Source organism: Podarcis vaucheri (assembly GCF_965113315.1).
Source record: "Podarcis vaucheri genome assembly, chromosome: 11".
Taxonomy (NCBI): Eukaryota; Metazoa; Chordata; class Lepidosauria; order Squamata; family Lacertidae; genus Podarcis; species Podarcis vaucheri.
In genome coordinates, this window is record NC_138749.1 from 56,868,642 (window position 1) to 57,156,999 (window position 288,358).

Genomic DNA, 288,358 nt, shown 5'->3' on the forward strand with positions numbered 1-288,358 from the left:
CTGCTGACTCAGCATAAGTGGGAGCAGCGTCTGACTCAGGCAGATAATACAACCGTAACTTTAACAAATGAGAGCTAGGAGCACTCTGAATGCACAACCCCTCCCGACACTGGTAATGTTTCCTATTATTATTATTATTATTATTCAGTTTATATACCACCTTTAACAGAAGATCACAGGGTGATGTACAAAATTAAAAACACATTACAGAGCATCAACGATAATAAACGTAATAAAAAGCATGCTGACAGACAGCCTAAGGCCCACGGGCCGGATAAGGCCTGAGGGACTCATTTATCTGGCCCGCGGCGACCGCTGCTGCTACCTGCTTTTACCGGCGCGGCGCTGCTGCCCACTTCCGGGTTGGAGAAGCACCGGAAAGAGCTTGTGTGCATGTGCAAGCGTTATTTGCACATGCACAAGCGTTATTTCTGGTGCACATCCGGGTGGGAGGAGGCATGCGCACATACACACAAGCTATTTCCGGTGCTCCTCCGACCTGGAAATGCGCCGGAAATAGTGTGTGCACACGAGTATGGGCACGCGCTCCCCCGCCTTCCGGCCCGCCTTGCGATCGGCGCTGGAGACACCGGCCTGAGGCACGGAAAGTTTGCTGACCCCTGGCCTGATAATAAAGTAGTCATCATAATAACAGACCTCTCGCCCATGCTTTCACAAGCTATAGATTACAGTGGTACCTTGGGTTAAGTACTTAATTCGTTCCAGAGGTCTGTTCTTAACCTGAAACTGTTCTTAACCTGAAGCACCACTTTAGCTAATGGGGCCTCCAGCTGCCGCTGTGCCCCCAGAGCACGATTTCTGTTCTCATCCTGAAGCAAAGTTCTTAACCCGAGGTACTATTTCTGGGTTAGCGGAGTATGTAACCTGAAGCGTATGTAACCTGAAGTGTATGTAACCCGAGGTACCACTGTACTTAATAGCCATAGGCCTGGGTAAAAAGGAATGCTTTTGCCCGGCACCTAAAGATATGTAGCAATGGCGCCAGGTGAGCCTCTCTGGGGAGAGCATTTTGCAATCAGGAAGCCACCACAGAAAAGGCCCGTTCTCTTATTATTAACATTTATTAATATAGCACCATCAGTGTACATGGTTCTGTACAAAACTATAATAATAAATTTGCAGCCTTTTAAAATATGTATATTTTATTGAAATAATTTCAGTTATAAAAAAATAAATAGATACAGAAAAAAGAAGGAAAAGTGAGGGGGAGTAAAAACAAAGATGTGTGTAAGAAACACACACACACACACACACACACACAATCTAAGATACTCCCATACATTCATATATAAATTGACATTGTGTTATTATCCTAATACTTATGTATATGTTAACAGCCTACCGCATTCTGTATTAACTCATTCCAAACGTTATCATATATATCCAAACAAAGTGTGCCTGTAAGCAGTCTGTTCATAAGTTGTGAGTACTGTCATATTGTCAATCCATTGATTAAAGGGTATCATATCTTTAGTCTTTCAATCCATCATACCTGTGATCAGTGATACTGGGATTCTGAAACTGCTATCAGAATGGCCTCTATATGCAGGACTTTTGTCTTTGAGACAATAATCATTCCAAAGCAGCTATTATGTGTGATAACTAGCAAGTGTGATAGATGTGTTTCTTCAATTATAAAATCATAGTTTCCAGATTAACAAAGCAGGAGGTCATTACATTATGAGTCAAAATGGCATCAGTAGGATGCGGACATCACAGAGCAAAATCAGAGGTTAAGAAGCATTGCTCCTTTTCCAAACAGGATTTTTGGGAAGGTTTCCTGAAGATGGCATGAAGCCACTTCGATCTGGCTATGTGCTAATATCACAAAATCAAATCAGAGTGAAGGAAATGTTTCCTGTCTGTATTCTAAATCCCACTTTGAAAAATTGTCAATTGTACATTCCACAGCGTATGATTTTTTTTTTTAATCCAATAATAATCATGACTACTGAGCTATAAACAGGAATCAAATCACAGAATGGACCAGAAAACACCAGATTGGTTGTACGCCAGACTCAACTGGCAAAAATGTACTTGATGTCCAGGTTTGTCCAAGCAGTGTAATGTTTCAAATGACAACTCTGTATCCTTCCACAGATTATCAGTGGAAAGAACTTGTGTGTCATGGCACAGCACTGTTAACACAGTTTAATCAATGAAAGTGCTCAGAAAAGGCTGGTGGTTAATTAATTCATTTGCTACTCCTGCGCTCTGACTCAAAAGCAAAGGATCGGAGAATTATAGTCCATATTGATCATAGATCAATGTCAGCAAATGTTAATGACTATAAAGCCCTTATTCAGCCCACAAAGGTGGCTCTCAGTAATTTTTATTGATGAGTAAAAGCAGGAATCATTGATTAAATACATGAAGGAGCAGAGGGTTCTTAAACAAGGAACAACATTTCATTAGAGACCCTTATAAGTCATTTTCTTATAATGACTTTTGTTAAGAAACTCCACCTATTCCTTCTCATTTGCTGCTGGAATAAATACAAGAATAATCATTCACTGCTCGGCTAACTCATTCTGGTTTGAATGTTGCTCTGATACCTGGTTCTAAACTGATCTGTATTCTGTTCTCGGCTACAGCTTTCTTGTACATGCACAGGCAGTGAAACAGACACATTGGGCATGCAAATATGTGATCTTCTGCACGGGATAGGGAACTGTGATAAGCCAGTGGGCCACATTTGCCCAAAGGCAACTTGCCAAGGGCCACATGCTAGCAATGTGTGGAATTGAGCTCAAGCAATGGATGTGAGTCTTGGTTTTGCAGACCTTCCAAGTGTCCCTATCTTCCAGGGATGCCTCTGATTTAAAGAAACTGTCCTGGTTTCTGATTTGATCCCAGAATATTCTGCTTTTCTTTAGGATGTTCCTATTTTCATTGGAGAAATGTTGGAGGGCATGGAGTTATTTGACCCCCAAGCTGCCTGAAGGCAATCCTGTATTGTTGTTCTTGTTTAGTCGTGTCCGACTCTTTGTGACCCCATGGACCAGAGCACACCAGGCACTCCTGTCTTCCACTGCCTCCCGCAGTTTGGTCAAACTCCTGCTGGTAGCTTCGAGAACACTGTCCAACCATCTCGTCCTCTGTCGTCCCCTTCTCCTTGTGCCCTCAATCTTTCCCAACATCAGGGTCTTTTCCAGGGTGTCTTCTCTTCTTATGAGGTGGCCAAAGTATTGGAGCCTCAGCTTCAGGATCTGTCCTTCCAGTGAGCACTCAGGGCTGATTTCCTTCAGAATGGATAGGTTTGATCTTCTTGCAGTCCATGGGACTCTCAAGAGTCTCCTCCAGCACCATATTTCAAAAGCATCAATTATTTGGTGATCAGCCTTCGGTCCAGCTCTCACGTCCATACAACACTACTGGGAAAACCATAACTTTAACTATATGGACCTTTGTCGGTAAGGTGATGTCTCTGCTTTTTAAGATGCTGTCTAGGTTTGTCATCGCTTTTCTCCCAAGAAGCAGGCATCTTTTAATTTCGTGGCTGCTGTCACCATCTGCAGTGATCATGGAAGCCAAGAAAGTAAAATCTCTCACTGCCTCCATTTCTTCCCCTTCTATTTGCCAGGAGGTGATTTTGTTTTTATATATGTTGGAAGCTGCCCAGAGTGGCTGGGGTAACCCAGTAAGATGTGTGGGGTATAAATAGTAATACTATCATGATGGAATGGGACGTCCCTATTTTCCTTGGAGAAATGTTGGAGGGTATGCTTTTGTGCAGTAGGCTACCTTTCAGCCATGCAAAAGTCGGAGGCTCACATGAGCCTCTCCCTTCAGGCAAGGAAGAGGAAATGTCACATTCTGAACAGGTTTGGTGATGACACATTCCTGCTGGCCACAGCACCCAAGGAGAGGACCCTCTGGTGAGGGGAGTGGCCAGGGAGAGTTCTTAGGGTCAGGTGGAGAGGGCTGGGGTCTACATTCATCTCCCAGGCCTGAGGTTCCCTACCCCTCGTTTGCTTTTGGGTTTTAAGTCCACTCATTTTACTTAACTTCTGCTTAGCTATGTTTTGACCTAGTTTACTATTTAGAAGCTCTGTCACCTGTCAAAGCCTCCTCCTGCCTGCAGCCTCATTATTGAGTTTCTTTTGTACAAACATAGGTGGGTATCAAGAGCGGGGATAATTAAAGATGGTGTGCATGGAATGATGTGAGTGGACTCTTCTGGAGCCCCAAGGCTATCCTTCCTGCCTGGTTCATAAACAAAAAGCTTGGACTGTCCATGTGAAAGCTGGTTAAGCACCCTGCTTCCCTTGCATCTTAACACCCACCCCAGCTTGGTTCTGCAAGCCATAAATAAATACGCAGGCATTTGGGTCATGACAATGAACCATTCATACAATCTGTACATGCACCACTTCAATGTTTTCTGTGCACTATGGAATCACACTGCATGACCAGGCTGGGAGAGTAGAATTGGCAAGTGTCCCCCAGATTGTCTCGGATTGCTTTTCCATCCACTGGAAAGTTCTTCTGTGCATTAAAGTGAACGGGAGCTGTATGAGAGAACTTCCCAGTGGATTGCGGTTTGGTTATTATTTCCTCTGCATTGCCCTTTTCTCATTCATGATGCCGAATCCATTTGGTCTGAGTGTAATTCTCAAATGCAGCTTTAACCATCAATCCATTCAGTGCGGAATAGAATTCTAAGAACATTTTTTTTTAAAAAACCCCAACCCATTTAATTGACACTCTTGACAAACAACGTAACAGGCTAATTGGGAATAAATGGTGTGAAATAAATTTAGTGCAGGAGATTTCACGATTCTCAGCCACGGGTTGTCAGCTAATTTATTCGGTAAAATAGCAAATGGCATGAATTAATTGGCACTTGCCTTCAATACTTACACCCTGGCTGCTTCTTTTCTGCTGCCGTATTCACTGGAAAATTGGAGCTGTGCACATCCATATTGTTACTGCATTCACCAAATAATCACCTGTAACTGCTCTGCTCCTGACTGGTATCTTAGCTTCAGTCCTATTCAACATTATCTATTAAAGTGCTATTGTACTCAGTGCCATATTTACATATAAGCTGAACAAGCTATCGCTTAGGGCCCCACTCCCCCCCCCCAAAAATTCACTATTAATATACTTCTTCTTAATTGTATTTCAGTTCAACAATTACTTTGATAAAATACACATTTTGTTATGTGCAAATGACTTTAGATACCTATTAGGTCCATAAATTACCACATACCATATATTCAACACCAAAAAAAGCAACAATTTGTAGTTGACAAAGGACAGCTGAGCATATAAAGAGCCCCATTATCTTCAGTAGCTTAGGGTCTCATCAAACTTAAATCTGGCCCTGATTGTACTTGAACTTAAAAAGGTAAAGGTAACCCCTGACCATTAGGACCAGTCGTGGCTGACTCTGGGGTTGCAGCGCTCATCTCGCATTATTGGCCGAGGGAGCCAGTGTACAGCTTCCGGGTCACGTGGCCAGCATGACTAAGCCGCTTCTGGTGAACCAGAGCAGCACACAGAAACGACGTTTACCTTCCCGCCGGAGTGGTACATATTTATCTACTTGCACTTTGACGTGCTTTCGAACTGCTAGGTGGGCAGGAGCAGGGACCGAGCAACGGGAGCTCACCCCGTCGAGGGGATTCTAACTGCCGACCTTCTGATCAGCAAGCCCTAGGCTCTGTGGTTTAACCACAGAGCTTACTTGAACTTACTTCCAAGTAAATATGCATAGGATAGGGATGGCCCCTCCCCCTTTGGTCAACATAGAATAACCTTGAGTCCCACAAAATCTATTTTGTTAGGATAGGTCTGGCCTGCCCTGGCCAGGCTGATAGCCTCATAAGCTGAAACTTTTTAATATTGAGAGTGCTTTTCTTTCTCTGGTGACAACATCATTGGATCTGACAAGGGTGATGTACAAAAGTAGCAGTAAGAAATTTAGTCCACTGGTCGATTAAGATGTTCTTTCTCCTAAAGACTAGGCTCTTGTGACCATAGAAACTGTCCCTGTGACATCAGCATGGGTGAAAGGGGCCAGGAACATCTTAGCATTGCAAAGGTACATCCTTTGTTTCCTCTTGCACTCTTAATTTTGATTAGCAAGGCAGGACCAGATAATGACAAAATAGTGAGACATTTTATTTTGCACATGTATCAGGATTAAAAAAGCATGAAGAGCAATTTATAAAATCCAGAAGCTCACACTATATTTTTACAACTCGGCCAGTACTGTATGTAATTATACTAGAAAGGAAGGGAGAGCCACGCGAGACACAAATCTCTTAAAAATTGATTCAGAACAAAATAACCCACCCACTTCTTTTAATACTATTATTTTGATGCTTCTTATGTACTTTTGCCTCTCTGGCAGAATTAAGTAGGATAATGGGCTATCTGCTAGATTTTCTGGCAGAAAAGCTCAGGGTTTAAGTAAAAAAGGGGAGATTTGGCTATGGCATTCCAACAAAGACTATCCTTCAATATTCATAAAAGCTATTTCATTTCTAGTTCAGCTACTGTGTAGAAGAAGGGTGATATTTTCTTCATTTAAAAGCAACAAAGTACCTTTCTAATAAGTATTAATGCTCATCCTAGGCTTTATGACTGCTTAATTTAGAATGAAAAGCAAATACAAGATTAGTTGGCCAAGTCTCAGATCTGCCAGGATTCTGTGCTTTTACTTTCTGGATGGCCTGAACAGCAACAGCAAAATGTCTAAATCCTAGATGTTAAAATTAAATAGAACGGAGACAGTTGCCTTAAGTGTGGGGTGTGTTTCTGATATGTGGATGGTGATCTTAGATACCGTATTGGCCTGAATATAAGCCTCACTCGCCCCCCCAAATTCCGACCGTGAAAAGTTAAAGTGTGGCTTAAATTTGCGACCTTACAAAAATTGGATTTTACGATATTGCTGCTGAAACAGACATACAGTAAAACGAAATGGGTGTGAGTGCTCGCACAATTTTAAGGGAGTGGCTTATATCTGGGTATTGTCTCTCCTCCCCCCCCCCCGAATGTTATAGGTGTTGCTTAAATTCAGGTGCGGCTTATATTTGGGCCAATACGGTATGTCCAATAACTTGGATGTACCAAGTGGGATTTTTGACTTTTTTTTTAGCAGTATCCAATGTCCTTTCAGGAGCTGCTTTTTTGAAGGCCTTCTCAGCTTCAACAGCAGTTTCACAGGCAACATGATAAGAAATACTTGAAATACAAATTGAAAGCCGCCTTGAATGCATGAAACTAGCAGTGTGGTTCTTGCTTCCCGGTATTCCAAGACCCAAGCCAAGGGTGATTAAATGAATTAACCTCAACTAATGAATTATCCAAAGGGTGGACTTAACAAAATATATCCTCCTCACTGAATGTGCATCTCCTGCTGTTCCCAAGTGAAATACAGATAAAAGCCTTTCTCTGCCATTCAATATGTGCTCAGGATTCCAGCGCATGGGGGACAACTTACACACTTCTGCTGCTCTTCTCCAAACACGGCTGCTCTTCTCCAAACAAGCTGTCAAATGCATGGATAGCATGGGGAAGAGGCAAGCAAAGATAATGGAAATGGCTGCAAGGACAAAGTTGTGAAGCCCCTGCTTTCCTAACTCATGTCAAGCGTTTGGGGGATCTAAAATGCTTCTGAGGTCCAGCTCTGAGGGCCTTCTGGTGGTTCCCTTACTGTGAGAAGTGAGGTTATAGGGAACCAGGCAGAGGAACACCCTCCCATCAGATGTCAGGAAGTAAACAACTATCTGACTTTTAGAAGACATCTGAAGGCAGCCCTGTTTAGGGAAGTTTTTAATGTTTGATTGTGTTTTTAATATTCTGTTGGGAGCCGCCCAGAGTGACTGGGGAAACCCAGCCAGATGAGCGGGATATAAATAATAAAATTATTATTATTATTATTATCATCATCAGGGTGGCATGCAACAATATCTTTGATTGGTGGCCAAGGTAACAGTTTTGACAGGCTGGATATAGTCCACTTTTCTTCAGTTGGTGGGTGTTTTGAGAGCCAGACTTAGGGCAGACTTTAAGCACACCAGCAAGAGCCATGGACAGTGCCAGAGGGAGGAAATTGCCCCCCCCCCCGGAAACAGCCCTCCCCACTTGCCTCCTCAATTGCTGGACTCCTGTCCTTAATGTATACTATTATTTTTCGTTGCAGGGTCATAACATGTGGGACACAACTCATTCACCTGTAAATAAAATTTGCCTTTCTGTGCCCCTCATTTTTCTAGTATGGCCACTGGCAGCAGCACCCATCAGTTTCTAGTATTACTATCAATTTTATCATTTTAAAGAAGAGGAAGAAGGTGGATGAGAGAGAGCAGGATAAAAAGAATCAAGGAGAGGAAGTAGGAAAAAAGAAATGGGGGGCAGTGTAAAAATACTAAAAGCGATATCAACATTGGAGGATGAGACTGAACATAGGTGGGGGTGGTTGGTTGGAGGAGAGGTGGAAAGAAGAGCTAATTTCTCCATGGCTAGGGGTGCAATCTGGACGGTTCTGTCAGGGGCACAAGATCACCTCACTACGGCTCTGCTGACATGAGAGGCAAGTGGTCCAAGCACCCAGCAAAGGTAAAGGAAAAGGACCCCTGGGTGGTTAAGTCCAGTCAAAGGTATTCATCTAGTTTTCAGGCCAAGGGAGCCGGCGTTTGTCCACAAACAGCTTTCCAGGTCATGTAACCAGCAGGACTAAACCGCTTCTGGCACAACGGGACACCGTGACAGAAACCAGAATGCATGGAAACACTGTTTACCTTCCCGCCACAGCGGTACCTATTTATCTACTTGCACTGGAGTGCTTTCGAAATGCTAGGTTGGCAGGAGCTGGGGCAGAGCAACAGGAGCTCATTCCGTTGTGGGGATTCAAACTGCCAATCTTCTGATTGGGAAGCCCAAGAGGCTCAGTGGTTTAGACCACAGCGCCACCCGCTTCCTGAATAAACAATCACACAATCACTGATAGGTCTACCTGCCATTGTGAGGCTCAAAGCAATGAAGATGATGCCTCCTCAGGTGTTGCCATTGGCTGTGGGTTTCTTGTGATGTCACAAAAGCCCTTGGCAACTGAGTGGATATAAAGGCAGGCCAAGGGGAAAGCCCTTTTCTGTTTCCAGCAGGACACACCTGGCAATGGATGTGACATTCAGGACTGCCCAGGTTTCTCCCACTTGGAGGAGGCAAAGTGGTGAATGGAAGGAGGCAATCCTCTGGCAGTGGGATGCTAGGGAGCGATGATAAGTTAAGTTTGCTCGCTTGAAGGCTGCTGGTATCCATGGTTGGAAGCTGGCGGACGTCTCATGATGGACCTGAGAGAAGCTGGCGGATGTTGGTGAAAACATTGTCTGCAGAGCTCATCTCAGGCTGCAGCAAGCAGATGAAGGGTAAAGGTGAAGGTGAAGGACCCCTGGACTGTTAAGTCCAGTCAAAGCTGACTATGGGGTTGTGGTGCTCATCTTGCTTTCAGGCCGAGGGAGCCAACGTTTGTCCACAGACAGCTTTCCGGGTCATGTGGCCAGCAGGACTAAACCGCTTCTAGCACAAAGGGACACTGTGATGGAAGCCAGAGTACATGAAACGCCGTTTACCTTCCTGCCGCAGCAGTACCTATTTATCTACTTGCACTGGTATGATTTTGAACTGCTAGGTTGGCAGAAACTGGGGCAGAGCAGCGGGAGCTCACCTCATCACACTGATTCGAATCTCCAACCTTCTGATTGGCAAGCGTCACCTGCGTCTCTCAAGCACCCAGCATCCTTATGTTAGCTCTTCGCTTTCAATTGCCGGAAACCAGGCTGTTAGTTTTATTTATTTTAAAGCCACCGTACTGTACATATATATTTATTTAATAAAGTGTATAAAGAGGCAGCCAGTCTATGACATACCTACTGGGCATGTGACAGGATTTAAAGTGTTACACAATATCTGAGTCTATTCCTGCTGTGCTGTGTTGGACAGAATGAACCTGCCTTGTTATCGCAAAGGCTTATCAGAAGCTTCCTCTGTTCTGTTAGCTAATTAGCAACCTGGCCAGCAGCACATAACTTATTGGGATGAACTGTAATGAATTCATTGTGGAGAATGCTCCTTACAAGCTGCTGTACTGAGATGTGTCACTTCACCTCTTTTAAGGAAATACCACTACAGTGGTACCTCGGGTTAAGAACTTAATTCGTTCCAGAGGTCCGTTCTTAACCTGAAACTGTTCTTAACCTGAGGTACCACTTTAGCTAATGGGGCCTCCCGCTGCTGCCATCCCGCTGGCACACGATTTCTTTTCTCATCCTGAGGTAAAGTTCTTAACCCTAGGTATTACTTCCAGGTTAACAGAGTCTGTAACCCAAAGTGTCTGTAACCCGAGGTGTTTGTAACTCGAGGTACCACTGTAGTCTAGTTGAAACTGGGAATTTCACCACAGCAGGAACCCCCAAAATGTGTCATAATGTTTCGCTGGGGGCTAAGTTGGGTGGCAGTTTAAGGAGGCAACAAATGCTTGGGATATTATCGCTTGCCTTATCAAAACTCTCCCCCCTCCTTAGGGTGCATGATTCATGCTCTTGGATTTGCACCACCACCAAGCAGTGATAAAGTGAAGGTCTGGGGTACCGTAATTTCCTGCAGGGAAATGGTGGACAGGCAGGGGTCTTTTTCCACCCACACTGCCAACCACTTTTCTTTGCCCAAGCAGGTGCATGATGTGACCCATGGGGGCAGCAAAAGAATAATGATGATGATGATGATGATGATAATAATAATAATAATAATAATAATAATAATAATAATAATAATACAATGGTACCTTGGTTTACAAACTTAATCCATTCTGGAAGTCCTTTCGTAAACCAAAGTGTTCTTAAACCAAGGCATGATTCCCCACAGCAGTGGGGGACTCAATTTACAAATGGAACACACTCAACAGGAAGCAAAACATGTTCTTATTCCAAGGCAGATTTCACAAACCAAAACACCTACTTCTGGGTTTGCTGCGTTCTTCATCCAAGTTGTTCATAAACTATGTTCTTAAACCAAGGTACCGCTATAATAATAATAATAATAATAATAATAATAATAATAATAATAATAATAATACTGCTGTAATAATTTTATTTATACCCCACTCATTTGGCTGGGTTTCCTCAGCCACTCTGGGCGGCTTAGAAGACATAAAAAAATGGCAAAACATTAGACATAAAAAATTTCCCAATACAGGGTTGCCTTCAGATGTCTTCTAAAAGTCAGATAGTTGTTTATTTTCTTGAAAACTGATGGGAGGGTGTTCCACAGGGCAGAACAGAACAGTCACATCTGAGCAGCTATCAAGCTATTATCAACTCTTGAGTGCTAGATCAGAGCTTGTGTTTTGGTAGCAGTAAAGGGGAACACACACCTCAGATAAACAATGGTTTGCATGCTCAGAGGGGTTATCTGCCTATATTCCTGTGTTTAAAAGGTGCTTCTCATTCCCTTACTCTGACAATGCTTAAACTCTCACTATAACTTCTTCAGAGCAAGGTATTGACTGCATTCACATAAACTGTGGTTTACTGGGCACGAGTCAAATCTTGCCCGCTTCACTCTTTCCCACCCCCCTCAGCTCGCCCTTGGAGGAAAGAAATAATGACATTTGATTTATGACTTACTGTGGTGTACAAACATGACCATTTTCTTCTTTTTATTTATTTAATATATCTTCTGATAAGTCTTCCTTTAGTATGGGAACACTTCCAAAGTGGGAAGTACTTTTGGATCAACAAAACTGTCTTTGCTCTGTATAATCAAAAGATAAAGCGGTGTTGTTGTTTTTTAAAAAAAACTTTATTGAAAAAGAAAGAAGTATAAAATTATAAGTGCACATGGTAAAATAAGACATGAATAATAATAAAAATAATGTAATAAATCATAAGATGCCCAATTTAGGGTGTAGTCAAGCCAGGCCTCCCATTTTTGAATTGATGGTTTAGGAAAAATACTTAAATTTTGTCTAGGACCAGGCACTTTGAGTCCTCTTTCAACCGACTGTGGAAATATTTTCATATGGGATCTTCATTCAGATTGTTAAAGGTTTGGGGTCATTTGCAGATTGAGGATGTAATTCTGACCCCTCTTGCCTGGAAGAGAGCCCCATTGAACTCAGTGGGACTTACTTCTGAGAAGAAAAGATTACAATTGCACTACAAATGGCTATAGCTGCCTGGTTTGTGACTTAGCCCATATCTGTGTGCTTTGAGGAAGAACCTCTTGAAAGTTGAAATGGAACTTAATTTTAGGAAATCTGTAAAAAGTAGAAAAGGAATGTAAAACCTCCCCGTCATTAACCAAATGTGAATAGGCTGCTCAGTTGTTTAGAGCATGGTGCTGATAGCACCAATGTTGCAGGTTCGATCCCCGTTGCGGACTGCTGCATATTTTTGCATTGCAGAGGGCTGGGCTAGATGATCCTCAGGGTCCCTTCCAACTCTACAATCCTAGGATTCTGTTCTCCTTCCCACTATCTTTCCATTCACCACTTTGCCTCCTCCAAGCGGAAGAAACCTGGGCAGTGCTGAATGTCACATCCATTGCCAGGTGTGTCCTGCAGGAAACAGAAAAGGGCTTTCCCCTTGGCCTGCCTTTATATCCGCTCAGTTGCCAAGTGCTTTTGTGACATCACAAGAAACCCACAGCCAATGGCAACAGCTGGGGAGGCATCATCTTCATTGCTTTGAGCCTCACAATGGCAGGTGGAACTATCAGTGATTGTGTGCTTCTTTATTCAGGACACGGGTGGAGCTGTGGGTTAAACCACTGAGCCTCTTGGGCTTGCCAATTGGAAAGTCGACGGTTCAAATTCCCGCGATGGAGTGAGCTCCTGTTGCTCTGTCCCAGCTCCTGCCAACCTAGCAATTCAAAGCACACCAGTGCAAGTAGATAAAGATAAAGTGCAAGCGTTTCCTTGTGCTCTGTTTTCCGTCACGGTGTTCTGTTGCACCAGTAGTGGTTTAGTCATGCTGGCCACAAGACCTGGAAGCTGTCTGTGGTCAAAGGCCGGCTCCCTTGGCCTGAAAGCGAGATGAGCGCTGCACCCCATAGTCAGCTTTGACTGGACTTAACCAGTCCAGGGGTCCTTTACCTTTACCTTATGTTTGCAGTGATGAAATTCAGGCCGCAGTCCCTGGGAGTACGCTCCATTGAATTAAGCACCATTTTCTGATTACAGTGGTGCCCTGCAAGACGAAGGCCTCGCAAGATGGAAAACCCGCTAGACGAAAGGGTTTTCTGTTTTGGAGGTGCTTCGCAAAACGAATTTCCTATGGGCTTGCTTCGCAAGACGAAAATGTCTTGTGAGTTCCTGTGGGTCCCCCCCCTTTTTCCCAAGCCTCTAAGCCGCTTAACAGCTGATCCTAAGCCGCTAAGCCACTTAACAGCTGATCCGCTAAGCCACTTATCAGCTGATCCGCTAAGCCCGCTAAACTGCTAATAGCGCTAATCTGCTAATCCTTCAATGGGCTTGCTTTGCAAGATGAAAAAACCGCAAGACGAAGAGACTTGCGGAACGGATTCTTTTTGTCTTGCGAGGCACCACTGTAAACATATGTAGACTCGGGCTGTCTGTGAACTGGACTTTTGATTTCCACCATGACAGCAGACAGGACCCAAGTGAATGTACGCAGGCATAAGCAACTGGGAAAGAATTGTGGAAATATTTCACAAAGGCGCTGAGGTAACAGTTACACAGGACCTTCCACCAAAATGAAATACATGTTGCTCCAAATAATTGTGCTACATGCAGTGCCAGATTTACTGAACAAGCTATAGCTTAGGGTCCCACTCTCTTGGGGCCCCCCAAAAAAATTAAAGGAAAAAACACACCTGGATGTACTTTGATAAAATACATATTTTGTTATGTGTAAATGGCTTTAGATACCTGTTAGGTCCATATATTATCATATAGCGTGTATTCAACACAAAAAAGAGTGACAATTTGTTGTTGACAAAGGACAGCTGGAAATATAAAGGGCCCCGTTACCTTCAGTATCTTAGGGCCTCATCAAACCTAAATCCGGCCCTGGCTATATGTGAGGGCTGTGGGGGATAGCCAGATGCAACAGAAGAAAGGGCTCCCTGCATCCTTTATCATTGTGTAAAGGTAAAGGGACCCCTGACCATTAGGTCCAGTCATGGCCGACTCTGGCGTTGCAGCGCTCATCTTGCTTTATTGGCTGAGGGAGTCGGCGTACAGCTTGTTGGTCATGGGGCCAGCGTGACTAAGCCGCTTCTGGTGAACCAGAGCAGCACACGGAAACGCCGTTTACCTTCCCGCCTTCTACTTGCACTTGATGTGCTTTTGAACTGCTAGGTGAGCAGGAGCTGGGACCGAGCAATGGGAGCTCACCCCATCGCGGGGATTTGAACCGCTGACCTTCTGATTGGCAAGTCCTAGGCTCTGTGGTTTAACCCACAGCGCCACCCACATCTATCATTGTGTAGAGGAGGAATTTTCAGCCGATGTCGCTTGTCCTGCAAACTATGCCTGCTGAAATTTCCTGATCTCTTTTGAATCTGGTCACTCAGTGCATGTGTCCTAATGTCTTTCTAACCTCCAAGAAACTCTCCTGGCCTAGCCAGTTCAGAGAAATGTCTGAAAATAAATTCTCTGTATTGCATCTAACAGAATGCACTCGGAGTTCTGTGAAACTCAATGTGCGAAGAAGGCAAATGTGAAATGACTGAAGATGAGATGCAATTAAAACTAGATAAGACACACCGCCTAATTAGTGCTTGTTTCCAGGTACTCAATTTGTTGGAAGTGAATGCAAAACATCAGCCTGGCTGGTACAGGAGGTCTTTTTTAGGGCTTCTCAAGTTCTGTAATTGCTGTAGTCCTTGTCTAATGCTAGCAGGGCAATATTTTGTTCTCCTGGAAAAGGATGTGAGGGGGTGGTTATATAAAAAAAAGCAGGAGAGATTTGTGCTTCAGCCCCAAAGATGTAGCAGGCTTAGCCTACAAGAACTGAATATGAAAGCAATATGAAGGGACTCAAGATGTTTAGGGATAAATGCAGCAAGGGAACAGATAAGCTTGCTGGTGTTTAGAGGGTTACATGAGAATTTGTGCCACTGTGTGGTCAGTTTTTGGAGAAGTAAAGCGACAGCAGTAATAACAATTAATAATGCAGTTTAAAAAGCCAGTGGCAAAATATGTCAAGTTTTCTACAATAGAAGTACTACCTGAAGAGAAGATATTGGGACAATCAGTGCCGGATTTCCGTATAAGCTAAGCAAGCTATAGCTTAGGACCCCAATCTCTTGGGGGCTCTGAAAAAATTTAAAGGAAAAAAACAACCTGGATGTACATTTCCAAAATATAAGATAAAAAACAAATAAAATAAAACCTACATGCAGCAACAGTGTTTTGTGTTGTGTAGGCTCCTATGATGTAAGTAATGGGCCCCGCCTGCTAGCCTGCTCCCTAAAATATCACTGGTTTGCTCATTTCTATATATAGGGTGTCTACATTCTGCATGTGCAAATGGCTTTAGATACCTATTAGGTCCATAAATTACTATATAGCATATATTCAATACAAAAAACTGACAATTTGTTGTTGACAAAGGACAGCTGGACATATAAAGGGCCCTGTTACCTTCAGTAGCTTAGGGCCTCTTCAAACCTAAATCTGGCCCTGGGGACAATGCTTGGGAAACAATTGAACTAAAGCTGAAATCCTTGTCAGTACCCTCTGGATGCCTTAAACTACAACTCCCATCAGCCCCAGCAAGCACATCCACACTGCCTGGTGCTGATAGGAGTGGTAGTCCAATACCTCTGGAGGGGCCCCCCTGGTTGGCAAAGGATTACAAGGGAGTAAGATCCATTGAACATAATAGGACTTAGGTACTTCTGAACAAACCTGCATAGGGCTGAGCTGTAGCAAAAAAAAAGTGGAACATGTTTTCTTAACAGGATCCTCCCTACAGAACAGGGTAAAGTAAAATGATATGAATTGGACATGACATATCTTATCATTTATCTTTTAAAATAATGGCTTGTTTAAGATAGTTACACCTCACCCTCCTGCCTTAATAAGGTGTCGACGGTGGCTCAGAAGCCATAAACTAATAAAAAATACAAAAACACATTCAACTAAATCCGATCCAACCTAAAACCAACAAAATAAATGCATTCAGCAAGATTAAAACACAACAGAACGTTATGTTCCCTAAAGTTAAATTAGCTACCTTGAATATCAGTCTTCCCGACAAACATGCCGAACATTCAAACATACATATTAACTACAGAGATATGTTTGACAGGAAGGGCAAATGTTCAACAGGTAGAATAGCAATGGCTAAATATTTGTGATCTTGTAGAGCTTTGTTTATCTGAGTGGCTTACTGGCTAGGTTCAGTGAAGTTCAGCCCAGGGTGTGCCATCTAGTAGCTGTTGTAGCATCCATCACCCCAAGGTAAAAGTAAAGGTAAGGGACCCCTGTCAAAGGCGACTATGGGGTTGCGGTGCTCATCTCGCTTTCAGGCCGAGGGAGCCGGCATTTGTCCACAAACAGCATTCCGGGTCATGTGACCAGCAGGACTAAGCAACTTCTGGCTCAACAGAACACTGTGACGGAAACCAGAGTGCATGGAAACACCATTTACCTTCCCACCACAGTGGTACCTATTTATCTACTTGCACTGGCGTGCTTTCGAAATGCTAGGTTGGCAGGAGCTGGGACAGAGCAACAGGAGCTCACCCCATCACAGCGGCGTAGCGTGAGTTGTCAGCACCCGGGGCAATGCAAGTAATTTGCGCCCCCTAACCCGGGGCAAGGCAAGTAATTTGCGCCCCCCGCTGCCGCCCAAATGACGCCGCTTGCCCGGAGGAGGAGGGGGGCAGAGAGGTGAGGAAAATGCAACGGCCCAGCAGCTGCAGCAGCACCGGCGGAGGCGGGGCTGTGAGGAGGGGCTGCCTGGCGTCCTCCGCGGTGAGCGCTGAGAGCCGCTGCCTGCCGGGCGCCTTCAGCCCGGACGTGCGCACAGCTCGTTGGTTCTGCGAGACATGCGGCTCCGCTACAGCCTGCGCCCGAGGCTCTTCGGCGACTCCGGAGGCAGCGAGCGCGCCCTCCCAGATGTTGCGCCCGGTGCGGCCGGCACCCCTGGCACCCCCCACGCTACGCCACTGCCCCATCACAGGGATTCAAACTGCCAATCTTCTGATTGGGAAGCCCAAGAGGCTTGGTGGTTTAGACCACAGCACCACCCGTGTTCTGAATAAACAAACACACAATCACTGATAGGTGCACCTGCCATTGTGAGGCTCAAAACAATGAAGATGATGCCTCCCCAGCTGTTGCCATTGGCTGTGGGTTTCTTGTGATGTCACAAAAGCACTTGGCAACTGAGTGGATATAAAGGCAGGCCAAGGGGAAAGCCCTTTTCTGTTTCCAACAGGACACAGCTGGAAATGGATGTGACATTCAGCACTGCCCAGGCTCTGGCGCAATGGGACACTGTGACGGAAACCAGAGTGCATGGAAACACCGTTTACCTTCCCGCCACAATGGTACCTATTTATCTACTTGCACTGGTGCGCTTTCAAACTGCTAGGTTGGCTGGGACAGAGCAACGGGAGCTCACTCCGTCGTGGGGATTCAAACCACCCACCTTCTGATTGGCAAGCCCAAGAGGCTCAGTGGTTTAGACCACAACGCCACCCATGTCCCCTGACAGCTGGCCAAGCAGCCTTGGCCTGATGGGATTTCGGTGTCCAGAGCATCTGGAGGCAGTGGAGAAGAAAGCCATGGGAACCCATCCTGGATAAATGTTGCAAAATGGAATCTGAAGAAGAAGATGCAGGAGATATGCCAGTCCTGGAAGACCTTCTCCCTGATTTACAGGCCTTTTCCCACTTGGCCTGGAAGGGTGGGGCTCTGACTGACTCTAGCTACAAAACTGAGGCTGCTGAACAGACTCTGGGGTTGAGGTATTGCTTACGGGGTTATGTTGGGGACAGGGTTGTTGTTTTTGATGTTACTTTTTGTATCTTTCTCTTATATACAAAATAGCAGATGAGGGGGAAAGCTGGGAAATAATGGGAGAGGAGGAGGAAGAAGCACCAGGCAAGACACTGTTAGCTCCCAAGGAGAGGAAGAGTTGGAAGTCGGCCAAAGCGTTGCCAGGCAACCAGCAGATAAGCCAGACTCAGAGGATGTGTCTTCTGGGGGAAGAGACAGGCCAGCTGTGTAGTCCCAGGACGAGGAGGTTAGAGAAGCTCAGAGAGCAACGGAAGGGAAGTCGAAGAAAGGTGGGATTTTGGCATCCTTCCTGTTGGGGGAGGGGCGATGAGTCAGACTGAGCAACTAAGCTTAATGAGGCTCTGGATTGGTTTTTCTTGTAAATAAATTTACATAATATTGACGGAGAGTCCTTGCTGCTTATTAGGCAGCTTGCCTGCCAGAGATCATTATAGGTCAGTTTGGGGCGGTCAACTCCACCATTCCTCCTCTGCCCAGGCCCTGACAGCATCATTGATCATATAAGTGAAAAATAATTGTCCTGGCTCATGGTCTGTATCTATTATCACAATCACAGCTGAAGTCTAGGAAAGGCAGTGTGTCCCTTATCCCACCAATGAAAGCAATCAAACGTTTTCCTCAAGCCCTACACCTTAGTCACATTTTACACTGTGTAATATTCCACTAACCTTTACCTAATTACCTCCTGATGAGGCAATGGCTTGAGAGAGCTTCGGTCATGTTGAATAAATACCTGGCAGCTTCCCTTAGTCTGGTCAGCTGATTGTCACAGAGCTGTTAGTTCAACCTCCTTCTCTTCTTGCAGCTGATTCCATTTCATTCATTTAGCCCATTAAACTGGGAAAACACCTCCTTCTGAATCCTCAGCCTTTACCTTATGTCCGGTAAGGGCATCGCTAATATAATTTCCAAGTATCAAAATAGGTTTGGACAAATCATTGTGGGTGGATGTGACAGAAAAAGAGAGTCATTTTTATGCACAAGCTGTCTACTTCTACTGGACTGGTTTACAAATCCTACAGCTCTGTCTCTCAAGTAGGGATGCTTCTGAGCTAGCTCAATTTTTTTTAAAGCAAAGAATACCCATGGATGAATATGTTATGATTTTGTTATAATTATTAGAATGCAGAATTGATGTCTATAAGGTCCATGACAAGAAGTTGAAAGGAGAGTATTCTGCTGCCAGGGCATGTTTCTGCAGAATATGCATTTGTCATTTGAACCCTATGTTATGTGTGCATGCAAGAAGAAGAAGAAGAAGAGTTTGGATTTGATATCCCGCTTTATCACTACCTGAAGGAGTTTCAAAGCAACTAACATTCTCCTTTCCCTTCCTCCCCCACAACAAACACTCTGTGAGGTGAGTGGGGCTGAGAGACTTCAGAGAAGTGTGACTGGCCCAAGGTCACCCAGCAGCTGCATGTGGAGGAGCGGAGACGCGAACCCGGTTCACCAGATTATGAATCTACCGCTCTGAACCACTACACCACACTGGCAAGCATGTTAATCTATGCATATTATTCTGTGAAGAAACAATATTTTATGAGAATGGCCTTTAAATATTAACGAAGTTTACCAGGACCTGAAATTTAAGCCATTCTGGTTACCGTATTTTTCGCTCTATAACACGCACCCGACCATAACACGCACGTAGTTTTTAGAGGAGGAAAATCCGTAGGCATGCCACCCGTAGGCATTCCCTCCATAACACGCACAGACATTTCCCCTTACTTTTTAGGAGGAAAAAAGTGAGTGTTATGGTGCAAAAAATACGGTAATTTTTGCTTACCAGCCAGGTATTTTCTTTTGTTAAGACGGAATTAAATTTCTTCAAGCCAACACTATTTCCCGCCCCCCTCCTCTGGGGAAAAAGTTAACTTTAAACCAGCAATGTTCCACAAATTTTATGCAGTGCTTGTCACTTTATAGACTATACATATTTTTTACTATATATATTGTGGTTTTTCTGTTGATTTTTTCTGTCAACTGCCCTGAGACCTCGGGGTATAGGGCAGTATATAAATTCAAATAATTAATAATAATAATAATAATAATAATAATAATAATAATAATAATAATAAATCTCTTTCCACATGGGCTGCAGATTATGACAACTCTTGGACTTGTAAGTTTTGTGATGAGGGTGGCCACCGCCACTGGCGGGGGGTGGGAGGGAGACGAGAGGACAGATGAGGTGTTCATCCTGACCCAAACCACTTCAGTCAAACTGTTCTGCTAGCAGCTTCGCAGGTTTCAGTGAACACAGGAAGTTTTCCCATCGTGGCTGTTGCTCACTCAGCCTTTGTGCTATCCAGCTGTCGAAACAGCAGCCTCAGCCCCTGTCAGCGCTGACACCAGGCCTGGCAGCAGCAGCAGCAGCAGTTTATCTCCGAGTCATTTGTCTCATGTCAAACATGTGTTTGTGTCTGCTAAGCTGAAGCCAGGCGCTGCTGGCGGGCAGCGAGAGGCTTAATTGCGAGAGATCTTGTTCGGCAGCCTTCGCCGTTACAGAAGGACTTGTGCCCTTTTGCCAGCCCCCGCATGATAGGAAGGGTGTTTGTGTGTAGTGTGTGTGTGGGGGGGCAGGAAGACTCCCTCTAACAACAGGACCGCTGGCTGCTTTCTGCACACTTTGCTGTGCCTCAACACAACCTTCCCTCCAGCTGCTGTGCACTTTACAGAGAGACACATGGCCTTCCGCAAGGGATGAGGTTGGTATGGCAACAAAATTCTGCATCACTGCCTGATGCCAGTTCAAACAGGATGAAAACTTTTGCTAACCCATTCATTTTTTCTTGTTGTTGCTTAAATCTTCAGCTCCATTCTTTTCTATTGCCCTCTCCTCTTTTACACATATGCAGGGCAGGATAGCGGCTGTTGATAGGGATATATGTGTGTACCATATTTTTCTGCGGATAAAACATGTATAAGACAACCCCTATTTTTTTTAGCCCAAAATTAAGAAATAAATCATTGCAACATTCCATGCATAAGACGGCCCCCAATTCTAAACTTTAATTTTTTTTGGGGGGGGGGGGCAAATATAGTCAGAAATATGGAAAAAATACAGAAATATACAGTAAATACGAAATACGGAAAAAATACAGAAATATACAGTAAATACGAAATACGGAAAAAATACAGAAATATACAGTAAATACGAAATACGGAAAAAATACAGAAATATACAGTAAATACGAAATACGGAAAAAATACGGAAATATACAGTATTTTTTTTCCAAAAGATGCCACGATAACTAGTCGATTTCTACCTTGGTCTGATAGAGATATTTAAGACAGTTAAGTCCAGTCGCAAACGACTCTGGGGTTGCGTCGCTCATCTCACTTTACTGGCCGATGGAGCCGACATTTGTCCACAGACAGTTTTTCTGGGTCATGTGGCCAGCATGACTAAGCCACTTCTGGTGAAACTAGAGCAGCGTATGGAAACGCCGTTTACCTTCCCGCCGGAGTGGTACCTATTTATCTACTTGCACTTTTTGGCTTGCTTTCAAGCTGCTAGGTTGGCAGGAGCTGGGACTGAGCAATGGGAGCTCACCCCGTTGCGGGGATTTGAACCGCTGACCTTCTGATCGGCAAGCCCAAGGCTCAGTGGTTTACACCACAGCGCCACCCGCATCCCTTACATACTATGCATCCCTGCATATTTTACATGAACTAAACCATTCAGTATTCCATTGTTACATCCATCAACACTTATTTATACTGTTGAATTTATCTTAATGCTACCAGCATTTTTAAATGTGCACAATTTTCACCCATATTTTCAGTAAACATTTTCCAGTCTTCTTTAAACATATGTTCTTCTTGTTCCCTTATTGCGTATGTTAAATCAGCGAGCTGCGCGTATTCCATCAGTTTAAGTTCCCATTTTTCTATGGTTGGGGCCCTGCTCATTTTCCATTTTTGGGCTTGCAAAACACGGTCCGCAGTAATGGCGTACATAATTTTACAAATTTTAAATTATTATTAATTTTACAATTAATTATTCTTTTAATTGTACTGTTGTCAACCGGAACAGGAGCTCCTGTCTTTGTTTCGGCAAAGCCAGTAATTAAGCAGTGCGTGACACTGTTTTTGCTCAGATTGGCTTTTGGTGGCATAAGCCAGAAAGTGAAACGGTTTATTTAGAAAAGCACTGCTCCACAAAAAGTTGGAGGCGGTAAGCAGGGAAGCAGTCAATAGGATTTAGAACCAGAGAACAAAGCCAGAGAAGTGAAACCTATCAAAAGGACAGCCTGAGGGAGATTCACCTGCTCTGTCAGATGGGACTTGCCAAACATAAAATGCCCCCCTTTGAAGAAAGCAAGCTGGGAGGAGGGAGCCTGGAACCAACAGGCAATGTGACACCTGCAACATGCACAGGTATAGGCCTCAACAGCTGGCTTCTCAGCCCCATTTTGGCTTCCCATCTGGCCAAAAAACTTGACATGAAAGGTAGGCGGGGCACACACACACAGCAAGTTTTATTTCTGATTCATAACCCCAGAGGACTGAAAAACAATCTAAGCAGAACAGGACATAGATTAATCGTCACGGAATGACTTCAGAGTTGGTGCGCATGATCCCTGAAAACAATTAATGAGTGAGAGAGACAAATAGCAGGTCACACTGGCGTGATTTAAGGGGCATAGGAGCCAACTTCTAAGGGCCATGATCCCTTTGGCTTCCCAAATAAAATATTTGAGGGGACAGGGCCTCAAATATTGTCGAATATTGCAATCACGTCATGTGATCGATTTTTGCAGAGCAGAGCTTAACTGTCCCCACCCATACAGTGGTACCTCGGATTACATATGCTTCAGGTTACATACGCTTCAGGTTACAGACTCCAATAACCCAGAAATAGTACCTCGAGTTAAGAACTTTGCTTCAGGATGAGAACAGAAATCGTGATGCAGTGGCATGGCGGCAGCAGGAGGCCCCATTAGCTAAAGTGGTGCTTTAGGTTAAGAACAGTTTCAGGTTAAGAACGGACCTCCGGAACGAATTAAGTACTTAACCCGAGGTACCACTGTATTGTATTCAAGTTGGCACACCTGCTAAGGAGCAAAGGCTGTCACAAAGTTGCCAAGTGTCTCATGCTCTAAGGCAGCGATGTCCAACCAGTCGATCGCGATCCACAGGTAGATCGCCTGTGTGACCCTGGTCAGCTGTGGGGACATTACTGCTGGCGCTAGGTCCGTCCTTTGGCTCTGCAGTGATCATTGTGTAATGTGGAAAGCGGAAGCTGCGTGCGATCATTATTGCTGCATTTAATGGTGAGCGGTTTTTCTCATCCCCCCACTCCAAAAAAAAGCTCAGCAACTCTTGCCAACCCCCCCCCTAAAATCCCAATGACAATGGGTAGATTACTGCCAGATATTTTATACTGGGAGTAGATCCCTGTCTCTTCGGAGCTGGACATCCCTGCTCTAAGGCAATGCTTGTGGCAGGATAAGGAAAAGTGTCTACTGACATAACAACCTAATAATGCATGTACTTATCGACATAAATCCTAAACGTCCGCAAACTCTTCTCTCTCTTTCTAATTTCGCTTCTCTCTGAGGTTAAGAGAACACCCAGATGCTCTGTCTCGTGATGATACTGATACAATTCTGGTTACATCATAAATGACATCATACAACTATCTAGATTCCTGGGAGCACCTGACACCTAGTTAAAGCAACAATAGAGACAGACAAAGTAATCACAAAGAGCAGATGAATGTCATTCTCAGCTGTAACTTCAGTGAACGGCAGTCATAAGAGTTCATGGAGACTATTGTTTGACTTTACCAGCAATGTAAATGTTTGCTTTAAGAAGATATGTGGCTATCAATATATTTTATACTCTTATTTGAAGACCACCCCCGCTTTTGTTTCTTTTTAATCGAGGTTGTGCATATTTAGATTTCACTTGTGCTCATCACATGAGTAAGGCAAATAAATTTGGGTCACCTGAGAATGTATGGAGAAACATTGAGACTTGTATCTCAGAGAAAGGTCTAATAAAATGCTATCTTAAAATAGTTATCACTGTACAGTGGTACCTCAGGTTAAGTACTTAATTCGTTCCGGAGGTCCGTTCTTAACCTGAAACTGTTCTTAACCTGAAGCACCACTTTAGCTAATGGGGCCTCCTGCTGCTGACATGCCACTGGAGCACGATTTCTGTTCTCATCCTGAAGCAAAGTTCTTAATCTGAGGTAATATTTCTGGGTTAGCGGAGTCTGTAACCTGAAGCATATGTAACCTGAAGCGTATGTAACCTGAGGTACCACTGTACAGCAATGAATGAAGTACAGCATTTAGACACTACTGGTTACTGTGTATAGCTCTTATGACATGTGACATTGTACAACTACAGGTGTTACTGTTCAACCAAAACAGTCTTTTATTGAATTTCTTTTTTGCTGACTCACATTTGCTTGCAGTTTGACTAAAGCAGCCCACTTGTAGTCTAGCCTTCCCCGGTTCCAGTATCTGAAGCTTATTAGCTGCACGGTGGACTGGAAGTACTAATTCCTCTGCGGATCGTGTAATTAAATCCACAGCTGCTTGAAAGAAAAATAATTAGCACTAGAGAGATCATCTGCGAATCTATCAACCCATGACCTTCTCCAAGAACTTGGCTGAACTCAACTGAACATCCAACTGATGTTGCAAGTTGGGAGAGCAACCATCACTGAGCACTGGGCTCTACCTGCTCTGCGCAGGGCAAAGGTCAAGAGAAATGTGGTTATTCAGTAATAAAAGCCTTTGGAGATCCAAGGGTATGTGATTCTGAGCCTCTTCTTCCAGGGCTGTACCTTTGAAAAATACGGATTTCTCCTGTGGAAGGTCCATCTTTGACTTGGAAATGCATGGGGTTTTCCTCGTGAACCCTGAAACTAGTGACCCCCCCTTCCCAAATAATTAGACATGAAAACAGCTTCGTATTGAGGCCGATACTACAGTACTAATTGCTGAATATAAATATTTTTGGGGAGGGAGGGTTAATATTATCCCCCGCCCTGCCAAATGACCCCTCCGTGCAGCATTTAGCTTTGAAAACAGTCTTCCATTGGTTCCAATAGGGGGAGGCAACATGGGCTGCAACCGCCTTACAGCCTGGTGTTTTCCCATCATTGTGTTAGCGATTGGAGTTACTCTGCAACAAGGCATGACAGATTTCACTTGTTGCCTCTGGTACCTGTTGCTGTAGTAATGTATCCTGTCTTTGTTCATCTAGTATCACCTGCTTCTCTCCATTGTTCCTGTTGCCTTTTCAGGGATCGGATTGTTTATCCTGTCCTCTCGAAACCAAAATGTCAAATGCAATGAAGAGAGAGGAACAAGGGTGAACGTCCAACTGAAATTTTGATTGTAGAATTGTCAAAGCCTACTCTAGCAGGATGTGGGCGGCGCCGTGGGTTAAACCACAGAACCTAGGGCTTGCCGATCAGAAGGTCGGCGGTTCGAATCCCCACAACGGGGTGAGCTCCCGTTGCTCGGTCCCTGCTCCTGCCAACCTAGCAGTTCGAAAGCACGTCATATGCAAGTAGATAAATAGGTACCGCTCCAGCGGGTGGGTAAACGGCATTTCCGTGCGCTGCTCTGGTTCGCCAGAAGCGGCTTAGTCATGCTGGCCACATGATCTGGAAGCTGTCTGCGGACAAACGCCAGCAAGTAGTGCAAGTAGATAAATAGGTACTGCTCCTGCGGGAAGGTAAATGGCGTTTCCGTGCATTGCTCTAGTTTGCCAGAAGCAGCTTAGTTATGCTGGCCACATGACCCGGAAGCAGTACACCGGCTCCCTTGGCCAGTAAAGCGAGATGAGCGCTGCAACCCCAGAGTCATCCACAACTGTGCCCTGTGCATTGATGCCAACCAACCTCAAATTCAGGGCTGAACTACAGTACTGCTGCATACTAGGATGGAGGAGGCAGTACTGAGGCCAGTGTGGTGATAGAAATATAAAATTCATTAGAGAAACTAAAATGCAAACTAATTGGCACCAGTATAAATATTTTTGCATTGTAAAAGCTGGAGATTGGAGACATATATTAGGGTTGCCATACGTCCAGGAATTCCCAGACATGTCCCCTCCTCCCCCTTACTGAATATTGTATGTAATACTAATGTCTCCAAACAAATGAAACTATATTGTAGAAATCACAATTTGAAAAAAGAGACAACGCAAGTGTCTCTTTTAACGATAAGAAATCGTTAATGAAAAAATTTAAAACAACAACAACAACAGCAACAACTGTATTATTTATATGCCATCAGCTTGACTGGTTTGCCCCCAGCACCTCTGGGCAGCTTCCAGCAAAATATAAAAACACAATAAAACACCAAACATTAAAAACTTCCCTATACAGGGCTATATAATGCAGCTGTCAGGTGTTCAGAAGCTTTTGCTTCTAATTTAGATTAACCACAGCGCCCCATGTAGTCTAAATCTGGACATACTGTTGTTGTAACAAGTCAGATTCAAACCATATGAAGGTGACTTGTTTAAACAACTATAACTATAGTTAAGATTAGCCACAGTTCATGGTTTGGACAATATGCTAAACTGTCGGTAATTGAAAACAGAACTGGAAGCTTCTAATTTCCTTGTGGCCACATTGTGGAAAGAGACAGGGGAGGTGGGGAGCTGTGCATGTCTGAGACTTTCACATGCTCGTTCTGGTGACCCTCAATAACAGTCAGGGGTGTCTTACCCATAGAGACTAGTGGCACAGGGTGCCAGGATGCCAAGTTCTGGAGAGCGCCAGGGAAGAGGCAGAGGCTGGACGCAGTGCCTACCGGCATCAGTGCGCCACCCTTGCCTGCCTCCACCATGCCACACCGAAGCAGAGCTGTGCCCGAAGCCTCTGCCTGCTGTGGCCACCACAGCACAAAGCTGTCAGGAGTGCGTGCAGGAGCCAGGCCCTGTGACCAATAGGACTCTGCAGGACTGGGGCCTTCTTAAGTTTTTTCTGAAGAGGCAAGGTGCGGCTGCAGAGGTGAGGCTGCTGGGTAACTCACAGCACCTGGTGGCAAGAGCCGGGAAAGGGTATAAGGTCAGCATTTTCCCTTCGGCTCTTTGCCACAGCAACACATTCCCTGCCTTGCTGCTTTTGACTCCTTGACTCCTTGCTTCTTGATCCTCGGACCCCTGACTTCGTGACTCCTTGTTTCTTGATCCTCGGACCCTTGACTTCATGATTCCTTGCTTTCTGACCCTCAGACTCTTGGCTTTCTGACTCCTGGCTTCTGGACTCCCGTTCCTGCTCCCACTCCACCATCTTGACCCTGGTCCTGATGTCCCCAGCCGGGACTTCGATCGCCCGTGAACTGGACTGTGACAAAAGCAGCCAGCTGAGCCGGGAGCCGCCGCGTCCAGCGTCCACCTCTTCCCCGCCAGAGGAGTTGCCCTCCAGCCGCTGCCCGCCTCCTCCAGCCCCGCAAAGGTGGGCACAGCGCCGGCAGTGCCACCCTCCCTAAAAAAGATCGGCAACTCTGGGAAATGGGTGTGTGTGTGTGTGTGTGCCAGAGGGATCTTTGCACCACGGCGCCGGATATGCTTAAGACGGCCCTGATAACAGTCCTGCAGTCACAGATCCCATCGTCTTGTGTACCTGCATGATAGTTTAGTCTTTAGCATTGCACGCAAAAGCAGCCACTGCAAAGTATGTTTTCGACTGGAAGCCCAACTGGATTTGGCTTGCTTGAGACGCTGCTGAACAGACATCAAACGGAGCTATAAGCAGCTTCTTCAACAGCCTTCAAAAAGAAAGTCACACCAGGATCTCATGCCTTACAGCAAATTATGAAATAAAAGTGGTAACTCAAATTATGAATTACAAATGCTGTGGTGAGACTTCAAGGGGGAAAACAGGAGGGCAATTTCACTATGTTTAAAAGGTGGTTTGCCTTTGGCAAAAGAACAGAAAAATGTTGGTTTTCTGCAGTGTTTGAAAGGGTTTTCTTGAAACTACTTAAAGCTCATTGATGGTTTATCACCTCTTGCTTACAGCCATCCTAAAACTAACAATCTTCAGCAATGGGGAATGTACTTTCCACAAGGAGCAGGAAGCTTGAGAATAGGATCGCAACCTATTTCCTGCGAGGTAGAGAGGAAACTGCTGGATTCCACTGGGTTGACAGGTATTAGAAAATTGTTAGCAATGGAGCCTCTTTGTGGCCCCACTGAAATTTTCTTGGTCAGGACTGAGAGTTACAGATGACCCAAAACTGGGGAGGGTAGCTAATGCCTTGGAAGACGGCCTCAGGATTCAAGATGAATTGAACAGACTGGAGAACTGGACCAAAACTAATAAAATGAATCTCAATAGGGACAAATCTAAGGTTCTGCACTAGGGCAGTAATAATCAGATGCACAAATATAGGTTGAAGAACACCTGGTGTTATGTGCTGAGTTGAATAGGATCCAAAATGCAGCAGTCTGATTGGTCCTAGAACAATAGGATTCAGAATGCAGCAGTCTGATTGGTCCTAGAACAATGCAGCAGTATGATTGGTCTGCAGGAGCCACCCAATCCGGCTCCAGATGGAAGTGAATCCACAACCTGATTGGCCTACAGGAGAATTCCGGAATTAGCCAATCATGTGCAGCCCATTGTGTAAATAATGTATGTAAAGCAGATACTTTGGGGGGACATTCATTCCTCCTCACCACTATGAGCTGAATAAAGAGTATGAAATCCACTCTCGGCTCTGAGTACAGTGGTGCCTCGCAAGACGAAAAGAATCCGTTCTGTGGTTCTCTTCGTCTAGCGGTTTTTTCGTCTTGCAAAGCAAGCCCATTGACGGATTAGCGGATTAGCGCTATTAGTGGCTTTTAGCGGCTTATCTGCTGATCGGATCAGCTGATAAGCGGCTTAGCGGCTTAGAAAAGGGGGGGGGAGGAAAAAAACCCAGCAGGAACTCGCAAGACATTGTCGTCTTGCGAAGCAAGCCCATAGGAAATTCGTTTTGCGAAGCACCTCCAAAACGGAAAACTCTTTCGTCTAGCGAGTTTTCCGTCTTGCGAGGCATTCGTCTTGCGGGGCACCACTGTATATTTCACCTGGCTTGACAGCAGTTCTGGCCACCACATTTTAAGAAGAATATTGACAAAATTGGAATGTATGCAGCTACCAATATGATAGTGTCTTAGAATTTGGAAAAAAAAATTGTGGCTTATATTCGGCCCAATACGGTACGTTGGAAGATGGGTGGACTCTCCTTCCTTGGAGATTTTCAAACAGAGGTTGAGTGGCAATCTGTCAGGAATTATTTAGCTGTGATTTCTGCATTGTAAGGAGTTGGCCCATTGGGTTTGCCTCCAACTCTACCATGCTGTGATTGTATGATTCATACACAGGTTTGGACTTTGGAACACATCTTTACTCAAGAAAAGGTTACAAGGATCATTCTCCCTGCTTGCCAGAGTCACAGGAACATTGAAACAGGTGGAGTAACATGATAACCCAGCCCAGGAGATTTGGCATTCCAGAGTGTGTGAGTCCTTTGGCTGTTTGCTCAAAGGCTTTATATCCTGCCCACCCCCCTCCCCCAAAAAACTGATTCATTTTAAAACAAAAGACATGATTAATTACACTAATATCATCCTCTGGGAGGAGGGCTGTTTCACTATGACTTGAAGGAGAAGCATTGAAAATGGTTCATATTTCAACTATGATCTTTGGTGCCAAGAGTCTCTGTGCTCCGAATGATATCAAACGACGAGGATTTTCCTTGGAGTGTGTCTTGGAAACCTGATCTGTTCTCTAAGGCATTGATATCCCACTTGCCCCGACATCCTTTATAGTGTTTTATGACATCTTTTGAATCTGTACCTTCGTATAGTCGTTAGCTTTGGGTTTTAAGGCCTTTGAAAGAGATTAAACTATTTTCCAACCAGCTGCTGTCAACTGATGTCTGACATATGGACCACGGATAGAGTTGCCAGTTTGCAAGTGACTCGGAAAGCCCTCAAATGCCCTCCAGCCATGACAATACAAGGAGAGAGATTGAGGGGGTGGGGGAAGATGAATTTAGCTCAAATTTCTTCTGTTTTGGAATTACCCAGTGCTTTAGCTGAATTCCCCCCCCCCAAAAAAAAAGCCCTTTGGAAAATATCAGGTTAATTCTTACATTGCTACCATTAAGTTACATATGTAAAGTAGAATCCTCCATATACGGTTAATTCAGATTATGAAGCATTTACCTTGATGGGAAATAATATTAGATTACATATTGATCTGCTTATTGGCATTTGCCTTGTCTACTAATTTTAGAAGGGCCCAAGCTGTTTCATTATAGCTGTTAAGCTACCAAGGTTCTCCAATAAGTGACATAAAGGGATAACTGCTTCCAGAGTAATATGTTGCATTGTGAGATTTTGTATAAAAATATGCATATTGTAGGCTGAATAAGTGACGTTTGCTTTGTGCAAAATAGAGAGAGTGAGGGTGCTGCAATTACAACGTGCTTTTTTAAAAATTTAAATATACTCTGTCAAGTGGGTTCCAGAATTGTTTTAAAAAGTACTTCATGTTTTTCCTATGCTTTCAAAGCTAAAATAACCCAAGCTGTTCAGAGCTCTCTTTTTTATGGTGGGCGTGTAGAATCTTTCTATTAATATGATGTATAATTTTTCTTCAAAAATGTCATAACAGGATTGTTTCGGGCCCTTTCCAGCTCCAAATCAGAACAAGTGCCGGCCCTAAATAAAGATGTGATGTCAAACAAAAGTTTAATAACTATTTTAAGTGCCTTTAGAAATGTAATTTGTTTTAAAATGCCTGCTGATCTCACCTTGTAGATTGGTTTGCTTTCATAGTAGCACATCTGACCCGATTCTGTCTTTACGTTTCCTTTTAGCAGGATTTATCTTCAGGTAAAAAGACTTCAGACACTCCACTTTACATTTACGAGCACATTCTCCCGGGTTCAACATCACTTGAATTAGCCCTGAAATAGATGTCAGAAACAGTGTGAAAATATGGAGATAGAATTTCAGCATTGCTTTGAAACGACCAGCTGAGTCTCTGACTTTTAGTTTCTAGTTTCTTTTGATGGGAAAGAGAGGCGCGTGCTTCAGTTTCTTGTATTTAATCATTCTGCCTTAAATATGCTTAACTCGATGTGTTAATTGATTTACTGTGATTAATTCATTAATGTGCCCTGTTGTGCTATCCAGCTGCCACTAGCAACAAACTCTTTCTCTGTTTGATCCAGAAAGTAGATCAGCAAACTGAGCTCAACAACTTTAGGTAAAGGTAAAGGGACCCTTGACTGTTAGGTCCAGTTGTGGCCGACTCTGGGGTTGCGGCACTCATCTCACTGTATAGGCCAAGGGAGCCGGCGTTTGTTCGCAGACAGCCTCCAGGTCATGTGGCCAGCATGACTAAGCTGCTTCTGGTGAACCAGAGCAGCGCACGGAAACACCGTTTACCTTCCCGCTGGAGCGGTACCTATTTATCTAGTTGCACTTTGACGTGCTTTTGAACTACTAGGTTGGCAGGAACTGGGACCGAGCAATGGGAGCTCAGCCTGTCATGGGGATTCGAACCGCCGACCTTCTGATCAGCAAGTCCTAGGCTCTGTGGTTTAGACCACAGTGCCACCCGTGTCCCTTCAACAACTTTAGGCACAACTAAAAAAAGCTGGATTTTCAGTTTTTGAAATATGGCAGCCCCATCGTATGTGTGTGTGTTGATAACATACATATGCGGGCAACTCCCAATTTATGTGGTGCTGTGGTCTAAACCACTGAGCCTTGGGCTTGCTGATTGGAAGGTCAGTGGTTCAAATCCCCGCGACAGGGTGAGCTCCCGTTGCTCAGTCCCAGCTCCTGCCAACCTAGCAGTTCGAAAGCACGTCAAAGTGCAAGTAGATAAATAGGTACGGCTCCAGTGGGAAGGTAAATGGCGTTTCCGTGCGCTGCTCTGGTTTCATCAGAAGCAGCTTAGTCATGCTGGTCACATGACCTGGAAAACCTGTCTGTGGACAAACGTCTGCTCCCTCGGCCAGTAAAGCGAGATGAGCGCCACAACCCCAGAGTCGTCCGTGACTGGACTTACGGTAACTGTCAGGGGTCCTTTACCTTTAAACAAGTTACCACATGTTTAAGTGAAATCGCATATATTTGAAACACCATTAAAAAGGCTGTAAAGACCAATGTTTTTGGGTCACTTCTGGGTTCAGTGTGATGCGCATATGCACAGTTGCACACATATTGAATGTGCGTAAATGAGGAGTTGCCTCTCTCTCTCTCTCTCTCTCTCTCTCTCTCTCTCTCTCTCTCTCTGTGTGTGTGTGTGTGTGTGTGTATACACACAGGCTGACATCTCTTCAGTGGCAGAGGTGGTGTGTGTTGTCTGTTATGAAATTCCAGTTCACAGACAGAGTAGCAGGATGACCTTGCATTACTGACCCAGCAAAGAATGTGACTCTGGTGAAAACTATTCCCTTCAGCTTTAAAGCTAAGCATAATTGCAGGATAGAGATGTTGGAGAGGTTTTTAAAAGGAACATATTGAAAAAGAAACATGGAAATGGAGCCGAGTCAGAGGATTCACTCTTTGATGGGCTGGAGTAACCATTTTAGCCTGAAAATGGATAGGCGATGCCGTTCGTCATGCATCAGCACAAATGTGAAAAGGCTTTGAAGACTGGATATCTGGTGCAGGGTAAACTCATCAGGAATGAAGTCAGTAAGTTGTGAAAAAGTCTGGAAGCAGAAGAAGTTCAAGTCTGAGGATACACAATGTTTAATATGATCCAGATGAGCTTCTTTCGCGGAATTTGGCTTTACACTTTCTGAGATTTCTCACCCAGGATGGCTGCTGTTGGAGTTTTCTGGCCGCTTTACAATTCTCAGCTTTGAAGCTGTGCAAGACTCTGTGACTTTCTTCCAAATTCAGGAGCATGACTATAAAAGACTCAGTAGGTCCCAAGCTCGTTATATAAACACCGGAAGCAAAAATGAGGTAGAAATATGATTCAAACATGGATGAGTGAAGTTGTATTGCCTTGAGATTTAGCATATTTTGGTGTCAGGGACTGGACATCAGAGGAGGAATGGTGGAGACACCCCCCACCTTCTCCTAAACTTTGCCGAGAAGAGGAGGGTAGTATAGATGTACAACAGTGGTTTGCAGAAGGTCATGACACTGGGACAGAAGAGGGAAAAAGCTGGGAGATAATGGAAGGGAAGGGGAGAGCAGCAGAGCTGGAGCACCTGGCAGAAACATTATCATTGGAAAGCATTCCTGACCACCCTCTTCTCCTAGGACCCGTCTGGAGGATGTGGACCATTTGGATCCCTTCCAATCGGGATTCAGGCCTCATCATGGGACTGAAACTGCCTTGGTTGTACTGGTCGATGATCTCCTGCAGGCTAGGAACAAGGGTGAAAGTTGTTTCCTAGTTCTGCTGGATCTCTCAGCAGCTTTTGATACCATCAACCATAACATCCTTCTAGAGGAGCTGGGGGCACAGTTATACAGTGGTTCTGCTCCTTTCTCCTGGGCCGTGTCCAGAAAGTGGTGTGAGGGATGAGTGTTTGGACCCCTGGGCTCTCACTTGTGGGGTGTCTCAGGGTTCCATCCTCTCCCCCATGCTTTATAATATCTATATGAAGCTGCTGGAAGAGATCATCAGGGGGTTTGGGGTGGGTGTTCATCAGTATGCAGATGATACCCAGCTCTACCTCTCTTTTAAATCAGAACCAGTCAAGGTGGTGAAGGTCCTGTGTGAGTGTCTGGAGGTGGTTGGAGGATGGATGGCAGCTAACAGATTGAGATTGAATCCTGACAAGACAGAAGTACTGTTTTGGGGGAACAGGGGACAAGTGGGTGTGGGGGACTCCTTGGTCCCAAATGGGGCAACTGTGCCCCTGAAGGAGCAGATGCACAGCCTGGGAGTCATTTTGGACTCATAGCTGTCCATGGAGGTGCAGGTCAATTCTGTGTCCAGGGCAGCTGTCTTCCAGCTCCATCTGGTACGCAGGCTGAGACCCTACTTGCCTGCAGACTGTCTCGCCAGAATGTTGCATACTCTAGTTATCTCCCGCTTGGACTACTGCACTGCGCTCTACATGAGGCTACCTTTGAGGGTGACTCAGAAACTACAACTAATCCAGAATGCAGCAGCTAGACTGGTGACTGGGAGTGGCCACCGAAACCGTATAACACCAGTCTTGAAAGATCTACATTGGCTCCCAGTACTATTCTGAGCATAATTCAAAGTGTTGATGCTGACCTTTAAAGCCCTAAATGGCCTTGCTCCTGTATACCTGAAGGAGCGTCTCCATCCCCATCGTTCAGCTCAGACACTGAGGTCCAGCGCCGAGGGCCTTTTGGCGGTTCCCTCACTGTGAGAAGTGAGGTTACAGGAAACCAGGCAGAGGGATTTCTCGGTAGTGGTGCCCGCCCTGTGGAACACCCTTCCATCAGATGTCAAGGAAATAAACAGCTATTCGACTTTTAGAAGACACCTGAAAGCAGCCCTGTTTAGGGAAGTTTTTAATGTTTGAAGTTTTATTCTGTTTTTAATGTTCTGTTGAAAGCCACCCAGAGTGGCTGGGGAAATCCAGCCAGATGGGTGGGGTAGAAATAATTTATTATTATTATTATTATTATTATTAGTAGTAGTAGTAGTAGTAGTAGTAGAACAGAAAGCTAAGAGGCAGAAAGCAGAGATCAGCCTGTGCAGGGATGACGGGGGTGGGACTTTACTCGGAGCTATGCCATTACTGGAATGGAGAGGCACTTTTCAAGTCTCTTGCTGTGAATATTGAATAAAGGGCTTGGAAGTAACTTGAATTATTACCAGTTGAATTGCAGTGGTACCTTGGTAGTCAAACGCCTTTGTTGTCGAACAAATCGGCTCCCGAACACCGCAAACCTGAAAGTGAGTGTCCCGGTTTGCAAATGTTTTTTGGAAGCTGAACGTCCGATGTGGCTGATGCAGCTTCCGATTGACTACAAGAAGCTCCTGCAGCCAATCGGAAGTGGCGCCTTGGTTTTTGAACCGTTTCGGGAGCTGAATGGACTCCCGGAACGCATTAAGTTCGACAACCAAGGTACCACTGTATCTGCTTATTGGTTGCCCACCAAGGGGGGAGGGATTGGTTTCCCTGAACCCTGACATTTGGTGAAGAAAACCATAAGCTTTCATTTTAGGACTTGGACTTGGGTTGCTGGGAACTGAAATTGAAGCTACATTATTGCTGCTTAAGGCAACACAGGACCACGACAACACAGGACATCTCTGTTGGTCCCAAGCACTCTACTGACAGTAATTTGAAAAGAATGGGCTAAGCATGAAAAATACTCCTTTCTCTTTTCCAGATAAGTTAAAAGCAAACAAACATTGCCAAAGCTACAGTTGGGTCCATTATCTGTGTTTCTTACGCTCGACTATCTCTAGGCTTCGGTGGTTCTGGGGAAGGAGCAATGTTTGACCTTCAGATGAAGGTTTAATGCCGGATACGTTAGTTTTGTAACTGTTCACGTGAGACACAAGTGTAATTTCTGCTCTCATTCTTCATCCAATCTCTGACATATTTTATAACTGATTGGAGCATGACTAGATTACGGCTTTGTAAATACGTCCACCTCTTTTAACTATTCTGTATTTATTTTAAGTTATACATTAATTTTTTAAAAAAATGCAAACACATAATGCAAAGAGAGGGGAGTTAATAGAGGGGAGAAAGAGTTGATTATTCCACTGAATGCTTTTTTAAAATATGTAATTTAAGAGTAAAGAGAATTTTGAAATTTCTGTGAGTGAGAAGCCAGACTTCATCGAGTTTAGAGATCTTGGATTTTATTATTCTTCTCCAACATCCTGGATGTTCCAACTGCTAGTGGTCATTCAGCTGATCTTACTCTTTAACTATTGTTATAGCTTTTGAGATAACTCCCTTAAACCCTAGAAATTAATAAATGGTAGTTTTGATTAATTGGAATAGCTGCAGAGCTTTGCCATGCAAAGAATCCCTGGGCTGGCTTATGCAAACCAGCCTGGCTGGCCTAGGGAAGAGCAAATCTGTTAACATGACAAAATGGGTTGGTGGGCCATCTGAGAGCAATCCTTTGGCCTGGGGAGACAGATGTTCCCAAGGGTGTTTTTTTTGGGGGGGGGGTTGAGGTCACAGGAAAAGAGAGTTTTTCAATAGGATGTTCTGGGAAGAAGAAGAAAGACTGGGATCCATCTTGGGCAGGCTGACTGCAAGAGATGTCTTGGGTTCCGAGGCTGCACTGCTGTGCTCTTGAAATGCTGTTAGATCTGGAGTCCCTCCATGCAGTCTGAAGGTGTAAATAAACCATGTTTCTTAAAGCTACGACAATCTCCACTGTGTTTCAGTTCTCCAAAGGAACACAGACCTTGGATGAGTGCCTGGAGCCCCGTGGGATCTTGCAGAAAGCGTGGGTGGCACCCAAGTTTTGTAACACTATCATATAGTTAACGATTCCATGAAAGTGTCTTCTCAGAATACATGTGATAGACACTAGAATCATAGAATCATAGAATCATAGAGTTGGAAGAGACCACAAGGGCCATCGAGTCCAACCCCCTGCCAAGCAGGAAACACCATCAGAGCACTTCTGACATATGGTTGTCAAGCCTCTGCTTAAAGACCTCCAAAGAAGGAGACTCCACCACACTCCTTGGCAGCAAATTCCATTGACAGCAAATTCCATTACAAAATACACTAATGCCATTACTTTTCAGCACATAACATTTTTTGCTTAGCCTGTAGAACCCATCATATTTTTGCAAGTACTTCAATCTCCAAGTGGCAAGAGACTCCAGGGGTTCCTACACTTTTCCAGAGTTCAGTTTCCTTGGATTGAAGGTCAGTGGAGTCTGTGGTGTCTTTAATATATATGGTTTTATTTACATATACATACAACCAGGGGACGCGGGTGGCGCTGTGGGTAAAAGCCTCAGCGCCTAGGGCTTGCCGATCGAAAGGTCGGCAGTTCAAATCCCCGCGGCGGGGTGCGCTCCCGCTGCTCGGTCCCAGCGCCTGCCAACCTAGCAGTTCGAAAGCACCCCCGGGTGCAAGTAGATAAATAGGTACCGCTTACCAGCGGGAAGGTAAACGGCGTTCCGTGTGCTGCGCTGGCTCGCCAGATGAAGCTTTGTCACGCTAGCCACGTGACCCGGAAGTGTCTGCGGACAGCGCTGGCCCCCGGCCTATAGATGTGAGATGGGCGCACAAACCCCAGAGTCTGTCAAGACTGGCCCGTTCGGGCAGGGGTACCTTTACCTTTACCTTACAACCTGAGCATAGAATGGAAGAGCTCAACACTCCAACAAATCTTGCTTCCCCATTAGGTTTCCATAGAAATCCCATGTCCCAGCTTTGGGTGTAGCACAGAGCAGTCATGTCCAGCATCAGCCAAAACTTGCAGACACCCAGCCCCTGCCTCTGCCTATTTCCCCCCATCCTTAGATGATGTGGCATCCAGCCAGGTGAGATCAGAAGAGGCACACCCATTTGTCTCAATGACAACCACTTAGGACATGTAAATGGAGGTACTTAACTGGCCAGCCAAGGCCATTACCTTAACAAAGGAAACTGGGTTGGCTGGTTCAGCAAGTTTCCTATTATCCATTCCTGCCCTCAAAGATTCAGGACCATAGGTGTGAAAGGGATCTATAAACATAATCCAGGACTGATCTCCCCAACCCATAACAATCCCTGAAGGGAATCTAGTTCACATGGAACTCCCAGCACAGTGACAGCAATAACATGAATAACTCCTTTGTCTAGTTGGTATTCCTTCTGTGAAGATGTTTTCCTCACCAGTTTGGAAAATTCTGCTCAAGCACATCAAGCTATTGCAAGCATTGCTATGCTAGGGTGAGGGATGAGTACTCAAGGATGCAAAATCCCAGTTATTAAAGGCAGTTTGGCAAAAACCATGCTGAAAACATCTGTGCCAGCCGGCAGGCAGTGCCTACTACAAGGTTCACTTAACAGTCCTGTTTTGTAGCAGGAATAATTTAAAAGTATTAATTAAAATATTAATTTAATTAAATAAAATTATGAGCCTTTATGTTTGAGGAGCATCCCACTTCTGTCCTTCTGCAATGCAACAACATTCTTTCTTCCCAGATGGCTGAATGTCAGCAAGCTGGCAATCATAACTGTAGGCTAATGTTGTGTTGTTAAGTCAAAAGGAAATGAATGAAAAGGCAGTTAAGTACACTTCTTTATTCCTGTTTCCTTCAGATTGAACAGCTTCACATCAATAAAATTCCTTCCAAAGAGCATTCTCTGTTTTGGCAATTGCTTTATTTTTTACTCAAAATTCATGTTATATCAGTTTGTGGAGGAAATTATTCACATATTTATTTATTTTTTAAATGCCTTCAAGTGACCCCTGCAAAAATTAATTTACAGCTATTGTTTTGGTAGGTTACAACTTCTAAATTCTCTCCCTCTTTGAAACATTGTACTGGATTGAAATTGCAATCAAAGGAGCAGAAAATGACCTATAATGACAATAAGATGGTTCACTCTCTCTACTCTCTATATTTCTATGTGTCTCCTCTTCTTCTCCCTTTCTAGCTACTCAATTCCATTCTCTCTTCTTTCTTATTGTCCTTTCCCTCTCTCTCATTCAATCTTCTATGCTGTTCTGCATAGAAGAAGATTTCAATAATCTTCTTATGAGGCTGTTCTGGGCGTTCCTCCTCTCAGGGTTTCCACCTAAATATTTCCCCCCACTCCTGCAATTCTCAGGAGTCTTCTAATTGTGTTACACACCCTTTTGAGAATCAGTGCTATTGTATTGCAGGTGGGACCTTTCCTCTGAAATATGGAAGCTAAGCATAAGATAACAGTTTTATAAGACAGGCAGTCTAAGACGTCTGAGAACCATGGGTAAAAATTTAGATTCTGGTCTTGGCAAATTGTTTCTCAGATCTTTTTTGAGATTGTGAATGTACCGTATTTTTTGCTCTATAAGACTCACTTTTTCCCTCCTAAAAAGTAAGGGGAAATGTGTGTGCGTCTTATGGAGCGAACGCAGGCTGCGCAGCTATCCCAGAAGCCAGAACAGCAAGAGGGATTGCTGCTTCCACTGCGCAGCGATCCCTCTTGCTGTTCTGGCTTCTGAGATTCAGAATATTTTTTTTCTTGTTTTCCTCCTCCAAAAACTAGGTGCGTCTTGTGGTCTGGTGCGTCTTATAGAGCGAGAAATACGGTATATTTCTTTTCTCCACTCTTTATACAACTAGCTCTACAGCATTTACAGAGTGTCTCAAAGCACACACCAACTCACTAATCCTTACAGCAATCACCTAAGGTAGGTTAGCGTTGCTACTAGCAGAAAAAGCTCACTGCGGTTCAGTGGGGATCTGCTTTGCCAGCTTCCTGACAGGTGTGTCACTGTTACTTACCTGGAGTGAGTGGGGTGAAGTAGCAGAGAGGTTAGCACCATGGAGATGCATTGGCAAAGCCTACATTGTGGTCCTTCTGGCGTGTTTGCACCACAACAGCCTCCATACCATCTCCCTCCTTCTGATAGGCAAAAGTGACCCACCTGTTGGGCAATTAGTGTAGCAGCTTGGCTCAATATAGCAAGCCATTTCTGGTTATGTATCCAGAGTAAACCTATTACGCCTCTAAGTTACTCATGTTCATTAATTTCAATGGATCTACCCCAGGTATGACTAACACTGGATACAAGCTATGATATCTTGATTTATTCTTAGGTTATGGTGGGGCAGGGGGAGACCCTGTAAGGTCCCCTGGTTTGAGGAGGGAATGGAAAAGTCACAATTTGAAACCATCTGTGTAAGAGGTGTTAAGAGTCATTAGCTTTCCACTTCCTTGTCTGTAAATGCACAGCGACCGCAAATAAATGCTGGAGAAATATGCAGAAGAGGCAGATAAATTATAGAAGCTGCTTGGTTACCCATGATTCAAGGCGAAGCTATTTCTCTTTTAATGAACCAAAGAACATATCTACTCGTAAACTGAATCAGAAGGCTGCAGTTCTTTTTTTGCATAATTAAACACATTTCTGTGCGTTGGTACTTGACTTTTGAAAAACACACTGCTAGCTACTTTATCTCCTCTCCTGCTTTATAAGAATCAAGGTCCCACTGCTAAAAACAGTCCTGTTCTGAGAAGAAACCTATCGTACCCTCAGGTGGTTGGGAAAATGGGTCAAGGTCTCTGAGGAGGATCTGAATGTACCCAGAAGCTTATATGGAGGGATCTAGCATGGTTTGTACATTGGAAAAGAGAACAAAACACACTGTTTCTAATTAGAGCCTGAAAACAACTAGAGGCCAATGTAGGAAAACAGCTGTAAAACTGCCATTTTCTTCTCTTGCAACTTTCAAAATGCGAGTTAGTTTTAATGCATCCAGTCACTTCAGCATTAATGTCTGCAATAGCACCTATGTGGGACATCCTTGTGGCTTTTATCTAAATCTAGCACCTATCAAAATGGGTGTTGTCAATCTCTTTTGGAGAAATCAGGAGAAGCTGCAGGACAGTAATACTGGGTGTAACCCGTGTTGGGTTGGAGGCTTAAAACAGCAATCACCCTACATGGTTTTGGACGATACAGTAAGGTTTCAAATGACTGTCATTGGTAATTAAAAGGATTCCTGGACAGTTAAGTCCAGTCAAAGGTGACTATGCGGTTGCGATGTTCATCTCTCTTTCAGGCTGAGGGAGCTGGTGTTTGTCCACAGACAGCTTTCTGGGTCATGTGGCCAGCAAGACTAAACCACTTCTGGCACAAAGGGACACCGTGATGGAAGCCAGAGTGCATGGAAATGTTGTTTACCTTCCTGCCACAGCGGTACCTATTTATCTACTTGCACTGGTATGCTTTCATAACTGCTAGGTTTGCAGGAGCTGGGACAGAGCAACGGGAGCTCACCCCATCACATGGATTCGAACCACCAACCATCTGATCAGCAAGCTCAAGAGGCTCAGTGGTTTAGACCACAGCGCCATCCGCATCCCATATGTCTGTCATATGATCACAGGAAACTGCTTCATCTGGAGTTAGACCTTTGCTCCCTCTAGCATTATACCATGAGCTGTGGCCCTTCCCCTTAAGTTGGACATTTCAACAAAGTGTCCAACGGCACTGAAGAACAAAATTAACGTTTGAGTCTACACATTGCCACACACAGAGGACTCTTTGGGGGTGGTGCGTCAATGCTGCTTTTGTAATTTGTGTCTGATCTAGTAAAAGTGATATTACAAATGCTATTTGGATGGGCGGGGAAAACACCATTAGAAACTAAATCAAGTACCTAGGTTCTTAAGAATTCTTAAGAATGCATGGTGCATGAACCCTTCTGAGATGTTAAAAATAGGAAACTGTTTAAGGAAACTGTGACCACAAAATGACTCAGATATAAGCTAAGCTACAACCTCAATAAAATAAAAACCTGGAGAGAAATTGGGTTGCTCACACAAACTGCAAAACAAGTAGGATTTTAAAATGTTTTAAAGCTTCTGTTGCAGCACAGTGGTTCTGGGAAGCCTCAGATAAACCTATGCAAAGGTGACTTAGATGGCCTGTAGGCCATCAAAATAATAGGTTGTTACTGCCACACCAGTCTCTTAAGGCTTGAGTTATTACAACCCTTGTAATTTCCAGTAATTGGGTTTAATGTAGTAAGAGGGATTATATACATTTTATTTGGTCTGAAAAAGGACAGCCGCTGACTTTATGTGCTAATGACATCTTGGGGCACAAGAAAGTGGTTATATGCCTGCAAGATGTGTGATAAGAGTATTAATTTAAGCACTTTTGCACTGAATTCTGACTAAGTTAATTGAACATAGGTCCCGTTGAAATAAATGGCACAAGCTTGTCATGGCTTTCCCCATTAATTTCAATGGGATCTAAGACCGGAGTCCTATACACACATTTAACTGGAAATAAGTTCCACCGAACTCAATGGGCCCAACTTCTGAGCAGGCATGCATACGAGAACCCTGTAAGCTCAGCTAATTTACAGTGCCAGCCTAGCCCTGTCTGCTCAAAAGTAAGACTCATTTAATTCAATGGGGGTTCCTTCAAGCTAAGCAGAGTCAGGTGAAGGGGCTTGCTGGGTGGAGCAGAACTGCTATGCCAGCTTCCCAGCAGATGGGTTGCTGTTGTCTACCGGGAGCGGAAGCGGCAAGGCAGTGGGAAGGTTAGTTTGGTGCAAACACACCGGCAGAGCCACTCTGACGTATGGTTACCAGATTTTTTCAATGAATCCGGGGACACTTTTTTCCCTTTGAAGCTGAGTAGCAACAGGGAGTCAGTAGTGGGGATGGTGAGGCAAAAGACCCTGAGCCCAAGCACACATGCATATTGTCTAAGGGTGCAAAGCCCTTCTTTCACACCCTGTGAAACATAAATGCACAGAGGTTTTTTTTAAAAAAACTGGGCAACGGCGCGCTGTGTGCCTGTGACTCCTGAGCCTTCCCCGATCTCCTTCCCCCTTTGTTTTGACAGATCAGGGGAGGCTCGGAAGTCATGGGCGGGTGGCCGTTGCCCGGGGGGGCCAGCCTGGTAGTGCAGTTGGCTCTGGCTGGCTTGAGGAGATGCTCGTTGTTCGCTGCTGTGGTGCAGGAAAAATGGCGGGTGCCATGGTAGTGGGCAGCAAGCAGCTCCTGAAGCCAGCCAGAGCCAACTGCGCTACCAGGCTGGCTCCGGGTTGCTGACACTGCCTCTGCCACGTTTCCCGGGGACAGATTTGCAAATCTGGGGATATTCCGGGTACCGGGGACGTCTGGCAACCCTACTCTGACGCTCTTTCCAATGCATTTAGAAATCATAGTATTGTAGAGTTGGAGGGGACCATGAGGGTCATCAAGTCCAGTGACCTGCAATGTAGGAATCTTTTACCCAACGTGGGGCTCAAACCCTCAACCTTCAGATTAAGGGACTCATGGTCTACCAACCGAGTTATCCCAGGAACCACTCCATGTAACTCCCTCCCTGCTGCTTTGTCCTTCCCCTTCTCCCTCCTGTTAAGCAACAGCAACCCACCAGACTAGGATTTCAATTCAGAATAATAATAATAATAATAATAATAATAATAATAATAATAATAATAATAATATATTTATACCCCACCCATCTGGCTGGGCTTCCTCAGCCACTCTGGGCGGCTTCCAAAAAAATATGAAAATACTGTAATACATCAAACATTAAAAGCTTCCCTAAACAGGGCTGCCTTCAGATGTCTTCTAAAAGTCTGGTAGTTGTTGTTCTCTTTGACATCTGGTGGGAGGGCATTCCACAGGGAGGGCGCCACTACCGAGAAGGCCCTCTGCCTGGTTCCCTGTAACTTGGCTTCTTGCAATGAGGGAACCACCAGAAGGCCCTCGGTGCTGGACCTCAGTGTCCGGGTAGAACGATGGGGGTGGAGACGCTCCTTCAGATATACTGGACCGAGCCCATTTACGGCTTTAAAGCTCAGCACCAACACTTTGAATTGTGCTCAGAAACGAACTGGGAGCAAATGTAGGTCTTTCAAGACCTGTGTTATATGGTCTCGGTGGCCACTCCCAGTCACCAGTCTAGCTGCCGCATGCTGGATTAGTTGTAGTTTCCGGGTCACCTTCAAAGGTAGCCCCACGTAGAGCGCGTTGCAGTAGTCCAAGCGGGAGATAACCAGAGCATGTACCACTCTGGAGAGGCAGTCCGCAGGCAGATAGGGTCTCAGCCTGCGTACCAGATGGAGCTGGTAAACAGCTGCCCTGGACACAGATTTGACCTGTGTCTCCATGGACAGCTGTGAGTCCAAAATGACTCCCAGGCTGCACACCTGGTCCTTCAGGGGCACAGTTACCCCATTCAGGTAGACCCAGGACTTTCCCCCCCAGCCGGAACTTACCAGAACTCAGTTCTGGCACCTCTCAACTGGGTGCCATTGCCATTCTAGGAGAACAAGGGAGGTGTTCATGGTGAGTTCCGGTGCCTCTTTTTTCTAGAAAAATAGAAGAATGGGTAGACCCATTAACATTTATGCCCCTAAGTTACTCATGTTCATTAATTTCAATGGGTCTGTTCTGATATATGCTAGATATAAACCACAATTTCTTGATTTAAATCTTAGACAAGGATGTGGAGGAGGGAGATAGTAGCTCTTGCAAATCCCCCTGGTTTGATGAGGGCAAGGAAGAGGCAAGATTTGAATCAGATGGTGTAAGGGGTGTTCAGCTTACTGTTAGAGATGATATTTTGGTTCATTGAAAGAGAAATAGTTTCATCTTGAATCAGAGAAGCTTCCACAATTTCTTTTCACCTTTTGCCTATTTCTCTAATACTTCTTGAGTTTCTGGTCACTGCAGATTTACTGACAGGTAAGTAAAAAACCCAAAAAGCTCTTAATGGGTGGTAGAGTCATTTGATTTCAGTTTCCTTTTCAGTGAATCTATAGTAATTACGATTACAAGATATATAAGGGAAATAGGCAGAAGGTGCAAAGAAATTATAGAAGCTTATTTTCTGTCTATGATTCAAGATGAAACGATTTCTCTTTCAATATATCATATCTCATGTGAATTGAGTCAGAAGATTGTAGTCCTTGTTGCATAATTAAATACAGTTTCGTGCATTGTTTCTTGACTGTTGAAAACCACATTCCTTATATCCTCTTCTGCTTCGTAAGATTCAGAGTTCCATGGCTGAAAGAGTCCTGAGAAACGACCCACCATACCTCAATTAGTTGGGGTGTGATGGATTAGGGGCTTTGAGGATGCTCTGAATGTATGTGGGAGTTTATTCAGAAGAAGCTAATTTAGAACTTTAAAAGTAAAACAAACCTCGGCCCAGTATACCTGAAGGAGCGTCTCCACCCCCATTGTTCAGCCCGGACACTGAGGTCCAGCGCCAAGGGCCTTCTGGTGGTTCCCTCACTGCAAGAAGCAAAGCTACAGGGAACCAGGCAGAGGGCCTTCTCGGTAGTGGCGCCCACCCTGTGGAACTCCCTCCCATCAGATGTCAAAGAGATAAACAACTACCTGACATTTTGAAGACATCTGAAGGCTTTTCAGGGAAGTTTTTAATGTGTGACATTTTAATGTATTTTTAATCTTTGTTGGAAGCTGCCCAGAGTGAGATACAAATTTGGCGGGAGTGAGATGGGTGGGATACAAATAAATTATTATTATTATTATTATTATTATTATTATTATTATTATTATTATTTATTTTTAACAAACCGAACCACACTCTTCTCAATGGAGGCTAGAAACCAATGTAGAAAAACAGTTGTAAAAATGACATGTTATTCTCCTTGCAGTTTGCTCTGTTAATAATCTGGGGACCACATTCTGCCCTCTCCCACTCAGTAAGCAACAACAACTCACCTGCCCAGGAGGTGGTTTGGTGGTTCTGTCCCTGTCAGGGACTGGGCAGAGGAGGAATGGTGGAAACTGCCTCCCCATCCTGACCCTTCCTGGGAGGAGGAAGAGGAAGACAGTACAGATTTACAACACTGGCTTGCGGGAGGTCACAACTCAGAGGCAGATGAGGGGAAAAGTTGGGAAATAATGGGAGAAGAGGAGGCAGAATCCGAGTGGCAGCTGGTTGACACAGTGTCTTTAGAAAGCATTCCAGAACCTGGCGAGCGTTAAAAGTAGGAGAGCAAAGAGCTCGAAGACAGAGGGCATGCAGGAGCACCTGTAGAATTGATGAGTAAGGAAGAGGGAGAGATGGGGGGTGGAGATTCACTCGGGACAAGGCCATTATCCAAGAGGCTGGGTTCTATAGCCTCTCTCTGTAATACTGAAATAAAAAAGGACTGTAAGAAACTTTTTGTGATGGCCTGGGATTTGGATTTGGATGCTGAACCTGAGGAATCCCAGCCTGCACAGGAGTCCCTGCCTCCAGAACCAGCTGAGCCGGGGCTGGGGCATGAGCCTGAAGGGTCCTCACCTGTGCTGGATCCTCAGGTGCAGGAACCAGCTGAGTCTGCTCTGGCACCTGAGGTGATGGAGGACCCATTGCCTGCAGGTGCGCCTCTCCCAGCCCTGTCAGGGGAAGGTGAGTCTCCCCCTGGGTCCAGTAACCCTCCAGCCTCTCCTGAGCTGCAGAGGCTCAGGGCAGAGAGGCGGAGAGAACTAAGTTCCCCCAGGAGGAGTGCTCACTTCCAGGCCAGGAGAGGCGAGTCACCTGAGGATCGGGGGCCACCCTGTGCCTCAGGGCAGATAAAAGCTAGCCAGCCCCAGTCCCAAGTTGTGGGAGCAATTTTGTTGGTTGACAGTTCCTGCCTGAACCCTGTCCTGCTATCCTGCTGGAGCTCCTGACCTCACCCGACTCCCTGCCCTGCATCCAGCTTCAACTTTTATGGACTGCCTCCATACTGCACCTTCGACCTTGGACTGGACTTGGACCTCGCCTCTTGGTTAGCCCATGGGACCAGCACACTTTTCCTGGTCTTTATACTTTTCTGGGCAACCAGCTGGGAGCCGCTGACAGCATCCTGACAGTCCCACCCATTGAACCACATCTAGGGGTGGCAACCTGGACCCCAAACATTGATTTCATTGGTCTTAACTGAGCTCAGCTGTATATAGCAATGACCTAGGGGTTGAATGTGGACCTCCAGGCTTGTCTATCCAACTCTCAGGACTCTCTGCAGTATCTGCATCTTCCCAGTCCTTCTCTGTGTAGTCCTTGAGTGCTTTTGCTTAGCTAGAGTTCAAATCCTCCATCATGTTGAGTCCAAAAACCGGGACGCATGTCTTTCTGGACATGCTCCTCATGTGACCTGCGCGAGAGCACAGAGCCCCAAAATGCATGATCCTGTGCATTTTTTAGCTCCATGATCTTGTGCAAGAGCATGGCACCCCAAACCAGGATTTTCCAGTTTAATTGCGGCAGTTGTGGGGTATGGGAGTGTGTCGTTGAATTCTTATGATGCCTCTTGCGTGTCTAGATGGAGACGTGTTTGTGCACAGAGATACAGTCATACCTCCAGTTACAGATGCTTCAGGTTGCGTTTTTTCAGGTTACGGACCGCCAAAACCTGGAGGTACTGGAACGGGCTACTTCCGGGTTTTGGTGGTCGTGCATGCACAGAAGCGCTAAATTGTGCTTTGCGCATGTGCAGAAGTGCTGAATCCGTGCGTGCGCAGATGTGCAGCTGCAGGTTGCGAACACTGCGGGTTGCAAATGTGCATCCCACACGGATCATGTTCGCAACCCGAGTGTCCACTGTATCTGACTTTTGTGTGGCTGGAACATAGCCTACTGTGCAAACCTAAGAGTCACATGCATCATTCCACCCACTTTTGCCGCGAGAATTTTAATAGCATCAAATTGGAAAGGAGAAAAAGCACCATCAAAATTGGAGTGGCAACAAAAATTAATGGACTACGCAGAACTAGCTAAGCTATCAGGAAGAATAAGAGACGATGCAGATCAAGTATTTTTCAATAAATGGGGTTTATTTAAAAGCTACATAAAAGATTGCAACAATATAAAATCGGTGGCAGCCTTTGAGTAGCTTCTGTTATACACTGAACAGGTTTAAGTACAATAACTTGGCTAAACAATGATTGAAAACAGACACAAAGTGCACTAGATAAATATACATTTAAAGCTAGATGGAGCTGGCGGGAAGTCAATGGAACTAGAAGAAGCCTGTGATAAAGTGTAATAGATATTAACAATTCTTTAATGTTTATTTGTTAAAGATAATTTTGATTTTGTGGGGTTTTTTTTAAGTTCAATAAATCAATTTTAAAAAATAGAGAAGGAGGGTGTGTTAACATTCTTTTTTCTTGCAGAATCGCCTAATTTCTTTTTCTGAGAATCGTAGTGGTTACTCAGAATTACTTTACTTCACCTGTAACATTTACATAGCTGTCAACTTACAGATTTGAAAATAAGGGACCAGCAGCCTCGAAAATAAGGGATCAGCAGCCAAAATAAGGGATTAACAATTACTTTGATAAAATACATATTTTGTTGCATGCAAATGGCTTTAGATACCTATTAGGTCCATAAATTACCATATAGGATATATTCAACACCAAAAAAGTAACAATTTGTTGTTGACAAAGGACAGCTGGACATAGAAAGGGCCCCATTATCCTCAGTAGCTTATTTAAGGGACATCATCAATAAGGGACAGAAGCGGGACATGGCGCTGGGATAAGGGACTGTCCCGCCAAATAAGGGACGCTTGACAGCTATGCACATTTATAGTCTTCCAGGTAGCCAGTTTTCAGGCAACATTTGGGCCCTTCCATTGTTCACCTGGTGGCAAAATGACAGGCACTTTCTTTTGTTTGTTCGGCCTCCCTTTGCTTTGGGACTAGTTACCAAGCAACCATAAACAAGTGGAAGTGCTTGTCTTTTCTTTGTTGTGGACTGTGCTGACTGCAAGTGCGTAAGAAGGGGAGCACGGCCCTGACATATGACAATCCTGTGATTTCAAAGGACCTGTGGATACGTTTCTCGGGAGAAGCTTTGCAAAAACGCATGTTTATTTACAGCGAAGCCTATTTGTTTAAAAAACGGGAATTGTACAGGGTTACCTAACAAAGGCCATTTGCCTCAAATAAGACTTTTCACGGGGATGTCTGAACACTATAAAATTTATGCCGGAAATAATTCACCGCTTTAACTACTACAAATGCTTGCTTGGTTTTCAACATGTGAGCAGTCCTGGTGATCTAAATTAATATGGTACCATAAAGATGTTTGCAAACTTGGTACGTGCTTCCATGTCATGTAACCAAACACCACACTGATATATTTTAGCACCAAAATATCCCTGAAACTCTTCCCAGCCTGTGTATGCATTCTCTTGCCATTCATATTTAACGACGGCTGAAGGATGTGACTGTGGTTTTCTACATCACTTATGAAACGGCACAGAAAATGAAACACAGAGCGGAAGGCCGTGTTAAAACCACAGCACTTAGTGCAGTTGAAACCAACCTTTCCCGTCAATTGTAGCAGGTTCTGTTACAGGGCTTCTGCTTCGTGAACCAAATCTTTGCTTTCATCTCCTGAAGTTTTGCCACCTTTCAATAGCTGAGAATGCACTGAATCAAATTTCACATTTGTATAGCATTATCAGTCACTATGCTCTGAAGATCTGTTAGTCATGCAGGCTGATATTATGGAGGACTTTCCCTGTGGGTTCTTGAAACATCCATTATTGTCATCCTCACCAGAAAATAAAACAACACACATTTCGCTATTGCATGGGGCAGGTATTTCCCTGACTTGAATTCTTTCCTTATCAGCAGAATTGATACTATCATGGCAGTGAAACTAATTAGCTATATATATCTCTAGTTCTGTGTGGCTCTGGAATCCTGGAATGCAAAAGGACTTACCGTATTTTTTGCTCTGTAAGACTCACTTTTTCCCTCCTGAAAAGTAAGGGGAAATGTGTGTGCATCTTATGGAGCGAATGCAGGCTGCGCAGCTATCCCAGAAGCCAGAACAGCAAGAGGGACTGCTGCTTTCACTGCACAGTGATCCCTCTTGCTGTTCTGGCTTCTGAGATTCAGAATATTTTTTTTCTTGTTTTCCTCCTCCAAAAACTATCGTCTGGTGCGTCTTATAGAGCGAAAAATATGGTATTTGAAACATAGTTACATTCTGAATTGACAGATCTGCATTTCTTTCTTTGCTTTGTTTTCCTTGAACCTCTAGATCAGTAGTTCCCAAACTTGGGTCTCCAGCTCTTTTTGAACTACAATTCCCATCATTCCTGACCACTGGTCCTGCTCGCTATGGACGATGTAGTCCAGAACAGCTGGAGATTCAACACAGTTAGGACCTGATACAAAAGACACATGTGCAATTAAATAATTCCGAGCCTGGGAATTTGTTGAAGTACTAAAACTGAACTCAGTTCTCCTGGTTATTCCACCCCCCTTAAAAAAAATCATTTCGGCAATATTATGTAAGAGGCGCACATTTTATCGCTGCCGTTGTTAAGAACTAGGATTCAGAAGTCTTTGCCAGTCTACAGTATTTGAAGCATACAGAGACGTGTCAGTACATCTTGATCTGCCTTCTCCTTATATACACAGTTTTGTATGGAATTCCCCCTAATATACCAAATTTTGCAAGGCAGCCTTCCCAAATATAATACATTTTTGTATTTTGTTTTCACTGATTTATGCATTGCTATGAAAACTTTAGTAACTTCATTTTTGTACATGTTACTTAGCTGAAGAATTGCACTGCAGAATTTGGAGAGGGGCAAATTTTGAGGAATGGTTGTGTTTTGTTTTGGTTTGTTTTGTGTGTTGCTTCGGAAAATGTGAATGAAATAAGTTCACCTGTACATTGAAACAGAATCAAATTCCTCCAGTATCCCTAGTTTGGATCCAGACCGGGTTTATTAAATTTACTTCCCATTGAAGTGAATGGAACTTCTCTTTCTCACAACTAATGTTTCACACTGATCGCAATGGAATATAAGCAGAACTAATTTAGTCTGGCTTCAACCCATAACTAACTGGTTATTTACTGTATTTTTGTTTTATTGACAAATGAATTACAGTTGTGCTTTTTTGCCACTGTAACTGAGGTGAACTTATTTTTGTGTATGTCTGCAATATATGTTTATATACGAAATAAAATATATTTTAAAATCAAATCAAACCAAAATATGACAAAATAAAAAGAAAATACGGCCCTCAAGCTATCCTAACCAATGGTTTATTTTAGCAAAACAAAGCACTCAAAAATGCCTGCTAGAATAAAAAGATTTCAGCATCTGTCTGCTGTCATATCCCCCCCAGACAAGAGTTCCTTACTTGTGGGGCCACCACCTAGAAGACCTTCTGCCTTGCACCCCATCAATTCAATATCCTGTAAAAAGGGCAGACCTTCCAATCAGTCTAAAGGCTCAGACATGTTCATATGGGTAAAAGTGGTAATGAACACAGCATAACATTTAGATTAATACTAGCCCTGAAGTATGCAGTGCCTCGTAGTTGCCAGATGCCTATACTAAGGATGTAAGGCACCATGGGGAAAATATAATTATTTACCAGGGTCCCTGGTGCCTTGTTTTACAGCATTCATCCCAGACACCCGGAAGAGTGTTTGTGTATGAGGCTGCATATGCATTTAAAGCACACACACCTAAATTCTGGGTAATTTGCTAAGGGTGCTGGGAACTGTAGTTCTGTGAGTTGTAAACTACAGTTCCCAAGATTCTTGCAGGGGATGTAGATGTGCTTTAAATTTGTCAGATATCTGGCATATTCACAGCTCTCTCTCTCTCTCTCTCTCTCTCTCTCTCTCTCTCTCTCTCTCTCTCTCTCTGTGTGTGTGTGTGTGTGAGAGAGAGAGAGAGAGAGAGAGAGAGAAAGTTCCTTGCAGCAATGAGTAAGTGGCTGAAGTGGAAATTATGTGCAAATTTAGAATTTTCAGAGAAAAACCATTAGCCAGGGTTGATCATAAATGCCATCCTCATTCTAAATCAATCACGCGGCATTTCCCCATGAAATTTCACTAAAATATGCTAACTAGGGCAACTTCCTTCCTTCCTTTCATTTATTATTTTTTTAAGCTGCTTTTCACTCACACGAGTCCCCAGGTAGCTCACAAACAATAAATAACAGAACAGAATATCACAAGGGCAATATAAACCATATAGAAGAGAAGAAGAAGAAGAGTTTGGATTTGATATCCCGCTTTATCACTACCCTAAGGAGTCTCAAAGCGGCTAACATTCTCCTTTCCCTTCCTCCCCCACAACAAACACTCTGTGAGGTGAGTGAGGCCGAGAGACTTCAGAGAAGTGTGACTAGCCCAAGATCACCCAGCAGCTGCATGTGGAGGAGCCGAGACGCGAACCTGGTTTCCCAGATTACGTGACTACCGCTCTTAACCACTACACCACACTGGCTCATATAGAATAATTAACATATCTTCAGTAAAACAATTACAAATTCTAAATAAAATAGCTACCTTCTATAAAACACTATTAGCAAAACAACTAAAAAAATTAAACTAAACAGTGAGAGTTCCATGAAAAATAAAATATAGTTCAAGGAAGAAGCAGCTGCCTAGAATAGGACTGATAATAATAGTCTCTGACTTTTTTCTGGTGGGAACTAATAGCAATCAGGGAAAGGATCAATATGCTTTACTAGTGGCTTGCAGTTTCACAGTGACTAAGGGTTCTTTTTTAATCTTCATGCATGTCGTCTGGTTGTCACTAAAAGCAAAAATCATGTGGGAAGCTTATGTGGAGGAGTTCACCACGTAGTAGGGGCAAAATTAATCCATTTAGCAAAATCTCCCACAAAGATCTCCATCTGGATAAATGCCCGAAATCGCCCCCTGTACTGATTCTGGAGGGACGCGGGTGGCACTATCGGTTAAACCACAGAGCCTAGGACTTGCTGATCAGAAGGTTGGTGGTTCAAATCCCCACGACGGGGTGAGCTCCCGTTGCTCGGTCCCTGCTCCTGCCAACCTAGCAGTTCAAAAGCACATCAAAGTGCAAGTAAATAAATAGGTACTGCTCCGGTGGGAAGGTAAACGGCGTTTCCGTGCACTGCTCTGGTTCGCCAGAAGCAGCTTAGTCATGCTGGCCACAGGACCCGGAAGCTGTATGCCGGCTCCCTTGGCCAATAAAGCGAGATGAGCGCCGCAAACCCAGACTGGACCTAACTGATTCTGGGGCTACCAGTAACTACCTATAAATCAGGGGTGTGTGGAAACTGAAGCCAGTGGTGTCGCAACGGGGGGGGGGGGCAGGGGCGGTTCACCCCGGGTGCCATGTCTGGGGGGGGGGTGACAAGAAGGCACCTCAAGGGGGCTCACCCCGCGGCGGCGGCGCATGCAGCCATCGCGCCGCTGCATGTGGAGGCTCCTCTGTTCATGATTGCAGCCGTGAGCAGAGGATCCCGATGCTGGCGGCAAACCACTATGTACAGTGCATGTGCAGCATTACATGCATGTGCTGTACGTAACAATGCCGCATATGCGCTGTACATAGCGGTTTGCCACCGGCGCTGCTCGAGTGCCATACGGACGGTGGTGGGATCCTCTGTTTGCAGCTGCAGCGGCTGGAGCAGCACCGCTGGCAAACCACTATGTGCAGCGAATGTGTGGCATGGGTACGAATATTGCCCTCAAGGAAAAGAAAAAATTCCCCTTTCCTACCATAAACCAGATTTCCAGAAGGAGAGGGACTGTTAGACCAGAGGGCCATGGAGAGATGACCCGTGAGTGGTAGTGGTATTATTATTATTGCTATTATTATTATTATTATTATTATTATTATTATTATTATTATTATTATTATTAATTGAATGAATGTATATACTGCCCTATATCTAGAGGTTTCAGGGCGGTTCACAGAACAAAAACAAAATATAAAACCACAATATATATAATCAAAATAAAAGCAACAACCCAATAACACCCCCCCCAAAAGAACCACATTTTAAAAGGATGTCAATCAAATCAACCAAAGGCCTGATTAAAAGGGATCGTTTTTGCCTGGCGCCTAAAGGTGTATAATGAAGGTGCCATGAATGGTAGAACAGCCTCTTTTTTTCTTCTCTTTTTTACCATGCTATATTGGAAGCAAAAAAAACTTGTTTTGATGAATTGGAAGAGCCACAGAAAGATTCCATTGAGCACATGGATTGATAATATGGACAGATTAGCGACATACTGACGAATTGCATGTTGACGCAAAATAAGAATGGATAAATATGAAGAAATCTGGAATGAATATTTAAACGATAAGGCAGATAGTGGTGGGAAGTAGGGGGAGGAGAGAGAGGTGGGAGAATATTGTTGTTGTTTTTTTAAATGATATTTATTAAAGTTTCAAAGAAAGGATTACATAAATAAAAAGAGAAAAGGAAAAAAGAAACAGTAACAAAAGGGAAAAAATACAAAATACAAAAAAGATAAAAAACACTTAAAAAACACATCAGTCTCTCCATGCCTTACATTTCATTTCCTTACTTCCCTGACCTCCTCACACCTCCCTTTTTTGTATTCCAGTTCTGTTAGTTAATTCAGCAATTCCTTTCCCTCTTTGTTTTTCTCTTAATCCTTTAACTTAATATATTATAACTTTGGATTTTCACCTGTTAACAATCCATTTTTACATACACCTTTATAACATTACTGCTAAAACCACTTAACTTCATTCTGACATCATTCTAACATTCATTAATTTTGCAGTATTTCTGTAAATAGTCTTTAAATTTCTTCCAATCTTCTTCCACCGACTCTTCTCCCTGGTCTCGGATTCTGCCAGTCATTTCCGCCAGTTCCATATAGTCCATCACCTTCATCCGCCATTCTTTCAGAGTGGGTAAATCTTGTGTCTTCCAATACTTTGCAATAAGTGTTCTTGCTGCTGTTGTGGCATACATAAAGAAAGTTCTGTCCTTCTTTGGCACCAATTGGCCGACCATGCCCAGGAGAAAGGCCTCTGGTTTCTTCAGGAAGGTATATTTATATACCTTTTTCATTTCATTATAGATCATCTCCCAGAAAGCCTTAATCCTTGGGCATGTCCACCAAAGGTGAAAGAATGTACCTTCAGTTTCTTTACATTTCCAACATTTATTATCGGGCAAGTGATAGATTTTTGCAAGCTTGACTGGTGTCATGTACCACCTGTATATCATTTTCATAATATTCTCTCTTAAGGCATTACATGCCGTAAACTTCATACCTGTGGTCCATAACTGTTCCCAGTCAGCCATCATTATGTTATGTCCAACGTCTTGTGCCCATTTAATCATAGCAGATTTCACTGTTTCATCCTGAGTATTCCATTTCAACAGCAAGTTATACATCTTTGACAAAATCTTAGTTTTGGGTTCTAACAGTTCTGTTTCTAATTTTGATTTTTCCACCTGGAGGCCATTTTTTTTTGTCCAAATTGTATGCCTCCATTATCTGATAATAATGAAGCCAATCTCGCACTTTGTTTTTTAGTTTCTCAAAACTCTGCAGTTTCAATCTATCTCCCTCTTGTTCCAGAATTTCCCAATATTTCGGCCATTTGGCCTCCATATTGAGCTTTTTCTGAGCTTTCGCTTCCATCGGTGACAGCCACCTTGGAGTTTTGTTTTCCAATAGGTCCTTATATCTTATCCAGACATTAAACAATGCTTTCCTGACAATATGGTTTTTAAATGCTTTATGTGCTTTGACCTTATCATACCACAAATATGCATGCCATCCAAATACAATATGCATGCCATCCGAATACAGAGAGGTGGGAAAATATTGTTAAAAAGGTGTAGTCATAGGTATATCAGTGTATCCAAATCTGAATTGTCAAATTGTGTTATTATTGTTATTATGGTTTTTGCTGTATGTGTCTTTTGCGGTTGATGTTTGTATTGAAAAAACGATTAAACAAACAAACAAAAAGAACAGCCTTATTTATTTATTTTTCTAAAAAATCTACTATATTTGCATGCACCATTCTGCGTCTACCACAGGCGCTCCAAGGATTGTGAGATTGTGGGAAGTAGACTCATTCTGCGACAAAAACCCTTCTGCCTGGTGGCTCTATGCTGTTGCAATTATGGTAGGAGCCAAAGTGCTCCACTTAGGGCCGGCCCAAACATGAGGCAAGGTTAGGTGAGTTCCTCAGGCGGCAGGATTCACAGGGGCAGAATCTTTATCCACCTGTGAATGCATATAGGGCAGCAGTTCTTCTGGGGAGCACCCGAGAAACATTGAAACCTAGGGCACGATCTGTACAGCATAATGCAGACTTTGTTTGCTCGACACTTCAGATCCTAGTGGCGTCATCTCCCAAACTTCGTAGCCGCAGCAAACATTGCATCGTGGCTGAAGAGAATCTAAAAATAAAACAGGGAAGCAATAAATAAACAATGGGCCAGCTAAAGCCTCCAGGAAGCTGGGTGTCTGAGGGAAATAATGTGGGGAACTGGGTGAAGTGGAAACAAGGACTTGTACCGCTTTGCTAATGGAGTCGGCTACAAAGATGAGAGAGGAATTAAGTGTTCCTGTCAGAATGGGCTCCGTTTTTAAACTGGTGTTGTGGCACACTTTGCATGAGACTGCCTTTGTCTGAAGACAATTTGGAAACCGAAGTTAGTTGAGAGCAATGGGTCCAGGTTAGGTTGCTAACGGAAACTGGGTGAGGAAATCCTACCTTGCACGTACTGAAACGATCCCACACAGTTCCATCTAAGTTTCCAAGCTCCATTCACAGTGTTGGTCTTAACCTTTAAAACCCTACGTGCCTCAGGCCATGGTTGGAATAGACATACTTAGAATGGTGCTATTGTCTGTTAGCTACTCTGGAAACAACCAAACTATGTGCAAGGTGTGCGATATAGATGATGTAATGAAAGGATTATATAATGAAAAAATTGGGGAAAGGGATGCCAAACAGCATAAATAAGAGCCATCTGCAAACTGAGGTATGAAGGACCCTTGAAGTTATTTATCAGCCAGGCATGTTTGCTCAAATTGCAAATTCAACGCGGTCAGGTCCCAGAGGCCAGTCCTTCAGAAATTAAAGGCAAGGAAAAACAGTTGCCATCTGTTCTCCCAAAATGCAGCATGGGGACCTGCAAAACTGTCTTAAAACACACACACACACAATCATATTTGGCTCAGACGGATGATGTAGCTGTCTATATTCCACTGTTTGACAGTGGAATGGACTCCCTCAGGAGATTGTGGACTCATCTTGCTTGGAGGTTTTTAAGCAGAGGTTGAATGGCCATCGTCTTGGGTGCTTTAGTTGAGAATCCCGCATTGCAGGGCGATTGCACTACATGACTCTTGGGATCTCTTCCAACTCCACAATTCTATGATTCTATAGTAGGAACACAAAGTTTGAGTAGAGCATGGCTAGAATACTAAGAGCCAAATACTGGAAAAGTAATACCGACAAAAGACGAGTGGCAATTGAAGTTGTACCTCGAACTAGTCAAAATGGCAGAAATGTTAGGCGACAAGGTAAAAGAAAAGGAATGGGTTTGCTTCCAAAACGACCTGACTAAATATGGTTCCAAAAATAATACTTGGTTGTACTTAGATTAATTTCACAGATATAATGGGGGGAAATTGATTTGAATGAAGGAATACAGATTGTTGGTAACCAATGAGAAGTGTCGAAGTTGCAGAGAGATAGAGGGAAGTCAACTAACATAACAGGGATTCAAGCAAGTTTACTGGAACAGAAAGCAAGGGTTTGTAAGGGAAGAAAGAAAAGAAGAGATATAAATGTAATTTCTTTCTGGGAGCCTTTTGTATAAAATATTCAAATTATGGTTCGTATCCTTTGAACAATTTTGTGTATCTCATTAATTCTCCCCCCCTTTATTATTGTATTTTTTCTTTTATTTTCTTTTTTCTTTTTCTTTTCTTTTTGTGTATTCAGGTGTAATTTTTAATTAATTTTTATTTATTCTTTGTAATTTTCAAAAACGCAATAAATAAATAAAAAAAATAAAAAACAAAAAACAAAGATTTAGAGAGCACTAGAAGTCTTGAGTCCCTGATTCAAGTGCACCTTTATTCCTGTCTTTCATTTATTATGACATTAGCATCTTGGGCAGCACAAATGGAACTGCTGTGATATTAAGTGTCACTAGGGTTTTCAAGATGTGGGTGGAGGCTGAGATTCCCGAAGCTTATATTAATCAGTAGAATGAAAAGAATTCCAACTGCAAACAGAGAGTGAGGCCTGATCTATACACTGGGTGCTATTCAACTAACACATCCCATCAGCACAAGGAATTCCACTTGAATCCTGGGACTTTCTCTCCTTCATCCCATGTGACCCCCCCCACGTCCTCCCCAAATCTTTCCCAGAGGGTTGGGGAAACCCCTAGAACAGATCTAGGAGGGGAGGGGGAGGAGAAGAAGAAGAGGGCAGGACGTTCTGTTGAGAAAGCAGAAATCCTTGCAATGATGGAACGTTCATGTAGTGCTACTTTGAATACAAGCCAATGTATATGTAATATAAGCTTTCTGTATGTGCCCTGTTGGATTTAAACATACTTATCTTGTATGCTGACCCATTCGCGCATAGCATTTTGGTGATATCCTAAAGTTATATCTAAATAAGCCAATGAATAGTACTCATGTAAGGTAAAGGTAAAGGACCCCTGGACAGTTTAGTCTAATCAAAGGCGACTATGGGGTTGTGGCACTCATCTCGCTTTCAGGCTGAGGGAGCTGGCGTTTGTCCACAGACAGCTTTCCAGGTCATGTGGCCAGCATGACTAAACCACTTCTGGTGCATGGAAGACTGTGACAGAAACCAGAGCGCATGGAAATGCTGGTGACTTTTCCACCGCAGTGTTACCTATTTATCTACTTTCACTGGCGTGCTTCCGAATTGCTAGGTTGGCAGGAGGCTGGGACAGAGCAATGGGAGCTCACTCCATCATGGGGATTCGAACCACCAACCTTCTTATTGGGAAGCCCAAAAGGCTTGGTGGTTTAGACCACAGCTCCACCCATGTCCCGAATAAACAAGCACACAATCACGGATAGGTCCACCCGCCATTGTGCGGCTCAAAGCAATGAAGACGATGCCTCCCCAGCTGTTGCCATTGGCTGTGGTTTCCTTGTGATGTCACAAAAGCCCTTGGCAACTAAATGGATATACAGGCAGGCCAGGGGGAAAGCCCTTTTCTATTTTCAGCAGGACACACCTGGCAATGGATGTGACATTCAGCACTGCCCAGGTTTCTTCCACTTGGAGGCGGCAAACTGGTGAATGGAAGGAGGCAATCCTCTGGCAGTGGGATGCTAGGGAGCGATAATAAGGCAGGTTTGCTTGCTTGAAGGCTGCTGGTACCTGTGGTTGGAAGCTGGTGGACATCTCATGATGGACCTAAGAGAAGCTGGCAGATGTTGGTGGATGGAAGCCAGTGGCTTTTGGATTCGGAAGTCGGTGGAGGCTACAAGGCTAAAGCAGACTGATGTTTGTGGATGTCGGCTGATGGAAGTTCACCTTTGGAAGACAGTTAACAAAAGCCAGTGGATATTTGTGGACTGAAGCCAGGGCAGGAATATGAATGGATGTCATGTTTTTGGATGTCGGCTGGTATATGTTTACATATATATGAGTATATGAGTACATGGGAAGTTTCAAATGGGGTTGAGGCAGAATAGTGTTTCCATGTGCACGAATGTGATGTGTGGAAGGTAGATATTCATGTATTGATTGAATCCATGGGAGGGGGGATATTGATTTCATGGAATCAGAGAATCAGGGAATCGAGTTTGGGAGGGACCATGAGGATCATCTAGCCCATCCCCTTTCAATGCAGGAATCTTTTGCCAAATGTGGGGCTCAAATCCTCTGGCATGCTTTTGAACTGCTAGGTTGGCAGGAGCTGGGACAATGCAACAGGAGCTCACCCCGTCACGGGGATTCAAACTGCGAACCTTCCGATTGGCAAGCCCAAGAGGCTCAGTGGTTTAGACCACAGTGCCACCTGCATTCCTTGTGTAATGCTTCAAAGGTTAAGAAAAGGCTTTACTTTCTGGCCTGCATTCTGTATAAACCTTAATACTTTAAAAACAACCAGGTGATGTAGGAATAGTTTTTTTGTATGTACATGTCTGGCAGAAACCAAATACAGTCATACCTCGGGTTGAATGCGCTTCAGATTGAGCGTGTTCAAGTTGCGCTCCGCGGCAACTGGAAGTAACGGAACGTGTTACTTCTGGGTTTCGCCACTTGCGCATGAGCAGATGCTCAAAATGACGTCACGCGCATGCGCAGACGCGGCGAAAAGTGATGTGCAGATGTGCCATCGCTAGTTATGTTTGCTTCTAGATATGAATGGGGCTCCGGAACAGATCCCGTTCGTATCCAGAGGTACCACTGTAAGAACAAATTATTCAAATGTTCCAAAAGTAGATGCACGAAAGGAAGTAATTCTGGGGGGAAGGCAGCAGAAACCTGAAGCAAGGGTGACTTTAGGAAAAATTAGACAGGGAGAGCCAAGTGGCTATTATTGCGGGAGCAATGATACTTTATCAAATTCAGGAGAATGCTGTTAGTAAGGTAGATGATCAGTACCTGGTTGGGAGACCACCTAGGAAGCTCAGGTATGCCTCTTTGAGTTCTAGGCTGGAAAACAGGTGAGATATAAATGTAGTAAATAAACCAAAAATATATATTACCTTCTCAATAAAGCTGGATATGGCTGCTGTTTGGAGACCTAACAAATCTGCCTAAAATTCTCTTTGGATCAAGAAACTTTGACAACTCCTCTACCCCCATCCAATAGCCATGACAGCTGAGCCCCTTTATGTCATCTTTAACCTGACAAGAGCAAGAAAATGTTCTTTGGCATGCAGCACACCATATAGGAAAACTCACACATATCTTTTTATTTTCAAGCAGCTGCACCACATTGACAGCCTTGGATTTCTGTTCTTTATGGTGTTTAATTGCTTTTGTTCCCGTCAGTCTCCGTTCTGTCTATATCACGCCTGTAGTGTTCTGCAAGTGGTTTCAATTTTAAAAAGTAAAGGAAGTTCTCACACTTTGCTTATGCTAATTGACACCAACTAGAACAGTATTATTTCCCAGAAGATCTTCCTTAAAAATCTCCAGTTAGTCTGCAAAGCACTGGCAAAAAAGGGAGCATGTTTTCTGAAGTCTATTTTATCTAAGAGACACTGTTCTTCCCTTGATACTCCTTCAGTCAAAATGTACTTCTTGAGCTTTAAATGAATTTTGGGGCATACATGGAGATCTCTTCATTGCCATTTATAGGCAAAGGCTAGAACCACACGAAAAGCAAACGGTTTCTAAGCCCTCCCACAAATCACTATGATTGGAGGGCTGATCCGCATGATACATTTAAGACACACCCACTTCACATTGGAAGCACATCCCAAACAATCCCAGAAACTGATATTTCCCTTCGCAGAGCACTAGTTCCAAACACCTTCAACAAGCAAGTTTTCAGGATTCTTTGGGCGAAGTCATGTGATCTGTGATGTGGTCAAGATGATACTTCAAAGCAACTGATGGTTTCAGTTTATGACCCAAATTGTATTTGGTCACTAGTGTCTGTATTCCCCTATAGCCAATGTTTAATCTGCGTGTCATCATTTTTCTCGCAAAAGTTATTGTATCGATCTTTGACTTGGCAGAGTTGACAGCTTGCACTTAACGCATGTTTCTCTGTGCTGAACGGCTAGTTTTTGAAAACAAGCCTTTACTGGCTTTGTGTTATTATTGAGGTCTTGTGAGAGTGTGCAGGCTGCCAACAGAATTGAGCAATTCTATAGTTTCATAAAGAATATCACTGCATAGTGCAATCCGCCAGCAATCCATCTGCTTACAAATGAACTTTGTACTGCATTTGTGCAGAAACAGAATGTGTGCATGACCCGAGGAGGCAAAATGCCATGCTTTTATTGCTCTTGTTGGGAGCTGGGAATGTTTGTGTTTGCTTTAGAGCTTGTTGAGTTTAATTCTTTGAAGGCTGACAGATGTGTCTCCAGTTTCAGGATAGAACCATAATGTTGGAAGCTCAAGGCGGGCCTGCGAGGACGTGAGACCACGAGGGCATGCCATGAGCGCATGCAGTGAAAGAGTCACGCTGATGCCGCTAAGTTTGCTTCTGATAAGCGGTGGGATAGGAGACTCTCTGAGAACCAGACATATGCTGCCTAAAGTTTCACTGTGTAAGAAAGGAGAGATATAAGTATCTTCCTAGACTCACAGAATTGTAGAGTTGGAAGGGACCCCAAGTATCACCTAGTCCAAGCCCTTGCAATGCAGAAATTTTCATTATTACTGATTCCTCTGCTTCCTGACATACTATTGTTAATGCTGTACAGTGGGACCTTGGTTCTCAAATGCCTTAGTACTCAAACAACTTGGAACCCAAACATTGCAAACCCAGAAGTAAGTGTTCCGGTTTGCAGACCTTTTTCAGAAACCAAATGTGCTCTGTTTTGAGTGTTACACTTCCGATTTGAGTGTTACGCTGAGGTCTGTTTTTGCTATTTATTTTGCGCTTTTGCGGTTCTTTTTGTTTTGTTTCTGTGACTCTGTGGAACCCAGTTCAGCTACTGATTGGTTGATTGGTGGTGTGACTGCAGTACATTGTTTATTGTACATGGTTTATGGATCAACAGTCTCGTTAGATAGTAAAATTCATGTCAAATTGCTGTTTTCGGTTTTTTTTAAAAAAGTCTGGAACAGATTAATTTATTTTGCATTGCTTTCTATGGGAAAGCGCATCTTGGTTTTGGAACGCTTTGGTTTTGGAATGGACTTCCAGAACGGATTAAGTTTGAGAACCAAGATACCACTGTATGTTTGTTTCTTCATAGAATCATAGAACTGTAGAGTCGGAAAGGATTCCTGCAATGCAGGAATCTCAATTTTATTACATTTCTCTCCAAGGATCACAGAGCGGTTTACAATAGAAAACTACAAAAATGTACAACATAGTAACAAACAAAAGCAATACATCCCACCCCACAGTATTATTTATGTTGACATAATTTGGATTTGGGAAGTCAGAAAATTCCATTGGGGGGGGGGAATCCCACAATTGGCATATTTGTCTAAGGTCAGCAATGGAAATCCATGCAAGCAGAGATAAGCAGCGTTTGCTACAATTGTTTTTGTTGTTTTTAAAATTATTTTTTAGTCAACAAATGTTGGATTTAAAATTGCAGAATTTTTCTGCAGTCTTTTTTTAAAAAAACCCATTTCCCTTCCCCTGAAACACATTGAAATATTTATGTGGTTAATCACGTAAGTTTCGGCCATGGCGGGATCACAAGGTGAATCACTTATTTTTTAGCAGAAGCTGAACTGCAGGGGAATGGAAACACTGATGATTGGGATGAACCTAGAGTGGGAAAGAAGTTAATGCCAGCTTACATTCCTTAGGCTACTTGATATGGAGTCTTCTAGACCAAGACTGTCTCCACTGACTAGGAGAGGTTCTTCAAGGGCTCAGCAGCCCTTGTACTTGAGACCCTTTGAAAATGGAGGCACTGGGGACTGAACCCTGGAACTTCTGAATGCAAACAATGTACTCTGCTGTTTAGTTATGGTCCCTCCTCTGTACAAAAAAGCTTCTATTGTCCTGGGAGTGTCCTTTGATAGGAGGAGAAGCCACAGTGACAATATCTCCACCTTTGTTTGCAGACGGATGAAAGGAACAAGTAGAATCTCTCGATTTCAATTATAGTTATCATAGTTCGGAGATGGGCAGATATGCCAATTTTGGGTTCTCTCCCTTTTTCATTTCCCTCCAATCTTAAGTTCAGGTTGCCACATTTCTGCATCAGTTTAAAGCACTTTTGTGCCTATTTCTCTCCAGCTATCCATTTTTGTATGCAATCCTACCTGCTATAACATTACACACCTTTAGGCGCCAGGCAAAAGCATTCCTTTTTAACCAGGCCTTTGATTGATACGATTTACATCCTATGCCCTTTTAAAATGTGTTTTTCAGGAGGGGGGGGGGGCTATTGAGTTGCTTTTCTTTTTACTATGTATTTTGTGGTTTTATACAGTGGTACCTCGGGTTAAGTACTTAATTCGTTCCGGAGGTCTGTACTTAACCTGAAACTGTTCTTAACCTGAAGCACCACTTTAGCTAATGGGGCCTCCTGCTGCTGTGCTGCCGGAGCACAATTTCTGTTCTCATCCTGAAGCAAAGTTCTTAACCTGAAGCACTATTTCTGGGTTAGCGGAGTCTGTAACCTGAAGCGTATGTAACCTGAAGCGTCTGTAACCCGAGGTACCACTGTATTTTGATTTTATTCTGTGAGCCGTCCTGAGACCCCCGGGTATAGGGCAGTATATAAATTCTAACAACAACAACAACAACATTTTTGTGAGCAATTTCTCTGAATATAATTCACTCATATATGCATTTCTACAAGACATGTCTCTTAATGTCCATCATTTTGTGCATCATTTAGATTAAATGGTCTTCGAGGTCCCTACCCATCCCTATGATTGCTTTTCGGAAGCATTGGACTTGTTCCTCCATGTGGAAAGGAAATATAAAAATAGCAGCAACGAGGTTGTCCAAAATGTGAATAATCATTTCAAGGGCCGTTTCTGAAAAGGAAAACAAAAACAACATTCCAAAGGCTTGTACATTTCAATCCACGTGGAAGGGGGAATTCCTGTGTCCTGTTTCCCCTCACACACTCTTGAGAATTTCTGAAAGGCAGTATTGAGTTGCATCAGAGCTGTTGCCTTATGCAACATAATGTAAAGCAAAGCAATTCGTTCAGACTGACGTAACCAGAATGACTACACAAGCAGGCAATACAGCTCACGGAGGCTGATGTAATAAGGAGGAGTGCTCCAGAAATGTGGATGAAAGGAAGGGCACGCCTGTCACAAAACAAAGGAATCCTCTCCCTTGTCCCTCCCCTTCTGAGATCTGCCGCTAGAAAAAGTAAAATATGCAAATACGGCAATAGCTGAGTTCTAGCTCAGCCAGCTGAAACTGGTGCAGAGAAAGTGAGCAACTGAAGGGCTCTCAGAAGGACGTCTCACTGACAGTGCTGCAAAGTTGCTGCTGGGCTATCAGTCGAATCAAGGGACTGGTGAACTTTAAGAAACCCTACAGAGTTATGTGAACTTTGGCCACAGACAACCAGCACTAGCTGTTTTGATACTGGATGTCACCAGTATGACTTGTATGTACTGAACAGTGTTCACCTTTCTATATTATTGGGCATGTTGGATACAAAAATATTTCAAGGTGCCAATCAAGCCCAGTGCAGACCACCATTTCTGCCATGTCTGTCGGTAGGCTATTTCAGACTCTCCAAGTGTCCCTATGTTCTAGGGATATTCCCGGATTAACAGAAGCTATCCCGGTTTCTGATTTGATCCTAGAATGTCCTGCTTTTTCTTAGGACGTCCCTATTTTCATTGGAGAAATGTTGGAGTTATGTGACCCCTGAGCCAAGGAGCTAAGTAACTATACAACCTTTAGAAAATGAAGAGTTTTTTTAAAAAATGTTTATGATTTGATACATGTTGAAGGCCGCCCAGAGTGGCTGGGGCAACCCAGTCAAATGGGAAGGATATAAATATATTCATCATCATCATCATCATCATCATCATCAAATAAAGCCTCAGCGCCTAGGGCTTGCCGATCAAAAGGTTGGCAGTTCGAATCCCCGCGGCGGGGTGTGCTCCCGCTGCTCGGTCCCAGCGCCTGCCAACCTAGCAGTTCGAAAGCACCCCCGGGTGCAAGTAGATAAATAGGTACCGCTTACCAGCGGGAAGGTAAACGGCGTTCCGTGTGCTGCGCTGGCTTGCCAGATGCAGCTTTGTCATGCTGGCCACGTGACCCGGAAGTGTCTCCGGACAGCGCTGGCCCCCGGCCTCTTGAGTGAGATGGGCGCACAAACCCCAGAGTCTGTCAAGACTGGCCCGTTCGGGCAGGGGTACCTTTACCTTTACTTTATTTTCATCAGAGATATGTTGGAGGGTTTGCTATTTAGCAACATGCACCATTTATTCTAGGGGCGCGGGTGGTGCTGTGGGTTAAACCACAGAGCCTAGGACTTGCTGATCAGAAGGTCGGCGGTTCGAATCCCCGCGACGGGGTGAGCTCCCGTTGCTCGGTCCCTGCTCCTGCCAACCTAGCAGTTCGAAAGCACGTCATGTGCAAGTAGATAAATAGGTACCGCTCCGGCGGGAAGGTAAATGGCGTTTCCGTGTGCTGCTCTGCTTCGCCAGAAGTGGGTTAGTCATGCTGGCCACATGACCCGGAAGCTGTCTGTGGACAAACGACGGCTCCCTCGGCCTATAGAGCGAGATGAGCGCGCAACCTCAGAGTCGGTCACGACTGGACCTAATGGTCAGGGTTCCTACCATTTATTCTGTGGTTTGGGCAAGGCTTTGATGATAATAATACAGTGAATTATTCCAGCATTCAGTTGCTTGTTTCTATAAGGAGTATGCAGCGTCAAAGTAGGGAGGAAGCATGCTTGGCTAAAGGAGGCAGTGGGAGGTAGAAGATGAAGACCCCTCTCCTCACTCATGTTATATGGTTTGGCTTTGACTTTGTGCCAAATATTCTCTCTCTGCCTCTCTTAACTTACAACCCTAATACTGTGCCTATGGAGATCTTAAAATATTATTGTGGGTACTATTGCCAGTCGTGAATCACACAGGCTTTTCTCAAGGCTAGCCAAAGTTCAAACTATATATTTAGCCTCCTTTCTATGGGAATCACCACCATTTCCAGGACTGCATAAAATATAAAATAAGCAGATTTACCGTTCCTGCATAATGCATTAAGAACTCTACTGACTGAGTATGGCTGCCAAAAGATACCTGCTGACTCAGCTATTCTGTCATGTTCTACAGCATGCAAGTATATGTATATATATATATATATGGCAGAATTGCACCCCAGATAAAATAGAAATATAACTGTTGAACTGTATGGTGGGTTTGCCCTTCTTATCTTGTCAGTAAAAGCCTCTCCTCCTTACAGAGGGGTTGTGAGCAGGAACCATTTCCTGCGTTGGCAGGGGGCGTTCCAGCCCCTGCCCAGCTGCTCTGGCTGCCGCGCCACGCCCCCAGGTATCCAACCAATCAGGTGGAGGCTTGGGGGCGGGGTTTAGCTGCTTAAATGCAGCCACGGCAGCACTTCCCTTTCATTCTGCTGCTGGTTTCTCTTTTGGTTTGGGTGGTGGTTAGGCATTGGAATATGTTTGTGCATTGGAGGGCAGGGTGTGGCCATCGGAAAGCCCTCCACTTTATGGGTATTCCGGTAATCATGGATCCTGTCTGATGCCGTTGCTGGTGGCTAGGGCCATGGCACGACCCCCGGTGACATCAGGGGGAGCTTTCAGTTGTACAGTGGTACCTCAGGTTAAGTACTTAATTGGTTCCGGAGGTCCGTACTTAACCTGAAACTGTTCTTAACCTGAAGCACCACTTTAGCTAATGGGCTAAAATGGGGAGGCACCATTAGCTAAAGTGGTACCTCAGGTTAAGAACAGTTTCAGGTTGAGAACGGACCTCCACAATGACAATAATCCACCAACAGCATACAAATCAATATGGCTAACCTGATCCAAAACACCCACCCACCTCACTCACACACGAAAACAAAGATCACCACAGCCAATCGCAAGCAAACAATCACACCCTAGGCCAACCCCAACCTCTCTCACCACCAAAGGAACACAAGTGAACAACACAAGCAACACTGACACCAAACTCTACATACATTAAACATAATAGAAACACCGCCACCCGACCCCACCCCCATTCATCTTCCCTATCTCCACCCCCCTTTCTTTTTTCTTTCTTTTTTCTTCTCCCCCTAATGCCTCAACAAATGAAACGGATTTGTAAAAATGTTACATAAAAAAAAAAAATACGAGGCACTACACTTCTGTAAAACAAGAAAATCCTTAATAATATATACTAAAAGAAAAGAAAAGAAAAAAAAAAGAACGGACCTCCAGAACGAATTAAGTTCGTAACCGGAGGTACCACTGTATTTCTCTTCCCTAGGATGTTGAGAATTTTCACAATTGCCATGAGAACGTCTTCATGAAAATAAAGCTCATTTTGCTAGCACTGAAGATGGAAGTTGCCCAACACCATTTTGCTCACCAGAATTGTCCCCCAGGCTGCTGTTTGCCCCACAGGTATTTGACTTCCCTGCAGCCCCCAGCTGAACAAATAGTAGCCTGCCATTTTGATCGTGAAAAATGACATGGGAGAAAGCATTTAAAAAAGATCCTCTCCTGCAAGCTGCTCTGACTATTTCATTAAATTTAATCTATTCGACCATCGATATCCCATGCAACCTGCAGTTCAGCCCTCCCACCCACTGAATATACACAACTACAGTCAATATACAGTACAGTGGTACTTCGGGTTAAGAACTTAATTCGTTCTGGAGGTCTGTTCTTAACCTGAAACTGTTCTTAACCTGAAGCTAATGGGGCCTTCCGCTGTGTCGCAGCTGCACAATTTCTGTTCTCATCCTGAAGTAAAGTTCTTAACCTGAGGTAATATTTCTGTAACCTGATGTCTGTAACCTGAAGTGTATGTAACCCAAGGTACCACTGTATAAATATATTGAAAGCTGCAGCCTGGAGAACTTTGGTTAGGGGGTGGGGCAGAGATAAATAAATTTCTTTTGTTCCAGTTTTTAGGATACAGTTCTGGCGCCTACTGAGAAATCCATCCAAATGGAAAAACATCATGTTTGATCCCATTCCTAGTTCCCCTGAGTTAAATGCTGGAAAGTTTAATACAGGCATGTCCAAAGTCCGTCTTGGGGGCCTAACCTGGCCCGCTCAACAACTTCAATCCCAAAATAAGCTCAACAACTTTGGTTAGTAGTTTGGTTGCCCCCCATGCCCTTTCACTTTATCAAAACTGGCCCTCTTTGAAAAAAGTTTGGACACCACAGATATACACTATATTACGGCAAGGGAATCATAGCATGTTACCTTGCCCAGAATGAATTCTTTCCATTTGATTTGTATGGAGTTGAATTTTGTATGGAGTAGCTACTTTAGCATGATTTGTATGGAGTCCAGTTTTAAAATGAAGGGAAAAAAGTAATCACCTGGGCATAATTTCCTCCTACAGGATATCAGTTGCAAACCTTGGGACAGATGACTTCATGGTCGGTCATGTGCCTTGTGTCAAGAGGCACAGCGATGCACTTGTTCCTGCTTGCTCCTGTCCAAAGATCACATCCCTTTTCCAAGGCAGCATGAAAGAGTAAAGTGCAACACACGATTTCAAACTGAGTAATGAGAATCTCTTCTGTTTGCCACCCGATGACAAGGAAGGTCTAATCTCTTTGACATGTGGGGCAGACGCTAGCTTGGAATGACACCTGGCTGCTAACACCTGTGCTTCCACCCTTCGAGACCTTTCTGCTACTTCAGGTTAACCTGACATAGGGAAAGGCATCTGCTCATAATAACGATATTATTACTTCGATCACAGACCAATTCCAGCCCACATACAATATCAAGGAAGTAATAAAACACGATAGGGATAAGTTTGAATTTGCAATTAGGTATAACAGGGACAATACAGATATAGCAACAGTTAATATGTATATATATAAATTAAAACCTAGTCACTAACATAGAACCTAAAATTATCATTTAAGGCCTTAATCATTATGATAGCACAGCTTGTTCCCTATGTTTTATGGCAATCACACAGAATTTGGTTACCCTTAATGTGATCTCAGGATCCTTGTCCTCTACCAGGGATTTTAGACACTGAAGTTTGGATTCATTTGGAGATTTTTTGCATAGCAGGGGTAATAAATACCGAGTGTGTATCCCTGTAGAAACGGCAGCATAACAAGGCATGAGAGACAAGCTGCAAGGGCAGACTCGTTCTGCATATGGTTTACCCTCGAATCTGCCTTGTAATAAGGCAGATGGCATCACATTGAATCTTGTGAGGGTAAATGACTGTCGCCTATGGGACCTTTCACCCTCTCTCTTGCTGCGCCAGTTCTTGGACTTTTGGATTATGGTGGATCATGACCAATGGTTGTGGCTCCCTCATTTCTTCACGTTCCTCGCTTGTTTCTTTGTCCTGCTGCACATCTTCTACCATCACTGCTGATCAGAACATTGTTCAGAACAGTGTTGTTCAGAACTATGTTGTCGAGGAACTGCAAATTGGGCAGGTTTGTGCTAAGATGCAAACCAAGCCAAATTTCTCCTTCGACACTATTTACCTATGGCATTTAATGGCATCACAAATGCACCACGAAGCTCCAACAGTTGTCTGAGTTCTCTGCACATTTAGGTGCTGCTTGGCTATTGTGAGGGTGAAAGACCTTCTTTCTCTCCCCCTCTCTCCCCTCAACCTCACAATGTCTGTGACAGCAACCTCTCATGCTGTATGTAACTGACTTGTAGAAGGGACTCCATGAATTGAAAACATTGTGTTGTATGTACCCTTGTTAACTATGAAAATCCTTTAATAAACACAATTTTAAAAGCCCACTGGACTCAACAGGTTTTGGGCCTGATCCAGGAGGGCTTTTATTAGGGTTGCCATTATTTTAAAAAGTGAAAATTTGGACAGGAAAGCTTTGCCCAAAAGTTGTTGAGCGTTTTTTGACAAAATCACAAAGAAATTGGAAGTTTTTTTACCTATTTCTGAGGAAAATAGGCAAAAACAACTCTAATGAAATGGGCGCCTGCATTTTCCCGGATATTTCGGCAATTTCCGCCCAGACACTGCTTGCGGCTGCAATCTTCCGGACGTATGGCAACCGTACTTTTATGCTTGTGCCATTTCAGAAGTGACAAAGTTGCAAAAAGGCTCCTTTCAAAATGACTGCAATTTGTAGCCAGTGCTAGCCCAGCTCAGAATAGACTCGGTGAAATTAATGAATATGACTAACTTAGTTGCATTATTTTCATTAGGTCTACTCTGAGTAAAAACTTAGTGGGAGAAAACTGCTAGGCCACCCTGCAGTGGCGGCATAATAATGTGAGAAATGATGTTGTGCTTCACTGGGGGAAAAAAATAATTGATACAAATCTCACTTGAAAACACCACACAAAAATTAAGAAAATTCCAACAGGTGTGCAAGGAACTTAGATACTGTTTCTGAGTTGACAAAGCCAAATCTGACTCATCTATCACTTCATTGGGACAACTCCAATATTGCTATATTGGCTAAAGCCACAGAACATGATGTCTATTTTTTTTGGAGAGTTTTGAGACGAAATCATATACCTTGATGACTGGTCCAAAATTGAGCTCCAAACATTCAGAAGCAAGTGGGAGGGTGAAAAGAGAGAAGCGACACCCTCGGCAGTATATTTAGCAGGGATGTGGGGTTGTAGCTTCAAGCTGTTGCCACAACAAAGTCCTCTTGATAAACAGCAGATCTCCACTTGAATCAGAGCCAAGGGAGCACTCTGGTGCTTGCCTGAATTTGGAAGGCCTTCATTAGACAGATATGATTCTTAAACGGAGTGCAAAGTAAAATATTTTCAAAGCACGTAACGAGGACTGCCTAAGAGGGTTCTCATTGATTTCCAGCAGTTATTCATCGCAGCTGGCTGATGGGTGTCCTCACGCAACCCTCCGACATTGTCAGGGTAATTCATCTACAGTATGATTTCTTTCAGATGTCATGCCAGAGGTTCATGTACAGCTCCATCTTGCACATTGCAAGAAGCTTCAAACGTTTGAGGCAGATTGGAAATGCATGTGCATCCATTCGCCACCAATGGAGGGAACAGATGTCTTTTGGTCGCAGGGAGACTGCGACACACACCATGTGTGGCTCAATGGTACCAACGTTGAGCTGGTTGCATTCCGTGTGTGTCAGAGGGACTGCATACAATGGCTTCCAAACACATGTCTTTGGGCAAAATAGAGAACCCTGCCGTTTGAACACATGGTGTACGTGGACACGGGTGGCGCTGTGGTCTAAACAACTGAGCCTCTTGGGCTTGCCGATCAAAAGGTCAGCGGTTTGAATCCCCACAATGGGGTGTTGATCTGCCTCAGCTCCTACCAACCTAACAGTTCAAAGCATGCCAGTGCAAGTAGATAAATAGGTACCGCAGCGGCAGGAAGGTAAATGGCATTTCCATGCGCTCTGGTTTCCGTCACGGTGTTCTGTTGTGCCAGAAACGGTTTAGTCATGCCGGCCACATGACCCGGAAAGCTGTCTGTGGACATACACCAGCTCCCTTGGCCTGAAAGCAAGATGAGCGCCGCAACCCCATAGTCGCCTTTGACTGAACTTAACCACCAGGGGTCCTTTAACTTTACCTTTTTGTACGCAAGTGTACATGGAACATATAGGGAGAATCAATACCAGGCCAAGGTTTGGGGAGATCATTGGGCAAAATGGCCACAATGTTCCCTGAATGGACCCCCCTTCTTTTTACCACTCAGCCCTGTCCATTACTTGTCCCCTCTCTCTGGACACAAATGACTCCATGCTGCGTACTGCAGGCATAACCAACATGGTACCCTCCAGATTGTGTTGGACTGCAACTCCCATCAGCCCTGATGTTAGGGACTGGCTGGATGAGGAGAGTGGTGGGAACTGCCTGCCCAAGAGCACCCCCCCCCGGGAGGGCACAGATGACCACTTACAGTGAATGTTGGATCCTGGTGGTGGGACACTGAAAAGCAGTCTGCAGAAGGGACAAGCTGGGAGGAGCTAGAAGCAGGGGGACTGAGCGATCAGGAGGCGTCAGGAAAAGGAGGGTATTCCAGGACAGGGTTAGAGGCTGAGAGTCACAGTGTGGCAGCAGGGATTGGTCCTGCCACACAGCAGCAGGAAAGTCCCAGTCCCGTTGGATCGTCTCCCCCTCTGTCATTTTAGTTGAGGAAAGTTCTGCACGCTCCTGAGCAATGGTCCAGACAGACCCAGAGGAGGCGCTTGCATCCTTGACACAGCCTTTGTCTGCTTGGGAGGGATCCAGAATGAAAGGCTAGAGGGGTGGGGGAAGGGTAGAGCTAGTGGTCAGTTTCAGCAACGTCTTAGCTGGATGAATACGACCCAGAGGACTCTGTTGTGTTGTTATTTTATGTTAATAAAGAGCTAATTGCATTCTGCGGCTCCCGTGTGTGTGCCTGCTGCCCCGTGGTTGACCTGTCTCCTTGACAGCTTCTTGGCCAATGGATGTTGTAGCCCAACAACATCCAGAGAGCATCACATGTGCAACTGACCATTGCCCTGGCACAGAGGAGGAAGGCAGGGTAAGCAGAGGCTGCTGCTGCTGCTGCTCCTTGGCTTTGCTTCTGCTGCTTTTCACTTGCTCAGAGATTGCAGGTAAACAGGCAGCAGCGCAAAGAGAAAAAGCCATAGAGCTAGAGAGGTCCAGGGGTTGACCCTCAGCCATCAGCTTGAGTATGGGCCCTTGCAAGGGCTTGAAGATGATGAACCTTGGTGCCAGCCCTGTTGGAGCCAATAAATGAACTGACCTAATTTGCACCTCTCTAACCAAGGGTTCAACCCCGTTTACGACCATATTGTGTCAGTGACATAGCGTGGGTTGCCAGTGCCTGGGGCTGCACAGAGGTGGGTGGGTAGGAGGGAGGGAAATGGAAGGATTATGCATGTGTATTCAACTGCCTAATGGCATCCATGTCACCCAGGAGATTGCAGCTGCAGAGAGAAGAAAAGAAGAGTTGTTCCATTGTCTGGAGAGGTCACTTCCTGGTTCACATGGAGAAGCCATTTTCAATGGAGCCCAGCGACAGAAGTGCCAAGCTGTTTTGAGGCAGCACCAGGTGTTGAAACTTTGCTCCTCTAAGAATTCTGTGCCCAGGGCAACCACTCCTGTGGCCCACCTCCATGCTCTGCTACTGCCAATACAGTTGTTTCAGGGGTTGGAGAAGGAGGTTTCTTCTCTCTGTGTTCCTCCCAGCAGTCATTGCTCCTCTGGCCACTGCTATGGATGCACAACCTTACTGCCTGTCTCCAGGCGCTGTGGTCATCAGCAAAGGAAGCCAGTAGAAGACTTTGCTCATCTTGGAAGCTTTATTATTCCTTGCATATTTCCTGTCAGGTTAGGAAGTAGAAACAAGTTTTAAACCAGAAAGGGAAGGCTCATCAATTTTGGGATAAGTCTGGCATTTTGGATTTGCTTGTCTCTTTTGAACCCAGTTCTCAGCTCTTTTTGACGTGGTCTCCAGTCATCCACAAAGTGTTTCTGACAGGCGGGACCTCAATGTGTCCTGTAGATTTTGTTTTGTCTTTTTTTAAAAAAAGTAATTCTAATGAATTGAACAAGGCTGGTGGTTCCCTTTCTTATGCTTGCCTAGAAACAAAATGATGCCAGAAGTCAACATGTCCAAATGTCTTTGCTTGGACCTCCATGTTGCATTTACGCATCTTTTTGAAGGGGTAGATTATTGGTTCAGTTAAGCTCAAGCTCACTGTCCCCTGAAAAGTGTCTGTGATGCTTTCAATTAATGACATGTTTTTTGGTTTGTTAGTTTTTTAATATAATGAGTTTCAGTAACAGAATCTCAGTGTGGGTGTTCTGACCACAGTTTGTGTTGCAAATGGCGTGCATTTGGGGTTCAGCCTCTTAAGGCTGTTGCCAACACAGCTGCTAGCTGCTTCTTTCTCTCTGAAACTCTCCAGCAGATGTGGAATCTCTGTCCTACAGACATTTTGGAATACAATCCCCATCTTCCCTGACCATTGGTCATGCCAGATGGGAGTTGGAGTCCAACAAGACATGCAAGGCCATAAGTTCCCAAGTCTTGCTCTCCAACCTAGTGCTCAAATTCAATAAACCCCTTGAATTCCCTGCTGTTCCCATGCCTAACAATTTAAATAAATTAGCAGCAGATTTTTTCAATGATTTTTTTTTAAATTGCAATTTCTGGTAGCAAAGAGAAGGTGGCGTTTGTAACTCCACAGTTGCCTCCTTGCAAATTTAGGAATAATTACCATGTAAGACAAGTCAGTGGTAAACATGACTGTGTCAATGCACAGGCACTCAATTCACTTGGCTATTATTCATATCCACAGGTAATTTACACACGGCTCCTGCTCGCAGCTTAAATTCTCAGCAGGACGCTGCTTTCCTTAAGTGCTCCTGGTCTGAACAACATATGAAATGAAGAGCCACAAGCTTTCCCATGTGCTGAGATCTGCCTTCCTCATGGTGTAACAGGTGCTCTGAATTTCCAGGTCAAATGAGATAAGATTAGCAGGGAAGCCGCACAGCAAACACACAGCTTGCAACATGCTTCCCTCTTCCTTCCTCATTACGACAAATTGCCTCTCTGGAGGTGCAGTGAGCTTCCCATTGAATCTGCTGACAAGGTTGTCATTGATTGTCATGGAACTGATTCAAACCATTCAGCACCTTTTTTTTTGAAACAGCAAAGGCAGCAAAGCTTCTTGTGAATGAGCTTGATGAGGCTTAGAGGTGTGATCATTTAAGAGGCCAAAGAAACACTGGGGGCAGCAAGTGGGGACAAAACTGATTTTTGAAAAACACATATACTGACGGAGGTGCATGTTGTTTGAAACGGCACATTTTCTGGACACTGGCGATGTGTGCGGCTCATCTCTTCATTGCTAGCTGAGTCAACTGGGTGAAGATTGTGAATTTTGAGGATATTACAGTGGTACCTCGGGTTAAGTATTTAATTTGTTCCAGAGGTCCGTACTTAACCTGAAACTGTTCTTAACCTGAAGCACCACTTTAGCTAATAGGGCCTCCTGCTGCCGCCGTGCCACCAGAGCACGATTTCTGTTCTCATCCTGAAGCAAAGCTCTTAACCTGAAGCACTATTTCTGGATTCTGTAACCTGGAGCATATGTAACCTGAAGCATATGTAACCCGAGGTACCACTGTATTATTATTATTATTATTATTATTATTATTATTAATAATAATAATAATAATAATAATAATAGGATTTACACACCACCCTATACCCAGAGGTCTCAGGGCGGTTCACAAACAAAATCATAATATATAAAAGCAATTTAGCTTTTTAAATTTTTATTGGAATTTTTTTTTACAACATAACATAAACCCCCACACCCCCCATACACAAATCCACCCTCATTAAACGTGAACATAACATACAGTGAGCATAACATACAACAATACAAACAACCAAATAAAAGACTTCCTTTATCCTGTATCTGGCCTCCTTATTTACTTCTTATAATCTGTTTCCTTTATGAAGAATTATTAAGATTTTTCCAATTATAACTTAAATATCCACAAAGTCTCCTGCAGACATTAATCGAAACAAGTCCAGGTATGTTTTTTAGGGCACTGTTTTGTGAAGTATTCTCTGCATTTCCCCCCGTGCTTTTTGAAACTCTTATCTTGTGTGATCCCTAGTTGCCTCTGTTAATCTAGCCAGTTCAATATACTCTAACAGTTTGTCTTGCCATTCCTTTTTTGTTGGCACCATTTCTTTTTTCCAGTTTTTAGCAATTAGGATCCTTGCTGCTCCTGTGGCATAGAGGAATATTTATATAAAAGCAATTTAAAGACAATAACACAATTAACCCCCCCAAAAGAGCCACATTCTAAAAGGACATTGGATATACATTCATTCTGATTTGTACCTCCCCTATGTTTAATTTTGTTCTAGTAAAGACCAGCTACACAATTCTGCCTAGCATATACCTCCTTGGGGAGTTTTAACTGCATTGTATTTGGTTTTATTTTGATTTGGTCCAGCTCAATTCCTCCCACAGCCCCAATTCTTGCCAACGACAAAGGGGCGCAGCTCAAAATTTCCATTTTAAAATTGGGCCCTGCATGGTGTACTTTGCTTCTTACACCACCACCAGTAGCGTAGCGTGGGAGGGGCCAAAGGGGCAGTTGCTCTAGGTGCAAAATTAGTAGGGGAGCAAAATTTCAACACCCGATGCTGTGCACTTTTTTTGAAAAAGGCTTCTCCATGCGAACCAGGAAGTGACCACTCACCCCAAAATTGCAGAGCAGAAACTTGTTCGGCGTGAATGGCTTTTTAAAAGTAAATTTCAGCTGGGGGGGGGGGGGTCTAATGGATTCCCACAAAATATTTCTTTTTTATTTTTCCCATTGGGTGTGCTCCAGAGTGAGGAGGTGCTAGAAAAGGCATTGGAAACTTCCCACAGAGATCCTAATTTGGCCCATGAGGTCATTTCTCTCAAGCCTGCAAGACAGAGCTGTTCCGCCTGGCCTTTGGTTTGGACTCAGTCTGACCCTTATGTTTCCCTCCCCTTATGGTTTTGATCTATGGGCTACTTTTAAAATGAGGCTTCATTTTAAATTGCATTTTAACCTGTATTTTAAATTGGGGTTTTTTCCCCTATTATGTTTTTACTGTACAGTGGTACCTCGGGTTACAGACACTTCAGGTTACATACTCCGCTAACCCAGAAATAATGCTTCAGGTTAAGAACTTTGCTTCAGGATGAGAACAGAAATCGTGCTCCGGCAGCATGGCAGCAGCAGGAGGCCCCATCAGCTAAAGTGGTGCTTCAGGTTAAGAACAGTTTCAGGTTAAGTACGGACCTCCGGAATGAATTAGAATCATAGAATCATAGAATCATAGAATCATAGAGTTGGAAGAGACCACAAGGGCCATCGAGTCCAACCCCCTGCCAAGCAGGAAACACCATCAGAGCACTCCTGACATATGGTTGTCAAGCCTCTGCTTAAAGACCTCCAAAGTAGGAGACTCCACCACACTCCTTGGCAGCAAATTCCACTGTCGAACAGCTCTTACTGTCAGGAAGTTCTTCCTAATGTTTAGGTGGAATCTTCTTTCTTGTAGTTTGGATCCATTGCTCCGTGTCCGCTTCTCTGGAGCAGCAGAAAACAACCTTTCTCCCTCCTCTATGTGACATCCTTTTATATATTTGAACATGGCTATCATATCACCCCTTAACCTCCTCTTCTCCAGGCTAAACATGCCCAGCTCCCTTAGCCGTTCCAGGCCTTTGACCATTTTGGTTGCCCTCCTCTGGACACGTTCCAGTTTGTCAGTGCCCTTCTTGAACTGTGGTGCCCAGAACTGGACACAGTACTCCAGGTGAGGTCTGACCAGAGCAGAATACAGTGGCACTATTACTTCCCTTGATCTAGACGCTATACTCCTATTGATGCAGCCCAGAATTGCATTGGCTTTTTTAGCTGCCGCGTCACACTGTTGGCTCATGTCAAGTTTGTGGTCAACCAAGACTCCTAGATCCTTTTCACATGTACTGCTCTCAAGCCAGGTGTCACCCATCTTGTACTTAACCCGAGGTACCACTGTAATTTTAGCTGCCCTGAGCCCAGCTCTGCCAGGGAGGGCAGGGCATAAATAAATATTACTGTTGTTGTTGTTGTTTTTGTTATCATGACACACCCACCTGCCCCACACCTAATGTCATATACAGTCATACCTCATGTTACGTCCACTTCATGTTACATTCTTTCAGGTTACGTCCCGCGGCAACCTGGAAGTACCGGAAAGGATTACTTCCGGGTTTCGCTGCTCGCGCATGCGCAGATGCGCAAGATGACATCACACGCATGTGCAGAAGCAGCGAGTCGCAACCCGTGCATGCACAGATGCGCCGCTGCAGGTTGCGTTCTTTCCATGTTGCGAATGGGCCTCTGGAATGGATCCCGTTCGCAACCAGAGGTACCACTGTAATACAAAGAGTCAGGCAGGTAAAGATTCAGTTGCAAAGGGACAATTGAGAGTCTTCAATTGTTTCTTGGCAAGCTGGGCTTGCATCCAGCATCTTTTAAAATTGGTGCCAAGTACAAGCCCCGCCGGGATCTTACCCCAAAGCAGGGCTTGCTGTCAATTCTGATCAGCTGATTGGCACCGGCTGCAAACCCTGCTGGGATTGGCTCTGGAGTGAGCTGATTCCTGCTGCAAGTGGGGCTTGCAATCACCTTGGTGCAGATCAGTGCACTAGAATCAGCGACTCTCAGAAGTTCCTCATTGGGCACTCATGCTGACCATGGGGCTTTCAGAAGAGACCTGCCTTTATGGCCTGGCATGAGTTGAAGCTGGACTGCAAAGGGGAAACGTCTCTTTCAGGGGATGTTTGAAGCCATGCCTGCAAAGGAAGAAAGGGAAGGATTGGGTGTGCACTTAGAGTGTGTTTCCAATTTTTCCTTGAACTTGGGTCACCTGATGTCATGGCCACATTGGATAATCGGCAGGTGGGCAGCCACACCACCTGTCAAAGGGGCCCATGTGGGGTGGCGGAGGTCAGAATCCAGGCTGCCCACCTGTTAATCACCTGGGTTTTGTTTTTGTTTTTTGCCTGCACAGAGAGTCAGCTGATCTTTGGGGCTTGCAAAGCACTGCACATGGAGCTATGCAAGCCCAGCTCTTTGTTTTCACTTTCAAAAACCCCTTTCGCTCAGCCGTGTATAATGTCAGATGGAGGGCAAGTGGGGTTTGGCTTTGGCTTTGGCAAAATCACTTTGTGGGTCAAATGGGGAAGCTGGTGGACTAATTAGGTCTGTGGCCCAAATGTTGTCCACTTCTGGTAGAAAGTAAAAAGAAAGCATGTTGCAGTCACTACAGTGGTACCTCAGGTTACAGACGCTTCAGGTTACAGACTCCGCTAAACCAGAAATAGTACCTCAGGTTAAGAACTTTGCTTCAGGATGAGAACAGAAATCATGTGGTGGTGGCGCGGTGGCAGCGGGAGGCCCCATTAGCTAAAGTGGTACCTCAGATTAAGAACAGTTTCAGGTTAAGAACGGACCTCCAGAACGAATTAAGTTCTTAACCTGAGGTACCACTGTACTGCTGATATGACATGGTCATTGGATGTGATAGTCTTCCTTTGGTTGCAAGACCTTGGATTTGTACCCCATAGTCCATTGATAGTGGAACCACTGGGCTAGCAAAATGAGCTTTGTTTTCATGAAGAAGTTCTCATGGCAATTGTGAAAATTCACAGCATCCTAGGGAAGAGAAATACAGTGGTACCTCCGGTTATGAACTTAATTCGTTCTGGAGGTCCGTTCTGAACCTGAAACTGTTCTGAACCTGAGGTACCACTTTAGCTAATGGGGCCTCCTGCTGCTGCCGTGCTGCTGCCATGAGATTTCTGTTCTCATCCTGAGGTAAAGTTCTTAACCCGAGGTACTACTTCTGGGTTAGCGGAGTCTGTAACCTGAAGTGTTTGTAACCTGAGGTACCACTGTATGACTTAATTAGTAATTGAACATAGTAATGAACTAAACATGATGTCTGGAAAATCTAGCATTATCATGCACCATGCAGACAGGATTTTCTTTCACAGTTGCGAACTTATGTTTTCATCTGAAAAAGAAAACACCCCTCTAAAGACCAGTTTCCTATGTGTTGCAAAAGGGCTGCTGTAATGTGCAGCCACATTACAGAACAAAAATGTAAAGTATTTTGCTTGCAAGATTGCCAGAGACAAGGGACACTGCAGAACTGTAGTGTCTGGTACATGGCGAGCGTTAGAATAGGAATGTTCTGAAATGAAAACACGCCCATTACAACTTATAGATCTGCCAAGTGAGGGCTGTGCATTATGTTCTCTTGGCTTGCCAATTTCAGGCCAACTTATTAAAATAATGACCCTAAATTACCTGGTGACTGAATTGCTACAATACATAAGAACATTCAACAGGGAGAATATATTGTGATAGGCCATGTATTAAAGACCACTGGACATCTTAAAATCTAATGTCTTAAAGTTTAGGACAGCAGAGTGATTTTTAATATATCGGAATACATACGGGGCACAGCAAACATATGGCTTGGTGGACTTTGACATGGTTGATAATAAAGCTCAAATGAAATTTCATCCATTTGAGCAATGAATAAAAACTGAAGCTCTGTAAATGTTGATGTTTGGATTTTGGAACCATCAATCCAAAATTGGATCAGTTTTTGTGCCAAGCATTTGGTTTGCACATTGCAATTTGATGCCTGCAACCCATGTCATAAAAGGTTTGTCCAATAATAATAATAATAATAATAATAATTTATTATTTATTTATTATTTATACCCCGCTCATCTGGCTGGGCTTCCCCAGCCACTCTGGGCGGCTTCCAAAAAAATATATTAAAATACTGTAATCCATCAAACATTAAAAGCTTCCCTGATATAACCAAGGCTCGACATTTCCTCCTCAGTTTTTAAATGCCTGCCAAAATCCAGATCCTTGTATTTCAGAACTGAAGATCCAAGATGAGCCACCCAGAACTATCAACATTCCAGGTGAATGGTTCAGTGTAATCATGAGTCACATTGGCCGTCAAGAGCACATGAGCAGGAAATATGACATAACCAGAATCCCACATTCTTGGACTTCACAATGTTCTCTCGTATGCAGGAACAGCCCAGAGCACTCTGATTTACTAAGGCATGGAACAAATTCTTCACTGAGTGGAGTCAGTGGAACAATCATGGGATAAATGAGGACATAATCTGGTTGTGCTTGTTCATATGGTTCCATGAAAGAAAGTGCTTTGGAGAGTCATTTAGAGTGACAGCAAGGTGATGAATTTTGATGGGCTACTCCTCTTCTTTCTAAGGCAGCGGTTCTCAACCTGTGGTCCCCAGATGTTGTTGGACTACAACTCCCATCATCCCTGAGCTCTGGGCCTTGCTAGCTAGTGGTGATGGGAGTTGTAGTTCAACAACATCTGGGGACCCACCGGTTGAGAAAGGCTGCTCTAAGGCATGCCAGGGAGTGTTCCTTGAACATTTATGCACTGACCTCTGTTCATTGCAGAGTCTTGTCAAATCAAAAGACAGGAGCGAAAACATTTTGGCTACAGCCCCCCAAAAACAGGTGATCTGCAAGTTAAGGTGACTGAAGGAAGCTTCTGCTGCAGTACCATATTCCACTGCTGAAGAGGCAAGCTGCAGGAGCTCCCACTCTGAAAAGTTCCTGCAGCTTGCCTATTTAGCAGTAGAATACAGTGGTGCACATGCAATGCTCTTATTCATGCATAACATAATTGTTTCGGATATGGCCTTTAAAACAGCCATCCTAGTTCAGCAAGGGCAATCTTCGGGCAGAAGAAGGCTTTGCATGGAATAGACCTTTCATAAAATAAAGGGAATGATCTGAGTGGCATGTGCAGATCACCCATTCAGTGTGCGCATGTGATCAGATACTGGTTGTATGTTAGTGTCTAAACCAGGCATAGGCAAACTCGGCTCTCCAGATGTTTTGGGACTACAACTCCCATCATCCCCGACCACTGGTCCTGTTAGCTAGGGATGATGGGAGTTGTAGTCCCAAAACATATGGAGGGCCGAGTTTGCCTATGCCTGGTCTAAACAATGAATAAATAAATACAAAGGGTTCACACACACACACAGAGCCATGCACACTAAAAGTATGTGTCATGGGCTCACACTCTCTAGCCTTGTCCCGAAGATGATGTATGCACTGTGTCAGAATGCCGTCAGTAGCCCCCGGCTGGCTGCCCAGGAAAGTATAAAGACAAGGAAAAGTTTCTTACCGTCCTTTTTTATTTCAATATTTACAGAGAGAGGCTATAGAACCCAGCCTCTTGGATAATGGCCTTGTCCCGAGTGAATCTCCACCCTCCATCTCTCCCACTTCCTCATTCATCACTTCTACGGGTGCTGCTACGTGCCCTCTGTCTTTGAGCTCTTTGCTCTCCTACTTTCAAGGCTCGCCGGGTTCCGGGAGGGTCAGGGATATTTTCTAAATACACTGTGTCAGCCAGCTGCTGCTCTGGTTATGTCTCCTCTTCTCCCATTATTTCCCAACTTTTCTCCTCATCTGCCTCTGAGCTGTGACCTCCCGCAAACCACTGTTGCAAATCTATACTGTCTTCCTCCTCGTCCTCCCTGGAGGGGTCAGGATGGGGAGGCTGCCTCCACCACTCCTCCTCTGCCCGGTCCCTGACATACTGGCCATACCTCACACCAGCCACATACTGACCTATGTGTTTAGGACCAATCAAGATCTCCCTTTGCACAGGGGAGTCCTGGTGTACATGTAAGGACCCTTCACCTGGGAGAAAAAAATGTTACCTGGCAAGTCTGGTGTGATTCTGCAACACCTGCCGCACATACTCTCAATGCATGAGGTGGGTCATGCTGCCCTCCCCCCACGGGGGTCTCAAGTCTTATGCTACAAAGGGAAAAGAGCAGTTTGAGTGTAATAAAGGTATTCGGCCGAGTCGAATGTCATTGCTATGTGTGTTAATTAAGGTTTGATGCAGTACAAGACGTGCTGTATTTAACCACCACTCAAGCAGATGCACCTTAACGATGTGACTAAACAGGAAAAAAAGTATCGGCCAAGTCACAGCTATGACGTTAATTTGAGGTGATGTTGATGACATCATATACCTAACAGTTCAGCTTGTAGAACATAGTAACAGCCAGGACATTCATCTTAAGCATGCAATGAGGGAAATACCGGCTGAATATGTTTGTCTTTTGGGCCCCACGCTCAAGAACACAGGAGCCGAAATGTGACATCCTGGATTGGGATCAGAAGCTGGGATGGCTTGTGGAAATCTGGGGCCTTCAGTTTTTCAGTATGCAGGAACTGAGACAATGGTCTCATTCCATCTTGTGACTAGGATGGGCCTTGCACATCCCATCCTCTGGTATCCATATCCATGACAACTGCTTCTAACTGGTACCTCTGGTTACATACTTAGTTCATTCCGGAGGTCCGTTCTTAACCTGAAACTGTTCTTAACCTGAAGCACCAATTTAGCTAATGGGGCCTCCTTCTGCCACCACACGATTTCTGTTCTCATCCTGAAGCAAAGTTCTTAACCCGAGGTACTATTTCTGGGTTAGCGGAGTCTGTAACCTGAAGCACATGTAACCTGAGATACTACTGTAATCACATCCATGGATTTATTATTATTATTATTATTATTATTATTATTATTATTATTATTATTATACCACCCTATACCGGGGGTGCTGGTCTTGGGGTGGTGGTCTCAGGTTGGTTCACAGAATAAAATCAGGATATAAAACCACAAAATACATAATAAAAATAAGAACAACAACCCAATAGCCCCCACAAACACATTTTAAAAGGGCACAGGACGTCAATCAGGTCAACAAAAGCCTGGTTAAAAAGGAAAGTTTTTGCCTGGTGCCTAAACGTGTATCATGAAGGTGCCAAATGGACTTCCCTGGGGAGAACATTCCACAGATGGGGAGCTACTGCAGAGAAGGCCTCTTCTTGTGTTGCCACCCTTTTGTGGAGGAAGCACACGAAGAAGGGTCTCAGAAGATGATCATAGAATCATAGAGTTGGAATAGACCACAAGGGCTATCGAGTCCAACCCCCTGCCAAGCAGGGGGGTCCGGGTAGGTTCATGATCCAAGGGTCCGGGTAGGTTCATATGGAAAGAGGCGGTCCTTGAGGTATTGTGAGTGCCATGACCCGAGGGAGTCCCATTGCCCACTGCCTTCCATTTCCCACCTGATGCGTCGGCAGCCACAAGGCATCCTAGAAAGCTTCTTCTGCCTTGCTTGAGGGATCTGCATATCCTCAGCTGCCCTTGTTATAGCACAAGTTTAGATTTTGTTGATACTGTATGCACTTACTGCAGAATTTTGGCCAAGGTTCTGGCTTCACAATTTGCTAATTGCAACACCTTGCTTGCAGCATCCAGCAGAACCAATTTGCTTCTGCTGATGGTTACCTAGGGTTACCTTGTTCTATACACCCTGCTTTGTATCTATGTTAGATAAAGTGATTAGATAACCCACTGGCACATTACAGCTAACTCATGTGATTTGTACATACTCCAAAATAAATGCTACATTTTTTAATGGGTGCAAGTTGCAAAATACCCAATACCCAGTTTTCAACAAGTTTGGATACGTAGGACCAGGTCTGAATATCCCTGAAGGCGCAAACTCAGCTCTGTGCTCAATCTCACTTTGTGTGTTGAAGGTCTCAGGTCCAACACCTACCCTCTGCTTGCTTGCTTGTTTGTTTTGAAAAGAATCAGGTGTCCAGTGATTAAAAAAAATATCTTCTGCTGGAAATCCAGGAGAGCCTCTGCCAGCAGAATAAGCAATCTAGGGCCAAACAGACAAATAGCAGATGAGGCAACTTTCTAAATTCCTCCATATCCACCCACGATACTCATTGGATGTCCTTAGGCAAGCCTTACCTGTCAGTCGCAGCAGGGTTGTTACAAGGATAAAATGTGAAATATGTGACAACTGAGACTCTGAAGCCGTGGGATAAAGCAGGAAAGAAATCTAAATGCATAATAATAAATAACTGGGAAAACGTTCTGTACAGCTTCTGAGGGCAACTTGGCTGTACCTGTTAATTCATTGTTCTGATGATTTAAAGCAATTCCTCACTGCAATGTTCCATGCTGGTTTCCAAACTGTGGGCTTCATGTTTGCCACGACCCTCTGACCATGACTTGGGCGTGAGAGGGAAATTCTTCTGAATCACAACAAAGTCTCCCAGTGTCCTGACCTTCTATGGCAGAGATGGGGAAGCTGATGATGTTGGACACACTATGGAAGCTCTCCAGATGTTGTTGGAATCACCATGTGTGGTCACTCACTGACCACAGGCTGTTCTGGCAGGGGATGATGGGAGATGGAGTCCAAGAACACATGGAGGGACACAAGTTCTCTACCTCTGTTCAGCAGGAAGTGTTTCCTCAAGACACCTTGCTTGGGACGGTTTCTCCAAGTGAACAGAATGTCTGGATGGACGAGTTCCCCTGACAGAACCTGGCAATAATTTAGCAGTTTTACATTTTAAATGGCCATAATGATACTGTAGACTTCAAAGCTCATACCTGCCCAAAGCAAATGGAACAAGTTCACACACCGCATTCCCGCCCCTCTCTGACGTTAGTAAGATCTATACAAAATCACAACTATTGACGTAAAATTACCAGGCTTTTAAAATCTTGCTATAACTAATTTGCCTATTTCACATGAATAAAGCACGAGCCTGAGCATACTGACTCAGAAGTAAGTTCCACTGTGTTCAACAGGACCTACTCGTGGGTAAATATAAAGAGGATTGCATAATTTGCATATAGCTGGTTATTGGGCAAAAAGATTGGAATCCTGTAACTATTTACATGCAAGTAGCATCCACTGAGGACGCGGGTGGCGCTGTGGGCTAAAGCCTCAGCGCCTAGGGCTTGCCGATCGAAAGGTCGGCAGTTCGAATCCCCGCGGCGGGGTGCGCTCCCGCTGCTCGGTCCCAGCGCCTGCCAACCTAGCAGTTCGAAAGCACCCCCGGGGGCAAGTAGATAAATAGGTACCGCTTACCAGCGGGAAGGTAAACGGCGTTCCGTGTGCTGCGCTGGCTCGCCAGATGCAGCTTTGTCACGCTGGCCACGTGACCCGGAAGTGTCTCCGGACAGCGCTGGCCCCCGGCCTCTTGAGTGAGATGGGCGCACAAACCCCAGAGTCTGTCAAGACTGGCCCATTCGGGCAAGGGTACCTTTACCTTTACCTTTAGCATCCACTGAATTCAATGGATATGACTTCCGGGTATATATATATATATATATATGCATTGTGAATCATATTTTTAAACTGTCCATTTGTAATTTTTACAAATCTTTCAAGATCATCCCCCCATAAGCTTAACATTGCATACACATGGATAGTAACAGAAAGGAAATAAATTAATGCAGAAAATCTGCATATAGAAAAGCAAACCAGAGTCAAATATTCACTGAGTATTCAGAGATCTTGACAGTACCACCCCAAAAATATAAAGCTAGTTGTGCTTCTTAAAGCCTTAAATTTTGGCCTCTGATTTAGTAGTTATTTCCAGTGTCAAAAGCATTCACCAGGTAAGGTGGCAGAATGATTCTCTGGCACCTTTTATATTTTGCAAAATCTTCTTAAAGGTGCTTACATTTTTAAGAGTGCAGGATCCTTTGGGCAGGAAGCAGCTGCGGTGGCGAAAAGGTCTAGGAGAGCAGATGGGACTTCCTAGACTGCCTGAGTCATCCTGGAAGAAGATGTGGGTCGGGTAGACACCTTTGGACACAGAGTGCAGACTGCTCCTTCTGTGGTGGGAATGGTGGTCCATGCATTGGCCCTATCAAGGGACTTGGGTAAAAGGTAAAGGTAAACGACCCCTGGATGGTTAAGTCCAGTCAAAGTGACTCTGGGGTTGTGGTGATCATCTCGCTTTCAGGCTGAGGGAGCCGGCGTTTGTCCACAGACAGCTTTCCAGGTCATGTGGCCAGCAGGACTAAACCGCTTCTGGCACAACGGGACACCATGACGGAAACCAGAGCGCACAGAAACGCTGTTTAACTTCCTGCCACAGCGGTACTTATTTATCTACAGTGGTACCTCGGGTTACAGATGCTTCAGGTTACAGACGCTTCAGGTTACAGACTCCACTAACCCAGAAATAGTACCTCAGGTTAAGAACTTTGCTTCAGGATGAGAACAGAAATTGTGCAGTGGTGGCGCAACGGCAGTGGGAGGCCCCATTAGCTAAAGTATTACCTCAGGCTGAGAACAGCTTCAGGTTAAGAACGGACCTCCAGAACGAATTACGTTCTTAACCCAAGGTACCACTGTACTTGCACTGGTGTGCTTTCGAACTACTAGGTTGGCAGGAACTGGGACAGAGCAACAGGAGCGCACCCTGTCACGGGGATTCGAACCACTGACCTTCCAATCGGCAAGCCCAAGAGGCTCCGTGGTTTAGACCACAGCTCAGGTCAGCAGTGGAGGCTGCACACAGCCCTCATAGACTAGCAATTGCAAATAATAGCAGCTTAGATTCTTGTGTGGGTTTTCAAAGGTTATTAGAAACCTCCACGGCAATTCCCTTTTCAGAAGCCTGTATCTCACTCAGGGTTGCTAACTCTCCAAGGGAAACCTGCAGCTGTGCTTTTAATGGTAGCTTGACATGCAGACATCAGCAGGTGGCAATATTTATTTGAGAGGCAGTGTGGTGCAGCGGTTAGAGTGTCAGACTGGGATCTGGGAGACCTAGAGTCAAATCCCTACTTAGGCATGACACTCACTGGGTCTTCATGGTCCAGTAAGTATCTCTTCAGAAGGATGTTGCGAGGGTAAAACTGGCGAAGAACCAGGTGCACCACTTTGAGCTCTTTGGTAGGAAAGGCAGGATATACATTAAAAAAATGTCTCCTGCTGGCAAAAGTTGCATCAAATGATTTCTGCACCTTTAGCTGTTGTGCAAGGCACAGCAGGGCCCCCCCCCCCCAGTTAGCAGCCTTGATCTCAGTTCACCCCGTTGTATAAAATTAGCTCCGACCCCGCTTGGGACAGCCTTTTCTAAACTGCGAGTTTCTTCCCTGAAAGGTGTGGCTGGTGAGAACTTTGGGCACCAAAATTTCCCACTCGCTGTGTCTCTAGGTGATGTGTCTTTAGTTCCAAACATACTGTCTGGAGCTGCTGCATATAGCTTTGAAACTGCTTCAAAGGAGTACTTCACAGGAGAGAGAGAGGGGGAGCGTGTTACTTTTCAGCAAAGTTCGGGTGGGTGGAGTAGCCAAGGCCCCACCTTAGTCTTGGCTTGCATCCACCCTAGTGTTTTTATTATGACACACTGTACAGGATTTGTTCGTTCCCCGGGGCACATGTTGTACATGTCGCAGGGCTGAAACTGAAAAATTAACTTTCTGTCTGCTCTTGAGTAATTGCACCTCCTTGGCTTCCACGCACTTTTTTCACCTGCAAGGTGTAATAAGAAACACTTTGAAGTCACTCCTGCATGCTTTTCTTTACCCTTTACCTGCCACTTAGACGCATGCTCACCATTCAGAAATTACCAACATGTTGGTAATCTGCTTATTTCATCCGTGGCTGTGCGTGACTGATCTTTCCTGATCTGTACCTCTCAGAACAATGAAACCTTGCCTGGGGAATGTTCCTCAAACAAGTGTACATGTTATGAACGTTCCACTGAAGCCACTTCAAATTGGGCCATCCTAGACAGCTTTCTGGTCTCCTACCTGATCTGCTCTGTCAGGTGACAAGGAAAACCTTCTCAAACACAATGAAGCTTCCTTCCACCCCCCAAAACAGGCACAGAAATACATACGTTGGGGAAAGTTTGCACATGTTAGTGAAAGTCACGGTCACAGGTGCATTGCATGAGGGGGACATTGCCTGCAAAAATATGCACATTAGATAAAATTGCATACAAAAATGTGTTGTGCGTCAGAAGAAGGGAGTAGTAAAATACTGAGAAATTTTCATGAGGCCTTTTAAAAAATATATATATGGAAACTTATGGGGAAATGTGGCAAACTGGACTTAAGCTGGTGAAAATGAGAAACTGAGAGAAACAGAACAGGCCAACTGGCCAGGCTCCAGCAGGTGAAACAATCAGAACAGGAGTAGGAACAATAAAAAACAGCAGAACAAGCTACACGCATCATCACAGACCCATGCGTGTACCAAACAACTTAACAGGGTTCTGCTGCCTGCAAAATATTGGTAGCTATTTCAGAAGGGATGCTGGATACCTGAAAGCATTATTCACAAATGCCATCTTTTAAAAAGACAAGTGATGGGGGTGCTTAAGTGGAGTATTGGTCAGGGGCCGAATGATGCGAGTAACAGAAATTTGCTGTTTCTTATTAAGATTCTGAGTTGTTTTGAATAGTGCTTGTTTATTCTGGGTTCCCAGAGCACAATAGGGACGGATTTCAGCATGTATCTCCATCTCATTCTGCGTGGTACAGTCCAGGCTACCACAAGATATTTTGTGGCCCGTGGCTGACAAGATGGCCCCCCCATCCAGAAGCTGACTGGGTGACCAACTGAGTTTTCCTTCAATACTGGCCATGGGATCGTGCCCTCCGCTGTACTAGAGGGTAGCCAGTTAATTCTTCAAAGAACGCAGCACACAAGTTGCATATCTTCCAGCAAAAGGGGGTGTCTGGAGGGCTCAGAAGGATGCTCCCCAAGGCTTTGCCATTTGAGGTGGTTTCACCATTCTGCCTAATTGCAGTTTTGTGGATTGAAGGAAGCTATGCATCTCGTTGGCCGACTGTAACGCACATAGGAAGCCCCCACAAGGAACTTCCTGTGGGTGAGATTTTAGGACCCTTAAATCTTAACACGTTGCCCTGCACCACAGGACAGGATGAAATGAGGGCCTTAGCTCTGATTCACTTTCAGCGAGTGGCAGAGGATGGCGACAGAAAGATGAGAACATCTGCATCAGTCTTCAGCATGACTCTCTTAGTGAAGTCATCACACCTGTGAATTGCCTTGTTATCTAATGTCTCTGTACAGTGGAGAGCATGGTTAGAGCATCACTCATCACTTCTACAGTATGTGGCACCCACGTCAGCTTTCCTGGAGGACAAGCATGATGTTAGTGACACAGAAATGTACACTCCAGAGGTCGACATGACTGCACCACACACTCCACAGCTGCCTTTCACAGGACTGTGCTGCCCAACGAAGCCGTAACTGGCAAGCTTCATTACATAACCATAAGAGTCATATGCCACCTTGAGCTCTGTGGAATATAAATGTAGTAAATAAAAGTAAATAAATAGGAAACACCCATGCATTGTATTGAGGTGTGAGCGCTGGTGGAGGAAGGGGGGGTGCGGTAGGTGTGGTCTGCCCTGCATCATCTCTGAGGGGGGGTTACATCGCCCCCGCCCCCCTGGGATGCTCGCTGCTCTCCGTGGGCGGCTAGCCCTGCCCTGTAGGTGGCTAGCCCCACCCCCGGGTGCACAGCACAAGCGCCGCTCCAGGTGCTGGAGCAGCTAGCTGTGCCTCTGGGTGTGAGGGGGTCATGCTGACTAATTCTGCCTTGACATTTTGCGCTCTGGCTTGGCCCCAATGCCTGCAACCAACTGAACAACTGCACAAAGGAAAACTTCATGCAGACACATGTACACCTTAAGACCTCCATGCAACTGAAATCGCAATTGCACAGGGTTCCAGATTGCACAGAAGTCTTCCCTGGAAAAGCTGAATGGAGGAAGTGAGATTTCCGTGGCATGACTAGCCAATGTAGTTGTGCGTAGATACAGTGCACCTGAGTAGCACACTAACACTGTTGTGACTGTTAGACAGCACTTTCCTTATCAAATGAGACGTCACATTTTAACCATTTAAAATGTAATGCCCGGGCATAGTTTTTGTGGGCGCTCTGCTGGCAACTTGTGAGTCATTTTACAATTACTTTAATGATTCCTCCCTGAGAATTTCCAGGGCAACTTGGATTGCTGGCATTGGCGTGATCCAACATGTTCTAACTGATTGCTCCATGATTCGGCCCCATTTCCAGAGCCAAATCACATGACGAACTCTGGCCTAGTGAGTGCAATGTACATGCACCGGTAGCATGACGATCAAATGTACTCATGGGACTGCTGATGGCATAGGCAGAATGATATGTGGGTCAAGTCATGTGCATGTGCCCATGCCACTATTTCTGGGGTCCATAGCGCTAGATCCTGTGCATAGCAGTTGCCATAGATCATAGGACTGCAGAGCTGGAAGGGATCAACTAGTCCAACCCCACCACAATGCAGGGATCCAGCTGCAGAACTGGCCTGATGGTGAATTCAGCCCTGCAGGAGGCAGAGGAGCACCACCAGAAAGGGCCAAGTGGGACTGTTTGCTTGTCACCTCTGTTCCCCACAGTGCCACACAGACCCATGGCCTTGTCAGTTTGCATTTCTTGGTGCAGAAAGTATTGATCGGATGTGTAGAGATCTTTCCTATTCTAATTAATTCAAGAGGGCTCTGAAAGCTTCTCTGTGTTAAAGAAACAAGCAGAAGGTTCATGATGTTTGGGTTATTCCTTCAGAGACGCTGAGTACAGCTGGTTTGAACTGGTTCTCTTATCTCTTCTGTCAAGGCCATGCTGACTATAAGAGGCCAGAAGGAGCTTGGTTTAACTTTCTCTTTCTATCTCTTTTCCTTCTGGTGTGGTGTTGTGTACACAGTATGCTTAGTGTTAAGGTTTAGACTTATTACAAATTATTGCAAGCTTAAGTTAAGTCTGAGGACGCGGGTGACGCTGGGGGTTAAACCACAGAGAGCCTAGGACTTGCCAATCAGAAGGTCAGCAGTTCGAATCTCCGCGATGGGGTGAGCTCCCGTTGCTCGGTCCCTGCTCCTGCCAACCTAGCAGTTCGAAAACACGTCAAAGTGCAAGTAGATAAATAGGTACCACTCTGGTGGGAAGGTAAACGGCATTTCCGTGCACTGCTCTGGTTCCCCAGAAGCGGCTTAGTCATGCTGGCCACATGACCCGGAAGCTGTACGCCGGCTCCCTCGGCCAATAAAACGAGATGAGCGCCGCAACCCCAGAGTTGGTCACGACTGGACCTAATGGTCAGGGGTCCCTTTACCTTTAAGTTAAGTCTGCTGCAACTGCATTTCTTATGGACAGTGCCCATCCTGAATGTTTTGGATTTGTGACCATTATGTTCATTTGCCTTCAGTAGCAGTAAAGCTCTGCTGGATGAAATACAATTGCCTCTGGCCTGGTTTTTTTGAATCTTGCAATGTGTTTCAGTTTTTACTCTGCTAACTATACACTGGAATCTGCTATGGGTCAATATTGAGTAGAATTCCACACCAGGCCCCTCTGCCACCCACAGAGGCTTGCCCAGACCCACCGGGGCAGAGGGGCTCTCAGCTCAGCAAGCCAGGAGGGCATCCCTGGAAGGGCGGCATGCCCAAAGCAAAAGGAGGGGGTGGCGCATTGGCAGTGCAGTGATGGCCAGAGGTGCTGCCTGAATGGAGCCACTTCTGGGCACCTAAGTCCCAGCACCCAGGGCAGGAAGAAACCCCACTGGTCTTGCTGAAGAGGGTCCAGACTAGGTGTGCACAGCATTCTTCTAGGCAACCCAAGGAGGTGGCCTGATCCACTCTCCCCAGGGCCCCTCCAGCAGCCTCTTCCTCCTCATTAGCAGTGCAAACAAACAAACAAACAAACAAACAAACAAACCTCCACCAATGAAACACAGCCTCTTGTTTTTGGCTGAGCCAAAATCTTCCAGTTTCCAAAGGTTTATCTTGAAATTCAAGGTCATTTGTAATTTGCGCCAATCGCTCTTCATTTCCATTGCTCCTTGTTCTAAAGGCACGAGCTCCATTCATGTAGGGCCATTGTGTGTTTCTATGATTCTGCGATTAAAATGCAATATATGAAATTGCTCTAAGTCCAGAATGAGCTTTGCAAGTGAGCTCAGCTTTGCAGTATCCTATAATAAGGGCTCCCTTGCAAATGCGGGCCATTTTAATTGCATGTGCATAGCAGAAGCAATCATCGGTAGACTTCAGAGTTATAACCTGATTACGAGCTCATTTACATGGCAATGAGAAACAGTTCAGGTGCTACTTATTTGAACCAGGAGCACGGATAGTAGCTATTGTTTCCTGATTCGCTCTTCTGCCTACTGTGAAGATTCCCTGTCATCTGCAATTATTACAGCTTTCATTATGAGTGTCCTTACACGCACCTGTTTGGGCAAATGCCCTGCATCATAGCCGTTCTTCTTTGATTCATACAGTAGGTCCTTTAAAGGCAAAGAAAACAAAGGATGAAAATAAATGATGGCCCTCGAATGAATGAATCAGAACCCACTGCAACTGTCTTCCCATTGACTTCTATCCCTCCTCCCAATATTTGTGCATCTCTACCCACTTTGTGCGAGGACCAGGCACTCATCCTTGTATGCCCCTGTTGTAAGATGTGTGCGTCTCCTAAGGCGATCTGAAGGCAGAAAACTCTCCAATAAGCAGGCCCCCTTAAAGACAACAAAGGCATATAAACCTCCTCAAAGTAACCGAGTGTCTCTTGTTCCTGGCTTCTAAGAGGCTTTGTTGTTTCATGTCCATATTGCCTTTTTATCCTTTTGTTTTATGGTGCTAAGAAGCGAGGGGGTGTTTTGTCTCTCCTCGCCTGTCTGGGAGATCAGGGAGGGTTCCTGTGGGTTAATCACATTGTGAGATCCCCCCCCCCCCGCTTTTTAATTCCTGCCTCAAACCAAAGCTGGGATTGGCAGAATGTTCCACTTTCAAGACAGTGACCCAGTAATTTTGAAAACGCTCGAGGGCTGTTGTAAGGCAGCAAAGGCTGAGGCAGCTTTTCTCTTGCTCAGTTACTGAGTAATTTATCCAGTAAAAGGCAGAGGATGTGAGTTGCTAAGGGTTTGATTTGTTTTTCCTTTTCAAGTGAGTCATTAATAAGAGAGAGAGATCAGAACCCATATTGCTAGAGTAGATGGTCTTTGTGACTTAATAATATAAAGGAGACGTTTCAAGGTCACTAGTCCATATTTTGCCCTCATTTTCTTCTCTATCTGCTTAAAAAGTATTTTCACCGAAGCTTCCATTGAAAAATGTTTTTCTCCAACAAAAGTCACCATTATAAAATATTTTTTAAATCAAAAAAGAAATCAATAAAATATAGCTGTGTGGATACATAATGAAAGTGCTCTCTCTCAAAAACAAACAAACAGACAAAAAATCCCGAACCCCTCACACCATCCAGCCACTTGAAAAAAATCCGAAACAATACTTGAACTGGTTATTGACCATTGATGCTTTCACATTGAATTTATGTAGTGTTAGAGTGCTGGACTCAGGGTTCAAATCCCCACTCATCCATGAAGCTCACTGAGTGATTGTGGGCCGGTCACTGTCTCACAGCCAGGGGCGTAGTGTGTGGGGTGTCAAGGGGGCCGTGGCCACAGCTGCACAACGCTTGAGGGGCCATGAACCAGGCGGCGCAGTGTGGCCCAGTCGGGTGTTCCTCTCTCCCCACCAAGGGCTGTGTCGGCCGGCTGGGCTCCCCCCTGCGTGGGCAGGCAGCGGGCTCAGCGTGGTCCCGCTTTGCTTAGGTGGATTTGCTTCAGAGGTATTGGTGGCAAAGGCTGGGCTGGTGCCCGCCCCCTGCCCAGTGTACATGGCCCCTCCCCTAGTGTGTGTGTGCCCAGTCTGGGCACCAGTAACCAATGCTACGCCACTGTTCCCAGCTTGACCTATCCCACAGGGTTGTGCGAAGATAGGAAAAGGGGGTATTTACGGGATCGCCTCTCCTGGTATGCCCTGCAGAGGACCTTAAGGTCCATGAATAACCTTTTTTTAGAGGTCCCAGGCCCTTAGGAAGTCAGACTATCCTCCACCAGGGCCAGGGCCTTTTCCGACCTGGTGGAATGCTCTGTCCCATGAGACTAGGGCCCAACAGGATTTAACCTCCTTTTGCTGGGCCTGTAAGACAGAGCTATTCCACCTGGCCTTTAATTTGAATTCAGCCTGATCTTTTATTTCCCTTCCCTTCCCTTCCCTTCCCTTCTCTTCTCTCCCCCCCTCCCTTTTATGAAGGGACCCCACAGCTAATTCTCCCCTGGCCTCCTCGCTGGCCCAAGTAGGACTAATTCAGCCAGTGAGCCCTGGTGACTATCTAATGTTTATTGGATGGATTTCCCCAAAATTGTTTTTTGAACTTTGTATTTTATTGTTATTCATGCTTTTATACTGTATTTTATGCTGCTTCTATGTTGTATTACAATTAAGTGTTTAAAATTTGTTGTTAGCTGCCCTGAGCCCAATTTTCTGAACAGGGAAGGTGGGGTATAAATAAAAATTTATTATTATTATTATTATTAGAAGAAAAAGTACCTTGGAGAAAAAAGGAGATGAAAATGCAAGTAATAGCCAGTATGCCAGAGCTCTGTGCATCGTTATATTTTCTACCCAGTGGGGAATCTGCAATCTGGTGTAAAATGTGAGTTCCCTGTGAACCGGAAAATATGCAGAGAATGTCTGCAAATATTTTATAAACTTATATCCCACCTTTCATCAGGAGACACCAGGGTGAGCTACAACCAATTCAAATATATACATAAAATACAATAAAATACAATAATAAAGGATCACATCGTAGTAGCAGACTGTCGGTATTTCACTACACAGGCCTTTAACAGCCTGTACAAAAAGCCATGTCTCAGCTGCAAAATAGTGGAAGTGAACAGCTGGCTTCGCAAATGGTGTAAACAGGAACGGTTTGGATTCTTAGATCACGGACTGCTGTTTCTTGAAGATGGACTTCTGGCAAGTGATGGGCTGCACCTCACAACGGTTGGGAGAAATGTTTTTGCCAAAAATCTCAGAAACCTCATCAGGAGGGCTTTAAACTGACTAATGTGGGGGAGGGAGACAGTGCTCCTGAAGGTAGGAGTCTATCAATTAATGAAGATGATCATCCAAATGTCACAGACCAAGTGGAGCAAACAGCACGCGGACCTAGTGGAGGGAGGAAAAAATCCTTAAATAAGAGACACGGGGGAATGATTAATGGACTTCAATGTCTGTACACTAATGCGCAAAGCATGGGAAATAAACAAGATGAGCTTGAGCTCTTGGTACAGCAAACTAAATATGACATAATAGGCATCACTGAAACCTGGTGGGATAAGTCCCACGATTGGAATGTAATAATGGGGGGATACAATCTATTTCAGAGAAACAGACCAGACAAGAAAGGAGGAGGAGTGGCGTTATATGTCAGGGGTGTGTATACCTGTGAAGAGATCCAAGATTTAGAACCTCAAAGCCAAAGTGAGAGCATTTGGGTCAAAATTAAGGGAGAGAAGAATAACAAAGACCTCATTGTGGGAGTTTACTATAGATCCCCAAGCCAAACGGAGGACATAGATGATGCCTTCCTGGAACAGATGGCCAAGCATGCAAAAGGAAGGGAGATAGTAGTAATGGGGGACTTCAATTACCCGGATATTTGTTGGACGTCAAACTCAGCCAAGAGCATAAGGTCAAACAGATTCCTCACTGGCCTTGCAGACAACTTCATTGTCCAGAAAGTGGGAGAAGCAACAAGAGGAACAGCCATTTTAGACCTGGTCCTAACCAATGTTGATGACCTGGTTAGTGGGGTAGATGTGGAAGGATCATTAGGCGCGAGTGATCATGCTCTTCTGAAGTTTACTATACAGCGGAAAGTAGCAGCCAAGCATACTAGGACTCAATTTCTTGACTTTAAGAAAGCCGACTTCATAAAACTTAGGGAAGTGCTGGGTGAGATCCCATGGACAGCAATACTAAAAGGAAAGGGAGTTCATGATGGCTGGGAGTTTGTTAAGAGGGAGATACTAAAAGCACAACGTCAGGCAATACCAATGAGACGGAAACATGGAAGGTGCCTAAAGAAGCCAGGGTGGCTATCTAAAGAACTTTTAACTGAATTAAGATTAAAAAAGGATGTGTACAAAAAATGGAAAAGGGGGGAAACCACCAAAGAGGAATTCAAACAAATAGCCAGCACGTGTAGACACAAAGTCAGAAAAGCTAAAGCACAGAATGAACTCAGGCTTGCTAGAGAGGTTAAAAGCAACAAAAAAGGCTTTTATGGGTATGTTCGTAGCAAAAGGAAGAACAAAGAAACAGTGGGGTCACTCAGAGGAGAAGATGGTGAAATGCAAACAGGGGACACAGAAAGGGCTGAACTCCTCAATGCCTTCTTTGCCTCAGTCTTCTCCGATAAAGAAAACAATGCCCGACCTGAAGAATTTGGAGCAAATGATTCAGCAAAGGAAACACAGCCCAGAATAACTAAGGAGATAGTACAAGAATATTTGGCTAGTTTAGATGTATTCAAGTCTCCAGGGCCAGATGAACTGCATCCAAGAGTATTAAAAGAACTGGCAGATGTGATCTCAGAACCACTGGCAGTCATCTTTGAGAATTCCTGGAGAACAGGCGAAGTCCCGGCAGACTGGAGGAGGGCAAATGTTGTCCCTATTTTCAAAAAGGGGAAAAGAGAGGACCCAAATAATTACCGCCCAGTCAGTCTGACATCAATACCAGGGAAGATTCTGGAGCAGATCATTAAGCAAACAGTCTGTGAGCACCTAGAAAGGAATGCTGTGATCACCAATAGTCAGCATGGATTTCTGAAAAATAAGTCATGTCAGACTAACCTGATCTCGTTTTTTGACAGAATTACAAGCCTGGTAGATGAAGGGAACGCAGTGGATGTAGCCTACCTTGATTTCAGCAAGGCATTTGACAAGGTGCCCCATGATATTCTTGTAAAGAAGCTGGTAAAATGTGGTCTTGACTATGCTACCACTCAGTGGATTTGTAACTGGCTGACTGACCGAACCCAAAGGGTGCTCATCAATGGTTCCTCTTCATCCTGGAGAAGAGTGACTAGTGGGGTGCCACAGGGTTCTGTCTTGGGCCCGGTCTTATTCAACATCTTTATCAACGACTTGGATGATGGACTCAAGGGCATCCTGATCAAATTTGCAGATGACACCAAACTGGGAGGGGTGGCTAACACCCCAGAGGACAGGATCACACTTCAAAACGACCTTGACAGATTAGAGAACTGGGCAAAAACAAACAAGATGAATTTTAACAGGGAGAAATGTAAAGTATTGCACTTGGGCAAAAAAAATGAGAGGCACAAATACAAGATGGGGGACACCTGGCTTGAGAGCAGTACATGTGAAAAGGATCTAGGAGTCTTGGTTGACCACAAACTTGACATGAGCCAACAGTGTGACGCGGCAGCTAAAAAAGCCAATGCAATTCTGGGCTGCATCAATAGGAGTATAGCATCTAGATCAAGGGAAGTAATAGTGCCACTGTATTCTGCTCTGGTCAGACCACACCTGGAGTACTGTGTCCAGTTCTGGGCACCACAATTCAAGAAGGACACTGACAAACTGGAACGTGTCCAGAAGAGGGCAACCAAAATGGTCAAAGGCCTGGAAACGATGCCTTATGAGGAACGGCTAAGGGAGCTGGGCATGTTTAGCCTGGAGAAGAGGAGGTTAAGGGGTGATATGATAGCCATGTTCAAATATATAAAAGGATGTCACATAGAGGAGGGAGAAAGGTTGTTTTCTGCTGCTCCAGAGAAGCGGACACGGAGCAATGGATCCAAACTACAAGAAAGAAGATTCCACCTAAACATTAGGAAGAACTTCCTGACAGTAAGAGCTGTTCGACAGTGGAATTTGCTGCCAAGGAGTGTGGTGGAGTCTCCTACTTTGGAGGTCTTTAAGCAGAGGCTTGACAACCATATGTCAGGAGTGCTCTGATGGTGTTTCCTGCTTGGCAGGGGGTTGGACTCGATGGCCCTTGTGGTCTCTTCCAACTCTATGATTCTATGATTCTATGATTCTATGATTCTATCTAACCTGATGTTTCGCAACTGCTATTGCAAAGAAGGTTCTCCGAGATCGACTGATCTCCAGATTTCACTTAAGACTGGAACTACCAGCTGGGCTTCTCCAGCAGATCCCAGGTCATGAGTTGGACGATATGGAGGTTCCTGCAGGTTACAAGGTCCAAAACCATTTTAGGGCATGGTAGGAGCCAGCAGGAAGGGATGCAGGTGGCGCTTGCCAATCAGAAGGTCGGCGGTTCGAATCCCTGCGATGGGGTGAGTTCCCGTTGCTCGGTCCCTGCTCCTGCCAACCTAGCAGTTCGACAGCATGTCAAAGTGCAAGTAGATAAATAGGTACCACTCCGGCGGGAAGGTAAACGGTGTTTCTGTGGCTGCTCTGGTTCGCCAGAAGTGGCTTAAGTCATGCTGGCCACATGACCCGGAAGCTGTACGCCGGCTCCCTCGGCCAATAAAGTGAGATGAGCGCTGCAACCCCAGAGTTGGTCACGACTGGACCTAATGGTCAGGGGTCCCCTTTACCCTTAGGAGCCAGCATGAATATAAGCTACTGTGACCAGGTCATCCCTATCCAGGAACTGCCCCAACTGGCAAATCAGCTGCATTTATAAACAGGTGCTCTGCACTTCTGGAATCACTTGGGCTTTTGGTGACAAGTTTTCCACCTCCAGACTACGGATGTGATCCTTCAAGGGGATGCAGAAGAGGCTGCCTGTCCAATTCCCAGATGCAAGAACTGTCAATGCACTCATCTCGTCAGGATTCAGTACGACTGTAAAAGGTAAAAGTAAAGGACCCCTGGATGGTTAAGTCCAGTCAAAGGGAACTATTGTGTGTGGCGCTCATCTCGCTTTCAGGCTGAGGGAGCCAGCATTTGTCCAGAGACAGTTTTCCGGGTCATGTGGCCAGCAGGACTAAACCACTTCTGGCACAATGGAACACCGTGAGGGAAAACAGAATGCACGGAAATGCCATTTACCTTCCCGCCACAGGGGTACCTATTTACTTGCACTGGGGTGCTTTCAAACTGCTAGGTTGGCAGGAGCTGGGACAGAGCAATGGGAGCTCACTTTGTCATGGGGATTTGAATTGCTGACCTTCTGATCAGCAAGCCCAAGAGGCTCAGTGGCTTAGACCACAGCGCCACCCATGTACCTGCACAGCTTTACCTGGCTTAGATGAGGTGAAATAGAACTGGGTGACATCAATGTAATAGGGATGCTTCAATCCAAATCTCCTGATGACTTCTCTCAGAGGCTTGATCCTACAGAGAAGGACTATGGAATAAATGTCATTGGTTTGGATCCACGCCCGAAGTTGAGGTTTTTAGATCTGTCTGGAAAAGTTAATCTTGAGAACTTAAGTCTTGTTGATTTCAGTCTGTGCCACTAACTTGATCTGGACCCAATGTGCTAAATTTAATTGGACTTACTTCCAAGTAAATGTTTATGTAAGAGTGTGCAGTTATGGATTGATCCGCCATGACTTTGATTGGCATTTCCGTAAACATTTCCCTTTCCCTTTTTTTGGCCTTAGGTAGGGGTGGAGGCTAAATTATATAAGCATTAGTGAGAGGGGTTAGTAGCCAGCTGAAATTGTAAGAAAGCATGTCATAAAATGACAGAAAGACATGCTTAGAATAATATGAAAGGAAAGAGACATTTTGAAAATGGCAGCCTCTTAGAAATAAACCTCCCCTACAGGGTTTTGTCCTATTTTGCAGTTGTGCTTTCTTCCACGCACAAAGGCAACAATGCCAAAGAGGAAGTGGAAAGCAAATGGGAGAATATCGTCTCTGCGTCTCTTTCTTCTGTAAATGTTTTATTGTGGCAAATATTTAGCCGCTCCAAACTGGCCCGATGACACCAGAAATGCAAATCACAGGTTTAGGATTTTGCAAAATAAAGCAAACTAAATGCATTGCCCCAAGTAGAAGAACCAGTATGGTTTCACAACGCCAACAAAACACAGCCTCTTGTTTTTGGCTGAGCCAAAATCTTCCGATTTCCAAACGTTTATCTTGAAATTCAAGGTCATTTGTTATTTGTGCCAATCGCTCTGGGCTGAGTGCTTCATTTCCATTGCTCCTTGTTCTAAAGGCAGGAGCCCCATTCAGGTTGGGCCCACGCCTGAGGTTATGCATTAGGCATGGACACTTTCTGACACTAAGAGCTGTTTAGCAGTGGAACAGACTCCCATGAGAGGTTGTAGACTCCTTCCTTGGAGGTTTTTAAGGTTGGGTGGCCACTTGTCATGGATACTTTAGCTGAGATTCTTGCATTGCAGGTGGTTGGACTAGATGACCCTTGGGTCCATAGCATGTTTCCCCTTTTAAAGGGAAATTCCCTTATTCCGAATAGGATTCCTCACAAGAAAAGGGAAAGGTTGACAGCTGTGCTTGGGTCCCTTCCAACTCTAAGATTCTATGATTCTATGACTTTCCCCAATCATAGCCTAATCTAGCTCATCAGATGCTGTCCATTAGAACAAGTTGTGTTATCTTATTGGTGTGCTGGCTTGTCTGTTCCTTTGATGGATTTGAATAGTTTGATTGTTGATTGGGGTGAGGTTTCTATTGGGTTTCGTGGATTTATATTTGAGAAGCCATTTTGCCTAAAAAGCCTTCTAAAAGTGTTTGAAGGAAACTAAATAAGAAGAGGAGTTTGGTTTTGATATCCCACTTTATCACTACCCGAAGGAGTCTCAAAGCGGCTAACATTCTCCTTTCTCTTCCTCCCCCACAACAAACACTCTGTGAGGTGAGTGGGGCTGAGAGACTTCAGAGAAGTGTGACTAGCCCAAGGTCACCCAGCAGCTGCATGTGGAGGAGCGGAGACGCAAACCCGGTTCACCAGATTACAAGTCCACCGCTCTTAACCACTACACCACACTGGCTCTCAAATAAATGGCTTGCTGGTGGGCTTTCCACAGGCATAAGCTCATAGGCTTCCCATAGACCAGCCATCAGGGGAAACAAGATATTGAAGTAGATAGAGCCTTGATCTGATCTAGCAGGGTTCTTTTGGTATTCTTACCTTCATAATACCACCACAGTCTAATTAACTGCAAGACCAATAGACAGAATAGTCGTCACACACAGGAGGAATAAGGATATAGTTTGAATGCTTCACCTCTAGGTTCATAAATCATTTAATGTGCCAAGGCGAATGGATGTCGTTAATATTGCAGTTCTTGTATAAGGCATTGCTATTTTGAATGGAATGTAATTGAGATGAATAAGATTTTGGAACGCGGAAGCAAAGCAAATCATCAAACCATCAATTCTAGCACACGGGAGGCCACCTAAATTATACAATTTGGTGTCTGAATGATTGGGATTTGTAATTGTATTATAATTTGGCATTGTTATAATGAGGCTGCCACTGGATTATTGTAACTGAAAATGAATAAAAATTATTGTCAACCCCCCCCCCCAAAAGTGCAAGACCAATTCAGGGAACAGAAATGGGGGTTTGCCTTCTCTTCCCCCTGCCCAACCCACACAGCGAGGCACTGCTTGCAATTTACAGCTTGACTTCACCCTGAGCCCAAACTCATACCAGCAACAATTAATAAGCTATAATTCAGAGCAGGTGGAAAAGCAACTAGTGACGTAGCCCACATGTGTATGTCATATGAGTTCTAGGGGAGAAAGCAGCCAAGAATCAGACCATCTTTGAGCATGGAGTTTCCTAGTGTGCTGCCTGCCAATTCCTGGGGTTCCCACTGAACAGAACATGAGTTTTCAGTAGAATGGACTTATAAGGAATATGTGAATATTGTGACGAAGAGAAGCCTTTGTGCAGAACTAGCGCTGAGTCATACTGCTTTTTTTATTAAAAAAACCAACACATATTGTACATTCTTGGAATTGCAGGGTTTTTTTGTTTTTAAACATTCAAGCACGAAAAAGAATGGCGAGACAGTTATTTCAACAAATGTGTTGACATTTCAATTACTGCGGGAGGATGTTGCCAAATGTTGAACTATGAAGAACTGCAAATGTTTAGGCAGTAAGACTTCTATGTGTGGTCTGGGGAAGGGCGATTGTGATCGACGTTGTGCAGAATTTGGACCCTGCCATCCATTATTGGAATCTGTAACTTAAGGAAATATTGCTGGAATGACAGGCGTTTGCCATTTTTCAAGCAAACCAGGGGTAGGATTCAAATCTCCCCACTTTGCGGGCTGGGCAGGACCACTAACCTGTCAGTCACCAAAGTCACATGACAACAGATGATTAAACTTCCAAGCGTGCTCCGAAATCTTCCTTTACTGCCTGACTTGAATTCAAGCCATGGGGGTAATGGAACAATATTCCTTTCTGTTGCAGGAAAAGGAGCCAAATTAAAATAGCACCAAATTTTACCAACAGCTGGAATGGAAGAACTGGGACCACATTTAGAATATGCTGCTGAATCTTCCTATTGATTTTGGCCCTATGGGTTTACCTGACCCCATCTGACATCAAATAACATCAGGTGATGGGCAGGTGGGCGTGGCTTGGGCCTAACCATATCATAGGCCAAATGGGAAGGCCAGCAAGGCCAGAGGTTCCTCACTTCTGTCTTAAACAAGACCCTTTTGTAAAAGGCGAAAGATTTATATGATCTGAAGAGAAACCAGAGTATTGAAAAGCTATTGTAAAAAAAAATGCATACATTTTTACTAAATTTTCTGTTTCACATTTTAGAATATTCATTTAAACAACCTTAGCGTATCCATGACTTCCCTTCTTCTATTTCCATGTTTCATTTTACAACACATAAATCCCTGCATATTTTATATAAACTAAACCATTCAGTAGTCCATTATCACATCCATCAAAACTTATTGACACGGTTGAATTTATTTTAATGCTGCCCACGTTTTCAAATAAACACAATTTCCCTCCATATATTCAGTAAATATTTTCCAGTCTTCTTTAAACGTATGTTCTTTTTGTTGTCTTATTCTATATGTTAGGTCCGCAAGCTGCACATATTTCATCAGTTTAAGTTGCCATTCTTCTTTGGTTTGGACGTCACTCAGTTTCCATTTTTGGGCTAACAAAACACCGGCCACAGTAGTGGCATACATAAACAACCTTTTTTTGACACCTTGAAATATCCACCTGCGCTTTCCCCATCAAAACGGACTCTGGCTTTTTTTGGAAGAAAAACTCCCCCCCCCAATTCATTATGGATTATTTCCCAATACTCTTTTACTCTTTTATAGGTCCACCACACATGGTAGAACGTACCCTCAGTCTCATTGCATCTCTGACATTTATCTGATTCAGTCTTATACATCTTAGCAAGTCAACTCGGAGTTAGATACCATCTGTAAATCATTTTCAGGTAGTTCTCCTTCAAGAAATAATGAAACCACGGTGACTTCTTAGCAGTGGCGTAGCGTGGGGGTGCGGGGGGGGGGGCAGCCGCACCGGGCGCAACATCGGGGGGGGGGGGGAGAGCTCGCACTCGCAGCTCTCTGCCCCTACCTGGCTCACCCACTCTCTCTCACTGCAGTGTTGGCTGTGCGAATCCGATCCGAGCCGCCGGGTCGCCACCCACTGTGGAGGGGGGGGGGTGTGCCAGGCGTGCGAAGAGACTCAAGTGCTAAAATCCACGTGTTAGGGGGTGCAAATTACTTGCCTTGCCCCGGGTGCTGACAACCCACGCTACGCCACTGCTTCTTAGTACCACGCTCATTGCTCAGAACAAAGAAAAAGCAGGCACATAATTCCAGGGTGAAATATACTCAGAGTCGAGTGTGGATTTCATGCTCTTTATTCAGCTCATAGCAGTGAGGAATGAAAGTTTCCCCAAAATATCTGCTTTATATACAATATTTACACAATGGGCCACACGTGATTGGCTAATTCTGGGATTCTCCTGTAGGCCAATCAGGTTGCGGATTCACTTCCACCTGGAGCTGGATTGGGTGGCTCCTGCGGACTAATCATACTGCTGCATTGTTCTACGACCAATCAGACTGCTGCATTCTGGACCCTATTGTTCTAGGACCAATCAGACTGCTGCATTCTGAATCCTATTGTTCTAGGACCAATCAGACTGCTGCATTCTGGACCCTATTGTTCTAGGACCAATCAGACTGCTGCATTCTGAATCCTATTGTTCTAGGACCAATCAGACTGCTGCCTTTTGGATCCTATTCAACTCAGTACATAACACAGGGCATGTGCAGAGCTCCAACGAAATCAAGTTGCCTGCTTACATAATTGTTTTTAAAACATTCTTCATTGGGGGGGGGTATTTCTTCTATCATGAATACATTCAAATCATTCTGTTCCAGTAATCATCAGCAAACCTGCTAAATTGACCTTGTGTGGTGGTCAGGATTCCCCCCACTGCCACAGTTGCTGCAAAAATGCATTTCTGACCCACATGCAGACCATGATTAATTCAACAAGATCCCCCAGTGCTTATTAGTGGGTTGTTTGTGGGAAGGCTGATGAGCCGCCTGTCCGTCAGTTTGGTATTAGACATGCCGGGGGGCGGGAATAAAGGGTAGGCAGTGGTTTGTGGCTTAGGAACAAAATGGGGGGGGGTGATGTGGGTGATTGTGAGAGCCAGCCGTCTCATGGGGCAAAAGGCAATCCGGCTGGCATGATGAGTAAACCATGTTCTCTGAGCACCCAGGTGCTTACTCACGATCTGAAGGAGAGAGCTGGCAAAAGAGGCAGCAGCCTTCGCGCGGTTGCTTAGAGATAGCTCTCTATAAAAATCTACACCAGCATTTTTATTCCTTTCTCAGGCTCAATCACCACTGCACACTGAATAAATTGTGGCAATTTAACGAGCATTGGGAACGTCCAGCTGCACAGTGTTTTACTGAAAGCACCGGATTGCATATTGAAATGAAATAAATTAGTAAAATGCAGTGCTGCTAATATTACAGTGGCTTTTCTCAGTAAACATGCACAAGCCTCGCCGAAAAGCTGCTTTGTTTTTTTGCACAGAAGATGTGGAAATGAGCGGAGCACAGGCCGCAGTTAGTGAAGTAAACTGCAGAGATTCGGAGAAATCGCCCCACGTGTCTTCCCCTCAAGGGTGTGCTTTCATTGCAGGGATATCGCATTTTCCGAACAGTCAAACCGTCGCATCTAGTAAAAGGGAAAAACATGCTTCTCCCCTCCATTTAGTGCTGCTATTATTGCTGTGCAGAATGTGGTTTCTCAAGTGTCACTGGCATCTTGTGACTTCTCTGGTGACGTCGCTAATGACGAGGGACGCACCTCTTGCCATATGCTCATACAATGTTGTGACCTTTCTGGCTTTATTTTCAAAATGGCTGTATTTCTAAACTTGTTGGAAGCAGCTTGTTCTGAACCAAAAGCGATTGTATAGACAGTTGTTAAGAAATCAGAGCCCTGGCTGATCAGCAAAATGTGGGGTTTGAGTTCCTCCTCCCTCAGCAGACACAGGAGCCTGCAAACTTTATCCTCACCAATGGGGACATATAACAGTGGTGAAATGAAAGCTGCAGAATGATAGCTGTCAGGGCTGGCCCCAGGTTTCAGGGGCTGCTTTGGGCCCAGGGTGCCTGTGGGTTCCTTGTCGCCTTGTTTTCAACAACACAACAGATAATGCAGTGTAAAACTAGGACAGAAGGACTAGCATTATAACCAGGAAAACTTATGCAATCATCCCCATGTCTGAATGCACTGTGAGTTGAAAAAAAAAACCTCCACTAGCTTCCAAAGCAACTACACTTTTCCAAACTCAAAAATGGAAAGCGTAATGCTGGTGGTCAACAAAAAAGGTTCAAAGACTCTCTCTAGGCAAATCTTTAAAAATGTAGTATTAACACTGACAACTGGGAAACACTGGCCTGCGAGAGCTCCGTTGGAGAACAGCTTTACCAAAGGTGCCGTGGGCTTTGAAGACGCTTGAACTCAGGACGAAAGGGAGAAAAGTGTTAAGAGGAAGGTTTGCTTGGCAAATCCTCACTGTGATCAACTCTCGCCCGGAAACCTTTGTCCCCGCTGTAGAAGGACGTGTGGATCCAGAATTGGCCTCCACAGTCACTTATGGACTCACTGTTAAAACCGTGTTTATATAGACAATCTTATTCGGCTACGAGGGATCGCCAAAGAAGAAGACTAGCTGCCTGTTACCTACCGAATCATGTTCAAGTTTTTGTCATAAAGCCCTGAATAACATAACTTGAGGTCTGGGAACCTGGTGAATCTCTGTACAGGCCTACCTGATCCCTGCTATCTTCAGAGGAAGGCTTTCGGGCCATACTGCAGTCAGCAAATGGTCATCTTGTGGTATGAATTTTCTATCACACTGCTCAGTATTTCAGTTTCTATACTCTGCTTAATTTTATTAATAATAAATGCTGAAATGTTCCAGCAAACCCTTTAAGCATAGGTTGGGAGGTAGCCTGTAATAATAATAATAATAATAATAATAATAATAATAATAATAATACAATGTTATACTGTCCTTTATCAAAGGATCCTTGGGTGGTGTACAACGTTAAAGACACATTAGGTAAAGATAAAGGGTAAAGGGACCCCTGACCATTAGGTCCAGTTGTGGCCGACTCTGGGGTTGTGGCGCTCATCTCGCTTTATCAGCCGAGGGAGCCGGCGTACAGCTTCTGGGTCATGTGGCCAGCATGACTATGCCGCTTCTGGCAAACCAGAGCAGCGCATGGAAATGACGTTTACCTTCCTGCCAGAGTGGTACCTATTTATCTACTTGCACTTTGACATGCTTTCGAACTGCTAGGTTAGCAGGAGCAGGGAGCGAACAACGGGAGCTCACCCTGTCACGGGGATTCGAACCACCGACCTTCTGATCGGCAAGTCCTAGGCTCCGTGGTTTAACCCACAGCTCCACCCACGTCCCTTAAAGACACATTGCAGGCTATCAATGTAAATATTAAGCAGGGATAGCTTAGTCTGTAAAGCAGAAGACTTAATCTGAGTGCGCTCCCGTCGCTCGGTCTCAGCGCCTGCCAACCTAGCAGTTCGAAAGCACCTCCGGGTGCAAGTAGATAAATAGGGACCGCTTACTGGCGGGAAGGTAAACGGTGTTCCGTGTGCTGCGCTGGCTCACCAGATGCAGCTTTGTCACGCTGGCCACGTGACCTGGAAGTGTCTGCGGACAGCGCTGGCCCCTGGCCTCTTGAGTGAGATGGGCGCACAACCCCAGAGTCTGTCAAGACTGGCCCGTACGGGCAGGGGTACCTTTACCTTTACCTTTTATGGATATGGTACGGTTTCTTCTTATTACATTTTTTATCTGGCCTTTCTCAAAGCTGCCCAAGGGAATGTATGCAGCCTGCCATTTGCTTTAAGCAGCCTTTGAGGTAGTTTTGGCTGAGATCACTTAGCTTTGGATTTGAACCCAGTTCTCTCTCGTGCTGCCGGGAACAAAACCAGTCATGACTTAGGCAGTCCTCTGGATTTAAGCCAGAGCAATCAACAAACCAGGATGGATTTTAGTGACTGTCCAGCAGAACATGCCTTTCCCATCCTAGCAACGACTGCATCAGTCAGAGAAGGCAAGGAACTGTCCTGGCTCAGCTTGGCTGCAATTTCCTGTACTCGCTGCCCGAGACTCTTAAATGCTGCCGTTCTCAACCGCTTTTGAGAATCACAAGGTTCTCTTTTATGAGGCTGGATACAAATTATGATTACTGAAAGGCAGTCAAAAGAAGAAAGGAGCAGTTCCAAGAAGGACTTATTTCTCTCTCTCTCTCTGAGACAGCATTTACCACTAAAGGGGAAAAGAAATCTGATGGGAAGGGACTGCAGGCAGGCACAATATTTTACAGCTGACGTCTCCAGGCAATTAGTGGTAACCTTTAGAGAGAATTATTCTACCTGGAAAGCTGGAGCACAACTGAAGAACCTCACAAATTGCCTGGTCCTGGAGGCCAGACAAACACCATTCAAGTGGTTCTGGGGCAAAGTAAAAACACATTTTGTTATTAAAAAAAAAATGTTCCAGGATCACTCATCCACACTTGTCCAATGCCTAGGAAGCATGGGCCCGAGAGCTTTTCCAATTGTCCAACCATCTCATCCTCTGTTGTCTCCTTCTTGTGCCCTCCATCTTTCCCAGCATCAGGGTCTTTTCCAGGGAGTTTTCTCTTCTCATGAGGTGGCCAAAGTATTGGAGCCTCAGCTTCAGGATCTGTCCTTCCAGTGAGCACTCAGGGCTGATTCCTTCAGAATGGAGAGGTTTGATCTTCTTGCAGTCCATGGGACTCTCAAGAGTCTTCTCCAGCTGTGCTTGCTGTACTGTGAACTGTAAATGCATGGTCTTTTCTAAATAGCAGTCACTATTGTGTTTTACCCCTACAGTATTTTGGCTTGTAATTATTGAAAAAGGATGACCCTGTCAAGGTTTTCCCTTGACCTGCATGTTGACCTAAATGATGAAAAACTAAACCAATTAATTTACCCTTGACATAATGAACATCAGGGCTAATGAAAAATAGCTATGTAAACAACTGGGATCAGCCCTCAGAAAATGACCCCTAGTTTCACGCAGCACCCTTTTACTGTGAGGGACCAAAAATAATTCAGATTATTTGCTCTTGTGCTGTCAGGAGATGCATTTGATCTTTGCAATTCTCTGGAGTTTCGGCAGCTCCCTGGGAATGGAGAAACAAGAAGGCAGATAATCATAGACTGCATGCTAAACCCTCATTGCTTTGAGGTTTTATTATATTTATGTAGCATATAAATCTTGGGGGTTGGGGAATTGTCATCTGAAGGGTTTCACCATACAGTAACTCCCAACTGCAAGGCAATATGCCAGTTGGTGACTCACGATAAGGGTCATATAAATCAGTCCAGATTCCCTTAATCTTATTAAGTGCTTAAATCAGAAGGAAATGGTGCATTTAACTAAGGTCCCTCAGTTTCTGAAAACAGTTAACATATTAGTTTTATTTCCATTCAAGCCAGTGTCGCACAACTTAAACCTTAAACGGCTCAGAATCTCAATACCTCAAGGACCGCCTCTTTCCACATGAACCTACCTGGACCCCGAGATCATCTTCTGAGGCCCTCCTTGAGAGGTCTGGAGGGTGGCAACACGAGAACAGGGCCTTCTCTGCAGTGGCTCCCCGTCTGTGGGATGTTCTCCCCAGGGAAGTTTGCCTGGTGCCTTCATTATACACCTTTAGGCACCAAGCAAAAATGTTCCTTTTTAAACAGGCCTTTGGTTGATCGGATTTACATCCTATGCCCTTTTAAAATATTTTTTGGGGGGGGCTATTGAGTTGTTTTTATTTTTATTAGGTGTTTTGTTTTTTTATATCTTGATTTTATTCTGTGAACCGCCCTGAGACCCCTGGATATAGGGCAGTACAGTATATAAATTCAATAAATTTATTATTATTATTAATAAATAACAACAACAACAACAATAATAGCCTAAACTTTTGATGTGACTGTGATACCCCACTCCAAAATCAAAGAACTACTAGAGGCAGGTCTGGTTTGCACTATTAGAATAGAGAAATGAGTTGTCACTCCAAACATTGATTCTGGAACCCATCACTCTGGATACACACCAACATACAACTTGCATTTGTGCCTGCAGTACCTGGAAGCAGTCAGAATGGTGTTAGAGTCACTTTGTATCATTCTAGTTCTATCCCTTGTATAGCTCTAAACCTCAATCTCTGCTTTGCCCCCTCTTGACTATAGTAGGGAATCTAAATATAGCTTTCCCCCTTTTTCACATAAGTGGGTGAAATTTGTAGGCACAGGAGCTCTTCCTGAGTGGGTTAAGCTTTCAGGCAGCTCCATCCAAGGGTTTTCATACAGGGAACCTTTAAAATTCTGGGTGTTTTGGGGGTTTTTTTTAATGATAAAGTCTCCATCTTTTAAAAAGCTCTGTCAGATTTGGTTATAGGTACAGTCGCCCCTTCTGAGAGGATGAAGCATGCCACATTTCAGAAAGTGGCTTTCATGCAAGGATGGGAAAATAAAAAGCGGATTTCTTCCCCTTTTTGGAAGGAGGACACTAAGTTTGAAAACTGGACATAGGGTGGGGGTGCCCCTGGGTAAGAAACCTGCTTAATTTAAACAAATAGGTCCGGGGCAAGGGTCAGCAAACATTTTCAGAAGGGGGCCAGTCCACTGTTCCTCAGACTATTGTACTCTACCTCAATCAGCTTAATTTCATTTCTCAGAAAAGGAAAGCTGAAAACAAAAGGTCTGCTTTTTGGAAAAACCAAGGCAGCAGAGATACTTGGAAAGTTTGGGGTTCCCTGATCCACACTGCCATGTCATGTTAATGGCAGAAACCAACTTAAGAATTTGAAAGTCTGCCCTGTATCACACCAATACTCCTTGTTACTCAGAGTAAGCAGCAAGTCATTGCACAGGCCTACATATACATTGGGATGGGTGAATCTATCAATTGTGAGTTTTTTCTCCATCACATTTTTTTGGGGGGTGTGATTTTAAGTCCAGTTCTCCACATTTCCACCAGTTTGTGATTTTTAAAAGTCCTTATGAAAACACACCAGCATTTTAGTGTGCATTTACCCAGATACCCACGTTTGTATGCAATTTTGCCTTATATACACATTTTTACACAGTAATTTCCCAAAGAAATTTCGAACCTTTTCATGAGATCTTGCCGGAACCTGGAAGCTGCTACTGCTGCAGCCAAATGACTCCGGGGGGAGCAGCTTCCCATTCTGCCAACAGCAAAACAGAACAGAGCACCCTGATTTTTATTCACACTTTCGCTAGTGCATGCATTTTTGCATGAATTATGTGGCTGGAAAATTGCATTTCAAAAATTTGGAGCAGTGTGAATTTCAAAAATTGCATTTCAAAAATCCGGAGCAGGGTGAATTTAGAAGCTTGGCTGTGTTTCAGTTCTTGAATTGTTTTAGAAGTGAATTCGGAAGGTTGCATTTTTAAATGCTGACTGACATTTAATATCTTCCCCAACCCTACATATACCACACTGATATTGTCCAGTGTGGCAGAAGATGAATCTTTTCAACCGTTAGTGCAAGCTGTAGAGGTCCATGCTTTGAAATACCAGTGAACCTTGACCAGGATGCCATTGCCCCCTCAAGGTTGTGGGTGCCTGCCACCATAATGCAGATGTGTGCCATCACACGCACATGCCTGCACATATTGAATGTGACATCACAAGCACTATGTGCAGGCGTCTATATGTGATGTTGCACATCTGTGTTGCTGTGGGTGCTGGCAGTGGTGTCTCCTCTTCACGATACGATACGATAATCTTTATTGTCATTGACCCATACAGAGCAATGAAACGGAAAAATCTACATAAGACATTCAGAACCAACAAGCTTGCTATCCCAGCCATCCCAACCTGGTTAGCCCCCTAAAAACTCTGATACCCCATTTTTAAATACAATATACTCCCATAGAGGCTCCTTACACTGCGTTTAAAACCAAAATCGCATTTGGATAGAAACTGTTTCTCAGGCGGCTAGTCCTAGTCTTTATAAACCTGTACCTTCTTCGAGAAGGCAGAAGCTGAAAGAGATCATTTCTGGGGTGCACACTATCCTGCACTATCTCTGCAGCTTTCTTATGGCACCTGGAAGCATAGATTTGATCCAAGGTGGGAAGAGTGCACCCAATTATTCTCTCCACAGTCTTTACAACCCTGGACAGCATTGTTTTTCCCCTGACCTTGCAGCTCTGAAACCACACACAGAGACCATAAGTTAATACACTCTCCACAGTACAATGGTAAAATGTCATCAACAGGCCCTTTGAGAGATTGTTTTTCCGGAGGATTCTCAGAAAATCTAACCTCTGCTGTGCTCTCTTCATCAGGTCTTTGCTGTTTTCTCCCCAGGTTAGGTCATCTCAATTCCATTCCCAGAAATCGAAAACCAAGACCTGTTCCATGCACTTCCCCTCAATAATAAATTAAGTGGCTGAATATTCAACTTACATTTCCTAAAGTCCACAATAATCTCTTTTCTTTTCTTTAAGTTAAGGAATAAGTTGTTTTTCCTGCACCACTCCCCCAACTGCTCAACTTCCTTCCTATAGGCCGCCTCCCCCTCTCCAACCATGATTAAACCAACCACCATTGTATCCTCTGCGAACTTAATGATCTTATTACTCCTCCTCTCCTCAGCCAGTGAGACACTATTTTCCATGGGGAGGAGCTCAGACTAGGAAGCAGAGAGACTCTGCCTCCACGTCCGAGGCCCACACCCCCAGGAAGGGTGCCTTGCTTCCTGGCTGTTGTGGGGGGAACTGAGTTGTTTCTCTCTTGGAGGCAGCGCCACTGCTGCCTGCCGGCTGAGCTCATTGAGTTTGTGGGTGCTCACCCCCCAAAATTATATATTTTTCAGGTTCCCAAGCACCCATGGCCCCCTGGATTCAAGAGCAAAACTGTGCCTGGCCTTTTTGTGCCATGGGAGGAGCACTCAATTTATTGTGCAAAAACTCTCCGGCGAAGTCATGTTATTCTGACCTCCCGGCAAAGATTGACTTGCCACAAAGCTGAATTAAAGTCCCAGGTCTTTATATTGCATGCCATGTGCTGTAGTCCCACTTCCTCCGAACTTGTTCTGCGTATAATTATTTTCTTGGAAAATGCAATGAGTTTCTATTTTACACTGTGTTCTTCATTTGCTGCCACATCCCACTCCAATGAATTTGGAGCATTTAAAAACATGGGAGACAAGAGGCAGCTTTCCAAAGCTGGAGGTTAGCAATTCAAGGAAAACACCAATTAAAGCAGAGCATCTGCACTGATTGACAACGGGCTCATCGCTTAGAATGTTCTGTTAGTCAGCGGACCTATTGAGTCAGCACCATACAGACTAATTTGTCAGCAACAGGAGTGATACTACTCTCTTTGAAACGCAGTCAGTGAATCTGAGCTGTGAGTCACTGGGATAAGTGAAGCTCATACAGGATCACAGTTCAAAGTAACAGAATACATAAGAAACAATGCAATCCCCACGGAATCGGAACTTCCACTTCCACATGTGTTCTAAGGGGAGCAGCCCATACAGAGGCTGTTATTCTCAACCATTTCATGGGCTTGCATTCAGTTTTGTGTGTAGGATGATGATAAGTAATCACGCTGATCTGTGAATGAGTAAGTTGCTGGTATAATGAAGCTTTAAGCCTTTGTCTCTTGGCATTTGGAAATTCTTACTATACAACAATTCGGCAACAAAGATGGGGAGGAGGGCTCTTTTGCCTTTGACGCTACCATCACCACCACCTTTCCTCCACTCCCAGATGAAATACGAGAGGCCCCCATCTGTATTGGCATTCTGTCAGCTTGGAAAACACCTCTCTCAATCTGAGTCTCTTGTTTCCATCATTGTGTCGTTTAAATTAGATTTTAGTCTGCCTTTTAAATATTGCATGTTTTGTGTTGTGTAAGTGGCTTACATATTTTTTAAAGCCTGTTAGGAACCTATTTGGGCATTAAGCAATACAGTGGTACCTTGGGTTACAGACGCATCAGGTTACAGACGCTTCATGTTACAGACTCCGCTAACCCAGAAAAAGTACCTCGGGTTAAGAACTTTGCTTCAGGATGAGAACAGAAATCGAGCAGCGGTGGCACGGCAGCAGCAGGAGGCCCCATTAGCTAAAGTGGTACCTCAGGTTAAGAACAGCTTCAGGTTAGGAATGGATCTCTGGAACGAATTAAGTTCGTAACCTGAGGTACCACTGTATACAACTGGTTTAAATAAACCCACCTGGAAGAGTCTATGATTCCATTTCCTTCATGGATTAGCATGTTTGATCTCTGTGTGCTGGGTATTCATGAGAAGTAAAGATATGTGCATTGGGATGCGGGTGGTGCTGTGCTCTAAACCACTGAGCCTCTTGGGTTTGCCGATCAGAAGGTCAGTGGTTCAAATCCCCCCGACGGGGTGAGCTCCCATTGCTCTGTCCCAGCTCCTGCCAACCTAGCAGTTCGAAAGCATGCCAGTGCAAGTAGATAAATAGGTACAGCCGCAGTGGGAAGGTAAATGGCATTTCCATGCACTCTGGTTTCTGTCACAGTGTCCCGTTGCGCCAGAAGTGGTTTAGTCCTGCTGGTCACATGACCCAGAAAGCTGTCTGTGGACAAATGCCACTGGCTTCCATCCACCAATATCTGCCAGCTTCTGTTGGGTCCATCATGAGACGTCCACCAGCTTCCAACCACGGATACCAGCAGCCTCCAGGCAAGCAAACTTGCCTTATTATCACTCCCAGCATCCCACTGCCAGAGGATTGCCTCCATCCATTCACCAGTTCGCCTCCTGCAAGTGGAAGAAACCTGGACAGGACTGAATGTCACATCCATTGCCAGGTGTGTCCTGCTGGAAATAGAAAAGGGCTTTCCCCTCGGCCTGCCTTTATATCCACTCAGTTGCCAAGGATTTTTGTGACATCACAAGAAACCCACAGCCAATGGCAACAGCTGGGGAGGCATCATCTTCATTGCTTTGAGCCTCACAATGGCGGGTGGACCTATCAGTGATTGTATGCTTGTTTATTGGGGACATGTGTGGTGCTGTGGTCTAAACCACCAAGCCTTTTGGGCTTCCCAATCAGAAGGTTAGTTGTTCGAATCCCCACAATGGGCTGAGCTGCCATTGCTGTGTCCCAGCTCCTGCCAACCTAGCAGTTTGAAAGCACACAACCACAAGTAGATAAATAAGTGCCGCTGCGGCGTGAAGGTAAACAGTGTTTCCATGCGCTCTGGTTTCCTTCATGGCGTCCCATTGTGGCAGAAGCAGCTTAGTCCTGCTGGCCATATGAGCTGGAACGCTGTCTGTGAATAAACACCTGCTCCCTCGGCCTGAAAGCGAGATGAGCGCCGCAAACCTGGAGTCGCCTTTGACTGGACTTAACCATGCAGGGGTCCTTTACCTTTTACCTTTATGTGCAATTGCTCATGCCAGGGCCAGTCCCCATACAAAATAGGTGAGGTGATAACCTCTGGCCTCCAAGGAATGCACTTCCCACTGCTGTTGCTGCTGTAGTGGCAGCGATGGCTGTGGCTCTCCTTGGAGCATTATCCACTTCCTACTTGGTAGGGGCCCCTCATCCTACCTCTACAGCGGCCTCCGAAAATAAGAGGTATTGCTGGTATCCTACCACCCGTAGGAAGGATATGATAGGGGTTGTCCTCTGGGTTCTCCTGGGCTCTGTGCCCTCCTGGCCTGAATCAGAGTGGGCCCCTTTCCCCCCTGCAACAGCTTTCGATTCACACTTCAATTTGATTTGGGTAAGGTTGATTTGATACCCGCTCTTGTTCCTGATACAGATTTTCACTCACCCCTTTTTTCCTGGTGGGGCTGGGGGAACTCAAATTGGTAGTTCCCCTCAAAATGGCTCATAGAATCATAGAATCATAGAGTTGGAAGAGACCACAAGGGCCATCGAGTCCAACCCCCTGCCAAGCAGGAAACACCATCAGAGCACTCCTGACATATGGTTGTCAAGCCTCTGCTTAAAGAACTCCAAAGAAGGAGACTCCACCACACTCCTTGGCAGCAAATTCCACTGTCGAACAGCTCTTACTGTCAGGAAGTTCTTCCTAATGTTTAGGTGGAATCTTCTTTCTTGTAGTTTGGATCCATTGCTCCGTGTCCGCTTCTCTGGAGCAGCAGAAAACAACCTTTCTCCCTCCTCTATGTGACATCCTTTTATATATTTGAACATGGCTATCATATCACCCCTTAACCTCCTCTTCTCCAGGCTAAACATGCCCAGCTCCCTTAGCCGTTCCTCATAAGGCATCGTTTCCAGGCCTTTGACCATTTTGGTTGCCCTCCTCTGGACACATTCCAGTTTGTCAGTGTCCTTCTTGAACTGTGGTGCCCAGAACTGGACACAGTACTCCAGGTGAGGTCTGACCAGAGCAGAATACAGTGGCACTATTACTTCCCTTGATCTAGATGCTATACTCCTATTGATGAGGCCCAGAATTGCATTGGCTTTTTTAGCTGCCGTGTCACACTGTTGGCTCATGTCAACTTTGTGGTCAACCAAGACTCCTAGATCCTTTTCACATGTACTGCTCTCAAGCCAGGTGTCACCCATCTTATGCTCATGTACTGCTTGGGAGCAGAAGCTTTGAGAATCTTCTAAGCTTTGCCTCCTGTGGATGATAAATATGAGGCAGCTTCAATGGCTTTAAGAAGCATTTTTGCACCTAGAGTAAATTCTGTGGTAGAGCTCTATACATTTCACCAGTGGGGAAAGAAGCAAGGAGAAATATAATGCTGATTTAAGAGAAAGCCATTTCCGAACCTGGCGAGGAGGTGGGGTTGCGGGCTTCACGCCCACCCCACGTGCGCGGGTCTGGTTCCAGCCCCTGCGAGACCGAGGGAATCCCGTCCGCGTCGTCCGCCCAGCCAGCCAATCGGGTGGCTGGGGGGCGTGGCTTCCCTATTTAGGGCCGGCGCGGCCGGGGCTCGCCCTCTTTTCGCAGTGCCAGCCATCCCGTTTCCCCCGGTGACCCAGGGGAGTTCCTAGTTGACATGCCTCAGCAGGATTCCCCCTTATGGTGTTAACCCTTGCCAGTCTTCATGCAATTGGGCTGGAGCCGGCTAGTTGATAGGACTAATGCCTAAGCCAATACCTCTCATTCCTGAAATCAATAAATTTGTGGCCTAATTTGCCCATTAACCTTAAAACTTGGTGTCCTGTGTCTTTATTTCTCCCTGGTGGGGGGCAGGAACTCGCCACACAATTGGTTGTTACTGGTAAATGGTGATGCAGCAGAGGAAATGTTTTGGGATCAGTTGGTAGAGTGATACTTCACATCAGGGACCACGTCTTGCTAGAACCTGATCTCATCTTGGAGAAGGCCATGGGAGTTGACAGCCAGACAGAAACCTCAGTGGCAGAGGCAACGCTCAAGGCTTGATTGCCTTTGCAACTGCAGAAAACAACAAGATATTGGGACAGTTTTAAGATGATGCAATTAGGAGTCCGCAGTTTCAAAAATGCTCACAGGGCTACTGTTGTGGATCAATGCACCAGAAAGCCAATGATGTTAATAGCTCTGCAAAGGAGGCTCAGTGCAGATAAAGAAAAAGAAAAAGAAAAAGAAAAAGGAAAGGATAGTTTGCATGGGTTTGCCAGAGTACCCAATCTCTTCAAGCTATAAGTGAAGTTGCCTGGGCAGAAGTTGGGTAACCTAGTGTGGGTAACCAATATCTAGCCTCTACAGTGGATAGAATTACACACATTGTTATAGGGTCTGTCCCTGCAGAAAGGGATTTGCAGAACATTGAGTTGATGTAAGATACAGGCTCCATAGTCTCAACATTGCACATCAGTTTTCATGCAATTCTTTTGTATTGTAAAGGCGCCCAGATTGCATTTCATGGTAAGCCATACCAGGAATTGAATTCCAGTCCTTGCTTGTCTAGCAGCAAAAGTAGCATTTGAGAAAAATTGAGTGGCAGCTGAGTAAGGATTTGACTCATTTTGCATTTGAATCCAAATTTATCAATTTTGCACCTTCCAAAACAATATGAGAACCGAGACCCAGACATCCTTCAAAATTCCCACTGAACTGCCATTTTTGCAGTTCTCCGAACAACCAAACTTTACAAAAAAAACATGTTAAGTAAAAGTGTGTGAAAATGAATACATTAGTGAACGTAACATACAGGTGTGCATTATATTAGTCAAAACTGCATACAAAAATGTGCTTATTAAGAGATATTTGCACTAAAATGCTGAGGAATTTTCAAGAGCATTTTAAAAAGAAAAAATGTCAAATTGCTACATTAATGTGGAGAACTGGACGTAAGTTTGCAAAAATATTAGAAACTAAAAGAATCAGCATGGGCAGATCTTTTCACCTCACTGAGTTATATGTTGTCCCAGAGTGATCTCCCAAACCAGGCAGAGATATTTTTGTTTCAGTACATCTACAAGAACTTCCTGGGGCTATTTACACACCAAGCTACTAGCATTATAGCACAGAAAAATTACAAGGAAATTGGGCAGTGCAACAGCAGCTAGAGGAAATTCTGAACCTTTCTCAAGCTCTCTTTTTTAACTTCCTTATTCTGTTTCCTCTCAGCATATTTCAGAAGGGGGATGAATTTCCAGCACTGCAAACAGCTGCATTGCTTCTCTAATACAGCAGAGCTAAGCAAAATGCCAGAAGGCAGTAGGTAATTTAATAAGGCCAGGCATGTAAGACATTGACTAGCCCTGCCATGGAGAAATGAATGATGCTATTGTGTTCTGCTGCTGCTCTGTAAGCCAGGCACCCTTTCGAAGTAGGAAAAAATGGTACTGCTTCCCTCTGATAAAATAGTTTTCAAAGCAAAGATTAATAAGATTGATTTTCAGTGTTTACTACATTTTTCCAGAGGAAATTAGGTAATTTCAGAGCGAACAAACGAGAAAATCTGCCTTTTCTCTCAGGAGACTCTCCCTCTCTTCTCTCGCTCTTCCAAACCACTTATTTTATTCTTTTACACTGTGGAATGAAGTGTTTATTATGGTGGTAGAAAGGAAAGAGACTGGCGGCTGTGTTATTTCTATAGCAATTGCCTTAGTAGTAACATGGCAACATTACACCAAGAGTATGGGCCCATTCTAACATTTCTGTTGTACCTTTCTGCTGAAACAAGAGGCTCTGCATGGGTTCTGAATTAGTAACAGAAAGACAATGCTTCTGAAAAGGACAGGTGAGGAACCTGTGACCAGATGCTGTTGGACTCCAGTTCCCATGATCCTCAGCTGGTGTGGCCAGATGGTTAGAAATGATGGGAGCTTTTGGGGGAATGATCTAAAATGAATTGGGGGGGGGAATGTTTAAAAGTACTTCCCCCCAAAAAACCCCAAAGTCCGTTCTGTTGGGGATAATTCTGACTGAAATTCCCAGGTGTCAAAAAAGGTTATGTACGCTACTACTGTCGCCCATGTTTTGTTAGCCCCCAAATGGAAAACGAGTGAGGTCCCAACCAAAGAATAATGCCAATTTAAGTTGACATAATATTCACAACGTGCAGACTTCACATATAGAATAAGAGAACAAGAAGAACACATGCTTAAAGAAGATTGGAAAACATTTGTTGAATATATGGAAAATAATTGTGTACAGCTGAAAACGCTAGCAGAATTAAGATAAATTCAACAGTTCAAATAAGTTTTGATGGATGCAATAATGGGAAACCAAATGGTATAGTTTTTGTAAAATATGCAGGGATTTATGATATGTAAAATGAACCATGGAAAGAGAAGAAGGGAAGTCATTGATATCTTAAGGATATAAAATGAGTATTTTAAATTGTAAAACAGAAAATTATATATATATATATATATATATATATATATATATATATATGGAATGATGGGAGCTTTGGTGTCAAACAAGTTCTGGAAGGCAGCTAGTTTCGCACCCCTGATGTCTAGAATCATTATACAGTCATACCTCGGGTTGAAGTAGCTTCAGCTTAAGCATTTTCAGGTTGCGCTCCGTGGTGACCTGGAAGTAACGGAGCGTGTTACTTCCGGGTTTCGCTGCTCGCTAATGCGCAGGTGCTCAAAATGATGTCACGCGAATGCGCAGAAGCGGTGAATCATGACCCACACACGCGCAGATGCGTGGACGCAGGTTGCGTTCGCTTCAGGATGCGAACGGGGCTCTGGAATGGATCCCGTTCACATCCAGAGGTACCACTGTATACATCAGTGCATTGATTTTAATTTGTTACTAAACAGAAGAAGAGCTCTGCTGGACCAGGTCAGAGGCCCAGCTCATGCAGCATACTGTTCTCAAAGGATGAGAACACCCCATGTGTGTATCTAGTTTGCCAGTAATGTGCTATATGCTGAAGAGCACAAGACCTATGACCATGAGCACCCAGAGATGTCAGCAAGCATCAGGGACTGGCTGGTTGAGGAGGAGTGGTGGAAGCCACCTGACCAAGGGCCCCCCAGGGAAAGCACAGAGGGAGAAGATTTGGATCCTGATTCCTGGTGGTGGGAAACTGGCCACGCCCCAGAGGAGGGGATGAGCTGGGCAGTATTGGAGGCTGGGAGCTTGAAGTATGATGGAGAGGAGGAAACACAAATGAAGGACGGGAATCTGTAGCTCCACCACAGAGCAGCTTCTCTGCTGGCAGCCTGCAACCCCACTCCCAGAACGAGGTGTCTATTGCATGTTGCCAAGCGGAGAGCCAGGCAGACATAGAGAGCTTGGGGCTCACCGTAGACAGAAGGAGGAGCCTGACACAGAGGGCTAGGAATTAAAAGCTACAAGCCACTCTAGACAAGTGCTTCATCTAGACTGGAGCAACCCTTAGAAGTCTCAGTGTGTTCTCTGTTTTGCTTCCTTAATAAAGAAATTAACTGTAGCCAAACACTAGTACGAAAAAGGTGCTAGAAATAATTCAACAGTTTGGCCAGGTAGCTGGATTTAAGTTGAATAAACAAAAAACCAAGGTTTTAGGAAAAAACCTAACAGATGTGGAAAAGGAGAAATTCCAAGAGGAGACAGGGCTGACAGTGGTCAAGAAGGTGAAATATCTAGGGGTTTATTTGACATCTAAAAATGTGAATTTGTATAAAGACAATTATGAAAGATGTTGGTCAGAAATTAAAAAAGATCTAGAAATATGGTCAAATTTGAAATTGTCAATGTTAGGCCGAATTGCTGTGATCAAAATGAATGTATTGCCTAGAATGTTATTTTTGTTTCAGACCTTGCAGATTCTTGACAAGATGGAATGTTTCAAGAGGTGGCAGAAAGACATTTCGAAATTTGTCTGGCAGGGCAAAAAGCCCAGAATTAAATTTAAAATATTGACAGACGCTAAAGAAAGAGGGGGTTTTGCCCTGCCGGACTTAAAATTGTATTATGAGGCAGCAGCTTTTTGCTGGCTGAAAGAATGGATGCTCCTCGAGAACACAGACATTTTGGATCTGGAAGGTTTTAACAATGCTTTCGGTTGGCATGCATATCTATGGTATGACAAAGCCAATAGTGCCTTTAAAAATCACATTGTTAGAAAAGCTCTATTTAATGTTTGAATAAGATATAAAGATCTGTTGGAGAACAAAACCCCTAGATGGGTGTCACCAGTGGAGGCTAAAGCAGTGAAGAAACTCAATATGGAGGTCGGATGGCCGAAGTATTGGGAAATTTTGGAACAGGATGGAGATAAGCTCAAATTACAAAGTCATGAGAAATTGAAACATAAAGTACAAAATTGGTTTCAATATCGTCAAATAATGGAGTTTTTCAAACAGGACAGGAAAATTGGCTTCCAGGTGGAAAAATTCAAACTAGAGACTGAACTGTTAGAACCCAATACTAAGAATTTATCTAGAATGTATAACTTGTTGCTGAAATGGAGTACACAGGACGAAACAGTCAAATCGGTTATGATTAAGTGGGCACAGGATGTTGGGCATAACATCATGTCAGCTGACTGGGAATGGTTATGGAACACTGGTATCAAATTTACGGCATGTAATGCCTTAAAGGAAAATATTATGAAAATGGTCTACAGGTGGTACATGACCCCAGTCAAGCTGGCAAAAATTTATCACTTGCCCGATAATAAATGTTGGAAATGTAGAGAGACTGAAGGTACCTTCTACCACCTTTGGTGGACGTGCCCGAAGATTAAGGCTTTCTGGGAAATGATCTATAATGAAATGAAAAAGGTACTTAAATGTACTTTTTCTAAAAAGCCAGAGGCCTTTCTCTTGGGCATTGCCGGCCAATTGGTGTTAAAGAGGGATAGAACTTTTTTCATGTATGCTACAACAGCAGCAAGAATACTTATCGCGAAGTATTGGAAGACACAAGATCTACCCACTCTGGAAGAATGGCAGATGAAAGTGATGGACTATATGACATTGGCCGAGATGACAGGCAGAATCCGCGACCAACGAAAAGAGACAGTGGAAGAAGAATGGAGAAAATTTAAAGGTTATCTTAAGGACTATTATAAACTTAATGAATGTTAAAGTGTTGTGGTTTTCAGAAACAAAGGGATACAGTGATATAAGGCCAGAATATAGAGAGGACTAAGATGACAGAGGATGGAAAGTAACAATTGGGAGTTGCTATAAAATTATGGACATTGGGATGCAGAAAGGGGGGGTATGGGGAAGTCCAAGAAAAGAGGTTTATGAAAATATGTTATGAAACTATACGTGTATGTTTGTCTTTTTAAGTGTTTGTTTGTTCTCTAAAAATTTTGTAAAACCAATAAAAATTTTATAAAAATAAATAAAGAAAGAAATTAACTGTAAGTTAGCCAAGTCCCTCTCTTTCTCTGATCTGTGAACGTCCTGTTCTCCTTGTCAGCTCCCTGACAGCAGGTCTAGAATGCAGCTTTCGACTGGAAGAAGCCTCTTGTATTTGTTTTGAAGGTGCCAAACTAACTGGTTCTAGGCTCAGTCCAAGATGCTGGCGTTGAGCTTGACAGGAGAAACAAGCAAACTGCTAGCAGCTTTGACGGCAGCAGCAGAATTTGCTGTACTCTCCTTGCTCTGTTGTGGCAACTTTCATAGCTACAGGCAGACACCGTATTTTTTGCTCCATAAGACACACTTTTTTCCTCCTAAAAAGTAAGGGGAAATGTCTGTGCGTCTTATGGAGCAAATGCATGGTCCCTAGAGCCGAATTGCCCAGGGGCAAAAAGCAGATCGTGATTTTGTTCTTAGAAAGAGGTAAGGGGGTATTGAAACAAAGCCGCTGATCAGCTGATCAGCAAGTGATTGGGAGGGGAGATAAGGGACTCTAGCGATAAAGGAGGCTGCCTGGGAGGGGGGAGGTAAAATCGCATGGATCCTTAGGATTTTTGCATTGGGTCACCCCAAATTCTCCATCAGATCACATAGCATGTCCATGGCTACAGCCTGCACCAAAAAAATCTCACATCCACTGTTTTGTGGGGCCGCAATGGCGCAAAAATGTGGTTACAAAGTACGGATCCACATGGATCCTCAGGATTTTTGCCTTGGGCTACCCCAAACTCACCGTCAAATCACATATCATGTCTGTGGCCACAGCATGAACCACAAAAATCATACATCCACTGTTTTGTTCAGAATATATATTTTTCTTGTTTTCCTCCTCTAAAAACTAGGTGCATCTTAGGGTCGGCTGCGTCTTATGGAGTGAAAAATACGGTACATCTTTTTTGTGAGAGATGTGAGGGAAAGGGTACCAACTTGCAACGACCACAACTGCAAAGGCATCTGCAGCAGCTATGGCAGGATGGGCAGATATGGAGGAAGAAATAGAGTGACAAGTTGGCTTTAAAGTTCTAAGCAGCCTGGTCCCGTGTTGATGAAGCACCATCTTCTCTTAGACGTTCCTGCTTATGTCTTGTAATCTACAGAAGAGATTGTGCTTTGGGTAGCTCTCTCATAATACAGCCACAAAGGTTGCACACCACCCCCAATCTCTGCCAAGAAGTAGCAATAAACATTCCAGGGCGTTCCATGTGCTCTCCTAGGATTGTGTTTCTATTGGGAGATCAGGGCACAGAGGAGACTAGTGTCTTTAAGAAATATAGAATCATAGAATCATAGAGTTGGAAGAGACCACAAGGGCCATCGAGTCCAACCCCCTGCCAAGCAGGAAACACCATCAGAGCACTCCTGACATATGGTTGTCAAGCCTCTGCTTAAAGACCTCCAAAGTAGGAGACTCCACCACACTCCTTGGCAGCAAATTCCACTGTCGAACAGCTCTTACTGTCAGGAAGTTCTTCCTAATGTTTAGGTGGAATCTTCTTTCTTGTAGTTTGGATCCATTGCTCCGTGTCCGCTTCTCTGGAGCAGCAGAAAACAACCTTTCTCCCTCCTCTATGTGACATCCTTTTATATATTTGAACATGGCTATCATATCACCCCTTAACCTCCTCTTCTCCAGGCTAAACATGCCCAGCTCCCTTAGCCGTTCCAGGCCTTTGACCATTTTGGTTGCCCTCCTCTGGACACGTTCCAGTTTGTCAGTGCCCTTCTTGAACTGTGGTGCCCAGCACTGGACACAGTACTCCAGGTGAGGTCTGACCAGAGCAGAATACAGTGGCACTATTGCTTCCCTTGATCTAGATGCTATACTCCTATTGATGCAGCCCAGATATGGTTTACCTTACACAAATTTACACCTAAAGCCTTCAGTGGACGGGGTACAGAACATTACACCCCAAGAGTGTCCCTCTCTTAGCTTCAGCAAACTTGGGTCCAAAACAGCAGTCAGTCATGGCTCCTGGTGTTTCACTGCAGTCCCCTCTAGCCAGCGCCCATATGGTTCTGCCTACTTCCTCCTTTTTTGTTCCTAGAACATCTTTAGATTTCAAAAAGGACATATTTTCCTGTGACATCGCCTCCATCACCTTGGCAACCTCCCAAATCTCCTGCCTTTGTCCAATCCTTGGAACAGTGGGGAAAGATGGCTTTTTTGCATTGCCAGTTGTCCTAAACGGCTCCCCGTTGCTTCTCGGTGGCTCTGATTTAACTAGCCTGGCCAGGCTGGTTTGCATAAGCTAACCCAGGAATTTCCTGTCTAGCACAGTTCTGCAGCTTGTATTTCCCTTCATATCCCATTTATGACAGTACAGTGGGACCTCTGGTTAAGAACTTAATTCGTTCCGGAGGTCTGTTCTTAACCTGAAACTGTTCTTAACCTGAGGTACCACTTTAGCTAATGGGGCCTCCCACTGCCGCCGTGCAATTTCTTTCTCATCCTGAAGCAGAGTTCTTAACCCGAGGTACTATTTCTGGGTTAGCGGAGTCTGTAACCTGAAGTGTCTGTAACCCAAGGTACCACTGTATGATAATGTGGTTACATCCAATGAAGTTTAATGCTGGGTGTTTCAGGAGGGGCAAAAGGAAATATTTGTTCACACAGCACTTAGCTAAAAAATGGAGTTTGCTACCACTGGATGCATACCTTTGAAGAGCCCCGGAAAAAGGGGACTTCCTGTTTTTACTCGCGAGATCTTAGCGGCCATCTTGGCTGTTGCAATCTCACATGCTCTCGGACCCCCAAAAGTGCTTTTTCAGGGTGGGGATCACATGACTCTCCCGGGAGCACAAACTGGAAGGTGTACGTCCCGGTTTTGAATCAGAACAAGTTGGAAGGTGCTAAGATGTAGGGATGGCCAACAACTTGGATGGCTTTGAAAGAGGATTGATAAAATTCATGGAGGTAAAAGCTACTAATGGCTACTAGCCATGTTGGCCATGTTCTGCCTCCATAGTCAGAAGCTGTGTGCTTCTGAATATCATTTGCTGAGAATCACAGGTGGGGAGAGGGATGTTTGTTGGGCCTTCTCTGTTGTGGCTCCCTATTTTGGGGGTCCTCTCTTTTGGGAACTTCATCAGGTTGCAGTTTAAAGGTTGATCAACATTTTCCTATTTAAGAAAGCATCTGAGATTTTGGAGGGGAGATTCAGTTGACAGTAGGCAGCATTGCTGTACATTTGTGCTTTCTGGTATTCGGTTTAATTGTTTTCAATTGTTTTCATTTGGTTTCATTGTATAATCAATGTAGGATTTAAGCCATTTCAATTGTCCAAAGGGCTGGTTTAACTGAACTTTTTATCTTTAAACAAATAAATCTGAGCAAATGATAAGGCACAGAGAAATTTATTTACAGAAGGCAGATAGCAAATTAAAGAACTGGCTTGTTAGTGCAAATGAAATAAAGAAATAACGAGCTCTATGAAATTTTACTCACCGCTGATTGCAACATAGCTATTTTTCACCATTGTACTCTTCTTTTTAAAAAGAAGAATAAAAACCAATTTGATTCTTTACTATGGCAGACGGAATGAGAGGCTCACGCTGAGGTGAAGGGAGACAAGGTTTCACTGCTGGTAGAGAACAAGGCAGGGCACTGAAAGATATGCTTTGTCTACCTAACAACTAATTTTAGCTCCGTAACCATAGGAAATTAAACACCTATCTACTGGAAAAATAAATTGTGATCTAATGGAAATTTATCACATAACCTTTCGAGCCTGAAAACTGCATTGTGTACATGGTCAGGGCTTGCATGTATGGGAGAGAGAAGAAAAGACTGCATACAAAAGACAACCTTGGTTGGAATTATGTGCAGAAAAGTTTCCGGATTATTATGGGAGTGCCAAGTTTCCCTATGTTAGGAAAACGATTTATTACACAAGCGCAAAGACAAAGCATGGATTATTTGCTCCAAAATATAAAATATGTGGCTCTGTGGCCTGATGAAACAATTGCTCCCATCAGAATTATACGAAGAGCTCCAGCATTTGTGATACTTTCCTCTCAGGATTCTCTTTGATCTGTTTTTAAAATGGGTTGTAATCGTTCATTGCTATAAAGCAAACCACCCCCGCTGCCCAGTCTAGGAATCTGGACCCTGCTTGTCCTTGCTGCAAGCAAAAAAAATTTCTCCTGATCCGGGCCTCACTGTTTTAGGCAAGGAACTATTGAGTGGGTTTGTACACGCAGCACTGGCATAAGAGAGATTTTAAACTCTCCCCTCAGCCCCTCACCCTGATAATGATTCAAATTGTCCCTCTCCCAGTCATTGTTTGATGAACAGGAAAGAGGCACTCACCTCCCACCCTTGAGGGATGAGAGAGTTGTGTGTCCGTGTTTGTGAGGGTGTACATGTGAGACTGTGAGTTGGCACCACCCACTTTCCAAGTACGTTTCTGAGCACCATTCAAAGTGTTGCTGTTGACCCTTAAAGCCCTAAATGGCCTCGGCCCAGTAGACCTGAAGGAGCATCTCCACCCCAGAACGTGGCAGCTAGACTGGGGACTGGGAGTGGCCGCCGAGACCATATAACACCAGTCCTGAAAGACCTTCATTGGCTCCTAGTACGTTCCCGAGCACAATTCATAGTGTTGGTGCTGTCCTTTAAAGCCCTAAACGGCCTCGGCCCAGTATACCTGAAGGAGCATCTTCACCCCCATCACCTAGCCCAGACACTGAGGTCCAGCGCCAAAGGAATTCTGGCGGTTCCCTCCCTGCGAGAAGCGAGGTTACAGGGAACCATGCAAGGGCCTTCTTGGTAGTGGCACCCGCCCTGTGGAACGCCCTCCCACCAGATGTCAAGGAAAGAAACAACTATCTGACTTTCAGAAGGCATCTGAAGGCAGCCCTGTTTAGGGAAGTTTTTAATGACTGATGTTTTAATGTATTTTTAATATTTTGTTGGAAGCTGCCCACAGTGGCTGGGGAAACCCAGCCAGATGGGCGGGCTATAAGTAATAAATTATGATTATGATTATGATTATTTCAGCCATAGGATATGGCTCCAGGGGCTTGGTGACTACAGAGTGAAGGCAGCCCTCAGGCCAAACGTAGTCGCTCCTGTGTCAAGAGTTCCTCTGGCAAGATGGGTTTTTTGTGTGTTTATTTTTGTTTTCCACAGAGCTGAGAACAAAGCCTGACAACCATCCCAGAATCTGTGTTCATTACCTGAGGCTCTTCTTCATGTGCCTCCTCCATGTGAGGTCCAGAGGGTGGCAACATGAGAACGGGGCCTTCTCTGCAGTGGCTCCCCATTTGTGGAATGCTCTCCCCAGGGAGGTTGCATGGGCAATCTATCTGGAAGACAAGTTGTATTTCAAGGAGTTAGTGATCTGACATGGTTATCCTTTTTGCCTCTGTTCCTTAAGTTCTTTGATGGCATGAAGAACAGCCAGTGGCATAGCGTGGGTTGTCAGGACCCGGGGCAAGGGAAGTAATTTGCATCCCCTAACCCGTGGAGTTTAGCACTCAAGCCAGGTAGGGGCAGAGAGCTGCGAGCGCGAGCGCGCCCCACCCCAGATGTTGCGCCCGGTGCGGCCGGCCCCCCCTGCACCCCCACGCTACGCCACTGAGAACAGCCTTCAATGCCCTAATCAGTTGGAAGGAAGTGATAGCGCTGGGTGCCTTATTTGATGTTGCACATTGTTTTGAGAAAGTGAGGTATTGGTAGGGGGTGGCTAGTGAATGATCTGCACATAGCCGGTCGGGCAAGCCACACAGGCTTGCTAGCTATAAATTGGATGGTTCTGAGCAGAGTTTTTTTTTTTTTTTGAAGAAGCTCATGCAGGGACTGATCGACTGCTTGGCCTTGCAAACTGAGGCTACCTGGGGAAGTCGCTTCGCCAGTTCTTGAGGGCTTCCAAGTGGCAGATTGAAGTGCTTGCTTGTTATGCATATATTGCTTGCTGTTTAAAATGAAATCTCTAATCTTCTCACTCACTTGTGTTTTGCATTATTTCTGAATCTCATTTTAAAAGATCGACCTTGCATTTGGCAAGACAGAGGTTTTCCTGGCACCTTCATTATACAGTGGTACCTCGGGTTACATATGCTTCAGGTTACAGACTCCGCTAACCCAGAAATAGTACCTCAGGTTAAGAACTTTGCTTCAGGATGAGAACAGAAATCGTGCTCCAGCAGCACAGCAGCAGGAGGCCCCATTAGCTAAAGTGGTGCTTCAGGTTAAGAACAGTTTCAGGTTAAGAACGGACCTCTGGAACGAATTAAGTACTTAACCCGAGGTACCACTGTATATTTTTATTTATTAGATATATTTTATATCTTTTTAACTGCAAGGCAAAAACATTCGTCTTCAACCTTTGGTTGATTAATATTCTACAGGAAATGGGAAAGGGACCCCTGAATGTTCGGTCCAGTTGCGGACGACTCTGGGGTTGCAGCGCTCATCTCACTTTACTGGCCGAGGGAGCTGGCGTACAGTTTCCGGGTCATGTGGCCAGCATGACTAAGCCACTTCTGGCGAACCAGAGCAGCACACGGAAACACCGTTTACCTTCCCGCCGGAGCGGTACCTATTTATCTACTTGCACTTTGACGTACTTTCGAACTGCTAGCTTGGCAGGAGCAGGGACTGAGCAACGGGAGCTCACCCCATCGCGGGGATTTGAACTGCCGACCTTCTGATCAGCAAGCCCTAGGCTTTGTGGTTTAGACCACAGCACCATATTCTTCAGCCTTATAAATGTGTCTGTGGGAAGGGGGTTATTGCTTTGCTGTTTTTGTTTCATTTACTTGTGCTTTTATCTTGTATTTTGTTCTGTGAACCACCCTAAGATCTTGTGATGAAAGGCGGCATGTAAATTCAATCGATTAATTAATAAAATTTGGTTAAGGTGCTGTCAGAGCTGCCCAAGGTCCCAGCTCACAAAGGACCAACGCCAGTTCGTTGTTATATACAAAAGTCTTTATTGAAGTTCAGTTTCTCTTTCACAGTCCCAGCGTGCAGCTCTACGTCTGAAACTCTAGACCGCTGAAGCTCCGTCTGAGTCTCCTCCCCCCAGACACCAGTTTAAGACTCTAGCCTTGCTCCACCTCTTCCTTTGCTCTTTCCTCCTCTGGCTCCGCCTGTCAGCTGGGGTTTCGCCCTTCCTAGACTCTTCTGACGCTGAGTCCCCTGAGTCTTCCCCCTGCCTCCGGCGGGCTTTAGGACCTGGTTCCCAATCCGGGTTTTCTGCTGTCCCACGCGCCTGTACATTCGAACTTGGCGTGCGCGCCCAGCCGGCAACCTTCCTCCTGACCGTTACACTGCTCCTGTCACTGCTTCCCTCTTCTGGGAGGCTAGCTGGACCTGACCTCCCCTCCGTTCCCCCACTCTCCGATAGAGGCGTGGTCAGCCCTGACTCATCTTCTCTCCCTGCTGGAGGAGACGCTGGCCCTGACACATGGGACTCTTCCCCCCCACTACGCTCTGGTGGGGAAGCTGGTCCTGATCTCCCGCTGCTGCTTTGGGAGTCCCCGCTGGCCCCTTGTTTCTGGCGTGTCCCCGCTGGGACCCCCCTTGCCCTGACCATCGGCGCCTCCTTCTGGGAATCTTCTGATTCGCTGGAGAAGCTCATGGAATCTCTCGGGTCACTGTCATACTCCCCTATGCTGCCCTCATATCCTTCCCCTTCGCTCTCCATTTCCTCTCTCCCCTGTACCTCTGTTCCTGAGCCCCTGACAGGTGCCTTTTTGGTATGGAGGACCAGGACAGAGAAGCATCTCTGTGCTGTGCTTTCCAAATAGAATATGCTACTTTAGCTGCTGTGGTGCAAATTGCCATTTATCCTGCTGTAGCCAAAGTAAAAGCTTCCTGTACTCTGCAATGAGCACAGTTAACTCCACACTTAAAAAAAATAAATGTTTCTTTTTACAGCATCAAAAAGACGCCTGGGAGGATTTTTTCTTAATATCTGTGATTCAGACTCTGCACACCTAGTTGTCTCTCCTTGTTGTTGTTTGCTTCTTCTCCCTCTTTTTGAAAGGGAGGTTCTGTTCTGACCTGCCTGTTTTCTCCTCTCTCTTTTTTGCAAAACACTTTGTGAATGAGGCCACATCTTGTTACAGGCCAGCTTTTAGTGCTTTGCTCGTGTGCCATGCAAATGGCTGGCACTGACCGTGGCAGCTGCAACGTCTGCCCCTGGTTAATTAAGAGACCAGCGGCTACACCCTGGCTTGGGCTGCCTAACAAGAAGAACTGCTGAGACAAAAAAGAAATAAGCCTGTTTCCTGGAACAGAACGGGTGGGATGGGCCCTTGCAAGTTACTGAACAAAGAAAGGTGGTGCCAATAATTCAGCAACATGCCAGGTTTTTTTCTTTGGCAATTCCCTTTTTGCAAATCTTCCTGTTTCTGTATTAGTAATAGCAAACAGCCTCGGACAATTGAGATGCAAGTCTCAGACCAGTGGCCTAGCTGCACGCTTAGGTGCACCTATAAAGTAATGCAGTGAACAGATTGATCACTTGAGGGACGCGGGTGGCACTGTGGGTTAAACCACAGAGCCTAGGACTTGCCGATCAGAAGGTCAGCGGTTCAAATCCCCGTGACAGGGTGAGCTCCCGTTGCTCGGTCCCAGCTCCTGCCCACCTAGCAGTTCGAAAGCATGTCAAAGTGCAAGTAGATAAATAGGTACCACTCCAGCGGGAAGGTAAACGGTGTTTCCGTGTGCTGCTCTGGTTCACCAGAAGTGGCTTAGTCATGCTGGCCACATGACCTGGAAGCTGTACACCGGCTCCCTCGGCCAATAAAGCGAGATGAGCGCCGCAACTCCAGAGTTGGTCACGACTGGACCTAATGGTCAGGGGTCCCTTTACCTAAAGGTCCCTTTACCTTTATACTGATCACATTGACAATGAGATGCAATTCCATAGGTGCAAATTAAATTCATTCTCAGATACACCTCTGCATGCATCTTCCAGTGCAGCATTGCCAGTTTGCAGTGGTTTGCCTTTCAGATAGAGGTGCATCCGGGTGCCTCTCTAAATGTGGCACCTGCCTCCAAATTAGGTCAGAAATGGATTATCTAACGTGTGAATATAAAGACTTAAAAATAAAAAAACCAGTTATCGGGATGGAGGGAAATCACGAGCACGGTAGAGCAAAGAGTACTGTATATTTGTTTATCAATGTAAGGTTTGAAATTTTGTGTTCATAACAAAATCAATAAAAATTATATATATATATATATATATATATATATATATATATATATATATATATATATATATATTAGTGCAGGTAGTCATGAATGACATTTGAGGTCTAGGTACAGCCTTTCCCAGTTGATCTTCCTTCTCTTTTGAATTTGGAGTGGTTGCACAGTCCTAGTCTAGCATTTTTCTCAATATGTAAGTGATGCATACTTTACATATATTCTTCTTTAGCTATATGTTCTGCAAGTAAAAGCTTTGCAATATTTTAACGAATATTTGGACATTGCTTGAATTTCAAGAAAAGAATCTGTATTACACATGATTTGGCTTCCTAGCTGCAATTTAGCTACTCTGCCAACAAGCCCAAAGTTGGCTAGTGAGTGGTCCCACAATCTACTTTCTGACTGCTTCAATCAAATTCACTTAGGAACAAGAAATGTGCTTTTCAGGGGGGGGGATAGATACAGTGGTACCTCGGGTTACATACTCTTCAGGTTACATACACTTCAGGCTACAGACTCTGCTAACCCAGAAATATTGCTTTAGGTTAAGAACTTTGCTTCAGAGTGAGAACAGAAATCGTGCTCTGGCGGCGCGGCAGCAGCAGGAGGCCCCATTAGCTAAAGTGGTGCTTCAGGTTAAGAACAGTTTCAGGTTAAGTATGGACCTCTGGAACGAATTAAGTACTTAACCCGAGGTACCACTGTATTTAAATTTATAAGGAACAATCAAGAAGATAATTGCCAGATAAAAAGCTTCATTTGGGTGGTCTGGTAATGCCATTCACTGCTATCAGCATGGTTTTCATCTAGAGCATGCAGCTAACATTAAACAAGACAAGCCCATTACTGCTCTTTGAGTTTACAATGCAGCTGGCTTTCTGGTTCACATAGTTTTGCTACAATTAAGGAGAGTTTCACTAAGGGTTAACATGAAAGAACCTCTGCACATATGGCTACAAAACAGCTGTCTTGGGGCACCTGGTCTGCTGAATCTTTTGGAGAAATAGCCATCTGTTCATAATATATCCATGCTGGACAGTTATACACTTAACTAGATAATTCTGAAGTTGAGTGACATGATTAAATGCCCTCTCCATGCCAGTCTTGGCTGAAACACACTTATGCAGTACATAACTCACCTATCCATGAGTCAGTACTACAAAAAAAGCAGTATAAACACCAACAACTGGGAAACACGGGCCTGTGAGCGCTCCAGTATGATTGCCTTCCCTGAACACGGTTTTAGCAGTGAGTCCATAAGTAACTGTGGAGGCCAATTCTGGATCCACACATCCTTCCACAGTGGGGACATAGGTTTCTGGGTGGGAGTTGACCAAGGTGAGAATTTGCCAAGCGTGCCTTCCGCTTAGCACGTTTTCCCCTTTCGTCCTGAGTTTGAGCGTCTGCAAAGTCCATGACACCTTTGGTAATGGCTGTTCTCCAACTGGAGCGCTCGCAGGCCAGTTGTCAGTGTTTATATTACATTTTAAAAGATTTGCCTTGAGAGTCTTTAAACCTGTCTTGTTGACCACCAGCATCATGCTTTCCATTTTGAGTTTGAGTTTGAGTTTGAGTTTGAGTTTGGAATAGAGTAGTTGCTCTGGAAGACAGGAGTTCCTGGTGTGCTCTGGTCCATGGGGTCACGAAGAGTCGGACACGACTAAACAAAGTTGCTCTGGAAGATGATAATCAGGTATCCGCACAACGTGACCAGTCCAACGAAGCTGATATTGAAGAATCATTGACACTGGCAATCTTTGCTTCTTCCAGTACGCTGGCATTAGTTTGCCTGCCTTCCCAAGTGATGTGTAAAAAAATTTCAGAGACACCGTTGATGGAATCTTTCGCGGAGTTGGAGATGGCGTTTATAAATGGTCCGCTTATAAGTTTATGGTAGAATCATGATCAACATTCTATAATTACTACTAAGTATTATAGAGTTAACTGAAGCACTCAGAAACCTGCTCACTGAAGTTGGAATGAATCCAGAGCGACCAAGGTAACACCCACATTTCTTTTGACAAATGCACAAGAACTCCAATTACCGTTTCATCTGAAAGTTTCACTGTTGTAACCCATCTGAAAGTCTGCCTAGCAAGAAGGTCTCTGGCTGACCCGCTGTAACCCTGTCCATATTATGCAACAGAACAAGGCTGTAGCTTTAGGTGTTCTCACTGAAACATGTGCACAATGCAATATCTGCTAAAAGAGACTACCGGCATCTAATGAAATGTTCTGCTTCTACGTGCAGGACAAATGCATTACCTGTTCTGCGGGGACATGCAAGAACATTTCCTTAAAATAGCACACCTAAATCTATACATGTTTGCTTGCCTTTCCTACTGGGGAGTTACACATATGTTTGCATGTGTAGTAGGATTATGGCCAAGCTTGGGTGTGATTTTTATTTATCTATTGGAGAGGAAGGTGGTTGCTGCCAGCTCTGTTTCTCCTTTTCACTGAATTCCAGTAATGTGGTTGATTATCCGAACAGGTGTCTGTGAAGTCAGTAATGGGCCGAATGAGGACCTATAAACCAGAGCTTAAGCCAGATAAAAGAGAATGGGTGGGAGAGAGCGTAAATGGGAATGTGGTTTCTTCCGCAGTAGACTGATAATCAGGTCTGCAGCTTTAAGATACTATTAGATCTGTCTCTGTAGGTCGATGAAAAGAAGCATCATTAATTAGCTGAGGCTGGATCATCAGTGTCAACACTTCCTAGAAAAAACCTGATGTGGTCACAGTTATCTGTGCTCTGCTAAGAAGCATGTTATATTATCTAGGCTGCTTATGAAGACTGCTTGGAAACTTCAGCTGCTCTGAATGCAGTCAAAAGGCAAATGACTGGAAAGGGGCATATCTCGCCAGTGCCTGGAGAACTTTACCTTTACTGAGCACAATTCAAAATACCATTTTGACCTTTAAATCCCTAAACTAGGATATCTGAAGGGACCATCTGCTCTCATATGAACCTTCCCAGATGCTAAAGAGCATTGAAGTTACCAAGCAAGCAAGCATTGCAGAGGCAAGGGTGCCAACTGAGGAGCAGGGAATAGCCAGGGAGGGCTCAGTTACAATGGCTAAAGGGGTGGTGTGGGAGCTCTCCCACTGCCACCCCAACCACTGCCACCTGAGGCAGCTAGTCCACTCTGCCTAATGGTAGGGTTGATCCTGGTTGCAAGACTTTCCCAGTCCTGCAGTGCTACTTGGATTCTTTTTTAATTGGAGGGATTGAATCATACACCAGGCTTCCTCAACCTTGGCCCTCCTGATGTTTTTGGCCTACAACCCCCTTGATCCATAGCTAGCAGGACCAGTGGTCAGGGATGATGGGAATTGTGGCCTCAAAACATCTGGAGGGCCAAGGTTGAGGAAGCCTGTCCTAGACCTTTTAAATGCAATGCACATAATGTTCTACCTCTGGGTTATACTTCCCGAAAGTCTCACAGAACGAGAATCAATCTATGCCTGCTACACACATATGATCTCTGTCATGATCCAGGCTTGCAGTGAGTCATGAATCATTTGCCAACCTGTTTCCCAAGTTAGGCTGAACTGTGTCAGCACATTAGCAAATGATGTGTGTTTGTATCTGAAAGTACGAAGAAATAGTACAGCTTTGTTATTTTTAGTTGTCAAACTATGATTAAAATGAAAACAGAGATAAAGTCAGACAATCTGCCGTTTGAGATTCTGCATTTTTTACGGCCCTCGGGATTGTTTTGGTTTTGGATTATTTAAAGTGATAGGCTTGTTTGGAGTTACTTCACTGTTTCATCCATGCAAATACATAATTAGCTGTAATTAAACATTACTTGAGTCACAGCTGTTCAAGGATGTCATGATGACATTCAAGTCAGATGGTCAGATCAGAGTAACAAAAGTGACTCTGCCCCTCTCTTTCCTTTGGCATTTATGTTCTGACACTGCTCCAGTCCCTTGCTTTTGTGCTACGTACCAACATTTATAATGACAGAAGAGCTGTTTAATTTAAACAAAGTTTTGCTAGCTGCAATTTTCTGATGCCATGATTGCAAAATGTGGGACAGTTGCACTGCCTTGTCAATGAGACAAAACCTAAAATAAACCTTTGGAATAATATCTACTGGCTTAGAAAACAAGAATGCAGTTTCATGATGTTCTTTCCGTGAATAAAATAAGGCAGGTATAGGGAACTTTGACTGCCCAGATATTGTTAAACTACAACTCCCACCCGTTCCAGAGAGCATGGCTAATGGCCAGGAATAATGGGCGTTGTAGTTTAGCAACAGCTGGAAAACCAAAGGTTCCTCACAGTTGGAATAGAGGGTTATACAAAATGGGTGTCCCTCTGCTGATGGAATATTCTTTTAATTCAGCAAAGGCCTTTATCAGTGGAACATGGAAGAGGTGGTTTTCAGCTGCTTCCCCTGCAACTGCAACATCTTAAACCCCTCAAAATCTGCTCTGGAGAACTGGGGAACCAGAGATGGTTTGGTGGGTGCAGGTGGAGCAGCTGGCAATGCGCAGCCTCTGTTGCATCAAATATCTTTCAACCAGCAGAGGGGCACCAGTTGGATATAACCCACTATCTATGATGCAAGTGTCCTCAGTACCCACATAGAACAACAGTCCCTGTGGTTCTTTGAAAAGCATTATGACAAGTCAACTTCAAACTTGCCCATTTGAAATGGATTTAAATTTGTACACTTACTGTATATGACTTCTGGGATTTAAAAGGAACTGAAATGTAGCTATCTCAAGTTGTCTCTCAGACAAATACTTGGATTAAAGCATGCATTTTGTGACTGATACTGCAACTTTATTCAAAATTTCTTGAATGTATATTCTCCTGAATGCAAAGGGTTGTATCCAGGAAGACCATTCTGTTCATGCAAGGATTTCTGCATGCACGGTGAATTATATTTTTTTTTGGGGGGGGGACCCGGTACAGATTTTGGGGGTACAGAGGGGAGCAGAAATCCTGGTGCAAATGGAATGACTTTGTTGGATGCAAACCTATGCTGTTTACTTCTGATTAAAGACGCATATGGTTGTGTTGCGAAGCACATAAGGTCAACAGTTTTACTTCTCATAACTGTCAGGCCAAGGAAATAGGTTGCAAATCAATTATGGTAAGAGAGACAAAACGGAAACCGTGCAATGATAACCCTCAAACTCAAGTAAGCCGCAGAACTCTTGCAGTTACTGAAAGAATACCTGTTTAAACTATTGGGCAGGAGGCCTATGATAGCTGTTTGCTCCGTGGGAACTGGGCAGCTTGGTTAAGGACGCTTTGAAAGAAACCTCAGAAATACAAGGTGAAGCCCAGATGATGTACTTATAGCGCAACCAGTACGCAGAGGCTGCTCATTTCTGGTGCAGATTAGGCATGTTCTGTCAAAGAAGTCTTTCGTTTCGTGGGTGTCAATTTTTTCCAGCACTGAGTCCACAGGATCAATCACAATGGTCCCTATCTAGCAGGATCACTGATACGTGGTTTTATCTGCAGTGTGAAGGGATGGGTATCATGGTCACCCCTTGAGTAATGCCCATGACATCAGCAGTGATGTGTGTCATAGCAGCCTTCCAATTTAAGCACTACCAGTAAAGAGGGGATTTTCACAAGAGTGAAAGCGACCAGTTTTCTGAGGAAGAATTCAGATATTCCTTTCATTTTCACCCTTCGGTTCCCCAGCGACACATTTTGGGGTTTGACTGGGAGTGCGTAGTAATATTTCTTACCAATTTGATGATTCGCAGCTGGAAATGTGAACTGGTGAGAAGCATTGTCCCTGAGGTGATGTGATCCCTTTTATTTTACATAAAGCAAGCCCTGAAAAGCAAAATGAACAGCAGGAATTGACCTGGGATTAGACGAGTGTGATAGTTAAGGGGATTAAAGTGTAATGCCGTTAATTATTTGAGGTGCTTCCGAATTAGAATTATTGCCAGCGCTGCATATCCTGGGTTAATTGGCTCACAAACAGGAAGCTACCACCTAATAAAGGAACATCTCAGTATTCTTCTCCATCTGCAATATACTCTTAAAGTGGATGACAGAGTTAGAGTTCAAGGGTCAATGTATTGACCCGACTTTGGAATGACTGTCAAAAAGCTATTAAATTATATACCTGCTAGTCCAGAGTGTTATACCAAGTCATTTGAGCTTCTCTGAATTATACCCTTTGCTGAAGATTGGTTCATCTAAATTGCTGGGTCTGCTTGACTCACACTACAATGCAGGGTAGTGCAAGAATTCTCTGCTCCCGGTGATAGCCTTTGCCAACCTGATATTTTGGACTCCAGGTATTTTGGACTCCAGATATTTTGGGCTACAACCTCCATTGGTCCTAGCCAGGTGTGCCAGGTTCTGCCCCACATTGTGGGTGCTGGCACGTGTGTATGACATCACATGGCACGCTGCGTCATGTTGTGTCACATGAATGATGTCATATGGTGCGTCGCGGTGTACGTCTGACATCACACAGCGCAACAGGCCTTTTGGAGGGTGCAAGGGGTCCTCTTGGGTCTCGGCGTGCCATGTAACATCATGTGTGCACCATGTTGGGTTGCCTGGGCCTTAGCACCCAGCCCCCTCCCCAAGATGGCGCCTATGGAGTACATGGAGGGAACCAGGTCAACAAAGTCCACTCTGTAACTTTGGCAAGTGGTTTTCCTCCACATATCACAATGGACTTCAGCTCAGATAATACAATAATGCCTGCACAGACTGTTCAAATCCCATGAGATATGCTAATCGCAACCTCACTTTCAAAGATGTTTAGTCAATAAACTTGTCCAGCTGAGGTTTTAGAATTAGTCCAGTGAAGAATCACTTTGGCCTTCATTCTAGAAGAAAAGAAGTTTTCCTCTCCTATTATTTCTTCCCACCCTAAAATCCACCAAGAAAACAGCCGCCTCCTCCTTCTCCTCCTCCTCCTCCTCCTCCTCCTCCTCCTCCTCCTCCTCCTCCTTCTTCTTCTTCTTCTTCTTCTTCTTCTTCTTCTTCTTCTTCTTCTTCTTCTTCTTCTTTATATAAAAAAAGCTTCTGCCCAATGCATGCACACTCTTCAAAGAATGTATAACCATCAACACTGTTGGACTTGCACATAAGCAGATTCCTCACTGGGACATTTTAATATAATTTCACAATGGACTTTTCTGCTACAAATCTTCCCTCTTCACAGGTGCATGCAGTGCAGTTTTTGCTTTATTCTATGGGAGGGCAGTGCCTTAACAGGGTTCATCTATTCCAAAGTCCCACGCTGGAATTTCTTATCAAAAGTACTGCCACATCAGTGCAACCGAAGGAATATTGTGTGCTAGCTTATTGTAAATAATGTCTTACGGCTGCAGAGGCTTGAGATAACGTGTGCTTCATGAGAAATAATGAAATCAAAAAAGGAGGGGGAAACCCAAACACAACCCTGTCAAGGGAAAGTGCTATAGCTATCTACATATCTATACCAAGCACAACTAAATTGTCAGAACTTACTGTTATATGTGTGATGGGGATTCATCAGTGGACAGAACTGAACTAAATGTGCCTCTAAAATATTTTCATCACTACAGGCGGCAGCAAAAATCAATGAAAACACTAACATCTTGTACCCTCCAGCGTTTCTCCCATGAAAATAGGGACGTCCCATTCCATAATAATTTTACTATTTATACCTGACACATCTTACTGGGTTGCCCCAGCCACTCTGGGCAGCTTCCAACATATATATACAAACAAAATAAAACATTATTTTTTTAAAAAAATAACTTCCCTATACAGGATTGCCTTTAGACAGCTCAGGGATCAAATAATGCCATACTCTCCAACATTTCTCCAATGAAAATAGGGATTTCCTATTCCATAATGATAATTTTACTATTTATACCTGACACATCTTACTGGGTCGCCCCAGCCACTCTGGGCAGCTTGACTAAACCGCTTCTGGGAAACCAGAGCAGTGCACAGAAACGCCGTTTACCTTCCCGCTAGAGCGGTACCTATTTATCTACTTGCACTTTGACATGCTTTCGAACTGCTAGATTGGCAGGAGGAGGGACCGAGCAACGGGAGCTCACCCTGTCATGGGGATTTGAACCGCCGACCTTCTGATCTGCAAGTCCTAGGCTCTGTGGTTTAACCCACAGCGCCACCCACGTCCCCTAGAAATAGAGTAGCTGCTTCCTAAAATTGGGCCAATTGGTGGCAGCTGGCTGGCTAGAAAAGGAGTAAGAAAGGCAGATGGTGGGGAAAGGGGCAATTGGGGCATTCAGTATTTTTTGTTTTTATATTGTGATTATATATTGTAACCGCCCTGAGACCTGCAGTTATAGAGTAGTATACAAATTTAATAAATAAGCATAATACATAATAGCCAACTAATTTTTACTCAAAGTTGACCCACTGAAATTAACAGACCTAAGTTAGTCATGCCTATAATTTTGTGTGGATCTAATCTGAATAGTTCCAACACTGGAATGCGACTCTTCCCCTTTTCAATGCCATAAAAGGCACATTGATAGCACTAGGGCACAAGAAAGCATCGTAACTGTTCGCAGTCCAATTGGCTGCTATGCATATTGGTTCCCACGCCTCAAACAAGTGGTGAAAACATAACATTTGGGCAGTTGGGAACAATTTGTTATAGAACCTACAAAGGAATTTCCGTTCAAAGTCCTTGAAATGCACACCTCTTACGGGCCTCTGCAAATACCACCTCTGCCTTATCGCTTAGTTTTTGGTACACTGACACAGATACACTCGGGGGAAACCTTGCAGCGGCCAGCTATAGACTGAACTGTTTTTTTGGTTTTTTAAATCATGCATACCCAACACACACGACACATTCCAACCAGTGCAGCTGGGCAACTTTGCTATTTCAAGTGATACCGTACTTTACAGCACTATTTTATATGGAGCAAATGAACTGGGGGCAAGTTTAGCAAGTTTTGTGCAGCAAAATCCTATGCAAGTTTACACAGATGGCTCCCGCATGTAAAAATTATGGGCAACTCTGCTTCCCCCCCCCCATACCCCATACAATTCCATCTGAGGCCACCAGAACATCTTGAAGTCCCATAGTTCCAACGTGGATTCGCTTTGTTCTGTGAACAAATGTGCGTAAGCAAAAATCATCTCTGTTAGCAGCTCAAGGCTTTGGGTACAGAGTTTTTAAAGGAGTTTAAAAAGCAACAAAAAAGAACAACTTTTTTTTTAAAAAAAAATAATTCATGTGGATTTTAAAGGATTTCACTTTTTAAAATCCCCACAGAAATATGCCAGGATAGACTTAGCCCACTTGCCATATAGCACACAGGAACAGAATGGACGCGGGTGGTGCTGTGGTCTAAACCACAGAGCCTAGGGCTTGCTGATCAGAAGGTCGGCGGTTCAAATCCCCGCGTTGGGGTGAGCTCCGGTTGCTCTGTCCCAGCTCCTACCAACCTAGCAGTTTGAAAGCACTCCATTGCAAGTAGATACCGTAAATAGGTACCGCTGCGGCGGGAAGGTAAACGGTGTTTCTGTGCACTCTGGCTTCCATCAAGGTGCCCCTTTGTGCCAGAAGTGGTTTACGTCATGCTGGCCACATGACCCGGAAAGCTGTCTGTGGACAAACGCCGGCTCCCTCAGCCTGAAAACGAGATGAGCGCCACAACCCCATAGACGCCTTTGATTGGACTTAACTGTCCAGGGGTCCCTTACCTTACCTTACCTTTACAGAATGGACCTTAAGGGCTCTATCCATCCCTACCTTGAAAGTTAGGTAAGTGCAACAAAGGCATCCCCACATTTCACTAAAATATTCCCTCTCCCTTTATAACTGTCAAAAGCAATTTCTTTTCTCATTACTTGATGAGGAACGGTCAGGGGGAAAATGTGGAAGAAATTCCTAGCACAGCGCAAATTTAAATCCAGTGGCTAGTGAAATAAAAAAATTAAGGTGTTATATATATAATAAATGTTCATAAATGTACCAATCATGCATGTACATAGATATGTGGACCACATGTCTGGAGCAGCACAGGAAGACCGCCCTGAAACCATTTTGACTCCCAAACTGACTAAATGTTTTCTCTGCAAGGAGGGAGGGGGTGAGGGAACCTTCCCATTGTCTCAGGAATTGGGTAATCACCATCTCAAAGGAATGGTCAAACTACCAGGAAAGGCAATCAGATAAGGCATTATCAGATAACCTGGCAGACAGGAAAAACAACAACATTCAAATTTCTGTTGTAGACCACCTTTTCTATGATGTAGGTATGATGTTTGTGGGGGGAGGTCTTGGGTTACACACCTTCTGTGATGTATGTGTGATGTATGGAGGGGTGGTCTTGAGCTCCAGGGCAGGGAATTTAACATGTCTATATAAGGGCAGGCACACCTTGGTTCTGGGTCCTCCTCCTTCTCCTGCGTGTGAGGGGAGCACCCTGGTGCAAAGTTCAATAAAGATCAGGCTTACTATCTGCTTTGCTTCTCAATATTCTCTGTTGTTGTTGTTTAGTTGTTTAGTCGTGTCCGACTCTTCGTGACCCCATGGACCAGAGCACGCCAGGCACTCCTGTCTTCCACTGCCTCCCGCAGTTTGGTCAAACTCATGCTGGTAGCTTCAAGAACACTGTCCAACCATCTCGTCCTCTGCCGTCCCCTTCTCCTTTTGCCCTCAATCTTTCCCAACATCAGGGTGTTTTCCAGGGAGTCTTCTCTTCTCAGGAGGTGGCCAAAGTATTGGAGCCTCAGCTTCAGGAACTGTCCTTCCAGTGAGCACTCAGGGCTAATTTCCTTAAGAATGGATAGGCCTGATCTTCTTGCAGTCCATGGGACTCTCAAGAGTCTCCTCCAGCACCAATTCTCTGGTTGGCATCTGTTATTTTCTCCTACCGATGGAGAACCTACAACAGACTCTATAAGGGCTCTTGTGTCCCCCATAAGGGAATAAGGGCAGATTTGGTTTGTTACACCAGGCTCCACAGAAAAGAAATGGCCAGAACGTTGCTTGCTTTCCTTGCTGCAACAGCTTCTGGCTACCTCAGATTCAAGCTGCTTTTTCAGTTTCATAGCATCTGGTAGGGATGGGGGAGAAATTTCATTCCATGTGCATTGAAAGGCAAGCCTCCCTAATCGGCACTTACCAAAGCAATATGAGAACTAAAGCACAGCCACCCTCTGAAATGTGAATTTCTCCAGATTTTGCAGTGTGGTTCTCCAACCAAGCCATGTATACCAAAATGCACACACTGGGTTAAAGTGTGCATACAAATGCATATGTGTGTCAAAATGATACAAAGTGCATGTATCTTGGGAAATTGCTCTGCAAAAAAATCTATTAATTCATGGAAATAGCCTACACAAATGCATTATATTAGGCAAGTTTGGATAGAAATGCACATATTAAAATTCCACTAGAAGGCTGGCGAGGATTTAAAATAAACCAAACCAAACCAAACCACAACCTGATGTGGAAATGTGGAGATCGGAACAGAAGATTGAACTTAAGAATGTCCTTACTGGAATATTTCTGTGGTGCATAGACTGTAGGATATAGAGAAGATAACCAGAAATTTCCCCATCGTGAAATTGCTATTCCTGTAAGCTACAGCGCTACTTGGAGTTCTTTGGAGGAAAGGTGGGAAAGGGACAGAAACATAACAAACAAATAAACAATGGTCTGTTGAATCCCGCTATGTAATCATCCTCAGAGTGATTCATCTTGTGATTCATCCTCAAAAGTACTATATTCCTGCAAAGCATTAATCTCGGCTAATTAATGTCACTCACGTCTATTTGGCATGTACATTTTGTACCTCTTCGTTGGAGGCAAATTAGCATGCTTTAGCTGCAATGCTCCCTAGTGGGACTGACATGACAGGGAAGTCTGCTTAGATGCATCCCTAAACTTAGTCTGTGGCAAGACACGGCACCGTCCGAGGTCCTACAGTGCTAGGAATGGCGGTTTCTGCTTCCCCATCTTCCCTTCTGCCGTCTGAGAAAGGGGGTCTTTCCTCAGAGAAAAGGATTCTGGATGAGGTGGCCCAGGATAATGCCTGCCATCACTTTTCCATAACTGCTAGCAATTATTTAAATTTAGTTAACAAACTAAGTTTCGGAATGGGGCAGGCGCACTTGTACAAGATGGACAAGCAACAGATGGGTAGCCAGGCTAGAAAATGGTACCCAAGAGGACACAATTTTTCTACTCCCTGCTCCCTGAGGCAATTACCTCAATTTACCCAATGGAAGGGTTGGCCCTGGGGTTGAGCCAAAAGCTCCATTCAAGAAGTTTTTTGCTTTAAAGGATAGAGCAAAAATGTGAGAAAAATATGGTGCAAAATTCCGTCAAGCTTTCAGATGCTCTCCTACTCATGGAAGCACATAGCTGTCAACGTTTCCCTTTTTTAAAGGGAAATTCCCTTAAATAGGATTCCTCGCAAGAAAAGGGAAAAGTTGACAGCTATGATGGAAGCAATTGGTTTTATTTTTTAAGCTAATTGTATGGGCAGATAAGATAAATTGGAAGATAAATTGTATTTCAAGGAGTTAGTGATCTGACATGGTTATCCTTCCTGCCTCTGTTGCTCCCTGTCTCTTGTTAAGTTCTTTGATGGTATGAAGAACAGCCTTTATGTTCTCTCCTGGTATGCCCCGCGGAGGACCTTAAGGTCCACAAATGACAACATTTTGGAGGTCCCAAGTCGCAAGGTGGTTAGATTGGTCTCAACTAGGGCCAGGGCCTTTTCAATACTGGCCCCAACTTGGTGGAACGCTCTGTCACAAGAGACTAGGGCCCTGCGGGACTTGACATTTTTCCACAGGGCCTGCAAGACAGAGCTGTTCTGCCTGGCCTTTGGTTTGGACTCAGTCTGACCCTTATGTTTCCCTCCCCTTATGGTTTTGATCTATGGGCTATTTTAAAAATGAGGCTGCATTTTAAATTGTATTTTTAACCTGTATTTTAAATTGTTTTTTTCCCTTCCCCTATTATGTTTTTATTGTAATTTTACTGGTGTTAGCTGGCCGGGGAGGGAGGGGTACAAATAAAATTTCTCCTCCTCCTCCTTCTTCTTTTTCTTCAATACCCTAATCAATTGGGAGGAAGTGGGTACCTTTTTTGATGCTGGACATTGTTTTGAGAAAGTGAGGCATTGGGAGGGGGTGGCTAATGAATGATCTGCACATAGCCAGTCGGGCAAGCCACACAGGCTAGCTAACTATAAATTGGATGGTTCTGAGCAGAGGTTTTTTGTTTTTTTTTTTTTTTTTTGGAGAAGCTCATGCAGGGACTGATCGACTGCATGGCCTTGCAAACTGAGGCTACCTGGGGAAGTCGCTTTGCCGCTTCTTGAGGGCTTCCAAGTGGCAGATTGAAGTGCTTGCTTGGTATGCATATATTGCTTGCTGTTTAGAATGAAATCTCTAATCTTCTCACTCACTTGTGTTTTGCATTACTTCTGAATCCCATTTTAAAAGGACCACCTTGCATTTGGCAAGACACTCATTCTCACCACTGCCATCATAGAGAACTTCCCAGTGGCATCTTCCATCCCTTGAGTGGTCCAGCAGTAATGTTAAGGCATGATGTAGCACCATTCCAAGTGGCTTCTGGAGCAAGGAGAAGTTGGCGGTCCATAAGCCACTCAACTAGAAGCCACCATCGCCCTCCAGAAGCCAGTTTAGAATGTGGCACAATGTTTTGGTTGTTGCTGGTGAGGAAATTGTGTCCAGGAACCTCTGAGTTCCATGATGGGCAGGAAGGAAGGAAGGAAGGAAGGAAGGAAGGAAGGAGAAACCCCTGCCATCTCCACTGCATTGGGAAGAAAGGGTCCGAAAACTGGAGGGAGGGGGGATTTTTGCAGACTCTCAGAGCTGACAGTCACCCATTTCCACCAAATATGAATGAAGCGGCAAAAATGGAGGGTAGCATTTTGGCTCCGTGGTAATGGCCCGCATTATGTTTCTCCCAGCTACGCTGAAAAGCTGCAAAGACAAATTGGAGACAACAAGCTGGCTACACTTGGTGCCTTTCTGAGGTTTTTTTTGCAGAGGCATGTATGTGTGTGTATCAATACATTTCCAAAAAGCATGATACCGATGGTGTCTATATACTTGCCAACATCTGCGAAGCTAAGACACTGTAACAAATGCAATTATTTCATTATTTCAGCAAGAAAAACTCATTAGGGATAGATGTGGGAGTGCTGAAAATTGATGGCTTTGCCCATTAAGAGGGTCTCACGTCTTGTTGCGAAGCACGATGGCGACATGCCTAGCAGCTTTGAACCTGTTCAAGTCAAACAGGTGCAGAACCAGGTGAAGAGAGAAGGGAATATTTGGGAATTAAGCAGAAAAGGAGCAGCGATTCCCGTTCCAAATGTTTGAGCCCAAGTCCTAGGGGTGTATTAAAGCACACAACACACCCTCTGTTTCTTTACCATTGTCGTGCAACATGACCTTTAACAAACCTGTCCGCCTCACTCAGAGGCTTTGCCAAAGCTAATAGTCGTATAACATTTACTTCCTTTACCACCTTGCAGCATCACTTTCCCTGAGGCCCATGTAAACTCAAACAGAGCTTATATTTGAATGGAAGGGGAACTGGAGGCAAAGAAATGGGCTTCCCATGGAACTGCAGGCCGCGACAAGCGGCCTTGTTTCCTCATGATGAAATGTTCACATTCACACTTAAACACCCGCCCCTCTACTAGGGATGCTTCTGGGATTCGTTCTTTGCAAATTCTGGCGCAAACCCCTTAACTAATGTGCAGAGTGGATTGCACTCATTGTTTGGATTTCCCACTTCTCCAGATTATGCTCAGTACTTAGCTCAAAAAGGCACCAAAATGTGTATAAAATATGTGATTTGGGATACAATGCATTTATACATGCAAGCCTGGAAAGAAAGTATTTCTAGAAATGCATCTTTTGTGATGAAATGCTAATTTATAGATGTAATCTTGTCAGTTTAAATATGCAATATTGCCCACCACTGGCCCACCCCACTGAGTCCTGGAAATCTGAAGTCCATTCTGGGCAGAAAGGCTCCTTCCTTCCTGAGATGCAGGTTTTCCAATACAGTTGGTTCTAGAACTTAATCCATTCCGGGAGTCCGTTTGACTCCCAAAACCGTTCGAAAACCAAGGCGCGGCTTCTGATTGGCTGCAGGAGCTTCCTGCACTCAATCGGAAGCCACATCAGATGTTCGGCTTCTGAAAAACATTTGCAAGCCAGAACACTCACTTCTGGGTTTGCAGTGTTTGGGAGCCGATTTGTTTAGGAGCCAAGCTGTTTGAGTACCAAGGTACCACTTTTTTTTCTTTTACTGTAAGTCACACTCAGCCCTACCAGCCCACCCAGGAGCACCTCACCGATAGAAGCAAGTGATGTGCTGTCAGATGCCACACACACAAATGTAGGGTAGAAGTGGGGAAGTGCCCAAACAATGCAGATATGTAATATGAGATTTTATGCTGGATTCCCCCTCCTCCTTACGGCTTTATCTGTAGATCAGGAATACTCAAATTAAATGGGGGTGGGTGGATAGAGGGAGTATTTGCTGCCACTTGGATGAGGATAACATCACATGAGTGATGTGGGTGGCGCTGTGGTCTAAACCAGAGCCTCTTGGGCTTGCCGATCAGAAGGTTGGCAATTCGAATACCTGCTACGGGGTGAGCTCCCATTGCTCTGTCCCAGCTTTTGCCAACCTAGCAGTTCGAAACCACACCAGTGCAAGTAGATAAATAGGTACCGCTGTGGTGGAAAAGTAAACGGCGTTTCTGTACACTCTGGTTTCCGTCATGGTGTCCCGTTGTGCCAGAAGCTAGACACATGACCCGGAAAGCTGTCTGTGGACAAACGCTGGCTCCCTCGGCGTGAAAGCGAGATGAGTGCCACAACCCCATAGTCACCTTTGACTGGACTTAACTGTCCAGGGGTCCTTTACCTTTACGTCATGTGAACAATGTAAAAAACATGCAAACATGGGATGCACTGAACTGCTGCGTACACAGAGCCCATGCCCATACTTTCTTGAGAATGCATTCGGATTTGTTAACTGGGTGTTTATACGAGAATAAGCATTCATCCTGATTTCCTTGTGGCATGTTTATCCATCCTTCTGTTAACCATTCAGCCGTCCCACACTGGCCAGTGCGTTCCCCCATCTCTTTCCTAACTTGCAAAAGGTCTGCTTTTTTGAAAAAGTGAATTTGCAGTGCCAGGCAGTGGAGCACTTTAATCCTGGAAAATCATGACAGTCTGGGAGCACCCTGAAGCACATGTGATGAATGCTTTTCCGGGCAGTGTGCCCATTTCATTTGCAGAAGCACTGATCCCTAGAGAGTGACTGTTCCCCTGGGCAGCTTCCTCAAATCATGCTGGTGAAACCTTTGCCTGTTAGCTTCTCATGCAAAAGAGCTAGGAACCTGGGCAGTGCCAAAGGGGATCAAGCCCTCTCCCCCCCCCAAAAAAAACTGCAAGGAGCTCACCCCCTACTTGCCCCGAACATTGCTAGACTCCAGTTATTAACATATGCCAATTTTTCTTTCAGAGAACTTTACGTGTGGGGTACAACTCACCTCCCTAGAAATATACTTTGCCCCTTCTGTGCAACCACTGCAACCACTGGCTAAAAACCTGGGCTTCCTTTTCTTCCCACACCCGACCCTTTCCCAAGCTCCGTCTGACATCTGCCTGATCTATGATTTCCTGGCTCCCTGGACCAAGCAAGCGAGTCAGCCGTCTCTGCCAGGTCAGCTAGCTAGCCAGCCTTTTTCTTGCTGACGGTGGCGTTTATTCCTGCCACTTCCTGCCTTATATAGACAGACGTCACATTTCCACCCCGCGAGCTCGGGGTTGAGGTGGGGGTTAATGTCCCTTTGCTTTCCAGAGACCCGACGGCGCGCTCCTGCAACGCGCGCGCGGGGAAGCTTCGCCCCCGTCATTTCGAGCTCTGCTGCCCCGAGGTGCTTCATGGAAAGAAAGCGAGGGAGAGGAGGAGGGGAAGAAGCCTGGGCTCTGCGGAGAAGCCAGCCGCCGGATTCCTGTCCTCCGGCTCCGCCCCGTCGTGTTTCCCCCGCTGCTAAGAGGCTTTCCAGGAAAGGCAGCAGCAGCAGCAGCGAGCAGAGGAAGCGCGCGTCTCTCCACCCCCGGCGGCCCCGCGCGATGCTTCCCGTAAGCGGACTCTTGCTACTCCTCGCTCCGCTCACGTCAACGCTGCTCGTGACCTCGGGGAAACGAAGCCGCTGCTCTCTTGCGAAAGTGAGGGAATCCGTCTAGGATGGATAGGGGTCAGGAGCCGAGCGTTTCGAGGGCGCCCTCCAAGGACCACGCAGGGGAGGAGGCGTCATGAAAGCGGGTGGTGGGACAATTTGCAGAGATAACATAACTTTGGGGGGTGCCCACCCTCGAGGTTTTTATTCCTATCAAAGGTGCCAACATGAATAAAAATAATGCAGGGAGGGGGAGGTCAGGCACGGGCACAGCCAGCCATTTATGTTGTGGCGCGGGACAGAACCCCAGTTCATTAAATGTATATATTATATATTATATATATTGTTTTACAATTTTGAATATTCATTTAAACAACGTTGAAATATCAAAGACTTCCCTTCTTCTCTTTCCATGGTTCATTTCGCATAATATAAACCCCTGCTTATTTTACATGAACTAAACCGTTCAGTAATCCATTATTACATCCATCAAAACTTATTTACCCGGTTGAATTTATCTTAATGCTGCCAACGTTTTCAATTAAGTATTTTTTATTGATTTACTTTACTATGCCCATTGGATCAGATAATAATAATAATAATAATAATAATAATAATAATAATACCCCGCCCATCTAGCTGGTTTTCCCCAGCCACTCTGGGTGGCTTACAGTACATATATAACAGTGAAACATCAAACATTAAAAAACCTCCCAATAAAGGGCTGCTTTCAGATGTTTTCAGATAGTTATTCATTACTTTAACATCTGATGGGAGGGCGTTCTGCAGAGCAGGTGCCACCACCGAGAGGGCCCTCTGCCTGGTTCCCTGTAACTTCACTTCTTTCAGTGAGGGAACTGCCAGAAGACCTTCGGAGCTCCTTCAGCTAAGCCCCGCCTCTCATAATTGCTCCAAAGACATGGTGCATGCACACCATTTGAATGGCAATGCCCTAGGGTGAAACTGCGGTTTCTTTCAGCTGGGTCAAAGGCCACCCCCCCACATAGTTGCACACACAGGTTGGGAGCATCAATGGTACCCCCCACTCGAGGTTTCACCCAGGGCAGAAAACCTGGCTAAGCCACCTGTAGCTACAGCACTGGCAGCACCCATCAACCTGGGGGGGGGGGGAGGTAGCCGGCCTCAAATATTTTATTTGGGGAGTTCCTAAAGGGGCATGATGTGGATATGTCAGTTATGTGTCTACTGTGATTCCTCTTTTGGATTAAATACAGTGGACGCTCGGGTTGCAAATGTGATCCATGCGGGACGCACATTCGCAACCCACAGCGTTTGCAACCCACAGTGGCACGTCTGCGCACGTGTGGGTCATAATCCAGTGCTTCTGCGCATGCACAAAGTGCGATTTAGCGCTTCTGCGCAAGCGCAAGCACTGAAACCCGGAAGTAACCTGTTCCGGTACTTGCAGTTTCGGCGTGGTGCGCAACCCGAAACCCGATGCGGTGCACAACCCGAAACCCGACGTGTCTGTAACCTGAGGTATGACTGTATATAGATTAAATTTGAAATGGGATTAGAAGGGATTGGTCAAGGGCAAGCACCACATCATGCAGTGTTTTTCACATACAGTGGTGCCTCGCAAGACAAAAATAATCCGTTCCGCGAGTCTCTTCGTCTAGCAGTTTTTTCGTCTTGCGAAGCAACCCTATTAGCGGATTAGCGGATTAGCGCTATTAGTGGATTAGCGGATTAGCAGCTATTAAAGGCTTAAGGCTTAGCGGCTAAAAGGCTATTAGCGGCTTAGCGGCTTAGAAAAAGGGGGGGAGCGAAAAAAACCGGAACACTTGCAAGACGTTTTCGTCTTGCGAAGCAAGCCCATGGGGAAATTCGTCTTGCGAAGCAGCTCAAAAACGGAAAACCCTTTTGTCTAGCAGGTTTTCCGTCTTGCGAGGCATTCGTCTTGCGGGGAACCACTGTATTTCTAACTCAGAATGGATGCTGTACTTTTGAATAGATAACCCTGGCCCTCCCCCCCCCCAATGAGTCAAGGCTGATTTCTAAAGAACGATACAAACATTAACAAAGAGAACTTTTGTATAGCTTCCCATTTCATTTAGTGGATTCCAGTGATTTGGCGCGGCTGTCAGTCAATGAACTGCTTGTAAAGATAACCTCCAGACACTTGTCTCACAGAATCACTTGGGTTTGTGGATAAAGTCCTTGGACAGTTTAGCGTCTGTTACAGTGTTGATCTCATTGTCTTTGTATAGGTTAAATCCCCTTTCCTGAACTACTACTCCCTCTGTCAATATTGAAAGGGCAATTAATGTGAGCATTAAAAACAAAAGCTGGCTTGGCACATCAAGCTTGACCTGAAGTTACACCATGGTTGGTCAGGCTTGGCCTACAATAATAAGACATCCTGGAACAGATTTTGCAAAACAATGTGGAAGAGAGAACAAGGCACGTCAGCCAGGCCTCTGTTTGTTTGCACTGCGTGTATATCACTGACCTTGAGGCAAATGGTACAGAAAACGCTCACTTAACTTTCCTGTCTCATAGTAACAGAACGGCACTGCAGGCCAGCCCTATAGCTGGGCAAACCTTAGCTTCCTGGGGGCTGCTAAGAAATCAGAGAGTGCTTTCCTTTTTTAGCATGTGCATGCACCGGCTTGCCAGGGACACGTGGGACAGAGAAAGGAGAATATCTGGTCCTTCTGGATTTCCCCACAGTAGTTGATCTCAGTTGGGAGAACAGCTGCAGAATCATGAGAATATGACCTTCTGATACATACAAAAGGTCCATCCAAACAGTGGTCAAGAAGGTGGCCCTGGAAAACTCACACACAAATTGTGATGGAGGACTGTGGTCCCCGAACTTTGTGTCTCCGCTATTTGGTAATCAAATATTGTGGTTCCATTTTTAGCTGTATGGGCTCTCTAGAGCTTGTGGATGGCCTGTAGTGCTGTGTAGTGTAGTACTTCCCCTCCCCATTTTGTGGCATCAGATTACCCATCAGCCCTTAGCATCTGGACAGCATCTGGAGCAGGCACAGAGGCTACCAGGTCGCTATAGTGAAATGTAATGGACTTCTATTTTAATAATAATAATAATAATAATAATAATAATAATTTATTTATACCCCACCCATCTGGCTGGGTTTCCCCAGCCACTCTGGGCGGCTTCCAACAGAATATTAAAATACAATAATCTATTAAACATTAAAAGCTTCCCTAAACAGGGCTGCCTTCAGATGTCTTCTAAAAGTCTAGTAGTTTTTTCTTTGACATCCGGTGGGAGGGCGTTCCACAGAGTGGGTGCCACTACAGAGAAGGCCCTCTGCCTGGTTTCCTGCAACTTGGCTTCTCGCAGTGAGGGAACCCCCAGAAGGCCCTTAGCACTGGACCTCTGTGTCCAGGCAGAACGATGGGTTGGAGACGCTCCTTCAATATTTCTTTCTAAATTGACACCTAGACATACAAATCAGCAAGTGCAAAACTTTATCCTATTTCGTCTTCTCTCTTTTTTGAGATGCATTTTCTCTGTTTTGGGGAGATGCTAAGAGGCCACCTGAGGAGAAGTGATCCTTGATATGGGATGTATCTCAGCAGTTTTCAGATCGGATGGGAGCCATTGTGGGCCCTAGCTCCTAGTTTCTAGGAAACACTCACCTCCCAAAGGAGGCCTCAGCTGAGGGACAAGTGAGGTCTCATGAGAGTGGAAGGTGAGGTCCACGTGGCTGTCCTGCATATGTCACCAGACTCTTCAAGTGTCCTTATTTTCCAGGGATGTCCCTGATTTAGTGAAGCCGTCCCGATTTCTGATTTGATCCTGGAATGTCCCACTTTTCCTTAGGATGTCCCTATTTTCATTGGAGAAATGTTGGAGGGTATGATAGGATGTGTCAGTTTGCATTTCTTGGTGCAGAAAGTATTGATCTGAAGTGTAGAGATCTTTCCTATTCTCATTAATGCAAGAGGGTTCGGGAGGCTTCTCTGTGTGAAAGAACCAAGCAGAATGTTCATGATGTTTGGGTTATTCCTTCAGAGAAGCTGAGCACAGCTGGCTTAAACTGGTCCTGTTATCTCTTTGTGTCAAGGCCATGCTGACTATAATAATAAGACCAGAAGGAGCCTGGTTTCACTTTCTCTTTCTATCTCTCTTTCCTTCTGGAGTGGTGTTCTGTACATAGTATGCTTAGTGTTAAGGTTTTAGACTTATTATAAGTTATTGTAAGTTTAAGTTAAGTCTGCCGCAACTGGATTTCTTATGGACAGGGCCAATCCTGAATGAATTGGATTTGTGACCATTATGCTTATTTGCCTTCAGTAGCAACAAGGCTCTGCTGGATGAAATACAATTGCTTCTGGCCTATTTTTTTGGGATTCTTGTAACGTGTTTAAGTTTTTACTCTGCTAACGATACATTGGAGGTCTGCTCTGGATCAGTATTGAGTAGAATTCCATGTCAGGGTGTCCCTATTTTCACTGGAGAAATGTTGGAGGGTGTGGAGCTATCTGACTCCTGAGCTGTCTGAAGGGAAGTTTTTTAATGTTTAATATTTTCTTATTTTATATATATGTATAAGTTGGAAATTGCGTCAAGGATTATCTCTTTATTCTCCATGGGTGGCCTGTAGCAGTGTGCCCTGGATGAAGCCAAGTCTTGGTACACCGGTGGGGAAATCCAAAAACATACAGGTGTCATTTGAATACAGTGGTACCTCAGGTTAAGAACTTAATTCGTTCTGGAGGTCCATTCTTAACCTGAAACCTGAGGTACCACTTTAGCTAATGGGGCCTCTTGCTGCTGCCACGCCACTACCGCACGCTTTCTGTTCTCATCCTGAAGCAAAGTTCTTAACCCGAGGTACTATTTCTGGGTTAGCGGAGTCTGTAACCTGAAGCATCTGTAACCCGAGGTACCGCTGTACGGTTTTAATGTGATTGGGATTCAACTCTTGACAGAGTATACAAATGCTGAAGATATGTACTGTTTATACTGCTAGAGAAGTGCAGCTGGGATTGTGCCAATATTGATTTATATTTCAAAATCGATATAAAAATATTTATTTGCTGCAGGTATAGCATAGAGCCAAGGCAATTTTGAAGATCCCAGATGGTGAGTCAACCCCCCCCCCAATATTTTAGAATAATGATGTCCAACAAACACCTAAAGTGCTTTTAAAAAGAAAGAGAGTTTATTGGTGTAACCAGCACTTCAGTATATACCACACAGGGTCAAATAGCAATTTTGTTCTGGCAAGAGGTATTTTATTTTTCAGTAACTTCTGCCTTAAGAATCAACAGCCTTGGCTCCAGAAGAATTGACCCTAAGAAATTGAGGTACATTAATCCAACTGCAAGCACCAAACCTTATGCGTTGTATTTCTCATTTTTTAAAAATGAAATGAAAGTCAGAGAACATGCAATACTTTAATTATTATTAACTGTGATCAAATGTAAGACATTAGTTCTGTTTTTTTAGTCAAGCTTTCCAATATTAAACTGACAGTTATGCAGGGTAGTAGGCACACAAGCAAGACCACCAACTCAGAGAGGGCAAAAATTAGCCACTGGGCACTTGATAATTCACTCCAGTGTATGCAAAGATCTTGCATGGCAAAAAATAGAATGTGAGCCTCCAGTCCCAGCTTGCAATGTCTAAGGAATCTGAGAAACAAAGAAAAGAAATAGGAATTCAGGAAGCTGTAAGAAAAAACACAACAGAAAATATAAGACAAGATGGAGATTTTTGAATGAATGAAAAATCACAAATTTAATAGGGTCCATTCAGTGCATATGGCATGAATATGCCCACTGGTGCATATGGCCATTCATGCCCACTGGTACCATTTAGGTACTGGGGGGAGTGTATCTGGTGAACCCCAAAACAGAAGTGGAAGGGGACACAGGGTACAGCCAAAAGCATTGCCATCCAAGGAGTCTGTAGGGCCAGCATTCCCCAGCCAGAGGATATGGCACTGCCATCCTGTTAAGTATAATTGATTTAATTCACACAGAAATGAAAAAATGTATGTGTATTAATGAAGGTTTAAAACGGAAAATAGATAAATGTGTATTGCTAGCCTTGGGGTTTCCCCACAATTGTTTTCTAAAGGACTCTGAGCCCCTTAATGGGTTAAGGAATAATCATCAATCGTTTTCTGTTACTCTACAGTAAACTGTTGTAACCTTAGATCAGGTGACATAGGTATTGAGCTGCAAATTCGCCATCTTGAAAGGGGGGTGGGGTGATGGAGAACAGGATGTAAATGAAGCTCTCCTGAAGGAGGAGTAAACAGCCTAAGGCCAATGAAAGGTTGGACTGCAAGCTGTGGGGAGAGAGAGAGAGACCTTTGCTTATAGGTCTGTTTGGATTATTTCTTATTTTGTAAGATGCTGACCTTGTGCTGGACAGCACAATACATTGTATGGATATTTTGGTTGTATCTTTGTTCTCCCAGTAAAAGTTTGAATAATATTTTTATGGGCTTGGGCAATGATTTCTTCCAAAAGGAGTCAATTCTTATGCTTCCAGTCACTTCAAACTGTGGAATATTAATATCTGCAACACATTCTCTGTCTTAGAAGTATCCATGGAGAACTCAGTGCAACCAGAGACTGTCACAGCAAGAGACAAACACAGAGCTTTCCAAACTTTTCATGTTGGTGATGCACTTTCTTAGACATGCATCATTTTGTGACACAGTAACTCAATTTTACTAACAAACCAGAAGTTAATCTAACCCCTTTCCAGCCCCAAGAGGAGTGTGGGGAGCATTCACACAATACACCAACACCCTGCAGCTGACACGCTAATATGCTGTGACACGCAGTTTGGAAAGCTCTGGAGTAATGGGACACTTTAAGCAAATCAACACAACATATTCCACTACAGGCAGGGGTGCCAACTTGAATAAAAAATTGGGGAGACCCAGGTAAGCCCCACACTGCATAATTGATCACATGATGTGGTATGCGCACACCATTTGAATGGCAATGCCCATCAGCTTGGGGGGGCAGCCCCCTCAAATATTTTATTGGGGGTGGGCCAAAGACTCCTTCGCCCCTAGGAGTTGGCTCCTATGACTACAGGTGGATGTCACAGGTAGGAATCAGCGATGTTGCTACTATAGAGGGTTGAGGCGGAAGCAACATTGGGAACTGTGTTTGAACAATGCAGCAACAGAAGACCAAAAAATAATAATAACAATGCTGATTTTCATGCCATAAAGGTCCTGAATTATGTACCAGGGTTCTGTGCCCCAAACAAAAACACCTTGTCTATCGGCTGTTCTTTCTCCTCCAGTCAGTTTTAGGCAAAGTCTGATGGAGTCACTTTACAGGATATAACTGTCTCTGCACTTCCTCTGGTCTTGCTATGCCATCAAGTTTGCTCCCAAAATACATCTGTTTAGTCAGCTAGGAAAAATTAAACTTGAACGTCTGGTTTGAGAGACTTATGAAAAACCAATTGAATATCGCATTACACAACCCATCCCGTAGAGTTATATGAATTTTAATCAGCTTTTAAGAGAAAGTAGCACTAGATTCCCAAATGGTTGCTTATTTGGAGACACTTTTCACAGCAGCAATTTAGAAGAACTGTCATGAAGATGCTATTATGAAAATGCTTTTAAATATGACTCTAGAATTCCATGATGCACACACAGACCTGAACCCTCTAAGCTGTATTGGTCTAAGTGGAAGGAAAACATTTTGGAAATTATGCTGTTTTGTGATGAGGAAGGGTCTCTTCCCTTCTTTGAACTTGATGACACACTGCGGTTGGTTGAGACGATGCCTGAACCCTCTGCCCCGTCCTAAGTGACTGTGGGAATGTCAGTGGTAATTGGAACAAATCAGTCTGAACTCAAGATCTCAAAAGAGCAAAGTAAAGAATAATGAACACCTTTAACTGTGTAAGTAAAGCTTAGAAAAAGCTGTTTAACAGACAGCTGGCTCACTGGTGGATTCCCCATGGAATTTATATTGTTTCACCTAAAAGTCAGTTGGGGAGTGTAAATTAGAGGTCTACATGGGGGGGGGGGTATCACTTTTGGGTGGTTTGAGAGAAATCATTTCCACAATGAATCCGTGATGCTAAATAAAATTAGACAGATTACATGGACTTTGTACTTAACAGTTAAAAATGTACTTTTTTATTGCTCTGTCATAAAACGGAAAGTGTCATGCTTTCTGTGTGCTGCTACATTCCACCAATAAAGGGACATCTAATTCATCAAATCCCCAGCCCATTTGCTGCTGTGGCTCCCTGAAGATAGGCAGGTCTGCGTCCCATGCCTTTTGTGGAGAGCAAGCATTTCCCCAGGTAACATTGACTTGGAAGCTGGCCAGCTATGCCATTCCAGCGGCGGAAAAGATCCATAAATAATATCATTGCTATGCCATGCTTGTGAGTCATTCTGCCAACAGGGAATCTGCCCTCAGCTAGTGTCTAGCTACACTCCCAACGCCACAAAAAGTAGGCTAAAGGCCAAACGTCTTGCCAAATCAAAGCCACACTCACCAAAACTATGAAGGTTGTGGACCTTTGCAGCCTATAAATGAGGGTTGCTAGGCCTAACTAGAAAGAGCACCATTAGAATGAGAAAATGCTGCTCTTTTATGTAAGCATCCCAATAGCTGGTGTGTAAGCTCCATGGGAACAACCGGTAACCATTTCACTGAACATTCTGTGGTACATCTTACCACACTTTGCACCTGATGTACAGCCAAAGCTTATCTTCCACCTGATCCATCCAGCCAAGCCACTCCCTTGGACAGTTTAGTCCTCTAGAGGACCATTCTGTCCTCTGAGGCGAAGACGTTCTGATTTGAGAACTCTTTTCTCAGCTGATCCCAACCGACAGAACTGATTTTAAATATTGGCATGGTGACGCTTCTGTTTCCACTGATTGTATATGTTAATGTACTTGAGTTCTCAACTGTATCTTCTTTCCAGTGAGACACATGTAGAGTATATTTTATTAAAAGCATCTAGCCCTCAGCTGCAGCTGCCTTCATGGCATCTGTGTACCCAAGAGGATTTGCCTTTCTAGTGACAGCCCCTTCTGCTGTATTAGATATCATGGAAGTTGGCTTGTTGTTTTCCTGAGTGGGAGAACAGAGCCTGTGATGGGAAGGATGGCCCCAGAAGACCCAGAGAATGCTCTGAAGACCCTTGTTCTAGGTAACATGCCTGTAAATTGGGATGTTCTTTGCAATTCAATAAGGGTCTTTTAAATCCACAGAAGGCTAAGTCCAAAACATTTATTATTTATTTGATATTTCTGTGCCCCCTTTCAGTTTTCAAATTCCAACACGCTATACATATAGGCTAAGATAATTGAATGCCTCACCTCTTACTATTGAATTCATTTGGGCTTACTTTCAAGTGAGTGGGGTTAGGACTGCAGTCTCAGTTATTAATAGTAATAGTATTCATTTTTGACAAAACTTACTTTTCACAGTACTTCTGAAATATGCTCAGAACTGAGAGTGGATTTCATGCTCTTTATTCAGCTCATAGTGGTGAAGAGGAATGGAAGTTCCCCCAGAATGTCTGCTTTATATACATAATTTACACACTGGGCCCCACGTGATTGGCTAACTCCAGGATTTATCTGTAGGTCAATCTGGTTGCGGGTTCACTTCCACCTGGAGCTGGATTGGGTGGCTCCTGTGGAACAATCAGACTGCTGCATTCTGGACCCTATTGTTCTAGGACCAGTCAGACTGCTGCATTCCAAATCCTATTGTTCTAGGACCAATCAGACTGCTGCATTCTGGACCCTATTGTTCTAGGACCAGTCAGACTGCTGCCTTTTGGATCCTATTCAACTCAGTACATAACATCTTCACAGGTAAGTTTAGGGGGAAAGCAAAGGGGTAAACCCTAAACAAATTAGGGGATGTTCTGAAGTAGAGGACCTTATGCATTATATCTTGCACTGTCCGTTATATAATGATGCAAGAAAAAGATTTTTGGTACCTATAATGACAGGGTCCCCTGGCCAGAACCCCCTTGACATGATGTTATATCTCCTTGCAGACACAGATAAGTATGTGACCTGGCGGGTAGCACTTTTTGCTGCTAGGAAAATTAGAGCAAATTATATAGCCAAGGTAGCCATACTGTAAAGGAGATGAATTTATTTGATCCTATCTATCTACCTCAGGCTATGCTCTATCTTTGTCACCAAACTCTGAGTATAAATTGCACACTATATTAATTGATATTGTTTTTAACATTAGTGACCATGTGATGATTTTAGCTTATGAATTTTATTGTTTAATGTTTTTATTTGTACATTGGGGTACTTTTATAGCTTTGTTTAGAGTACGTAATGTTTTAATAATATAAATGTTTTAAGTCTTTTTTTTACCAATTCAGTATATTATCTTTTAATTGTCAAATAATTCTGTGTACATTGCGGCAGCCTTTGGCTATGTGCAATAAAACTGACTGAGATGATACTTCTCTTTCCAGCAAGTCCTGCAGCCAAGCTGGTGCCAAACGTATTGCTCCACTTTCCTTTGGACCACATCAGTGAGGCCGAGGGGTGTGTGTGTGTGTGTAATGTCATCTGGGCAGTCCAGGACCTCCATACACGCTGCCCAGACTTGCACATCAGAGAGGTCACTTCAGTGCTGCTTAGGCAGCAAAAGCAACATGGGATGCAGCAGTTATGAGTTACCAGTCTCTGCAGTCACAGCTGTGATTCTCCATTGTTTGACTTGACCGCCAGAGGCAGACACCATTCTCTCTCAAGACAGAAGCCAACAACAAGGTTCTTCCATGTCTTTAAGAGCTGTGTGACAAGCAGGACTTAAGTCAGTAATACATATTCCAGCATACAAGGGAAGGGAAAGCTTCGAATTGGCGGAAATGACTGGCAGAATCCGAGACCAGGGAGAAGAGTCGGTGGAAGAAGATTGGAAGAAATTTAAAGACTATTTACAGAAATATTGCACAATTAACGAATGTTAGAATGATGTTTGATGGAAGTTAAGTGGTTTCTAGCTGTAATGGTATAAAAGAATATGGAAAAATTGGATTTTTAATAGGTAAAAATTTAATGCTACAATATATTAAGATTAAAGATCAGGATAATGAGGGAAAGGAATTACTGAACTAATAAATTGAACTGGAATACACAAAAGGGAGGTATGAGGAGGTCCGGGAAACAAGTAAATGAAAGATAAGTGACGAAAAGATGGAATTATTTTTAACTGTTTTTTATTTTGTATTTTTTCTTTTTCATTATGTAATACTGTGAAAAATTTAATAAATATTTATAAAAAAAAGGGAAGGGAAAGCTTCACTTGTCAAATTTGTGCCTGATGTGCAGCTGTTAAAGGCACAGTTAAAGACCTTGGCAAGCGTACGTTCATGAAGTTGCTACCGTTCATGCAGCCAGACATCAGGTATTTGCAAGCAATTAATCAACACCATACTCCTATTAGTGTGCTATTTTGTCTCAAGAAAAAAAATGTGGGGTATATATATATATATATGAGATATATATATATGAAATGAGTGAAACATCTGAAAACATGTCCCAGCATCTTCTCCTTAATAGCACTGTGGCCTGCTAAAATGAACTGGGCATGCTGAAGATGTCATTGTTGTATATCCCCCTCCCCTTCCTCTCAAACTTCAGGAATGTGGGAAGAGAAATGACATCCGCAGCTCAGAATGCAGAAATGTGCTGCTCTGGAGTACAGCTGTGTCATCAGAAGGCTGGAATGTACAGTATTGCTCAGCCCGTGAACATAGCTTTGGGCAGAGACATGTGTATAAGATCAACAGCACCTGCCTCCCAGTGGAACAGCTCAGCTGTTGTGATAGCTGATGATCTAAATTTAAGGTTCACACATGCTTGATTCTATTTAATACCCTGCAAATAACATTCAAAAGGGGAGGGGGGAGAGACCATGACCACAGTTCCGAACTGACAAATGTTAGCCTGCCTTTTCTCTTGATATTTGTGCCTGAGCACATATGTCTAGAGCGGCGCTGTTAACCAGTGAAGCTGCTCATTTCAGCCTCTCTTGGGTGTGGTGTGCAATGTACCTTCACCCCAGAAGGAAGACAAGATAAATTGGTCACAACTTTACTGAAATAACAAAAGGATCTGCAACAGGGAACTAAGCACCTGCGGGCTAAATTTGGGTAGGGAGCTAGAGAATGTCAAAAGCCTTGCTTTCAATGTTTGGGCAACACCAACCTGGCTTGAACCCAGACCCTATCTTGAGAGCAGGTGGAGGTTCTCCTTGGCACCCAAGCACAAAGGTGAACTGAGCGGAGACATGCCCCCATTGTCCAGCCTTCGGCAGGATTAGCCTACAGGTCCCAAGTCCAGCAAACGATGCAAAGACCTCACAAAACAAGGTGGCTAGTCATCCGGTCTTCCCCAAAGATGCCTCAGCTGTAAAGTGTGATTTCGTCGCAGGCAGCCCCTAATAATAATAATAATAATAATAATAATAATAATAATAATTTATTATTTATACCCCACCCATCTGGCTGGGCTTCCCCAGCCACTCTGGGTGGCTTCCAACAAAATATTAAAATACCTTAATGCATCAAACATTAAAAGCTTCCCGAAACAGGGCTTCCTTCAGATGTCTTCTAAAAGTCTGGTAGTTGTTGTTCTCTTAGACATCTGCTGGGAGGGTGTTCCACAGGGAAGGCGCCACTACCAAGAAGGCCCTCTGCCTGGTTCCCTGTAACTTGGCTTCTTGCAGTGATTTAACTGCCAGAAGGCCCTCGGCGCTGGACCTCAGTGTCCGGGTAGAACGATGGGGGTGGAGACGCTCCTTCAGATGCCAAGGTGTGACAAAGTTGCAACCAATGAAGCCAAATTAACCATGCACGCCTGATCAGAATAGCACAGAGTTGGCCCGAAAAAGACACCCCAAGGAGCCAGTCAGGGATGCCCCCTAAATTCAGTCGCTGATGGTGATTGGCTAATCCTGCACTGATCAGAGAGGGGGTGGGCAGGTTGCTGCCTGATGCTAACTGACATGGAGGAGGCGGCAAAGTTCCTTGTTCTGGGGATAGTTGCTCGCCTCCCATTGGCCACCTAAGGTGGTGCATTGAGCAGCCAAGCCCCAGCCCTACCATGCAGGGAAAGCCCCTTCACTTAAGTCTTCATCCTTGCGGAGGGCATGGGGGGCAAACTCTCTTCCCTTGCAATAAGCTGCAGAAGAGCCTATTGTAATAAGTTATATGGGAATTGTACCTTTTCAAGGCAAGCCCAGGGAAACCGCACAACCCACATGAGATGATTGCATGTTCCTTAGAATAACTGAGCCTTCTATTCTTCCCCTCCATTTCTCACTCCACCTCCATTCTAATGTCTACTATAGTTGGTTGTCTTTTCAACAGAATGCCGTGCCCATGCTAAGTGCAGAGAGGGCATAAAAATACTGCATTCGTTCCTTTGGAGATATCCAAGTATGAGAGACATATGCTAAATGTGGTTTATTAATCATGATGGGAATTGAGATACTGTGGCATACTTTCGACATGAACACAAGCCAAAAAGCCTTCTTCAAATTCCTTTCCTGCTCTGGCAGGGAACAGCAAACCAGCCACAGCAGATATTCAAGTGTATTAGTGTAGCAGAGGAGTTTAAAATGCTTTAAAGGGGCAGGGGGGTAAATAGTTTAAGAATTTAGCAGCAAAATCTGATGCAGGTTTCTTCAGTCCCCATGGGTTGTAGGTATGGTACCCATTTAAATTAATGCACATGGCTAACTTATGTATAGTAATTTCAATGGGTCTACTCGGAGTAGGACCAGCATTGGGTTCAACCCACTGTTTAATGGGGCTTACTCTGAAGTATATGTGTGTGTAGGAGAGTACTCCTGTGCATTCCCATGCAAACAGTGGTGCCTACTTCTGAGTAAACCTGCACAGGCTTGCATTGTCTAAGCTACTATCTGATGGACTCCTTCCTTCCAGGTAAATGTGCATAGGATTGCATTGTAAGTAGAATAATCAAATAAATGCTGACACCCGCCCACCACCACTGGAAATGTAATTCCACGCAAAGTGCCTCCAGTCTTAGTCTTAATCTGCAGCATGTTCATCTAAATTAGTCTTCATTTACAGCATGATAAGCTTTTCGAACAAGCAACAGTGTATTTTCCCATCTCTTCTGACTGCCACTGTTCACTATATTTCTAAGGTAAAGAAGGGGCATGTGGGGTGGTGCTGTGATCTAAACCACTGATCCAATTGGGCTTGCCAATCAGAAGGTTGGCGGTTTGAATCCACACAACGGAGTGAGCTCCCGTTGCTCTGTCCCAGCTCCTGCCAACCTAGCAATTCGGAAGCACGCCAGTGGGTTTGACCCCCACATCTGGCAAAAGATTTCTGCATTGCAGGGGGTTGGGCTAGATGACCCTCAAGGTCCCTCCCAACACAATTCCCTGATTCTCTGATTCCATGAAACCAATATCTCCCCCTCCCCTGGGTTCCATCTATTCATGAATATCTACCTTCCACACATCATATTCATGAACATGCAAACACCATTCTGCCTCAACCACATTTGAAACCTTCCATTACTCACACAAACATATACCAGCCGACATCCAAAAACATGACATCCATTCACGTTTATGCCCTGGCTTCAGTCCCCAAATATTCACTGGCTTCTGTTGACTGTCTTCCAAAGGTGAACCTTCATCAGCCGACATCCACAAACATCAGTCTGCTTTAGCCTTGTAGCCCCCACCAACTTCCAGATCCAAAAGCCACTGGCTTCCATCCACCAACATCTGCCAGCTTCTCTTAGGTCCATCATGAGACGTCCGCCAGCTTCCAACCACAGATACCAGCAAGCAAACAAACTTGCCTTATTATTGCTCCCTAGCATCCCACTGCTTCCTCCAAGTGGAAGAAACCTGGGCAGTGCTGAATATCACATCCATTGCCAGGTGTGTCCTGCTGGAAACAGTAAAGGGCTCTCCCCTTGGCCTGCCTTTATGTCCACTCAGTTGCCAAGGGCTTTTGTGACATCACAAGAAACCCACAGCCAATGGCAATAGCTGGGGAGGCATCATCTTCATTGCTTTGAGCCTCACAATGGCAGTTGGACCTATCAGTGATTGTGTGCTTGTTTATTCAGGAAGCGAGTGGCGCTGTGGTCTAAACCAGTGAGCCTCTTGGGCTTCCCAATAAGAAGGTTGGTAGTTCGAATCCATGTGATGGGGTGAACTCCTGTTGCTCTGTCCCAGCTCCTGCCAACTGAGCAGCTCAAAAGCACACCAGTGCAAGTAGATAAATAGGTACCGCTGAGGTGGGAAGGTAAATGACATTCCCGTGTGCCCTGGTTTCCATCTGAAGTGGTTTAGTCATGCTGGCCACATAACTCGAAAAGCTGTCTGTGGACAAACGCCGGCTCCCTAGGCCTGAAAGTGAGATGAGCGCCACATCCCATACTTTCCTTTGACTGGACTTAACCGTCCAGGGATCCTTTACCTTTGCCTTACCTGTAGCCAAATAACATCTGGTAGGGATATGGGTTGATCACCATGAAGAGTGGACAGGGAGTATTGAGACAACATGTCCTATGCATTTGGGTCCCTTCCCTTGTCCCAAATCAACTTTTCCAGTAAGGATTGTACTTTCATTCAGGACAGCGGATGCTTTCATCTTCACCAATACTATGCCTCATCGGTGGGGAAGCACCTCTCCCCAAGAAATAGTCATCATCTTTTGCTGCCATTTTTGGATTCTGTTTTAACTAATCTCTCTCCCACAATCTTGAAATCTACTGAGTGGGTGGAATCCATTATTGTCTCATCTCCCTGCATTGTCTGGGCAGCTTCACTTATGCCCCCACAAGCCCTCATTTTGGGTTTTTAAATTGTGATGGCATCATTAAAAACTCCTGAACCGTGTAGGGGGATCATTTCATGTGAAATGGTTGGGATGTGGAGCTGATTTCATGGCAAGGGGACTGTCTAGCCTGTTGACTGAATGGGGTAACTGTGCCCCTGAAGGACCAGGTGCGCAGCCTGGGAGTCATTCTGTCCATCGAGGCGCAGGTCAATTCTGTGTCCAGGTCAGCTGTCTCCCAGCTCCATCTGGTACGCAGGCTGAGACCTTACCTGCCTGCAGACTGATCGCCAGAGTGGTGCATGCTCTAGTTATCTCTTGCTTGGACTACTGCAATGCGCTCTATATGGGGCTACTTTTGAAGGTGACCCGGAAACTACAACTAATATCGAATGTGGCAGGTAGACTGGTGACTGGGAGTTGCTGCTGAGACCATATAACACCAGTCCTGAAAGACCAACATTGGATCCCAGTACATTTCTGAACACAATTCAAAGTGTTGGTGCTGACCTTTAACGCCCTAAATGGCCTCGGCCCAGTATACCTGAAGGAGTGTCTCCACCCCCATTGTTCTGCCCAGACACTGAGGTCCAGCGCCGAGGGCCTTCTGGTGGTTCCCTCACTGCGAGAAGCCAAGTTACAGGGAACCAGGCAGAGGGCCTTCTTGGTGGTGGCACCCGCCCTGTGGAATGCCCTCCCACCAGATGTCAAAGAGAAAAACAACTACCAGACTTTTAGAAGACATCTGAAGGCAGCCCTGTTTAGGGAAGCTTTTAATGTTTAATAGAATATTTTGATGTTCTGTAGGAAGCCGTCCAGAGTGGCTGGATTATTATTACTATTACTATTACTATTACTATTACTATTACTATTACTATTACTATTACTATTATTATTAACTGCCATGTTTGAATTGGACTACCCCGAACTCTGCATGGGGAATAATCACTACTGAAGCATGTCACACTCCCTAGCATTCAAAGCATTGTTCCTCAAAATTGCCCTCTTTTTATTTTGCAGATCCATGTATTTGTGTACTAACAATTTCATTGGTGAATCCTTAAAAAAAGAGAGAGAGATATAAACTAAGGCCTCAGCTAATTTATGCTCATCTCTAAAACATCCTAAGAACTCTGGGATGGTTTCACCCTGCATAAATAGCATTCGCAGAAATGCCAGAGTCTTTGCCAGCTATGCCCTAGTACCCACAGGTGAGTATAAATGTGTGGCATTTCATATTTATGTATAACAAGACTATGTAGTTAGCTGATATATTCTAGTCTCTGACCTTTCAATGCACATTCTATCCCCACCCCTCTCTGTCTGTCATACTTAGTGATTGTGCTGGTTGGGTATTTTAGCATTTCTGTACTCATTAAAGAATATATGCATAACATAAAGGTAAAGGTAAAGGTACCCCTGCCCGAACGGGCCAGTCTTGACAGACTCTGGGGTTTGTGCGCCCATCTCACATCTATTGGCCGGGGGCCAGCGCTGTCCGAAGACACTTCCGGGTCACGTGGCCAGCGTGACAACGCTGCTCTGGCGAGCCAGAGCCGCACACGGAACGCCGTTTACCTTCCCGCTGGTAAGCGGTACCTATTTATCTACTTGCCCCCGGGGGTGCTTTCGAACTGCTAGGTGGGCAGGCGCTGGGACCGAGCAGCGGGAGCGCACCCCGCCGCGGGGATTCGAACCGCCGACCTTTCGATCGGCAAGCCCTAGGCGCTGAGGCTTTAGCCCACAGCGCCACCCGCGTCCCTATGCATAACATACCTTATATTAAAAAGTCCATCCACACTCGAAGCTCTCTTACTGTATTAAGAGAATATCAAAATGGTTAGGATACTTCTACAGATAGAAAGCAGAAATTGGCATATACCGTGGTACCTCGGTTTTCGAACGCCTCTATTGACAAACATTTCGGTTTACAAGTGCCGTAAACCTATAAGTAAATGCTTCGGTTTTCGAACACACCTCGGAAGTTGAACATGCCACGCAGCTTCCACAGAGTGCAAATGCATTTCTCAAGAAGCACTAATTGCAGGAACAGTCTGAAAATCCAACTCTCTCCCCCCCCCCAAATTATCTGAAATTTTCACTATGGAGGCGAACTCATTGTAGCAGCTAGCAATGCAGATACCAGCAATTTAAAGCAAAATAACATTTCTGCTGGTATCACCCTTCACAAATTTCCAGTTCTTGGATTGTAACCAGGGACACCCAAACCTGGGACTCAAGGATTCAGTTCCCCGCACAGCTGTGAAGCTGTTGTATTTGTGTTTTTAGTTTATGATTTTATATGTGTTGGAGGCCATCCAGAGTGGCTGGAACAATCCAGTCAGATGGGCAGGGTATTATTATTATTATTATTATTATTATTATTATTATTATTATTACTACTACTACTACTACTACTACTACTACTGGATGACCTTGGGCTAGACCCTTCACTTAATCTACCTCACCGGGTTGTTTTGAGGAGAATATGGAGATGAGGAAATCTATGTATACCACCTCAAGCTCCTTGGAGGGATATAAACGCAATGGTAAGTAAATAAATGCATAAAATGGAATAGAATAAACTTTAAGAATCCATGAACTGAGCAAAGCAGGATCCTGGTCTGACTGCACTGGCTACCAATTAGTTTCCGGGCCCAATTCAACGTGCTGGTTTTGACCTATAAAGTCTTAAATGGCTCAGAACTGCAACACCTCAAGAACCGCCTCTTTCCATATGAACCTATGCAGACCCTGAGATCATCTTCTCAGGCCCTTCTTCGTGTGCCTCCTCTAGAGGTCTGGAGGGTGGCAACACGAGAACGGGGCCTTCTCTGCAGTGGCTCCTCATCTTTGAAATGCTCTCCCCAAGAAAGTTCGCCTGGAGCCTTCATTATACACCTTTAGACGCCAGGCAAACATCCCTTTTCGACCAGGCCTTTGGCTGATCCGATTTACATCCTATGCCCTTTTAAAATGTGGGGGTTTTTTTTGAGGGGGGGCTATTGGTCTGTTGTTTTATTGTCATTGGGTATCTTGTAGTTTGATATCTTGATTTTATTCTGTGAATCGCCCTGAAACTCCCGGGTATAGGGCAGTATAATAATAATAATAATAATAATAATAATAATAATAATAATAATAGTGGTACTCTGGAATGCTGCTGTAATTGCATAACACATACTGTTATTTATTGTTTACTGAAAGGCTTTTGAGATTTTTATAACCAAAGAACCCTCCTTCTAATTATACAGCTTTACTGTATTTATATGTAATAGTAATAATTTATTATTATGGCCAAAGACCAGTTCAAGAAGCACAACTGAGCCTGCTTTCACAAGAGTGAAATAGACATTTAAAACAATATTCAATAACAGCTGATAGATTAAATTTAAAATAGTCTTGTGTGCACAAAAAGACCTTAGGTTAACCTAACATGCAGACATATGTATATGTCCATATAGAGCCAATTCCCACATGTGATAACACTGAACGACAAGCCACCTCCTTAACTCCAGCTCCATGAGACAAGCTCTGTCTAGTGATACACAGCATTTATGTTCAAGTACCAGACATGCTTCTGGGAGTCACTCCATGTCTAAAAATGGCAACATAACACAGAGATGATAGAGCACCAGGACTAGGAACGATGTCCATTGGTGAAATGTCTATTTTGCCCTTTTCCAGCATACCTGGGCCTTTAGTAAGCTAAAAACCTCCATGAAATTCTAACAACTTGCTAAGAAAGTCTTGCTATGTTTAAAGATAAAGCTTCAGTTCAGAAAGCATTCACTTCAGAATACTGTGCAGGAGTATGTGTTCATATAAGGAGAATCCGGTGCTTATGGGTCTAGGTGTCTGGCCAACCACTCACAGAATTATGGAATATTTTTGGCATAGTTCTCTGGATAATTACACTGGTGTTGGGAATCCAACCCTGAAGTAAGAGAAAGGAACATGTACCTGTTTTGCAACAGGCTGAATCTTGCTTTTTCTCAGCACTTTGGTATTAAAAATAAACAAATACTGTGAAGAATGGCGCCAGGTTGCTTAGCTGAGGCTCCAGAAAGCTATCTACCGTATATCTACAGCATTGTAATGCCAGAGCCAGATTACATGATGTCTAATGTATTGGCTGAGATGCTTGCGGTGCTGAGCAAACGATTCTGGAAGCCAAACCTTTCTCTTGTCTACATTAATAATTCCCAAAGATCAAGTGCCAATTTGTGACTTGGTTGGGCTTGCTTCCAACATCTGAGTCTGGACAGGAAACATGTAGTATTTATTTTAGGTGTTGAGCGATACATCATGATATTGCCACATCAACAACAGCTTGAAATCGTGACAGAGCCGAGGGAATTGTACACTTAGGTCCCATCTGCACTATATGTTTAAAGTAGTATTATATCACTTCAAACAGTCATGGCTTCAAGCAAGGAATCCTGGAAACTGTGGTTTGTAAAGAGTGCAGAAAGATGTTACTGTTCTCCCAAAGCTTCAGTTCCCAGAGTGGTTTACGAATCAATCCTTTTTCCCCTGGAACTCCGGAAATGGTAGTTCTGTGAAGGAAATAAGTAACTACATGGCCTTTAGAAGATATCTGAAGGCAGCCCTGTATAGAGAAGTTTTTTAATGTTTCATTATGTTTTTATACATGTTGGAAGCCGCCCAGAATGGCTGAGGCAACCTAATCAGAATGGCGGGATATAAAACAACAACAACAACAGAATAGGATGCCCCCATTTTCATTGGAGAAATGTTGGAGGGTGTGCAAGTCTTAAGAAGTCTCAGCACCCTTACAAGCTACAGTTCCCAGGGTTCTTTGAGGAAAACCAAAAACTGTTCGAAGTGGTATAATACTGCTTTATAGTGCAGATGGGGCCATAATCTACCAAATCCATAAAGTCACACCAGCCTCTTTCTTTGACAGTATCAACCTATTTATAAGTATAAATTTCCATGCCAACATATTCACAAATATAATCGTCATGCATTTTACATCATTCAGCTTTAACATAAAGTCTGCCTCCCCACCATAATATAAGCTTTTTCATCTGTGTTCCAGGCTCTACAAGTCTTAAGCCCCTCCTGTTATTATCGCATTTCCTGAGGGAGAAGGCTGCGTCATCTCCTACTGCTGTATACAACAGAGAGACTCTGTGGAATGTCTGTCCTTTATTTTATCCATAGATTAGACTTGCTCTGATTTTCCATAAGGGACAAACTTCTCTACTTCTCTACTTCAGTGTAGAAGAGTTCTGTGCACATTGTTGGTGGGCAGAAATACCATGGTGTGCTGGTCCTGGGGGCTAACTGAGAGGCGAGGTCCGAGTCCAGTCCGAAGTTGATGGTGCAGTATGGAGGCTGTCCATCAGAGCTGTAGCTGGGTCCAAGGCAGGGAGTCAGGTGGGGTCAGGAACTCTGGCAGAAGAGCAGGACAGGGTGCAGGCAGGAACAGGCTAGCAACAACATTGCTCCCGCAACCTGGGACTGGGGCTGACTGGCTTTTATCTGCCCCGAGGCATAGGGCGGCCCCGGTCCACAGGTGACTTGCCTCTCCTGGCCTGGAGGCGAGCACTCCTCCTGGGGGAACTTAGTTCCCTTCGCCTTTCTGCCCTGAGCCTCTGCAGCTCAGGAGAGGCTGGAGGGTTACCGGACCCAGAGGCAGACTCCTCTTCCCCTGACAGGGCTGAGAGTGGAGCACCTGCAGGCAATGGGTCCTCCACCCCCTCAGGAGCCAGAGCAGACTCAGCTGGTGCCTGCACCTGAGGATCCAGCACAGGTGAGGACCCTTCAGGCTCAAGCCCCAGCCCCGGCTCAGCTGGTTCTGGAGGCAGGGACTCCTGTGCAGGCTGGAATTCCTCAGGTTCAACCTCTGAGTCCGAATCCCAGGCCATCACATATGGACTGAACAAAGGTGGAGGGTGAGCCATGTCCAAGCACATTCGCATATTCTCCAACATTTCTCCAATGAAAACAGGGATGTCCTAAGGAAAAGCGGGACATTCTGGGATCAAATAAAAAACAGGGACCATTTCTGTAAATCTGAGACTGGAAAATAGGGACACGTGGAGGGTCTGTATCTGGTGTTGTGTCACTCCACAACCACTGGTATGAAGGTAGTTTCACGCCATATGGCATAATATCGACCCAAAAGTCACAGCTCCGTAACGCAAAAGATAATGCAGTGTAAAAGGAACAGCAGAAACCAGGACAGATGTGCTAGCATTAAAACCAGGAAAACTAAAGCAATAATATCAATGTGTGAATGCACCCCTTGTCTGCTAAGTGCATCCTTAAACTATGCAATTTGCTCCTACAAGATGTTGTGATGGCAACTAACTTGAATGGATTTTAAATGAGTTTAGACATATTCATGGAGAATGAGGCTCTCAGTGCCTACCAGAGGTAAGGTAAAGGACCCCAGGATGATTAAGTCCAGTCAAAGGTGATTATGGGGTTGCGGTGCTCATCTTGTTTTCAGGCCAAGAGAGCCAGCCTTTGTCCAAGACAGCTTTCCAGGTCATGTGGCCAGCATTGTTCAACCACTTCTGGCACAACAGAATACTGTGATGGAAACCAGAGCGCACAGAAACGCCATTTACCTTCCCACCACAGCTGTACCTATTTATCTACTTGCACTGGTGTGCTTTCAAACTGCTAGGTTGGCAGGAGCTGGGACACAGTAACAGAAGCTCACCCCGTTGCGGGGATTCAAACTGCCAACCTTCTGGTTGGCAAGCCCAAGAGGCTCAGTGGTTTAGACCACAGCGCCACCCATGTCCCCTACCAGAGTCCAAACTCTCCAATGTCAGAGGCAGCATGCCTCTGGATATCAGCTGTAGGGCATCCCAAGTGAGGAAAATGCTATTCCATAGATGTCCTTTGCAGGCTTCCCACTGGCATCTCCTTAGCAACTGTAAGAATGGGATGCTGGACTACTTTGAAGACTGAAATAAATCCATCTTTGAAGGTTGTGATAGACAAGCAAACTGTGTGCTCCTCAAGGGACAACTCACACAACCAAATATATGTGGGCCATTTAATGCCCCCAATGAACATTAGAAAAGATAGCAGGGAGGAGAATAGATGGTCACATAAAAATATGGCTGAAGCAATGAGAACTGGTGAATGTATTGGGTTGCAAATGAGACTTGTGGCGTAGACATGCCTTAATGATGTATACTATTCTAATACAAAGGTACATATCAGATTGGGGATTTGGGGAAGAAGGTGAAAGGCAGAAAAGAGTTATATGTCATACTGTAACCAGACAATTTGGTTGTACATTTAAGGTTTAAGACTGTCAGTTTCCAAAAGTTATTTCAGTTTGTCTGCTGTTAAAAAAAGATGAAACCAGATTTAAGGCTACTGTTTTCTCCATTAAAGATTAAGATACTATAAGCTTGCAGTAAAAACAGTGGTCAGTAACCTGAGCAGAGTGCTAATGAGACTTTTTCAGCGTAAGGTTATGAAACTATTTCAGGCAGTAAAAAAAAGGACTATTGCTGTGATGTATAATGAGCTGTCCACATTTAAACCTCAAGCATATTCAGACAAGCTAAATTATACTGCAAAAGGAGGGGTATATAATGCCATAGGATTAACTTCCCACTCAGGAGACAGATGCAACAATACGGAGAAAGCTGAGAAATTATTTTCTTGTAATAGCAGAGCTATGAAAGACTCCAAGCATTCTCTTTTGGAGTGAAATTTATAACACGTATTTATTAGCTTGTTAGCTCAGAGGCCATGAGTGACAATAGACTAAAATAAGAAATGGCTATTATGAGAAGTGTCGTGGAATCTGCTCACAAAGAGGGGCTTCCCAACGCCCACATTACACTGGACTGAAGATGATTCCTCAGATGTTCCCCCCCCCCATTGTTCTCCATGAGAAATGCCTATTTCTCCAAGAGAGAGAGTTGCAAGGATTGCTGAGGAGGGGGTGTTCTCAAGGGCCACTGACCCTCAGTCTCCTGAGACGTGAGGTCCCCCCCTCCGTTTTCCCTATTCTCATATCAGTTGTAGAGTGTTTAGTTACATGGAGGAGCAGACCTGAGATTGCAGTATCACCACAGTCTAGATTACTTAACCCAATAAAGCTATTTTACTGATGAAATATAGAGAAATGAAAACAATGAGGAAATAGCAGGCAGTTTAAGGGCAGGGGCAAAGAATAAAGCTACGTTTAATGCTCTGGCTTTTGATGGTGCCTCCAGGCTGTCAGTAAAACATACATAAGGATGCTTAGTTTGGTCAGAATCGAGCGTACACCTCCAGAGTTAACACTAAATACATTTGTTGTTGTTGTTTAGTCGTTCAGTCCTGTCTGACCCTTCGTGACCCCATGAGCACGGCAGGCACTCCTGTCTTCCACTGCCTGCCGCAGTTTGGTCAGACTCATGCTGGTAGCTTTGAGAACACTGTCCATCCATCTCATCCTCTATCGTCCCCTTCTCCTTGTGCCCTCAATCTTTCCCAGCATCAGGGTCTTTTCCAGGGAGTCTTCTCTTCTCATGAGGTGGCCAAAGTATGGGAGCCTCAGCTTCAGGATCTGTCCTTCCAGTGAGCACTCAGGGCTGATTTCCTTAAGAATGGAGAGGTTTGATCTTCTTGCAGTCCATGGGACTCTCAAGAGTCTCCTCCAGCACCATAATTCAAAAGCATCAATTCTTCGGCGATCAGCCTTCTTTATGGTCCAGCTCTCACTTCCATACATCACTACTGGGAAATCCATAGCTTTAACTATAGAGACCTTTGTCAACAAGGTGATGTCTCTGCTTTTTAAGATGCTGTCTAGGTTTGTCATTGCTTTTCTCCCAAGAAGCAGGCGCCTTTTAATTTCGTGACTGCTGTCACCATCTGCAGTGATCATGGAGCTCAAGAAATACATTACTTCTGGTAAATAAGCCACCATAGCCACTAGAGGGCCATTAATATTTGTGCCCCAGGCTGTTTAGACTCACAGGACTGCCATACATTTGAAATTTCCCAGACATAGCCTGGATGCGGTCCTCGTAAACTGCGTCAGGACAGAAGTCCCTGAAATGTATGGACGTGTGGCAACCCATGTCGGAAGTGTAGATTTTGGCTCAAAGCTTCTTCTTTTTTTAGGTTTGGCATTATTTTCAGCTGTCCTACCTCACTAGTCAGGTAAAACTGTAGATGGTCACAGGATCGTTACAGAGAATCCCACCCTTACTTTGAAAAAGTAGGAGGTCAGGGGTGCTGCAGCCAGAATCTTCTATTATGCAAGTACAGCAGTACCTTGGTTCTTGAACGGAATCTGTTCGACTTCTGAAAACATTCGAAAACCAAGGCACAGCTTCCAATTGGCTGCAGGAGCTTCCTGCACTCAATTGGAAGCCATGTTGGATGTTTAGCTTTCCCTAAAAAAGTTCACAAACCAGAACACTTACTTGTGGGTTTTGGTCCGTTTGGGAGGCAAAACATTCAAGTCACAAGGCGTTCGAGACCCAAGGTACAACTGTATATCCTTGCAGAGTGAATAGTTGATCCTGAGCACACCAGGTGCCCACACACAGCAATTATCCTCTCAGCAACGACATACTTTCATGGTGCTACCTGCAGCAGTTTCGTTACTACCTCATAGGGGTGAAAGGTGAGGCAGGAATTCCCCCCCCCTTTCATTGTCATGATGTAACTGGTGACAGTTTCACATGCTATACCATTTCACCACCACTGTTGTCTTAGCTTCAGAAATGTATATTCTTCAGGCAGGTCACTGGACCCCAATGGTAGCAATATTCAGCTTGGTGAAACTATAGCTGCCTTAAAAAGGTAAAGAGACCCCTGGCCATTACGTCCAATCGTGGCCAACTCTGGGGTTGCGGCGCTCATCTCGCTTTATTGGCCGAAGGACCCGACAAACAGTTTCCGGGTCATGTGGCCAGCATGACTAAGTCGCTTCTGGCAAACCAGAGCAGCACACGGAAACTCCGTTTACCTTCCCGCCGGAGCGGTACCTATTTATCTACTTGCACTTTGACATGCTTTTGAACTGCTAGGTTGGCAGGAGCAGGGACCGAGCAACAGGAGCTCACCCCGTCGTGGGGATTCGAACCACCGACCTTCTGATCGGCAAGTCCTAGGCTCTGTGGTTTAACCCACAGCGACACCCGCGTCCTTATATAGCTGCCTTAGGCCTTCACTAAAAATGGGTGTAGCGTCCTTTTAGTATTCATGTCTCTGACATCATTGGCTAGTGATCACCTGTAGCTCTTCCTATTCTACAGCCTTTAGTAGAGGTGGCTCATCCTGTTTTGCCACCTGAGGCAAAACGGGAATTGCTACCTCTGGCCACTGGCCCCCAACACCTGAGGTACTTCCACTGCCTAAGGTGAGGGCTTCATCCCACCTTGGGACACTGGCCTTTAGGCAACATTTTCCAGCTGGAGAACCACATTCCCTCATGGGGTACATTCCAGTGTCTGCACAGCAGCAGTGGGTGGGAACAGAGACAAAAGTGGGTGGGGGAACCAATGCCACTTTTACCTTCGTGAAGTAGGATTTTTACATTGGAATGGTCATGTTCTTTGGATGCCTGATCGTCGTCTTCCAAAGCAACTACTCTATTCCCAACTTAAAAATGGAAAGTGTAATGCTGGTGGTCAACAAGACAGGTTTAAAGACTCTCAAGGCAAATCTTAAAAAATGTAGTATAAACACTGACAACTGGCCTGCGAGTGCTTCGACTGGAGAACAGCCTTCACCAAAGGTGTCATGGACTTTGCAGATGCTCAAACTCAGGACAAAAGGGAGAAATGTGCCAAGAGGAAGGCACGCTTGGCAAACCCTCACCATGATCAACTCCCACCCAGAAACCTATGTCCCCACAGTGGAAGGACGTGTGGATTCAGAATTGGCCTCCACAGTCACTTACGGACTCACTGTTAAGACCGTGTTCATAGAAGACAATCTTACTTGGCTATGAGTGATCACCAAAGAAGAAGGAGATTAAGTCAAACACACCTGTCCACACCGAGGCAAGAAAGAGGCACTATTACATTTCAAGGACACATTCCAATCAGGCAGCGGAGGAGGAGCAGAGGAGTACTCTAGGGAGAATCACTAGGGGTGGATACAGAGACTTAGAGGACCTTATTCTCCACTTTGTGGCACAGCGATTTCAGAGTGGGCTACAACTACAGTCACTTACAGCATGGCAGGTAATCCACAACCAGCCAAATAAAACACCCACAATGACATGCTTAGATGACTCTTAGCCTGGAAAACATTGGCCGCTTAGGACCATTCTGCACAGTTGCTCTGACCACCTGGTGGTGGTGATTTGGCTATTATTACCAGACTCGAATAATTTACGAAGACTAAAGTCTTGTACTCGCTTGGAAAGAGGTTGCGATCACATATGCTTAGGCATGAGATTGCAATACTCATAACCCCTGCTTCCTTTGATAAACCTCCATTAGCTCTCCTGTCCCTGTTTTCCGTCTCTCCTTACAGACCTATTGAGGATTATGAAGGAAGATTGTGGAAGAAAACAAAGGAGATTATAGCATGTAGGCTGTGCAGCATTTAAACAGAGAATGCCCTTTTTCACTCAGAAGAAAATCTTTCTTATCTTCATGTGCAGTCAAGGGTTCATTACAGGTTAAGGAAGGTTAAGACTGTATAAATATCAATTGCTGAAATGAGGAAGATTATGTTTATGTGGTACTGCTGCATTCACCAGGCATTTATGTTATGTTTCTACCTTGTTGGGTTATTCAGGACACATTGTTTAACTTCAGTGATGCTGAACATAACCTGATGTGCCCTCTTAAACTGCACTTGGAAGAAGGTAGCTCCATTGTGACCTGTTCAAAGAGCAACAGACTTTGAAATTCATTCATATCCTGTGTTTATATGCTCTGGTTCTGCCACAAGGAGCTTTTGTATTATTTACTATAGCATTCCTCTGGAATAGTGATGGGAAGTGTATGGATCTCCAAATGTTTTCTGATTGCTACTCATATCTCTCCTGACCACTGGCCATGTTGTTGGGGCTGATGGGAGTCATAGTTAAACAAAATATGGAGGGGCACAGGTTAGCTGAGGTGAAGTCTCCTCTGCTGAGCTTTAGGTACAAACATGTATTATTTTTTTTGAATTTTGTATCCTGAACTTTCCATGAACGAATTGTTGTAGACTCTTTACCTTCACCTCCTGTGAACTAGTGATCATTTTCATTTGATGGAGTGGTGACAAAGGCCAAAGGAAAGTGTTTTCCTGACAGATGCGTCATGAGTTCTCAACTGACCTTGGATTGGGATTCCTGCCTCAGGCAACGTCTGTCATTTGGTCCACCCAATAAGCACACAATGTTATTATTTGTCGTCTAGGGGCTGTGTCCCTGCTTGCATCGCTCACCAACCCTGTCTAGCTTATGCTCCTCAGCCCTTCATGGTTCCCACATCTGCTTTCCCATCCTAAAACTCCTTTCTATACCCTCAATAACTCAGTTGGTTTGAGTGTGGTGCTGATGATGCCAAGGTTGCAGGTTTGATCCTCGGGGTCCCTTCCAACTCTACAATTCTATGAATTTTTACACCTTGCCAATCTCTCTGCCTCTCTTTGAATCATGCCAATAAACCACCCCTCTCTCTTTGCACCTCACAAACCCTGCCTCCCCCAGCCCTCATGCTTCTAGTAGTGTGGACCAGCAAACCTCTTTATTCCCCTCCACCTCACTCACAGCATCAAGAGCTATTATCTATGACAGCTAAATGGAAATTCCATTTTCAGAGGCACTATTGCCCTCTGCTACACACTTGAGATAAAGAACAGACCAAGACTGACAAGGTCTTCCAGCCTTGCTTGTCAGATATTGGTTTGCTAATGCTGGAAGCAGCGATAATATTCTCAATGCAATTTTGGCATGATCCGAAAGAGCTCTTTTGTTTGTAAGAACCCTGTTCCCATTCATCCTGACAAAAGCAACGAGGAACACGCCATTTCCATCTTAAAGAAACTGAACCGTACTGAAAGATGGCCGCTTGCCCAAGACAGCTTAATGAGCATGTGCCATAATGGCCGTCTCAAACAGAGGGTTTCCTGTGTCCACATCACCAGCCAATAGATCACATGACTCCAACAGATGAATGCTCGCTTCTTATTCTCAGGTTCAACATAACATTTCCGATGGACTTCCCTCTCCTATGTTCAAAGTGGGACATCATAATCTCACCACAAGCGCTCCTTTTTGTTGGGGATAATGCAGACAGAAATTCCCAGGTTTCAAAAAAGGTTATTTATGTATGCCACTACTGTGGTCCATGTTTTGTTAGCCCCAAAATGGAAAACAAGAGAGGTCCCAACTAAAGAAGAATGGCAACTTAAGCTGGTGGATTTGTGGACTTAACATATAGAATAAGAGAACAAGACGAACATACATTTAGAGAAGATTGGAAAATGTTTATTGGATATAGGGGGGGGAGGAATTGTATACACCTGAAAACATTAGCAACATTAAGAAAAATTCAACAGTGTAAATAAGTTCTGATGGATGTAATAATGGAATACTGAATGGTTTAGTTTATGTAAAATATGAAGGGATTTGTGACTTGCAAAACGAACCATGGAAAGAGAAGAAGGGAAATCATTGATATTTGAAGGATGTTTAAATGAGTATTCTAAATTGTAAAACAGAAAATTTAATAAAAATTATATATAAAAAAGGAACAAAGTGGGGCATCATAATCTCACCACTTTTCTTCATACATGTTGTATTCCTATTGTCATGCTCAACTTGGTACATGCATGAAACAGAAGAGATGATGGTCCAAAAGACCGTGGGAGAGAGAATGCTGGTGGATCGGACATGGAAAAAGAAGATCAACCACAATTCTGGGAGTTCTGGATGCATATGCCAGAAATAATATCCAAGGGAAAGTAATGATATCACACACTGTTTCTGCTTTCGATCTCTCTGGGGATTACATCTGCAGAAGGTAACAACCAGTGGTTCATTGCATTCCAGTAAGACCGTACATGCACAGGCCATATGCTATCTAATGCATCTTGCTGAAAGATTAGAACCTAAATGCTTATACGTCAATGCTTATTGATTGATGCAAAGTAGTATGATGGGTGCAACCTTGATTTGCTTTGCAGTTAAGCAGTAAAATTCATCAAAGCGTGAATTCTGCTGTGATACAGCTTCTTCTGTTTGCATAAGGAAAATGGCTCAAGCAGCAGAGAGGCATCTAAAAATACACACAAGGCTCCAGAAATAATCAGGAAATAGAGAAAGCAGAAGCAGGTCTGATATGGCCAGCCAAGACATGGCAAACCTAAGATATTTACACGATTGAGTGAAATATACTGATGGAACTTTATACAGCCAATAGTTGTTATACTACCTGGATTCTTCATGCATCTCTAGTGGGTTGTAGGCTGATTCCAAGTGAGTCCTTGAACAAACATGCTGCAGTGGATTGCTCCTGTTCAGGGTGCCAGCCAGCCAGCTGTGCGATGCTTTCCTTATGTACACAAGAATGCACAATCAGATCACATGGTCACTGTTGCTGTACAGGATTCATGTACCCCAAGCCAAGTAGATGGTGAAAAGAGCATGACAACAGAAGAACCATAGATCTGTCGTTCCATGGGCTCTGCCGACATGCGAACTGCTCAGGTTCCATGCTGCTGAACTTCATTGTGTTGCTCAACTGAATGCACCGAAGTGACTCGGACAAAAGCAGATGAGGTCTGCATAACTTTGCATGAGCTGAGTTGCACACAGAGGCAGCCGTGTGGCAGAGAATCGGTACAATCCCAAGTGCGCAGGACATATTTGAAGCACAAATATTCGTTCCAATCACATTTCAGCTCAGGGGGCCTCTAGACAAATGTAGCGGCTGGTAGCCTTAGATGCTGATGATAGATGTCCCCATCAATATGAAAATATGCATCCATTTCATTAGGGCCCAGATGTGCATGTAGAACATGGCCATGTTTAAATATATAAAAGGATGTCACATAGAGGAGGGAGAAAGGTTGTTTTCTGCTGCTCCAGAGAAGTGGACACAGAGCAATGGATCCAAACTACAAGAAAGAAGATTCCACCTAAACATTAGGAAGAACTTCCTGACAGTAAGAGCTGTTTGACAGTGGAATTTGCTGCCAAGGAGTGTGGTGGAGTCTCCTACTTTGGAGGTCTTTAAGCAGAGGCTTGACAACCATATGTCAGGAGTGCTCTGATGGTGTTTCCTGCTTGGCAGGGGGTTGGACTCGATGGCCCTTGTGGTCTCTTCCAACTCTACGATTCTATGATTCTATGATTCTATGGCCTGAACAGAGGAGATTGTACGTTTAGTATAACGTTTTTCCAGAAATATATATATATATTTAACTGAATTTGGTAGGGTGTGATTTATTGTTGTACATATTGTCCCTCCATGAGAATGAATTCTTGAAATGTTAGCCCCAGGAACTGCAAGGAATCCTTGGGAAGACAGGCCTCACAGTCTTCATTTGAGAGGTGGAGAATGATGACTGAATTAATGCTGTAACTTCACCAAAAGTTATTTCCAACCTGTGGATAATCCAGCAGACGTGAGAGCTTTAAGACCATTCTGAATTTCCCAAATAGCAAACTATGACTAAACTGCCAGGCCATTGTTCTTTTTCCACCGGAGATGTAAAACAAACCATAGCAACCACTCATGCTATATAAACAGTTATGATAAAGCTACATTTTCCTCACTGAACATGGCACAAGGATTATGACAGCCGAACGCCTTCTTGATGCAGAGCTGCTGAAAAAGCAAGGTTCTTTACATCACAGGAGAACGTAAGTGAAAGAAGAAGCTTCATCTTCTCATCCCCTCTCCTTCCCCTGCTTCTGTTTGACTTTTCTGATTCAGCAGTGAATGCTGAAAAGTCTCTGGGAAGGGAACTTCAGAAGAGATCCCAAGATGAAACTACTAAATTAGAACATATCAAGAAGTTTGATTCTATTCCTCTGGGTCTGGATCACCGCAATATTTTCCTGTCCCACTTAGAGATGCAAAGGCTTGGAGGGGAAAGCGGGGGAAATTGTGGGGAAATCCCCAATTTTTCTGTCCCCCCATATACAGAGTGAGTCCTTTAAAAGAGGCCCCATGGATACAGAGTACAGATGTTCCATGGGGCCGCTTTTAAAAGACTCATGTTTAATAAAACATAAAACTTTTTTTAAAAAATTATAATTCCCCAAGCACGACTGCCTTCCAATGTCTTCTAAAGGTTGTAAGGTAATAAGGTAATGGACCCCTGGAGAGTTAAGTCCAGTCAAAGGCAACAATGGGGTTGTGGTGTTCATCTCACTTTTCAGGCAGAGGGAGCCGGCGTTTGTCCGCAGAAAACTTTCCGGGTCATGTGGCCAGCATGACTTAACCACTTCTGGTGCAACAGAACACCGTGACAGAAACCAGAGTGCACGGAAATTGTGTTTACCTTCCTGCCACGGCAGTACCTATTTATCTACTTGCACTGGTGTGCTTTCAAACTGCTAGGTTGGCAGACGCTGGGACAGAGCAACGGGAGCTCACCCCGTCGCGGGGATTCATACTGCTGACCTTCTGATTGGCAAGCCCAAGAGGCTTGGTGGTTTAGACCACAGCACCACCCATGGCCCGAATAAACAAGCACACAGTCACTGATAGGTACACCTGCCATTGTGAGGCTCAAAGTGATGAAGATGATGCCTCCTCAGCTGTTGCCATTGGCTGTGGGTTTCTTGTGATGTCACAAAAGCCCTTGGCAACTGAGTGGATATAAAGGCAGGCCAAGGGGAAAGCCCTTTTCTACTTCCAGCAGGACACACCTGGCAATGGATGTTACATTCAGCACTGCCCAGATTTCTTCCACTTGGAGGAGGCAAAGTGGTGAATGGAAGGAGGCAATCCTCTGGCAGTGGGATGCTAGGGAGCGATGATAAGGCAAGTTGGCTTGCTTAAAGGCCGCTGGTATCCGCGATTAGAAGCTGGCGGACGTGCCACCCGTGTCCCTTTTAAAAGTTGTACTGTTACTTAGCTCCTTGGCTGGGGGGGGGGTTCACATAACTCCATACCCTCCAACATTTCTCCAATGAAAATAGGGTTTCCCTATCATACCCTCCAACATCTCCCTGATGAAATTAGTGACGTCCTCACTGGAGCCAGTGTGATGTAGTGGTTAAGAGCGATAGACTCGGAATCTGGGGAACCGGGTTCGCGTCTCCGCTCCTCCACATGCAGCTGCTGGGTGACCTTGGGCCAGTCACACTTCTGTGAAGTCTCTCAGCCCCACTCACCTCACAGAGTGTTTGTTGTGGGGGAGGAAGGGAAAGGAGAATGTTAGCTGCTTTGAGACTCCCTAGGGTAGTGATAAAGCGGGATATCAAATCCAAACTCTTCTCTTCTTCTTCTTCGTCCTGAGGAAAAAAATGGACATTCCATGATCAAATCAGAAACAGGGATGGCTTCTGTAAATCTGGGACTATCCCTGGAAAATGGGGACACTTGGAGGGTCTGTTGTAGGAGTGTGGCATGCGAGAGCAAACAATTTGCAGGAGCAAATGATTAGTCGTAGGCTGAGGGGGGAATAAAAAATAACTACAGATTTATTGGTTATACTTCACAGGCCTGTCATAAGGGCAGCCTGATTGATGCCTGGCGAGAACAACCATCTCAGTCTGAGTGAGTGAGCAAGTAAGTTTGTAGATGATTCATAAACAAACAAAAACAAACAAGGGGACAATAAAATACAACTCATATTTTAGCCAAATATATGTACATACACATATCCACATGCCAGCAGCCAGCACAGTAGACCAGCTTTCTCCAATGTGGTGCTTTCCAGATGTTTTGGACTATATTTCCCATCAGCCCTTAGCCAATTGTAAGGGATGATGGGAGTTGTAGTTCAAACTTGTTGGGGAAGCTGTGTCCAGTGACTTGAATCAAGGCACCAACAGCACAACATCACCTCCAATGTAACATTGTCAATATCTGGTCAGGCTAGTCACTTAGTAGAGTCACTGGAAGCCTCCTAACAGGAAGTAGACACTGTCCCTTCCTGTCTGACATTTAAGCTACTTTAAGAGCCTGAATGTAGTCTCCTTGGGGTTGTTGAAGTAAAAGCTAGCAAATGTGACAATTGTTGCAGGATTGAACTCAAAAGCAGCCTCCTCTGCTCTCCAGTCAAATTCATGTAGACTTTCTCATTACATAATTTCCCAGACTTTCTTTTCCGCCCACTAGAGTTGCTTTTGGGTCTTTGAACTCCCTTGCCTCCTTATTTAACAGACACAAGAAGTGATATTATTCACATGAAGTACCTCAGCTCTCATCATAATTTGGATAATTATGATAATCTGTTTTCCCCGCATTCCCCTTGAAAAACAAAACATTGTCTTTTAGCTCCAAATGTCCCCAATCTCATGTACCTCTTCAATGAATGTGCAGCAAATCTTCACACTCTTTGACATACATGCTTTAATGCTGCCAGATAACAAATTTTCTTCCTCCTTCCTCTCACTCAGAATTCTGTAATAATGTTTTGGTAGCTGGAACCCGCTGAACCAGCCATGAACAAGTCAGGAACCAAAAAGAGGCATCCAGAGTGGACCTGTTTCGTTAACTGGAGAAGAAATGGCTTTGCAGATGTCACCGGAGCTGGATATGGGTGAAAGTTAAGGAAAACTATCACTGTCTTCTTCTAATTAGCAGGTGAGGGACTTTTTATTCTTTTATTTGTAGCTAACCATTTCCTTGAAGGACATATTGCATTAGTGTGAAATCCAAATAAAGAATCATAGTACTGTTTAGTTAAAATAGATAATCCTACCTTCCAACCTGCAAAAGCATATTGTGACTTGAGCGTGATTCAGTACTTTGGGTTGGAGAAGGCATAGGCTTGGACTGGGCAGTGGCCTGGCATTGGGGGGGGTGCCACACACAAAATTGTTAGGGGGTGCAAAATTTCAACAGCCGGTGTTGTCTCAACACAACTGTCCGCTTTTGTTGCAGTGCTCTGTTGAAAATGGCTTCTCTACGCAAACCAGGAAGTGACCTCTCCAGACAACAGAATGACTCTTCTTTTCTTATCTCTGTGGCTGCAATCTCCTGGGCCACACAGATGCCATTAGGCAGCTGAATGTGCATGCATACTCCTTCCATTTCCCTCCTTCCCACCCAACAGCCCTGGGCACTGGCAACCGATGCTATGCCACTAGGACAAGGGAAATGGTAGTCCTCCAGATGTTGAGGGACTCTAACTCCCAGAAACCCCAGTCAATATAGCTAATGGTAGGGGATGATGGGGGTTGTAGTTCAAAATCTGGAGGGCCACAGATTATGCATACAGAGTCTACGTTGTTGGTTGTGATCTGTCTGTTCCACTTCACATATTATACATGTTATTATACAGTACATCTATCCCTGCCTTAGGGTCTATGCTGTTGCTTGTGAGCTGTCTGACCTATATTGTGAACCACTGCACTACACCTAAAATATCATGTGAGCATCAACAGGAGTGTTTTCAGTCACATACAACAAACATGCCAGGGAACTGAGAATGGTTGTGGGAATGCCACCACAAGCACCAGAGATACAATTTTTTTTTTGGGGGGGGGACAGACCTGAGAGTGGGGCCCTTTTTCTTCTTGCATGTGTTAATCCTTTGAAGGAAGAAACAGTATGAGTGGCAGCAACCTAGACAAAAATGCCAGCAGGCAGGTGGGGAATTCATAGAGATTTCTGCTGGGGAGGGAAAACTTAATCTCCCCCCCACAGCACTGTGTTGTTAATATCAATCCCTTTCACTTGCACCTGATATTTACCGTAATTTCTTTTCCCAAAAAGTAATAATATGGTTATGAACCACAACTTTAAAAATCTTATGTTGTTGTGTTCTGAGATGCTGAGTTAGGTATTTCCCTTTGTGTAATCAGCACCAGATTTTGGGTGGTGCTGGCAGTTCCCCTGCACAGGGTGCTGAGCTGAGAGGGTGCAAATCTCTGACGTAGCACACTTTTGAGCATGTGCAGAATGGAAGACGAGGGCATTGCGTCACCAAAGTCTGCCCCATGTGCAATTAACAATCCCATCGGATGATTAATCCCATGAAGAAGGAAGTGGGAGAGGGCCAGGGGTTCTGTCCCTCCTTGCCTGCTCTCTTCATGCTGAGGGACACATCTTTGCTTTACAGTCATACTTTGGGATAAATGTGCTTCAATTAAGTATTTTCAGGTTGCGCTCCACAGTGACCCGGAAGTAACGGAGCGCATTACTTCCGGGTTTCACCGCACGCATGCGCAGATGGTCAAAATGACGTTATGCACATGAGCGGAAGTGGCAAAATGCGACCCACGCACATGCAGACGCGGGTTGCGTTCGCTTCGGGATGCGAACAGGGCTCTGGAACGGATCTCGTTTGCATCCCGAGGTACCAGTGTATTTGCATAGGCTCCACCTTTGGTTCAGAACCAGAGGTGTAGTAGTCTGGGGTCACAAGGGGGTGAACAACCCAAGGTCCGAACAGCACCCCTGTCTTCCTAGTCTTAGCCACTGAGAAGAAGACCTCTCACACTTTGGGCTGACTAGATTGAAAGGGTGTGAGACAGCCACTGAAGATTGGCTCCTCAAGTCACTCTAGAGAAGCCGCATTGGAAGAACATTGAGGAGGTCATAGAATCATAGAATCCGGCCCACGGACGATCTCCATGGGAGTGATCCGGCTCATGGCTGCTAAACCTTGCCAAACCTTGATCTAGAAGGCCACATAAACCTGATTGCAGCCAGTTCTAGCAAGCAATCCAAGGAAAAGGCTGTATTGCAGCAGACAGTTAAAGTGGAATAAATCCACAGTTAATTAGAAAGACTGCCCCCTTGCTTAATCAATCTGAGCAAAGCAGAAATCATAAACAAACACCCTGTTCTTAGCACATTTATTTTGAAGTTAACTCCCATTGATTTCAGTGCATCAAACTTCCAGGTTTGTCTGCTTAAGACTGCAACTTAAGTACGAACTGTTCAAGGGTAATGACTTCCTTTTGGTTAAAAACTTTTTGCTGTTAATCTTTGGGTATTATTGTTGCTGTCAGAACTGATAGTTCTCTTTTTCCAGCTGTAACTTTACAATTTGATTAGGAACAAGAGGCAGTGTTGTCATATTGATTTGCTTATAGCAATAACAGCTTCTCCTCAGAAGTTTTTTCTCTCTCTTCATCACAGGGTGTTCTGTGTCTTCCCAAGGTCACCGCACAGAAGCATATCCACAGTTAAGCTGCAATTGCCAACATAAACAGCAGAACTGCCGGATTCAGATGGAATATTCTAGAATCATAATCAGTACTCCAGAATATGAACATCCACATTACTTTGCAGAAACTTCAGGCTCTTTTGAGCAACAAAAGATAAGCTTGCATTTTGTAAGTGATATTCATACATTGCATTGAATGTTTGGTTGGGTGCAGACTTTACTGAAAGAAAACCAATGACGAATGGAAATCTTTCTTTTTTGTTTTAGCTACTTATTCTTGGTACAGTACTCTCACTCTTTAGCAAAGTTCTCAGTTCCTGACGGTATGTCTGTATTCTCGGTTTATGTCTCATTCATGCTGGAGTCTCGGTTCCTGAGAGTCTGGTTCTCATTATTTACAAAAGAAAGCTTTAGGTTTCATGGCTGTGTCTACCAGTTTTACAACATGCATGCATTCCAGAGGAGTAGCTGAGTCAGGCCGCCGTTGCAAAGCTAACAAACACCAACTGAATTAAGCTTTAGTTGCATGGATTCTCATGTATGGTACCAGCAACTGGGGGGAGTAGGTAAGACAAGAAACTGGCACAATGTATGCCACCAAAAGCATAAGGTTAAAATAAAAAGGGTAAAGGACCCCTGGATGGTTAAGTCTAGTCAAAGGCAACTATGGGGCTGTGGTGCTCATCTCACTTTCAGGCAGAGGGAGCTGGTGTTTGTCCACAGACAGCTTTCCAGGTCATGTGGCCAGCATGACTAAACCGCTTCTGGAGCAACGGAACACCGTGACAGAAACCAGAGTGCACAGAAATGCCATTTACCTTCCCACTGCAGTGGTACCTCTTTATCTACTTGCACTGGCGTGCTTTCAAACTGCTAGGTTGGCAGGAGCTGGGACAGAGCAACGGGAGCTCACTCCATCATGAGGATTTGAACCGCCAACCTTCTGATTGGCAAGCCCAAGAGGTTCAGTGGTTTAGACCACAGTGCCACTCGCGTTGTGGTCTAAAGCAGTGGTGTCCAAACTTTTTTCAAAGAGGGCCAGATTTGATGAATTGAAGGGCCGTAAGGGCTGGCCAAAGTTGTTGAACTTTTTTTTTTGATTGAAGTTGTTGAGGGTTTTTTGGAATTTTACCCCAGGAAATAAACTGCCACAGGGGCCGGATTAAACCGACTGGTGGGCCGGATTACGCCCCCAAAATGGACTTTGGATATGCCTGGTCTAAAAGCATACCCTCCAAGTGTCCCTATTTTCCAGGGATAGTCCCGGAATTATGAAAGCTATCCCAGTTTCTCCATGGCCTCCTCCCTTGCTCAGCTTGTGCCTCGTAGTGGTGTGGTTTGGTTCATTTCCCGTACAGACTGGATTTGCTTTTTCTATTTCTTATGGGTTCAGCCCTTCTCTGTTTACAAGGGCTGACCTATTAATGGCAACAGAAGCAGCATATTGATGTGCATATTCTTTGCATGTGTAGATCTGCTCCTTCCATCTAAATGAGCGAAGCCCCTGCAATGGAGGGGGGAGCTTCATGTGTGCATTGGAGCACACAGAGAGCTGTAGATCAAGCTGCATTTTTACTGTCCCTACAAGCCAATGTGATTTAACCTGATTTAACCCCCAGAATTGCAGCATTTCCTTGGTTCTGAATATCTATATCTGTTTATCTGCTTCCTTTGTGCACAGTACAACTTGATCCTGCAAGTTCATGCTAATTTCTTAGTGCATTTATAAAAAAATCCAAAATATAGTATGACCTAGTTATCGGGAAGGCAGGCGTCACCATAAAAGTTCTCCAGAACAGACAGAGATATATATATATATATATATATATATATATATATATATATATATATATATATATATGCAGGTTTTGGTGTCTTCGGGTGTCTTCCCGTGTAAGAGTCGGGGTGTCTGTGCGACGTTTCGACGAGGTCTCACTCGTCATCTTCAGGCTGGTGACGAGTGAGACCTCGTCGAAACGTCGCACAGACACCCCGACTCTTACACGGGAAGACACCCGAAGACACCAAAACCTGCATTCCTGTACCCGTGAAAATCTACGAAAGCATATATATATATATATATATATATTGTCAGGGGTTCAGGAGCAGAGACGCAGAGAAGGGAGGAGACAGAGAGCGAGGGGGAGGAATACGAAGGAAGGATGAGTGGGGATGACGACCCGAGATCACCGAGCCTGTCCAGTGAGTCCGAGGATTCCCAGAAGGGAGCGCCAGCGGTCAGAGCAAGGGGGGAAAGCAGGGGGACACCCCAGGAAGAAGGGTCCAGAGAGGGATCAGAGAGCAGCAGTTGGAGATCGGGACCCACGTGCCCAGCCGGGAGCAGCGGGGAGAAAGGGGACCAGACATCGGGTTCCGGAGGCTTTCAGCAGGAGGGAGGGCATGAGTCAGGAGTAGTCACGCCCACCTCCGGGAGCGACGAAACGATCAAGAGGAAGGTAGAGAGTTGGGCGCGCGCGCCAAGTTCAAATGCAGCGGAAGCTGGCGCAGTAAGCAGCCCGGAGAGTGAGCCAGGTCCCAAAGCCCGCCGCAAGGAGGCGGAAGGGTCAGGGGGGTCCGCGTCAGAAGAGAGTAGGAAAGAAGAGACCACGGGGGGCAGAAGGACCCAGAGACGGAAGGAAAGGCGCAGGAGGTGGAGCAAGGCTAGGGTATTAAGCTGGTGTGCTAGAGGCGGAGACTCAGACGGGTCTTCGCCGGTCTGACATAGAAGACGTGGGGCTGCACATTGCAGTTTGGAAATGGAACCTGTAACCCAATAAAGACTCTTTTAACGTGAACGCTGGCTAACGTGGTCCTATGTGAGCTGGGACTGGGTAGCAGCCCTGACATATATATATATATATATATATATATATATATATATATATATATGCTTTCGTAGATTTTCACGGGTACAGGAATGCAGGTTTTGGTGTCTTCGGGTGTCTTCCCGTGTAAGAGTCGGGGTGTCTGTGCGACGTTTCGACGAGGTCTCACTCGTCATCTTCAGGCTGGTGCTTTCGGCTTCTTGTTACTGGAACAGAGCAGAATCTGGTGTTTGAGTTCCTATAAATACTGTTGAGGGGTGTGGTGTATAGCCTCCAACGTTCTGGGCAGAGAGGAAGTTCCTAGATTAGTGTGCCTTTTCTTCTTTTGTTCCTTAATTACTTGAGGGATATCTTGAGTGATTTCATGAGTGATATTCTGAATACCACTGGGTGGGTCATTAAGTGTAGATTAGTTGCTAAAGCTTTCGTGTCTTGACCTCTTGAGCTTGTGAAGAGTTTTTCTGAGAAGATGGCTGTGCTGCATTTAGTTGTGCTCTGGCTTGGCTTCGTGTATAGGGGCGAGCTGTGGTTTTGTGCCTTGTGCCAGCCAGATCTGTGTAGGGATTGCAGGGGGGTGCAGCATCCGGAGGTGCCACTATAGTTTGGCTACTGGATGGAGTCTGTAATATGTCTGTGGAGAGGGTCTGGGTTTGGGTCTGGTGTGGTTGATTGGTGACGGCGTTCTGTGTGCCTCTGGTTCTGGTGTCGGTTTTTGTGGGGAGGGCTAATTTCCAGATGTCTGGCAGGCGGGACGTGTCGTCATGCTTGTTCATGTTGTGAGGGTGTTTCTCTATCTCGATGGCTTCCATGATTATTCTCTTGTGGTGATGTTCCATGTTAAAGAGCAATTTGGAATCTGCAAAATTAATTTCGTGTCCTGTTTCTTTCATGTGTTGGAAAAGAGAGGAAGTTTTTTTCTTCTTTTTTGACGGCATTCTTGTGTTCTGCGATACGTGCATTTATTCGTCTGTTTGTTTGTCCAATGTACGTGGCTGGGCAGACTTTGCAGGGTATTTCATAGACCCCTTGGTTTTCCAGCTGGATTTTGTCTTTTGGGTTTCTGAGGATATTGGCTATTTTTTGGTTGGTGCAGAAGGCTGTTTTGATATTGTGTTTATGGAGGATTTTGCTGATTTTGTCTGTAGTGCCCTTGATATAAGGAAGGAGGGCCATGCCATTGTTTTCTTCTGTGTCTTGGTTTTTGGGGGGTGTTTCTTTTTGGATTAGCTTCGTAACCCTGTTTTTCTGGTATCCATTGGCGATTAACACATTTGAGAGATTCTGTAACTCAGTTGTCAAGTGGTCTTTGTCAGCCAGGCGTTTGGCTCTGCATCAAGGCTTGCAATATCTTCATTCTTCCCAGGTTGTAAGGAAGAGGAAGTAGCGGAGAATGGAAGCAATAATGAAAATAAGTTTTAACAACATGGGCTAAATTGAAGCCTAGCGTTTATTCAATTACAATGAGAGAGGGAAGGCGGGAGAAATGATTGCCGGAAAGTGTAATGTACTTTGCCAGCCCTTGCACAGTAGTGACTAAGTTTGTCATGATTGAGCATTCTGGCTCATGTATGAATGGCAAATTGAATTCACGCTGCTGTCATAATCATTCCTTTAGAGCTTCACAGGAAGGCAGGAGAGGGGAGTGATTCATTCAGAGACAGTACTGTATTCTGGGGGCTGTACAGGTAATTACGCTGAACACAGAGACAGAATTTCTGAACTGCATTAAAAACCAATAATACAAAGACAACCCATAAAGAAAAAGAATAAAAGAGCCGGGCTTTGTACTGATCTGTTTGCAATAAGGGACTGAACACAGTGTTCTCAGGAACAATGGAACTTAATAGGTTTAGGGCACAGCGACGAAGCATCTTGTTGCATCTGTGCATATATTAGACATGAAGTTCAATGCTTTCTGGACAGGCTGGTAAAACCAACTGAGCCTTTGATCAGATTCAGTTAAATCCTTGGATTGTTTAAGGTATTCCTATGTAAATTTTGTTTGGGGGGGGGAAGGAAGAGGAGGAACTGAATGTCATCATTCACAATTTAGCTCACATTTGCTTTCAGGGTTACAGATGGTCTGTAGGGCCCACTCCTACTTGTTGCATTTCTAATGGTTTCATTGGGGAATTGTGTTATTAAGAACAAACAGGAAAAGAGCCTGAGCATTTAAACCAATTCCTATACTTTATAAGGGCCTTCTCGGTAGTGGCGCCCGCCCTGTGGAACGCCCTCCCATCAGATGTCAAGGAAATAAGCAACTATCCTATTTTTAAAAGACATCTAAAGGCAGCCCTGTTTAGGGAAGTTTTTAATGTTTGATGCTATATTGTTTTTAATACTCGATTGGGAGCCACCCAGAGTGACTGGGGAAACTCAGCCAGATGGGCAGGGTATAAATAAACTATTATTATTATTATTAATCAGTGTGATTTTTACACAAGCTGTTTAAAAGGCATCAAGGTTTATGGCATCTGTAAGGCAAGAAGTCGCCATGTAAATTACCTACGTGCTCCTTTTAGTCTTGGCTGTGATGTAATAAGAGCTCAGGTCTGTAAGAGCACTTCCGTTTCACTGTACATGGATTATATGAAGCGCAGGCGAGATAACAGAGCATGTGCTTAGTGAACAACAACTTGAAACATCTGCCTTATTAACAATGTGAAAGACCATCTCTTTTCCCTCCCGCAATTGTTCATCAACATCCAGTTACCGCTGCTCCCTCTGTTCCTGAAAGTAGGCTAGTCACTGAGACTATCAGTATAAATAATGTTACTCATCCAAGAGAGCATCTCACATCACTGTGTGAAAGTGTCTATGCAGAATAATCTGTCAGGTGTTGTTGCTGTGTGTTTACTATGGGCCTCGACGCAGAGCGGATGTTTCATTGAATGAATGACTGTGATAAGGATGGATTTAAATGTTAGCTTTGCACAATAGGATAGTTTCAACAAGCACCTACACATTCTCCTCCGCGCAAACAAGCAAAAGGCACCACCAGAAGGACACATTTCAGCAGAGCAAAACCCCTCAGGAAGAAGGAAAAGCAGAGCCAGTTAGAGGTTCAGATTGGGGAGAGGGGGTGACATGGAGAGAGCCCAAGGATCAGGTAGAGGGGCTTAAGGGCAGTATTTGGCATTGGGTCTGATGATAATGATGATGATTTATTTATACCCTGCCCATCTCGCTGGGCAGGGTACCCAACAGAATATTAAAAACACGATAAAACATCAAACATTAAAAACTTTCCTAAACAAGACTGCCTTCAGATGTCTTCTGAAAGTCAGATAGTTGTTTATTTCCTTGACATCTGATGGGTATTCCGCAGGGCGGGCGCCACTACCGAGAAGGCCCCCTGCCTGATTTCCTGTAATTTCTCACAGTGATGGAACTGCCAGAAGGCCCTCGGCGCTGGACCTCAGTATTTGGGCTGAACGATGGGGGTGGAGACGCTCCTTCAGGTATACTGTGCCGAGGCAATTTAGGGCTTTAAAGGTCAGCACCAACACTTTGAATTGTGCTCGGAAACATGCTGATTCCACACCCCTGCGCAAAGAGCTTTTGACTGAGATCGTTCCCAAGAAGAGCATTGGAGTGCTCTGCCAATTCTAAGTACTATTATTCTGGGCTTCACAAAGACAAACAAATCACCAAATGAGCATGGTATTTCCTCTTGGTGCATAGAAAAATAACATGCAACAATACAGTCATTTCAAGAGGTGAATGCAGGTTGGCTTTACAGCTTATAAGGTACAGTACATGATGGTGCTGCTGTTTGGAGAATCTCCTAGCTTGCAGAGTTCATTGAATTCACGCATTCTCCACTGCAAACTAGACATACGATGCTGAAGTCCCAAATCCACTGGGCAACTTTCCTAGCAGGTGAGCGTCGAGGGCCTGGAAAGGGCAGAGTGAAAATAACGAAAAGTCAACAGACTTGTCTTACTGTGAATCATTGCACCTTTGCAGTTTTTCTGGTCTGACTAGACACAGGACGGAAAGGAAAGATGAGAAAGCAGCTTACATATAAGCTATCCCTTCCCATCCTAGTTTCAGAAGCCCAAAATGTTCTAAGCAAGTGTCACAAAGGCATTAAAGCTTTCAATGCCCCCTGAAATGAAGGTATGCGTTTGACCTGTGGGTGTGCCTGTCTGGCTTGTGGGTATGTAATTCTCGGTGTTTTACCGAGTAATGACATTCCTCATGATTTCTCTTTCAATGAAATGCAGGTAAACAAGACACTACTAGAGTGCTGAGATATTTCTAAACTAGGGAAGATGAATCAGTCAAATTCATTTTCTCTCATTTTCTCAGATATTTTTTCAATCTTAGGTTCAGTTCTCCACATTTTCCCCATCAGAGTCACTTAAAAGAAAAAAATACCAAAACAACCCTCATGGAAATTCACCAGCATTTTTGCAATAATTTCTCCTAATATACATGGTTTCATATGAAATTTTGTCCAATGGACACATTTTTTGCAGAAACAATTTCACCAAATATAGTTCACTTTTGTATATTTCCAATAACATGTGCATTTCTATGCACACTTCACTCCAATACATTCATTTCTATGCATGCTACTTTGCTGGAGAAGGGCACTGCAAAAAATGCAAAATTCATGTGTGAATCTTCACACTCTCCGTAGAATGTGTGAATTAGGTAAGTTCGCCTTTAACTGTGAAATGAATCCAATTTCTCTCCCCTCCTATTCTAAGTCAGTGATTCTTGGTTATCAAGGATTTATTTTCTGAGCTATTTACCCCATTTTTTGCTTTGTCTAGGGACTTGGTGCTGTTATCTTGTCTGATATTGTGATCCCTCAGGCAGGGGGGACAAATGGATGGCTCTGTCTTCTAACTCTTCCCCCTCAAGGCATGGTGGTACTTAAATAGGTCAGTGCTGGTGGGACACAGAGAGACTATCTCAGCTAAAACAGCCTGGAGCTGAATGGCTGGCCGGCTATTCTGCTTTCCCTTTCCTCCCCTCAGAGCAAGATGTCTCTTAAGAAGTTGAGAAATAACTGATGGAGGGAGACTTGATCAATGTTCCTGGATTTGAAGCCTGCCTGTAACTGCAGAAATAGGAATGGTACAGGACCCTGGCAGAACTGGGAAGCTTCATCTGCCTGGGTACGCTGCATGGGCCTAGCGGGGGGGGGGCAGGGGGACAACTGACCCTCCCCAAATCAAGGAAATAAATAAAAAATACTTAACAATAGGCCATGCTTACTGAGTGTGTAGAGAAAAACTGCATTGGGAAAAGGAGGGGTTTGAGAAGGAGGTGCTGAAAAAAGTTTTCAGCAAATCCAAACAAACAAACAAACAAACAAACAACACCCTTGCTTGCATCATAATAATAATAATAATAATAATAATAATAATAATAATTTATACCCCACCCATCTGGCTGGGTTTCCCCAGCCACTCTGGGCGGCTTCCAACAGAATATTAAAATACAATAATCTATTAAACATTAAAAGCTTCCCTAAACAGGGCTGCCTTCAGATGTCTTCTAAAAGTCTGATAGTTGTTTTTCTCTTTGACATCTGGTGGGAGGGCGTTCCACAGGGCGGGTGCCACTACCGAGAAGACCCTCTGCCTGATTCCCTGTAACTTGGCTTCTCACAGTGAGGGAACCGCCAGAAGGCCCTCGGCATTGGATCTCAGTGTCCGGGCTGAACGATGGGGGTGGAGATGCTCCTTCAGGTATGCTTCAATTTAGAAAAATAAAATAAAAAGGCATGTTCTTTGTAATTTTGCAAAATACACCCATGAAAGGAACTCCCTGATATTAATTTGTTTATATAACTTCCTGGTTTTCAAAGGACTGAAGATTTTGACAGATTTTGCAGAGCACTTGGGGTCGAATGAAAGTATTTTAAAACAAGTGCTTTTGGGACATTTCATTCTGAATCTGCTAAACTGAGCCAGACAGAGGATGATGACAGGTGGGTATCTTGCCCACTCCCATCATAAATCCTGGCCACACTCACAGTGGGCTGCAAGTTTTGCTGGCTTGATCTGCTACTGTACAATGTGATTGTACAAGGTGCCTGTCCTAGTTTTGAATACTTTACTGTTTTGAGATATCTTGATTACAAATTAGCTGTGGTGACCATATGAACTTTCTGAACAGTGGAGTTATTATTTTGTCTACTTCATGATATATTTTGGATCTGCCATTTCTATTGGCAGAGCAGTTTTTTCTGGTTTTCTTTATTTCTCTGACACCCCCCCCCCATCAAACTTGCAGTAATTTGGAAATCATAGCTGATTGTCAGAAAGGATTCCCCAACCCCTAGAACTGCAGAGCTCATGATAACAGTGAATTAAAAAAAGGAACATGCACATACTCCAGACACAAATTTCATTCAAGCATGGCTAAAAGTATGTTTCCTCCAAATCTTAGAAATAATTGATTTGAATCCTATAGCTCATCAAACCAAAACCAGCATTGGCCGTAAACAGTCATATCAACGATAGCAAAGCAAACCTTAATGTTAAATAACTCCAGTACGGTGGTGCCCCGCAAGACGAATGCCTCGCAAGACGGAAAACTCGCTAGACGAAAGAGTTTTCCGTTTTGGAGGTGCTTCGCAAAACGAATCTCCTATGGGCTTGCTTCGCAAGACGAAAATGTCTTGCGAGTTCCTGCGGGTTTTTCCCCCTCCCCCCCTTTTTCTAAGCCGCTAAGCCGCTTATCAGTTGATCTGATAAGCCGATAAGACGCTAAAAGCCGCTAATAGCGCTAATCCTCTAATCCATCAATGGTCTTGCTTCGCAAGACGAAAAAACCACTAGACGAAGAGAATCACAGAACGGATTCTTCTCGTCTTGCGAGGCACCACTGTATAAGGATTGTATAAAGAGGAAAGAATGCATTCTAAGAGAGTCCTTCTGACTTACTGAGTCAAATAAAAGTTTTAAATTCCATTAGAAGGAGCAAATCCTGCAATAGCAAACTCAATGCATTAGTAAACTCAGTGCATTCAGAGAGATGCCAAGGCTAGCAGAAGAATCTTTTAGGGAAAAACCCTAAGAAGAAGAAGAAGAGTTTGGATTTGATATCCCGCCTTTCACTCCCCTTCAGGAGTCTCAAAGCGGCTAACATTCTCCTTTCCCTTCCTCCCCCACAACAAACACTCTGTGAGGTGAGTGAGGCTGAGAGACTTCAAAGAAGTGTGACTGGCCCAAGGTCACCCAGCAAACCCCCCAAATATTTTGATGAGGATGGAAGATGCTCTGTGGGCTTGGAATAGTGACTGGCTGTTGGAAGGGAAAACAAGGCATGGGGAAAGTAATGGAGTATCCTAGGAAAGGGCATGGCTGCCTTACTGGGGACCCTGAATAGGAACATTCCAAACTCTCCATTTTGTTGCAGGTCCCACTCCTGCTGTCCAATATCAAATGTTCACCCGATATTAAATACTGCTAAATATATAGTGACACATTACTCGTTAGCAGACGTCAAAGTGACAATGAATGCTGGACACTGAATTTAAGCAAACAGTCATCCCGTAATCTGCAGGGGTGATTCCAAGGGGGATTTATGGTGGAAAAATTTGTTTCAACCCTTGTCCAGATGTCATCAGCTCTCCAAAGTGAACTCATTAAAGATATATAGCTGGTTCTGAAAGAAAAGCTTACGATTAGAAAAAAAAGGCCACTGCTTGAAAATGTACTATGAAAGAATGCTTTCATTTCTTCAACACCCAGGAGAGGTATCCTGCAGTTATGCTATTCAGACAACAGGCCCTGTCATGGGCTATTAATATTACGCCGTCCTGCTACAAATCGCAGTTGATGAAAATTTTGCTGCGTCGTGCACACTATTAAAAATAACCTGACACATCTCAGCATTGTCTTTTTTAAGAAATCCGGGTTGCTTGCCAAAGTCATGCACAAAAGGAGAAACCTAGATAGCATGCCAAAGAACAGAAGCACAGCTGAAATACTCTTTAAAATGTGTGTGGGACAGGGAGAGCCCACAAGTACACACCACTTTGTTGAAAGGGCGCAACAAGATGCACAGAAAGTCTTTGACAAATCCTCCCTGCTGGCAGAAGGCAAGCATCTCAGGGAGAAAGGGACTAGTCCAGTCTTCTTGTGCAGGGATGCATTTTTGTGTGCCGGCTTTTACACATAGCTGTCAAGTGGCCCTTATTTGAAGGGACAGTCCCTTATTCCAGCGCCATGTCCCGCTGCTGTCCCTTATTGATGGATGTCCCTTAAATGTCCCTTAAATGATGTCCCTTAAATTTCAAAGGAAGCAGCTCCTCTCCCTCCCTCCCTGCCGGCCAGGGAGGCGGGAGGCTCCAAGTGTGTTGCTTGGCTGTGTTGCTCACCCAATAAGAAGTCTAAGAACGACCGGGGGTGGAGCTTGCATGCCTTATGTGTGGCTAGTTAACGCAAGCTGAGGGGGTTTTTGAATGCTGGACGCCATTTTGTTGCACGTGCTGCTGCAAACTTCACAGTGCAAAGCCAGGCCGGGGAGCCACCTTAAGTTGAGGCTGCATAGGCCTTGTGGTGCATGTGATTCAGATTCTATTCAGTTGAACCTCTGGTTACAAATTTGGTTGGACAGTGTTCTCGAAGCTACCAGCATGAGTTTGACCAGACTGCAGGAGGACAGGAAGACTGGAGTGCCTGGAACAGGTGAGGCTGCAGGTCCCTTATTTGCGCTGCTGGTCCCTTATTTTCAAGGCTGCTGGTCCCTTATTTTCAAATCTGTAAGTTGACAGCTATGCTTTTACATGTGGAAGAATCCAGAGCATGAGGTCCCCATCACAGTCCCAAGTGGTACGGTCCAAGGAGGACAGCATCCAAACAGCTGATCCTAAAATAACATCACCCCTACCTCCAAGTAGAGTTGTCTTAACTCAAGCCTTTTGGAATGTTAAGCAGTTGGCTTGAAGAGTTTTGAAGTACATTATGAGTCCAAACCTTTTCTGGAGATTAAATACTCTCCAGACTCTTACATTAGGTCAGATTGCAAGCTTACCTAAGTGGTTAATGTTCTGAAGCTGAAAATTAGTTCTTCATTTGTGCTGTTGGAGGATATATATCTGATGTTTCAAGTACCTTTATCTAACAGAAAGGGAGGGAGATAAATATTAATTTATACATTAATATTAAATGCAACAAGTTGAAAGATATACCTGTTAAGAAAGATACATGTTTGTTTTTTATTATTACCATCCTCATAGCAGAAATTTGATAGGTATCAGATCACCAACAAACACCAAAGAACACATTGCATATCCAATGTTTTGTGCTGTTTCATATAATATGTATTTATTGTGCCCTAGTATTGAATAACATCTCTTGGCAAAATCAGATCATGTCCTACTGAGAAATGGAGATATAAATCTGTTTCTTGGGAGGAAAATACAACAGACAGTATAATATGTAACGGTGGTAAGGATTTTCAGTTCAGAGGATGCCATTTGGAATCAGAGAGCAGCAAGAGCCTGAAGGACAATAATTTAAATCTTGGAGATGAATATTCTAATCATGCTGGTAAATTACATGGGAACGTACTGCAAGAATTGACAGATAAACATTGGCTGCAAACACAACCATACATTTAAAGCATACTTAAAGCACCCAGCCCTATTATTATTATTATTATTATTATTATTATTATTATTATTATTATTATTGCCCTCCAAATGCCTTTCCTTTGAGGGGGTGGAGGGAGATACCTGGGGTTGGTAGCAATGACAGGGCCCAGAATAGATGCAGATGCAGGTGAACTCTAACAGTTTTTATTGTTATCCCCTTGGCAGGTTATTAAACTGATAGACCACCATCTTCCCCTAAATACTTCATATGCAGAAGAGAAATGCTATCATTCTTGCTGTAGATTGGGACTTTTGTCTGCCTCCACAGATTGCTGTTGCTATGAAATGTGTCAATATTCACATATTCTTTCTTCCAAATTTTCCCTTGAGCACAGTTTATACAATCTGAACACCAGTTTCTGTGATTAAGAGTTTATTGCATTTGAATCGAAATTGTTGCACTGTCTGTGGGCTTCCCAAGGAAATAAGTATCTGTGTATCAACTAATAATACACCGCCATCATGCCTGTAAAATTATTTCAGTTGTGCATCTGAGTCCAAGTAGGCAGTGAAAAAATATGTCTTAACTGCTGATGGGGTTTTAGATTAAGTGAGTAAGAAACCAATTTCCCTAAAATTTATAGCAGGATAAAGCTGTTGACAAAAGAATAGGCATTGATTGCCTTGGCTTCCCAACAGTTTGTAACAAGGAAAGATTGTGGGTAGGTATTAGCTTTACTTTTTTCTGGATTGTGTCTAGCTGCCCCTAAGATAGTTTGTCTTTTAATGTCAGTGTTGAATCACAGTTGTAGAACCCCTAAATCTAATTGGTTGAGCTGCTGTGATGCCATGGAATGTTCATGGAGCAGGGGGAGGGGCATGAATCCCAGAGGAAAGGTGGCTGGAGTTAGAGAATGGACAATGGATTGAGGGAGAAAAATCTGGATAGGTGATGGAGATGGAGGATTTTAAGATAAGGGGAGAGAGTAATGAAATCCACTCTACACAAGATTGGATCCAAAAGCTATCAGAATATGCTGAATTAGATGGTCTATCAGAAAAAACAAAGAATAAATCAAAACAGGAATTTGTCTCAAAATGGGAGGTTTTCAAAGAACATTTAAAATATAAATATAGTAGTTTAAACTCTGTTGCAGCATTCGAGGAACTTCAGTAATAGTTGCAAGGTAGATATAAGAATTAAGATATATTAAGAAAAAGTGTAATTATGATAAAAGTGTGTATTGGCAATAAGTAATATGAAATCGAAATATGGAATAGATGGGAGGTTGGGTCTTTAGTGTTAAGACCAATTTATGTTTTATCATTTGTTAAGAAAATTATGTGTCTCTCGTTATTCCTGTGTGTAATTTGTTATTTGTGTTTTCTCTTCTTTTCTTGTTGTATCAATAATAATAATAAAAAGATAAGGGGACAGGACATACAGAACCAAGGTGACAGGGTCTAAAGATAGGGAGCAGAGGCGCTAAGTTGCCCCCAAGATTGTGGGGTCCCAGTGTGCATCATGTGTGTTCGACAGAGGCATAGGCACTCTGGAGGAGCTGATCACTCAACCTGTGACATCACACATGCACAACATGCACAGGACTGATGCAAGATGGAGAGGCCCCACCTGCCTTAAAACAAATACAGTGGTGCCTCGCAAGACGAAAAGAATCCGTTCTGTGATTCTCTTCGTCTAGCGGTTTTTTCGTCTTGCAAAGCAAGCCCATTGACGGATTAGCGGATTAGCGGATTAGCGCTATTAGCGCTATTAGCGGCTTTTAGCGGCTTATCTGCTGATCAGATCAGCTGATAAGTGTCTTAGCGGCTTAGAAAAAGGGGGGGAAGGGAAAAAAAACAGCAGGAACTCGCAAGACATTGTCGTCTTGCGAAGCAAGCCCATAGGAGATTCGTTTTGCGAAGCACCTCCAAAACGGAAAACTCTTTCATCTAGCGAGTTTTCCGTCTTGCGAGGCATTCGTCTTGCGGGGCACCACTGTATTGAGGGGGCCAAGGTACCTTCAACTCCCTCCCTGAGTTGGCACACCAGAAAGAGAGGGTTTAGAATAAAAGTTCACAGTGCCTGACATCAGCAAGGTTTTCAAGCTGAAGGGGAGGGGAAGAAAAGTTCTAGGAAAGTTGACTAATAAAAGTGGGACAAAGTAGGTAAAGGGCAGAAAAACAAATGGTTTTACCGATTAGTTCAAGACAAAGGGGCCATGGAAGCGTGGGGGCGATTGTGGAATATGGGTATAAAATTTACAGCATGTTATGGTTTAAGAGAAAATGATTTCAAAATGATATATTATTGGTATCAAATACTGAGTAAACTGGCAAAAATGTATAAATCTAAATGAAACAAGTGCTGGGAATGTAAAGAGAAAGAAGGTTCTTTTTATCATATGTGGTGGTCTTGTAGTAAGGCTAAGGCTTACTGGGAAATGGTATACAATGAATTGAAAAGGATGTTCAAAATAACTTTTGTAAAAAACCCCACCCCAGAAGCTTTTCTTTTGGAAATTATAGGGACAGAACTACCTAAATTGTACAGAAATTTATTTATTTATGCTACTACAGCAGCAAGAGTGTTACTTGCCCCAAAGTGGAAAGAAGCAGAAGTCCCAGCAAAGGAAGAATGGATACAAAAACTTGCAGAATATGCAGAAATGGCGAAACCTACCGGAAGAATAAGAAATCAAGATAACAAACTTTTTGTAAAAGAACGGAAATGGTTTATTGAACATTTACAGATAAATTTCAAACAGATAAAAACATTAGCAGGATTATTGTAATAACCTGCAGTTTCATAAGAGTATATATTTAAAGTAGATAATTAAATGAGCAAATTAAATGAATTTGGATATGCAGAGGATATTAAAAAATAAATTTAAGGGACTGTAGAAAGGGGGGGGAAAGAAAGTCAAACTTTGAAATGTTAAATTGATTGTAAAGCTAATGAAATGCATAAACTTGAAAAGCATAAATAAAAAACAACAAAAACAACAAAAAATGGCCAAGTTCTTTGGCTGAAGATTACTCCATGTGTTCCTAGAGCTATAATATTTAAAGTCAATTTTTCTAGAGCCGAAAGTGCTGCCGTGCTGTCCAGGGTCTACTTGATGCTATGTAGCATTGACTGACGATATATCACAGGAACCTCGCTACATAATAAATCTGAATGAAAAATAAGAGTGTGCAGCTATGAAGGGCTGGGGAGACTAAGGATGCTTTTTAAATGGACTGTCAAGGAAAGTCGAGCTTTCAACAGAAAGCGGTGATTTCTCACCATACTTCTCCAGTCTCAGCAAATCCATTATCAGCCCAAAACAACCAACCCCTGTGATGTCAACTGCTGTCGCCTCCTTTGTGTCTATGCCCAGCATCTACGGTTTCAAGGAGGCAAAACATCTCAATTAAGGCATTATTCTAGCCATGCATTCCAAGCCATGCAATGTGTGTTTGACATCTGCTAGAATCCATTTAAGTTATTATTGCCCATATGGTGCAGCCCTGAAAAGATGACACGTTAGTGACGGGAGACCTTCTAATAGCTGCCTTTGACTGCAAACCGCACTGAGCCTCAATGCCCAAGATGGGCGATTATTCAGAATCATGTTACCGAGAACAAATCCCTTCAGCGAGCATAAGCTTAATTAATTTTCCAGTGTATTAATTATGCCATTTTACATGTGATGCTCCATTGTCATTTGGGGGAGGAATGTATACGACAGTGCAAGGTGCAGAAAAATTGGCAGGGAAGCCAAACAAAGGCAGCGGGGGGCTCACACTACAGTCACATGGACATCAAGTAGTCAACTAGCTAAATCCTGTATGCTAATAATGAACTCAGTCTCTGAGTGCCAAACTTGGTGTAGCAAAAATTGAGCCAACAAGAGGGAGGTAGCTGCATGTTTGCTGCAGAAGTGCAAAAAGTTTGAGAGAAACAGAAATAAGAGCGGTGTGTGTGTGACGCAAACAGCCCAACAAGGATGGATCTAATGTCATCACTTATAAAGGTAAAGGTAAAGGTACCCCTGCCCGAACGGGCCAGTCTTGACAGACTCTGGGGTTTGTGCGCCCATCTCACTCAAGAGGCCGGGGGCCAGCGCTGTCCGGAGACACTTCCGGGTCACGTGGCCAGCGTGACAAAGCTGCATCTGGCGAGCCAGCGCAGCACACGGAACACCGTTTACCTTCCCGCTGGTAAGCGGTACCTATTTATCTACTTGCACCCGGGGGTGCTTTCGAACTGCTAGGTTGGCAGGCGCTGGGACCGAGCAGCGGGAGCGCACCCCGCCGCGGGGATTCGAACCGCCGACCTTTCGATCGGCAAGCCCTAGGTGCTGAGGCTTTTACCCACAGCACCACCCGCGTCCCTGTCATCACTTATACTTCTCCAAAAAAGTGGACACAGGTTTGCAGCAAATGCCCATATGTGTAGATGCAAATATAGAAATAATAACCATCAATTAAGTAGAAACGCAGTCCATCTTGCCATAATTAGGGAAGACTGATGCCCAGGAGCTAACCAACGGTGCCAGACAACTTCTAGGTCCCTACTTTATTTTCTTAGGGTCCTTATCTTGAAACCAAGCTTCCAAATAGAGGACTGTCCTCTGTAAAGTAGGAAGTGTGACCAGCCTAAAAGGAGCATGCTCCATGACCACAGAACATTGACTATATGTGGTGGGTGATGGAATGGAGTATCGGGGAGAGGGCATAATTGTCTGCCTGGAACCTGATCAGCAGTGTTCTATGCTGCAACATTTCCTTGCAGGTCTCACTTGTAAAAGACTGCTCAGCTGTAAGAATTCAAATGTTCACCATCAATAATAATAATAATAATAATAATAATAATAATAATAATAATAATAAATTTATTATACTCCGCCTATCTGCCAAGACCTTCCCAGCCACGCTGGGTCTCTGGGCAGCTCCCAAAAGAATATTAAAAACATGATAAAACATCAAAAAACTTCCCTAAAGAGGGCTCCCTTCAGATGGCTTCTAAAAGTCAGGTAGTTGTTTATTTCCTTGACATCTGATGGGAGGGCGTTCCACAGGGTGGGGGCCACTGCGGAGAAGGCCCTCTGCCTGGTTCCCTGTAGCTTAACTTCTCACAGTGAGGGAACTGCCAGAAGGCCCTCGGCGCTGGACCTCAGTGTCTGGGCTGAACGATGGGGGTGGAGACACTCCTTCAGGTATGCTGAACCGAGGCCATTTAGGGCTTTAAAGGTCAGCACCAACACTTTGAATTAATTGTGCTCGGAAATGTACTGGGAGCCAATGAAGTTCTTTCAGGTGTTATATGGTCTCGGCAGCCACTCCCAGTCACCAGTCTAGCCCCTCATTCTGGATTAGTTGTAGTTTCCGGGTCACCTTCAAAGGCCTTCAAAGCCCCACATAGCGCGTATTGCAGTATTCCAAAAGGGAGATAACTAGACCACTCTGGCAAGACAGTGTGCAGATAGGGTCTCAGTCTGCGTACCAGATGGAGCTGGTAAACAGCTGCCCTGGACACAGAATTGACCTGCGCCTCCATGGACAGCTCTGAGTCCAAAATGACTCCCAGGCTGCGCACCTGGTTCTTCAGGGGCACAGTTACCCCATTCAGGACCAGGGAGTCCTCCACACCTGCCCGCCCCCTGTCTCCACAAAACAGTACTTCTGTCTTGTTAGGATTCAACCTCAATTATTCATTACAAAAGAAATAATGAACTTGAAGAAAGAAGTAAAGAAGCAAATTCAGGTATCAGTTCTTACATGATATTACACAAATGTTATTATGACTGAATGGAATGGTGAGATAGATAGATAGATGGAGAGTTCTTAGAGGAGGAGTCCAAATGGTAGTTGGTAGTTGGCCCCAGCCAAGTCAGAAGTGTGGGCCTCTCTGTGTCGCTTCTCCATCAGATGGAGCCAGGTGGAATGGCGGCTGATGGAGACAATTCTAGGAGAGGACAAACTCAAATGACAGCTGGTCTCTGCCATGTGGAACAAGCCTCTTCTGACCAAATTACTTCAGAAGACAGATGGGAAGTCACAAGTTGGAATGCTTTCCCAGACATATTAAAACTGTCTGAACACACACGAAAATAAGCATATCAAAGAGAAACCTAAACCAGACCTTTTCTTGGTCGCATCCTAGTTTTCAGTGGCTGAGGAGGTATTTAATCCTGTACACATAAAGACTTGCCACCATTGTTATTCTGAGGACCCTGCTAAATGCATTTTCTGAAGATGTAGATTGGCTCGTGATTATTCACCAGCTAGAAGCATTGTTTGGCTGCTTGTTTAATTTGTGCATTGCTTACCACAAAAAAAGTCTTGAAGCAACTGGCAGCAGCAGTAAATACAGAAAAGTCCAAGTCATGACAAGTCAACTTCAAAAACAATATATGGCCACTGTCATCCTGGTTTGTGATAAGCAAGTTCCCACTATGATATTGCTGCTGGGGATATTGCCTCAATGGCAGAGCACATGTATTGTATGCAAAATATGTTGTTGTTGTTGTCATTTAATATACTCTTAATATCTCAAAGTGGCTTCTAAACTGTTTAAAACTACAAAATCAAATCAAAATGACAATACAGTGGACGCTCCAGTTGCGAATGTGATGCTGCGGGAGGCATGTTTGCAACCTGCAGCGTTTGCAACCCACAGCACTGTGTCTGCACACGAGCGGGTTGTGATTCGGTGCTCCTGCGCATGCGCAGAGTGCCAAAACCTGGAAGTAACCCATTCCGTTACTTCTGGGTTCGGCATGGTGCGCAACCAGAAAACACACAACCTGAAGCGTCTGTAACCTGAGGTATGACTGTACACAATAACATTAGATCATCCTTCATTAAAATACAATGCAAAACAAACAATTAAAAAGCCTAGCAATTAAATGAATAGAAAAAGCAGCTGAAACAATAAAATCACAAGTTCAATCCAGAAATATGCTTCCTGTTTTCGGGAGGGAGGACACACCAGAACACCGGTGTCACTAGTTGAAAAATGTGTCCCTGTTACCACAGGCCCTGCTAGGTAGAGCTGGAGGAATTCATATCTGAAATCCTGCTAAGCAGTATAGAGTATTCTAAGCTAGATGAAGGAATATAGTTCTATTCTGCATCTTGACACCATGGCTAATCCATCCTTGCTATTGTTCAACTATACTTGCTTGTCACCTGTTAATGCAGGCCTGGCTGTCCAGCAAGTGACAAGATAGACAGGTTCTGTTCCCATTGCATCATGGACTTCAAGCGCTTTATGGTTACACCTTGGTAGGAATGGCTGTCCTACACGGATGAAGGAGAAAGTAAAAGGGCTGTGTTCATTTCGACTGGCACCACTGGAATTGAATCTAAAAGTACCCCTCTGTCTCTGGTTAGTAGGTGGGGTACAAATACTCCTAAATAAACAAATATGAATAAATATTTTGTGGCACAGGAGTGCTCTCCCAGACCCTCCATTTTCCAGGGATGTCCCAGATTTACAGATGCCAACCTGGTTTCTGATTTGATTCTGGAATGTCCCGCTTTTCCTTAGGACATCCCTATTTCCATAAGATAAATGTTGGAGGGTATGGAGCTATGCAACCCACGAGTCAAGGAGATAAGTAACTATGCAACCATTAGAAGACATCTGAAAGAAGTTTCTTTAAATGTTTAATGTTTTATTATTATTTTTATATGTTGGGAGCCACCCAGGGTGGCTGGGGCAACCCAGTCAGATGGACGGGGAATAAATAATAAAGTTGTTGTTGACATCCCTATTTTCACTAGACAAATTTTGGAGGACACGTTCTCCATGTTACCGCATCTCTTTCAAAACTAAATTGAACAGGTGACCATTCCTTCCCAGGCTTGCAATGTGCCATTCTGATGGATATCTTAGATGGAAAATGGTGTCCCCAACAAACAAAAACAAAATGGCAGCTGGATATCTGGATAGGCAACAGCAGTACCTAACATTTAATATCCCTTCCTGTTTATGTCTCTCAAACACCTTATCTTGTGAAACAGCACATTATGGGCCATGTAGCTGCCCAGAACATCATGTCCTTAAAAATGTGACAGACAACTAATTCCACAACTACCTACTGAACTCCCTCACCCTATTGCTGGGACACGGTGTCCTTGCAGAAGACACCTTGCTGACATCAACAATAACAACCCAAAACAAAGCCACTTAAGGAAGACACTGTGGCTTGGAAGGGAAGCTAAAACTGCTCTTGCCATTTCAAAGAGCAATTATGAATATAATGATAGGCCACTTAATAACAGCGTGCTCTATGGGATGAATTCTGTTACATTTGTTTACAGCCCTACACGCTTTGTTCGAAGAGCCAGTTATGTAGCTTGGATTAGTTTGAAAGGAGCATTTCCTTTTTTAAAAAAATGAATATTTATTAGCATTTTCATAAAGAACAAAACATATAACAACAAGCACAAAGATAAACAAAGAAAAAACAGAAAAAATACAACAATCAAAAACATAAAAAGAACAATTAAAAACACCTGGTTGTTCATATACTTATTTCCTTTTACCCTGTTTCTCAGACCTCCTCACACCTCCCCTTCCTGTATTCCAGTTTAAATTGTTGGTTCAACAAATCCTTGATCTACTTCTCCCAATTAACTTAATTTAATTTATTCTGTCATTTTATTATTTAACTTTTCTTATTTTCTCCATTTCCTTGATTTATATTTACTCACTTTATTTTCATTTAATTTAGACCATTTTAAAAATAAGCAATTTCAACTTATTCAATTTTACCCATCATTTTCCTAAGGTCGACCAAGAGTTTCCCTTCCACGTCTTTCCCCCTTTCCGTGCTAATAGCAAAGCAAAATAAAAATAAAATAAACTATATTTATATACCCTTTGGATTCCCAAACTCCACCCACCCTTTTCCCAGTTTCAGTCCCCAACCACAAAACCTCAGTCCCAATATTCTGTTTAGCCTGGCGATCTCACGTCCGAGGCTCTCAACTCTCTCTCAGTTCCTCTCTGCCGGTGAAAGGAGCATTTCCAGGCAGTGTGTCTAGCTGCCACTGCCGCACGATTTCTGTTCTCATCCTGAAGCAAAGTTCTTAACCCGAGGTACTATTTCTGGGTTAGTGGAGTCTGTAACCTGAAGTGTCTGTAACCCGAGGTACCACTGTATAAGATGAAAAACAAATAAAATAAAACCTACGTACAGTAAGAGTGTTTTGTGTTGTGTAGGCTCCTGTGATGTAATAATGAGCCCCGCCTGCTAGCCTGCTCCCTAAAATATCACTGGTTTGCTTGTTTCTATATATAGGGTGCCTACATTCTGCATGGACTGGTTGCAGGGCAACATGTGCAAATGGCTTTAGATACCTATTAGGTCCATAAATTACCATATAGCATATATTCAACACACACACAAAAAACAGTGACAATTTGTTGTTGACAAAGGACAGCTGGACATATAAAGGGCCCCATTACCTTCAGCAGCTTAGGGCCTCATCAAACCTAAATCCGACCCTGCAGAACAAGATCAGGAAAAGTAACTTAGAACCTGCAAGGCTTTTATTTCTACTAATTTATTTCTCTTTCATTGCTGGTTCCTTCCCAGTCCGCTACAGCTCTAGCAAAAAAAAAATTGCCCTCATGTTTCAGCTTATGCTGTCTGTCACTTTCCTCTAGCAAATTCCCAAAGCCTTTCTGGGTTGTTAGTTATCCATCTGATGCCGAATGTGCCCAGTGGTGATTTGGCATTGAGTGAGTACCTGTGCAGTGAACATGCAGCCATGCAAAAGAGATCGAAGAGTGGCCCCTACAAATGAATGCATCGTCATTTGTAACATCGTCATTTGCAAATGATAGGAAGATGCTTGACTGCGAAGGTCCCAAGGAAGACGCTCTGAATGTGAAACAACCTTAGAGTCTTACATGCCAAACATTTATAGCACCTCTACCACCAAAAATAATCCTGGCAACTGTAGTTTGTTAAGGGGGTTGGGAATTGTACTCAGTGTACCGACGAAAGAAGAATGGCAGACGAAATTAATGGACTATGCAGAATTGGATCAGATGACAGGAAGGATTTGAAACCTGTGGGATCAGAGATTCTCAGAGGACTGGAGTAAATATATGAACTATTTGAAAAGCATTTGTAATCAACAGATTACGCTAGCAGGATTGCAAGAAGTTTTGTAAGGAGGACTATGCGAAATATTGCAGAGAAAACTACGATAAGAATTATTAGTGAAGGGGTATTAAATGTAATACTGAAAATAATGAAAGGCAGATTAAGTGACAAAGACTGGAAAATCTTCAGATACAATTGATGGAAGTCTAAAACGTTGTATAAGATAAGAAAGTATGATACGATTTTTGTAAAAATCAATAAAAATATTAATAATGAAAAACAGGGAATTGTACTCAATGATGGGTAGACTCAAGGACCGCCTGGACCCTGAGATCATCTTCTGAGGCCCTCTTTCATGTGCCCCCTCCTCGAGAGGTGCGGAGGGTGGCAACACGAGAACAGGGTCTTCCCTACAGTGGCTCCTTGTCTGTGGAATACTCTCCCCAGGGAAGTTTGCCTGGCGCCTTCATTATACACCTTTAGGCACCAGGCAAAAGCATTCCTTTTTAACCAGGCCTTTGGTTGACCTGATCATCATCCTATACCCTTTTAACATGCAGCTCTTTTGCGGAGGGTATTATTGGGTTGGGATGCAGGTGGCACTGCGGCGTAAACCACTGAGCCTTGGGCTTGCCGATCAGAAGGTCGGTGATTCGAATCCCCGCGACGGGGTGAGCTCCCATTGCTCTGTCCCAGCTCCTGCCAACCTAGCAGTTCGAAAGCACGTCAAAGTGCAAGTAGATAAATAGGTACCGCTCTGGTGGTCGCCAGAAGCGGCTTAGTCATACTGGCCACATGACCCGGAAAAACTGTCTGTGGACAAACATCGGCTCTCTCTCAGCCGGTAAAGTGAGATGAGCACCGCAACCCCAGAATTGTTTGTGACTGGATTTAACTGTCAGGGGTCCTTTACCTTTACCTTATTATTGGGTTATTGTTTTTATTCTCATTTTATATATTGTGACCTCCAGGTATAGGGCAGTATAGAAATTCAATAAATAAAAATAAAAATAATTAAAAAATAGACTGCAGTTCCCATGAATCTTTTTCTTTGGGGGGGGGGTGCTTCAGTTTTGGAGTTAGTGTGGAATTTTTTACCAAATTTGTTTTGTTGTTAATTGAAATGTAGAATTCTTCAGGAGAGGCCCTGCTCCTGGTTCCACCTGTAGTTGCAGTCTGCAGCATGACAGCAGAGTAAGGGGTTCTCTGTTGTGGTACCGTAGATGTGGAATTGAATTCCTTTCTTGGGAAGATATGGTTGCCCTCTATGCTTAGCGGATTAAGACATCCTTGTTTATTCAGACATACGTCAATGGTTGAGTTAAGAGGTACCTGATGCTGGATTTTCTGTGGTGGGAGGTGGTGTGGTGTTGATCTTGTGAATTGTCTGCATTGCATTTTTATTTCGAAGGGCATTGGCTGGCATGTGATGGGTGACCCACAGCCACTCGACCCCTCTTGCTTTTGGGGCCTTCTCAGTACCTCAGCTTGACCCATGCTGTCTTGCACTCAGCCTTCCAGGACTGACAGAAAGGATTTGTCACCGACTGCCCAAGAAAGTCTGCTTAATTTCGGCGAGATTTATTTCCTAGTGCGGCTGCACAGCCACATTCTGCACTGCTCATTTCTCCGATTGTCTAATGACTAATGTTTAATTGAAGGCACAGTGGGAAATAATGCATTAAAATTAAGTTAGGGGTTGTCTGCGTCAGCTGCAGCAAAGATTCCTTCGACTCCCACTGAGAGCAAAGTCGCCTGGGTGGGAAGCGAACAAACCTCATCTCCTTACGCAGGAGAAGTGTGGGAAGGGCCTTTGCTGATATTGTTTCAGTGGCATCACACCTCCCATGTTGATAAAACAATTGTCCATTTGTGACGCGAAGATTATTATTTTTTGTGGCGGGGGAACAGCAGTGATCCTGATATTCTGTGATGTTTTAAGGGCTGTCATGAATGAAAGACTAATATGATTGGCCCTAATCATCTGTACTCTTTCATGTATTCCCATGTGTTTGGGAATCTAAAGTAGATCAAGCACTGAAGGATGCATATTCAAAGTATCACAGCTATTACAGGTTCTTCTTGCAAACACAGCACTCCATGAAGAATGATTTTCAGGGGAAATCACATGCCCATAATTTCCACTGTCAGCCTGACTGAATTTTCACATATAGGAAGAACCCAACTTAGCTCTAATGGTTTATTACAGGCATAGGCAAACTCGGCCCTCCAGATGTTTGGGGACGACAACTCCCATCATCCCTGACCACTGGTCCTGTTAGCTAGGGGTGATGGGAGTTGTAGTCCCAAAACATCTGGAGGGCTGTTTGCCTATGCCTGGTCTATTATTATATAGAAGAGGGGACATGGAGTAAATTAATGTGAATTGTTTCACACTAGCACCAACTGCAGCAGTTTCTACGATCTGATCAATGTGTTTATGCAGACTCTCCAAGCGTCCCTATTTTCCAGGGACACCCCTGATTTAGAGAAGCCGTCCCTGGTTTCTAATTTGATCCCAGAATGTCCCACTTTTCCTTAGGATGTCCCTATTTTCATTGGAGAAATGTTGGAGGGTGTGGAGTTATCCCACCCCTGAACTGTCTGAAGGCAATCCCATAAAGCATAAATTGAAATAATTATAAAAGCATCAAATTGCATTGGCAAAGTCAGGGGTGGACATCAGGGCAAAATAAGAGTTATATGATTGCATTTTGCTAATGTTTTGCTTTTAGAGATTGGGTGTTTCCCCCTTCTCTGTGAAAAGTTGTAGATGGGGTTAAAAACACAACCATGGAATCCAACTAATAGGAAGTTCTGAATGACAAACCCACATCAAACAGTTTGGGAACTTCTGTCAGTTAGTTATGTGGGCCTGTATTCTAATCCTTGAATTCCGGAATGAAAATAGAGCTGAGTGTGGAGTAACACGTGGTACACAAATCGTTGCAAGTCGGAGAACTGACTTCTGCTCCTACTCAGGGAAGGTTCAGTTGATTGTTCATTGAAATTAATGCCCTTGCGCAGTGACAGCTGGTGCTCCGAGTGATACATCGAGACTGCTTCACTGGCTTACAATAATCACCTCCAGAGAGGTTTGCACATCAGACTGTCTCAAGGGGGGCAGTGAAAGAAAGAAAAAGGGCCCTGCTGCCTCCATGGATCGTGCATTGTTCAATGATAAATCCATTAGAAAGAGAGAAAGTGAGATTCAGAGGATACAATATTGGAAATTCAAATTCCTGTGTAGCCATGTGCTGATTTGGGTGGCCTTTATGCCTCAGTTTTCTGCTTGTAAAATGTAAAAAATAATAATAATCATGTGCTTCCTTGAATTTACTGTGCAAGAAAGCAAGAGAGATATGACTGAACCACGTTTCACCGCTGTATTGATGAAATACAGAAAACAATCAAAACCACCCGACGTCAGGGGAACATATTGAACTGCTGTTTGTTGCAGAGTCATACCATTGATAGGTGATGGCTGTCGGCAATCTCAGACTCCTGATGCTGAGTCCCTCTATGCAATAGCAATGTGATCCTAACCATGTCTACTCAGAAGTAAGTCCTACTGAAATCACTTGGGCTTACTCACAGGTAAGTGGGGCCAGGATTGCACCCTAACGCAACATTTTTTAAATATGCCAAATGAGGTTGAAGAGGGGAGAAAGCTAACGAGAAAAGAAGTCCTAATCTCACTTACCTGGGAGTAAGCTCCTCTGAATTCTTTACTTCCGAATAGTCATGGTTTATATTATTCATGTAAATCATGTGCGCAGCTATGGAGCCCCAGTCTGGATGGAAAAATATAATCTAGTACATAACCACCCCTGCCTGTTTTCCCCACTATCATGATTTAACCTCTTTCCTCCTTTGCGTGACCTATTAGATAACCATTATTTTACATGCCCTTATTTCAATGTGACCTTTAAAATTGGTTCGAAAATACCTGCCGTATCAGCGCATAATGGCCTGTAGCATCTATTATATGTTGGTCTTTCTAATCAATAAGCCCTGGAGACAGGAGCCTTGTTTGGAGGTTGCCAGTGACAGCAGGCAACTGTTTTCTCTTTAATCATGAAGCTGCCCTGCAATTTCTCTGTTTCTAATAATAGGTGCAATTCTTTACAAAATAAAAAGCACAACTGATAACATGACATTCCAAGAATCCTTTTAGTCCGCCCACTTGTTTAATGCCTCAATATATACATAAACTATTCAAGCAAGAGCTCCACACACAGACACACACACCAGTCCATGTATGGATGGAAATATCTGTGAATTTCAGTTCTCTCGGATTCTAATTGAAATTTCTCCACATTTGTGGGTTTTTGTTTTGTTTTTTAAAGCCTCACGAAAAATCACCAGCATTTTAGTGCAAAATTTCCCTTTCCGTATGCAGTTTTGACTAATGCGACCATTTTTGCAACCCATTTCCCCTAACAGAATGCACTTCACATGTTATTTTCACGAATATATTCATTTCGATGCACTCTCTTCTCAAATAAATGCATCCTAGCGGCCATCATTCATTGGGAGAACGGCATTGCAACATGTGGATTAGAGCACATTTCAATGGATGGTTGTGTCATGCCTCCCATGTTGTTCCAGAAAGCATGAATTTCACAGGTGAATGCAAAAAGCGAGTTTACAGGGAACCAGGCACAGGGCCTTCTAGGTAGTGGCACTCTCCCTGTGGAACATCCTCCCATCAGATGTCAAAGAGATAAACAACTATATGACTTTTAGAGGACATCTGAAGGCTGCCCTGCATAGGGAAGTTTTCAATGTTTATGTTTTACTGTCGTTTTATAATTTCTTGGAAGCCAGCCAGAGTGGCTGGGGAAGCCCAGTCAGATTGGTGGCTTGTTGTTGTTGCTGTTGTTGCACAGTTAAATGGGATTGGGTCTTTTTAATATAGGAGTTTAGTTGGAAGATTGCTTGTTGCTGTAGTTTTGGTAACCTGCATTTCACTTGATATGAATCATATCACTCAAGCACTGAAGAAGCCAATTCCTAAAGATAAATAAAAGGCCTTTCTAGAAAGACTGTTGTAATTCTCCTTGAACATTAGCCTATTTATTTTTCAGATTACTCTCACTCAGGATATTACGAACATTTACAAATTTCTTTCCCCCTCCAGGAACCAATGAGCACAACCAAGCCAAAGCTAAACAATATTAGCAAAACTATTGGGGATATTCCAGCGTCTCTTTTAATTCTTACGTAGCAATGAAGGGTGTTTAAAAGTGATATATCATTGCTGAATGGTGTTCATTATCTTGTGCCTCGTTACTCTATTGCAAAGATGTGATTTTGGAATTGCGGTTGGTCAACTGGAAAGTGAGAAATGCTGATTTTACAAAGAATTTAATAATTGAGGCTATCTCCTGGGAATATTGTGGCTCATTTTACTCATTCTCTGAGGAGATCAGTTTATAGGATGGAAATGCAAACAGCAGTCATTGTAGCAGCTTGACCAGTAGTGTGTCAGTGTTACAAAGTGTTACTCAAGACACTGGGATGGAACAAAATAACAGGGTTGTTCTATCGTGGCACACTGACATTCTGCATAGATACTCTATGTACATTAGCAGGTTGAGAGGAGGTGTTCACCAGAGAATTTCAGCAAGGTATTTCAGTTGTCCTTAGAAGCAGCTGCACAACTTTTGAGGATCCGGTCACCCATTAGAAAGCAACCTTCTCCCAGTGGCATTTAAAAAGTTGGTCCTTGCCAAAATTTAATGTTCCATGCAGTTAGTTAGTGTTAACAAAAGAGGTTACGTGGTCTCTGCTAGCTCGTATTATTTCTTGTAAATGAAATGTGCAAGGAATGCGCTCAAAGAATTACAGAACACCACGGCTCATGTTTGGACTGTATCAATAAAATCATTTAGTAGGCTCCCCACTGACAGATTTCCATATGACTTGCTTTTGACATAGGCACAACTGTTTTGGAATTGTATAATGAAGTGATGCACGTTTCAAACTGCATCCCTAATTAGAATTCAAAATGTATTCATTCATTAGATATTTGCCAACCAGAAAGGAAAACCTGCAGAAATACCTGATCTTTATTTGTTGCCACAGAGCCCTTTGAAGTGTACACAATTTATTGTGAACAATCTAGTCAGATGGAAATTGCAAAAGACTGGGGATTTAGAAAGTATTATTATTATTATTATTATTATTATTATTATTTCAATATATATACCATTCTCTCTGCAGGGTGGGAGTACAACATTAAGAACATACTTTATGCAGCATAATAATAAAAGGGTAATACAGAGCATAATAATAAAATAATCAGAATAACAGAAATGGTAAATTGTAAACTCCTAGGAAGGGATGTGGGTGGCGCTGTGGGTTAAACCACAGGGCCTAGGACTTGCCGATCAGAAGGTCGGCGGTTCGAATCCCCGCAACGGGGTGAGCTCCCGTTGCTCGGTCCCTGCTCCTGCCAACCTAGCAGTTCGAAAGCATGTCAAAGTGCAAGTAGATAAATAGGTACCACTCTGGTGGGAAGGTAAATGGCATTTCCGTGCACTGCTCTGGTTTGCCAGAAGCGGCTTAGTCATACTGGCCACATGACCCGGAAGCTGTACGCCGGCTCCCTCGGCCAGTAAAGCGAGATGAGTGCCGCAACCCCAGAGTCTGTCACAACTGGACCTAATGGTCAAGGATCCCTTTACCTTTACTTTTAAACTCCTAGGAAGGATCTCCTGTGGATCTCCCTCTCCAAGGGCACAGAGAAAAAGAGAGATCCATTACCGGAAGTGGTGGCAGATAGATTGGAATCCCTGGCACCTCCAATTAGGGCTGGAGATGTTCCCTTCTCTAAAACGCTGGCAACTGCCATTCAGTGGGGACAATATGGAACTTAGATGGACCAGTGGTCCAAGATGGTACAAGTCACCTTCCTATGTCTTCTGCCACTGCCAATGTTTCAATGGCATTCCAGAGGCAAAGGGGGCACATCGAGGGAAAACTATTACGCTCACATCAGTGGCGTAGCGTGGGTTGTCAGAACCCGGGGCAAGGCAAGTAATTTGCGCCCCCTAACCCATGGATTTGCGCCCCCTAACCCCCAGATGTTGCGCCCGGTGTGGCCGGCCCCCCCTGCACCCCCCACGCTACGCCACTGGCTCACATCCTTCCCAGTGGCATTTGTATAGACAACAGGGTGCTGGGCTAGACATGACTTTGGTCTGATTCAGCAGGGCTGTTTCTTGCGCTCTTATGTTCTTAGGCTCAGTGCACATGCACACACATTCATGTAGCTTGCTGTGCTGGCAACCACAACTCTCCTCTCTTTCCTTCACATGCGTAGGCAGCCTGACACCAAGAGGCCACAGCAGCTGCTCTCCATTTACAAATCAACTCTCTGGCCCCATCTACCGCCTTGTCAGATGCACTGAAAAATATATTCACATCAAGCAGCAGGCAGTTAGCAAGTGGGACATACTATGGTTAACTTGAAAATTGTAGGCTTCAAATATAGATTTTAACCTCTGGGAAAAACTCTGGAAAAGTGACTTGAAGGTCACAGCATGTTATTCGTTGAAGGAGAACTACTTGAAAATGATCCATAATGAATTGGAAAAAAAATGTTTAAAAGTACTTCCCCCAAAAAAACCAGAACCCCTTCTATTGGGGATAATTCAGACAGAAATTCCCAAGTGTCAGGAAAGGTTATTTATGTATGTCACTACTGTGGCCTGTGTTCATTTTGCATAACAGAAATCCCTGCATATCTTATATAAACTAAACCATTCAGTATTCCATTATTACATCCATCAAAACTTATTTACACTGTTCAATTTATCTTAATTCTGCCAACATTTTCAAATGTACACAACCCCCCCCCATATATTCAATAAACTTTTTCCAATCTTTTTTAAATGTACGTTCTTTTACAACCAGCTACTAGATTGGGATACAATGGATGAGGAAATCAAAGACGTTATGATTAAGTGGGCCATAGATTTAGGACACCCCCTAGAATATGAAAGATGGACAAAACTCTGGACTAAAGACATGAAATTTTCAGCCTGCATCAGAATCCGAGAAAATATGGGAAAGATGATGTACAGGTGGTACATCACCCCAATAAAATTAGCCAAAATGTACAAAACCGGGGAAAAGACGTGCTGGAAGTGTAAGAAGAAAGAGGGAGACTTCTTTCATATGTGGTGGTCCTGTGAAGAAGTAAAAAGGTTTTGGGGGCTGGTTTATGATGAGTTAAAAAAGGTCCTAAAATACACATTCCCTAAAAAGCCCGAGGCATTCCTTTTAGGAATGGTGGGAGAAGAAATTAAAAAAGACGACCAAACCTTTTTCCAATACGCAACAGTATCCGCAAGGATACTGTTAGCACAGAGTTGGAAAACACCTAACATCCCAACGATTAGCGACTGGCAGAATAAATTAATTGACTACATGGACATAGCAATGATGACTCAGAAGATCAGGCAACAAAGAAATAATAAATTTATTAATGATTGGAATAAATCTCTCTCATACATGGAATCGATTTTAGGAAATGTTAAAATCTCAGTCGGTATGATATAAAAACCGCGGGGTAGGAACAACGATTAGATGAAGACACTGCTTAATATATTATTAAGTTACGGTTCTCGACGTGGTGGTGGGAAGTCAAATAATGTAATGGATCTGTATAAGGTTTGCGTATCTAAGCAGCAAGGAACTTAAATTTGGTTTGTATATTCTTATTTTTCTCTTTGTTTTTGTTTTTATGGAGGATGTACATATGTTTTTTAACTGTTGGAATATAATAAAGGTTTTTTAAATGAAAAAATAAATAAATAAATGTACGTTCTTTTTGTACTCATATTCCATCAGTTTAAGTTGCCATTCTTCTTTGGCTGGGACCTTGCTCATTTTCCATTTTGGGGCTGACAAAATACGGGCCACAGTAGTGGCATATATAAATAACCTTTTCTGACACCTGGGAATTTCCTTCTGAATTATCCCCAACAAAAAGGACTCTCGTTTTTTTAGGGGAAAGTTTTCTCAATACTCTTTTACCCTTTTACAAGTCCACCACATATGAAAGAATGTACCCACGACCTTATTGCACCTCCAGCACTCATCTGCTCTAGTATTATACATCTTAGCAAGCCTAAGGTAAAGGTAATGGGACCCCTGACAATTAGGTCCAGCCGTGACCGACTCTGGGGTTGTAGCGCTCATCTCACTTTATTGACCGAGGGAGCCGGTGTACAACTTCCGGGTCATGTGGCCAGCAGGACTAAGCCGCTTCTGGCAAACCAGAGCAGTGCATGGAAACACCGTTTACCTTCCCGCTGGAGCGGTACCTATTTATCTACTTGCACTGGCATGCTTTCGAACTGCTAGGTTGGCAGGAGCTGGAACCGAGCAACAGAAGCTCACCCCGTCAAGGGGATTTGAACCGCCGACCTTCTGATTGGCAAGTCCTAGGCTCTGTGGTTTAACCCACAGCACCACCCGTGTCCCCTTACCAAGCCTACTCAGAGTTAAATACCATTTGTAAATCATTTTCAAGTAGTTCTCCTTCAGGGAATAACATGCTGTAAACTTCAGATCGCTCTTCCAGAGTTTTTCCCAGAGATTAAAATCTATATTATGTCCCATATCTATTGCCCAGGGTGCACAACGAGCCTCCTCAATCTTGAGTGCAAGTTTGCACCTCTGCTCTCCTGTATGTTGAAATAGGGCTTGTGTAAGAAACCTTTAGTCTCCCTGGTGTTGCTGAACCGCACCTCCCATCATCCCAGGTGATTGGCCACGCTTGCTGTGGCTGAGTTGTAGCTCAGCAGCAACTGGAGGGCCAGTTCTTCTGCACCCCAGAGATAGAGCCTGCACCCGCTGAGATAGAGTACTTGGTAATTCATCATATGGGTTGGCTAGGCCTGCAGAACACATACAGTAGTACCTTGGTTCTCAAACTTAATCCATTCCGGAAGTCCATTCCAAAGCCAAAGCGTTCCAAAACCAAGGCGCGCTTTCCCATAGAAAGTAATGCAAAAGGGATTAATCCGTTCCAGACTTTTAAAAGCAACCCCCCCCAACAGGAATTTAACATGAATTTTACTACCTAATGAGACCACTGATCCATAAAATGAAAGCAATAAACAATGTACTGCAGTCACACAATCAATCAATCAATCAATCAATCAATCAGTAGCTGAACTGGGTTCCACACAGTCACAGTCAGAAAACCAAAAGAGCCACAAAAACGCAAAATAAATAGCAAAAACAGACAAACCTCAGCGTAAGACTCAAAATGGAAGTGTGCCACTCAAAATGGAAGCGTAACACTCAAAACAGAAGTGTGGTGCTCAAATTAGAAGCGCTAACACTCAAAATGGAGCATGTTTGGCTTCCCAAAAAGTTTGCAACCAGAACATTTACTTCCAGGTTTGCCATGTTTGGGTTCCAAGTTGTTTGAGTACCAACGTGTTTGAGAATCAAGGCACCACTGTATCTGTAAAGAGCAAAAATGCACATTATCCAAAAAATGGCCATAGGTGGTCTGTGTTTCTCTCCCTACCCCCCCCCCATGTATTCTGATGATATTTACTTAAAGTGGGCATGTGTCTCAACATCACTGTGCATAGGCTTCCCTCCTCAACCCCACCTGCTGGGGGTAGGGAAATCCTGCGGCTGAGTGACTTCATGTCAGATTTAAACTGAATATTGCAAGATTGTAATTGCTGCATGTTCAAAGCCATAGGAATGCCGACCCTTCAGCCATCTGCTTAAGCCTCAGTTTAGGATTGCTGGAGCTTCCTATATAGCACATGTGGGGATGTTTTGGGGCTTCTGGCCTACACTGCAAGTTCATAAACTGCCTTCATGTGGAGATGCCATTTTGCATGGACCCATCCTTTCCTGAAGTGACTCCATGTGGGCAGGGGGGAAGGCTGGCAATGGGGACTGGAACAGAACAGTGAGATGCGAGTTCAAATGCAGTCTTTCTAGATGTTGAACCATGCACACAGAAGGCAGCAGTAGTGCTTCAGACCACAATTTCAGAAGTGAAACTTTCTAATAGCTGTCCTCCGGGTAAGCTATTGGTGTGAAAATGCTGTCAGTGGGATTCTCCTGCCACCCAGTGTTCAGTCCCATACATAACAGACCTGGCAATCTGGTAAATGATAGCTGAAGTATAGGAAACAGAACTGGTGGCATCAGCAATGGGGACTGGAACAGAACAGTGAGATGCGAGTTCAAATGCAGTCTTTCTAGATGTTGAACCATGCACACAGAAGGCAGCAGTAGTGCTTCAGACCACAATTTCAGAAGTGAAACTTTCTAATAGCTGTCCTCCGGGTAAGCTATTGGTGTGAAAATGCTGTCAGTGGGATTCTCCTGCCACCCAGTGTTCAGTCCCATACATAACAGACCTGGCAATCTGGTAAATGATAGCTGAAGTATAGGAAACAGAACTGGTGGCATCAGTTTCAAATTACCTTTTATAACAGTCTGCTGAATCAGTTGTTTCCTGCATGTGCTGAATTACTCTCTAATTCAGGGGTCAGCAGAACTTTTCAGCAGGGAGCCGGTCCACTGTCCCTCAGACCTTGTGGCTTGCCGGACTATATTTTGAAGGAAAAGAAGAATAACGAATTCCTATGCCCCACAAATAACCCAGAGATGCATTTTAAATAAAAGCACACATTCTACTCATGTAAAAACACCAGGCAGGCCCCACAAATAACCCAGAGATGCATTTTAAATAAAAGCACACATTCTACTCATGTAAAAACACGCTGATTCCTGGACCATCCGTGGGCTGGACTGAGAAGGCAATTGGGTCGCATCCGGCCCCCGGGCCTTAGTTTGCCTACCAATGCTCTAATTCATGTACACAAAGGAAGGAAGGAAAAAATGCCACCTCATGACAAAATACAACAGAGTTTCGCAGCACCTCAAAGTCTAACAAAAATGCAGTGAATGTCTGTTTAACTATTTGCTGATGTTTTGAGAGTTAGTTTTATTTTGCACTATTATATTCTAACGGATTGTTGAATATTACCTTATTTGATATAAGTCATTCCATTTTAAAGTTATGTCATATTGTGACTTTTTGCATTGGATCAAATTATTATATGGTGTTCTTTGCTGTATATTTGGATGCTTGAAACCGCCTTGTGTATAGTAATATGGAAAGGTGGTGAACAAATAAAAAGTGAAATGAAATGAAATATCACGGCATAAGCTTTTGGGGGCTCAGTCCCATTTTCTTGGATGCAAGGTGGGAGTTGAAAGACAATGAGATACAGAAAGTTGTGGAAACCAAATGCAGTGGGCCAGGAGTCACTGGGATAAATGGTGATTTAGGCTTATATGTTTTACTGGAGTTTTTAAACAATTTTCACCACCTCCCATTTTGTGCTGTCAGTTCTCCTGAGCAGGCAGCTACCATTCCCTGACAGTCCCATGGAATGATGATGATTTATTTATACCCCGCCCATCTGGCTGGGTTTCTCCAGCCGCTCTGGGCATCTCCCAACAAAATATTTAAAGCTACTATGATGCAACGGGACGCGGGTGGCGCTGCGGGTTAAACCACAGAGCCTAGGACTTGCCGATCAGAAGGTCAGAAGGTCGGCGGTTTGAATCCCTGTGACAGGGTGAGCTCCTGTTGCTTGGTCCCTGCTCCTGCCAACCTAGCAGTTCGAAAGCACATCAAAGTGCAAGGAGATAAATAGGTACCGCTCCAGCAGGTAGGTAATCGGCATTTCCGTGCGCTGCTCTGGTTCGCCAGAAGCGGCTTAGTCATGCTGGCCACATGACCCAGAAGCTGTACGCTGCACACTGGAAGAGTGGCACACGCAACTGATTGACTACATGGAATTAGCTGAAATGACTGGCAGAATCCGAGATCTGGGAGAAGAAACAATAGAAAAGGACTGGAAAAAATTTAAGGACTACTTACAAAAACATTATAAGCTATATGAATGTTGAAAATTTGCTAAGTTTCGGTGAAACTAGCTTCAGTGATCAAATTTGAGAATGGTGGAAATTGGGTTATAATTGTGAAAGAACCAAAGTTTAGAATGATGTCTTTATTTAGGGACCAATGATGGGAAAAAGTGAATTAACAACAAGCATTCTATATCTAAATATAATTAGACGGGGGAAAAAGAAAAACGCATGATACAAGGTAACAATTTGCTGTTATTTTTATTGTAAAGAATGCAGGGGACGGAGGATGTGGGGAAGTCCAGTAGATTATGAAGAAGGGTATGGAAAATATGAATATATTTTTTCTTTTTTACTTTCTTCTTTTTTCTTTCTGTAAACTCGCTTTTGTTGAAACATTGTCTATGTTATTGACCCTGGAAAAAAGCAGTAAAAATTATTAAAAAAAAAAAGAAGCTGTACGCTGCTCCCTCGGCCAATAAAGCAAGATGAGCGCCGCAACCCCAGAGTCGGTTATGACTGGACCTAATGGTCAGGAGTCCCTTTACCTTTACCTTTATGATGCTACAGTATCACACCTGATCACTGTGCTCTGCAGGAGAAGTCTGCCTGCACATCCCGCTTCCTTGGGGGGAGGGGGGTTATGTGTGGCGACACCAGCCCTATAAAACAAGCTCCTGTTACATTATTAGACCGATGCCATCTCTGTTTAGAAAACACCAATGACTTGATACTGTTTCGCTAGGGTTTCAGGTAGGCTCTCTTTCACGCACCTGCTGTGATGGACTTAGAGATGATGGAATGTCCAATTGCCTTTTCTCAACAAGTTGCAATTTTCATTTACAACTGGGCTTGGGATCTCTGGGGGGACTCAGACTAAAGGCGCCATCCACCCTACACTTAAATAGCATCGTACCACTTTAGACAGTTGTGGCTTCTCCCAAATAATCATGGGAAATGTAGTTTGTCAAGGGCACTGAGAGTTCTTAGGAACTCCCAGAGCTACAATTCCTAGAGCGGTTTAATGACCAAACACTCTTCCCAGGGAACTCTGGAAATTGTAGCTGTGGGAGGGGAATGATGGAAGTCAGGAGTCTACACTATCCAAAGGGTGCCATGTTGTTTAACCCTGTGCCATAGCTGTCAACCATCCCTTATTTGGCGGGAAAGTCCCTTATCCCAGCGTCGTGTCCCGCTGCTGTCCCTTATTGATGATGTCCCTTAAATTTCCCGGGTTTCAAAGGAAGCAGCTCCTCTCCCTTCCTCCCTGCTGGCCAGGGAGGAGGAAGGCTCCAACTGTGTTGCTTGGCTGCGTTGCTCACCCAATAAGGAGTCTAAGAACGACTGGGGGGGTGGAGCTTGCATGCCTTGTGCCGATCAAATCGGCTGCGTTGCCTGGGGACTCGCCTTTGCTCAGCGCTTCCCAGCGGAGAGGTGACGGTGGTTTTCCTTGCTGCATCCCCTTTGCCGGGTTGCTGCGCTGTGGGAACCACCGCTTGAGGCTTTGTTTGGCTGCTGGCTGGGCTTTCTGCCTTTGGCTTGGAGGGGCTCAGACGTTGAACATACCTGTGCTTGGAAAATCCCATATGTTGGCTGCTGAGCCCTTATTTTAGAGGCTGCGGGTCCCTTATTTTTAAATCTGTAAGTTGACAGCTATGCCCTGTGCTATCCCCTACTCTGCAAAATCTTAAACCCCAACTCTGTTATCGAATGGCATGTAATGAGTGTATATAAATAAAAATAGGATCAATGTGCATCGTTTTGAATCTTCACCTCTCTGTGCCATCCAGGAAGTAAAACTGAGCTGATGACATTGCAGCGAAGCCTGTCTGCTGATCCCATCACAAGCCTCTGAGAGCATCTTTTGCTTTCCTTCCTTCCAGCTCTGTAGCTGAATTACAGCATCCTTATAATGCTGCTCAGCCTGATTAGTCAGCCGGTTGTTGATGAAACCTTTTTTTCTTTTCTTATGCAGGACACATTGTTCGAGGACATGATTGGCGGTGTGCAAATTTGCTGTGCCTCAGGTGGTTTCTAGCAAGTGGCCCATATCCCCTTTCATTGGTTCCGTGCTGGATGACCGGATTTGGCCACTCGGAAGCATCCGACACAGCTCTTCCCCTTCTCATCACACTCTCTGAAGTACCGCTGCTTGTTGAAGGGAGAGTGACTCAGATTCCCAGCACAGCCGCATGTTCCCATCAGCAATTACACTGCAAAGCAGTCACAAGCCTGACAGAGAAGAGAGTTTGCGGGGAACAGAAGGAAGGAGACCTGTTTTTTCCTCTGCCCAGCAGTTCTAATTGAAGGTGCTCGAACTGTTTCTCAGCATCTCTTCCAGCAATGCCATTCACTTCAGACTGCTTTTGTACTCCCTCTTAACACTATTATGCCTATAATTCCTCTCAAGAGATCCTTTCCCTCTTTCTTTTCTTCCCCTAATTTCATAGATTCATAGACAGCGATGCCAACTTGAATAAAATACAGTGGTACCTTGGGTTACAGACGCTTCAGGTTACAGATGCTTCAGGTTACAGACTCTGCTAACCCAGAAATAGTATCTCAGGTTAATAACTTTGCTTCAGGATGAGAACAGAAATCGTGCGGCAGCAGCACGGCGGCAGCAGGAGGCCCCATTAGCTAAAGTGGTACCTCAGATTGAGAACAGTTTCAGGTTAAGAACGGACCTCCAGAATGAATTAAGTTCTTAACCCGAGGTACCACTGTATATTTTTTTGGGGGGGAGCAGGTAAGTCCTGCCCTGCATAATCGATCAGAAGACATGACACACACACCATTTGAATGGCAATGCCCATTAACTTGGGGGTGGGGTGAACCCCTCAAATATTTTATTGGGGGCTGAAGGGATCTCAGCCCCTAGGAGCTGGCTCCTAAGACCATAGAATTGCCACCCTCAGTCTTTGTCAAGTGGTAGCAATATTCGGGGGGGGGATGGTGTTCCAGGCGCTCACCAGCGGTTGGCGCTGTGGTCTAAACCACTGAGCCTCTTGGGCTTGCTGGTCGGAAGGTCAGTGGTTCAACTCCCCACAACTGAGTGAGCTCCCGTTGCTCTCTCCCAGCTCCTGCCAACCTAGCAGTTCGAAAGTACGCCAGTGGAAGTAGATAAATAGGTACCACTGTGGAGGGAAGGTAAGAGACATTTCTGTGCGTTCTGGTTTCCATCACGGTGCCCCGTTGTGCCAGAAGTGGTTTAGTCATGCTGGCCACATGACCCGGAAAACTGTCTGTAGACCTAACGCCAGATCCCTAGGCCTGAAAGTGAGATGAGTGGCACAACTCCATAGTTGTCTTTGATTGGACTTAGCTGCCCAGGGGTCCTTTCCCTTTCCCTTGTGTTTCCATTGGGAAAGCAAGGCACCACGGAGACGAGTGTATTTAAGAAATGTGATATATTTTACCCATATTACCCAGAACATGAAACTCCAAGAGTGTCTCTCACTGCTCCCCTCATAGTTTCAGCAAGCTTGGACCCAAAGCAAGCAGCAAGTCATGGCTGCCGGTTTCTGGGTACAGCCTCCTCCAGTCAGTACCTCATGGAGTTCTCCCTACTTCCTCCTTCTGGTTCCCAAAAAACCTTGTCAAAAATCCTCCATGTAAATGGACAGCTCCCCCCCCCCTTGTGGGACATCATGCCAGGGCTGTCCTAGCAAACTTCCCCTCAGTTATGGTGTCTTGCTGATTTTGCGATGGGTTAGTGGCATCATCTCCCTCTGTCCTTCTGTCTGGCAGAAAAACAAGCTCAGCCTGTCAGCTTGCCTTAACTATCAAAGCTCTGATTAAACCCCAGCAACCAAGAATCTAGAGGGGGGGAATCTGGCACCCACAGCCAATTTGCCCTCCCAGCACACCCGGGGCCCTCAGGAAGAGGCTGGGCAGCTGCCAGAAGTGTGGAGAATCTGACTTTATAACACCTGCCATGCCCCTCACCTGTTTACCTTCATGCCTCAACCACTTTGCATGTCCATGTTCAGTCCCTGGCATCTCCCCCTCAGGTACCTCAGGTAGGGTCTATTATCTTGCACATGGCTTTTGTGATGGCATGATGGCAGCGACAGCATCTCCCTATGCCCATTTGTCTAGCAGAAAAACAAGCTCAGCCTGTGAGATATTATTATTACTAGTAGTAGTAGTAGTAGTACCCACCAATCTGACTGGGTCACATGAAGGTGGCTGAAGGCACCAAAAGACTGTTCCAAAATAGGGCCTCCTCCCCGCCCCCCAAAGAAACACCTGAAATAAAGTGCCACAAAATAAAGTGCCTTGAGGCACTTACCGGCAGCACTCAGAAGCTGCTGAAGGAGAAGGAAAGTTTTATTCATAAAAGCAGGGAAGAAAATCAAATTGCTTCCTATTTGGGATGACAAAAGCCTCTATAGTCGTACCTTAGAAGCTGAACGGAATCTGTTCCGGAAGTCTCTTCAACTTCCAAAACATTCAAAAACCAAATCGTGGCTTTTGATTAGCTGCAGGAAGCTCCTGCAGCCAATCAGAAGCCTTGTTGGACGTTCGGGTTCCAAAAGAAAATTTGCAAACCAGAACAATCACTTCTGGGTTTGCAGCGTTTGGGAGCGAAAACGTCTGAGTTCCAGGGCGTTCAACAACCAAGGTATGACTGTACTAGATCCAAGTCTTCCATCAGCAGAGAGGCATCAAACGATTGTATACAAGCAATTATCATATGTAGATTTATTTTTTTGTGAAGTATGTGAGGGTTTTTTGCCCAGGATACAAAAATGTGCAACCAGCCACAGGCTTTACCATTGTAGGAGATTGTCTCTACATCAGACAATTGAAATTTCAACAGAGCTACCAGTGCTGCTGTGAATAATTCATAGATCACTTTTAATTTGCAGCCTATTTCACCCTTTTTATTGCTTGTGATCTCATGGAAACTCGGCAAGTCTGGCCACTAATATTCTCGAAGGGCAATATTAGGCATTCCATTCATTATTATTAGTAGTATTATTGATAATAATAGAGAGGGAAGACGGGTGTTAGCATCTTGTTGGTGATTCTGGTTTAACGTGTGAGGGAACTTGCATGCCTCTCCAAGAGAGTGACGTATCTGCTCCAAAAAGCATCTACAGTTCATGCATTTCCCTGAATGAAGGAGGCACAATTGTCCCTTTCCCATGTTGCACTGGAACCACAAAAGCAAGAACGTGAGGTTCATTTGTAGAATAGAATAGAATTTTATTATTACGGTCACAGACCAGTTCCGGCTCACTTACAATATCAGGAAAATCAGAAAACGCAACAGGAATCCATTGTTTGCAATTGGGTATAACAGGTTCATTTCTGCATTTGCTGTGGCTACTTCTTGTAGGAAGGTCACCTAAGGAAATGACTTGACTTATCATATGTGGTGGACTTGTAAAAGGATAAAAGGGAGTATTGGGAAATGATATATAATGAATTGAAAAAAAAAGTTTAAGTCCTTTTTGCTGGGGATAATTCAGAGGGAAATTCCCAGGTGTCAAAAAATGACACCGCCCTATTTATGTATGCTACTGCTGTGGCCCATGTTTTGTTAGCCCCAAAATAGAAAATGAGCGAAGTCCTAACCAAAAAAGAATGGCAACTCAAGTTGACAGAACATGCACAACTTGCAGACTTAACGTATAGAATAAGAGAACAAGAAGAAGCTGTGTTTAGAGAAGATTGGAAAATCTTTATTGAATATATGGGAAATAATTGTGTACAGCTGAAAATGCCGGCAGCATTGAGATAAATTCAACAGTGTAAATAAGTTTTGATGGCTGCAGTAAGGGAATATTGAATGGTTTAGTTCATGCAAAATATGCACGGATGTATGGTATGCAAAAGGATATTCTAAAATTCCTAGATCAAATTCTCAGTATAAGGTATGTAAGGGTAAAGGACCCCAGAAGGTCCAGTCCAGTCAAAGGCAACCATGGGTTTGCGGTGTTCATCTTGCTTTCAGGCCAAGGGAGCCGGCGTTTGTCCACAGACAGCTTTCCAGGTCATGTGGCCAGCATGACTAAATTGCTTCTGGTGCAATGGAACACTGTGACGGAAAACAGAGCGCATGGAAACACTGTTTACATTCCTGCCACAGCAGTACCTATTTATCTACTTGCACTGGCGTGCTTTCGAACTGATAGGTTGGCAGGAGCTGGGGCAGAGCAACAGGAGCTCACTCCAACATGGGGATTCGAACTGCCAATCTTCTGATCGGGAAGCCCAAGAGGATCAGGGGTTTAAACCACAGCTCCACCTGTGTCCTGAATAAACAAGCACACAATCACTGATAGGTCCACCTGCCATTGTGAGGCTCAAAGCAATGAAGATGATGCCTCCCCTGCTGTTGCCATTGGCTGTGGGTTTCTTGTGATGTCACAAAAGCCCTTGGCAACTGAGGGGATATAAAGGCAGGCCAAGGGGAAAGCCCTTTTCTATTTCCAGCAGGACACACCTGGCAATAGATGTTCAGCACTGCCCAGGTTTCTTCCACTTGGAGGAGGCAAAGTGGTGAATGGAAGGAGGCAATCCTCTGGCAGTGGGATGCTAGGGAACGATAATAAGGCACGTTTGCTTGCCTGAAGGCTGCTGGTATCTGTGGTTGGAAACTGGTAGACGTCTCATGATGGACCTAACAGTAGTTTCCGCCACAATGGGACACCATGATGGAAACCAGAGGGCACGTAAACACCGTTTACCTTCCCACCGCAACAGTACCTATTGATCTACTTGCACTGGCATGCTTTCGAACTGCTGGTTGGCAGGAGCTGGGACAGAGCAATGGAAGCTCACTCCGTTGCAGGGATTCAAACCGCTGACCTTCCTATCGGCAAGCCCAAGAGTCTCAGTGGTTTAGATCACAGTGCCACCCATGTCCCTAAATTCTCAGTTTATGCAATACACTACTACTACTAATAATAATAACCGTGAAAGTCTTGGTTTCATGCTTGTTAACAGAACCACAGTTAATATAATTTAAAAAGACCCAAACTTTTGTGCTTTAAATTGAAGAGGAAAACATTTCTGGGAACAACAGAATGGACTCCTTAATTGATATTTCATTATGGACATATTGTATTTTAGGGACAGCATAGCAAAAAGTAAACTGCTGCCACAATGGCATTAACTCCTTGCTCTGCACTGTGGTGCTAGTGTGATACAGATTGGACTTTGAGTGCCTACATTATGTGTTGGGAGGGGGTGCAATGACTCTTATTTGGTTCAATGGGAGCTTTCCATCCCTGAATCCAAACAGGCACAAAGGTCCCAATCCTGATCAAGATCAGAGCATGGGACAAAGGTTTAAAGTTTCTCTTCCTGCCCCCGGCCCTGATCCTGATCCATATTTAGGCACATGCCTAAAGATGGATGAACCTGTCAATTTCAGTATCTCTCAGTTTCTCATTGTTGAAGTCTTTAAATTCACCTCCACATTTGCACAGTAGTTAGCTTAAATTGTAATCAGTGTGATTTTCTCTGAATATACCCATTTTTGTCAGCAATTTCCCCCAATGGAATGCATTTCCGTGTGTTAGTTTTAGTAACAAATACAATTGCACACTTGACCCTAACATACCAATTTTGGTAACTATTACTTGGCAGGAGAACTGTGCGGCAAAATTCGGAGAAATGCAAATTTCGACAAATGGCTGTGTTTTGATTCACATATTGCTTCCGGAAGTGAGTTTGATAAGTTTTTCTAAATCGAATTTCTCTACCCCTAATTTATCAAGTCTGTGTATCACACATTAGATGTATCTCTGTGCACATTTTAAACCAGGAACTCATCAGGAATGGGATCCAGTTTTCATAGACATGCTGTGTAGTTAGTTGTGCAAGTGACTTTATAAGGTGTTGATTATACAGTTTGATTTGCTCAGAGTTAGCTTTGTAAGTCACAAAAGCAGCAAGAGCATATTTATTCTAAAGGGCACTGCAAATCAGTCCTTCCCTTTGCCTTCTGTGAAGCCCCGGGGTCACAATTTCAGAAAAAATCTGACTTTTGGCAATTCAATCAAAAATGGTGCCAAGTGGTTGCAAATGCTCCCCTGAAAGGTTTGGCAGTTGAAACAGAAGGCTTGGTATCACAGGACAAGAAATCAGCCCTCGAAAACTTAACCGGCGGAAAAGATTTTTTTGAAAAAATCCCTAAGCCCCAGGGTCACAATTTCAGCAAAAATCTGACTTTTGGCAATTCACTCAAAAATGGTGCCAAAAGCTTGAAAATGCTCTCTTGAAAGGTTTGTCGGTCGAAACAGAAGGCTTTTTATCACAGGACAAGAAATCAGCCCTCAACAACTTAACCGGCCGAAAATATTTTTTTGAAAATATCCCAAAGCCCCGAGGTCAGAATTTCAGCAGAAATCTGACTTTTGGCAATTCACTCAAAAATGGTGCCAAACGCTGGCAAATGCTCCCCTGAAAGGCTAGGCAGTCGAAACAGAAGGCTTGGTATCACAGGACAAGAAATCAGCCCTCGAAAACTTAACCCACGGAGAAAGATTTTTTTGAAAAAATCCCTAAGCCCCGGAGTCACAGTTTCAGCAAAAATGTGACTTTTGGCAATTCACTCAAAAATGGTGCCAAGTGGTTGCAAATGTTTCCTTGAAAGGTCTGGCGGTGGAAACAGAAGGCTTTTTATCACAGGACAAGAAATCAGCCCTCGACAACTTAACCGGCGGAAAAGATTTTTTTGAAAAAATCCCTAAGCCCCGGGGTCACAATTTCAGCAAAAACCTGACTTTTGGCAATTCACTCAAAAATGGTGCCAACCAGTTGCAAATGCTCCCCTGAAAGGTTTGGTGGTCGAAACAGAAGGCTTGGTATCACAGGACAAGAAATCAGCCCTCAACAACTTAACCGGCGGAAAATATTTTTTTGAAAATATCCCAAAGCCCCGAGGTCAGAATTTCAGCAGCAATCTGACTTTTGGCAATTCACTCAAAAATGGTGCCAAACGCTGGCAAATGCTCCCCTGAAAGGCTAGGCGGTCAAAACAGAAGGCTTGGTATCACAGGACAAGAAATGAGCCCTTGACAACTTAACCCACGGAGAAAGATTTTTTTGAAAAAATCCCTAAGCCCCGGGGTCACAGTTTCAGCAAAAATGTGACTTTTGGCAATTCACTCAAAAATGGTGCCAAGTGGTTGCAAATGTTTCCTTGAAAGGTCTGGCGGTGGAAACAGAAGGATTTTTATCACAGGACAAGAAATCAGCCCTCGACAACTTAACCGGCGGAAAAGATTTTTTTTGAAAAAATCCCTAAGCCCCGGGGTCACAATTTCAGCAAAAATCTGACTTTTGGCAATTCACTCAAAAATGGTGCCAAAAGCTTGAAAATGCTCTCTTGAAAGGTTTGTCGGTCGAAACAGAAGGCTTTTTATCACAGGACAAGAAATCAGCCCTCAACAACTTAACCCACGGAGAAAGATTTTTTTGAAAAAATCCCTAAGCCCTGGGGTCACAATTTCCGAAAAAAAGTCTGACTTTTGGCAATTCACTCAAAGATGGTGTCAAACGGTTGCAAATGCTCCCCTGAATTCTCTGGCGTTCTATCACAGGACAAGAAATCAGCCCTCGACAACTTAACCAGCGGAAAAAGATTTTTTTGAAAAAATCCCTAAGCCCCGGGGTCACAATTTCCGAAAAAAGTCTGACTTTTGGCAATTCACTCAAAAATGGTGCCAAACGGTTGCAAATGCTCCCCGGAAAAGTTTGGTGGTCGAAACAGAAGGCTTTTTATCATAGGACAAGAAATCAGCCCTCAAAAAGGTAACCCGTGGAACAGAATTTTTTGAAAAAATCCCTAAGCCCCGGGGTCACAATTTCAGCAAAAATCTGACTTTTGGCAATTCACTCAAAAATGGTGCCAATAGCTTGAAAATGCTCTCCTGAAAGTTTTGGCAGTCGAAACAGAAGGCTTGGTATCACAGGACAAGAAATCAGGCCTCAACAACATAACTGGCGGAAAAAGATTTTTTTGAAAAAATCCCGAACCCCCGGGGTCACAATTTCAGCAAAAATGTGACTTTCGGCAATTCACTCAAAAATGGTGCCAAGTGGTTGCAAATGCTTCCTTGAAAGGTCTGGCTGTGGAAACAGAAGGATTTTTAACACAGGACAAGAAAACTGCCCTCGACAACTTAAGCGGCGGAAAAAGATTTTTTTAAAAAATATCTAAGCCCCGGGGTCACAATTTCAGCAAAAATCTGACTTTTGACAATTCACTCAAAAATGGTGCGAAAAGCTTGCAAATGATCCCCTGAAAGCTTTGGCAGTCGAAACAGAAGGCTTTTTATCACAGGAGAAGAAATACGCCCTCAACAACTTTACCGGCGAAAAATGTTTTTTTGAAAAAATCTATAAGCCCCGTGGTCTCAATTTCAGCAAAAATCTGACTTTTGGCAATTCACTCAAAAATGGTGCCAAAAGCTTCCAAATGATCCCCTGAAAGCTTTGGCAGTCAAAACAGAAGTTTTTTTTTATCACAGGACAAGAAATCAGCCCTCAACAACTCAACCGGTGGAAATTTTTTTTTTTGAAAAAATCCCTAAGACCCGGGTTACAATTTCAGCAAAAATCTGACTTTTGGCAATTCACTCAAAAATGGTGCCAACTGGTTGAAAATGCTCCCCTGAAAGCTTTGGCGATGGAAACAGAAGGCTTTTTATCACAGGACAAGAAATCAGCCCTCAACAACTTAACCGGCGAAAAATGTTTTTTTGAAAAAATCACTAAACCCCGGGGTCACAATTTCAGAAAAAATCTGACTTTTGGCAATTCACTCAAAAATGGTGCCAATAGCTTGCAAATGATCCCCTGAAAGCTTTGGCAGTCGAAACAGAAGGCTTTTTATCACAGGACAAGAAATACGCCCTCAACAACTTTACCGGCGAAAAATGTTTTTTTGAAAAAATCTCTAAGCCCCGGGGGTCTCAATTTCAGCAAAAATCTGACTTTTGGCAATTCATTCAAAAATGGTGCCAAAAGCTTCCAAATGATCCCCTGAAAGCTTTGGCAGTCGAAATAGAATTTTTTTTAATCACAGGACAAGAAATCAGTCCTCAACAACTCAACCGGTGGGAAATTTTTTTTTGAAAAAATCCCTAAGACCCGGGTTACAATTTCAGCAAAAATCTGACTTTTGGCAATTCACTCAAAAATGGTGCCAACTGGTTGCAAGTGCTGCCCTAAAAGCTTTGGAAATGGAAACAGAAGGCTTTTTATCACAGGACAAGAAATCAGTCCTCAACAACTTAACCGGCGCAAAATATTTTTTTGAAAAAATCTCTAAGCCCCGGGGTCACAATTTCAGAAAAAATCTGACTTTTGGCAATTCACTCAAAAATGGTGCCAGAAGCTTGCAAATGATCCCCTGAAAGCTTTGGCACTCGAAACAGAAGTTTTTTTTTATCACAGGACAAGAAAGCAGCCCTCGAAAACTTAACCGGCGGAAAAGATTTTTTTGAAAAATCCCTAAGCCCCGGGGTCACAATTTCAGCAAAAATCTGACTTTTGGGAATTCACTCAAAAATGGTGCCAGAAGCTTGCAAATGATCCCCTGAAAGCTTTGGGGATGGAAACGGAAGGCTTTTAGTCACAGGACAAGAAATCAGCCCGCAACAACGTAACCGGCGGAAAATATTTTTTTGAAAAAATCCCTAAGCCCCGGGGTCACAATTTCAGCAAAAATCTGACTTTTGGCAATTCACTCAAAAATGGTACCAACTGGTTGCAAATGCTCCCCTGAAAGCTTTGGCGATGGAAACAGAAGGCTTTTTATCACAGGACAAGTAATCGGCCCTCAACAGCTTAACCGGCGGAAAATATTTTTTTGAAAAAATATCTAAGCCCCGGGGTCTCAATTTCAGCAAAAATCTGACTTTTGGCAATTCACTCAAAAATTGTGACAAAAGCTTCCAAATGATCCCTTGAAAGCTTTGGCAGTCGAAACAGAAGTTTTTTTTATCACAGGACAAGAAATCAGCCCTCAACAACTCAACTGGTGGAAATTTTTTTTTGAAAAAATCCCTAAGACCCGGGTTACAATTTCAGCAAAAATCTGACTTTTGGCAATTCACTCAAAAATGGTGCCAACTGGTTGCAAGTGCTGCCCTAAAAGCTTTGGAAATGGAAACAGAAGGCTTTTTATCACAGGACACGAAATCAGCCCTCAACAACTTAACCGGCGAAAAAGATTTTTTTGAAAAAATCTCTAAGCCCCGGGGTCACAATTTCAGCAAAAATCTGACTTTTGGCAATTCACTCAAAAATGGTGCCAACTGGTTGCAAATGCTCCCCTGAAAGCTTTGGCGATGGAAACAGAAGGCTTTTTATCACAGGACAAGTAATCGGCCCTCAACAGCTTAACCGGCGGAAAATATTTTTTTGAAAAGCCCCGGGGTCACAATTTCAGAAAAAAACTGACTTTTGGCAATTCACTCAAAAATGGTGCGAAAAGCTTGCAAATGATCCCCTGAAAGCTTTGGCAGTCGAAACAGAAGGCTTTTTATCACAGGACAAGAAATCAGTCCTCAACAACTTAACCGGCGCAAAATATTTTTTTGAAAAAATCTCTAAGCCCCGGGGTCACAATTTCAGAAAAAACCTGACTTTTGGCAATTCACTCAAAAATGGTGCCAAAAGCTTGCAAATGATCCCCTGAAAGCTTTGGCAGTCGAAACAGAAGTTTTTTTTAATCACAGGACAAGAAATCAGCCCTCAACAACTTAACCGGCGGAAAAGATTTTTTTGAAAAAGTCCCTAAGCCCCGGGGTCACAATTTCAGCAAAAAACTTGCTTTTGGGAATTCACTCAAAAATGGTGCCAGAAGCTTGCAAATGATCCCCTGAAAGCTTTGGCGATGGAAACGGAAGGCTTTTAGTCACAGGACAAGAAATCAGCCCGCAACAACGTAACCGGCAGAAAATATTTTTTTGAAAAAATCCCTAAGCCCCGGGGTCACAATTTCAGCAAAAATCTGACTTTTGGCAATTCACTCAAAAATGGTGCCAACTGGTTGCAAGTGCTGCCCTAAAAGCTTTGGAAATGGAAACAGAAGGCTTTTTATCACAGGACACGAAATCAGCCCTCAACAACTTAACCGGCGAAAAAGATTTTTTTGAAAAAATCTCTAAGCCCCGGGGTCACAATTTCAGCAAAAATCTGACTTTTGGCAATTCACTCAAAAATGGTGCCAACTGGTTGCAAATGCTCCCCTGAAAGCTTTGGCGATGGAAACAGAAGGCTTTTTATCACAGGACAAGTAATCGGCCCTCAACAGCTTAACCGGCGGAAAATATTTTTTTGAAAAAATATCTAAGCCCCGGGGTCACAATTTCAGCAAAAATCTGACTTTTGACAATTCACTCAAAAATGGTGCGAAAAGTTTGCAAATGATCCCCTGAAAGCTTTGGCAGTCGAAACAGAAGGCTTTTTATCACAGGAGAAGAAATACGCCCTCAACAACTTTACCGGCGAAAAATGTTTTTTTGAAAAAATCTCTAAGCCCCGTGGTCTCAATTTCAGCAAAAATCTGACTTTTGGCAATTCACTCAAAAATGGTGCCAAAAGCTTCCAAATGATCCCCTGAAAGCTTTGGCAGTCGAAACAGAAGTTTTTTTTATCACAGGACAAGAAATCAGCCCTCAACAACTCAACCGGTGGAAATTTTTTTTTTGAAAAAATCCCTAAGACCCGGGTTACAATTTCAGCAAAAATCTGACTTTTGGCAATTCACTCAAAAATGGTGCCAACTGGTTGAAAATGCTCCCCTGAAAGCTTTGGCGATGGAAACAGAAGGCTTTTTATCACAGGACAAGAAATCAGCCCTCAACAACTTAACCGGCGAAAAATATTTTTTTGAAAAAATCACTAAACCCCGGGGTCTCAATTTCAGCAAAAATCTGACTTTTGGCAATTCACTCAAAAATGGTGCCAAAAGCCTCCAAATGATCCCCTGAAAGCTTTGGCAGTCGAAACAGAAGTTTTTTTTATCACAGGACAAGAAATCAGCCCTCAACAACTCAACCGGTGGAAATTTTTTTTTTTTAAAAAATCCCTAAGACCCGGGTTACAATTTCAGCAAAAATCTGACTTTTGGCAATTCACTCAAAAATGGTGCCAACTGGTTGAAAATGCTCCCCTGAAAGCTTTGGCGATGGAAACAGAAGGCTTTTTATCACAGGACACGAAATCAGCCCTCAACAACTTAACCGGCGAAAAAGATTTTTTTGAAAAAATCTCTAAGCCCCGGGTTACAATTTCAGCAAAAATCTGACTTTTGGCAATTCACTCAAAAATGGTGCGAAAAGCTTGCAAATGATCCCCTGAAAGCTTTGGCAGTCGAAACAGAAGGCTTTTTATCACAGGACAAGAAATCAGTCCTCAACAACTTAACCGGCGCAAAATATTTTTTTGAAAAAATCTCTAAGCCCCGGGGTCACAATTTCAGAAAAAATCTGACTTTTCGCAATTCACTCAAAAATGGTGCCAGAAGCTTGCAAATGATCCCCTGAAAGCTTTGGCGATGGAAACGGAAGGCTTTTAGTCACAGGACAAGAAATCAGCCCGCAACAACGTAAGCGGCGGAAAATATTTTTTTGAAAAAATCCCTAAGCCCCGGGGTCACAATTTCAGCAAAAATCTGACTTTTGGCAATTCACTCAAAAATGGTGCCAACTGGTTGCAAGTGCTGCCCTAAAAGCTTTGGAAATGGAAACAGATGGCTTTTTATCACAGGACACGAAATCAGCCCTCAACAACTTAACCGGCGAAAAAGATTTTTTTGAAAAAATCTCTAAGCCCCGGGGTCACAATTTCAGCAAAAATCTGACTTTTGGCAATTCACTGAAAAATGGTGCCAACTGGTTGCAAGTGAAAAGCCCCGGGGTCACAATTTCAGCAAAAATCTGACTTTTGAAAATTCACTCAAAAATGGTGCGAAAAGCTTGCAAATGATCCCCTGAAAGCTTTGGCAGTCGAAACAGAAGTTTTTTTTAATCACAGGACAAGAAATCAGCCCTCAACAACTTAACCGGCGGAAAAGATTTTTTTGAAAAAATCCCTAAGCCCCGGGGTCACAATTTTTGCAAAAATCTGACTTTTGGGAATTCACTCAAAAATGGTGCCAGAAGCTTGCAAATGATCCCCTGAAAGCTTTGGCAGTCGAAACAGAAGTTTTTTTTAATCACAGGACAAGAAATCAGCCCTCAACAACTTAACCGGCGGAAAAGATTTTTTTGAAAAAATCCCTAAGCCCCGGGGTCACAATTTTTGCAAAAATCTGACTTTTGGGAATTCACTCAAAAATGGTGCCAGAAGCTTGCAAATGATCCCCTGAAAGCTTTGGCGATGGAAACGGAAGGCTTTTAGTCACAGGACAAGAAATCAGCCCGCAACAACGTAACCGGCGGAAAATATTTTTTTGAAAAAATCTCTAAGCCCCGGGTTACAATTTCAGCAAAAATCTGACTTTTGGCAATTCACTCAAAAATGGTGCCAACTGGTTGCAAGTGCTGCCCTAAAAGCTTTGGAAATGGAAACAGAAGGCTTTTTATCACAGGACACGAAATCAGCCCTCAACAACTTAACCGGCGAAAAAGATTTTTTTGAAAAAATCTCTAAGCCCCGGGGTCACAATTTCAGCAAAAATCTGACTTTTGGCAATTCACTCAAAAATGGTGCCAACTGGTTGCAAATGCTCCCCTGAAAGCTTTGGCGATGGAAATAGAAGGCTTTTTATCACAGGACAAGTAATCGGCCCTAAACAGCTTAACCGGCGGAAAATATTTTTTTGAAAAAATATCTAAGCCCCGGGGTCACAATTTCAGCAAAAATCTGACTTTTGACAATTCACTCAAAAATGGTGCGAAAAGCTTGCAAATGATCCCCTGAAAGCTTTGGCAGTCGAAACAGAAGGCTTTTTATCACAGGAGAAGAAATACGCCCTCAACAACTTTACCGGTGAAAAATGTTTTTTTGAAAAAATCTCTAAGCCCCGTGGTCTCAATTTCAGCAAAAATCTGACTTTTGGCAATTCACTCAAAAATGGTGCCAAAAGCTTCCAAATGATCCCCTGAAAGCTTTGGCAGTCGAAACAGAAGTTTTTTTTATCACAGGACAAGAAATCAGCCCTCAACAACTCAACCGGTGGAAAATTTTTTTTTGAAAAAATCCCTAAGACCCGGGTTACAATTTCAGCAAAAATCTGACTTTTGGCAATTCACTCAAAAATGGTGCCAACTGGTTGAAAATGCTCCACTGAAAGCTTTGGCGATGGAAACAGAAGGCTTTTTATCACAGGAGAAGAAATCAGCCCTCAACAACTTAACCGGCGAAAAATGGTTTTTTGAAAAAATCACTAAACCCCGGGGTCACAATTTAAGAAAAAATCTGACTTTTGGCAATTCACTCAAAAATGGTGCCAATAGCTTGCAAATGATCCCCTGAAAGCTTTGGCAGTCGAAACGGAAGGCTTTTTATCACAGGACAAGAAATTCGCCCTCAACAACTTTACCGGCGAAAAATGTTTTTTTGAAAAAATCTCTAAGCCCCGGGGTCTCAATTTCAGCAAAAATCTGACTTTTGGCAATTCACTCAAAAATGGTGCCAAAAGCTTCCAAATGATCCCCTGAAAGCTTTGGCAGTCGAAACAGAAGTTTTTTTTATCACAGGACAAGAAATCAGCCCTCAACAACTCAACCGGTGGAAATTTTTTTTTTGAAAAAATCCCTAAGACCCGGGTTACAATTTCAGCAAAAATCTGACTTTTGGCAATTCACTCAAAAATGGTGCCAACTGGTTGAAAATGCTCCCCTGAAAGCTTTGGCGATGGAAACAGAAGGCTTTTTATCACAGGACAAGAAATCAGCCCTCAACAACTTAACCGGCGAAAAATGTTTTTTTGAAAAAATCACTAAACCCCGGGGTCACAATTTCAGAAAAAATCTGACTTTTGGCAATTCACTCAAAAATGGTGCCAATAGCTTGCAAATGATCCCCTGAAAGCTTTGGCAGTCGAAACGGAAGGCTTTTTATCACAGGACAAGAAATACGCCCTCAACAACTTTACCGGCGAAAAATGTTTTTTGGAAAAAATCTCTAAGCCCCGGGGTCTCAATTTCAGCAAAAATCTGACTTTTGGCAATTCACTCAAAAATGGTGCCAAAAGCTTCCAAATGATCCCCTGAAAGCTTTGGCAGTCGAAATAGAAGTTTTTTTTATCACAGGACAAGAAATCAGCCCTCAACAACTCAACCGGTGGAAATTTTTTTTAAAAAAAAAATCCCTAAGACCCGGGTTACAATTTCAGCAAAAATCTGACTTTTGGCAATTCACTCAAAAATGGTGCCAACTGGTTGCAAGTGCTGCCCTAAAAGCTTTGGAAGTGGAAACAGAAGGCTTTTTATCACAGGACACGAAATCAGCCCTCAACAACTTAACCGGCGAAAAAGATTTTTTTGAAAAAATCTCTAAGCCCCGGGGTCACAATTTCAGCAAAAATCTGACTTTTGGCAATTCACTCAAAAATGGTGCCAACTGGTTGCAAATGCTCCCCTGAAAGCTTTGGCGATGGAAACAGAAGGCTTTTTATCACAGGACAAGTAATCGGCCCTCAACAGCTTAACCGGCGGGAAATATTTTTTTGAAAAGCCCCGGGGTCACAATTTCAGCAAAAATCTGACTTTTGACAATTCACTCAAAAATGGTGCGAAAAGCTTGCAAATGATCCCCTGAAAGCTTTGGCAGTCGAAACAGAAGGCTTTTTATCACAGGACAAGAAATCAGTCCTCAACAACTTAACCGGCGCAAAATATTTTTTTGAAAAAATCTCTAAGCCCCGGGGTCACAATTTCAGCAAAAATCTGACTTTTGGCAATTCACTCAAAAATGGTGCCAACTGGTTGCAAGTGCTGCCCTAAAAGCTTTGGAAATGGAAACAGAAGGCTTTTTATCACAGGACACGAAATCAGCTCTCAACAACTTAACCGGCGAAAAAGATTTTTTTGAAAAAATCTCTAAGCCCCGGGGTCACAATTTCAGCAAAAATCTGACTTTTGGCAATTCACTCAAAAATGGTGCCAGAAGCTTCCAAATGATCCCATGAAAGCTTTGGCAGTCGAAACAGAAGTTTTTTTTTATCACAGGACAAGAAATCAGCCCTCAACAACTCAACCGGTGGAAAATTTTTTTTTGAAAAAATCCCTAAGACCCGGGTTACAATTTCAGCAAAAATCTGACTTTTGGCAATTCACTCAAAAATGGTGCCAACTGGTTGCAAGTGCTGCCCTAAAAGCTTTGGAAGTGGAAACAGAAGGCTTTTTATCACAGGACACAAAATCAGCCCTCAACAACTTAACCGGCGAAAAAGATTTTTTTGAAAAAATCTCTAAGCCCCGGGGTCACAATTTCAGCAAAAATCTGACTTTTGGCAATTCACTCAAAAATGGTGCCAACTGGTTGCAAATGCTCCCCTGAAAGCTTTGGCGATGGAAACAGAAGGCTTTTTATCACAGGACAAGTAATCGGCCCTCAACACCTTAACCGGCGGAAAATATTTTTTTGAAAAAATCTCTAAGCCCCGGGGTCACAATTTCAGAAAAAATCTGACTTTTGGCAATTCACTCAAAAATGGTGCGAAAGGCTTGCAAATGATCCCCTGAAAGCTTTGGCAGTCGAAACAGAAGGCTTTTTATCACAGGACAAGAAATCAGTCCTCAACAACTTAACCGGCGCAAAATATTTTTTTGAAAAAATCTCTAAGCCCCGGGGTCACAATTTCAGAAAAAATCTGACTTTTGGCAATTCACTCAAAAATGGTGCCAGAAGCTTGCAAATGATCCCCTGAAAGCTTTGGCGATGGAAACGGAAGGCTTTTAGTCACAGGACAAGAAATCAGCCCGCAACAACGTAACCGGCGGAAAATATTTTTTTGAAAAAATCCCTAAGCCCCGGGGTCACAATTTCAGCAAAAATCTGACTTTTGGCAATTCACTCAAAAATGGTGCCAACTGGTTGAAAATGCTCCCCTGAAAGCTTTGGCGATGGAAACAGAAGGCTTTTTATCACAGGACAAGAAATCAGCCCTCAACAACTTAACCGGCGAAAAATGTTTTTTTGAAAAAATCACTAAACCCCGGGGTCACAATTTCAGAAAAAATCTGACTTTTGGCAATTCACTCAAAAATGGTGCCAATAGCTTGCAAATGATCCCCTGAAAGCTTTGGCAGTCGAAACGGAAGGCTTTTTATCACAGGACAAGAAATACGCCCTCAACAACTTTACCGGCGAAAAATGTTTTTTGGAAAAAATCTCTAAGCCCCGGGGTCTCAATTTCAGCAAAAATCTGACTTTTGGCAATTCACTCAAAAATGGTGCCAAAAGCTTCCAAATGATCCCCTGAAAGCTTTGGCAGTCGAAATAGAAGTTTTTTTTATCACAGGACAAGAAATCAGCCCTCAACAACTCAACCGGTGGAAATTTTTTTTTTTTAAAAAATCCCTAAGACCCGGGTTACAATTTCAGCAAAAATCTGACTTTTGGCAATTCACTCAAAAATGGTGCCAACTGGTTGCAAGTGCTGCCCTAAAAGCTTTGGAAGTGGAAACAGAAGGCTTTTTATCACAGGACACGAAATCAGCCCTCAACAACTTAACCGGCGAAAAAGATTTTTTTGAAAAAATCTCTAAGCCCCGGGGTCACAATTTCAGCAAAAATCTGACTTTTGGCAATTCACTCAAAAATGGTGCCAACTGGTTGCAAATGCTCCCCTGAAAGCTTTGGCGATGGAAACAGAAGGCTTTTTATCACAGGACAAGTAATCGGCCCTCAACAGCTTAACCGGCGGAAAATATTTTTTTGAAAAGCCCCGGGGTCACAATTTCAGCAAAAATCTGACTTTTGACAATTCACTCAAAAATGGTGCGAAAAGCTTGCAAATGATCCTCTGAAAGCTTTGGCAGTCGAAACAGAAGGCTTTTTATCACAGGACAAGAAATCAGTCCTCAACAACTTAACCGGCGCAAAATATTTTTTTGAAAAAATCTCTAAGCCCCGGGGTCACAATTTCAGCAAAAATCTGACTTTTGGCAATTCACTCAAAAATGGTGCCAACTGGTTGCAAGTGCTGCCCTAAAAGCTTTGGAAATGGAAACAGAAGGCTTTTTATCACAGGACACGAAATCAGCTCTCAACAACTTAACCGGCGAAAAAGATTTTTTTGAAAAAATCTCTAAGCCCCGGGGTCACAATTTCAGCAAAAATCTGACTTTTGGCAATTCACTCAAAAATGGTGCCAGAAGCTTCCAAATGATCCCATGAAAGCTTTGGCAGTCGAAACAGAAGTTTTTTTTTATCACAGGACAAGAAATCAGCCCTCAACAACTCAACCGGTGGAAAATTTTTTTTTGAAAAAATCCCTAAGACCCGGGTTACAATTTCAGCAAAAATCTGACTTTTGGCAATTCACTCAAAAATGGTGCCAACTGGTTGCAAGTGCTGCCCTAAAAGCTTTGGAAGTGGAAACAGAAGGCTTTTTATCACAGGACACAAAATCAGCCCTCAACAACTTAACCGGCGAAAAAGATTTTTTTGAAAAAATCTCTAAGCCCCGGGGTCACAATTTCAGCAAAAATCTGACTTTTGGCAATTCACTCAAAAATGGTGCCAACTGGTTGCAAATGCTCCCCTGAAAGCTTTGGCGATGGAAACAGAAGGCTTTTTATCACAGGACAAGTAATCGGCCCTCAACACCTTAACCGGCGGAAAATATTTTTTTGAAAAGCCCCGGGGTCACTATTTCAGCAAAAATCTGACTTTTGGCAATTCACTCAAAAATGGTGCGAAAGGCTTGCAAATGATCCCCTGAAAGCTTTGGCAGTCAAAACAGAAGGCTTTTTATCACAGGACAAGAAATCAGTCCTCAACAACTTAACCGGCGCAAAATATTTTTTTGAAAAAATCTCTAAGCCCCGGGGTCACAATTTCAGAAAAAATCTGACTTTTGGCAATTCACTCAAAAAAGGTGCCAGAAGCTTGCAAATGATCCCCTGAAAGCTTTGGCGATGGAAACGGAAGGCTTTTAGTCACAGGACAAGAAATCAGCCCGCAACAACGTAACCGGCGGAAAATATTTTTTTGAAAAAATCCCTAAGCCCCGGGGTCACAATTTCAGCAAAAATCTGACTTTTGGCAATTCACTCAAAAATGGTGCCAACTGGTTGCAAATGCTCCCCTGAAAGCTTTGGCGATGGAAACAGAAGGCTTTTTATCACAGGACAAGTAATCGGCCCTCAACAGCTTAACCGGCGGAAAATATTTTTTTGAAAAAATATCTAAGCCCCGGGGTCACAATTTCAGCAAAAATCTGACTTTTGACAATTCACTCAAAAATGGTGCGAAAAGCTTGCAAATGATCCCCTGAAAGCTTTGGCAGTCGAAACAGAAGGCTTTTTATCACAGGAGAAGAAATACGCCCTCAACAACTCAACCGGTGGAAATTTTTTTTTTGAAAAAATCCCTAAGACCCGGGTTACAATTTCAGCAAAAATCTGACTTTTGGCAATTCACTGAAAAATGGTGCCAACTGGTTGCAAGTGCTGCCCTAAAAGCTTTGGAAATGGAAACAGAAGGCTTTTTATCACAGGACACGAAATCAGCCCTCAACAACTTAACCGGCGAAAAATGTTTTTTTGAAAAAATCACTAAACCCCGGGGTCACAATTTCAGAAAAAATCTGACTTTTGGCAATTCACTCAAAAATGGTGCCAATAGCTTGCAAATGATCCCCTGAAAGCTTTGGCAGTCGAAACGGAAGGCTTTTTATCACAGGACAAGAAATACGCCCTCAACAACTTTACCAGCGAAAAATGTTTTTTGGAAGAAATCTCTAAGCCCCGGGGTCTCAATTTCAGAAAAAATCTGACTTTTGGCAATTCACTCAAAAATGGTGCGAAAAGCTTGCAAATGATCCCCTGAAAGCTTTGGCGATGGAAACGGAAGGCTTTTAGTCACAGGACAAGAAATCAGCCCGCAACAACGTAACCGGCGGAAAATATTTTTTTGAAAAAATCCCTAAGCCCCGAGGTCACAATTTCAGCAAAAATCTGACTTTTGGCAATTCACTCAAAAATGGTGCCAACTGGTTGCAAGTGCTGCCCTAAAAGCTTTGGAAATGGAAGCAGAAGGCTTTTTATCACAGGACACGAAATCAGCCCTCAACAACTTAACCGGCGAAAAAGATTTTTTTGACAAAATCTCTAAGCCCCGGGGTCACAATTTCAGCAAAAATCTGACTTTTGGCAATTCACTCAAAAATGGTGCCAACTGGTTGCAAATGCTCCCCTGAAAGGTTTGGCACTCAAAACAGAAGCCTTTTTATCACAGGACGAGAAATCAGCCCTCAAAAACTTAACCGGCAGAAAATATTTTTTTTAAAAAATCCCTAAGCCCCGGGGTCACAATTTCCGAAAAAAGTCTGACTTTTGGCAATTCACTCAAAAATGGTGCCAAACGGTTGCAAATGCTCCCCGGAAAAGTTTGGTGGTCGAAACAGAAGGCTTTTTATCATAGGACAAGAAATCAGCCCTCAAAAAGGTAACCCGTGGAACAGAATTTTTTGAAAAAATCCCTAAGCCCCGGGGTCACAATTTCAGCAAAAATCTGACTTTTGGCAATTCACTCAAAAATGGTGCCAATAGCTTGAAAATGCTCTCCTGAAAGTTTTGGCAGTCGAAACAGAAGGCTTGGTATCACAGGACAAGAAATCAGGCCTCAACAACATAACTGGCGGAAAAAGATTTTTTTGAAAAAATCCCGAACCCCCGGGGTCACAATTTCAGCAAAAATGTGACTTTCGGCAATTCACTCAAAAATGGTGCCAAGTGGTTGCAAATGCTTCCTTGAAAGGTCTGGCTGTGGAAACAGAAGGATTTTTAACACAGGACAAGAAAACTGCCCTCGACAACTTAAGCGGCGGAAAAAGATTTTTTTAAAAAATATCTAAGCCCCGGGGTCACAATTTCAGCAAAAATCTGACTTTTGACAATTCACTCAAAAATGGTGCGAAAAGCTTGCAAATGATCCCCTGAAAGCTTTGGCAGTCGAAACAGAAGGCTTTTTATCACAGGAGAAGAAATACGCCCTCAACAACTTTACCGGCGAAAAATGTTTTTTTGAAAAAATCTATAAGCCCCGTGGTCTCAATTTCAGCAAAAATCTGACTTTTGGCAATTCACTCAAAAATGGTGCCAAAAGCTTCCAAATGATCCCCTGAAAGCTTTGGCAGTCAAAACAGAAGTTTTTTTTTATCACAGGACAAGAAATCAGCCCTCAACAACTCAACCGGTGGAAATTTTTTTTTTTGAAAAAATCCCTAAGACCCGGGTTACAATTTCAGCAAAAATCTGACTTTTGGCAATTCACTCAAAAATGGTGCCAACTGGTTGAAAATGCTCCCCTGAAAGCTTTGGCGATGGAAACAGAAGGCTTTTTATCACAGGACAAGAAATCAGCCCTCAACAACTTAACCGGCGAAAAATGTTTTTTTGAAAAAATCACTAAACCCCGGGGTCACAATTTCAGAAAAAATCTGACTTTTGGCAATTCACTCAAAAATGGTGCCAATAGCTTGCAAATGATCCCCTGAAAGCTTTGGCAGTCGAAACAGAAGGCTTTTTATCACAGGACAAGAAATACGCCCTCAACAACTTTACCGGCGAAAAATGTTTTTTTGAAAAAATCTCTAAGCCCCGGGGGTCTCAATTTCAGCAAAAATCTGACTTTTGGCAATTCATTCAAAAATGGTGCCAAAAGCTTCCAAATGATCCCCTGAAAGCTTTGGCAGTCGAAATAGAATTTTTTTTAATCACAGGACAAGAAATCAGTCCTCAACAACTCAACCGGTGGAAAATTTTTTTTTGAAAAAATCCCTAAGACCCGGGTTACAATTTCAGCAAAAATCTGACTTTGGGCAATTCACTCAAAAATGGTGCCAACTGGTTGCAAGTGCTGCCCTAAAAGCTTTGGAAATGGAAACAGAAGGCTTTTTATCACAGGACAAGAAATCAGTCCTCAACAACTTAACCGGCGCAAAATATTTTTTTGAAAAAATCTCTAAGCCCCGGGGTCACAATTTCAGAAAAAATCTGACTTTTGGCAATTCACTCAAAAATGGTGCCAGAAGCTTGCAAATGATCCCCTGAAAGCTTTGGCACTCGAAACAGAAGTTTTTTTTTATCACAGGACAAGAAAGCAGCCCTCGAAAACTTAACCGGCGGAAAAGATTTTTTTGAAAAAATCCCTAAGCCCCGGGGTCACAATTTCAGCAAAAATCTGACTTTTGGGAATTCACTCAAAAATGGTGCCAGAAGCTTGCAAATGATCCCCTGAAAGCTTTGGGGATGGAAACGGAAGGCTTTTAGTCACAGGACAAGAAATCAGCCCGCAACAACGTAACCGGCGGAAAATATTTTTTTGAAAAAATCCCTAAGCCCCGGGGTCACAATTTCAGCAAAAATCTGACTTTTGGCAATTCACTCAAAAATGGTACCAACTGGTTGCAAATGCTCCCCTGAAAGCTTTGGCGATGGAAACAGAAGGCTTTTTATCACAGGACAAGTAATCGGCCCTCAACAGCTTAACCGGCGGAAAATATTTTTTTGAAAAAATATCTAAGCCCCGGGGTCTCAATTTCAGCAAAAATCTGACTTTTGGCAATTCACTCAAAAATTGTGACAAAAGCTTCCAAATGATCCCTTGAAAGCTTTGGAAGTCGAAAGAGAAGTTTTTTTTATCACAGGACAAGAAATCAGCCCTCAACAACTCAACTGGTGGAAATTTTTTTTTGAAAAAATCCCTAAGACCCGGGTTACAATTTCAGCAAAAATCTGACTTTTGGCAATTCACTCAAAAATGGTGCCAACTGGTTGCAAGTGCTGCCCTAAAAGCTTTGGAAATGGAAACAGAAGGCTTTTTATCACAGGACACGAAATCAGCCCTCAACAACTTAACCGGCGAAAAAGATTTTTTTGAAAAAATCTCTAAGCCCCGGGGTCACAATTTCAGCAAAAATCTGACTTTTGGCAATTCACTCAAAAATGGTGCCAACTGGTTGCAAATGCTCCCCTGAAAGCTTTGGCGATGGAAACAGAAGGCTTTTTATCACAGGACAAGTAATCGGCCCTCAACAGCTTAACCGGCGGAAAATATTTTTTTGAAAAGCCCCGGGGTCACAATTTCAGAAAAAAACTGACTTTTGGCAATTCACTCAAAAATGGTGCGAAAAGCTTGCAAATGATCCCCTGAAAGCTTTGGCAGTCGAAACAGAAGGCTTTTTATCACAGGACAAGAAATCAGTCCTCAACAACTTAACCGGCGCAAAATATTTTTTTGAAAAAATCTCTAAGCCCCGGGGTCACAATTTCAGAAAAAACCTGACTTTTGGCAATTCACTCAAAAATGGTGCCAAAAGCTTGCAAATGATCCCCTGAAAGCTTTGGCAGTCGAAACAGAAGTTTTTTTTAATCACAGGACAAGAAATCAGCCCTCAACAACTTAACCGGCGGAAAAGATTTTTTTGAAAAAATCCCTAAGCCCCGGGGTCACAATTTCAGCAAAAAACTTGCTTTTGGGAATTCACTCAAAAATGGTGCCAGAAGCTTGCAAATGATCCCCTGAAAGCTTTGGCGATGGAAACGGAAGGCTTTTAGTCACAGGACAAGAAATCAGCCCGCAACAACGTAACCGGCAGAAAATATTTTTTTGAAAAAATCCCTAAGCCCCGGGGTCACAATTTCAGCAAAAATCTGACTTTTGGCAATTCACTCAAAAATGGTGCCAACTGGTTGCAAGTGCTGCCCTAAAAGCTTTGGAAATGGAAACAGAAGGCTTTTTATCACAGGACACGAAATCAGCCCTCAACAACTTAACCGGCGAAAAAGATTTTTTTGAAAAAATCTCTAAGCCCCGGGGTCACAATTTCAGCAAAAATCTGACTTTTGGCAATTCACTCAAAAATGGTGCCAACTGGTTGCAAATGCTCCCCTGAAAGCTTTGGCGATGGAAACAGAAGGCTTTTTATCACAGGACAAGTAATCGGCCCTCAACAGCTTAACCGGCGGAAAATATTTTTTTGAAAAAATATCTAAGCCCCGGGGTCACAATTTCAGCAAAAATCTGACTTTTGACAATTCACTCAAAAATGGTGCGAAAAGTTTGCAAATGATCCCCTGAAAGCTTTGGCAGTCGAAACAGAAGGCTTTTTATCACAGGAGAAGAAATACGCCCTCAACAACTTTACCGGCGAAAAATGTTTTTTTGAAAAAATCTCTAAGCCCCGTGGTCTCAATTTCAGCAAAAATCTGACTTTTGGCAATTCACTCAAAAATGGTGCCAAAAGCTTCCAAATGATCCCCTGAAAGCTTTGGCAGTCGAAACAGAAGTTTTTTTTATCACAGGACAAGAAATCAGCCCTCAACAACTCAACCGGTGGAAATTTTTTTTTTGAAAAAATCCCTAAGACCCGGGTTACAATTTCAGCAAAAATCTGACTTTTGGCAATTCACTCAAAAATGGTGCCAACTGGTTGAAAATGCTCCCCTGAAAGCTTTGGCGATGGAAACAGAAGGCTTTTTATCACAGGACAAGAAATCAGCCCTCAACAACTTAACCGGCGAAAAATATTTTTTTGAAAAAATCACTAAACCCCGGGGTCTCAATTTCAGCAAAAATCTGACTTTTGGCAATTCACTCAAAAATGGTGCCAAAAGCCTCCAAATGATCCCCTGAAAGCTTTGGCAGTCGAAACAGAAGTTTTTTTTATCACAGGACAAGAAATCAGCCCTCAACAACTCAACCGGTGGAAATTTTTTTTTTTGAAAAAATCCCTAAGACCCGGGTTACAATTTCAGCAAAAATCTGACTTTTGGCAATTCACTCAAAAATGGTGCCAACTGGTTGCAAGTGCTGCCCTAAAAGCTTTGGAAGTGGAAACAGAAGGCTTTTTATCACAGGACACGAAATCAGCCCTCAACAACTTAACCGGCGAAAAAGATTTTTTTGAAAAAATCTCTAAGCCCCGGGTTACAATTTCAGCAAAAATCTGACTTTTGGCAATTCACTCAAAAATGGTGCGAAAAGCTTGCAAATGATCCCCTGAAAGCTTTGGCAGTCGAAACAGAAGGCTTTTTATCACAGGACAAGAAATCAGTCCTCAACAACTTAACCGGCGCAAAATATTTTTTTGAAAAAATCTCTAAGCCCCGGGGTCACAATTTCAGAAAAAATCTGACTTTTCGCAATTCACTCAAAAATGGTGCCAGAAGCTTGCAAATGATCCCCTGAAAGCTTTGGCGATGGAAACGGAAGGCTTTTAGTCACAGGACAAGAAATCAGCCCGCAACAACGTAAGCGGCGGAAAATATTTTTTTGAAAAAATCCCTAAGCCCCGGGGTCACAATTTCAGCAAAAATCTGACTTTTGGCAATTCACTCAAAAATGGTGCCAACTGGTTGCAAGTGCTGCCCTAAAAGCTTTGGAAATGGAAACAGAAGGCTTTTTATCACAGGACACGAAATCAGCCCTCAACAACTTAACCGGCGAAAAAGATTTTTTTGAAAAAATCTCTAAGCCCCGGGGTCACAATTTCAGCAAAAATCTGACTTTTGGCAATTCACTGAAAAATGGTGCCAACTGGTTGCAAGTGAAAAGCCCCGGGGTCACAATTTCAGCAAAAAACTGACTTTTGAAAATTCACTCAAAAATGGTGCGAAAAGCTTGCAAATGATCCCCTGAAAGCTTTGGCAGTCGAAACAGAAGGCTTTTTATCACAGGACAAGAAATCAGTCCTCAACAACTTAACCGGCGCAAAATATTTTTTTGAAAAAATCTCTAAGCCCCATGGTCACAATTTCAGAAAAAAACTGACTTTTGGCAATTCGCTCAAAAATGGTGCCAAAAGCTTGCAAATGATCCCCTGAAAGCTTTGGCAGTCGAAACAGAAGTTTTTTTTAATCACAGGACAAGAAATCAGCCCTCAACAACTTAACCGGCGGAAAAGATTTTTTTGAAAAAATCCCTAAGCCCCGGGGTCACAATTTCAGCAAAAATCTGACTTTTGGGAATTCACTCAAAAATGGTGCCAGAAGCTTGCAAATGATCCCCTGAAAGCTTTGGGGATGGAAACGGAAGGCTTTTAGTCACAGGACAAGAAATCAGCCCGCAACAACGTAACCGGCGGAAAATATTTTTTTGAAAAAATCCCTAAGCCCCGGGGTCACAATTTCAGCAAAAATCTGACTTTTGGCAATTCACTCAAAAATGGTACCAACTGGTTGCAAATGCTCCCCTGAAAGCTTTGGCGATGGAAACAGAAGGCTTTTTATCACAGGACAAGTAATCGGCCCTCAACAGCTTAACCGGCGGAAAATATTTTTTTGAAAAAATATCTAAGCCCCGGGGTCTCAATTTCAGCAAAAATCTGACTTTTGGCAATTCACTCAAAAATTGTGACAAAAGCTTCCAAATGATCCCTTGAAAGCTTTGGCAGTCGAAACAGAAGTTTTTTTTATCACAGGACAAGAAATCAGCCCTCAACAACTCAACTGGTGGAAATTTTTTTTTGAAAAAATCCCTAAGACCCGGGTTACAATTTCAGCAAAAATCTGACTTTTGGCAATTCACTCAAAAATGGTGCCAACTGGTTGCAAGTGCTGCCCTAAAAGCTTTGGAAATGGAAACAGAAGGCTTTTTATCACAGGACACGAAATCAGCCCTCAACAACTTAACCGGCGAAAAAGATTTTTTTGAAAAAATCTCTAAGCCCCGGGGTCACAATTTCAGCAAAAATCTGACTTTTGGCAATTCACTCAAAAATGGTGCCAACTGGTTGCAAATGCTCCCCTGAAAGCTTTGGCGATGGAAACAGAAGGCTTTTTATCACAGGACAAGAAATCAGCCCTCAACAACTCAACCGGTGGAAATTTTTTTTTTGAAAAAATCCCTAAGACCCAGGTTACAATTTCAGCAAAAATCTGACTTTTGGCAATTCACTCAAAAATGGTGCCAACTGGTTGAAAATGCTCCCCTGAAAGCTTTGGCGATGGAAACAGAAGGCTTTTTATCACAGGACAAGAAATCAGCCCTCAACAACTTAACCGGCGAAAAATATTTTTTTGAAAAAATCACTAAACCCCGGGGTCTCAATTTCAGCAAAAATCTGACTTTTGGCAATTCACTCAAAAATGGTGCCAAAAGCCTCCAAATGATCCCCTGAAAGCTTTGGCAGTCGAAACAGAAGTTTTTTTTATCACAGGACAAGAAATCAGCCCTCAACAACTCAACCGGTGGAAATTTTTTTTTTTTGAAAAAATCCCTAAGACCCGGGTTACAATTTCAGCAAAAATCTGACTTTTGGCAATTCACTCAAAAATGGTGCCAACTGGTTGCAAGTGCTGCCCTAAAAGCTTTGGAAATGGAAACAGAAGGCTTTTTATCACAGGACACGAAATCAGCCCTCAACAACTTAACCGGCGAAAAAGATTTTTTTGAAAAAATCTCTAAGCCCCGGGGTCACAATTTCAGCAAAAATCTGACTTTTGGCAATTCACTCAAAAATGGTGCCAACTGGTTGCAAATGCTCCCCTGAAAGCTTTGGCGATGGAAACAGAAGGCTTTTTATCACAGGACAAGTAATCGGCCCTCAACAGCTTAACCGGCGGAAAATATTTTTTTGAAAAAATCCCTAAGACCCGGGTTACAATTTCAGCAAAAATCTGACTTTTGGCAATTCACTGAAAAATGGTGCCAACTGGTTGCAAGTGAAAAGCCCCGGGGTCACAATTTCAGCAAAAATCTGACTTTTGAAAATTCACTCAAAAATGGTGCGAAAAGCTTGCAAATGATCCCCTGAAAGCTTTGGCAGTCGAAACAGAAGGCTTTTTATCACAGGACAAGAAATCAGTCCTCAACAACTTAACCGGCGCAAAATATTTTTTTGAAAAAATCTCTAAGCCCCATGGTCACAATTTCAGAAAAAAACTGACTTTTGGCAATTCACTCAAAAATGGTGCCAGAAGCTTGCAAATGATCCCCTGAAAGCTTTGGCGATGGAAACGGAAGGCTTTTAGTCACAGGACAAGAAATCAGCCCGCAACAACGTAACCGGCGGAAAATATTTTTTTGAAAAAATCTCTAAGCCCCGGGTTACAATTTCAGCAAAAATCTGACTTTTGGCAATTCACTCAAAAATGGTGCCAACTGGTTGCAAGTGCTGCCCTAAAAGCTTTGGAAATGGAAACAGAAGGCTTTTTATCACAGGACACGAAATCAGCCCTCAACAACTTAACCGGCGAAAAAGATTTTTTTGAAAAAATCTCTAAGCCCCGGGGTCACAATTTCAGCAAAAATCTGACTTTTGGCAATTCACTCAAAAATGGTGCCAACTGGTTGCAAATGCTCCCCTGAAAGCTTTGGCGATGGAAATAGAAGGCTTTTTATCACAGGACAAGTAATCGGCCCTAAACAGCTTAACCGGCGGAAAATATTTTTTTGAAAAAATATCTAAGCCCCGGGGTCACAATTTCAGCAAAAATCTGACTTTTGACAATTCACTCAAAAATGGTGCCAATAGCTTGCAAATGATCCCCTGAAAGCTTTGGCAGTCGAAACGGAAGGCTTTTTATCACAGGACAAGAAATACGCCCTCAACAACTTTACCGGCGAAAAATGTTTTTTTGAAAAAATCTCTAAGCCCCGGGGTCTCAATTTCAGCAAAAATCTGACTTTTGGCAATTCACTCAAAAATGGTGCCAAAAGCTTCCAAATGATCCCCTGAAAGCTTTGGCAGTCGAAACAGAAGTTTTTTTTATCACAGGACAAGAAATCAGCCCTCAACAACTCAACCGGTGGAAATTTTTTTTTTGAAAAAATCCCTAAGACCCGGGTTACAATTTCAGCAAAAATCTGACTTTTGGCAATTCACTCAAAAATGGTGCCAACTGGTTGAAAATGCTCCCCTGAAAGCTTTGGCGATGGAAACAGAAGGCTTTTTATCACAGGACAAGAAATCAGCCCTCAACAACTTAACCGGCGAAAAATGTTTTTTTGAAAAAATCTCTAAGCCCCGGGGTCTCAATTTCAGCAAAAATCTGACTTTTGGCAATTCACTCAAAAATGGTGCCAAAAGCTTCCAAATGATCCCCTGAAAGCTTTGGCAGTCGAAATAGAAGTTTTTTTTATCACAGGACAAGAAATCAGCCCTCAACAACTCAACCGGTGGAAATTTTTTTTAAAAAAAAAATCCCTAAGACCCGGGTTACAATTTCAGCAAAAATCTGACTTTTGGCAATTCACTCAAAAATGGTGCCAACTGGTTGCAAGTGCTGCCCTAAAAGCTTTGGAAGTGGAAACAGAAGGCTTTTTATCACAGGACACGAAATCAGCCCTCAACAACTTAACCGGCGAAAAAGATTTTTTTGAAAAAATCTCTAAGCCCCGGGGTCACAATTTCAGCAAAAATCTGACTTTTGGCAATTCACTCAAAAATGGTGCCAACTGGTTGCAAATGCTCCCCTGAAAGCTTTGGCGATGGAAACAGAAGGCTTTTTATCACAGGACAAGTAATCGGCCCTCAACACCTTAACCGGCGGAAAATATTTTTTTGAAAAGCCCCGGGGTCACTATTTCAGCAAAAATCTGACTTTTGGCAATTCACTCAAAAATGGTGCGAAAGGCTTGCAAATGATCCCCTGAAAGCTTTGGCAGTCAAAACAGAAGGCTTTTTATCACAGGACAAGAAATCAGTCCTCAACAACTTAACCGGTGCAAAATATTTTTTTGAAAAAATCTCTAAGCCCCGGGGTCACAATTTCAGAAAAAATCTGACTTTTGGCAATTCACTCAAAAATGGTGCCAGAAGCTTGCAAATGATCCCCTGAAAGCTTTGGCGATGGAAACGGAAGGCTTTTAGTCACAGGACAAGAAATCAGCCCGCAACAACGTAACCGGCGGAAAATATTTTTTTGAAAAAATCCCTAAGCCCCGGGGTCACAATTTCAGCAAAAATCTGACTTTTGGCAATTCACTCAAAAATGGTGCCAACTGGTTGCAAATGCTCCCCTGAAAGCTTTGGCGATGGAAACAGAAGGCTTTTTATCACAGGACAAGTAATCGGCCCTCAACAGCTTAACCGGCGGAAAATATTTTTTTGAAAAAATATCTAAGCCCCGGGGTCACAATTTCAGCAAAAATCTGACTTTTGACAATTCATTCAAAAATGGTGCGAAAAGCTTGCAAATGATCCCCTGAAAGCTTTGGCAGTCGAAACAGAAGGCTTTTTATCACAGGAGAAGAAATACGCCCTCAACAACTTTACCGGCGAAAAATGTTTTTTTGAAAAAATCTCTAAGCCCCGGGGTCTCAATTTCAGCAAAAATCTGACTTTTGGCAATTCACTCAAAAATTGTGACAAAAGCCTCCAAATGATCCCCTGAAAGCTTTGGCAGTCGAAACAGAAGTTTTTTTTATCACGGGACACGAAATCAGCCCTCAACAACTCAACCGGTGGAAAATTTTTTTTTGAAAAAATCCCTAAGACCCAGGTTACAATTTCAGCAAAAATCTGACTTTTGGCAATTCACTGAAAAATGGTGCCAACTGGTTGCAAGTGCTGCCCTAAAAGCTTTGGAAATGGAAACAGAAGGCTTTTTATCACAGGACACGAAATCAGCCCTCAACAACTTAACCGGCGAAAAATGTTTTTTTGAAAAAATCACTAAACCCCGGGGTCACAATTTCAGAAAAAATCTGACTTTTGGCAATTCACTCAAAAATGGTGCCAATAGCTTGCAAATGATCCCCTGAAAGCTTTGGCAGTCGAAACGGAAGGCTTTTTATCACAGGACAAGAAATACGCCCTCAACAACTTTACCAGCGAAAAATGTTTTTTGGAAGAAATCTCTAAGCCCCGGGGTCTCAATTTCAGAAAAAATCTGACTTTTGGCAATTCACTCAAAAATGGTGCCAGAAGCTTGCAAATGATCCCCTGAAAGCTTTGGCGATGGAAACGGAAGGCTTTTAGTCACAGGACAAGAAATCAGCCCGCAACAACGTAACCGGCGGAAAATATTTTTTTGAAAAAATCCCTAAGCCCCGAGGTCACAATTTCAGCAAAAATCTGACTTTTGGCAATTCACTCAAAAATGGTGCCAACTGGTTGCAAGTGCTGCCCTAAAAGCTTTGGAAATGGAAGCAGAAGGCTTTTTATCACAGGACACGAAATCAGCCCTCAACAACTTAACCGGCGAAAAAGATTTTTTTGACAAAATCTCTAAGCCCCGGGGTCACAATTTCAGCAAAAATCTGACTTTTGGCAATTCACTCAAAAATGGTGCCAACTGGTTGCAAATGCTCCCCTGAAAGCTTTGGCGATGGAAACAGAAGGCTTTTTATCACAGGACAAGTAATCGACCCTCAACAGCTTAACCGGCGGAAAATATTTTTTTGAAAAAATATCTAAGCCCCGGGGTCACAATTTCAGCAAAAATCTGACTTTTGGCAATTCACTCAAAAATGGTGCCAACTGGTTGCAAGTGCTGCCCTAAAAGCTTTGGAAATGGAAACAGAAGGCTTTTTATCACAGGAGAAGAAATACGCCCTCAACAACTTTACCGGCGAAAAATGTTTTTTTGAAAAAATCTCTAAGCCCCGGGGTCTCAATTTCAGCAAAAATCTGACTTTTGGCAATTCACTCAAAAATGGTGCCAAAAGCTTCCAAATGATCCCGTGAAAGCTTTGGCAGTCGAAACAGAAGTTTTTTTTTATCACAGGACAAGAAATCAGCCCTCAACAACTCAACCGGTGGAAAATTTTTTTTTAAAAAAATCCCTAAGACCCGGGTTACAATTTCAGCAAAAATCTGACTTTTGGCAATTCACTCAAAAATGGTGCCAACTGGTTGCAAGTGCTGCCCTAAAAGCTTTGGAAGTGGAAACAGAAGGCTTTTTATCACAGGACACGAAATCAGCCCTCAACAACTTAACCGGCGAAAAAGATTTTTTTGACAAAATCTCTAAGCCCCGGGGTCACAATTTCAGCAAAAATCTGACTTTTGGCAATTCACTCAAAAATGGTGCCAACTGGTTGCAAATGCTCCCCTGAAAGCTTTGGCGATGGAAACAGAAGGCTTTTTATCACAGGACAAGTAATCGACCCTCAACAGCTTAACCGGCGGAAAATATTTTTTTGAAAAAATATCTAAGCCCCGGGGTCACAATTTCAGCAAAAATCTGACTTTTGGCAATTCACTCAAAAATGGTGCCAACTGGTTGCAAGTGCTGCCCTAAAAGCTTTGGAAATGGAAACAGAAGGCTTTTTATCACAGGACATGAAATCAGCCCTCAACAACTTAACCGGCGAAAAAGATTTTTTTGAAAAAATCTCTAAGCCCCGGGGTCTCAATTTCAGCAAAAATCTGACTTTTGGCAATTCACTCAAAAATGATGCCAAAAGCTTCCAAATGATCCCCTGAAAGCTTTGGCAGTCGAAACAGAAGTTTTTTTTTATCACAGGACAAGAAATCAGCCCTCAACAACTCAACCGGTGGAAAAATTTTTTTTGAAAAAATCCCTAAGACCCGGGTTACAATTTCAGCAAAAATCTGACTTTTGGCAATTCACTCAAAAATGGTGCCAACTGGTTGCAAGTGCTGCCCTAAAAGCTTTCGAAGTGGAAACAGAAGGCTTTTTATCACAGGACACGAAATCAGCCCTCAACAACTTAACCGGCGAAAAAGATTTTTTTGACAAAATCTCTAAGCCCCGGGGTCACAATTTCAGCAAAAATCTGACTTTTGGCAATTCACTCAAAAATGGTGCCAACTGGTTGCAAATGCTCCCCTGAAAGCTTTGGCGATGGAAACAGAAGGCTTTTTATCACAGGACAAGTAATCGGCCCTCAACAGCTTAACCGGCGGAAAATATTTTTTTGAAAAGCCCCGGGGTCACAATTTCAGCAAAAATCTGACTTTTGGCAATTCACTCAAAAATGGTGCGAAAGGCTTGCAAATGATCCCCTGAAAGCTTTGGCAGTCGAAACAGAAGGCTTTTTATCACAGGACAAGAAATCAGTCCTCAACAACTTAACCGGCGCAAAATATTTTTTTGAAAAAATCTCTAAGCCCCGGGGTCAGAATTTCAGAAAAAATCTGACTTTTGGCAATTCACTCAAAAATGGTGCCAGAAGCTTGCAAATGATCCCCTGAAAGCTTTGGCGATGGAAACGGAAGGCTTTTAGTCACAGGACAAGAAATCAGCCCGCAACAACGTAACCGGCGGAAAATATTTTTTTGAAAAAATCCCTAAGCCCCGGGGTCACAATTTCAGCAAAAATCTGACTTTTGGCAATTCACTCAAAAATGGTGCCAACTGGTTGCAAGTGCTGCCCTAAAAGCTTTGGAAATGGAAACAGAAGGCTTTTTATCACAGGACACGAAATCAGCCCTCAACAACTTAACCGGCGAAAAAGATTTTTTTGACAAAATCTCTAAGCCCCGGGGTCACAATTTCAGCAAAAATCTGACTTTTGGCAATTCACTCAAAAATGGTGCCAACTGGTTGCAAATGCTCCCCTGAAAGCTTTGGCGATGGAAACAGAAGGCTTTTTATCACAGGACAAGTAATCGGCCCTCAACAGCTTAACCGGCGGAAAATATTTTTTTGAAAAAATATCTAAGCCCCGGGGTCACAATTTCAGCAAAAATCTGACTTTTGACAATTCACTCAAAAATGGTGCGAAAAGCTTGCAAATGATCCCCTGAAAGCTTTGGCAGTCGAAACAGAAGGCTTTTTATCACAGGAGAAGAAATACGCCCTCAACAACTTTACCGGCGAAAAATGTTTTTTTGAAAAAATCTCTAAGCCCCGGGGTCTCAATTTCAGCAAAAATCTGACTTTTGGCAATTCACTCAAAAATTGTGACAAAAGCTTCCAAATGATCCCCTGAAAGCTTTGGCAGTCGAAACAGAAGTTTTTTTTATGACGGGACAAGAAATCAGCCCTCAACAACTCAACCGGTGGAAATTTTTTTTTTGAAAAAATCCCTAAGACCCGGGTTACAATTTCAGCAAAAATCTGACTTTTGGCAATTCACTGAAAAATGGTGCCAACTGGTTGCAAGTGCTGCCCTAAAAGCTTTGGAAATGGAAACAGAAGGCTTTTTATCACAGGACATGAAATCAGCCCTCAACAACTTAACCGGCGAAAAAGATTTTTTTGAAAAAACCCCTAAGACCCGGGTTACAATTTCAGCAAAAATCTGACTTTTGGCAATTCACTCAAAAATGGTGCCAACTGGTTGCAAGTGCTGCCCTAAAAGCTTTAGAAGTGGAAACAGAAGGCTTTTTATCACAGGACACAAAATCAGCCCTCAACAACTTAACCGGAGCAAAATATTTTTTTGAAAAAATCTCTAAGCCCCGGGGTCACAATTTCAGAAAAAATCTGACTTTTGACAATTCACTCAAAAATGGTGCGAAAAGCTTGCAAATGATCCCCTGAAAGCTTTGGCAGTCGAAACAGAAGGCTTTTAGTCACAGGACAAGAAATCAGCCCGCAACAACTCAACAGGTGGAAAATTTTTTTTTGAAAAAATCCCTAAGCCCCGGGGTCACAATTTCAGCAAAAATCTGACTTTTGGCAATTCACTCAAAAATGGTGCCAACTGGTTGCAAATGCTCCCCTGAAAGCTTTGGCGATGGAAACAGAAGGCTTTTTATCACAGGACAAGTAATCGGCCCTCAACAGCTTAACCGGTGGAAAATATTTTTTTGAAAAGCCCCGGGGTCACAATTTCAGCAAAAATCTGACTTTTGGCAATTCACTCAAAAATGGTGCGAAAGGCTTGCAAATGATCCCCTGAAAGCTTTGGCAGTCGAAACAGAAGGCTTTTTATCACAGGACAAGAAATCAGTCCTCAACAACTTAACCGGCGCAAAATATTTTTTTGAAAAAATCTCTAAGCCCCGGGGTCACAATTTCAGAAAAAATCTGACTTTTGGCAATTCACTCAAAAATTGTGCCAGAAGCTTGCAAATGATCCCCTGAAAGCTTTGGCGATGGAAACGGAAGGCTTTTAGTCACAGGACAAGAAATCAGTCCGCAACAACGTAACCGGCGGAAAATATTTTTTTGAAAAAATCCCTAAGCCCCGGGGTCAGAATTTCAGCAAAAATCTGACTTTTGGCAATTCACTCAAAAATGGTGCCAACTGGTTGCAAGTGCTGCCCTAAAAGCTTTGGAAATGGAAACAGAAGGCTTTTTATCACAGGACACGAAATCAGCCCTCAACAACTTAACCGGCGAAAAAGATTTTTTTGACAAAATCTCTAAGCCCCGGGGTCACAATTTCAGCAAAAATCTGACTTTTGGCAATTCACTCAAAAATGGTGCCAACTGGTTGCAAATGCTCCCCTGAAAGCTTTGGCGATGGAAACAGAAGGCTTTTTATCACAGGACAAGTAATCGGCCCTCAACAGCTTAACCGGTGGAAAATATTTTTTTGAAAAAATATCTAAGCCCCGGGGTCACAATTTCAGCAAAAATCTGACTTTTGATAATTCACTCAAAAATGGTGCGAAAAGCTTGCAAATGATCCCCTGAAAGCTTTGGCAGTCGAAACAGAAGGCTTTTTATCACAGGAGAAGAAATACGCCCTCAACAACTTTACCGGCGAAAAATGTTTTTTTGAAAAAATCTCTAAGCCCCGGGGTCTCAATTTCAGCAAAAATCTGACTTTTGGCAATTCACTCAAAAATTGTGACAAAAGCTTCCAAATGATCCCCTGAAAGCTTTGGCAGTCGAAACAGAAGTTTTTTTTTATCACGGGACAAGAAATCAGCCCTCAACAACTCAACCGGTGGAAAATTTTTTTTTGAAAAAATCCCTAAGACCCGGGTTACAGTTTCAGCAAAAATCTGACTTTTGGCAATTCACTGAAAAATGGTGCCAACTGGTTGCAAGTGCTGCCCTAAAAGATTTGGAAATGGAAACAGAAGGCTTTTTATCACAGGACACGAAATCAGCCCTCAACAACTTAACCGGCGAAAAAGATTTTTTTGAAAAAATCTCTAAGCCCCGGGGTCACAATTTCAGCAAAAATCTGACTTTTGGCAATTCACTCAAAAATGGTGCCAACTGGTTGCAAATGCTCCCCTGAAAGCTTTGGCGATGGAAACAGAAGGCTTTTTATCACAGGACAAGTAATCGGCCCTCAACAGCTTAACCGGCGGAAAATATTTTTTTGAAAAGCCCCGGGGTCACAATTTCAGCAAAAATCTGACTTTTGGCAATTCACTCAAAAATGGTGCAAAAAGCTTGCAAATGATCCCCTGAAAGCTTTGGCAGTCGAAACAGAAGGCTTTTTATCACAGGACAAGAAATCAGTCCTCAACAACTTAACCGGCGCAAAATATTTTTTTGAAAAAATCTCTAAGCCCCGGGGTCACAATTTCAGAAAAAATCTGACTTTTGGCAATTCACTCAAAAATGGTGCCAGAAGCTTGCAAATGATCCCCTGAAAGCTTTGGCGATGGAAACGGAAGGCTTTTAGTCACAGGACAAGAAATCAGCCCGCAACAACGTAACCGGCAGAAAATATTTTTTTGAAAAAATCCCTAAGCCCCGGGGTCACAATTTCAGCAAAAATCTGACTTTTGGCAATTCACTCAAAAATGGTGCCAACTGGTTGCAAATGCTCCCCTGAAAGCTTTGGCGATGGAAACAGAAGGCTTTTTATCACAGGACAAGTAATCGGCCCTCAACAGCTTAACCGGCGGAAAATATTTTTTTGAAAAAATATCTACGCCCCGGGGTCACAATTTCATCAAAAATCTGACTTTTGACAATTCACTCAAAAATGGTGCGAAAAGCTTGCAAATGATCCCCTGAAAGCTTTGGCAGTCGAAACAGAAGGCTTTTTATCACAGGAGAAGAAATACGCCCTCAACAACTTTACCGGCGAAAAATGTTTTTTTGAAAAAATCTCTAAGCCCCGGGGTCTCAATTTCAGCAAAAATCTGACTTTTGGCAATTCACTCAAAAATGGTGCCAAAAGCTTCCAAATGATCCCCTGAAAGCTTTGGCAGTCGAAACAGAAGTTATTTTTTATCACAGGACAAGAAATCAGCCCTCAACAACTCAACCGGTGGAAAAAATTTTTTTGAAAAAATCCCTAAGACTCGGGTTACAATTTCAGCAAAAATCTGACTTTTGGCAATTCACTCAAAAATGGTGCCAACTGGTTGCAAGTGCTGCCCTAAAAGCTTTGGAAATGGAAACAGAAGGCTTTTTATCACAGGACACGAAATCAGCCCTCAACAACTTAACCGGCGAAAAAGATTTTTTTGAAAAAATCTCTAAGCCCCGGGGTCACAATTTCAGCAAAAATCTGACTTTTGGCAATTCACTCAAAAATGGTGCCAACTGGTTGCAAATGCTCCCCTGAAAGCTTTGGCGATGGAAACAGAAGGCTTTTTATCACAGGACAAGTAATCGGCCCTCAACAGCTTAACCGGCGGAAAATATTTTTTTGAAAAAATATCTACGCCCCGGGGTCACAATTTCATCAAAAATCTGACTTTTGACAATTCACTCAAAAATGGTGCGAAAAGCTTGCAAATGATCCCCTGAAAGCTTTGGCAGTCGAAACAGAAGGCTTTTTATCACAGGAGAAGAAATACGCCCTCAACAACTTTACCGGCGAAAAATGTTTTTTTGAAAAAATCTCTAAGCCCCGGGGTCTCAATTTCAGCAAAAATCTGACTTTTGGCAATTCACTCAAAAATGGTGCCAAAAGCTTCCAAATGATCCCCTGAAAGCTTTGGCAGTCGAAACAGAAGTTATTTTTTATCACAGGACAAGAAATCAGCCCTCAACAACTCAACCGGTGGAAAATTTTTTTTTGAAAAAATCCCTAAGACTCGGGTTACAATTTCAGCAAAAATCTGACTTTTGGCAATTCACTCAAAAATGGTGCCAACTGGTTGCAAGTGCTGCCCTAAAAGCTTTGGAAATGGAAACAGAAGGCTTTTTATCACAGGACACGAAATCAGCCCTCAACAACTTAACCGGCGAAAAAGATTTTTTTGAAAAAATCTCTAAGCCCCGGGGTCACAATTTCAGCAAAAATCTGACTTTTGGCAATTCACTCAAAAATGGTGCCAACTGGTTGGAAATGCTCCCCTGAAAGCTTTGGCGATGGAAACAGAAGGCTTTTTATCACAGGACAAGTAATCGGCCCTCAACAGCTTAACCGGCGGAAAATATTTTGTTGAAAAAATATCTACGCCCCGGGGTCACAATTTCATCAAAAATCTGACTTTTGACAATTCACTCAAAAATGGTGCGAAAAGCTTGCAAATGATCCCCTGAAAGCTTTGGCAGTCGAAACAGAAGGCTTTTTATCACAGGAGAAGAAATACGCCCTAAACAACTTTACCGGCGAAAAATGTTTTTTTGAAAAAATCTCTAAGCCCCGGGGTCTCAATTTCAGCAAAAATCTGACTTTTGGCAATTCACTCAAAAATGGTGCCAAAAGCTTCCAAATGATCCCCTGAAAGCTTTGGCAGTCGAAACAGAAGTTTTTTTTTTATCACTGGACAAGAAATCAGCCCTCAACAACTCAACCGGTGGAAATTTTTTTTCTGAAAAAATCCCTAAGACCCGGGTTACAATTTCAGCAAAAATCTGACTTTTGGCAATTCACTCAAAAATGGTGCCAACTGGTTGCAAATGCTCCCCTGAAAGCTTTGGCGATGGAAACAGAAGGCTTTTTATCACAGGACAAGTAATCGGCCCTCAACAGCTTAACTGGCGGAAAATATTTTTTTGAAAAAATATCTAAGCCCCGGGGTCACAATTTCAGCAAAAATCTGACTTTTGACAATTCACTCAAAAATGGTGCGAAAAGCTTGCAAATGATCCCCTGAAAGCTTTGGCAGTCGAAACAGAAGGCTTTTTATCACAGGAGAAGAAATACGCCCTCAACAACTTTACCGGCGAAAAATGTTTTTTTGAAAAAATCTCTAAGCCCCGGGGTCTCAATTTCAGCAAAAATCTGACTTTTGGCAATTCACTCAAAAATGGTGCCAACTGGTTGCAAATGCTCCCCTGAAAGCTTTGGCGATGGAAACAGAAGGCTTTTTATCACAGGACAAGTAATCGGCCCTCAACAGCTTAACCGGCGGAAAATATTTTTTTGAAAAAATCCCTATGCCCCGGGGTCACAATTTCAGCAAAAATCTGACTTTTGGCAATTCACTCAAAAATAGTGCGAAAGGCTTGCAAATGATCCCCTGAAAGCTTTGGCAGTCGAAACAGAAGGCTTTTTATCACAGGACAAGAAATCAGTCCTCAACAACTTAACCGGCGCAAAATATTTTTTTGAAAAAATCTCTAAGCCCCGGGGTCACAATTTCAGAAAAAATCTGACTTTTGGCAATTCACTCAAAAATGGTGCCAGAAGCTTGCAAATGATCCCCTGAAAGCTTTGGCGATGGAAACGGAAGGCTTTTAGTCACAGGACAAGAAATCAGTCCGCAACAACGTAACCGGCGGAAAATATTTTTTTGAAAAAATCCCTAAGCCCCGGGGTCAGAATTTCAGCAAAAATCTGACTTTTGGCAATTCACTCAAAAATGGTGCCAACTGGTTGCAAGTGCTGCCCTAAAAGCTTTGGAAATGGAAACAGAAGGCTTTTTATCACAGGACACGAAATCAGCCCTCAACAACTTAAACGGCGAAAAAGATTTTTTTGACAAAATCTCTAAGCCCCGGGGTCACAATTTCAGCAAAAATCTGACTTTTGGCAATTCACTCAAAAATGGTGCCAACTGGTTGCAAATGCTCCCCTGAAAGCTTTGGCGATGGAAACAGAAGGCTTTTTATCACAGGACAAGTAATCGGCCCTCAACAGCTTAACCGGTGGAAAATATTTTTTTGAAAAAATATCTAAGCCCCGGGGTCACAATTTCAGCAAAAATCTGACTTTTGATAATTCACTCAAAAATGGTGCGAAAAGCTTGCAAATGATCCCCTGAAAGCTTTGGCATTCGAAACAGAAGGCTTTTTATCACAGGAGAAGAAATACGCCCTCAACAACTTTACCGGCGAAAAATGTTTTTTTGAAAAAATCTCTAAGCCCCGGGGTCTCAATTTCAGCAAAAATCTGACTTTTGGCAATTCACTCAAAAATTGTGACAAAAGCTTCCAAATGATCCCCTGAAAGCTTTGGCAGTCGAAACAGAAGTTATTTTTTATCACAGGACAAGAAATCAGCCCTCAACAACTCAACCGGTGGAAAATTTTTTTTTTAAAAAATCCCTAAGACTCGGATTACAATTTCAGCAAAAATCTGACTTTTGGCAATTCACTCAAAAATGGTGCCAACTGGTTGCAAGTGCTGCCCTAAAAGCTTTGGAAATGGAAACAGAAGGCTTTTTATCACAGGACACGAAATCAGCCCTCAACAACTTAACCGGCGAAAAAGATTTTTTTGAAAAAATCTCTAAGCCCCGGGGTCACAATTTCATCAAAAATCTGACTTTTGACAATTCACTCAAAAATGGTGCGAAAAGCTTGCAAATGATCCCCTGAAAGCTTTGGCAGTCGAAACAGAAGGCTTTTTATCACAGGAGAAGAAATACGCCCTAAACAACTTTACCGGCGAAAAATGTTTTTTTGAAAAAATCTCTAAGCCCCGGGGTCTCAATTTCAGCAAAAATCTGACTTTTGGCAATTCACTCAAAAATGGTGCCAAAAGCTTCCAAATGATCCCCTGAAAGCTTTGGCAGTCGAAACAGAAGTTTTTTTTTTATCACTGGACAAGAAATCAGCCCTCAACAACTCAACCGGTGGAAATTTTTTTTCTGAAAAAATCCCTAAGACCCGGGTTACAATTTCAGCAAAAATCTGACTTTTGGCAATTCACTCAAAAATGGTGCGAAAAGCTTGCAAATGATCCCCTGAAAGCTTTGGCAGTCGAAACAGAAGGCTTTTTATCACAGGAGAAGAAATACGCCCTCAACAACTTTACCGGCGAAAAATGTTTTTTTGAAAAAATCTCTAAGCCCCGGGGTCTCAATTTCAGCAAAAATCTGACTTTTGGCAATTCACTCAAAAATGGTGCCAACTGGTTGCAAATTCTCCCCTGAAAGCTTTGGCGATGGAAACAGAAGGCTTTTTATCACAGGACAAGTAATCGGCCCTCAACAGCTTAACCGGCGGAAAATATTTTTTTGAAAAAATCCCTATGCCCCGGGGTCACAATTTCAGCAAAAATCTGACTTTTGGCAATTCACTCAAAAATGGTGCCAGAAGCTTGCAAATGATCCCCTGAAAGCTTTTGCGATGGAAACAAAAGGCTTTTTATCACAGGACAAGAAATCAGCCCTCAAAAACTTAACCGGCAGAAAATATTTTTTTGAAAAAATCCCTAAGCCCCGGGGTCAAAATTTCAGCAAAAATCTGACTTTTGGCAATTCACTCAAAAATGGTGCCAAAAGCCTGAAAATGCTCTCCGGACAGGTTTGGCACTCCAAACAGAAGACTTTTTATCACAGGACAAGAAATCAGCCCTCAAAAACTTAACCGGCAGAAAATATTTTTTTGAAAAAAACCCTAAGCCCCGGGGTCACAATTTCAGCAAAAATCTGACTTTTGGCAATTCACTCAAAAATGGTGCCAGAAGCTTGCAAATGATCCCCTGAAAGCTTTGGCGATGGAAACAAAAGGCTTTTTATCACAGGACAAGAAATCAGCCCTCAAAAACTTAACCGACAGAAAATATTTTTTTGAAAAAATCCCTAAGCCCCGGGGTCACAATTTCAGCAAAAATCTGACTTTTGGCAATTCACTCAAAAATGGTTCCAGGAGCTTGAATATGCTCTCCTGAAAGCTTTGGCGATGGAAACAGAAGGCTTTTTATCACAGGACAAGAAATCAGCCCTCAAAAACTTAACCGGCGGAAAATATTTTTTTAAAAAAATCCCTAAGCCCCGGGGTCACAATTTCAGCAAAAATCTGACTTTTGGCAATTCACTCAAAAATGGTGCCAGAAGCTTGCAAATGATCCCCTGAAAGCTTTGGCGATGGAAACAGAAGGCTTTTTATCACAGGACAAGAAATCAGCCCTCAAAAACTTAACCGACAGAAAATATTTTTTTGAAAAAATCCCTAAGCCCCGGGGTCACAATTTCAGCAAAAATCTGACTTTTGGCAATTCACTCAAAAATGGTGCCAGAAGCTTGCAAATGATCCCCTGAAAGCTTTGGCACTCGAAACAGAAGGCTTTTTATCACAGGACAAGAAATCAGCCCTCAAAAACGTAACCGGCAGAAAATATTTTTTTGAAAAAATCTCTAAGCCCCGGGGTCACAATTTCAGCAAAAATCTGACTTTTGGCAATTCACTCAAAAATGGTGCCAGAAGCTTGCAAATGATCCCCTGAAAGCTTTGGCGATGGAAACAGAAGGCTTTTTATCACAGGACAAGAAATCAGCCCTCAAAAACTTAACCGGCAGAAAATATTTTTTTGAAAAAATCCCTAAGCCCCGGGGTCACAATTTCAGCAAAAATCTGACTTTTGGCAATTCACTCAAAAATGGTGCCAGAAGCTTGCAAATGATCCCCTGAAAGCTTTGGCGATGGAAACAGAAGGCTTTTTATCACAGGACAAGAAATCAGCCCTCAAAAACTTAACCGGCAGAAAATATTTTTTTGAAAAAATCCCTAAGCCCCGGGGTCACAATTTCAGCAAAAATCTGACTTTTGGCAATTCACTCAAAAATGGTGCCAGAAGCTTGCAAATGATCCCCTGAAAGGTTTGGCACTCGAAACAGAAGGCTTTTTATCACAGGACAAGAAATCAGCCCTCAAAAACTTAACCGGCAGAAAATATTTTTTTGAAAAAATCCCTAAGCCCCGGGGTCACAATTTCAGCAAAAATCTGACTTTTGGCAATTCACTCAAAAATGGTGCCAGAAGCTTGCAAATGATCCCCTGAAAGCTTTGGCGATGGAAACAGAAGGCTTTTTATCACAGGACAAGAAATCAGCTCTCAAAAACTTAACCGACAGAAAATATTTTTTTGAAAAAATCCCTAAGCCCCGGGGTCACAATTTCAGCAAAAATCTGACTTTTGGCAATTCACTCAAAAATGGTGCCAGAAGCTTGCAAATGATCCCCTGAAAGCTTTGGCACTCGAAACAGAAGGCTTTTTATCACAGGACAAGAAATCAGCCCTCAAAAACGTAACCGGCAGAAAATATTTTTTTGAAAAAATCTCTAAGCCCCGGGGTCACAATTTCAGCAAAAATCTGACTTTTGGCAATTCACTCAAAAATGGTGCCAGAAGCTTGCAAATGATCCCCTGAAAGCTTTGGCGATGGAAACAGAAGGCTTTTTATCACAGGACAAGAAATCAGCCCTCAAAAACTTAACCGGCAGAAAATATTTTTTTGAAAAAATCCCTAAGCCCCGGGGTCACAATTTCAGCAAAAATCTGACTTTTGGCAATTCACTCAAAAATGGTGCCAGAAGCTTGCAAATGATCCCCTGAAAGCTTTGGGGATGGAAACAGAAGGCTTTTTATCACAGGACAAGAAATCAGCCCTCAAAAACTTAACCGGCAGAAAATATTTTTTTGAAAAAATCCCTAAGCCCCGGGGTCACAATTTCAGCAAAAATCTGACTTTTGGCAATTCACTCAAAAATGGTGCCAGAAGCTTGCAAATGATCCCCTGAAAGGTTTGGCACTCGAAACAGAAGGCTTTTTATCACAGGACAAGAAATCAGCCCTCAAAAACTTAACCGACAGAAAATATTTTTTTGAAAAAATCCCTAAGCCCCGGGGTCACAATTTCAGCAAAAATCTGACTTTTGGCAATTCACTCAAAAATGGTGCCAGAAGCTTGCAAATGATCCCCTGAAAGCTTTGGCGATGGAAACAGAAGGCTTTTTATCACAGGACAAGAAATCAGCCCTCAAAAACTTAACCGACAGAAAATATTTTTTTGAAAAAATCCCTAAGCCCCGGGGTCACAATTTCAGCAAAAATCTGACTTTTGGCAATTCACTCAAAAATGATGCCAGAAGCTTGAAAATGCTCTCCTGAAAGCTTTGGCGATGGAAACAGAAGGCTTTTTATTACAGGAGAAGAAATCAGCCCTCAAAAACTTAACCGACAGAAAATATTTTTTTGAAAAAATCCCTAAGCCCCGGGGTCACAATTTTGGCAATTCACTCAAAAATGGTGCCAGAAGCTTGCAAATGATCCCCTGAAAGCTTTGGCGATGGAAACAGAAGGCTTTTTATTACAGGACAAGAAATCAGCCCTCAAAAACTTAACCGGCAGAAAATATTTTTTTGAAAAAATCCCTAAGCCCCGGGGTCACAATTTCAACAAAAATCTGACTTTTGGCAATTCACTCAAAAATGGTGCCAGAAGCTTGCAAATGATCCCCTGAAAGCTTTGGCGATGGAAACAGAAGACTTTTTATCACAGGACAAGAAATCAGCCCTCAAAAACTTAACCGGCAGAAAATATTTTTTTGAAAAAATCCCGAAGCCCCGGGGTCACAATTTCAGCAAAAATCTGACTTTTGGCAATTCACTCAAAAATGGTGCCAGAAGCTTGCAAATGATCCCCTGAAAGGTTTGGCACTCGAAACAGAAGACTTTTTATCACAGGACAAGAAATCAGCCCTCAAAAACTTAACCGGCAGAAAATATTTTTTTGAAAAAAACCCCAAGCCCCGGGGTCACAATTTCAGCAAAAATCTGACTTTTGGCAATTCACTCAAAAATGGTGCCAGAAGCTTGCAAATGATCCCCTGAAAGCTTTGGCGATGGAAACAGAAGGCTTTTTATCACAGGACAAGAAATCAGCCCTCAAAAACTTAACTGGCAGAAAATATTTTTTTGAAAAAATCCCTAAGGTCACAATTTCAACAAAAATCTGACTTTTGGCAATTCACTCAAAAATGGTGCCAGAAGCTTGCAAATGATCCCCTGAAAGGTTTGGCACTCGAAACAGAAGGCTTTTTATCACAGGACAAGAAATCAGCCCTCAAAAACGTAACCGGCAGAAAATATTTTTTTGAAAAAATCCCTAAGCCCCGGGGTCACAATTTCAGCAACAATCTGACTTTTGGCAATTCACTCAAAAATGGTTCCAAGAGCGTGAATATGCTCTCTTGAAAGCTTTGGCGATGGAAACAGAAGTCTTTTTATCACAGGACAAGAAATCAGCCCTCAAAAACTTAACCGGCAGGAAATATTTTTTTGAAAAAATCCCTAAGCCCCGGGGTCACAATTTCAGCAAAAATCTGACTTTTGGCAATTCACTCAAAAATGGTGCCAAAAGCTTGAAAATGCTCTCCGGAAAGGTTTGGCACTCGAAACAGAAGACTTTTTATCACAGGACAAGAAATCAGCCCTCAAAAACTTAACCGGCAGAAAATATTTTTTTGCAAAAAACCCTAAGCCCCGGGGTCACAATTTCAGCAAAAATCTGACTTTTGGCAATTCACTCAAAAATGGTGCCAGAAGCTTGCAAATGATCCCCTGAAAGCTTTGGCGATGGAAACAGAAGGCTTTTTATCACAGGACAAGAAATCAGCCCTCAAAAACTTAACTGGCAGAAAATATTTTTTTGAAAAAATCCCTAAGGTCACAATTTCAGCAAAAATCTGACTTTTGGCAATTCACTCAAAAATGGTGCCAGAAGCTTGCAAATGATCCCCTGAAAGGTTTGGCACTCGAAACAGAAGGCTTTTTATCACAGGACAAGAAATCAGCCCTCAAAAACGTAACCGGCAGAAAATATTTTTTTGAAAAAATCCCTAAGCTCCGGGGTCACAATTTCAGCAAAAATCTGACTTTTGGCAATTCACTCAAAAATGGTGCCAGAAGCTTGCAAATGATCCCCTGAAAGCTTTGGCGATGGAAACAGAAGGCTTTTTATCACAGGACAAGAAATCAGCCCTCAAAAACTTAACCGGCAGAAAATATTTTTTTGAAAAAATCCCTAAGCCCCGGGGTCACAATTTCAGCAAAAATCTGACTTTTGGCAATTCACTCAAAAATGGTGCCAGAAGCTTGCAAATGATCCCCTGAAAGCTTTGGTGATGGAAACAGAAGGCTTTTTATCACAGGACAAGAAATCAGCCCTCAAAAACTTAACCGACAGAAAATATTTTTTTGAAAAAATCCCTAAGCCCCGGGGTCACAATTTCAGCAAAAATCTGACTTTTGGCAATTCACTCAAAAATGGTGCCAGAAGCTTGCAAATGATCCCCTGAAAGCTTTGGCGATGGAAACAGAAGGCTTTTTATCACAGGACAAGAAATCAGCCCTCAAAAACGTAACCGGCAGAAAATATTTTTTTGAAAAAATCCCTAAGCCCCGGGGTCACAATTTCAGCAAAAATCTGACTTTTGGCAATTCACTCAAAAATGGTGCCAGAAGCTTGCAAATGATCCCCTGAAAGCTTTGGCGATGGAAACAGAAGGCTTTTTATCACAGGACAAGAAATCAGCCCTCAAAAACTTAACCGGCAGAAAATATTTTTTTGAAAAAATCCCTAAGCCCCAGGGTCACAATTTCAGCAAAAATCTGACTTTTGGCAATTCACTCAAAAATGGTGCCAGAAGCTTGCAAATGATCCCCTGAAAGCTTTGGCGATGGAAACAGAAGGCTTTTTATCACAGGACAAGAAATCAGCCCTCAACAACTTAACCGGCGGAAAATATTTTTTTAAAAAAATCCCTAAGCCCCGGGGTCACAATTTCAGCAAAAATCTGACTTTTGGCAATTCACTCAAAAATGGTGCCAGAAGCTTGCAAATGATCCCCTGAAAGCTTTGGCGATGGAAACAGAAGGCTTTTTATCACAGGACAAGAAATCAGCCCTCAAAAACTTAACCGGCGGAAAATATTTTTTTAAAAAAATCCCTAAGCCCCGGGGTCACAATTTCAGCAAAAATCTGACTTTTGGCAATTCACTCAAAAATGGTGCCAGAAGCTTGCAAATGATCCCCTGAAAGCTTTGGCGATGGAAACAGAAGGCTTTTTATCACAGGACAAGAAATCAGCCCTCAAAAACTTAACCGACAGAAAATATTTTTTTGAAAAAACCCCTAAGCCCCGGGGTCACAATTTCAGCAAAAATCTGACTTTTGGCAATTCACTCAAAAATGGTGCCAGAAGCTTGCAAATGATCCCCTGAAAGCTTTGGCACTCGAAACAGAAGGCTTTTTATCACAGGACAAGAAATCAGCCCTCAAAAACGTAACCGGCAGAAAATATTTTTTTGAAAAAATCCCTAAGCCCCGGGGTCACAATTTCAGCAAAAATCTGACTTTTGGCAATTCACTCAAAAATGGTGCCAGAAGCTTGCAAATGATCCCCTGAAAGCTTTGGCGATGGAAACAGAAGGCTTTTTATCACAGGACAAGAAATCAGCCCTCAAAAACGTAACCGGCAGAAAATATTTTTTTGAAAACATCCCTAAGCCCCGGGGTCACAATTTCAGCAAAAATCTGACTTTTGGCAATTCACTCAAAAATGGTGCCAGAAGCTTGCAAATGATCCCCTGAAAGGTTTGGCACTCGAAACAGAAGGCTTTTTATCACAGGACAAGAAATCAGCCCTCAAAAACTTAACCGACAGAAAATATTTTTTTGAAAAAATCCCTAAGCCCCGGGGTCACAATTTCAGAAAAAAACTGACTTTTAGCAATTCACTCAAAAATGGTGCCAAAAGCTTGAAAATGCTCTCCTGAAATCTTTCGCACTCGAAACAGAAGACTTTTTATCACAGGACAAGAAATCAGCCCTCAAAAACGTAACCGGCAGAAAATATTTTTTTGAAAAAATCCCTAAGCCCCGGTGTCACAATTTCAGCAAAAATCTGACTTTTGGCAATTCACTCAAAAATGGTGCCAGAAGCTTGCAAATGATCCCCTGAAAGCTTTGGCGATGGAAACCGAAGGCTTTTTATCACAGGACAAGAAATCAGCCCTCAAAAACTTAACCGGCAGAAAATATTATTTTGAAAAAATCCCTAAGCCCCGGGGTCACAATTTCAGCAAAAATCTGACTTTTGGCAATTCACTCAAAAATGGTGCCAGAAGCTTGCAAATGATCCCCTGAAAGCTTTGGCGATGGAAACAGAAGGCTTTTTATCACAGGACAAGAAATCAGCCCTCAAAAACTTAACCGGCAGAAAATATTTTTTTGAAAAAATCCCTAAGGTCACAATTTCAGCAAAAATCTGACTCTTGGCAATTCACTCAAAAATGGTGCCAGAAGCTTGCAAATGATCCCCTGAAAGGTTTGGCACTGGAAACAGAAGGCTTTTTATCACAGGACAAGAAATCAGCCCTCAAAAATGTAACCGGCAGAAAATATTTTTTTGAAAAAATCCCTAAGCCCCGGGGTCACAATTTCAGCAAAAATCTGACTTTTGGCAATTCACTCAAAAATGGTGCCAGAAGCTTGCAAATGATCCCCTGAAAGCTTTGGCGATGGAAACAGAAGGCTTTTTATCACAGGACAAGAAATCAGCCCTCAAAAACTTAACCGGCAGAAAATATTTTTTTGAAAAAATCCCTAAGCCCCAGGGTCACAATTTCAGCAAAAATCTGACTTTTCGCAATTCACTCAAAAATGGTGCCAGAAGCTTGCAAATGATCCCCTGAAAGCTTTGGCGATGGAAACAGAAGGCTTTTTATCACAGGACAAGAAATCAGCCCTCAAAAACTTAACCGGCAGAAAATATTTTTTTGAAAAAATCCCTAAGCCCCGGGGTCACAATTTCAGCAAAAATCTGACTTTTGGCAATTCACTCAAAAATGGTGCCAGAAGCTTGCAAATGATCCCCTGAAAGCTTTGGCGATGGAAACAGAAGGCTTTTTATCACAGGACAAGAAATCAGCCCTCAAAAACTTAACCGGCAGAAAATATTTTTTTGAAAAAATCCCTAAGGTCACAATTTCAGCAAAAATCTGACTCTTGGCAATTCACTCAAAAATGGTGCCAGAAGCTTGCAAATGATCCCCTGAAAGCTTTGGCGATGGAAACAGAAGGCTTTTTATCACAGGACAAGAAATCAGCCCTCAAAAACTTAACCGGCAGAAAATATTTTTTTTAAAAAATCCCTAAGCCCCGGGGTCACAATTTCAGCAAAAATCTGACTTTGGGCAATTCACTCAAAAATGGTGCCAGAAGCTTGCAAATGATCCCCTGAAAGCTTTGGCGATGGAAACAGAAGGCTTTTTATCACAGGACAAGAAATCAGCCCTCAAAAACTTAACCGGCAGAAAATATTTTTTTGAAAAAATCCCTAAGCCCCGGGGTCACAATTTCAGCAAAAATCTGACTTTTGGCAATTCACTCAAAAATGGTGCCAGAAGCTTGCAAATGATCCCCTGAAAGCTTTGGCGATGGAAACAGAAGGCTTTTTATCACAGGACAAGAAATCAGCCCTCAAAAACTTAACCGGCAGAAAATATTTTTTTGAAAAAATCCCTAAGGTCACAATTTCAGCAAAAATCTGACTCTTGGCAATTCACTCAAAAATGGTGCCAGAAGCTTGCAAATGATCCCCTGAAAGCTTTGGCGATGGAAACAGAAGGCTTTTTATCACAGGACAAGAAATCAGCCCTCAAAAACTCAACTGGCAGAAAATATTTTTTTGAAAAAATCCCTAAGCCCCGGGGTCACAATTTCAGCAAAAATCTGACTTTTGGCAATTCACTCAAAAATGGTGCCAGAAGCTTGCAAATGATCCCCTGAAAGCTTTGGCGATGGAAACAGAAGGCTTTTTATCACAGGACAAGAAATCAGCCCTCAAAAACGTATCTGGCAGAAAATATTTTTTTGAAAAAATCCCTAAGCCCCGGGGTCACAATTTCAGCAAAAATCTGACTTTTGGCAATTCACTCAAAAATGGTGCCAGAAGCTTGCAAATGATCCCCTGAAAGGTTTGGCACTCGAAACAGAAGGCTTTTTATCACAGGACAAGAAATCAGCCCTCAAAAACTTAACCGGCAGAAAATATTTTTTTGAAAAAATCCCTAAGCCCCGGGGTCACAATTTCAGAAAAAAACTGACTTTTGGCAATTCACTCAAAAATGGTGCCAAAAGCTTGAAAATGCTCTCCTGAAATCTTTCGCACTCGAAACAGAAGACTTTTTATCACAGGACAAGAAATCAGCCCTCAAAAACGTAACCGGCAGAAAATATTTTTTTGAAAAAATCCCTAAGCCCCGGTGTCACAATTTCAGCAAAAATCTGACTTTTGGCAATTCACTCAAAAATGGTGCCAGAAGCTTGCAAATGATCCCCTGAAAGCTTTGGCGATGGAAACCGAAGGCTTTTTATCACAGGACAAGAAATCAGCCCTCAAAAACTTAACCGGCAGAAAATATTATTTTGAAAAAATCCCTAAGCCCCGGGGTCACAATTTCAGCAAAAATCTGACTTTTGGCAATTCACTCAAAAATGGTGCCAGAAGCTTGCAAATGATCCCCTGAAAGCTTTGGCGATGGAAACAGAAGGCTTTTTATCACAGGACAAGAAATCAGCCCTCAAAAACTTAACCGGCAGAAAATATTTTTTTGAAAAAATCCCTAAGGTCACAATTTCAGCAAAAATCTGACTCTTGGCAATTCACTCAAAAATGGTGCCAGAAGCTTGCAAATGATCCCCTGAAAGGTTTGGCACTCGAAACAGAAGGCTTTTTATCACAGGACAAGAAATCAGCCCTCAAAAATGTAACCGGCAGAAAATATTTTTTTGAAAAAATCCCTAAGCCCCGGGGTCACAATTTCAGCAAAAATCTGACTTTTGGCAATTCACTCAAAAATGGTGCCAGAAGCTTGCAAATGATCCCCTGAAAGCTTTGGCGATGGAAACAGAAGGCTTTTTATCACAGGACAAGAAATCAGCCCTCAAAAACTTAACCGGCAGAAAATATTTTTTTGAAAAAATCCCTAAGCCCCAGGGTCACAATTTCAGCAAAAATCTGACTTTTCGCAATTCACTCAAAAATGGTGCCAGAAGCTTGCAAATGATCCCCTGAAAGCTTTGGCGATGGAAACAGAAGGCTTTTTATCACAGGACAAGAAATCAGCCCTCAAAAACTTAACCGGCAGAAAATATTTTTTTGAAAAAATCCCTAAGCCCCGGGGTCACAATTTCAGCAAAAATCTGACTTTTGGCAATTCACTCAAAAATGGTGCCAGAAGCTTGCAAATGATCCCCTGAAAGCTTTGGCGATGGAAACAGAAGGCTTTTTATCACAGGACAAGAAATCAGCCCTCAAAAACTTAACCGGCAGAAAATATTTTTTTGAAAAAATCCCTAAGGTCACAATTTCAGCAAAAATCTGACTCTTGGCAATTCACTCAAAAATGGTGCCAGAAGCTTGCAAATGATCCCCTGAAAGCTTTGGCACTCGAAACAGAAGGCTTTTTATCACAGGACAAGAAATCAGCCCTCAAAAACTTAACCGGCAGAAAATATTTTTTTGAAAAAATCCCTAAGCCCCAGGGTCACAATTTCAGCAAAAATCTGACTTTTCGCAATTCACTCAAAAATGGTGCCAGAATCTTGCAAATGATCCCCTGAAAGCTTTGGCGATGGAAACAGAAGGCTTTTTATCACAGGACAAGAAATCAGCCCTCAAAAACTTAACCGGCAGAAAATATTTTTTTGAAAAAATCCCTAAGCCCCGGGGTCACAATTTCAGCAAAAATCTGACTTTTGGCAATTCACTCAAAAATGGTGCCAGAAGCTTGCAAATGATCCCCTGAAAGCTTTGGCGATGGAAACAGAAGGCTTTTTATCACAGGACAAGAAATCAGCCCTCAAAAACTTAACCGGCAGAAAATATTTTTTTGAAAAAATCCCTAAGGTCACAATTTCAGCAAAAATCTGACTCTTGGCAATTCACTCAAAAATGGTGCCAGAAGCTTGCAAATGATCCCCTGAAAGCTTTGGCGATGGAAACAGAAGGCTTTTTATCACAGGACAAGAAATCAGCCCTCAAAAACTCAACTGGCAGAAAATATTTTTTTGAAAAAATCCCTAAGCCCCGGGGTCACAATTTCAGCAAAAATCTGACTTTTGGCAATTCACTCAAAAATGGTGCCAGAAGCTTGCAAATGATCCCCTGAAAGCTTTGGCGATGGAAACAGAAGGCTTTTTATCACAGGACAAGAAATCAGCCCTCAAAAACGTATCTGGCAGAAAATATTTTTTTGAAAAAATCCCTAAGCCCCGGGGTCACAATTTCAGCAAAAATCTGACTTTTGGCAATTCACTCAAAAATGGTGCCAGAAGCTTGCAAATGATCCCCTGAAAGGTTTGGCACTCGAAACAGAAGGTTTTTTATCACAGGTCAAGAAATCAGCCCTCAAAAACTTAACCGGCAGAAAATATTTTTTTGAAAAAATCCCTAAGCCCCGGGGTCACAATTTCAGCAAAAATCTGACTTTTGGCAATTCACTCAAAAATGGTGCCAGAAGCTTGCAAATGATCCCCTGAAAGCTTTGGCGATGGAAACAGAAGGCTTTTTATCACAGGACAAGAAATCAGCCCTCAAAAACTTAACCGACAGAAAATATTTTTTTGAAAAAATCCCTAAGCCCCGGGGTCACAATTTCAGCAAAAATCTGACTTTTGGCAATTCACTCAAAAATGGTGCCAGAAGCTTGCAAATGATCCCCTGAAAGCTTTGGCGATGGAAACAGAAGGCTTTTTATCACAGGACAAGAAATCAGCCCTCAAAAACTTAACCGGCAGAAAATATTTTTTTGAAAAAATCCCTAAGCCCCAGGGTCACAATTTCAGCAAAAATCTGACTTTTGGCAATTCACTCAAAAATGGTGCTAGAAGCTTGCAAATGATCCCCTGAAAGCTTTGGCGATGGAAACAGAAGGCTTTTTATCACAGGACAAGAAATCAGCCCTCAAAAACTTAACCGGCAGAAAATATTTTTTTGAAAAAATCCCTAAGCCCCGGGGTCACAATTTCAGCAAAAATCTGACTTTTGGCAATTCACTCAAAAATGGTGCCAGAAGCTTGCAAATGATCCCCTGAAAGCTTTGGCGATGGAAACAGAAGGCTTTTTATCACAGGACAAGAAATCAGCCCTCAAAAACTTAACCGGCAGAAAATATTTTTTTGAAAAAATCCCTAAGCCCCGGGGTCACAATTTCAGCAAAAATCTGACTTTTGGCAATTCACTCAAAAATGGTGCCAGAAGCTTGCAAATGATCCCCTGAAAGCTTTGGCGATGGAAACAGAAGGCTTTTTATCACAGGACAAGAAATCAGCCCTCAAAAACTTAACCGACAGAAAATATTTTTTTGAAAAAATCCCTAAGCCCCGGGGTCACAATTTCAGCAAAAATCTGACTTTTGGCAATTCACTCAAAAATGGTGCCAGAAGCTTGCAAATGATCCCCTGAAAGCTTTGGCGATGGAAACAGAAGGCTTTTTATCACAGGACAAGAAATCAGCCCTCAAAAACTTAACCGGCAGAAAATATTTTTTTGAAAAAATCCCTAAGCCCCAGGGTCACAATTTCAGCAAAAATCTGACTTTTGGCAATTCACTCAAAAATGGTGCTAGAAGCTTGCAAATGATCCCCTGAAAGCTTTGGCGATGGAAACAGAAGGCTTTTTATCACAGGACAAGAAATCAGCCCTCAAAAACTTAACCGGCAGAAAATATTTTTTTGAAAAAATCCCTAAGCCCCGGGGTCACAATTTCAGCAAAAATCTGACTTTTGGCAATTCACTCAAAAATGTTGCCAGAAGCTTGCAAATGATCCCCTGAAAGCTTTGGCGATGGAAACAGAAGGCTTTTTATCACAGGACAAGAAATCAGCCCTCAAAAACTTAACCGACAGAAAATATTTTTTTGAAAAAATCCCTAAGCCCCGGGGTCACAATTTCAGCAAAAATCTGACTTTTGGCAATTCACTCAAAAATGGTGCCAGAAGCTTGCAAATGATCCCCTGAAAGCTTTGGCGATGGAAACAGAAGGCTTTTTATCACAGGACAAGAAATCAGCCCTCAAAAACTCAACTGGCAGAAAATATTTTTTTGAAAAAATCCCTAAGCCCCGGGGTCACAATTTCAGCAAAAATCTGACTTTTGGCAATTCACTCAAAAATGGTGCCAGAAGCTTGCAAATGATCCCCTGAAAGCTTTGGCGATGGAAACAGAAGGCTTTTTATCACAGGACAAGAAATCAGCCCTCAAAAACGTATCTGGCAGAAAATATTTTTTTGAAAAAATCCCTAAGCCCCGGGGTCACAATTTCAGCAAAAATCTGACTTTTGGCAATTCACTCAAAAATGGTGCCAGAAGCTTGCAAATGATCCCCTGAAAGCTTTGGCGATGGAAACAGAAGGCTTTTTATCACAGGACAAGAAATCAGCCCTCAAAAACTTAACCAGCAGAAAATATTTTTTTGAAAAAATCCCTAAGCCCCGGGGTGACAATTTCAGCAAAAATCTGACTTTTGGCAATTCACTCAAAAATGGTGCCAGAAGCTTGCAAATGATCCCCTGAAAGCTTTGGCGATGGAAACAGAAGGCTTTTTATCACAGGACAAGAAATCAGCCCTCAAAAACTTAACCGGCAGAAAATATTTTTTTGAAAAAATCCCTAAGGTCACAATTTCAGCAAAAATCTGACTCTTGGCAATTCACTCAAAAATGGTGCCAGAAGCTTGCAAATGATCCCCTGAAAGGTTTGGCACTCGAAACAGAAGGCTTTTTATCACAGGACAAGAAATCAGCCCTCAAAAACTTAACCGGCAGAAAATATTTTTTTGAAAAAATCCCTAAGCCCCGGGGTCACAATTTCAGCAAAAATCTGACTTTTGGCAATTCACTCAAAAATGGTGCCAGAAGCTTGCAAATGATCCCCTGAAAGCTTTGGCGATGGAAACAGAAGGCTTTTTATCACAGGACAAGAAATCAGCCCTCAAAAACTTAACCGACAGAAAATATTTTTTTGAAAAAATCCCTAAGCCCCGGGGTCACAATTTCAGCAAAAATCTGACTTTTGGCAATTCACTCAAAAATGGTGCCAGAAGCTTGCAAATGATCCCCTGAAAGCTTTGGCGATGGAAACAGAAGGCTTTTTATCACAGGACAAGAAATCAGCCCTCAAAAACGTAACCGGCAGAAAATATTTTTTTGAAAAAATCCCTAAGCCCCGGGGTCACAATTTCAGCAAAAATCTGACTTTTGGCAATTCACTCAAAAATGGTGCCAGAAGCTTGCAAAAGATCCCCTGAAAGGTTTGGCACTCGAAACAGAAGGCTTTTTATCACAGGACAAGAAATCAGCCCTCAAAAACTTAACTGGCAGAAAATATTTTTTTGAAAAAATCCCTAAGGTCACAATATCAGCAAAAATCTGACTTTTGGCAATTCACTCAAAAATGGTGCCAGAAGCTTGCAAATGATCCCCTGAAAGGTTTGGCACTCGAAACAGAAGGCTTTTTATCACAGGACAAGAAATCAGCCCTCAAAAACTTAACCGGCAGAAAATATTTTTTTGAAAAAATCCCTAAGCCCCGGGGTCACAATTTCAGAAAAAAACTGACTTTTGGCAATTCACTCAAAAATGGTGCCAAAAGCTTGAAAATGCTCTCCTGAAATCTTTCGCACTCGAAACAGAAGACTTTTTATCACAGGACAAGAAATCAGCCCTCAAAAACGTAACCGGCAGAAAATATTTTTTTGAAAAAATCCCTAAGCCCCGGTGTCACAATTTCAGCAAAAATCTGACTTTTGGCAATTCACTCAAAAATGGTGCCAGAAGCTTGCATATGATCCCCTGAAAGCTTTGGCGATGGAAACCGAAGGCTTTTTATCACAGGACAAGAAATCAGCCCTCAAAAACTTAACCGGCAGAAAATATTATTTTGAAAAAATCCCTAAGCCCCGGGGTCACAATTTCAGCAAAAATCTGACTTTTGGCAATTCACTCAAAAATGGTGCCAGAAGCTTGCAAATGATCCCCTGAAAGCTTTGGCGATGGAAACAGAAGGCTTTTTATCACAGGACAAGAAATCAGCCCTCAAAAACTTAACCGGCAGAAAATATTTTTTTGAAAAAATCCCTAAGGTCACAATTTCAGCAAAAATCTGACTCTTGGCAATTCACTCAAAAATGGTGCCAGAAGCTTGCAAATGATCCCCTGAAAGGTTTGGCACTCGAAACAGAAGTCTTTTTATCACAGGACAAGAAATCAGCCCTCAAAAATGTAACCGGCAGAAAATATTTTTTTGAAAAAATCCCTAAGCCCCGGGGTCACAATTTCAGCAAAAATCTGACTTTTGGCAATTCACTCAAAAATGGTGCCAGAAGCTTGCAAATGATCCCCTGAAAGCTTTGGCGATGGAAACAGAAGGCTTTTTATCACAGGACAAGAAATCAGCCCTCAAAAACTTAACCGGCAGAAAATATTTTTTTGAAAAAATCCCTAAGCCCCGGGGTCACAATTTCAGCAAAAATCTGACTTTTGGCAATTCACTCAAAAATGGTGCCAGAAGCTTGCAAATGATCCCCTGAAAGCTTTGGCGATGGAAACAGAAGGCTTTTTATCACAGGACAAGAAATCAGCCCTCAAAAACTTAACCGGCAGAAAATATTTTTTTGAAAAAATCCCTAAGGTCACAATTTCAGCAAAAATCTGACTCTTGGCAATTCACTCAAAAATGGTGCCAGAAGCTTGCAAATGATCCCCTGAAAGCTTTGGCACTCGAAACAGAAGGCTTTTTATCACAGGACAAGAAATCAGCCCTCAAAAACTTAACCGGCAGAAAATATTTTTTTGAAAAAATCCCTAAGCCCCAGGGTCACAATTTCAGCATAAATCTGACTTTTCGCAATTCACTCAAAAATGGTGCCAGAAGCTTGCAAATGATCCCCTGAAAGCTTTGGCGATGGAAACAGAAGGCTTTTTATCACAGGACAAGAAATCAGCCCTCAAAAACTTAACCGGCAGAAAATATTTTTTTGAAAAAATCCCTAAGCCCCGGGGTCACAATTTCAGCAAAAATCTGACTTTTGGCAATTCACTCAAAAATGGTGCCAGAAGCTTGCAAATGATCCCCTGAAAGCTTTGGCGATGGAAACAGAAGGCTTTTTATCACAGGACAAGAAATCAGCCCTCAAAAACTTAACCGGCAGAAAATATTTTTTTGAAAAAATCCCTAAGGTCACAATTTCAGCAAAAATCTGACTCTTGGCAATTCACTCAAAAATGGTGCCAGAAGCTTGCAAATGATCCCCTGAAAGCTTTGGCGATGGAAACAGAAGGCTTTTTATCACAGGACAAGAAATCAGCCCTCAAAAACTCAACTGGCAGAAAATATTTTTTTGAAAAAATCCCTAAGCCCCGGGGTCACAATTTCAGCAAAAATCTGACTTTTGGCAATTCACTCAAAAATGGTGCCAGAAGCTTGCAAATGATCCCCTGAAAGCTTTGGCGATGGAAACAGAAGGCTTTTTATCACAGGACAAGAAATCAGCCCTCAAAAACGTAACCGGCAGAAAATATTTTTTTGAAAAAATCCCTAAGCCCCGGGGTCACAATTTCAGCAAAAATCTGACTTTTGGCAATTCACTCAAAAATGGTGCCAGAAGCTTGCAAAAGATCCCCTGAAAGGTTTGGCACTCGAAACAGAAGGCTTTTTATCACAGGACAAGAAATCAGCCCTCAAAAACTTAACTGGCAGAAAATATTTTTTTGAAAAAATCCCTAAGGTCACAATATCAGCAAAAATCTGACTTTTGGCAATTCACTCAAAAATGGTGCCAGAAGCTTGCAAATGATCCCCTGAAAGGTTTGGCACTCGAAACAGAAGGCTTTTTATCACAGGACAAGAAATCAGCCCTCAAAAACTTAACCGGCAGAAAATATTTTTTTGAAAAAATCCCTAAGCCCCGGGGTCACAATTTCAGAAAAAAACTGACTTTTGGCAATTCACTCAAAAATGGTGCCAAAAGCTTGAAAATGCTCTCCTGAAATCTTTCGCACTCGAAACAGAAGACTTTTTATCACAGGACAAGAAATCAGCCCTCAAAAACTTAACCGGCAGAAAATATTTTTTTGAAAAAATCCCTAAGGTCACAATTTCAGCAAAAATCTGACTCTTGGCAATTCACTCAAAAATGGTGCCAGAAGCTTGCAAATGATCCCCTGAAAGGTTTGGCACTCGAAACAGAAGTCTTTTTATCACAGGACAAGAAATCAGCCCTCAAAAATGTAACCGGCAGAAAATATTTTTTTGAAAAAATCCCTAAGCCCCGGGGTCACAATTTCAGCAAAAATCTGACTTTTGGCAATTCACTCAAAAATGGTGCCAGAAGCTTGCAAATGATCCCCTGAAAGCTTTGGCGATGGAAACAGAAGGCTTTTTATCACAGGACAAGAAATCAGCCCTCAAAAACTTAACCGGCAGAAAATATTTTTTTGAAAAAATCCCTAAGCCCCGGGGTCACAATTTCAGCAAAAATCTGACTTTTGGCAATTCACTCAAAAATGGTGCCAGAAGCTTGCAAATGATCCCCTGAAAGCTTTGGCGATGGAAACAGAAGGCTTTTTATCACAGGACAAGAAATCAGCCCTCAAAAACTTAACCGGCAGAAAATATTTTTTTGAAAAAATCCCTAAGGTCACAATTTCAGCAAAAATCTGACTCTTGGCAATTCACTCAAAAATGGTGCCAGAAGCTTGCAAATGATCCCCTGAAAGCTTTGGCACTCGAAACAGAAGGCTTTTTATCACAGGACAAGAAATCAGCCCTCAAAAACTTAACCGGCAGAAAATATTTTTTTGAAAAAATCCCTAAGCCCCAGGGTCACAATTTCAGCATAAATCTGACTTTTCGCAATTCACTCAAAAATGGTGCCAGAAGCTTGCAAATGATCCCCTGAAAGCTTTGGCGATGGAAACAGAAGGCTTTTTATCACAGGACAAGAAATCAGCCCTCAAAAACTTAACCGGCAGAAAATATTTTTTTGAAAAAATCCCTAAGCCCCGGGGTCACAATTTCAGCAAAAATCTGACTTTTGGCAATTCACTCAAAAATGGTGCCAGAAGCTTGCAAATGATCCCCTGAAAGCTTTGGCGATGGAAACAGAAGGCTTTTTATCACAGGACAAGAAATCAGCCCTCAAAAACTTAACCGGCAGAAAATATTTTTTTGAAAAAATCCCTAAGGTCACAATTTCAGCAAAAATCTGACTCTTGGCAATTCACTCAAAAATGGTGCCAGAAGCTTGCAAATGATCCCCTGAAAGCTTTGGCGATGGAAACAGAAGGCTTTTTATCACAGGACAAGAAATCAGCCCTCAAAAACTCAACTGGCAGAAAATATTTTTTTGAAAAAATCCCTAAGCCCCGGGGTCACAATTTCAGCAAAAATCTGACTTTTGGCAATTCACTCAAAAATGGTGCCAGAAGCTTGCAAATGATCCCCTGAAAGCTTTGGCGATGGAAACAGAAGGCTTTTTATCACAGGACAAGAAATCAGCCCTCAAAAACGTAACCGGCAGAAAATATTTTTTTGAAAAAATCCCTAAGCCCCGGGGTCACAATTTCAGCAAAAATCTGACTTTTGGCAATTCACTCAAAAATGGTGCCAGAAGCTTGCAAAAGATCCCCTGAAAGGTTTGGCACTCGAAACAGAAGGCTTTTTATCACAGGACAAGAAATCAGCCCTCAAAAACTTAACTGGCAGAAAATATTTTTTTGAAAAAATCCCTAAGGTCACAATATCAGCAAAAATCTGACTTTTGGCAATTCACTCAAAAATGGTGCCAGAAGCTTGCAAATGATCCCCTGAAAGGTTTGGCACTCGAAACAGAAGGCTTTTTATCACAGGACAAGAAATCAGCCCTCAAAAACTTAACCGGCAGAAAATATTTTTTTGAAAAAATCCCTAAGCCCCGGGGTCACAATTTCAGAAAAAAACTGACTTTTGGCAATTCACTCAAAAATGGTGCCAAAAGCTTGAAAATGCTCTCCTGAAATCTTTCGCACTCGAAACAGAAGACTTTTTATCACAGGACAAGAAATCAGCCCTCAAAAACGTAACCGGCAGAAAATATTTTTTTGAAAAAATCCCTAAGCCCCGGTGTCACAATTTCAGCAAAAATCTGACTTTTGGCAATTCACTCAAAAATGGTGCCAGAAGCTTGCATATGATCCCCTGAAAGCTTTGGCGATGGAAACCGAAGGCTTTTTATCACAGGACAAGAAATCAGCCCTCAAAAACTTAACCGGCAGAAAATATTATTTTGAAAAAATCCCTAAGCCCCGGGGTCACAATTTCAGCAAAAATCTGACTTTTGGCAATTCACTCAAAAATGGTGCCAGAAGCTTGCAAATGATCCCCTGAAAGCTTTGGCGATGGAAACAGAAGGCTTTTTATCACAGGACAAGAAATCAGCCCTCAAAAACTTAACCGGCAGAAAATATTTTTTTGAAAAAATCCCTAAGGTCACAATTTCAGCAAAAATCTGACTCTTGGCAATTCACTCAAAAATGGTGCCAGAAGCTTGCAAATGATCCCCTGAAAGGTTTGGCACTCGAAACAGAAGTCTTTTTATCACAGGACAAGAAATCAGCCCTCAAAAATGTAACCGGCAGAAAATATTTTTTTGAAAAAATCCCTAAGCCCCGGGGTCACAATTTCAGCAAAAATCTGACTTTTGGCAATTCACTCAAAAATGGTGCCAGAAGCTTGCAAATGATCCCCTGAAAGCTTTGGCGATGGAAACAGAAGGCTTTTTATCACAGGACAAGAAATCAGCCCTCAAAAACTTAACCGGCAGAAAATATTTTTTTGAAAAAATCCCTAAGGTCACAATTTCAGCAAAAATCTGACTCTTGGCAATTCACTCAAAAATGGTGCCAGAAGCTTGCAAATGATCCCCTGAAAGCTTTGGCGATGGAAACAGAAGGCTTTTTATCACAGGACAAGAAATCAGCCCTCAAAAACTCAACTGGCAGAAAATATTTTTTTGAAAAAATCCCTAAGCCCCGGGGTCACAATTTCAGCAAAAATCTGACTTTTGGCAATTCACTCAAAAATGGTGCCAGAAGCTTGCAAATGATCCCCTGAAAGCTTTGGCGATGGAAACAGAAGGCTTTTTATCACAGGACAAGAAATCAGCCCTCAAAAACGTATCTGGCAGAAAATATTTTTTTGAAAAAATCCCTAAGCCCCGGGGTCACAATTTCAGCAAAAATCTGACTTTTGGCAATTCACTCAAAAATGGTGCCAGAAGCTTGCAAATGATCCCCTGAAAGGTTTGGCACTCGAAACAGAAGGTTTTTTATCACAGGTCAAGAAATCAGCCCTCAAAAACTTAACCGGCAGAAAATATTTTTTTGAAAAAATCCCTAAGCCCCGGGGTCACAATTTCAGCAAAAATCTGACTTTTGGCAATTCACTCAAAAATGGTGCCAGAAGCTTGCAAATGATCCCCTGAAAGCTTTGGCGATGGAAACAGAAGGCTTTTTATCACAGGACAAGAAATCAGCCCTCAAAAACTTAACCGACAGAAAATATTTTTTTGAAAAAATCCCTAAGCCCCGGGGTCACAATTTCAGCAAAAATCTGACTTTTGGCAATTCACTCAAAAATGGTGCCAGAAGCTTGCAAATGATCCCCTGAAAGCTTTGGCGATGGAAACAGAAGGCTTTTTATCACAGGACAAGAAATCAGCCCTCAAAAACTTAACCGGCAGAAAATATTTTTTTGAAAAAATCCCTAAGCCCCAGGGTCACAATTTCAGCAAAAATCTGACTTTTGGCAATTCACTCAAAAATGGTGCTAGAAGCTTGCAAATGATCCCCTGAAAGCTTTGGCGATGGAAACAGAAGGCTTTTTATCACAGGACAAGAAATCAGCCCTCAAAAACTTAACCGGCAGAAAATATTTTTTTGAAAAAATCCCTAAGCCCCGGGGTCACAATTTCAGCAAAAATCTGACTTTTGGCAATTCACTCAAAAATGGTGCCAGAAGCTTGCAAATGATCCCCTGAAAGCTTTGGCGATGGAAACAGAAGGCTTTTTATCACAGGACAAGAAATCAGCCCTCAAAAACTTAACCGACAAAAAATATTTTTTTGAAAAAATCCCTAAGCCCCGGGGTCACAATTTCAGCAAAAATCTGACTTTTGGCAATTCACTCAAAAATGGTGCCAGAAGCTTGCAAATGATCCCCTGAAAGCTTTGGCGATGGAAACAGAAGGCTTTTTATCACAGGACAAGAAATCAGCCCTCAAAAACTCAACTGGCAGAAAATATTTTTTTGAAAAAATCCCTAAGCCCCGGGGTCACAATTTCAGCAAAAATCTGACTTTTGGCAATTCACTCAAAAATGGTGCCAGAAGCTTGCAAATGATCCCCTGAAAGCTTTGGCGATGGAAACAGAAGGCTTTTTATCACAGGACAAGAAATCAGCCCTCAAAAACGTATCTGGCAGAAAATATTTTTTTGAAAAAATCCCTAAGCCCCGGGGTCACAATTTCAGCAAAAATCTGACTTTTGGCAATTCACTCAAAAATGGTGCCAGAAGCTTGCAAATGATCCCCTGAAAGCTTTGGCGATGGAAACAGAAGGCTTTTTATCACAGGACAAGAAATCAGCCCTCAAAAACGTAACTGGCAGAAAATATTTTTTTGAAAAAATCCCTAAGCCCCGGGGTCACAATTTCAGCAAAAATCTGACTTTTGGCAATTCACTCAAAAATGGTGCCAGAAGCTTGCAAATGATCCCCTGAAAGCTTTGGCGATGGAAACAGAAGGCTTTTTATCACAGGACAAGAAATCAGCCCTCAAAAACTTAACCAGCAGAAAATATTTTTTTGAAAAAATCCCTAAGCCCCGGGGTGACAATTTCAGCAAAAATCTGACTTTTGGCAATCCCCTAAAAAATGGTACCAGAAGCTTGCAAATGATCCCCTGAAAGCTTTGGCGATGGAAACAGAAGGCTTTTTATCACAGGACAAGAAATCAGCCCTCAAAAACTTAACCGGCAGAAAATATTTTTTTGAAAAAATCCCTAAGGTCACAATTTCAGCAAAAATCTGACTCTTGGCAATTCACTCAAAAATGGTGCCAGAAGCTTGCAAATGATCCCCTGAAAGGTTTGGCACTCGAAACAGAAGGCTTTTTATCACAGGACAAGAAATCAGCCCTCAAAAACTTAACTGGCAGAAAATATTTTTTTGAAAAAATCCCTAAATTAACAATATCAGCAAAAATCTGACTTTTGGCAATTCACTCAAAAATGGTGCCAGAAGCTTGCAAATGATCCCCTGAAAGGTTTGGCACTCGAAACAGAAGGCTTTTTATCACAGGACAAGAAATCAGCCCTCAAAAACTTAACCGGCAGAAAATATTTTTTTGAAAAAATCCCTAAGGTCACAATTTCAGCAAAAATCTGACTCTTGGCAATTCACTCAAAAATGGTGCCAGAAGCTTGCAAATGATCCCCTGAAAGGTTTGGCACTCGAAACAGAAGGCTTTTTATCACAGGACAAGAAATCAGCCCTCAAAAATGTAACCGGCAGAAAATATGTTTTTGAAAAAATCCCTAAGCCCCGGGGTCACAATTTCAGCAAAAATCTGACTTTTGGCAATTCACTCAAAAATGGTGCCAGAAGCTTGCAAATGATCCCCTGAAAGCTTTGGTGATGGAAACAGAAGGCTTTTTATCACAGGACAAGAAATCAGCCCTCAAAAACGTAACCGGCAGAAAATATTTTTTTGAAAAAATCCCTAAGCCCCGGGGTCACAATTTCAGCAAAAATCTGACTTTTGGCAATTCACTCAAAAATGGTGCCAGAAGCTTGCAAATGATCCCCTGAAAGCTTTGGCGATGGAAACAGAAGGCTTTTTATCACAGGACAAGAAATCAGCCCTCAAAAACTTAACTGGCAGAAAATATTTTTTTGAAAAAATCCCTAAGCCCCGGGGTCACAATTTCAGCAAAAATCTGACTTTGGGCAATTCACTCAAAAATGGTGCCAGAAGCTTGCAAATGCTCCCCTGAAACCTTTGGCAGTCGAAACAGAAGGCTTTTTATCACAGGACAAGAAATCAGCCCTCAAAAACTTAACCGGCAGAAAATATTTTTTTGAAAAAATCCCTAAGCCCCGGGGTCACAATTTCAGCAAAAATCTGACTTTTGGCAATTCACTCAAAAATGGTGCCAGAAGCTTGCAAATGATCCCCTGAAAGCTTTGGCGATGGAAACAGAAGGCTTTTTATCACAGGACAAGAAATCAGCCCTCAAAAACTTAACCGACAGAAAATATTTTTTTGAAAAAATCCCTAAGCCCCGGGGTCACAATTTCAGCAAAAATCTGACTTTTGGCAATTCACTCAAAAATGGTGCCAGAAGCTTGCAAATGATCCCCTGAAAGCTTTGGCGATGGAAACAGAAGGCTTTTTATCACAGGACAAGAAATCAGCCCTCAAAAACTCAACTGGCA

General features: G+C 43.5%; 3 long non-coding RNA genes across 4 annotated transcripts; 1 reads left to right on the forward strand and 2 right to left on the reverse strand.

Annotated features, from left to right (window-relative positions):
* Positions 1–55,409: 55,409 nt before the first annotated feature.
* On the reverse strand, positions 55,410–56,269 carry LOC309542814. The gene is made up of 2 exons (XR_014224454.1): positions 56,169–56,269; positions 55,410–55,851 (listed from the first exon to the last, which is right to left on the reverse strand). It is a non-coding gene; the product is annotated as an uncharacterized lncRNA (long non-coding RNA).
* Positions 56,270–58,668: 2,399 nt separating this feature from the next.
* LOC309542766 lies at positions 58,669–201,631 on the forward strand. 2 transcript variants are annotated; one of them, XR_014224409.1, is made up of 4 exons: positions 58,669–58,804; positions 183,681–183,798; positions 186,304–186,500; positions 201,305–201,631. It is a non-coding gene; the product is annotated as an uncharacterized lncRNA (long non-coding RNA). The 2 variants fall into 2 exon arrangements; XR_014224410.1 differs by lacking the exon at positions 201,305–201,631 and having other exon boundaries at positions 186,304–186,579.
* LOC309514565 lies at positions 84,289–86,816 on the reverse strand. Its single transcript, XR_014212066.1, has 2 exons — positions 86,390–86,816; positions 84,289–84,561 (listed from the first exon to the last, which is right to left on the reverse strand). It is a non-coding gene; the product is annotated as an uncharacterized lncRNA (long non-coding RNA).
* Positions 201,632–288,358: the final 86,727 nt, after the last annotated feature.